Below are 288,358 nucleotides of genomic sequence, written 5' to 3' on the forward strand. Positions count from 1 at the left end.
TTTTTCCCCCATGGTGGTGGATTCTAGAACTACAGGGCAAAGGCTTGTGAGGAGATAGATATTTAAGACGGGCCTCAGAGGGTGGCCCGTTTCTGGTGTGAGCTGTCAGAAGATGCTATAGCAGTAAATGCAATTATGATTTTTTAAAGACAGTTGGATAGAGATATTGGTGTATAGGGTTTAAAGGGCTAAAGGCCAAATGCTCGCAAACCTAAATATTCACTGGGTGAGCAGCATATTCAGTCTGAAGAAGGGTCTCGACCCGAAACATCACCCATTCCTTCCCTCTGGAGATGCTGCCTGTCCCGCTGAGTATCTCCAGCATTTTGTGTCCACCTGAACAGCATATTGGACTAGCCCTATATGCTGACATGGACAAGATGGATTCAAGGGCCTCTTCCCATACTGTACAGCTCTATGACTGTGTAAAGTTTACAACCATGAGGGGCATAGAGACAATATTCTTCCCATGGCTATGGTGTCTAAAACTAGAAAGCACAGGTTTTAAGCTGAGAGGGGAGAAATTAAAGGAGATTTTTTAAACAAAGGATGGTGAATATTTAGAAGAAGCTGCCAGAGGCGGTAGTGGAGGCAAATACAACCTCAATGTTTAAAAGGCATCTTGAACAGGTATCTGGATAGGAACGGATGTTCAAGGATCTGTGCCGAATGCGGGCAAATGGAATTAGTGTAGAAGTATAAAACTAAAACGCATACAAAAGTATGACACAAAAACAAACATATTTTAACGGGCCCAATTAAACTAAACAACAACCTCTCTTCCCTTTCTCTCAGCAGCCAATTCCTCTCATGCAATTTATAGGGAGGATTGTACTTGTTCCAGATCTGACCTGGTGCAGATTCCCATCCAGACACACCTGGGAAATCTGTGTAAGCTGGCACAGCAGCAAGGCTGGCACTGTGCCAAGCACAAGGCTGCACCGCAAGCTCTCAAGAAGCAGCCTGCCTACAGCCCAGCAGATCTGGTGATCTTAGAAAATAAGCTTTATTCATTTTCAAAAATACCAAAATTCACCTGTCTCAGCTGACGAGTGAAGTTATAAATTCAGAATTTATCAACCAAATGAAATTCTTATTTTGGCACGCTTACCTGTGTAGAACGTGGAATCTACAAGCAGGCCATCAGAGGTCATTTATAAGGAGAATTGTTTGTTCCACCATACCTTCCTTCCACATGATACTGCATCATATATCAAGCAATTCTGCTATTTGAAATCCTGATGAATTTTCAAATTAAAATCTTTTCACTTATTAAGATTGGTTGGCTCCTCACCAGAGTATTTGAAAGAGTATGTCACGTGATCTAGTGACAGTCTCAAGCAGCAAGTCAAATTCCATCTTGTTTCATGACTAGCACTGCATGCACTAGTGACACGGAAATTAGCCATGATGGAAAAGGGTGGGAAAATCAATCAGAGATACTGTGTAAACTAGTTAGGAGACCACCATTGATTAAATTAGTGCATTCACTCCAAAAAGATGGGAATTTCTAATTAAAAACGAAATCAAAGATTTGAAATAATGATGGGTTTCAGACTCACAACAAATTTAACTTGCAAATTCCATCAAATTCTGAACACAAAATATGTTAGAAGTCACCAAATTGTAAGGGGAAGGGATCATTAATGGTGCATTGGATAAGAACCAGCATGAAGGCTGTGTTTTAATGCACGTACCTCTGGAATTACGTTTGTTTAATGTATGATTAAATCCCATATATACGAAAAGAGAGTTTTGACACCATTCCAATTTGCACCCATTTTCCCACAAAAGGTTCCATGGGTGCATGTGATGGACACCAGGAATCCTGATTAACGGTCTAGTACAGTGATGGAGGACCCAAGAATGTTATCATCAAGCATCTCATCCACCAACATTCCCAATGCAGCAGAACTGAAATGAAGGGATTAAGAAGTTGGCTCTACTATTTTCCCGTCAACTTGCATCAATATCATCGAAATCCTTTAGTTTTGTCCTTTAACTTTTAGCAATCTGTGCCCATTTTAGTTTACGAAGCTCTTGAAAACCATCCAGAATTATTTTAAATAATCACAATAATCAGTTATATAAAGTAAATTTCACCTAATTCAATTTTCCTCTAATATGGCAATCACACTCATGTATAATCATGTACAAATCTGTCCTGAGGCGATGGCAATGACCTGATCTTAGTAAATGACTACAAGCAATGCACTACAATTACAGTCTGTTGAAAACCAATTGGATCACATTCAGGTACAAATTGCTAAAAGGTAGAACATAGAGTCTTTTGTTCAATAATTATCAGAAGAGACATATATACTCTGCAGGAAGTGTTTGTAGAATAGATGCCGGACTAGGATAAATAGCATCAATGGAATCATGTGAATCGGTGTAGGGAAATGAGAAGGAGAACAGGAACTTTCACATGCATTTGGAACAGTGTGGTAATTTAAAACATTTGTCTGTGTTATTTGTCATCTGAGGCCTTCTACCTGTGAACATCTTGAGTTAACAATGAATTTTAAAACAAATGTTATTAGAAAATTGTCAGTTTTTATTCATGCTCTTTGCTATAACTTTAAATAAGACAAGAACTATATACTGAAAAAATACAAAACAAAAGCCACACAACGTGTTATTTAAAGTAACATTGCGTGGCAACTCATAAATACTGTTTAGCACAGTGGCTAGAAATAACAGCAAAACTATGTACAAAATTTCAAGCAAGTTTTTAAACAATGCACTTGACAAACAAAATTTCTACATCTGGATGTAAGACAGACCAATAAATGTTTTTGATTTACATTTTTTTTTTTTTAAGTTCAGCTAATTTCAACCAATTTGGTTCAAAACCTCTATAAAGATCATAATCAGAACAGATTTGCAACAGTGTTTGATTAAAATTAATATCTAGTTTCTCAGGTGAAGAAAAAGAAATAAGTTAAAAAGGGTTTTGGACACAGTGTTCCCCAGCTCTCTCACAGATATTCAGTTCATCATTTGTACCAACTTAGTGGTAATATCTAATATTGGGCGCAACTTTTATTTCTGGAGTTGAATGCCGAGTCCCAGGTTCTTGTTTTCTTCATTGGTTCCAGTGTAACACTTTTCAAATAATAGGAGTCATTAATTTAATTGAATACTAAAAAGATAATCTACTATGCTGAACCTTGGTCCAGCACATTCTTGTACCAAAGTACGTTCTCTTTAAATAAACACTAGCTAAGTTACCACTGTTTTAAAATAATCTATAAAAAGGAAAAGCTACCTAACAGTAGTCACAGGAAATTGTGCAAACAAGGGGTTTAACCTAAAAGGTCGGGTCAAGATGAGAAACTAAACATTAATTTTGCGTCATCTTTGTAATAGCATTTTTGCTTTGTGTATCTGCCAATTCCAAACTTCACACATAGAAAAGGGAACATTTCTAACACAAGAACCTGAAGAACCCGGTTATGTGACTTAAACATTTGATCATTGAGATCTCTTCACAACATGGAATGTTTCTTAGATACAGCCCAATATTCAACACTTTGCTGTATTTTTAACAGCTTAACAGTCTTCAACACCTGAAACTTTATTTTCGTAAATTCTGAAATGTTATACAAAACGCTGATACTTTTCAAAACAATGGTTTATGCAATTATCGACCGAACATCCACTAAAACCAGTGATGTCAGACATCACAGTAATGCTGGTTCTTTAATATTCACTTCATCCAAGTCTACCCCGGATCAGAATGCACTTCGACTTAAAAGTAAGTGGAATGTAATGAGGAAAGGTTAATGTACAAAAAAGGAAAGGCAAGAGTGATGCTTACCCTAAACTCCTCCTTAGCTTGTTCAGCCACAAATTCATTAAAATCCTATGCGGATATACATTCCAAATTACCTGAGTTTAGACTTCAACTGAAGTACCTGAAGCTAGGCCATTGGGTGGGCACTGTGCAACTGTTGTGGCCATTTTTCTTTTTTGCATTGTATGTGTTACAAGAATTTATAAACTTAAACAACCTGGATTGTTTGTAAACATAATATTTTTTTTCTCCATTGGATATAACGCAACACAACATCTATTTTTACTATCTTTTAGACAGGCATTTTCTTTAATATATAGAGCTTATTCTTACTGTAGAAGATGGAACAGAATACAGGACAACAGTACTAATCCATCCAAATGTACCATGTTTATGCATAGTCTGCATTGAAACCACTGACATGAAAGCATGTGTTTTGCAAGCATCACTGCTTTTCACAAACATTCCCTAAAAGAGGAATTCTATCCCTGCCAAGAACAGTATAAGATATGCTAAAATTCTACGAACCTTTGTTCAGAATGCAGGTGATACTCCATGCAGATTGACAGACAATTGAATATATAGACTACCCCTTCACAAGGGCAGAGGCCTGCTCCGCCTCGGGGGGGGGGGGGGGGGGGGGGGGGGGGGGGGGGGGGGGGGGGAAGAGGGGGAGGAGAGGGGTCTAGATTATCACAAAGCTCTGAGCAGAGGAGAGTTCTTCGGGTTGAGGCTCGTGGAGCTGCTGCTGCTGCTGCTGGCGTGAGGGCTGTTGCACCAAGGCCTCAGAGTCCATTGTGCTGGTGTCATCCAACAAAGGTGAGAGCGAGACCTGAGTTGAGAACTGCTCAGCAATCACAGTGCTGGAGACTATGCTAGGGCTGAAGCCAGAGATTGATGAATTCTTCAGCATCAGGTCAGAGGTGGAAAACAGAGGTCGGCTGACAATACTCACAGGAAAGAAGGCTGTCCCTTTCGGGATGAAGTTCACTTTGTTTCTGTCAGGACAGGAAAACAAAGGGACGGAGCTGGGAGGACGAGACCTAGTAGAAAGCAAAGTTATTAATGAACTCAATGAAGGAGACGTGCCCTTTTTAGTACCCCAGAATCTAGCCCACTGCTGTTCATAATATTCAAGAGGAGAAACAGCTTTGAGAGTGGAAACAGTAGCTTAGCAAAAGTGTGTCTCCACAATGGTTTCAAAGCTTCAAAGTTCTGGGTATTGGAAAGACTTGGCAGAATCAAAGAACGCCGAATGGATAAATTCAGTTAAAATGAGGAAGAATATTAGCGAGAAAGAATGTCAAGAAAACATTATTCACGGAAACAGTTTCGTTGGCAATTCAAGTTTTTACAAAGTAGAAATCAAGATGTTTAAATTATTTTGACTTTGAAATAATATAATTTAAAGTTGAAAGCATTTTGATTTTTTAAATGCAGTAAAAATATTTCAGAACCAAGAAATGTTAATAAATGGCAAACAGTTTTAGCGTTGTAATTTTTAATCTAAGCCGACACTGCTGGAATTGCATAACACTCATTAGATTTACATTTCAAAAGTTCTGGAGGTCCTGGAAATTAATTTGTCTTTAATTTTTAGTTCATCAGCAGATGTGATTTACAAAAGGAAAACTGTACACATTTAAATACTAGCGAAGAGCAGAGTTACTATACTGCTGATTTGACAAAAGTGCATCAGTAACCTCCCTTGCACTCCAGGGAAGACCAAAACTGCAAGGGCTTTCGCTCTGGTCTGGAAGGAGGCCGATCTGGCTGTAGACTGCATCACGTGGCCACTGGCAGCAGCAGTCACTGTGGGCTAGAGACTGTCAACAGCAATTACAAAGAAACATCAAAATAGGTGCAGGAGTAGGCCATTCGACCCTTCGAGTCAGCACCGCCATTCAATATGATCATGCTGATAATCCAAAATCATTACCCCGTTCCTGCTTTTCCCCCATATCCCGTGATTCCATTTGCCCGAAGAGCTCTATCTCACTCTCTTGAAAACATCCAGTGAATTGGCCTCCAATGCCCTCTTGTGGACATTCACTCTAGTTCTACCATGATCCAGAGCATCTGGACTGATGCAGCAGCCGTGACCAGACTGAGTGATGGTGTGCCTTTTCACTCGTCTTTTACCACCTGGCCTGGTTCCATTTCTCAAATACGTGAGCGGAGAACAGCCACATGGCTAGGCTGGTGGGGCGAGGAGGTAAAGGTGGATGCTGGAATCATTCAGTTTGTAAAAAGAATCTGAGCTGAACGCTGGTTAGGAAGATAATCCCTCAGAGGATGAGGTCAACGGCTTTTGTGATGGATTCAACCTCATCACCACCCATTGCGTTAACAACAATTGTCCCAATAGTGGGATATAGCTATTACTCCCAGTCAGGAGAGAGGTAGGACATGCAGGCAGGGTTGAACTCTCCAATTATCTCCTGCCATCTTCCCCTGCAACTGATGGAAACTGTGTCAGTGACGGCCATGCCATGGGTGCGGGTAATGTAGCCAAGCCAGCTGAACAGTGTGAGCGAGTTGCGTGTTGTGGGTCTGGGGTCTGTTGGGACACAATGGTGCTCTGGAATATTGCGCATAAACAGAAATTGTTGGTGGATAACTTATGTTCATAAATTCAGAAGTGATAGGCACATGGTGAACTTATCCGTGAGGTCAATATTCTTTTGAGATAACCACTCACGTGCACTCATTCAGCTTCTGGCAACACTGCATCCAGGATCTCAGAACTTGCTTTCACACGTTGACCTCCACATCTAACCAGTTCACAGCCTTTTGAGCACGCATCTCCAGGCATTTCAGACTCCTGCAGATATTTGGCATGATATCTCTCATGGTACATCCCACTTACAATGAATGGGCTGTAGTTAACCATACATCACTATTCCTTGATCAGTTTCTGTTACTATCATCCTTGCATTTCATTGTATGTACTGGTCCACCACAGTCTTCCAGCAACTGGAGTTCTGGCACCTCCTTTAATACAGACAAGAGCGCACTTGAAACCCCCACCCTCCCCCTCCCTGGAAGTTCCCCCAAAAATGCATCACCTAGGCTGGGTGAGGCGGTCTACCTCGACCTCATTGGGACTTCTGTGCTGATCAGCAGATTGAATTTGCCCCCTGTGGCCGGCTTATGGAACTCCGGCCCAGTCGGAGCCGGCAGATCCGTCCCCATAGCCAACTTCCAGTATCTCGGCCCCTCAACGCCGTCACCTCTGTTGGTCTGGTAAAATGGATAATACAGCAAATGCTCTGGAACCAGAGGTGCTGGAGAATTGGTGGTAGATCTGTACATGTAAGACCATTTCATTTCAAAGAATCAACACCTCTGGCAAATCGAATAGTTTGCCGACCCCACAATTCCATTTAACCAACTGCACCTTAATCACATGAGAGAATAAAATACTGAATTACAGTTGTCATTTGCATATATTCAAACAATGTCACACTTCCTTCCTATTGATATTCAGAGGTAAAAGCTAAAGCTAAAACAGTAGCATGTCTCAAAGACATCACAATATGTGATACTATTAAAGAGGAATTTAAGTTCAATAAAGGAGGAACTATTGCAATAAATCTGGAACTTAAATTGCACACCTTGTAAAAGATGCAGGAACATAATAATAGGATTAGTTTTAATCGTGCCTAATAAGTGTCTTCAGCCATTCGTGATAATTAGCTCGACAAGCATTGAATCACATGCATGTCAAGATGGCCTGAGCAATATATTCTCGGTATGGTAATCTCACCGAAGAAAACGGCAAATAATTAAGCAGTTTTAACCAATAACGCAAACCAAGTGAATACAAAATAACTGTATTTTTGTTTAATGTGCCTTGGACTAAATTTAATTTAACCCATGTGGCCACATTCTTGGGAGTGGGCAGATGGGAGCTCACTACTGCTCTATCCCAGTCACATCTAGGTGTTCTCCTAATTGTGATTTTCCAATTCAATAAATTAATCTGCAAATTTGCTATTTGAATAGTTCAATCTTTGTCTACTATCAATCCGTTCACTTTATAATCCTAACTCCAGCAAGACTTTGTTAAAAACATACTTGCAGAAGGCAATGTTTAAGGGATAACACATTTAAAATTTTCTAGCATTTAGATTTGCACAGAATTTTCTTCAGATACCCACTGGCCAGAGCTCTGCTCATTTGGCATAATTTAGAGTTAGTAAAACCCATCCATGCCAACCAACATACCTTCCTGCGCTTGGCCCATTTGCCTCTGCCCCCCTGAACCTTTCCTAACCTTGTTCCTGTCTAAACCTCTTAAATGTTTTTAACTTCTTTCCATCTGGCTGGCTGCTGGCAGGGATTGGGAGTAGGGGAATTATAAGCAGCAAAACAACCAATGGTGGGCTGCAAATATGTCAGGACCTCTTGGCCTCCAGGATCTGTGGCCTTCCCCATGCAGATCCCTTTCCTACCACTCAGTAAATGTTCATCCAAACTATTTGTTTTTTTATTTAGACATTGATACTAAGTGACTCTAAACAAAACGATCTTTGATAGTATCGAACTCAAGTTAAACCTAGTTGTTAAGATTAAAAACACTTATTTTTTCTGGAGGTTGCATATTATTTACCAACCTCGTGTTTCAAGTAATTCACATTGAGCAAAACCGTGTGTGTTATTTTTAATTGGACTACTGCAGCAGCTTGTTTTAATGTGAAGATGCACACAGTCTCTCATTAGGATTGAAGTTCTCTCCCTTGGCACAAGAGGATGTGTTTCCACACGCATCTAAATGTGCCATCATTGTGCATAAAATACATTCTAAAGTGATCATGTTTAATAAGGAATCCTCCAGTGCTAACATTTAAATACAGAATCCAAACAACAAAGATGCTATGGTACTTAATCAATGTATTTATTCATCTATTTAATGTGCATTTCAGTCAATTCTAAAGAGTTGTTAATATATTAAAAAATTATTCAAAAACACTTACGCCATTTCTTCAAAGACCTTCACTTTTTCACATCCCTCTGGGGGTTCTCGTTTGAACATATAGCTGTTGTTTGGTTTAGGTGAAGAAGCATATTTGGGGAGCGGTGAATTACTCCCACTGTCTGTAAATGGAAGGGAAGAGATTACTGAAGGATCTCGGAATGTAAAGTAAGAAATTGGTTCAACTAGGAGAAATCTGAAACAAAGTTCATGTGTTCAATCACTAAATTATGAGTTTTTTTTCTTCAAAAGAAGTGTTATCAAACCAATTGCTTTTGCACAAGATATCTGCTCTGAACAAGTTGAATTAAAAGACAGCTGATGAAGCATAAAACTGTGTTTTAGCAAGATTATCACAATCATTTAGAGCAACCTGCAACTAAAATAAATTACAGAAAGTTAGAATAAGCTGTCACTAAATGTTGTGTAAAATTTAAATGCTGATGAGTAGCACAAACATAAGGCCATTAAATCTGCTTGGTGCATAAAGGCCTGCATGAAGAAACCTAAGGTGCATTAAAAAGATAATTAATTCTGTCTTTATAAAAAGGATAGCAACATAGTTTTGTCTTAATAGATTTTTTTCAAGCAAATAAAAATGCATAAATGCAACCAAAAATCCTTATGAGTTGGACAAAGTATTAACAGTAATAATAACTCTGGCAACAAATTTAATCAACATGTAATCCTCTAAAATATTTACTTTGAAAAATTAAAATTATTTCATTATATCTCAAAAAAGAGACTTCAATGTGTTTTCATACTAAACATCCTGTTTCAATACTGCGGCTGTGAAGACAAATACATAAATGCCTCTTTCAACACGAATGACTGCACGGCAATGTAAGAAAGAGACTGAAAACTAACTGTACAAAATATAATATGCATCATTGAAGCAGCTGGAGCGCACATGCCTTGGACGTCATTTTTCCACTAACTGTAGGAGAGTATGACCTTTCCAACCTGCACGAGATCTGTGTGCAAAGCTCCCGCACTGTTGCAGTCTCATCTGCAGTCACTTTCATTGCAAGCACACAAATCAATAACATCTCTTTCTTCACTGCATTACTCCTGATAATCAGGCTGCTTATGCTCATTTCAAAATCCAGATGAGGCAATGAATATTTAACGCTGTGTGAAGCAGTAAAATCGCAAAAAGGTGTAACTGGAACTACTCGTAATGGGACGCTTAGAAGCTCTCTCCTTCCTCAATTCAACTGTAGAAATATTTATTATTTTATTTAAAATGGTCATTCATGTCCTCCTTGAGCAGAGTCTGGACCAATTTCTGTGCAATCTTTGCTTGCTTTTGGAACCATTTACCACATTAAAGGCATTATATAAATATAAGCTGTTGATCTATACATCTTTCCAGTGTTTCAGCCATATTTGGCTCTAGTCTCTAGAATATTTCCCCAATACAAGCTTTAGTCCTAAACAGCATTTGAAATGAAAAAACATCTATAAGAAAAAGTGAAATTGCACTTAAATAGATGTTTATTAAGTTTGGCCAACTAAAATATGCTGTCAATTATGGAAACAAAAGAAACTGCAAATGCTGGAATCTTGAGCAAAAAACAGTGCTGGAGGAACTCAGCAGGTCAGGCAGCATCTATGGAGGGAATTGACAAGCAATGTTTTGCATCTGTACCATTTTTCAGTCTGAAGAAGAGTCCCGATGCAAAATGTCATCAGCCCATTTCCTCCACAGATGCTGACTTAACCACATTCTGTCAGAAATCCCCAGAATGCTGTCAGTTTTGGTTGCTTTCTGGCACCATGCACTATCACTTCTTCAGTTACAGGTATAGGAAGCAGATTATTTATTTATTAATCAAACCATTTAAAATTTGGCACCCAGTTTAACCCTGTAACCCAGAATGAAAAATAATTCAATATCAGGCACTAAAAATGGTTTCATCTTAAGAGGAGAGTTATGATAGAGTCAATCATGCACCACAGACTTGAAGCAAACCATTAAACAAACACTTACAACAATCCCAATTTTTAAATATTCCCACATTCCTATCAAATCCCCCCAGATTCCAGCATTCACCTCCTTATGGGAAATTAAACTTTCCAACACACTTGCCTTTGGGAGGCAGGAAGAAACTAGAGCACCATGGGGGAAACAGGAATTACATGCAAACTCCACCCAGACAGCACTGTATCAACCCAGTCACCAGAGTTGTCAGCCCTACTTGCGGCTATGCTGTGCCGTTCTTGAAATACAAAAGAAAGTTAACAGAAAATCAGAACAGTACAAATGAACCACAATGCTCCCATACTTCTTTAAGTAGAAGACAACCAACCAGTTTGGCCCATCGAATCCATACTGGCTACCATTTCCCCCTATTAATTTTCCCTATACTCAATTCTAGCCCCATTTTCATAACAAGGAAGAAAGCGCACTCTAGGATCGTTAAATGTAAGTAAAATTAAAAGGACATTATAATCCATGGACTAATTATGTTCAATATAGCTAAAAGTATTTTGGGGGAGAATAATAAATATTTCTTCCATTGACTGGAATTAAAACAGTAACAATCCTCCTGTAGAAGGATGCGGTACCGATCCTGTAATGCAAAGGCAAGGTTACAGATCCAGCACGAGGCTTGCTTTGTAGTAATCTTCAAATCAGAGCTCGTCTTGGCTTGGCTCCAGACTAAGAGTGTAAACAATTACAAAGACCATCATAACTCTTTGAAGCAATTAAAAGGGTTAGCTAAAAATCAATTTTAATGTAGTGTCAGCATTAAGGTTACAATCAACATAAAACTGCATCAATATTGAACAGGTTTTTATTTCAATAATTTAGATTTAGTTTGTGCAATCAATGAAAACATTCACCACCATTTCCCTCAAAAGTGACTGGGAACATGGACATTAATAGTAACTGCTCAGGAAAATGAGTCAATGGAAGGAAATACATTTCCAAACACAACCTCATTGTTGTGAACAGGTCACAATGCAGAATTTTTAGCGAGGAGACTTTGAGCTTGGACATAAAGCAGCGGAAGGCAGAGACACACAGTTGCTGAGATGGAGACTGTGGACGCACATGGGATCAAAACTGGAGGAGTACAGAGATCTTGTAGGACCGTGGTGCTGGTGAAGGATATGGTGGTGAAAGTGAACCCATAAGGATATTTGAAAACGAGGGTAAGAAGTTAAAAATTCAAATTCATAAACATTTGGCCCAGTGGGGAGGGATCCTGCATGCACAGTTGAATGAATTACCTTGATCAAAGTAACAAAGAAATTCATCAGCCCTTCCCAAGAGAAGGTCAGGGGCTGGGTCAAAGCAGCTAGAGACTCTGCTTCTAATTCCCCAATGGCTTTTCGTCATTTACACGGCACAAATCAAGAGTACGATGAAATACTCTGCACTTGCCTGGATAACAGCTGCTCTGATACCGGTCAGGATGATTGACGCCATCCAGTAAAGCTGCCCGTGTGACCACCACCCATTCCTCATACAAAAATGCACTCCTTCACTCTCCAGCCCACCATGACTGCAATATACCCCAGCTACAAGACACACTGTGGCTACTCTGCCAACACCTCCCAAATCCACAACCTTTTTATCATTCGGGTGGACAAGGACAGTAGGCACCTGTTAACATCTTGGGTTTTCCTCCAAGATAGTCACATGCCCTATTGTCTATGGAACTATTGCTGTTTGCACTATTATTGTTTGTTTGTTTGTTTTCATTTGCTTTATCTATTGTACTTGTTTGACGTGATTGTACATATGTATGGTATTATCCGAGCTGATTGAATAACATGCAAAAATATGCTGCACTGCACCTCGGTTCACATGACAATAATAAACCTGGTCTGGGCATGTATCATGCATCACAATTCTGGAATTATCCACAAAAAGCATTATATGAATACCTTCATCAGATGGTATAGGATTGGCAAAAATAAGCTTTGTGGCTTCAGCCTATTCCTTTTTCGGTCATTGATTATGTGAACGTTGTGTGAAATGGATACAGTGTTGGTTCATATTCACACAGATTGTAAAGTTTTGTTCTTTTTAATGTATGACCGAAATAAACCATTTATTCATTCATTCATGGTCTACCAGTATGCGATCAAAGCAAACCTACATTCATATGTGTAGGAAGGAACTGCAGATGCTGATTTAAACCCAAGATAAGGCACCAAATGCTGGAGTAACTCAGCGGGAGAGGCAGCATGTCTGGAGAGAAGGATCGAGGCCTTTCTTCTGTCAGCCTCAATTTGCAATGACGTGCAACATGCCTTTGTAAACATCAATACTGAAACTTTATCAACAAATCCTGGACCTGAAGACTGGTGCAGATCGTACTGCTTACAAAAGGCACACTGTTCGGAAGAAACAGCACGGTATGAAAGTAAATATCAGCCTAGGTGGCTGCAATTTACATCTACTTATCACATAATCACTGACAACATTGATGGAGTCATGATGTACCACAGCTGTGAAATACAAAACTACAATCAGATTCCTTTTACACCTACTCCTAAAATTAGAAATCAAGCAAAAATAATTTATTTCAAATCATCACACACTGATATAAAATAATTAGACGCTTCATTAAGGAAGGGGGCGATTGGAAATGTGTTGCTGAATGTTTCTAAAGCAGGTTCTGGAAAAAGCACTGGATTATTTGAATCTAAGGAACATATAAGGGAGGATGTCAGGTCAGCAAAGGTTTCAATCTACGCGGAGGCCTTTGCCCCCACTCTCCCCCCCCCCCCACCTTCGCCCTGCCCCCACACCCCCCTCCCTACCCCACCTTACCCCCCCCTCCCTGCCCCACTCCTTCCCTCCCTCCCTGCACCACTCCCCCCTCTCCCCCCCCTCCCTCCCCCCCCCTCCCCCCCACCTCTCCCCCCCCCCCCTCTCCCCCCCCCATTACCCCCCTCCCCACCCCCACTCCCCCCCGCCGCAACTCTCCCCCCCCCCCCCCCACTCCCCACTTCCTCCAAAGCCTTGGTTCCATTTAACTTAAAAATGGGCACAAAATATTTGTCATCACTCTTAACATACACTTCCAATCAAGCACATCAATGCTGTGATGAAACTGTACGGCTTGATTTTGTTATTGACTAGAGTTCAGGGGAAGTGACAATAGCAAGGGCATCTTTACCTGGCCTAGTGGCATGCAGAAATTATTGTTACTGGATGGTGTCATCCATGAGTTTTTGTTTGGCACATGAAAATAAAACCTCCTGAATGTTCATTTGAATATCTGGGAGTTGTGGTTGTGGTATCAATAGTGGTTACATATCCAGATTAAACATGCCATTACCCCAATATCATGCTTTATTTCTTAATGGTGGCAGTGATAGATTTCTGCACAGATTTTAATATAAAACTATGAAAGATGCTGTCAGCAAACTGCGCATACTCCCAGTTTTCAATGCTTTCTAAAACTCAAATATCTGGCCTATTTATTTGAAAAAAATGGGCAATCAATATTAATCATTATATTACAGGTGGTAATAAGATGAGATTGAAACTATTTGTCATTTTAAAACAATTAAGTCTGTATTTTGAATATTTAAAAAGAATAAATGAACATCTATTCATAATCACAGCACTTTGATCTTCTATTATTTTTTTTAATGAAGTCTACTGGAGAATATTGTATGGTGAATGAGATTTATGTGGATAGTTTTGAAAGTGGTTTGTCTGTCTCCACACCACTTGATTCTTCTACATTTCTCTTGCTTTCAGGTTAAATAGGTGGTCATTTAACAGATCGAGTTTATGGTTCTACATTTGGGAACACCAAAATAACGTTTTTGCAAATTACATTTCAGCCGGAAAGCCTCTGAACCACTGTTCTTACATTTTGTTCAATAAGGTGGTGGTTTAAACAGACTCATTGTCTGTGTTGCTTGATAGAACTCCTTTTATTCCAATCCAGAAATGAGCTGATTGCAGTTCTGGCAAATAGTGACTGTTTATGTAACTTACGATGAAATTATTTTTGTCTCTCTTTACACCAGGAAACAGAAGTGATAAAACATAACTCTCCATGGAAACATTTAAAATGTTCTGCCAATGGACACAGGGCACATATTTTGCAAGGCTTTTGTAAAACAAAAGAAAGAAAAACCTTCAGCATAATCTGAAAGCTTTGTTCATTCTGTAATGATTGAATCAATGTCAGGCGATGCAAGGTGCACTTCGTGTGAGTGCGGCTGTATTATTTTGCAGGCTCATCACAACAGATATGACACCAGCTCACACCGGTTTGCCTCCCAAAGTACAGTAGAAATTCAGCACAGGATAGTGAAAAAATAAAAGTTAATGAACATCAAAGTTTAAGAAAGTACAGGAAAGATTGAATATTTGGTGATGATGAAGACAAATAACATTTTAAGTGCTTTTCCCATTGCACAGTAGTCTTTATTTTCACAAGTTTAAGTGGGAAGATTCCAGAGAATAGATTTCAAGATGTGGCTTGTCTACTTGGGTGTGCTGCTTCCAACACATCTTGCATGAAAACTTCAGAGAGAAATATTGGATCAGAGCAATAATTTGGGAGTGTTGAATCAAAGGTTAATCAAAGTACAGATATACACAAAAAGCTGGTAGAGTAAATTGCTGGAGAAACTCAGCGGGTGAATCAGCATCTATGGAGCAAAAGAATAGGCAATATTTCGGGTCGAATTGGGAGTAGGGGATAGAGTCCTTACAGGAAGCAAGGTGGGAAGAAGTGTAGTCCAGATAGCCATGGGAGTCAGTGGGTTTGTAGTAGATGTCGGTCAGTAGTCCGTTACCTGCGATGGAGATGGCGAGGTCTAGAAACGGGAGGGAGTAAAGAGTAGGAGTGAACTGGTCCTTTTCAGAATGGCAGGCAGTGACGAGTGGAGTGCCGCAGGGCTCAGTGTTGGGGCCGCAACTGTTTACCATATATATTAATGATTTGGAAGAGGGAATTAGGAGCAACACTAGTAAGTTTGCGGATGACACAAGGCTGGGTGGCAGTGTGAACTGTGAAGAGGATGTTAGGAGGTTGCAGGGTGACCTGGACAGGTTGAGTGAGTGGGCAGATGCGTGGCAGATGCAGTATAATATAGATAAATGTGGGGTTATCCGCTTTGGTGGCAAAAACAAGGGGGCAGATTATTATCTCAATGGGGTTAGGTTAGGCAAGGAGGAGGTGCAGCGAGACCTGGACGTCCTTGTACACCAGTCACTGAAAGTTGGCGTGCAGGTACAGCAGGCAGTGAAGAAAGCTAATGGAATGTTGGCCTTCATAACAAGAGGATTTCAGAATAGGAGTAAAGAGATGCTTCTGCAGTTGTATAGGGCTCTGGTGAGACCACCTCTGGAGTAGTGTGTCCAGTTTTGGTCTCCTAATTTGAGGAAGGACATGCTTGTGATTGAGGCAGTGCAGCATAGGTTCACGAGATTTATCCCTGGGATGGCGAGGAAAGATTGAAAAGACTAGGCTTGTATTCACTGGAGTTTAGAAGGATGAGGGGGATCTTATAGAAACATATAAAATTATAAAAGGATGGACAAGCTAGATGCAGGAAAAATGTTCCCAATGTCGGGCGAGTCCAGAGCCAGGGGCCATCGTCTTAGAATAAACGGGAAGCCTGAGGTGAGAAAAAACGTTTTCACCCAGAGAGTTGTTATTGATTGGGGACGATCAGCTAAGATCACACTGAATGGCGGTGCTGGCTCGAACGGCCGAATGGCCTCCTCCTGCACCTATTTTCTATGTTTCTAGACGTCAGAAATGGTCCAGGCGAATTTGAGTACCTCCCCCCCCCTCGACTCCATCCATTGACCCAAGCAGTCTTTCCAGTTGAGGAAGAGGTTCATCTGCACCTCCTCCAACCTCATCTATTGCATCTGCTGTTCCAGGTGTCAACTGCTCTACTTCGGTGACGTTTCGGGTCGATACTGAAGAAAGGTCTCGACCCGGAACGTCACCCATTCCTTCTCTCCAGAGATGCTGCCTGTCTGAGTTACTCCAGCATTTTGTGTCTATGTTCGATTTAAACCAGCATCTGCAGTTCTTTCTTACACATTCTAAGCAAAGGACTGCAGGAGTGATAAAGGTTTGTAATGGGCCTGTTCCACTTAGGCTATTTTTTTGGCTACTGCCAGCGACTGTCATAGTCGTAGCAGGTCGCCAAAAACTGGCGACTAGACCCCGTTACGACAATGTCTACAACAACCTACCTCCTAGTTGACGTCAAGCTACGGCACGCAACTGACAACCGGCGACCCACAGGACATCCACCGATGACAACCTACGTCCACCCGCGACAAGCTACAACAAGATAAGACAATTCAGTCGCCGGTGGACATAGGATGACATAGGTAGTCGCCAATGGAATTCACTGGTCAGCACCTGTGACAACCTACGTCATCCTGGCGACAACCTACGACAGCACCTATGTCAGGAGAAGTCAAGCTATGACAAACCCACTCCGACTGTCGCCAAAAAATTTGGAATATTTCAAATTCCAGTGGCGACCAGAAAAAATGTGACGATTCTTTGGCCGACCGAACAGGTCATATAGGCGACAACCCGGCGACAGCCTAATTGCCTGTAGTCGCCTAAAAAATTGCCTAAGTGGGACAGGGGCATAACTGTAAATAATAAGTTATTGGGTTGAAATCACAGTCCAGACCCTCTGAATGGCATCAGGCAGGAATATAGGTACACACCAATAGAAAAATGCAAGGTTACACAGAAAAGCTGGAGAAACTCAGCGGGTGCAGCAGCATCTATGGAGCGAAGGAAATAGGCAACGTTTCGGGCCGAAACCCTTCTTCGGCCCGAAACGTTGCCTATTTCCTTCGCTCCATAGATGCTGCTGCACCCGCTGAGTTTCTCCAGCTTTTCTGTGTAACCTTCGATTCTCCAGCATCTGCAGTTCCCTCTTAAACATAGAAAAATGCAGTTGTTCATTAACTGGCAGTCTAAATTTGATGACATAATGTTACATGCTTTCAAAATTCATTTAAAATGTATAAAAAGTAAGTCATGGAAATAATTTTACGCACTGCTTGATTTGATAACAATTCTACTGCCTTATTGACATGTTGCCTTATGACGTGTAGGATGGTCATTATGATCATAAAATTCTGCTTGTTTTATGTCTTTATGATCACAAAAATATCATAAAATGTTGTTAAAGGTAGACACAAAATGCTGGTGTAACTCGGCGGGTGAGGCAGCATCTCTGGAGAGAAGGAATGGGGATGTTTCGGGTCGAGACCCTTCTTCAGAATAAAATTCTGTTAGTTGCAACAAACCTTCATTTCTCTGAACATGGCATGAAAGGATCCAGGTTAATTCATAAGCTTCAAACATCACCAAATCCAACTCGTTATTGCAATAAGCCTTCCATTCTTAAAAACAGTATTCTCACAGAAAACATGCGACTTAAACTTAAGGTTGTATAATTCCTCACATAATGATTTTTCATGTAATAATGCAGTGGAAAAGGCATTGAATTTCTCTACAAATACAAAATGCTGTAAAAATACAATAACTGCTAATGTGAATCATAGAAAACTATTTAAAATATTTAACATCAATGCATTTTATACAATCAATTTATCTGATTTGCTTTTTACCACTTTTGCATACAACATTTTGTATCGGATGTTCTTTTCACAACTTTCCATTCATCAAGGAATAAGATTTAAAACTTCATTAAACATAAATACTGGAAGGATAACATTGGACTAAGACCAGGATATCTAATGTCTTTTAACAAAAGCAGCACAGGTATTGTGTTTCATGGTGTTAAACAGATTTATTAGTTCATCATAGACATCATCAATATGTTAGTTCATAACAGTACTCAGTTTAAGTTAAAAAATAGCATATTATATATTAATAACTCTTCAATATACTACATACACATGACAGAACGGAGCCACATTTACATTTTTTTCAACGATAATCCGTGTTGGAACAAAAAGACATATGGATCTGACAAATTTTCTAGCATCTCTTTCTCACATATCCATTGCTACTTCAACTTGATAATTGACAGTAGAATCTAAATGCAGAAAAACTCATTGGTGGTGAATATATATATATATATATATATATATATATATATGTAGACTCAGTTACATATTTGTTACATTGCAATAGATGAAAAATCCAGAACACCATCAAACATAATGCCAGGCTTTGTGCAATTAGATGATGGAATGAGTAATGACTTCTCAACCGTATGACCTTTATGTCTAAATACACATCCTCACTGTAAACGGCAGGAAGACAAACAAAACTAATGCATGCACAGCCAGTTAAGGACCAGTGTGTCCATCCCCATCAGTAAACACACCAACATGAATGTATATTTGGTCCTATATCCAACACAGGCACTAGCAGAACAGATTCTCAGAACTTGAGGTTCACATTCCATTTTTAAACCATTTCGTATTCATTCCTTGCTTTTTATCACCTGAAATTTTAAACCTAGACTGATGTGATCTTTGTAAAGGAAGTATTTTATGTCTTTCTCCAGTATTTCCCAAAGAGAAAAAATATATAGTTTCATTATATAAACTATTGATTAAAAAAACTCGAGGTCAAATAGTCTTACAATAATTTATGTCTCACTAAATACTCTATTTATAAAACTGTATTTTCTTAAATTACTAGTGTAAAGGTTTTATTTTTCCAACAATGTTTACATCACTAGAAAATATTTATGCTTTGTACCAAAGCATTGTGACTAAAAAAGCTATCTATTAATGACCGTTTAAATTTACTGTCAATTTTTAAAGATATTTGCTCATTTATTGTTATTATTTTAGCTCAACATGCCTTGTATGTGAATACTTGGCCAATAAACTTACTTACTTACAAATGCTTAACACAAATCAATTTTATTTTTAGTTACAGGTTGAACACTGATTTTCCAGCAACTGATGGCAAGCCCACCTCTGTAATCCGGACAAAATTTACATGCGACAAAGGTTCACCTGTATCTCCTCCAACCTCATCTACTGCATCCGCTGCTCTAGATGTCAGCTGATTTACATCGGGGAGACTAAGCGGAGGTTGGACGATCGTTTCGCCGAACATCTCCGCTCAGTCTGCAATAACCTACCTGAACTCCCGATGGCTCAGCACTTCAACTCCCCCTCCCATTCCCCATCCGACCTCTCTGTCCTGGGTCTCCTCCATTGCCAGAGTGAGCAACACCGGAAATTGGAGGAACAGCACCTCATATTCCGCCTGGGCAGCTTGCGTCCTGATGGCATGAACGTTGAATTCTCCCAATTTTGCTAGCCCTTGCTGTCTCCTCCCCTTCCTCAACCCTCGAGCTGTCTCCTCCCATCCCCCCACCCTCGGGCTCCTCCTCCTCCCTTTTTCCTTCCTTCTCCCCCCCCACCCCCCATCAGTCTGAAGAAGGGTTTCGGCCCGAAACGTCGCCTATTTTCTTCGCTCCATAGATGCTGCTGCACCCGCTGAGTTTCTCCAGCAATTTTGTGTACCTTCGATCTTCCAGCATCTGCAGCTCCTTCTAGAACACTATATTTTATATTTGTTTTGTTTTTTAAGTTTCTGGCACTCCATGATGCTTTAGACACGGGAGAGGTGTTGTTAGCAGGTCAGAGGTAAATTGTCATTTCATCATCACGTGACCTCTATTGGTAACAGATAATCCAGAAAGGCTCTGGAACTGTGGGTGTTGGAGAATCGTTCAACCTGTGTAAACGTCTTTAGAGAGAAGCGACATCTTGGAAATGCCACTATTTTGCAACTCCCTGCCCATAAAACAAAAGTCTTTCCACGCAGTAACAACTCCCAAAGAACCAATGCTGTTCTTCATAATGGTATTGACAATATTGCCCTTTTTGGGACCTATAGATTAATTAGTGACTCTGACAATTTACTGCTTCATGTGCGGGTGTAGGGTGTATCAAATGGAAATTAATTTTCAACTGTCAGCCGCATGTTATTACCTGTAACATGCAGGTCACGGGGGGAACGTTCAAACTTAGTACAGACAGCACCCGTAATCAGGATCGAACCCTGGTCTCTGGCAGTGTAAGGCAGTGACTCTACTGCTGCGCCACCATAAATATGGGTTAAATTTGTAAATGGTTCAAATGACTGTATTTTGGTCCAGCTACCAACAGTGCAGCAGTATCGCAGGCTGTAATATCGATCTCCTGACATTTCCTCCCATCGATACCCAGCCTATTCCATCAAATGCTCAGTCACGGTTTAGCATCTTCCCTTCCCTCCTTTTCTAGTTCCCTGGGAAAGAAGAATTCATATTAACTACACCACCAATAAAAAGCTTGCCAGGGATTTTATTTTCAAAGTGCAATCCTGCAGTTGCCAAATGAACAGAACAGAAAACAAACCAGCAGTCTACTACCACAGCGATTTGACAGGAACAGGGCTCTCTCTCACTGTTGGGCGATTGGCGTGCCATCACGTGAAACAGCTTTCCCTGCGCTAATCCAGAAGGTGTCCAAGTGCAACTACATGAGTCACAACATGTAGGAAAGAACTGCAGATGCTGGTTTAAATCAAAGGTAGATACAAAATGCTGGAGTAACTCAGCAGGACAGGCAGCATCTCTGGAGAGAAGGAATGGGCTTTCTGAAGTCTGCTGGGGTATCGACCCAAAACAGCGCCCATTCCTTCTCTCCAGAGATGCTGCCTGTTCCACTGAGTTACTCCAGCATTTAGTATCTACACGAGTCAGAACCATACCCAAATCAGTGAGAAGCAAGACACAAGAATAGAGAAGCAGAGGCAACAGCTATGCGCAACATGTATAGTTATATGGATGTTTCAATCTATGTTTTATGCAAGTAGACATGAGAAATAAACCAACATATTGAGTTGGTTGTTTACCATGAAACAGAACCATACATGCTGGGTTCCATAAGGCAACAGCAGCTCAATCAATACATCAATCTACCTACATGCAACCTTTTTAGTCTGTTGCATTACCTGCAAATGGACCAGCTTCAAGATGATGATGAAATGAGTGTCATTTACAATAGATCTGGATGGTGTCGCTGTGGCCAACTCTGCATCGTGAGAAAGGTAGCTGAAATTTTTGGATGTACGTTTTAATGTCACTACACTTCCTGGAATTTATTTACCTCACCTTGGATACAGTTTATTTTAAAAATCTGAATTCTGCTAGCTGATGGGCAGGGGAGCATTTGTGATCAGCCGATCACCATGCTCCATGCAACATAACTGACAGCGTCAGGATAATTGCGACCTACATTGCATTTCCATGTTTACATGTCAATTTAATTTTCACTGACAGACATGGCCAAGATTATACCCGCTTTAATCTTGAATAAATATTTGTTTCCCTGCCGTTGTGATTCACTTTTTATGTGCAGTTTAATTTGCCACACTATAGGAAGGACGCGGTTGTACTGCTCAGAGTAGAGAAGAGATTCACCATCACCAGGATAGGATGAATCTATTCAATTATGAGGACAGGCTGGATAAGCAGGGCTTGATTTGCTCAAGAGTAGAGGAAGGCGAAGAGTGATAGAGAAGAACAACACTACGAGAGGCAAAGATAGGGGATTCCCCCATGGCAGAGGTGTCAAAGATCAGCCGGCATGGGATTAACCAGAGGATTAGGGGGTGATATGTGGCAGAATTTAGCACCCGGTGGTTGGAGTTTGAAAGAATGGTGGAGTGGCATTCATAAATCATTTAAGAAACATCGGGAATACTGGAATCATTAGGACATAATAAACTACAGATTGCTGGCAAATGTGATTAGTAGTGAAAGGTAATTGATGATCAGAATAGACACAGTATTTCAAGAGACTACTTCTGTGCTGTACGGCTCTGTGGCTCCAGTTATCCGCCTTAATAGCACCTCTGTAATTTTGTATAAATGTCTGTATAAACGTCTGAAGGGGACAGTTAACTAAATGTCATGGTATTGTGCCCGCCACCAAAACATCCAGCGTAGATTTCAGGAATCAAACAGGTGGCACCCAGTTGTTTGGTCTGAGCTGAGATTCAAGGCTGGGTGGCAGATCAGGCACACGATAGCCTTGTGTTATGAAGGTCTGTCAGGAGAGGCGGAAGGAGGGATGAGGGGTGAGGAATTGCAGCCACCGAGATGTAGTCAAGGATCAGAAAAAGAGGCAAGGGAGTAGCAAAGTCTTGTGCCTTAGGTTGTGGCATGGGTAGGAGTGGGCAACAGTCTGGTGCCATGGTCAGGGGGTTGCTGGGCAACAGGCAGCAGAGCCATGAACGTTGGGCTGGGCAGGAAGTGCAGCTGAGTCCCTGTGACGAGGTGGTTTGTTAGTGGCCTGTTCCATTGATCCGGAGACAAGGGTCAGACTTGGAATCACAATGAAGATCCGAGTCAATGAAGAGCAATGGAGGTAATCTGTGCCTTGGGTTGTTGGATTGGAATGGGGATTAGAGGAAAAGAATCGGAGATAAGTAACTAAATTGATCAGGAGCCTAAACGGCACTCCGTTGTTAAATAATGAAAGATGCTCTATCGCGAAACATCGTGGTCCAAGTTCTCTCCAGAACTCTAACAGGAATTTTACACGGCAGACCCATCACAGAAATCATCTCATCATGCCAAGATAATGTGGGCTGAGAAGTGCCTAGTGTAATTTCCAATGACACCAAGCACATTTCCATAAAAGTGAAAGGTGATCAAGATAATCTCTGGATTGTTTTAAATCTCTGGAGCTTTCACCACCTGAAAATAAAATCAATTTCAATTGCACAGCATTGGAAAACAACAAGGCTATAAGACAGATTTTTTGCCAGTGAAAAATCAAACGGTTGGATGTAGTTTTCATACTTTGTTCTGCATATTACAATTTGCAAATTATTTCAGTAAGATAAATAGTTACAGCCTCTGTAGAAACATGGAACTGCAGATGCTACTTTACCAAAGAAAGACACAAAATGCTGGAGTAACTCAGCAAGTTAAGCAGCTTTGCTGGACACAATGGAAAGGTGACGTTTTGGGTCAGATCCATTCCCATTACAGAATCTGGTTTGATCAGCAGAAACGATAGACAGCCAGGGGAGAAAGATCACTTGATAATGCACAGACTAATGCACCACCTCCCCCTCCTCTAGTGATCTGCAATTGCACTTAGCTCTCCATTGTGACTGTTGCAGCATTCATTATGTGGTGTCTTAATAGTCATGCTTGGAATTGAGTGGAAATAGCATCCAATGAAAACCCACATCAGTATTGATTACTTTCTCCTTCAGTCTAGCTGAGCTGGAAGAGACTGTCCCTAACGTGCACATACTCTATCAAAATCATTTAGATGCTTTGGAATTATGTTCATTTCAAACCTGACACTCCCAACAAATAATGTAACTAAAGCCCATCCATCTCAGGCTGAAAATAAATGCATTCAGAGTTCACAGTCGGTGTTTAAGCACTGATAGATCGGCATTTTGAACATTTTAATGCTTCAGATCTGGAAACAGTATTAAGGACATTATTTGCATTTAATAAACACCTCAAAAGGTGGAAAACCGTAACATAGTGTTTCACAGTAACTTCCCAAATGCTGACAGCAAGACAGAGGGCTTGACAAAGAATGAGGGAGAGGGAGTGGAAAGAGACAAAATATTTATGGTACTTGAAAGCTAAGGGAATAGATGACTAAACACATGGTTTCCAACGAAGGGAAGAATAGATAACAAGCTAATAACAGATGGGACCCGGGTATCACAGGCAAGGCTTGATGTAATGTTCTTCCTTACTGATCTTGCATGGTTACTGTTGAATCAACTTCTTGAACTGATAAACTCATACAGTGATGTTAAGAGCAAGTTCCTGTATTTTGAATTGGTGGAAATAAAGATAATGTAGCGGCTCCTGCTAGCGCACGCAGATATCGAACCCGGCGTTCGGAAGCCGCGGTCACGTGACTCGGGAAGGGCTGTTGTTTTCGCACGTTTTTTCCCAACGGATCTCGGATCGCGAATCTAGATTTCGACTCCCACCAGTATAGGTGGAAGTTTATCGTTGCTGACGTCGCCCAACCGACCCTGGGGGCCGATTTCTTGCGCGCGTTCTCCCTGTTAGTCGATGTGCGAGGTGGTCGCATGGTCCCTGTGTCGGACCCACGACCCGCCAAGCAGCGCAACCCGTCAACGCCCCTACAGCAATTCGTTGAGGTAGCTGAGATCCAGCAACCTTTCGCAGCCCTGCTCGCCGACATTCCGGGGTTGGTCCCGCCCGATAAACTGTGCATTGCACGAGACGAGTTCCAACTTATGGAGGACATGGGGATTGCCCGGCGGTCGGATAGCCCTTGGGCTTCCCCGTTACACATGGTGCCCAAAACGTCCAGGGGCTGGAGACCTTGCGCCGTTACAGGCATTTGAACGCAGTAACTACAGCTGATCGGTATCCAGTCCCGAACATCCAGGATTTCTCGGCCCATCTGGAAGGTGCGACTATCTTCTCGAAGGTCAACCTTATCCGCGGGTATAATCAAATCTCGATCCACTCTGACGACGTCCCTAAAACGGCCACCATTACCCCTTTCGGCCTTTTCAAATGGCTCAGGATGCCTTTTGGCCTGAAGAACGCTGCTCAGGCGTTCCAGAGGCTAATGGATCAGGTCGGCCGGGATTTGCCGTTTATCTTCGTCTACCTGGATGACATCCTGGTGGCCAGCAACGCACAGGCAGAGCACGTCAAGCACCTCCGCCTACTTTTCGAACGGCTGCACAAACACGGGTTGGTGATCAACCCTGAGAAGTGCCAGTTCGGATTGCGCTCCATTTCTTTCTTAGGTCATAGCATCACCTCTCACGGAGCGCAGCCACTGCCCGAGAAAGTCGACGCTATCCATCGCTTTCCCAAGCCTCTATCGGTCAAGGGTCTGCAAGAGTTTATCGGGATGGTTAACTTCTACCACCAATTCGTCCCGTCTGCAGCCGCCATTATGCGACCGTTGTTTCAATGCCTGGCCGGTAAGCCTAAGGACCAGGTCTGGTCCAAGGAGGCACAGAAGGTGTTCGAGGGTGCAAAGACCGCATTGGCCAACGCCACTATGCTGGAACACCCTAGGGCGTCAGCCCAAATGGCCCTCACCGTGGACGTTTCAAACGTCGCGGTAGGCCCCGTCCTCGAGCAGCGTGTAGGTAATCGCTGGGTGCCGCTGGTATTCTTCAGCAGGCAACTGTGAGCCCCTGAAGTTAAATACAGCGCTTTCGACAGGGAGCTCCTTGTACTTTACCTAGCAACCCGCCCAACGGCTTTATCGCAATGCTGAATCAGGACTGAAGCTGGTCGAAGTGCCATGTGGCGCCTCCGTCGTGCAAGTCCTTTGTGATATTTCCATGGGTAAATCCCGTCCTATTGTTCCGGTCGCTTGGCGGCGTCGGATATTTGACACCATCCACAGCCTAGCGCACCCGTCCATTCGCACCACCTCTGCCTTGGTCGCGGCAAAGTTCGTCTGGCACGGGTTAAGGAAGCAGGTCGCAGCATGGGCTCGTTCTTGCATCCCATGCCAGACCTCCAAAGTGCTAAGTGCAATAGCCCAGTGACAGTGGCTACTCCACGGCGTAGAGGACGTCCACCTGCTGTTTTGCCGCCCTCTGCACCTGTTACCTCTGGTCACGTTTCACCGGTCCCCTTTGTTACGCCTGTCCCTCGTTCGCGTTCCTCCGGTCCTGTTTTACTGGTCCCGAATGTTACGCTTGCCCTGCGACATCAGACTACGCGTTCCGGTCGCACCGTCCGTTAACCCGTGCGTTTCCGTACCGCGGATTCTGGGGGGGGCAGGTAGCGACGCCTGCTAGTGCACGCCGATATCGAACTCGTGTTCGGAAGCCGTGGTCATGTGACTCGGGAGGGGCTGTTGTTTTTGTGCGGTTTGTCCCTTGCGCGCGTTTGTGCAGCGTTGTGGGCAGACGTGTCTGATAAGCCTGTATGCTGGATATTGAACTTTCGAATAAAGATCTGTTGAAAACTCCAATAGTCGTTTCTCAGACCACTAAAATAATATATTTCCTAGTAAGGAAAGCATGCAAAATGAAGGGAAATATGTAAGTGGTGGCATATCCATGCACTTGATGCTCCTCTCCTGGGTGGTAAAGGTCTGGGCAGTTTTACCAAAGAAGCTCTCGCGTGTTGCTGGAGTGTACATTGTAGATGGTATATTCTCTACCCACAATGAGCCAATTGTGAAAGAACAAATATTTAACAATGTAACAAACTGTTAATGTGCCAACCAAGCAGTCCTCTTTGCCCAGATACTGTATATATAATCTTCTTGCCTACTGATGGAGCTGCATTCATCCAGGCAAGCAGACAGTGGATTATCACACCCAAGACATCCCCAGTAGTGATGACTTACTTACCATGGACACAGTGGTTCTCACCTCTTCATCATGTAGTCATGATAATTGGGCTGAGTAAAGCTAACCTCTTAAAATGTCAATGATGGACAGTCACCAATGGCAATCCCGTTGAATACAACGGGGAACTTTATAGATACTTTTGGAAATGTAATTGTCATTTACCAGCTCAAGCTTGAACGTTGTCCAGGTCTTGTAGAAAGTGCACGTTTTGCTTCATTACCACAGTAGTCACATGTAGAATATTATGGAACATTAGCAAACTTCTGACGCGGAGTGCGAATATCAATAAGTAAGAAGCTGGAAGTGATTGCCTCCAAAGGCTGGCTGCCGTGAGCCAAACTTTGTACCTGAAAGGCCCAACTCCCAACAACCATGACCAGTTTACTCTGTGTGAAGCACAACTCCAGACATGGAAAAGCTCTTCCTTAGATTCCCATCAACTTCAGTTTCAAAAAGGCTCTTTGCTATGATGGTCAAATGCTTCTTGAAATCAGAAGTGTTCACATTTATTTATCTCTGGAATTTAACACTATTTTTGTCCCAAAACTGCAAAGAGCTCTGGAGTCAAATTGTCCTTGCAAAATCAAGATTGAGCATATGGGAGCAGGATATTGGAAACGTACTATTTATTGAGAGCATTGTTGAAAAAGCCTTTCTTCAATGGAGATTTGAGAGTGTATTGATGAGATTGGAATAGATTGGATTTGTCTTTATTTTTGTGAGCTGGACATACCCCGGAATATTTTCATGTGGTTGAGTGGATACATTTTGAACTATACTGGAGTGTCTTGGGCAGAGGTAGAGCCAGTTCAGTTAGCATTGTTGAGAGTTTGGAATCACATGTCAACCAGAACATGGAAGGACACAAGTTTTCTTTCCCAAAATCAAACGTGGTTTTTATAATGGCAAGCCTGTTATGTTATGGACAATACAGATATGCTAGCTTTTTATTCCTTACTTATTTAATGATCCAAATTTAAATAGCCCACCTCCCATGATGGGAATTGAATATTATCTGAATTGTAAGCTAATCACTGTACCTCAGTGCACATGACTATAAACTAAACTAAGGCTCTGGACTACTTGCCTAGTATATAACCATAAACACCAAAATTGGAAGAACAGAATTCATTGACGGTTTTAAGGTGGAACAGATTACAGCACCACTGAGGTTCAATGCATGGAAGGATTAAAAAACAAAGATGAAATTTTTAAAATGCTACTGTTCATTGGTTCAAAGACACATAGGCGGGAAATGGATACATGGAAGAGAGGGAATGAGGACAGAAGGAGATTGGATCACTACAAGTTTACAAAAAGCGGTAGATGACAATAACATCAGGAGAGGATTGGAATAGAATGTTAGGAGAATGGTTCTCCTCTGCCCATGTCTACTGAAATAGTCATATATACCGTCACCAACGACATCAATCCATTTTACCAGAAACTTTCACATAAAATTACCATTTATTTTTCCATGAACATAAATAAGAGTGGTACGGTGGCAGTGCACCAGAAACTGTCAACATATTAAATCACAAGGCTGTAGAATATGGTTCAGTAACCACGGTCCTCCGTACAGATAGTTTACCGATCTTGGTCATAATGTTGTGAGAAGTCATAGAAGATAATTCTGGCAATTTATGCCACATATCCATAGAGAAACAGATTAAAGAAAGCTGGTGAATTTCATGATCTTAAAGGAGGATGTGGGCAGAAAAGGTGAGAAGGAAGGATGGAAACAAATTAATAAGGCGAGCGAGTCATCCTGGACTGATCTCTTACACTTTCAAGCAGTCAGTTCAAGAGTAGCATTAGCAGAGCCTGGGAGAGAGAAAAGAAAACATTTCACAGACTTAAAATACTGTAGCCACGCCACATTATGACAAAGGAATGACAAGTCATTTTCCAAAAACTGATAATCTGCACTTATAAATGTAGAACAACACTGATTTAAGGGAACTACTTGGTCAGTTAATAACCTGAATCAGTCCAAAATGGTGACACTTCATTGATCTCAGTATCTGCTTTGCAAGAAATTAGATTGGACTTGAAAATGTTCTGTAACCTTTGCGATAATTTGGACACATTTGAAAAGCGAAAAAGATTTAATAAAACCTTGATTTCCAGATGCCGTTTTTCATTATCAGGCAGTGGTTTGGTTTAAAAATTACTATAATCTAAACACACCTGAAATATTTAATATAATTTATAAATAGAGTCAGTCTAAACTGACAAATGCATTGGTTTGCTTTCTACTGAAAGTCACCCATCGTGGCATCCATATACACACCATGGAAATGGGTTTATTTTGATTTCCTTTCATGAATCTTTGCTTAACCACAACTGGGTAGCTAAATCAAGTGAGTCAGGAAATTGTCTCCCGTAGAAAACACCTTCCCCCCTGCTATCAATTCACCCTTGACAATTAGATTAACTAGAAGCATGACAACACATAATGAAAATGATGCAGTTCAAAATTTGATCCAAAATTATCATGTGACACCAAGATAACATTTTTTACATAATAACCATGATTAATATTACATGCAAGAACAAAAAAACAATAACATTGCCGTTGGCATAACAGGTATTCTCAGCACAATATCGGACAAAGTTGTATCGCAAAGGCACAAATGTTACTTCAAAAGCGGTACATTCAATGGTGCCCTGATAAAATATGCTTGAGGTGAAGTCATGGATATATAATTCATGCCACACTGTGCTCCTAATGAAATGTGCACTACTTGTGTACGAGAAAAGAAAGTAATTTGTTGCCTTGATATATTCAATGTCTCTGATAGATGGACAAGACAGAATCATCAAGTTATACAGCATAGAAACGGACCTTTCAGCACATCATGTTCCTGCTGATCTTTTTGCCCAACCACACTGATCTAAGCAGATGCTCAACATATGAAAATCAGATTGTCCTTCAGACCTACCAAGCTTGTCCTATCAAGCAGGTGGAGAAATTCTCACCAGCGATGCTGCTAACTCCCAAGAGAGGGAAACAAAAGGAGCTGAGCTATTCAGGAATAAGCTCTGGGAAATTCCACTCTCAAGGCAATCAAGAAATTCCAGCTGGCTGCAGTTGTCACTGGAAAAACATATTTTAATATAATTAACCTCTTCGGCTCTAGAACATGCAATGCTATTTTACATTGGCAATTTGTCATGATAAATACTGCTTTTGATTCCAATAATAAGATTTCATTTGGATTCTGTATGTAGCTCCTGAATAATAATGAAATTAATATTACTAAAATGACCTCAGGCATTCAGACCATCGGATGTCACCACCAGTAATAATGAATGGAGAAGATATCTCATTGTTCAAAGCTGCAACACTGAAGATATTAATAAATAAATCAATACATGTTTTGCAAAGAATAAAAGCAAATATAAAGTTAAACATGAGGAAAGCCCATAAAATACACCAACAATTTTTAATTCTTCTTGCTTTGTTAAAGGGGCACTAATGTTATTTCCATATCTGCGACATCAAATTTTAGAACTCTGAACATAACTCAATCCAGCTTCTTTTTGAAAATTTTCAAAGGACTTAGAATCAACTAAAAGTTGATTTAAAACACCAACCCCGAGACAAACTTGTGGATTCCACACATATTCTTCAATCTCATTTGTACAACTTTCTTTGTTATGACAACTTGTGACATCAAAGGGTAAACAAAATTGAGTTTTCATATTTTTGAGTGCAAGGAAAAATAGATCAATTTTACGTATTTAATAATTTGAGGGCTGCAAAGATGATTGCCCTAATGAAACTAACATCAAATTGTTTGTATGACTAAGTAATCCATTCTATGGGACAAACAATGTTCCAGCAAAATGTAAGTAACCAGAGCAAAGGAGGAAAATGACTTAAACATAAAGATCTTGATTACGGTTACATGGTAATCAACAAACCCTGACTTTGCTTGAGATAAAATTTCCCACGGATGGAGGGAAGTGCTGGTGAAAATGTTCAAAGTAAGAGTAGAAGAGTGGCTGAACTAAATAAGAACATTCAGACACAAGTGGCTGCAGATACTTGAACAAAAAACAAAGTCCTAGAGGAATTGAGTCTGATGAGTTAAATGAGGAAAAAATTGACTCTTTTTTCTTTCCCTTGTCTTTTTGGAGTCAGACATATCTGTGGGTTTCCATCGGAGGAAGACAAACGCTAACCTCACAGGGAATGCAATGACTATCAAATTCTAATCGAGAAGTGTATACAAAACCTTATAAAATAATTGACAAAGGGAAGACTGAAAAAGGGCAAGGTGAAGTATAACTAATTCATTAAATATCAATCATTAAACATCAAAAATATGAAAACTTAATTTTGTTTACCCTTTGATATCACAAGCGTAATGTTGGTGCAGCTTTGGGAGAAAGTGAGAGCGAGAGAGAAAAAAGGAGTGAAGCAAAATTAATAAAGGACAATATTGTAAAGAGTTCGCCAAACCTCAGTTTAAAATGTGGGGAAAGGAACTGCAGATGCTGGTTTACATCGATGATACACACATAAAGCTGGAGTAACTCAGCAGATCAGATGGCGTCTTTGGAGAAAAAGGAATAGGTAACGTTTCGGGTCAAGACCTTTCTTCAGACTGAGAGCCAGGGGAGAGAGAAACAAGAAATATAGAAGTTACATAGAACAAATGGATGAAAGATATGCAAAAAGAAACAATGACCAAGCAAAAGTGGAGCCCACAATGGTCCATTGTTGGCTGTGAGTAGGTGATAACAAGTGATACAAACAGAGAAGCTCAGCAGGATGACAGTGAAACTAGTATGATGACCAGGGTGGAGGAGGGACATAGTGAGAGGGAACACAAGGATTGCTTGAAATTAGAACAATCAACATTCATACCGCTGGGTTGAAAGCTGCCAGAGTCAAATATGAGGTGCTGTTTGCATTTGGACAATGGTGGCGGCCCAAGGCAGAAAGGTCAGTATGGGAATGGGAAGGGGAGTTAAATCAGGAGATTGCGTAGGCCAAGGCGGACTGAATGAAGGTGTTCAGTAAAATGATAGCCCAGACTGCTCTTGGTCTCGCCAATATATAGGAGTCTACACCTAGAACAGTGGATATAGTAGATGAGGTTGGAGGAGGTGCAAGTGAACCTCTGCCTCACCTGAAAGGACAGTTGTGGTCCCTGGACAGAGTTGAGGGAGGATGTACAGTGAGAATTATGTGCTGTGACAGGTGACTAGGTGAAAAGCGAGGACTAGGGGCATTCTGTCCCTGTTGCAACGAGGGGGAGGGGGAGCAAGTGTGGAGTGAGTGGGTACCGAGGAGACACGTGTGTAGGCCTAATCTACGATGGAAGAGGGGAACCCCCATTCCCTAAAGAATGAGGACCTCAGTTGTCCCGGTATGAAACTCCTCATCTTGGGCGCAGATACAGCGTAGACGGAGGAATTAAGAGTAGGGGATAGAGTCTTTGCAGGGACCAGGGTGGGAAGAAGTGTAGTCTAGATAGCTGTGGGAGTTTGTAGGTTTATAATAGACGTCAGTTGACAGTTTATCTCTTGTGATAGAGACTGTGAGACCAAGAAAGGAGAGGGAGGTATCGGAGATGGTCAAAGTGAATTTGAGTAGAGGCTGGAAATTGCTAATAAAGTTCATGAAGTCAGTGTGTTCTGCATGGGTGCAGGAGGTAGATCTGATGCAGTCGTCAATGTAGCGGAGATAGAATTCGGGGATAGGTCCAGTGTATGCGTGGTACACGGATTGTTCGACGTACCGTACAAAGAGGCAGGCATAGCTGGGCCCCACGCGAGTGCTCATAGCTATGCCTTTGATTTGGAGAAAGTGAGAGGAGTTGAAGGAGAAGTTGTTGAGAGTGATTCAAAGGAATTAGCTTTATCCAATCTTTGGCATATTTGCTCCTTTAATTCCCACTGACTATTTGGGGGCTGTAGTACAATTTCAACAATATGATCATTCCCTTTTTATTTCGCAGCTGCACCCATATAACTACGACGGCCATGTTTTCAATGTGGTCCTCAATCAATAAAGCAGTTCCCTCTCCTCTTTTACCCCCTCCTCTCCCTTGCTTGTAGCACCTGGAACATTAAGCTGCTAGTCCTGTCCCTTAGCTAGCTTTTGGTAATGGCCATAATGTTCCACATTCACACGTACCTACCCACACCCTAAGTTCATCCACCTTGCCCATCTCTCACATGTGTTATCCCCGAGTTATCAACATCCTACTGTCTCTGAATTTGAAACTTTCAGGAGTGGGAGCAGAGGCATCATCTCAAAGCACGGCCCTTTCTAAGAAGAGTCTGAGGAATAAAAGAAGGGGAACCTAATGAGCAGGCCTTCATCCTCACCATTAAAGGTGATCATCACTCAGAATCCTCATACCACCCACAATTTCAATGAGTCCAAAGTTGTCCAAGTTCTGTAATCTGCCCATTCCATTATGGCACCAGGAAAAGTGCCCCTTGTGCTTTCCTCTGTTCCTCACTTTGCTGCAAACACCCCCCCCCCCCCGAATGAATTTGGCAGCTTGAAGCTCCTGAATGCCGATACTGAATGGTGGCAATTGTGTTCTTTTTTTGCATTGCCATCTGCCATCTCAAATTCTCTTTGCTCAAAAACATGTGCCACGATTTCTGACAACAAAATTAAGAATTTGCAATTCCCTTAAATGCAGGAGCAACAACTACATCCATTGATACGATTGCTTCTTCAGATAGTGTTCCGTTATGACAATTAAAACCAATTAAATGACCCTGTAGAGTCCCAGAATAATCTTACATGATTTATCTATGTGTATGTTCAATTGCACGGATCATTACTTCTACACATTTAAAGTTTGGTAACATTTCATATAAAGCCCACTTTATTGCAAGTGCAAATGCACTATGTGCCGGTGATCAACAGATCCAAAGTCATCAACAGCATTCACACCCACTTTGAAGCCTGTACTCTCACCTTTTTCCCTGTCATATTGAAGGTCTTCTGCTGAGCAAGGGCTTCCCTCCTGAGATCCAGTAGGGTAGAAGGGGGAGACACATGGTGAGTGGCTGCTGCAGCTACTGCTGTGCTCTTGGACAGAGGGTGTCTGTGTGTCAATACTGCGAGTACTGCTGCTGCGGTAGTGGGAAGGGAAAGGTGCTCGGTGGCCATCAGGAATCTCCAGGGGCTAGAACATAAATGAACATGGCTGCATTATTATTATTGCAAGAGCAGCAGCAAATGTTAACACTAACGTTTCCATAGAATTCAAGACTATAAACCTCCCTTGTACGAACTCAAGAGTTTCAACACTCAAGACTGTGCCTTAAAAGGTGTTCACCCCCATGTGTGTTAAGCTACGGTTTTTGCAGATGTATTAACACAAAAAAATACTGATATTTCACTACATTTCAACCAACAAGTAAAGTGAAAGTAGCGAGTTCTGCAAAACCAGCAGCCCCCATTCATTTTGGCATTAATGAATGTCACACAAAATTAATTGTTTTATGCAAACAAAAACTAGAGAAATACTATGACAAACTTTTCAAATTATAAATGAATTTAGGGCCTTTGAAATGGGAAAAAATTAACTAATTGACATGCAAATTGGAGGAACAGCACCTCATATTCTGCATGTATAACTTACAACCTGAAGGTGTGAACATTGAATTCTCCAACATCAAGTAATTGAATTCACCAACACCCTACCCACTTCTTTCTTTCCCGTGGCTGCCATCCCCTACCTTGGCGTACCTTCATTCCTCTTATCATCTCCCAACCCCACCAGTGACCCTATTCCTTCCCCTCCTTCCCGTACTCATCTCTCATTCCCCTCCCTTTCCTCTCCTCCATTCCACGCAATCCATCTCTCCAGCATTACATTTCACTCCTCTCCTGCCTCGCAGCTCTTCACTCCCAGCCGTTGTCACTTATTCCATCCATTTGCGAATCAAATCCCTCTCACAACCTATCACTTGCAAGATTTGTCCGCCCCCCTCCCCCCCCACCTCTCTTTTCCAGTTTTCTCTCCCCTTGCACAATCAATCTGAAGAAGGCTTCCAATCTGAAAGTTGCCCATCCATTCCCTCCCAGATGCTGTCTGGCCCACCGAGTTCCTCCAGCACATTGTGTTATGTACGTGTGTGGCTTGAATGCACTCATGAATAGTATGATTTGGCTCAATTGCACCCAAACAAAAGCGTTTCACTGTATCTTGAACCAATACTAATACTCTCTGCCCTCCAATACTGCATTGGTACATGGATTCCAGACCAACAAAGACAAGTAGTGAGAAGCAATACAGTTTCCATTTAAAGTCATGGGAGGCAGATGATGTATTAGTTAAATGTAAACTGTGTGTATCAATTGTGCGTAAAAAAATATGCCTAAAGTATGATACTAGTGAAAGGTCTGTACAGTCTCACTAATCCTAAATACAAAGAGCTCCACAGCTACAAATACAGTGAATAACATGACCAATTATGCAAACACTTTGGGTTTTTTAAATATAGTTATTTAGTGCACTCTTAACGCATTTAAAAGTTAATTTGAGTTGAAAGGCAGAAATGTTAAAGTGGAGGTAGTGTTCAAGGGTGTGCCAGTCAAAATAAGAGCACGTTTAGCCTGGCACCGATCCCTTGGGAAATGTAGGACTGCCACCCTCCTATGATTCCCCTCACCGTCCACCTACCCCTTGGCCATAAACCAGGTATAATCAGCCACATTAATGCATTTTTAAATGGTCTGCTCTTATCAAGGCATTGAATTGTACAGCACAGAAAAATACCCTTTGTTCCATGCCGCCTATGATGCCAATCTACACTAATCCCACTTGCTCACATGAGGCCCATATCCCTCAATTCCTTTCCAATCCATGTACGTCCAAACATGTCTATACACTCACCAGCCTGTGTGTGGAAAAAGTTGCTCTGCAGATCGCCTTTAAATTTCTGCCCTCTCAGATTAAACCTATTCTTCTGGTCTACCCACCCCCCGTCGCCCCACTTGACTATCCATATTATCTATGTCCCTCCTAATTTAACAAACGTCTAGGGTTACCCCTCAGCCCCCAGTGAGATTATACCCAGCTTGCCCAATTTCTCCTTCTAACTATCATCTTCCTTTCCAGGCAACATCCTGGGGAATCTCTTCAGCACTCTCTCTAATGCCACAATATCCTTCCAGCGGCGTGACAATCAGAAGTGCACGTAATTCTCCAAGCGCAACCTGACCGATGCTTTGTACAGCTGCAAAATGTAATCTCAGTGTGAGTGTGGTAACGCAGCATATGACAAGCAATAAACAGCAAGTCCCTTCTCTGCACCTTGTCCATTTGTAAAATGACCAACAGGATCTGCTGACACTGCATTCTCCAGTTTCTTCTACAAGCTTAACATTTTACATAATAACACATGTGGGTGGCTTTGTACAGGGAATAGTTGGGTTCTAGGAGACGCCCAACTACCAGAAAATCTTTTCTTTTGGTTTGCCGTGAATGATATTTCAGGAAATACATTCAGAATTGATCTCTTAAGTACCATGGGAAATTATACCAAGTTGCTGAAATCTGGGTAAGTTTGGATAAACAACAATGTTTCTTGCATAGTCCAATCAAACATACAGAAAATTAAGGTTTGATGAAATCCAATGGGTAAAAAAAAAAAATCATTAATGCCAATAAAATAAAAACTGCTGCATTGACATTTTACATGACTGGGGAATAAGAGAGAGACATTATCTTTCCTCGTCAATGCAAGTGGTTGTGCCAGAGGCTACTTACATTAAACTATTCCGTTGTACAATGTGGGATAAGAAAATGTGCAAATACATGTAAATGAATGTGAACAGAATACAACTACATATGACGTTATTTTATGGGTAGGAGGCATAAAATGGCAAACAGCTTGTTTATTGGTGTGGGGCAGCACGATGGAAAACTGCAGCTGCTCCATTATACACTCTGTTGCCAAAGATTATCACTTCTACTTCCATTCACACTGAAAATCTGAGAGCGAGGGAAGGCGACAGCTTTGTGAGCCCGCTGTTTATGTTACCAGACTTGGAGTTTTACTGCCAAGCTGCAAAGACCACTCAAAACATTCACGTTGCTCAGCGAATCTCCTCCGTATAAACAAAAATCAGCAGCATATTTCTGATGCTTACCCAACCTTGGACATTCAATTCCACAAATGAAAAATCTGCAGAACTTAATCTTCAATTTTAAAATTTACATGTCAAAAAAAGATTTAGATTAGAGATACGGCGCAGAAACAGGCCCTTCGGCCCACCGAGTCTGCACCGACCAGCGATCCCCGCACATTAACACCAGCCTACACACACTAGGGACAATTTACACTTATACCAAGTCAAATAACCAACAAATCTCTATGTCTTTGGAGTGCTTAGTTCTATTTAGAATATTAAAGTGTAGTTGTTCTAGTTGAGCAGGTAGACCATCTGCTTTTACAAGACCAGGTTCCATTTAACCCTGACTTCCTATGCACATTGACAAATGGCTGCAAAACTTTCTCCTCCAAGGCAGCAGGGCTCGCCTACAAACTGAGAATATCTTTCTTGCACCACTCAACACTTTTCATCGTTACTGGACTGTACTGGACTGACACCAGGAATATAGCAAAGGGACTAACTTTGCTAATCACTTGAATTGTCATCCTGATTCATATTTCCGTCATCTCTCAACACCACCTTGTCCTCAGCTCTGGTTATCAGAAGGATTTAATCATCACCAAGGAATAACAAGAGCCTCCCAAATAACATCAGGTAATCACTAATCCCTTTCATACCAGAACCCTGCAAACAAAATCTGAAAATGTCATAATTGGCTGATGTGTTACATTTGATATATCTATTATACCCTTATGTAAGTAAAGCCTGGCATTTTCACATTACACAAGTCAAGTCATGTCGGAGATGAGCAACATATTACATAATCCGAAGCAGCCTCATCATCAGCAGAGAGGACAGGGAAAGTCAAACTCCTTATCTCACAGCTGCACAATACCTCAAAGGAAAAAAGGGACACTTGCAAAAATACATTGGGAATCGAACGCAACATTTCCACATCTAATCTAAACTGTCTGATGATTTCTAATGACCTTTAATGTGAGGTTTTCTTTCAGATGCTTATTTAAAAGGGTTATTTGGGTATGTTTGTCCACATTATCAATACAGTGTGGGCATTATTTGTCTTTTTAAAAGCCGGAGATGATGATCTGCCCTATGTGTTCGCCTTGAACAACTACATTTGAACAAGCCGTCATCTATACAACCAACGAATGTTCAATTCGTGTCCAATCCAAACATATACAATTAAGCGACAAGCTATTACTCGCGCTACTAAAACTGGCAACTAACCACTATTCCTAGAATATGCAGTGAAGCAAACTAATAAAATATATAATAAAACCCATGACAAATCGTACATGGGAACAACAGGAAAGTTCCCTTTGGAGGAAACAGATGACAGCCTCACCTAAACTCCATTTGAACAATTCTCCCGTAATTCCAAGCACCCTAACAGAATGACCACTTATCTTTAGTCACATGTTTAGTAAGGATATAATCCTCATTTAAAAAAAAGGGCAGACCCTACATCTTCCATGGTTCAAATATACCAAACACATTCTCAACAGATATCCAAAATGGATGGAGCCCAATATCTTGCAGAGAATTAAATGCAAGTGGAATAAGAACTCAGTTTGCACCACGGCTGATTAAAATGGACTGTTACATCTATATTTACTCATTTTCATTTTACATCTGCAGTAACTCTCTTTAAATCATTTCTGAAATTTCTTGAGAGAATTGTCAACTGCTTGTCTTATCCAAAGCAGCCTCTTAAATGCACATAAAATATTTATCCAAGCTGCTGCCTGGGTTAAAGACGAAAGGGAGCTGCTAGGGTATCACCACTATGGCTCCCTCTCAACAGCAGGCCCAACAGCTCCAGGCATCCCCTGTTGAAGGTCACCCAGATGCTTGGAACACAGCAAATCAGAAATGACAAAGGCAAAAAAAACCCTTAAATTAACGAGCACTTGCAAGTTTGATCATTGCTTGGTTCAGCAAGCCTATCATTTTTTATTAATTCAGTTTAAAATGATTATTTTTTATATCCTGGGGTTTGGTGAACTTTACAGACTTCAATGAGTCTTTGATCACCACCAGATCAACTGACTACTATATTGTCATTTCAGCATTGCCAAGGAATTATTTCAGATTCAATGAGCAGACAGTGGAGATGTTAAGTGAGGATCAGACATTGGAACAAAGGAGGTGGGAAGAAAAACTTTGCACCCTCCCTGTTGTCTTGGGGATCATCACTCATCACGTAAATTCAAGAAAGCAGCATTACCATACCATAACAAAGCACGGTTTCTTTGAAGTAACTGCAATGAAAACTTTTAATGTGAGCAGAAAGCCGATACAGAGAAATCCGCACGTGTTTAAGTGCACACTAAATGTTTAAGACAGGTACATTGATAGGACAGGTTTAGAAGGATATGGATAAAATGCAGGCAGATGGCACTACTGTAGATGGGACCTGCTGGCCCATGTGGGCCAGTTGGGCCAAAGGGCCAGTTTCTACACTGTAAGTCTCTATGACTCTATGACATGCAAGACCTTTCTGCTGTATTAAGGCTTGCTATGACTTGGTTGGATGCATTGCCAATACAACCTAGTCACGTCTGCCCCTAATGCAATGCACATTACAGGCACTAGTATGTAACCAAGAGTTATAATAAACGTATAATACACTGTTGCCCATGTATACATCAAACAATAATGTGTGAGAATAAAAACTATTCAGGAAGTAAAACCTGCTTGAAAGGATTGTTAAACTAACAAACCAAATTCCTAATTCAAATGCCACGGGCAGTATTAGACACTCTTAAAACAGGCATGAATAAATTATCTTTCTTAATCCTAAAGTTAACATTTATTTAAGGTGCGGCGACCTAATTGGAGAGTTTAGAAGAGTTTAGGAGAGTTTGAAAATGTGTCTTGTTGAAGACCTCCTTCGACTATGTTGAAGACCTCCTTCGACCTCCTTCGAGTATGTTGAAGACTAGCTTCGACTATGTTGAAGACCTCCTTCGACCTCCTTCGACTATGTTGAAGACCTCCTTCGACTATGTTGAAGACCTCCTTCGACCTCCTTCGAGTATGTTGAAGACTAGCTTCGACTAGCTTTGGGAAAATTGGACACCGAATAGTGAAGATTGAAGACGCCCTCCTCTGATCTCCTTCGACCTCCCTTCGACTATGTTGAAGACTATCTACGACTACCTTTGACTACCATCGATTAACTATGAATAACATGCCATTCTACTTCGATTAAACCTACGAGTAAAAGAAATATCGATTTTTTTCCATGGCGACCTTTTTTTACTCGCGGGCATTTTTCAGCATGTTGAAAAATACGCTGCGACCTAGCTGAGGCCTGGAGTACGCAGGGACTACTCTCGAGCATGAAGGAGAGTTACAAAGACCTCCTAGGACCTTGTGTCGACCATGCTGCGAGTATGAGTTGAGGACAAACTCTTCTAAACTCGCCAATTAGGTTGTCGCACTGGGACAAGCCCTTTATGCTTCAGTATTTAAATAGTAGGAGCTGCAAGATCAGACAAATGAGGCAAGACCAGACACTGCAATGTTCACAAAATATCAGCTTTGTATTCAAAGCAAACTAAAAGCCTTTCAATACAGGCATTTTTTACAGTGACATTTTGTCAACAAAATAATGCATATTGACCAATCAATAAAAGAGCAATCACCACATCCTTCACTGTTGTGGCAAAATAGCACATTATACAGCAATGAAAAACTGCATTAGTTACAACTAACATTAAAGTTATTAGTTCCACAATTCTGCGTTAATTCTAAATGGAAGATATTTCCATTTTACAGCCATCTTCATTGTAGAACTATAAGTGAAGTTCGCAAGTGTTTTCCATTCCTTTATTAATTTATTTCCTGGAAATATCAAAGCATTTCCAATACAACATAGAAAAGCAGACCTACTTCAGTCTGAACTTTGATGAAAAGCACAGACTGGAAAACCAAATAGTTTGGGGGGAAAATATGGTTTGCCATTTGAAAATAGCGGTGGCTTAAATGAGTGAATACATTTCGAACAATGAAATAATGGTATTGTTGAAATTTCTCTATAAAAATCCATGTAAACCCAAATCACTTTCCTCTCTGCTTTGAAGACAAAGGTCAATATGATAAAAAAACACAAAAACACCGATAGAAATTTCTGATAGCAATTACGGGCTGGAACTGAAACTGTCTTTAGGCACATACTAGACTAAGTGGGGCCCGTTAGGACCCATGTTCACACGGGAGGGTTGGTTCCACAACGCAATATTTCACCTCTCCATCAATTCAAATATTGGTGGCCAGTGGGGGGGGGGGGGGGGGGGCTTTCAGGAGTGTTAGTATGGGTGTTGTGGGCAGAAGGAACAGGTTCCAGAGAGCTAGTATAGACATTGTGGGCCGAATATATTGGAAGGACTTCCCTCACCAATACCACTGCACAATCCTGGCTAGAAATATTTTATAGCTCCTTAAGAAACAGAAATAGCTCCTTAAGAAACAGAAAAGTGCACCACAATAAGATTGTGATAACCTGGAAAAGAGGAAAAGAGTTCCCATATCCAGGATTGCCATCTGTCACATAGGGCAGGGCTGCCAACATTGGGTGAGAGTTGGGAGTGAAAAATTGCGAGAGACCAAGCCCTAGAGCGTGCAGCGACTGAGGGGGGGGGGGGGGGGGGGGGGTGACAGTGATCTTGAGAATATATAATATTTTCTGTGGTATTCATAACACAACAATGATAAAAAGATCTTTGTTTTGATTGCACCTACCAACATGCATACATTATTATATTACAGTTAATATGTACCGAGGGCAAATCTTTGTTCCAATGCTCCTCATTCCCAATTACTTTTACATTGAAGTGATTGGAATCCAAGTGAAGTTTAAATGGCATCAGAAAAAGAAAACCTCCGGAATGGATGATATTCATTACATGGTTGGTTGGTGTCAGTATCAGCACAATTACTATATTAAACTTTGAATCTTCAGATGTCCTGATTCAAGCTAAAACTAAAGACAAATAATAACCTCCACACACATTCGCCTGTAAGTATCTCTGTCACTCCTTTAAAATATGTTCCATCTTTGATCAAGCTTAAACATCGCATCTGAATCAGTTTCCATCTGATTACACTCCTTGAGGATGTTCATCTACTTGTTCAATTAATAAAACAACAAGATTGGGGACATTTCTATTCAACCTGTCAAAGGAATTTGGGGTTAGAAATAGTCAGTGAGGTAAACAAACATAATAGTTGAGTGGCAAATGACACTAGTGCTACCTTCCCAATATTTACCTGAAGGAAATAATGGGTTATCGGGGCTGTACGTTGTCACAGACAGCCTGACACCTTGCATGTCATGTTAATATTACACTTATCCCATCCCCCTGGTTATTCCAGATTAATAAATTAAGGTTTTGTCAACTATTTACAAATCAGGCTAATTATAAATCAATAACATTAGCCAACTCAGAAACACGAAGTTCTGAGCATTGGGATCCAGACATCAGGGACAACTGGCCTCAGTTCCCTGCTCACATTTGGCAGTGCTCTCTGTCTGAACCAGGGGCCACGGAACGTTTTTGAAAGTGGGGTGGCTGAGCGATCACTGATCACTGGCCTTGGAGGTACCCGACGAGGGAGTGGAGAGAGGGACTTTTTTTTAATTTGATGTATTAAAATCATGTTTCAGTGCATTGTAGAAGTATGATTTCAATGTTTTTTGTTTGAAGTATTTTTAAGGTAACCTTTTAAGGGTGGTGGGTGTATGGAACAAGCTTCCGGAGGAGGTAGTTGAGGCAGGGACTATCCCAACATTTAAGAAACAGTTAGATTGATACATGGATAGGACAGGTTTGGAGGGATATGGACCAAAAGCAGGTAGTGTAGCTGGGACATGTTGGCGGGTGTGGGCAAGTTGCGCCAAAGGGCCTGTTTTCACACTGTATCACTCTATGACTACATTATATCTCCACCATGCATGAATGATTCAAAATCAAGTGGTCGTGTTTTATTGCCATATACTCAAGCATAGGAACATAGAAAATAAGTGCAGGAATAGGCCATTCGGCCCTTCGAGCCAGCACTGACATTCAATATGGTCATGGCAGTTCATCTAAAATCAGTACCTCTTTCCTGATTTTTCACCATATTCCTTGATTTTGCGAGCCCCAAGAACTAAATGTAACTCTCTTGAAAACATCCAGTGAATTGGCTTCCACTGCCTTCCGTGGCAGAGAATTCCACAGATTCACAACTCTCGGGGTGAAGATAGTTTGTCGTCATCTCAGTCCTAACTGGCCTACTCTTTATTCTTAAACTGTGACCCCTGGTTCTGAACTCCCCCAACATCGGGAACATTTTTCCTTCAGTTACAGTAAGTGAAAATCTAGCAGGCAAGCAGGATGCTTTCCCCAACCACCCCCATTTGAAGGCCACTATCTTCCACCGTTTCTACCCAGTGCTTGGTACCTACTTCCAGCAGCCACTGGTTGTCCTCGAGGATGCACCAAGCCGCAGCTTGAAGGGCTTGTCCCACTTAGGCAATCTTTTGGGCGACTACAAGTGACAGTGGCAACAATTTTTGTTGTCAGAGGTTGTCACAAGGAGTCGTAGGTGAATGCTAGTCGAACTAGTCCCTGACAGTCACCTAAAGAGTTGCCACAGTGGGACAGGCCCATACGTGCGTGGGAATAGCGTAGATCAGGGGAGCTGCGACCAGCTGGGTCACCCGTTGTCCAGCCCACTCTCCAAGTCACTGATAGACACAAAAAGCCGGAGTAACATCCAATTTCCTCTCTGTGTCTGTGGACCGACTCCAAGCACCAGAGGCCCATTGATCTGTGGCGCTGCTCGATACGTGATTGGCTTTGTGGAGATCAGAGCCAGATGTCACCGTGTCCCGGCACTACACAGCCCTGTTAGCCGGACAGGGTTCAGTTTAGAGATACATCCCACTGAGTCCACACCGACCAGCGATCCCCGCACATTAACACTATCCTACACACACTAGGGACAATTTACACTTATACCAAGCCAATTAACCAGACCTTCAGTCTGACGAAGGGTCTCGACCCGAAACGTCACCCATTCCTTCCCTCCAGAGATGCTGCCTGACCCGCTGAGACTCCAGCACTTTGTGTCTATTGGTTTAAACCAGCATCTGCAGTTCCTTCCTACACGTGTATGTCCAAATGCCATTTAAATGTAATTGTGGTAATTTCAAGTGTAGAATGAAGACAAGAGTGTTTAGTTGTCGTGTGCAGCGACATCAGAACAATGACATTCTCAGTTGCTGCATCTTAACAGGCCGGTTAAAGCAACAACACACAGATACATGTAAATAGATTGATTTAGTTTACTATTGTAGCGAGGTACAGGGAAAAGCTTTCATTGCATGCTATCCGGTAAATGCAAGCAAGCGGCTCACAATGTACAGATAAAGGAGAACGGGCACAACATATATAATCAATAATACAATGTATTAATAATCAGTAATATTGGGTAATCATCCCGGCATATCAGCGGAGGCCTAAGTATTAGCATTACAATTAATGCCCCACAGCGCCGGAGACCCGGGTTCGATCCAGGTCTCGGGTGCTGTCACTGTTCTCCCTGTGACCGCGTGGGTTTCCTCCGGGTGCTCTGGTTTCCTCCCACATCCCAATAACATGCAGGTTTGTTGGTTAATTGGCCCTCTGTAAATTGCCCCCTAGTGTGTTGGGAGTGGATGAGAAAGTGGGATAACATAGAACCAGTGTGAACGGGTGATCGATGGTCGGTACGGACTCGAGGGGCCGAAGAGGCAGTTTCCACGGTGTATTTTTGAACTAATTATAATATTGAACAAATCAAGACTTACCTATCGGATTTGAACATGAACAATATTATCCCAAGGTTGCAGAGTATTTGAATGGCATTTACTGCGTAATCCCTGAGGTTATTCTTTGTAAAGTGAAGGGCAAAGTTCATCTCTACAAGTTTCATTTTCTGAAGTTAATTTGTAGTTTATATTTACCATCTTACCTTTGCTTATTTGTTCCCGGGCTACATGAATCCAAGATTTACATTTAAAAATGAACAAAATATTAATTTAAAGACAGATATCAACTAATTTCCCCGATTGAGTATGAATATCGATTTCTTTAACATCCCCTCACTCTCCGTCCCTCCCCCACCCGAGTGATACTAGCTTGTTGGGTCTCATTGTGGAGGAAGGAACTGCAGATGCCGGTTTAAACCAAAGAGGGACACAAAATGCTGGAGCAACTCAGCGGGACAGGCAGCATCTCTGGAGAGCGTTTTGCGTCAAGACCCTTCTAAAGGTTTTGGGTTGAGAGCCTTAGAAGGGTCAAGACCAGAAACGTCACACATTCCTTCTCTCCAGAGGCGCTGCCTGATCCATGTCAGTCACCAGGGCGAATTTGGCAGAGACTCACCGCAGCGGCGCAACGCTTCCGACGCCTCCGACGGTCCGGGACTCTTGCACTGAGGCTGCTCCATGGCCGGAGCTGCAGCGAGCGACTCGCCAGCCCCGCAACACTTGCCAGCCCTGGCTCCCCGTCCGCATCCCCTGCTTCTGCTTCCATCCCTCCCTCAGGCCCGGTTCCCCAACACCCACGATCCATGCAGTTGATATGAGTTTTGAAATTCTCGTTGATCACAGAATTTCTCACGACAGAGCGTGAGAAATTTGTGATCAGCGTGAGAGCGTGGGAATTTGGCCAAGTGCGTGAGTCTCACGCTCTATGCGTGAGAGTTGGCAGCCCTGAATAAGGACACTATTTTAAAGAAACCATCAGAGAGAAATCATGGAAATACTCAGTGGGTCAGAAAGCATCAATGAAAATAGAAACAGAGATAACATTTCAGTGCTAAGAACTTGTTTCTGTTTCCATTGATATGGCCTGAGCTGCTGAGCATTTCAAGCTTTTCCTGAATATATTTCAGATATTTTCATTTTCATGAGTTTCAAAACTTAATGGGAGGCAGAGGGTTGCTTATGTGCCTGATCTGTTGCTTACTATTCAGATTACCATATGCTTGAACTTATATTCATCTTCACTCAAGAATGGAACATTCAAGTCAAGTTTATTTGTCACATACACATACGAGATGTGCAGTGAAATGAAAGTAGCAATGCTCGTGGACTTTTGTGCAAAAGACAAACAACCAAACAAACTATAAACACAATCATAACACACATATTATTTTACATAATAAATAATGGAAGGAAAAACGTTCAGTAGAGTTAGTCCCTGGTGAGATAGGCGTTTACAGTCCTAATGGCCTCTGGGAAGAAACTCCTTCTCAACCTCTCCGTTCTCACCGTATGGCAACTGAGGCATTTGACTGACCGTAGCAGCTGGAACAGTCCGTTGCAGGGGTGGAAGGGGTCTCTCATGATATTGTTGGCTCTGGAGTTGCACCTCCTGATGTCTAGTTCCTGCAGGGGGGCAAGTGAAGTTCCCATAGTACGTTCGGCCGAACGCACTACTCTCTGCAGAGCCTTCTTGTCCTTGGCAGAGCAATTCCCAAACCAGATGGTAATGTTCCCGGATAAGATGCTTTCCACAGCCGCTGCGTAGAAGCACTGGAGGATCCTCGGAGACACTGTGAATTTCCTCAATTGCCTGAGGTGGTAAAGGCGCTGCCTTGCCTTACTCACGAGTGCTGAGGCGTGTGATGCCCATGTCATATCCTCGGAGATGTGGACTCCCAGATATTTAAAACAGTTCACCCTATCCACAGGATCCCCATTTATCCTCAATGGAGTGTACGTCCTTGGATGATGTGCCCTCCTAAAGTCCATGATCAGCTCCTTCGTTTTTTTGATGTTCAAGAGGAGGCTGTTATCCTGGCACCAGAGTGCTAGACCAGCCACCTCCTCCCGGTAGGCCTTCTCGTCGTTGTCTGAGATCAGGCCCACCACCACAGTGTCATCAGCAAACTTAATTATTGAGTTGGAGCTGAACCTAGCCACACAGTCATGTGTGTACAGGGAGTACAATAGGGGGCTGAGGACGCAACCCTGGGGCGATCCTGTGCTCAGGGTGAGGGACTTCGATGTATTCCCTCCCATCTTGACTACCTGGGGCCTGGTGGTGAGAAAGTCCAGGACCCAGGCACACAGGGAGGTGTTGAGCCCCAATTCCATTAGCTTCCCGGCCAGTCTGGTGGGGACTATCGTGTTGAAGGCTGAACTGTAGTCTATGAACAGCATCCTCACGTAGCCCCCCTTCTGGCTGTCCAGATGGGAGAGAGCGGTGTGCAAGACCTGGGAGACCGCATCGTCCGTGGATCTGTTCGGACGGTGTACGAACTGCAACGGGTCCATATTCCGAGGGAGGAAGGTGCACATATGATTCTTCACCAGCCTCTCAAAGCATTTCATGACTACCGAGGTAAGGGCCACCGGACTGTAGTCATTCAGACAGGCTGGGGAGGCATTTTTTGGTACTGGTACAATGATGGATTTTTTGAAGCAGGCAGGGACCACGGACTTGTCCAGGGAGAGGTTCAATAATGTAGTGAGCACTGGAGCTAGCTGTGTAGCACAGGACTTGAGTACTCGCCCCGAGATGCCATCGGGGCCTGCAGCTTTTCTCGTGTTCACCCGTGTCAGAGCCCTCCTCATGTCGTGCTCGGACAGCGAGAATATGTGCACATTCCTCCTTTCAGCTTCAATAGCCAGCCCGCTGGCGGTATTGTTGATAGTCGGCAGACCTGGAGTGGTGTTGCCCCTTGTGTTGCAATTCATATCGATACAGTGAAACAACATAGACCCATCCATCTTAATCAAAAGTACCATAACCCCAACGGATCAGCAACACACACCACCATGTTAATGAAAACACCAACATATTCACGATGTTGCCACACGATAACAAGGTACACAAATGGAAAAAATGACAAACATAATTGTTTTGACAGAATTTTCTAGTACTCGTGCTTTGCTTCAAAGTCTCCCAACCTAAAGATATTCCTAATCCACAACAATCACTTTATATTTCCAAATTAAATCTAACGAAAGATTTGCCATTGGCCACTAGATTAAACTGGAGGATGTGTATGTTCCTACAGTTTTCTAAAAGACAAGAAAATAATCAGCCTAATAGTCCTGTCCCACAGTACGAGTTAATTCCAAGAGATCTCCCGAGTTAAAAAAAAATCAAATTCGTGGTAAGCACAGAGAATGAACGTAGCGGATACGTTGGAGCTCGGGTACGTCTCTTAGCGCTAACGGCAGGTAAGTTCGGGAAGACTCGTGAAGATTTTTCAACATGATGAAAAATGTCCACGAGAGCCCCGAGTACCGACGAGTGGCCATTGCCGTAAATCTCTGAATCAGGGCAAACTCAGGAGAACTCTTACCGTGGGACAGGGGTTTTATTACTAGTTAATAGAATATTTGTTGGCTCTTTATAATAAATGTATATTTATGTACTAATGTCTTCATGTTTTTCATTTCAATTTGATTATTTCCATATTTATTCTACTTCCTAAACATATCTGAAAGCTAAACAAAGTGCTGTGGGAGCTCAGCGGGTCAGGCAGCATCCATGGATGTAATGGACAGGCACCATTTGTTTTCAGGCTCAGTATATTCCCTCCATGGATACTGCCTGAACCACTTTCCTCCAGCACTTTGTGTTTTGCTCAAAACTCCAGCACCTACAGAAAACAAATCAGAGGGGAGCTGACGAGCAAGGTGGTGAGGTACAGGAAAACAAGGAGAGGGATAATGAGACTAATGAGATTGTTCTGTTGGGAGCCAGTATGGATCTAGTGGTCCATATTGAGCTCCATTCAGTGCCATCCTCATAATAAGGTCTGAATGTATACTTATGAATCGGATATTCTTCACGTCTAGTGAACTGAAAAGATTTCTCACTGCAAATAATGCAAGGTGTCGGTAATATTTAGGACAAAATAGTTCAAATATTGTTCTCAATAAAATAGAAAAACTCATCGTAGATGTTGCATTGATTCTTAGTGAATGGATAGAAAACTATGAAAATTGATAAACAGATCCAATAATTAAGCCTTTAATTTTTTTTCCTGCAATACTAATTTGTCAGCAGTTCAATGGAATTAATTACTTTCAGTTAGGTGTTTAGTTCCAAAAGAATTCACAACATTCTAACTATTCTAACACACAAAATTAAAGCATTCTCTGGAAAATTGATTCAATGGATTTGGCCCACCCTTTCTCAGAGGCAAAGCATGGTTTTATTCCTTTCATGCTTGGTGTTCATCAACATCCTTGCACCAAACCATATCTTGAGGCTTCTGATTCAAACAAAGTGCTGGTCCTGCACTAAGTTTTCAAATACATTTAGTTTAGTTTAGAGATACAGGGTGGAAAAAGGCCCTTTGGTCTACCGAGACCATGCCGACCAGCGATTCCCGCACACTAACACTATCCTACGCACACTAGGGGCCACTTACAATTATACCAAACCAATTAATCTACAAACCTGTACGTCATTGGAGTGTGGGAGGAAACTGAAGCACCCGAAAACTCACGCAGGTCACGGGGAGAACATACAAATTCCATAGAGACAGTACCCATACTCAGAATCGAACCCTGGTCCCTGGTGTTGTAAGGTAACAACTCTACCGCTGCGCCACCTTGCTGCCCGGCAACCAGTTCTTGAAGGCACAACTTAAATCTTCCTGTGATACCGCCTGTAAAGAGAAAAATCTCTCACTTGTCCAACCTTGGTCAGGTGGCAACCATGTTCCCAACCAGCACTCTTGCCCTATAAAAGGCCACCTGGAAGTCCCTCGTTAAACCAATTATCCTTGAGGCAGCATCTACTCATGGACCTGATCCAGCCGTGATATCCATGAACAAGGTTGACCAGAGCATCCCACAGCTGAACATATCATGAGCCAAATCAATTTTCATGCTGAGCTATATCAATTTGCAGCTAGTCAAAAGAGGTCTCAGAAAGAATATACAACATAGAATAGTACAGCACAGAAACAGGCCCATCAGCACATGATGTCTATGCCGAACATGATACCAAATTAAAATAACTTAATCTGCCTGCACAAGGTCCCTTCATTCTCCTTATGTGTCTGACAAAATGCCTCTTAAATGTTGCTATCACATTTACTTCCATCTGCTCCTCTGGCAATATGCTCCAAGGTCTGGCAGCTCCACAATGGCGCACAAGATAGGCGACTGTGCGCTGGTCACAGAATTGCAATCATGTATTGCAATCACTCCACTCTTTTAAATATCTACAATCTGCACACTGTGGATGGCTTGATTGTTATCATGTATTGGCTTTCCGTTGAATGGTTAGCATGCAACAAAAGCTATACACTGATGCTCGGTACATGTGGTAATAAACTAAGCTAAACAAGCACCTATCACTGTGTGAAAAAACTTGCCATGCAAATCTACTTAAAACTTCCCCCCCTCACCTTAAAGCTGTGCCCTCTGATATTTAGCAGTTCCATCTTGGGAAAACAATTTTGACGATCTACCCAACCTATTCCTCTCAAACTTTTCTGAACTTCTATCAGTTTGCCCATCAGCTTCTGATGTTTGTCTAATCTCAGTTTATAACTAATATCCTCTAATGCAGGTAGCATCCTGGTATAAATTAGTGTTGGAAGAAATAAGACGAGAAGTGAATAGACAAACAACGTTTCGGATCGGGATCTTTCTTCAACCTGATTAATTCTGGTCTCTTGGTAAAACCTCTTCTGCACCTCTTCTGTCCAGAGCTACCATGTCTTTCTTTTTGTGCGACACTAGAATTGTAGACAATAACCCAAATGTGGCAACTAAAGTTTTCTGCTGCCACAACATGATTTTACATGTTGCAATCAATGCTCCAATCATTGAAGGCATGCATGCAAAAACCTTTTTTAATCACCTTTTCCAATTGTGCTGCTGCTCTCATGGAGCTTTGTACTTGTACCCCACAATCTCTAATCCTAAAGGTTCTACCATTTACTGTATACTTTGCTCTTACATTTGACCTCACAAAGTGGAACATTTCACTCTTGTCCATATTAAACTCCATCTGCCATTTTCAGGTCGGGGGAGGGGGGTTTCCCCGCCATGGGGTACCATGTAATCCCGTGCTACCTACTCCATGGTCGGATAGTTGCCGACTAAACTGTCTCCCCCACTTGGTTTGCCAGGTGAGGAGGGGGCTGTGGACCCCCAGCAGACCAAAAACAAGACCTGTCAAAGGGCGGATGAGCTTCTAGCGAGTCAGTGCCCATCCACACTTCAGTAGAAGTAGCGATCACTGCCGTACGTAGCATTGTAAGGAATGATGATAAAGCACACACACCAAAATCCTATACTTCCAGCGCCGGAAGTCCGCAGGAACTGGAGGACAGAGATATGTGGTGCATCCGTCACCGCTCCCTTTGGAAATTGGCACCACTGCATTGCTAATGTTTTCAACGATGATGATGATGATGCCATTTATCCACCCAAATTCCAATCAATCTGAATCTTGCGGATTCCTTCTATCGCTATCCTTCCTCACTATCCACAAATCTGCAATTTCGTCCAAGTCATTTATGTACATCACAAATGAGGTCTTGGCACCGACCTCTATGGATAATCACTGGTCATAAACCTACAGTCAGAATTACACCCATCCACCACTGCCCTCCATCTTCAATCGCCAAATTAATTTTCAATTCAATCTACCAAATGACCATGGATCCCATATGCCTTCATCTTCTGGATCGGCCTACCACGAGAGACCTTCATCAAAATTTAGGACTACATCCACTGACCTACTCACATCAATCATCTTTGTCACTACTTAAAAAACCTCAATCAAGTGTGTAAGACAAGACAGATCTACCCTGCACAGAGCCATTCTGACTATATCCAACGTCCATTCTTTTGCAAATGTGAGTAAATCCTATCCCTAAAAATTGCCTCTAATAAGGCACACCAGCATGCAACTTGCTGGATTATTCATATTGACCTTCTTAAACAAAATATTACTATTGACTATTCTCCGAGTCCTCTCTGACTTAACCTGTGCTTTGGGGGAGGCCCCAGAAAATCTCCTCTTGCCTCCCTCAATAATCAGGGATACATCCCATCAGGCCCAAATGGGGTCTTATCCACCTTAATCATGTTCAAGAGAGCCAACACCACTTCCTTCTTGATATCAATATGCTCCATAATATCAGCTCCCATCTCTGATCTTGCTTTCCTCATGGTCCTTTTCCTGGGTTAATGTCGGTGAAGTACTTATTTACTACTTTGCCCACTTTCTCTGGCTCCAGGTACAAATTCCCTCTTTTATCCTCAAGTAGTCCCAATCTTTCCCTAGTGGCCTTTTTATTTTCAATGTACGTATATGCCTTGCAATTTTCCTAAAACCTACTGGCCCAGGTCTGATTGCATGTTGTTCTCTCCTTCTTCCTTCATATTCCTCAAAAGCCTTGCCTGATTTGTTTTCTCAACCTTTCACGTCCTCTTTATTTTTTTAGATTTTACAGCATCTCTCTCATCCAAGGGACGCATCATCATTTTGTAGAACTCAAGTCCAACTACTAACATGCCACATGCGAGTAACCAAGTATGAGATTCATTAAATGGCAACAGCATGTATGCGCATTTAAAACAATGGACATCGTGGGACTGAAATAAGAAAAAAAATGAAATGAGGACAGAATGACAATTTAGAATTTTTACAGAAAATGAACATATTTTTAAATAAAAGAATATGAAATAAACAAATCCAAAATTGAAGACAAAGAATACATTGATCTCATCACACTATTCACCCACCCTGGAAAAATCTAGTACCTCGAATTTTCATCAAAATCCTATTATCCAAAGTAAAATTTCATGACCCTTCTAATTTATAGATCTATTGCTTTTTTGGCTGTATTTAACATACAATCTTAAATTTATATGAGAAAGTCCATCAAAGGTGATGCCAAAGTTGTGTGCAAATAGAAACTTTCAACATAAGTAGCAAGTATTAACTTGATTTCCTGAAGTATTTTAAAGAACATGTCATGATAACTCAAGCTGATTACATAAGTAGTTGGTCACAAGGTAAGGGCAATAACAAACACCTGAAAAACATTCTCACTGATTAAAAAAAGACAACAAATGCTGTAATTAAATGATGTCACCACTGGGATTTAATACCCTAAAAGATTCTAACAGAATTTGGCCACCTACAGAAAAATAGAAGTGACTCAAATGTATTTTTCCAACTGGGGCATATGACGATAAAACACTCTTGACCCTTTTGACCCACAGGCAAAATCAGATTGAAGGAGAATCGTTATCCAATTGGCCCCATTGAGATAATCAAATCTAGGACAGCTATTTTTCAGAATATTTGTTAAAAACAGAAACTTGAAAGTGTTTCGCAACCCGTTAAAAAATACAAAATCGGCCTCATGCCATTCATTGAATATTCCCTTCGAAAAATTACTAAATCTTTCTTCTTGCAGGTGCCAATAAGTTGGTGCTTTTCCAATAATTTGTTTCATTCCCAGGATTTACTTTTTCTTTTGCTCTTTATAATCTTTGCTTTCTTTGTAACTGCAGTTCGTTGTTCTGATGCAAAAATAACTTGCTGTTCAATGGCTGAATTTGCACTTACCCTTGATAGTTCTTCCTTTTCTCCATTGTCTTTAATAAACATTCTTTCTATCTCTTGATTTATGCTTTCAACACTGTTCTGGACTCGTGAAATTGCAGATTTTGAAACTGTTATATTTGACGCTGGACCTGTGATGAATCGTACTGCAGAAGCCTGAGAAAAAAACAATAGAAAACTTAGGAGTATCACTGTTAGTGTTCAAACATAATAGTTGTACATTTCTGCAAAAGGAAATATAAAAAATGAAATACTAAAGATTGCAGTTTCTGGAATTGTGGTAAAAAAACAAACTGCTGGAGAATCTCAGTGTCTGTGGAGGGAAATAGACAGGCAACATTTTGGGCCAGGACCCTTCTTCAAGTTGGAGTAAAAGGAAGGGGGAAGGGGTAGGACAAGATCTGGCAGGTGATGGGTGTATCTATGCAAGGAGGGGTTATTGGCAGATGAGTCAGGTGGGGGAGAGAAGGGTGGAGACTGTCACAAAGACTGGAGGTGATAAGTGGGAATGACACAGTGGAATCTGATAAGGAAGAAGATGAGTGAAATGTAGCAGTAGAAGGAACGATGGTTGGTAGTTAGGAACAGGGAAGAGTGGAAATAAGGGGACCCAGAGGATTGGGCGGAGAGGATGATGAACAAAGGGAGGAGGGGGAGGGGATAAGAGCTGGAGAGGCAGAATAATGACTGCACTGTACAATGACAAGTAACATTTTGAATTTACAATGGTGTATGAATATAATCAAGCTAAATTGTATTGGATTATTCTCTTTGGGCCAATAACATCGTCTAACAAGGACATTAGCAAATATCAATGATCAAACATATAATAACAGTATTGATGTGGGTTATCTACTTTAAATCTGTTCTTAGCATTAAACTATACAGTCACCACAGATCAAAGAGTCTGTAACCTTACCAATACTGACTCCAGGCATTTTCACCAACTGCTCTGAGCATTTAATTAACTCCCCAGAGTTACCCTTTAACAGCAAATGTCAAATTGCACTGTCATCTCTATGCTAAAAGTCCAATTCACATGGAGAAAAACAAGCACTCATTTTTTACACTCCTTCAGTGCAAAGACCAAGGCAGATTTTAAATAATTCATTACAAAATGTTCAGCCACATTTCAGTTACTAAATATAGATAATAAAATAAGAAAAAAATGTTATTTTGATACCAGGTCTCATCGAAAATGCACTGTTGTCTGTTCATTTCCTGAGGCCAATTGCTTGTGAATACTGAGAAATGTGCAATACTTATTCCGGTCTACCTTTAAAAAGCTGAAGTTAAAGTGGCATATTATATTATGGAGTAAAGATCAAAACAATTTTATCAGAAATTCTGATGCTGATGATAAAATGTGTCAGAATTTTGCAGAGCAGCTGATCTCTCTACAAATGATGCTGACCACAGCCAGTGTTTGTATATGTCTGGGGACCTCTGAGGAAGCAAACCAAAGCAAAACAGACTGCAGTAATGGAACATCCACCACAAATAAGATGTTGAAGAAACAGATGGAAAATGTGATCTAAATGAGCATACAAATGACAATCACATCCCTTGCAAACTTTCAATGCATTGTTAAACCATTAAGATGGTTATACCATGTATTGTCTTACTTCTTCAAAATTGAAGATGGTTGTTTGAAACAAAGGCCACTTCCTTCCAAAAGTACTTTTATTTCCCACTTATGAAAACTGCTGGTTGGCGGGTTTAACATAAAGTTCTTCAATCGGTCTATAATTTGGATTGTTTCATGAATAGAGTTAATTGAATGCAAGAAATATTTGGTGGTAACAAAAAAAAAAAAAATCTAGGTGATTATTCCTTTTCCTCTTTTTTTGATAAATGAACCTTCTTCAAACCCAGGACCTAACACAAAAGAAATCCACAGGGTGATCAAGTTTCTGAATTTATCGTCTTATTATTTATTTTGCTCTAGGTAAATTAAAACCTATCTGAAAAGACTGCAGTCATTTCCCCTTGAGTTGCTATTTGTCCCTGGTAATTAAGGACACGGGGCAATCTGGGAGTGAGTCAATTTTAGAAAGAAGTCATTCACAATCTTTGACAACCTGTGTTTTTGTCACCATGTACCAATTGCAGCACAATGGAAGGCCTGTTGAAAACACTGTGCAAACGTAAATCTAATGAAACCCCTTCCCCAGCACACAGAACAAACCAGTATTAACTAAAATTCCATTCAAATTAATTTTCACAACATTGACAGAATGGTATAATTTTTTATTATGGCGGAAATATGGAACGAGCTGCCAGAGGAGGTAGTTACAATCTCAATGTTCGAAAGACATTTGGAGGTGCATGTTATCGGGATATGAGGCAATTGTGGGGAAATAGGTCTCGCTTAGTGGAAACATTTTAACATCGACATGTTGGACTGAACAGCCTGTTTCCATGCTCTCTGAGCCAATATCCTTTTTATGGCTCATGGTCTTTTTCTGTAATCTCAGTCCACTATTAACTTGTTTTGAGTTGGTGCATCTTTTGTCTTTGGCTCATAATAAAAGATGTTTGGTCTGCCGTCAAAGTTCCACACTTTGAAGCACAGAGGGGTCTTGAGGGTCAAAACCATTGCACCCGAAAGTGGCAACACAAGTAAATAGAATGGCAAGAAGCATATGATATGCTTGCCTTCGTTGGTTGAGGCATTGAGTATAAGATTAGGCACTACTGGAATATTGTGGCATTTAAGAGCCTTTTGGATTGGCACATGGATGATAGGAGAATGAAGGGAGAATATGCAGGCAGAGGAAATTAGTTTGCCTTGGCATCATGTTTGGCATGGACATTGTGGACTGAAAGGCCTGATCCTGTGCTGTACTGTTCTATGTTCTGTGTTAAACATGGGTCTGTTCATAACCATTGGTTCTGCAAGTAATTAGACGGTAAACCAATATCTTGGCCTTAATTCCAAAAGGATTTGGCAACATGAATAAAGGTTGCAGTGGGAGTCAAGGACAAAGACTGTAATCTTCCAAATATTTAACTAGAAATGATTGGGGATCATTCAAGATTGAATAGCTTGCCAACAATAAGGCGATTAAGTAATGAAGTTGGGTGATGGAGACAAAGACAAGTGGCATTCAGAATCTTCCTTGTAAATACATTTGATTATCCTTTCAATGTTAATCTGAATAACTACTACCAGGGAAGCAATCAATTTTCATTCAACCTTCTGGAAATTTGTACTAATTTCTGTTTTTATATTTAAAACACGGTCTACAGCCTCTTGCAGGATCTTTGATAGGGCAGGCAGTAAAAGTTGTCAGTTCACATTTTTCCACAATATTGTGAAACCACCTGAAAAAGGATGCTGGCCCAAAACACCATCTCACCACATTCTCACTCCAGAGATGCTGCCTGACCTACAGAGTTACTCCAGCACTTTGTATCTGTTTATTGTAAATCTCTTGGTTGGTGTCATGTTGCTTTGTCTCCTGTTGAAAACACAATAGGCTTCAGGCCTGTCTTCAAAGTAATAACACTGCATCTTTCTGTGGCCTTGAATTGATGCTAGCAGCAACAATGGATATTCAGTAGTGGTCGGTGTCCCTGAGTAAATTTACCCCCACCCAGTAAATATTTTAATTTTTGAACCACGATATATTGCGAATCACAACACAAAGTGGAGGGAGATCTCAGCGGGTCAGACAGCATCAGTGGAGGCAATGGTAAGATGGTGTTTCGGGTCGGGACCATTGTGTCTCCATAATGTTAATCATATTACCTAACTTTAGCTAGAAACATAGAAAATAGGTGCAGGAGGAGGCCATTCGACTCTTCGAGCCAGCACTGACATTCATTGTGTTACTGTTATATTCTACAATCAGCCAGTTTTCTGCCTGCCATGGACCCCATACAAATGGCTATTAATTCAAAGTCCCATTTGACGAATAAAGTGAAAATCTGTGTGTCGAAATCCAATAAAAACCTGTGGGCTGCTTTGTCAGAAATGTTTTTCGCCATTCCTTTAGCACCGTCATTATTCTGGTAAATTGTTACTGATATTCTCCATAAGTTTAATATTATACCTACAATGGTGAGAATGAAATTGTGTACAATGTAACTGCTCCGTTCATCTGATCCCTTTAACATTAAAGGCTGATAACCTTCAGTTTTCTACACCTTTAAATTCCAGAATCGTCAGGTCAGAAGGATAGATTAACAAACACTCCTTTTGTTAGCCAATGATGGTTTGTTGTGAAGCAAGCACACATTCGTTGAGATGGCAATAGTTGCTCAATAGTTTGAGCCTTTATCCTCCAGTAACCTGCAACAAACCCATCCCAGTTACTGAAGCATGAACCCTGCAAGTGAATGGGGATTGCTGGCCAAGGCATGTCCAGGCATGTCGATACACTTCATGTGTCATGAAATCATCTTATGTAATTTAACTATCAAATTTAACAACTCCCTTTGTATAAATTGCATAATGTATTTGTTTGTATCTTCTTTCAACTTTATTTCATTAAACCAATTTGACAATATAAACTAGCACAAATATTCACCCAACAAAACTGTTTTGCTCTTTAAGGCTACCGAAAGATACCGGGGGGATTCAGCAGTATACAAACCCATGGATGCTCTAGATCACCAAGAATCACAATACCCTAGAATATTAATAATTCACCGGCTTCAGTTTTGAAAATAAGACTTAAGCATGTTTGCAATTAAAGACTTGCACATTTCTTGTTGTGGCAAGGCAATGGAAATGTAGTTTGTGGAATGCAACTGACCGGGTTTAAATTGCATTGAATGCAAGTTTGAACAAAAGCTCCAGAATGTAGATTTATTATTTTTGAATGGGACAGAGGAATCTTAAAGATCATCATCTTGGAAGGTTTAAACATGGTTACTCACTTCTTTTTAGTTAACTTAATAACGTCAGTATGTTGGAAAGTGCAGTCTTGCGAAAGACATGGCCCATTATAATTTGGGTGCAGGCCCAATTATACAAAAGATTTAGGGATTTTCTGAGCAGAACTGAGAATGTTAACAGGAGATTTAACAGAAATATTAATAATGCTTAATGATTGTGTGGCAAAATGAACAAAGAAACATCTTGAAGTATATTGCCACCTTTCATAATCTTATGCTCCTTCACAAGTGAAGCACTACTGAACCAGCATCACCACCGTTAAAAAAGGAAAAAAATCTACAGCCAGCTGCACATTGTAAGATCCCAACAATCCCAATCCAACTCAATTTACAAATTCACAGGTGACACCACCATAGCACGATGGATATCAAATAATGACGAGATGGAGTACAGGAAGAAGAATAAAAACCTTGTAACCTGGTGCCAAGGCACCAACCTTTACTTCAATGTCAGCAAGACTAAGCAGATTGTGATTTACTTCAGGAAGCGAAGTGATACACATACCCTTATATACATGATGGTGCCGAAATAGAGATAGGTTGAGAGCTTCACGTTCCGAGGAGTAAATATCACCAGCAACTTGTCCTGGACCAGCCACATCGAAGCTATGGCCAAGAAAGCCCACAAACACCACTGCTTCCTTAGAAGGCTTAGGATGTTCGGCATGTCCCATCAACATCTACAGATGCGCCATAGAAAGCATTTTATTGGGATGCATTGCTGCATGGTTTGGGAACAGCTCCATCCAAGAACACAAGAAATTGCAGAGTTGTGGACGTACCCTAGTCCATCATACAAACCAACCTCCTTTATATTGACTCCATCTACACTTCACATGTGTTGTACTTCCGGTGGCGCTGGTGCCAGCAGCCTCCACCTACAGCCCGGTATCCTTTTGTTTTTTTGTTTATTTAGTTATGTAAAAGTGTGTTTTTTTGGTGTTTTTATATGGGAGAAGAGGGCACGGTGCGGGGGATACCGTCCTTCAGCCGCTTCCTGGTGAGGACGCGACTATTATTCGAGTCGCGTCCTCTCCCCCCCCCCCCAGGCGGCCTACCTACCTGGATTGGCGCGGCCTTTCCTGCCGGGATCGACCGGAGCTCCAGCAGCGGCGGGACAGCGCTGGAACATCGCGGGGCTGGCGATGCCTTACCGGGGGTCGCCGTCTGGAGCCTGGAGTGCTGGACCTGCTGCACCAACATCCTGGAGCTGCGGTTTGCGGAGCTCCCAACGTGGGCGGCGCTGATGGACAGCGCGGGGTCCTGTGACTCTGCCCGGCTCGGCCTGTGGACTCAGGAGCTGCAGACTCCGGCAGCGGGAGGCGGCTGATCAGGAGGTCCGGGCCACTGAGGAGGAGGATGCTCACCGTCGGGGTTCGGCGTCGGCGTTCCACCAGCCCGGCGTGAGGGCCTGAACATCGGGCCACCCGGGGCAGCGACTGCGGGTGCTCGGAAGGCCCCGACCACGGATGAACACGGAGGGGAGGCTGGCTGGACTATGGTGCCATCCTCACCTTGGTGCCATTTATGTTATGTTGTGTCGTGGACTTTCTGTGTTTGTGCTTTTTTTAAATTCAATTTCAATTTTATTTTTAATATGTCTTATTATTTATTTATTTATTTTTGTTATGATTTTTTTTTTATAATACTGCCTGTAAGGGAAATTCATTTCGTTGTCTCAAATTGAGACAATGACAATAAATTTGAATACAATACAATACATCTCCTCGGCAAGGCCACCAGCATAATGAAGAATCATCCCAGTCATTCCCTCTTATCCCATCAGTCCTATCAGTCAAGAAGTACATGTGTGAAAACGAATACCTCCAGATTTAGAATTTACTTTAGAGTTTAAGAGGTACAGTATGGAGACTATATCTCTCATGGAAACTGTGGACTTCGGCCCACCAGCCCACTAGCGATCACTCCGTATACTAGTACTATCCTACAAACTAGGCATAATTTACAATTTACAGAAGTCAATTAACCTACAAATTTGTATGGCTTTGGAGGGTTGGAGGAAACCAGCTCACCCAGAAAAAACCCACAGACACAGGGAGAACGTACAAACTCGGTACATTCAGCACCCTTGGTCAGTATTGAATCTGGGTCTCTGGCGCTGCAAGGCAGCAACTCAACCGCTGTGACGCCCATAAAGATATAGGGACAGTTTCTTCCCAGCTTTTATCAAGAAACTGAACCATCCCATCATCAACTAGAGAGAGGTCCTGACCTACCATCTACCACATTGGAGAACATCGGCCTCTTTCTTTTATTGGACTTTAACTTGTACTGAACGTTATTCCCTTATCCTGTAGCTGTACACTGTGGACGGCATGGTTGTAATCATGTATAGTCTTTTCACTGACTGGATAGTACGCAACAGAAAAGCTTTTCACTGTACCTCAGTACACGCGACAATAATAAACTAAACTTAAATCTGCTCTTTTAATAGAATGTTTTCCATAGAATATTAGAAACATAGAAATTAGGTGCAGGAGTAGGCCATTCGGCCCTTCGAGCCTGCACCGCCATTCAATATGATCATGGCTGATCATCCAACTCAGTATCCCGTACCTGCCTTTCTCCATACCCCCTGATCCCCTTAGCCACAAGGGCCACATCTAACTCCCTCTTAAATACAGCCAATGAACTGGCCTCAACTACCCTCTGTGGCAGAGAGTTCCAGAGATTCACCACTCTCTGTGTGAAAAAAGTTCTTCTCATCTCGGTTTTAAAGGATTTCCCCCTTATCCTTAAGCTGTGACCCCTTGTCCTGGATATTATTCTCCATTTGCAGAAATGTATTGTATAAAATGCACGCTTCCTTTCTTCTCCTTGGTAAAACAAATCACAGGACCTTCCACATTCACCCGCAATGGACAGGTGAGGTCTGCTGCAGTGCTTCTGCAGAGGTAGGAGAAAGCAAGGGATCAAATACCTGCATTAGTCACCCCAGAGAAGGAATTTAATGTGTTTTGTTCAAAAATGTGAATGGTAGGGTTTGAACAGTAGGGGAGGTAATCCAACCGAATGCTAATCAGCAAATGTTGATGAAGCAGAAAACCTTACATTCTTCCAAAAGGAAATGCGATAATTATATTGGAAAAATATTAATGGATACGATGAACAAGCATTTTTGGAATTAACTGAGATGGTACATAACGTTGGGTACCCAATTTTATAACTACTCTGCAATTCTAAAAACCAGTGGGTGTCAATAAATTATTTATAAAACAGTACATTGTAGAATTTTAAACAAAAACAATAAATGCTGGAGATACTCAACAAGCCAGGATTAAAAAGCAGAATCAATGTTTCAGGATGGAAATGCTTTGTCAGTTCTGCATTCCAATATGTTCTATTTTCGTTTTAGATTTCCAACAACTACAGTTTTTTTTATATTTACTTTCCAGATTTTGAATTTGAATAAAGACAAACAAAACCTTAGCTGATGAACAAAAGATAAATCAACACTAAAATAAAGCAAGTAATTTGTAAAGTGGAGCATGGGAAAGATTTTATTACTGTCGAATCCACTAGGGATTGTATCCATTTACACATAAACAAGTTGGTCTGAATTTGTAATTTTAATAAATTCTATAGTGAGCTGTTTCTCAAAATCTGGTTACTTTCCAAAGCCTCCAACAGACGTTTGTGTAATTATAGCCAGATTTGTTTTGGTGACCGGATATGCACTTCATAAGTGGAAAGATTCAGGGAGATTAAACTGAGTTTTCTATGTTAAGCAAAAAGAATAGCTGTTCCCAAAGGGTAAGGTTTCTTCAGTAGGCGAGGAACACATTTCTATGTGCAATTGTAAACGGTTCTACTGAGGTTTATTCTGTTATGGAAATACCTCAAACAAAAGGAAGTCTGTGAATCCTTTTTTTTGTTGTTTTTATCCTTTATCGTTTACATGAAAAAAGGAGTTACTAGTGTCAGTGTTGAACAATGGGGAATACTACATTTTCCATCCATATTTGTGTCACGGTTTGTGTTATGCATTCCCACAAAGATTTATCACAGACATCTCACTACTGCAGCAGTCTGAAATCCCTATCATACAGAGCACTTTCCCTTAAGCAGTCATTTGATGCAAATTTGCGCTGTGATTATTGCCGGTTTAATTAATGTCACGTAGAACCACAATACCATGAAAATGACAGATGTTCATCTGGTTCTATATGTTTTCACGAACTGAATTCAAGCAAAGGTCTTAGAATTAAGAAATGCTTTAACTTAGTGTCACTCAGTTCCTTTGGTAATTTTTTATAAACATATGCTGTAGAATAATGGCTTCATTTATGAGCACCAAACTGCAAACTCCAAGGTTAATTAAATATCTTTCTCCCTCTGTGTATCCAGGTATCAGAAGTTGCATAGTTTAATATATTTGCATTAGTCATGAATGAAATGTACTGTATCTGAAGCCTCAATTTGACAAACAACCGTGTTATTTAACTTTACCATACGTATCTCTGCATGCAAAGCTGCCTGAGGTGGACTAACTCTACATATCTTTTCCTCAAATCTCTAAGGCAGCCACAAAGAGGTGCACCAAAATAATTCACGATGTACAAGAACTAAATTACAATGAATTATATTGTGTAGACATTATCAATGTTAATTTATACATTGGCGTTGCATGGTAAAATGCAATGGTGTTTCATCTTAAAAGCAACCAGTTTATGATTTATTTTTAATACAACGTCTTTGGATCTAAACTACAATATTTAAGAATTGTATACCTTTCGAGTGATTGTGTATCGAATAGAACACACTTAATTCGATAGTTAACGTAATTATGCTGCAACAATAACTGGGGTTTCCATCAATTTTTTTCCGAAATAATTAGATTAAACATTTGGGAAGACCTGATTACTAGTTTGTGGGTGGAATCATGCATAATCTCAAAAAAGGTTATTTTATTGGGAATAATGTATAAAGCATCTGCCAACATCACCTGATTTACTGACAACTTAAGCAGCGATTTACATCGATGTGCATCGCTTCTAAATTATAATCAGTAATTTTATCGAAAAACACTTTCCAGTTAATGTATGGGTCATTCCAGGTTTTTAAAGTGAGCTATTGTGGTCAATGAATTGTTACTAAATTGTTAAGACGGATATTCTGTACTGCAAAATTCACCAGCCTGGTAACTCCCATTTAATTTCAACATCTTTGGTCCTGATTTTAGTCCAGATTTTAAGTAACCAGGACTTGAGTTGTTTACGTGCTTAATAAACCTACCTTGCATATTTCATCAAAATTTGCTTCTCAAACAGCCTTTAAATCGTATTAATATGCAAATACGGCTCCAGGCTGCTGATGATTTAAGATAAACTCATGGAAATAAATTCCAAGCCCATGTGCTTTAATGTTCTATGATACAATTTTTCAGTCTTTGTTTTAGCAACAGGCTGCCCCAGATCGTTGTACTCTCTCTGGAGCAGATATTTCTTCTGTATTCTCACGTCTAAAAACAAAGTAGGCAGTTCTGCTTTTATGACAAAACTTTGCCTTGTTACAAGCTTAGGCTAGAGTGCAACATTTTGGGTTTTAGAGAAACAGGTAGATAGGAGTTTATCCATTTTGTTGGTGGGGGAAAAGAGTGCATGGGTCTACAGCTCAGAAACTACCCTCTGACTAAATTGGCCTTGAAATGGATTGAAAAGCACCTGTTACAATTACCGCAACTCATAGAGCTGCTGCCTCACAATGTCAGACTGGGGTTTGAATCTGACCTTGGATACTGTATGTGTGTGTGGTGATTACACGTTCTCCCTGTGACCTTGCTTGCGAGTTTCCTCCTAATGCTCCAGTTTCCTCCCACATCCCAAACGTGTGTGAGTTTGTAGGTTAATTGGCTTCTGTCAATTGCCCCAGTAGGGAGTGGATGCAAAAGTGGGAATACAAAGAACTAATGAGAACGGGTGATCGATGGTCAGCGTAAATTCAGTGGGGGGGGGAGGGCCAGTTTCAATGCTGTAGCTTTCAATCGATCAATTATGATTCATTGCTCATCACTCAGTACTTACTCTGAAATTACCTTCATTTTTTAAAAACGAATAATTAAGCATAGCTTAATAAATAATCATAGCTAAGACCAAACAAAAATAGCTTAATGGTTGTGGCTATTCACAAGAAAATCAGTTGTGAGATTGTAATGTAAAACCGTAAATACACCAAAACACAACTAAAATAAAAATTGCTGCAAATGCACAGTGTCTAAAGGGAAAAGATCTGTTAAAGATTGTTGTCAGAACTATTAAAATTGATGACATCCTTCATTCTAAATGTTAGCATTGTATTTAAAAGGTTGCTGATTAACCTATGGAATGTTTATAACATTTTTGGCTTTTATTTTGCATCAGAAACCATTTATCTTTGTTGGAACAAGTCACTGTGTTCAAAGCACGCAATGGGCACACAAATTACCTCAAGAAATGGTTGTACAGGCAAGTGGAGAACGCAACCAATTGTGACTATTTTCCTCCACATACAATCTTCCCTGGCAACTTACCTGAGACTGATTGATAGCAGTGTGATTGCCGTGGAGTGGAGACTGACGTTCCTTGTCCTTATTGTGCCGACTACTTTGTTTACTGCGCTGGAGCTGCTGCCTCAGTTTGGCGATTTGCTGTAATGAAACCAAGAAAAAAGCATTAAATAAGAATCTTTAGCAATATTCTTCTCCACACAAATATTGGTAATACAATAGACCAAGACCACAGACCCATGGGCACATTGTCCTCTGTCACCTGGGTATCTGAGACATGTGCAGTTCCATTATGCCAATACCATCAAAAACAAGCCACTGAAAAATTATCAGTCCATGCACAAGGTTTGACCAGAATGGATCAGAACCCTTCCTTTAACAGATCCTTAGATGAGCGAGCTCGGATGGAGTCCAGCAGAAAGAATATGTTAACGTCATACAGAGAAACAGGCTATTCAGCCGACCACACTGTCTGTAATAAAGTTGACCCTCAGGTTCCCATTAAATCTTTCTCTCTTACCATAAACCTATGCCCTATGGTTCTTGAATCCCCTACTCTGTCTGGGTAAATGACTATGCATTCACCCTATATATTCCAATCTTATACACCTCTATAGGAAAAACCTAGCCTGCCCTACCTCTCCCAATAGCTCAGCCCCTCAAGTCTTGGCAACATTTCGTAAATCTTCTCTGCATTGTTTTCAGATTAATGGTATTCTTAATATGATGACCAAAACGGAACACTATTCTGCAAATACAGCCTCACCAACGTCTTATACAATTGTAGCATAATGTCCCAACTGCTATACCCAATATCCTGACTGATGAAGGCCAATGTACCAAAAGCCTTCTGCACCATTCTATCTACTTGTGATGCCATTTTCAGGGAACCATGTACCTGTACTCCTAGATCCCTCTGCTCTACAACACTCCACAGGGTATTTCTAGCAGCAGGAAAGAAGCTCTTCGTGAATGTGGTGATAGATGCTTTTCAAGCTTTTGTGTCTTGATGTGAAAGGGGAGATGAGGGGAGTGTAAGTGGTCCATAATTAGGTTGGCTGCTTTTCCGACGTAGCCCGAAGAGGAGACAGAGTTGGGAGTGATGGGGGAAGGGGGTGGGAGTTTGCGATTTTTTGCAGTCTTGGGCAGTGTACTTACGATACCAAGCTCTGATGCCTCCAGATGGGTTACAATCTATTGTGCATCTGTAGAAAGTGGTAAGAGTCAAGTTTAGGTGTTGGTGCACTTCCTTGGCTGTAGCGTTAATGTGTCAATGTGGTTGGACCAGAACAAATTGTTGGTGTTATTTACGCTGAGGATCTTGAAGCTCTCGACCATCTCCACTTCAGCAACATTGATATAGGCTGGGGTGTCCTCCACCCCACTTCCTGAAGTTGACCATGGCTAATCTGATTGTAACCTCATCTCTATATATCTCAAAGATAGACACAAAAAGCTGGAGTAACTCAGCGGGACAGGCAGCATCTCTGGAGAGAAGGAATGGGTGACGTTTCGGGTCGGGACCCTTCTTCCTCTCTATATATCTCTGTCTACTCACAGTAACCTTTCACCCTCATGCTTATGCCTACTTCTGCCACCATTTTGTTTTTAATTGTGCGAATTCGAAAACATTAAATTCTCAGAGGAAAAAAGTTGCCTTTTCTCGATTTTAAATAGACAATTAATTAAAAGAATGACCCCCAATTCTTTAATTTTCCACTAGAAACCCCCACTCTCCACATCCACTGTAAAGATGGTCACAATCTTACATATTTCAGCCAAGTCCCTTGTTCCTCAAGGTCATATACAAGCCCAACTCGTCCAACCCTTTCTCAAAGACAAACACGGATTCCAGGTACTAATCTAGTTTATCTTTTCTAAGCTGCTTTTAAAGCATTGACATCCTGCTTTCAGAGGTGGTCTCACTAATGCCCTGTGTTTCGAAGCCAAGACTTTATGACCTTTGTGTTTAATATTTCAATGATAAGCGATAGCATTAAGTTTTTTTAATTACTTGCAGTACATGCTTTTGCAAGTCATGCACGAGAAACCCACATCCCTCTGCTTCTCTGCAACCTCTCGCCTTTTAGATAATCTGTTTTTTTATATTTTTCCCCACCAAAACCAAACATTGTCCATCATGATTCTCCATTTTCAGTCTTTGCCCATTTACTTGTCTATACAGCTTTGTAACTTCCTTATGTCTCTTCACAACTTCCCTTATTTTTGTGTTATATGCAAATTTAGCAGCCGCGCTATCTATGCAGTCACATTTATACAACAAAAAAAATTGAGGACCCAGCACCAAGCAGTGTGTCAATCGCACATTACATCTTGTCATCCAAAAAAATACCCCATTGTTATCCATTCTCTGTATCCCATTAGCCAGCCAACTTTCTATCCAACCAATAAGTTACCTTCCTCAACATGAGAGGACACAATGTGCTGAAGTAACTCAACAAATCAGGCAGCATCCATGGAGAACACAATAGGTGGCGTTTTGGATCGAGACCATTCTTCAGACTGAATCAACTCGAAACATCACCTCTCCATGTTCTCCAGATATACTGCCTGACCTGCTGAGTTACTCCAAGTTCAAGTTCAAGTGAGTTTATTGTCATGTGTCCCTGATAGGACAATGAAATTCTTGCTTTGCTTCAGCACAACAGAACATAATAGGCATTGACTACAAAACAGATCAGTGTGTCCATATACCATTAATAAACACATGAATAAATAAACTGATAAAGTGCAAATAACAGATAATGGGCTATTAATGTTCAGAGTTTTGTCCGAGCCAAAGTTAATAGCCTGATGGGCTGTGGGGAAGTAGCTATTCCTGAACCTGGTCGTTGCAGTCTTCAGGCTCCTGTACCTTCTACCTGAAGGTAGCAGGAAGTGAGTTTGTGGCCAGGATGGTGTGGGTCCTTGAGGATACTACCAGCCTTTTTAAGGCAGCGACTGCGATAGATCCCCTCGATGGAAGGGAGGTCAGAGCCGATGATAGACTGGGCAGTGTTTACTATTTTTTGTAGTCTTTTCCTCTCCAGGACGCACAAGTTGTCAAACCAAGCCACGATGCAACCGGTCAGCATGCTCTCTACTGTGCACCTGTAGAAGTTAGAGAGAGTCTTCCTTGACAAACCGACTCTCCGTAATCTTCTCAGGAAGTAGAGGCGCTGATGTGCTTTCTTAATAATTGCATCAGTGTTCTCGGACCAGGAAAGGTCTTCAGAGATGTGCACGCCCAGGAATTTGAAGCTCTTGACTCTTTCAACCATCGACCCGTTGATATAAATGGGACTGTGGGTCCCCATCCTACTCCTTCCAAAGTCCACAATCAGTTCCTTGGTTTTGCTGGTGTTGAGGGCCAGGTTATTGCGCTGGCACCATATGGACAGTCGCTTGATCTCTCTTCTATACTCTGACTCATCCCAATCATTGATACGTCCCACAACAGTGGTGTCGTCAGCGAACTTGATGATGGAGTTCGCACTATGACAGGCTACGCAGTCATGAGTATAGAGTACAGCAGGGGGCTGAGCACGCAGCCTTGAGGTGCTCCCGTGCTGATTGTTATCGAGGCCGACACATTTCCACCAATATGAACAGACTGGTCTGAGAATGAGGAGGTCGAGGATCCAATTGCAGAGGGATGCGCAGAGACCCAGTTCTGCAAGTTTGGTAACCAGCTTGGAGGGGATGATTATATTAAATGCTGAGCTGTAATCAATGAATAACAGCCTGACATATGAGTTTTTGTTGTCCAAGTGGTCCAGAGCGGAGTGGAGGGCCAGCAAGATCGTATCCATCGTTGATCTGTTGTGGCGGTAAGCGAACTGCAATGGGTCCAGGTTTTTGACGAGGTAGGAGTTGATTTGCGCCATGATCAACCTCTCAAAACACTTCATCACCACAGGTGTTAGTGCCACTGGTCGATAGTCATTGAGGCACGTCACCTTACTCTTCTTGGGCACCGGTATAATTGATGTCCTTTTGAAGCCGGTGGGAACCTCAGACCTCAGAAGTGAGAGATTGAAAATGTCCGTAAAAACTCCAGCCAGTTGGTCCGCATAGGTTTTTAGAACACGACCGGGTATACAATCAGGTCCAGGTGCTTTGAGGGTTCACCCCGCTGAAGGATTTCCTGGTCGGCCTCTGTGACTGAGACTGAAATACCATCACAGCGAATGAGGGCTCGGGAAGGCACATCTGTGTTCTCCCTATCAAAGCATGCATAAAACGCATTGAGCTCGTCAGGGAGTGATGTTTTGCCAACATTCGAGCTGCCTCCTGATTTTGCCTTGTAGGAGGTGATTGCATTCAGGCCCCACCACAGCTGCCGAACATCTGTCTCAACCTCCAGTTTGGAGCAGAAGTCCCTTTTGGCCTTTTTGATGGCCTTACCAAGGTTGTATTTGTAGATTTGTAGACATCTTGTAGACTTGCTGGACTCCAGCACTTTGCATCCTTTGTTATATTAACCAGCATCTGCAGTTCCTGGTTTGTGTACTCCTTCACCATGAGCTTATATTTCCACAACAAGCTTTGATGTGGGACCTAATCAAATGCCTTTTGAAATCTTGTTACAGAACAACCACGGGTTCCCCTTTATCCACAGCATATGATACATTTGCAAAGAATTCCAGTTTAGTCAATACAATTAGCTGGGCACAACTTAATATTTTAGAATGTTCAAATGCCATGTACCAGGTTTACTGGTCACCAAGTGATTAACTCTATCCTTCTATAAGACCTTTAGCCGGATTTCGAGCCTCGTAGAAGGCATGCTGTCCATCCATCATAAGCACCATCAGGACAGTTTATTAAACTGTCTTTTAGCTACAACTACATCCTTTTTCAAATTAATTTTACAGCTTAATCGTGGATTTATAATGTGGTTGAGTAAAGGCTTTTCTGTTGTAATGTCTGAGAGCAAATTATGAAGGGATTGTCTGCACATTTCCAGCACTCTGCAAAATATATGATGGAATCTGCATTGATTGCAGACCCTAAAGACCAAATCACTTCAGTTCCTTGATCAGGCAGAGGAGTCCTGTCTGAAGCTGCCATCTGGAGAATCCCCAGTGATGTGAATGATCAGTAGAGGCATTTGCAAATCAATATTCATCAGTTAACCATCAAGCCTCGCCTTACTTCACACACAGTTATTACAATATGCAGTCTTCCGAAATCAGAATAATGATTTTATTTTTGTTTGGACCTGATAAAACACGGAATACTCACCCAGCAGTTCATTATACACAAGAAAAACAATACAATTCCCTGATGCGCAGGCCTTATTTGGATGTGGAAATAACTGGCTATTCCACATGTGTAATTTGTTTATACAAAAGGCACATTAGAGGAATTATGTTCAAAACAAAATAATCTATGTTTAAAATGAAAACAGAATTTACTGGAATTACGCAGAAGTTCAGGCAGCTTGTGTGGAGAGAGAAATGAATCTAGAGTTTCAAGTCAATGTCCTGAGAAAGGTTAAACATTAAGAATGTTTTAAATTGCAGGGAGGTGCAGTAGGAACAAAACAGAAGATCTGTGGTAAAATGAAAGGAAGGCGAGTTTGAATAGCAGTGGAAATAGTTGAAAAAGGCTGACGACCGATGAATCACAAAATTGATGTTTGGGACAGACCTAAATAGAGGAATCAAGTGAAATCTGCAAATACCAAAGTACAGGACACCACACCATGCACACTAAATGCAGCACAATAAACTGTAGTGAATTGCTTCCTCACCTGATGGAGGCGGAGGGGCATTGATCCCACAAATGCAAGAAGGAAGGTAAAAGGGCTGATGTTGCTACGTCTGCAGTAGGGCAGGGTTGTGAGAAGTAGAGTGGTATTAGTGGAAATGCCAAAGGGCCAGAATGTCAGAGGTTTCCTTCAGAATGCCTCAAATGAAGGAGAGGAAAAGAACTGCCTAGAGAGGATGGAGAGGGGCGGCATGGTGGCATAGCGGTAGAGCTGCTGCCTTAAAGCGCCAGAGATCCGGGCTCGATCCTGACGACAAGTGCTGTCTGTACGGAGTTTGTACGTTCTCCCCGTGACATACGTGCGTTTTACCCAGTTTCCTCCCACAATCCAAAGACGTGCAGTTTTGTAGGTTAATTGGCTTTGGTAAAATAGTAAATTGTCCATAGTGTGTTAGTGTGTGGGAATTGCTGGTCGGCGCAGTTGGTGGGCCGAAGGGCCTTTTCCACGCTGCATTTCTAAACTCTAAAATAAATTAAACCGATTCCTCAAATTTGCTGCAAATTTTCACCCTACTCTCAACTTCACATGGCCCACCTCTGACTCTTTCCTTTTTTTTCTCCATTTCAATGGCTAGTTTAATGACCAGTATCCACTGCAAGCTCCGACATTCACTCGCTCACCTGACTATGCTTCAATTTCAGACACTTCACCATGTATTCAATTAGCATTAGCACCACTGAAATTTACAGCAGAGGGAATCATTTGGCTTTTCACATCTCTATCTGCTCCGAGTAGTATTCTACTACTACCCAAAGGGGACAATTTAATGAACCCACTTTTGAAGAAAAATGGCTTTGTGCGCTGGTAGTCTAAATAGAAAGAGAATAACAGAGTTGTGTTGGAAACACCATATTACAAATAAAATTGAATTGATATTTCAGAAAAAATAAGGCAAGAAAAAAGCACCCTACAAAATCCTGTTCAACCGTGAGACATGGGTTTGTAAAAATAAGCACCATTTTGTTAACCCGCAACTTTTCACTTCTGTTGGACTTTATACCAAATAATACATAATTCCTTGGCTGTATGTAAGGCAGCATGTAATGCACAATCAGGTACCAGCAATGTAGGCTGGAAGCACTGTAGTCATTAATCCTTGAACCAGACTTTTGGAGAAGTGCTTGGTTCGATTCTCCATACACTACCATCAGAGTGGTTCAAATCGCAAACCAGCGTTTGAAGTCATCAAACGAATGCAACGCCGCATAATGTTTTGCTAAAATAAAACAACATCAGATCACAAACAGTTGAATAGGTACCGAGAAACCAGCACAGAATTTAGTCCAATGTTCTAGGGACCGGATATAATTATTGCAGGGTCTATATATCACTTCTTAACAATATTTAATGCAGAAAAATGCTGCACAGCATGCACAAAGGAGGAGGATGGATTACCTACCAGAGACAGCAATAGCCAAGTATAATGCAACTAATTTAATCATCAGGATTCAAAACATCCCCAATGGACACAATCGGTTGTTTCAATTTAATCAAAATTTAATGAGATATTTTAAAGCAGATGCCATTTTAAAGCTACCACAAAGAAACCGAGAATCCATTTTGGTGGGATGCAGTTGTGTTGATGGCAGGGGTGGAGTTGAGGCAGCACAATAGTAGAGTTGAGTATCCTTTGCATAGAATTAGCTGCATTTAGGGAATCAAAATTATTGTTTTAATAATCTTTCAAATGCTTAGTGTCTATGAGTTGTCAAGGTCACGCAACGGTTAAGTTTGTTGTTGTGGCACAGATGGTAGAGCTGCTGCCTCACAGCGCCAGAGACCCAGGTTCGATCCTGACCTCGGGTGCTCTCTGTGTGGAGTTTGCACTTTTTTCCTGTTTTCTCCCATATCCCAAAGATGTGCATGTTTGCAGGTTAATTCAGGGTTGCCAACATGAGAGTTGGGAGTGAGAAATTGCGAGAGACCAATCCCGAGGGAGCGTAGCGACCTGGAGGGGGGAGGGTATCCCCCCCTCCCATTGGTATGGAGCTTTTGCATTTTTCAGCTTGAAATTGTGCAATCTGATGCATACTGTAGAGAGTCTTTTAACTTACACTTGAATGCAATATTTATCAACGACAACTCCCATGAGACCAAAATTGCAATCTAATCTTCCAGTGGCCTCAAACATTGATTACCTATCTATTCTCACTCTGACCCCAGTTTCCAGCATCTTATGCAGTTTCAACTATGCTCAACCTGAGACAGAAGAACAGCATCCCATCTTCCAACTAGGTTCTTGACATCCTCCCTGATCATCACGTCCCACCATTTCAGGGGGTCAGCAATTCTACATTTTGCATGTCATATTTCCAGAATTGGGAGCTTTTCTCCCCTCCTATAATATCAAATAATTACGCAGTTTTTCATATTTCCATCTCTCCACATAAGCCTTTTCACAAATCATTTAATTTAATCTTTCCTGCCTTGCAAACCATCATAGAATTTCCATATCCTCCCTTTCGTTTGCACTATTTTATTTCTAACTTTGCCCGGCTCTGATGGAAGCCTCAAAATGCTGGCTCTCTTTCTCTGCTCCGAGATGCTAGCTCACCTGCTAAGTGTTTCAAGTATTTCAGTTTCATTTGACAATGAGAGGTCATAACGAATAGAAGAATTAGGCCATTCGGCCCATCAAGTCTACTCTGCCGTTCAATCATGGCTGATCTATCTCTCCCTCCTAACCCCATTCTCCTGCCTTCTCCCCATAACCTGTGCCACCTGTACTAATCAAGAATCTATCTATCTCTGAAACACGAAAAGACCAAGGACAGCAATGGTACATCCTTCATTTTGTTCAGTAGATTAACTTCTAAAAAATGTCATGCCTTTGTCTGGGAATGACGTGATGGATCTTTGTTCTGTTCCAGACAATAGGACAGGCACTGATTTGGAAATGTGGACACGTTTTTATTATGTTAATAACATAACTTTGATTATGCAGAATGTCATAAGATTAGCAAGTTATTATTACAGATCACTATGCAAGAAAAAACAGATACCAACTTTGTTTGTGACAAACCCTAATTTTGATTGTTATTCTACTTCAGTTCTACCTCATTCAGTACTTGTGCTTATGCTAATCAATTTAGAGTAATTGTCATTAAGGCAAAGCTTTAAATTCATAAATGTAAAAAAAATGTTGTGACATTAACCAAGATCCTTCAAAGCTCTTGCTTTCAAAACACTTGAAAGTCTTACCTCAACTTGCCCTGTGCATGAACAAAGCTGGTTCTTGAAAGGTAGATTAATCTTTGTTCTATTCTCTATCAGCACCATCAATCCATCCTCTGAAATTCAGTGCGAGCATTGCTTAGCCTTCAACCATCAAGACATTTGTATTTGCCTTTATCTGACAAACTGTCAAATCTCACTTTTCTCCCACTTCAAAACTGACGGCCAGTATCTATGAATTGCTAATTAACTCTGCAACTACAACAACTCTGTCTTGAGGAACTATAAAACAGTAGTGAAAAATAGAAACGTTCTGACAATTCAAACTATTTCTAATAATTGATTATGCATGGCTATCACAAACAATAGTCCATCCAAATCTTTGAATCTATCCGAAAGACATTCTTTCATCATGACTGACTCCTAGCCTTCCTTGATATCTCACTAACTGGACTATGACCTTTACCTGACAAACTCCCAGCTATTGGAACTATAATCCCGACCTGCCTTTCTCCCACTCTCATTTTTTCTAACTATGCGATTTATATAACCTATAACATGTATATGAAACCTAATTAACTCTGCAACTATAACAAAACTACAGGCGAGGAAACAGGCCACCTCCACCTATAAGCTGATCGTGCCGAACAGTAGTCCCAGCTCCCATCTACCTACTCAGATAGAAATTTTCCTTTCCTGTCCATATAAAGTAACAAACCTTCACTGGAGCTTCATTCCACACAGCCACCACTCTCTGAGTAAAGAGTTCAATAATAAAATTTCCCCACTTCTCCAGTCATCTATCTGTTTTAATCCAACATCCTAGTGAAAATATCCGCAAAGTGGGCTATTTCCTATCCCTCATTCCATTTTTCCCCCCTTAACCTTCTGTGCTTAAACCCTACCTTGGATTGACTGTAATTAGTTGCTTGGAACCAGGCAAAATCTTGTAAAAATCCCCTCCTTGACATCTCCGGTCATCAATGCCTTGTACAATTTTAACATTACACTATACTGAATGCTCTGATTTATAAAGGCCAGCATAGCAAACTGATGTTCTTACCACAAACCCTATCTACATGAGATTCCAGACCATTTAGTCCTAGATCCTCTTAAATTCTATACCTCATTGCTACCATTTACCCATGTAGCCTTGATTTGTCTCTGCCCAGATGTAGCACCTCACACTTTCATTAAACTCACATCTCATTTTTTCTGCCCACTCTTTCCAAAACTCATAAACCTCTGTAGATTTTGAAAATCTAACAATATCCATACTACGTACCCTCTTGACAGGCCAACCATATTACTAAACAACTTACCACACGATCATCCAGATCCTTGATGTACATGACAAACAACAATGGACCCAACACAGATCCCTGAGGCACCCCACTAGTCACTGGCCTAGTCCGTGCCCTCTGGCGAATCCCCATTCACGTACTGTTGAAGTCCATTACCTGCCATCATACCCAACAATAACTTCTTAAACACCCTCCATGAGGAACCTTGTCAAAGGCCTTACTGAATTCCATATCCCATACACTGCTTTATATTTCCCTATGTAACCTCTTTCAAAAATTCAAGAAGAATAGTCAAACATCTCCCCTTCCAGGCACAAATCCAAAGTAAAATCAAACCTGTTTCCACCAGCTTATTGGAACTATACCTATCCCTACCAGTACTTGTGGCAAAGACACTTTCCCCACTCTCATTTTTTCTGCCTCTGCCCCCAAGATATAAACCATATAACCATATAACAATTACAGCACGGAAACAGGCCACCTCGGCCCTTCTAGTCCGTGCCGAACACGTATTCTCCCCTAGTCCCATATACCTGCGCTCAGACCATAACCCTCCATTCCCTTCCCATCCATATAACTATCCAATTTATTTTTAAATGATAAAAACGAACCTCCCTCCACCACCTAGGGAAGCTCATCCACACAGCTACCACACTCTGAGTAAAGAAGTCTCCCCTCATGTTACCCCTAAACATCTGTCCCTTAATTCTCAAGTCATGTCCTCTTGTTTGAATCTTCCCTACACTCAGTGGAAAAAGCTTATCCACGTCAACTCTGTCTATCCCTCTCATCATTTTAAAGACCTCTATCAAGTCCCCCCTTAACCTTCTGTGCTCCAAAGAATAAAGACCTACCTTGTTCAACCTTTCTCTGTAACTTAGTTGCTGAAACCCAGGCAACATTCTAGTAAATCTCCTCTGTACTCTCTCTATTTTGTTGACATACTTCCTATAATTAGGCAACCAAAATTGTACACCATACTCCAGAATTGGCCTCATCAATGCCTTGTACAATTTTAACATTACATCCCAACTTCTATACTGAATGCTCTGATTTATAAAGGCCAGCATAGCAAAAGCTTTCTTTACAACCCTATCTACATGAGATTCCAGCTTCAGGGAACTGTGCAGTTATTCCTAGATCCCTCTGTTCAACTGCATTCCTCAACTCACTACCATTTACCATGTACGTCCTACTTTGATTTGTCCTGCCAAGATGTAGCACCTCACACTTATCAGCATTAAACTCCATCTGCCATCTTTCAGCCCACTCTTCCAAATGGCATAAATCTCTCTGTAGATTTTGAAAATCTACTTCATTATCCACAACACCACCTATCTTAGTATCATCTGCATACTTACTAATCCAATTTACCACACCATCATCCAGATCCTTGATGTACATGACAAACAACAATGGACCCAACACAGATCCCTGAGGCACCCCACTAGTCACTGGCCTCCAACCTGACAAACAGCCATCCACCATTACCCTCTGGCATCTCCCATTCAGCCACTGTTGAATCCATCTTGTTACTCCACCATTAATACCCAACAATTGAACCTTCTTAAACAACCTTCCATGAGGAACCTTGTCAAAGGCCTTACTGAAGTCCATATCGACAACATACACTGCTTTACCCTCATCAATTTCCCTAGTAACCTCTTCAAAAAATTCAAGAAGATTAGTCAAACATGACCTTCCAGGCACAAATCCAAAGTAATTGACTATTACTAATCAGACCCTGTTTATCCAGATGCTTATATATATTATCTCTAAGTATCCTTTCCATTAATTTGCCCACCACTGATGTCAAACTAACAGGTCTATAATTGCTAGGTTTACTCTTAGAACCCTTTTTAAACAATGGAACAACATGCGCAGTACGCCAATCCTTCAGCACTATTCCCGTTTCTAATGACAGTTGAAATATTTCTGTCATAGCCCCTGCTACTTGTACACTAACTTCCCTCAATGTCCTAGGGAATATCCAGTCAGGACCTGGAGACTTATCCACTTTTATATTTTTCAAAAATGTCAGTACTTCCTCTTCTTTGAATCTCATAGTTTCCATAGCTACTCTACTTGTTTCCCTCACCTCACATAATTCAATATTCTTCTCCTTGGTGAATACGGAAGAAAATAAATTGTTCAATATCTCCCCCATCTCTTTTGGCTCTGCAGATAGCTGTCCACTCTGACTCTAATGGACCAATTTTATCCCTCGTTATCCTTTTGCTATTAATATAGCTGTAGAAACCCTTTGGATTTACTTTCACCTTACTTGCCAAAGCAACCTCATATCTTCTTTTAGCTTTTCTAATTTCTTTCTTAAGATTCTTTTTACATTCTTTATACACCTCAAGCACCTCATTTACTCCATGCTGCCTATAATTATTGTAGATCCCTCTCTTTTTCGGAACCAAGTGTCCAATTTCCCTTGAAAACCATGGCTCTTCTCAATTTTTACTATTTCCTTTCAACCGAACAAGGACATAAAGATTCTGTACTCTTAAAATGTCATCTTTAAATGTCCTCCATTTCTCCTCCACATCCTTCCCATCAAACAAAATGTCCCAATTCACTCCTTTTAAATCCTTTCACATCTCCTCAAAGTTAGCCTTTCTCCAATCAAAAATCTCAACCCTAGGTCCAGCTCTAACCCTCTCCATAATTATATTGAAACTAATGGTATTGTGATCACTGGACCCGAAGTGTTCCCCAATACATACCTCCGCCACCTGACCTGTCTCATTTCCTAACAGGAGGTCCAGCACCGCCCCTTCTCTAGTAGGTACCGCTATGTATTGCTGCAAAAAACTATCCTGCACACATTTTGCAAACTCCCAACCATTCAGCCCATTACAAAATGTGTTTCCCAGTCTATGTGTGGAAAGTTGAAATCTCCCACAATCACTACCTTGTGCTTACTACTAATATCTGCGATCTCCTTACATATTTGCTCTTCCAATTCTCGCTCCCCATTAGGCGGTCTATAATACACCCCTATAAGTGTTACTACACCTTTCCCATTTCTCAGTTCCACTCAAATAGCCTCCCTAGACAAGCCCTCTTATCTATCCTGCCAAAGCACTGCTGTTATATCTTCCCTGACAAGCAATGCAACACCTCCACCTCTTGCCCCTCCAATTCTATCACACCTGAAGCAACAAAATCCTGGAATATTTAGTTTCCAATCACAGTCCTCCTGCAACCATGTTTCACTGATCGCCACAACATCATACTTCCAGGTGTCAATCCAGGCTCTAAGCTCATCCACCTTTCTTACAATGCTCCTAGCATTAAAATATACACATTTAAGAAACCCACCCCCTCGTATTCTCTGTTTATTATTTTTTTCTTCTTTCTCCCCTACATTTTGTGTCCGAGTGCTACCCTTCTCTGCCTCCTGCCTCACACACTGACTACTAGCTTTCCCTATTTGAGTCCCTCCCCCCAACCGTTCTAGTTTAAAGTCTCCTCAGTGGCCTTTGCAAATCTCCCCACCAGGAGCTCTGCCCTCACTCCCCCTCCCGCCCAGACAGAACGAGGATAGTTCCCCTGATCCCCACTTTTCACCCCACCTGTCTCTGCATCCAACACAGCATCCTTCGACATTTCCATCACCTCCAACGTAATCTCATCACCAGTCACATCTTCCCATCCTTACCCATCCACCCTCCCACCCAAACCACTCACTCCCCAGGTATTTTCCCTTGCAACCGCCAGAGATGTATCACCTGTCCCTATACCTCCTCTATCACCTCTATTCAGGGATCCCAGCAGTCATCTAGGAGAGACAGAGGTTCATGTGCACCTCCTTTGACCTCAACTATGGCATCCGGTATTCCCGAAGTAACCTGTACATCGTCGAGACCAAGCATAGACCAAGGCCAACTGGATCACCCGGTTGTGAATCACTTTAACTCTTCTTTCTATTCCCATATTAATCAAGCTGTCCTGGCCTCCTCCATACACGCAAGGCGGAGGAACAGCACCTCATGCCACATGGGTAGCTCACAACCCAATGGTGTGCACAATGAATTCTCCAATTTTAGGCAACTATAACCCCCTTCCCTCCCTTCATCCTACACAGCTCCCCCTTCTTTCCTCTCCCCACCTCTCCCCTGTGCACCACATGGACTCGCATTGATCTTTCTCCCCTCCCCCTCTCAACTACATTCCTTCCTCTGGCTTAACAATTCACAACTTCAATCCTTTTGTCTAACACACTCTGTCGTTTCTTCTCTGGCCTGTATTGACCCATCTGCCTATCAAAACGCCCCTCACCTGTATCAACTTATTAACTGCCAGGCTTTGTCTCACCCCTCCTCCCTTCCAGCTTTCTTCTACCATTGAAACAAAAGTCTACTGGATAATTGATAGAACCTGTTGACCAAAGATATCCCAAAATGCCCTATGGGTTGGTCTTTCTCTTCTCAACAGCAGAGCCCTGCATAAAATATGACACATAATAAAATGATTCAAAAGTGTTAATAGTGTCAGAATTACAATTAGGATTCTTTAGTTCCAACCAATATACTTAAACTTAAAATCTATTTCAATTGAGTGTCATCTGAAACTTCTTCCATTTTACCAAGGATTATCTCGTTATCAACTATTAACCAGAAGATTGTTGATTCTACCGCATAACAGAAAGTGAATTGAAATACCAAAATCCCCTTCAAAGATGTTGCCAGAAAAATCAGCATTTAAAAAAATCTCCACGTACCTGACAGAGACAATAATGCTGCCCTACACGGGGTGTTTATATCATTTCTACGGAATAGACTTGAAGGAACAGATTCTTGCTCTAATTTCTTACGTAATTTTGTTTTCTCTGATATCTCTATATATTACCCCTGAGAGTTCTTCCAAAGTCCTGAAGCATTTGGGCCTCTGATAATTTTTCTCCATATCTGTTACAGACATTTCTAAAATGAGGAGAGGCATAGATAGGATAGGTTGTTTCCTAGGGCATAGCTTTAAGGTGAGTGGGTGAAATGTTTGAAGAGGGTTTACAAGGCTTGAAGCAGGCTGCCAGAAGAAGTGTTAGAAACAGATAACAGGAGCATCATTTAAGGAGCATGTAGATATGAAGGAAATGGCCCTTCTGTAGGCAGATGGATTCAGACCAAAGGGCCTGTTCATGTGCTGCACTGTTCCATGTTCTGAGGAGACCCCTGACTTCTGATTGGCCCAGCAGCACAATTTTCTAGGAACCTTGACAGACATGTGTTGGAGATGAGGTGGCAATTTGCAAGGACAATGGGACAAAGAGTGACATTCATGGAGATGATGAGGACAGCAGATTTGAAAGCAGAAATAAGACCAGAGACGACAAAACCATTCTATAATCAGGGCAAATAGATCAGGCAAAAGAGCTTTAATGGCGAACAACCTTGGAATAGAATTGTGTAAATAGAAGGCGAATATCATGGATTAGTGTGAATGCAGCAAATGAAATGGGATATAATCTAGAAAAAGATGCGATTTTAGGACTAGGGCTCCAGGGAGCTTTTGAGGAGATTAGGCCTGCTGGGTAAATAAGAAGGGAGGCAGGCAGCAGAGGCCACATTTCTGTCAAGAAACTCCACAAGGACTGCACAGTGGAGCAGCTGGTAAGCTGCTGCTTCGCAGCACTAGGGACCCAGGTTCGATCCTTGGCTTGGGTATTGTCCGTGTGGAGTTTGCATGTTCTCCCTGTGACTGTGACCGAGTGCTCCAGTTTTCTCCCACATCCCAACGACAGGAAGGTTTGTAGGTTAATTGGCCTCGAAATTGCCCCCTGGTGTGCAGCGAGTGGATGAAAAAGTGTGATATTATGGAACCAGTGTGAACAGGCGATCAGTGGTCACATAGACATGGTGGGCCTAAGGGCCTGTTTTCACATTGTATCTTAAGAATGAAGTCCACACACATGTTGAACGGAAGGGTAGAGGAGATCCTGACTTAATGTTACATCTTTTAAATTCAGCAATTTCTGATACTAGCATTTCTATTTGAGTGAGAACCAGTCAATTCTGATGCAAGTCCATCAACCATTAGTGTTCTCTTTTTCTGACACATTTGTCATTTGTCTTTTGACCTGATCAATTATAGCATGCTTTGAGTACGAGTTATACACCGTGAAAGTAGGCCACTTGGCCAAACTCGTCCACCTTGACCAACCTGAGTTAGTCCCATTTGTTTGGCCCATATCCCTCTAAACCATTCCTATCCATATTCCTGCCCGAATGTCTCAAACATTGTAATTGTATCAGTCTCTACTACTAATTCTGGTAGTTTGTTTCACAGAACCACCCCCCTCTGTGTAAAAATAGTTGCCACTCAGATCCCCTTTAATTTTTTCCTTGTCACCTTATCTATATTTAGACTCCCCTATCCTGTGAAAAAAACATCCACCTTATTACTGCCCCTCATGATTGTATAAACTATATATCCCCTTAGTCCCATTTGTTCCAGGGAAACAAAACACAGCCTCTTCAACCTTACCTTATCACTGAAGCCCTCCAGCCTTGGTAACATCCCTGCAAATCTTTTCTGCACCCTTTCCAACTAATAACATTCTTCCAATACTAGGTTGATAGAACTACTCACCGTTCTACAAGTGTGGTCTCACCAATGGCATGCAGTTGTAACATGATGTCCCATCTCTTGTACTCGGTGTACTGGTGAGTAAAGGCAAGAACACCAAACGTTGCCTATTTCCTTCGCTCCATAGATGCTGCTGCACCCGCTGAGTTTCTCCAGCTTTTTTGTGTGCCTTCTTTACCACCCTGTCTACTGGTGGCACCTCCTTCCAGGCACAATGTAATTTCACCTCTGGTTCTCTGTTCTACAATGTTCTCCAGCGCCCTGCCTTGTACTATACCAGTCTTGCCCTGGTTTAACTTACAAAAATGCACTCGGATTTGTCCAAGTGAAATTTAATTTGCAATTCCTTGTGCCACTTTCCCAGTTGATGTGAATAATGTAACCTTCAACAACCTTTTTTTACTTGTCCACTATATCACCATCTTCTTATGTTATAATTATAAATTATGGATCCAGCAGATTAAATGACATCAGATATTGATTAAATTCTCCAGCTGACGCTGTCATTAGATCAAAGGATCCTATTCCAACTGTCCTTACTAACAATCTGCAAACTTGCCAACCATTTATAGATGACAGGGACCTTGATCACAAGCAGATATACATTTTGGATTGAAGTGGAGAGAGGAATGCTGGCAACTGGGATTGCTATTGGCTGGGATACTGAAACAAATGCCTCAACGGACCCTCTAGAAATTGAGATACACGTGGAACAATATAACAAAACGTTATATCTGACACAATGATAGAACAGTAGCAGAGAGCATGGAATGAGTCAGGTTTGATGCTGCTGATACTGGGGAATGGAAGGAAAAAAGACACGATGACCAGAGGTTGGAAAAAAAAAATAAGGATGGAGAAAGGAAAATGGCGGAATCTAAGGATCAGTTTGAGGATACATACGAATATGCATAAAAAGCCTGAACCACGTTGCTCTAAGAGTCACATGATGCAAATGCACAGGATGCAGAGCATACAAGATGTGGGAAAAAATAAACTTCGAAGGCAGTGGAGAAGATAGTTGACATAGGTTGCAAACGTCATCAGAAAATCTCGGTCAAAGTGACTGAACATGTGGATCCTCAGGAATCAGAGATGATGAAAGTTGAAATAGTAAACCTCTGAAAGTTTGTTAATTTGATTATTTCTCTTACTATTAGGTTATAGCCTTAAATTATGAATCCTGCAGATTAAATTACATAAGAAATTGATTGTTCTCCGTGTAATTGTCATTAGATCAAAGGATCCGATTCCAACTGTCCTTTCATACATACTAGGGGGACCCAACTCCAGACATGATCAGACGATGAAGCTGCACAAGAACAGTGCTTAAGCAACATTCGCTTGGTCTGCAATGGATAAATTCTCCTGAGAGGCGAGGATGATGGAGGGGTCAGAGAGAGAGGTGGGACTTGCATAAATCAAGTACGGATAGCACAGATATAGTACAGGACAGGACAGGACAGCACAAGTCCACAATGTCTGTGCTGAACATGCCACGACCAACGCTTATCTCTAGAAACATAGAAAATAGGTGCAGGAGGAGGCCTTTCGGCCCTTCGAGCCAGCACCGCCATTCATTGTGATCATGGCTGATCGTCCCCTATCAATAACCCGTGCCTGCCTTCTCCCTATATCCCTCGACTCCACTAGCCCCTAGAGCTCTATCTAACTCTCTCTTAAATCCATCCAGTGACTTGGCCTCCACTGCCCTCTGTGTCGGGGAATTCCATAAATTCACAACTCTCTGGGTGAAAATGTTTTTTCTCATCTCAGTCTTAAATGACCTCCCCTTTATTCTAAGACTGTGGCCCCTGGTTCTGGACTCGCCCAACATTGGGAAACATTTTCCTGCATCTAGCTTGTCCAGTCCTTTTATAATTTTATATGTTTCTAGAAGATCCCCCTCATCCTTCTAAACTCCAGTGAATACAAGCCTAGTCTTTTCAATCTTTCCTCATATGACAGTCCCGCCATCCCAGGGATCAATCTCGTGAACCTACGCTGCACTGCCTCAATCACAAGGATGTCCTTCCTCAAATTAGGAGACCAAAACTGTACACAATACTATAGATGTGGTCTCACCAGAGCCCTATACAACTGCAGAAGAACTGCCCTCTGCCTGCACATAATCCACATCCATTTCCATAAACAAATATTTATAAAACGCCACTATTGTATCTGCCTCAACCACCACTCCTAGAAGTGGGTTCCAGGCATTCACCACCCTGTGTAAAAAAAACCTGTATCACATACCTGCTCTAAACTTTGCCCCTCTCATCTTAAAGCCCTGTAGTAATTGATTTTTTCATCCTAAGACAAAGGTTCTGCATGTCTACCCTATCTATGCCTCTCATAATTTTGTATATTCTATTGGGTGCCCCCTCCAGCATACAAGGGATTACAATCCAAGACTGTCCAACCTCTCCCTGTAGCTGATACCCCGTATCCAGGAATCATCCTGGTAAACCTGCTCTGCACCATTTCCAAAGACTCCATATCCGCATGTAATGTGGCTTATTTACTTACCACTCTATCTACTCACGTTGCCACTTTCAGGGAGTTATGGACTTGGACCCCAAAATCCCTCTGTACATCTATGCTGTCAGGGGTCATGCCATTAATTGTATATTTTCTCCATACCTGTACCTCTCGAATTGCAAATCATTAGTCATTGCCAGATTGTCCACAATGGCAATATCTCTGACCCTGCTTTATGCCATGGTTTTTTTAAAGGATGGATAATTTTATTTCTTCCTCCCTATTTGATATGCCTAATTCGCACTTATTTAGTTGTCAGCATTGACCTGGCAATTCATGTTCCAACCCAAGATAATCAGTAAACTTAGACATATTGCACTTGATCCCCTCATCAAAATCAGTGATATAGTTTAAGAATATACCTAGTGTGCTTGAAATCGCTTAAACATGCAAACTGTACTTAAAATATTCATAAATTGATTCAATTTTTAGGTTAGTGTACCACCCAGTTAATATCATTTTTAATCAGACTTAACATTTAACCGATTTATAAAAAGCAACTTCCATTTCACACCACTAGATGAAAACTGTTTGACTTGTCTTGTTCAATTCTTTGCAAAGTGACGATCATGACGGATCTTGCAAGCTAGTAAACACTGAGTTACTACTTCCATCAAAGCTTATTCACAATTGCCTGAAATGGTGAATGCAGCTGCAGTAAGAAACTGTATCTGAACTCACAAATAAGGTAAACCTGCAAATGCAATTTTCAAGACAGTATTCTGGGGGAGACAGTGAATTATGTAAAATGCACAATTTCAGAACTTCGGCCCAGGCATATCTTGCTGAGAGCAAATCGGCCAACACTTTCTGTTTTTACACTTCACAAGGAGTCCATGGGTGGAGGTCCAATCTGCTGAGCACAGTGCATGTCCAACCAGTGCAACTTTACATGCCAAATATAAACTGTTTTTTAAAAATAATTAACATGAGTTTGCTGAGCAGTGGACTTTCAATACAATAAAAAATAACAAAAATGCAGATACCCAGCAGAGCTCATGCACCTCCATGAGCATCTGTATATTATTACTCGCAAAGATTACGGGAATGCCTGACCCAAAACACTTCGAGAAAGTGTACATCTGATGCCAGAAATAATTGGTGCATATGTCAATTAAGTTGCTTACATTGAGTGCTGTACAAATCACATACAATGGTGAGTATTGTTATAGACAACATGGCCAACTCCTGCAAAAGGAATTAATTTAAAATAGGATAGTTCAACACATGGTATATTTAAGATTTTCGCTCATGTTAACCAGAATCAATTGCTTTACTATTTTACCTACTACACAAGTAATTGCATAATTATAGGAACCCTACTTAATTCAGAATTCCAAACTAATTCAACCCTCTAATTTGTTGTTCTCGATCCAAAATAATTTGAAATAAAAACTATATTGAACTGTAGTGTTAGAAATAACTCATCCCACACATTTAGATTTTAGTGTTAGACTGCCAGCTTCTGTATTCTGCTGCTTTTGTACAGTGAATAGCCCCGATTATGAGGCACTTTGACGAAAATGACATTAAAGTGTGGAGTTTGATCGAGTTTGGAGAGCACGAATGCATCTGGTATTGTTAATAGCAGTTTCATTAAAGTCATTTATGTCCATTTTCAGCACAAATCTAAGACGACTAGTACCAAGTCCTTGTGAGTAATGTTAATTTTTCCTCCTTCAGCACAGCTTTAATGGATTTGTGGAATTAATTACCAGAGTTATCACATCCTGAATTGAACCATAAAAAAGTTCAAGGCCATTGCTTAGACATGCACAGGCATGCTGTGATTTTATCAATTAATCAGTTTGAAAAAAGCAGCAGTACAGCCTTGTACAAACAATATTAAATTGCCTTTTAGAATTTGGCAAGTATGTTGATGACCCAAGCTGACATTGACCTAAGCTTGAGATATCAAAAACAAATAATTAACCTTGTCTACAAAGAACGAACAGTGTGTCATGCCTGCACGTTGAGTGTATTTCTACCTTGGCATTTAAGGTGCTAGTTCTAATTTTAATAGTCTGGTTCTCAAAACAAACCTCCTGTCTTTGAGTAAAGAGAGCTTTGCACATAAGAAAGACAGGCCAATTAGGCAGGAAAATTCCCCTCAGCCACCCGCAGGCAATTGAAACTAATTGAGGTCTCAGCATATGGGAATTATATTGCAGGGTGCCAAGCGCCTGGAAAAAAATGATCTCTGCCCCAGCAGAAACAGATCCATCTCCCTTGAAGAAAATCATTCACCCTGGCCCTTGTATACCATTTAGTCATTTGGTGAAAGGATTGGAAGGACCAGCTTTTCCAGTGAGGTGAGAGTCCACCTGCGAATGTTGCAGTGATCTGATGGGCACCTCAAGTACAATTAAAATCAAAATCTGGGGTGTGGGTGGCTAAGAATCAAAATTTGCCAGCAGACTGAGAACAGCTAGAAGTTGAGGGTGTTTTTAAAACAAAACTGGACAAGCAGGGCTCCAATCTCTATATAAATTTAATCCCTTAAACCTGTGATCATCCCAGTGAATATGAACTTCACCTCTTCCAAAGTCAATACATCCTAGCAAAAGGTAAGAGTTAAAAATGCTAATACAGTATGGAAATTATCACATTCCCACCATGACGGCAACCTTTTCAATAAATTAACTAGATAATGGAGTCAGTCACGAGAGAAAGACACACACAAAAACACACACACAGATGATTGCAATACGGAGCAAAAACAAACTGCTTGGGGGAAACTCAGCAGGTTAGGCAGTGCCTATGGAGGAAGTGGACAACTGATGTTTTTGGTCAAGACCCTTCATTTAGACTGAAGAGAGGGGAAACATTATAAAGAAGTGACAGGGTGGAGTGGGCAAAGGCTGGCCACTCCACCCACTCCACTACACTGGATCCATGTGAGAAGGGGTTGATTGGTAGGTAAAGGAAGGAAGGATGGAGATAGCGACAGTGGCAGGGAAGGGATGGTGCAGACAATAATTGGCAATTGGAGGGAGGAGATAAGGGACACAGTGGGACTTGTGTATGGGCGGTGGGTGGATACGGTAGGTGGGGGAAGAGGAAACTGGGCAATAGGTTGGCAGTTGGAAAGAAGGATATGCGAGGGAGGCCCTGGGTTGATCTGAAGGCGAGAGAAAGGGACAGAAGTGGTGAGGGTTACACAAAATTGGATGCCGTTGGGTTGTAGACTACTCAAGTAAAATACGAGGTGCTATCCATCTAGTTTGCATTTGGCTTGATTGTGGCAGCGGAGGAGGTGAAGGAGTTAGGGATAGAGTCCATGGGGAACCTGGAGAGGGCCAAATAATCTTCTTCAGTCAAAGACATAAAGCCATTTCCTAAAGTCCAAACTGCTAAAATGCATACAAAATGGCACGGTTTAAAACATTGCCTGCATCACTAAATGTACTTAACAACATTAATCGTTCTGAAGCAAAAATGAAAGGAATAACATTTTAGGGGCATTTGCAAAGGTACATGAATAGGAAAGGATAGAGGGATATGGGTCAAATGCAAGCTAATGGGATTAGAGTAGATGGGCATCATGGTTGGCATGGAGGAGTTGGCCCGAAGGGCCCATTTGTGTGCTCTGACTCTCAACAAAATTCCTTTTTCAACAAATCAAGGAAATTCAAGGGAGTAACAACTTTTTTTTTTAAATGAGAGAAAACTGGTCCAGATTTTCACCCAGCATCTGGAGTGAAATCTGCATATTTGAGGCTACAACACAATTTGTAGAATAACCAAAGGAAATTTAAGGAAATAATATTTGAAAGTAGAATATAGGACTGGTGTTCATTTCTCCACAGTGTACTTTTTACTGGGATGCCATTTTGAAGTAAGAGAGGAAAGTCTATTCCCTCACCATTAATGCGCACCATGTAGCTTCTCAATTTTCCATAAGAGATGTCATTCAAATCAACTCCAAATTTGAAGTTTAAAAATAAAAAGTATTGCAGTAGAGCATAATGCCAAAATAAAAATGACCTATATATATATATATATATTTCTCAAGCATGCAACAAAATAATATTTTCCATCTAAAATATTAACCAATATAGCCCAAGTCAGATAAATTTGGTTGAAATTTGTTTCCACACAATTTACAAGCTCAATCAAAGTTCCTAACGGATAAATAAAGTTAATTGAATTGAATCAATAAAATGCATTTGAAATAACATTGCCCTTAACTTAAGGCATTCCAAAGGCTGCCAAGGTGCTTCAGAGATGAAATGGAGCCAAGGTACACTGACATGTAAACTCTAATTATATAGCAACCAGTGTACTACACAATGCTCATAAACATTACTATTCAAAGAAATGGGCACCAAAATGATTTTCTTTTAACCACAAGTGTTATTATACATGGGAACACTGCAAAGCAGAAGACATGTTGCTTGGTGCACATAGCAACTAAAACTAACACCTGCCAAATGGTATAAAAAAAACATGCTGTCAATTTAAAGACCTTGGTGACCAGGCTTTCACAAAGTCACCACAACCACAAAGACATAGAAGTGACAAAAATGTTAAAAATAGACCGATTACTTCACTGTTTCTAACAGTTTTAAACAAGAACAGTATCTTATCCTTGCACCATTTAAACAAAAATCTAATTGAAAGACCTTGCTACACTGAACCCATCCACACAGCTGCAAACTTGGGAAATATACATATACTAAAAGCTGCACTCTTCCAGCCACTGGTGAATGTTGCCACTTCAAGGATGGAAGCTTCAATGATCAGGAAGAAAGGAAGCATTCTCAGAGGGATCCGAAGGAGCCGCGGAAACAGTGCTTCTCATAAAAGTCCAGCTGAGCTCATAGTTTTCCGCAGCAAGGGTAGATAAGGGGTTAGATGATGGTGACTGTGGCTACTTATGACATCTCTGATGCCAATGGTTCACATCCACAGCAAGAGAAAAAATGTTAGTGGTAGACATATACCCTATCAGATGCATATTCTAACTGCAGAATAGTCATGGAAGATGCAAAGGGGATTCACCCATAAATGTGAACAGTGTGGAATAGCCTGGCTCTGTTAGCAAAATTTCAGGGAAGATCACGTCAGTAAGTACTGGTTGTGCTCTGAGTTAACAAGCACTGTTGTTTTTCAGAACAGTGAGACTGAAAATCATGTCAGCGATAATACTTACAGTGATGTACTACAGTTGATGTCATTTGGGATAATCTTTCACCAGAGATTAAAGAATCAGAAATGTACAACACAGAAAAAGGACCTCACAGCCCACCGTATCTATGTCAACTGTGATGTCTACCTATGTGAATCCCATTTGCTCGTGTTAACCTTCTACTACTTTCCTATGCACGTACCTGTCTTAATTCCTTTTTAAATGTTGCATTAGAATCTGCCTCCACTACCTGCTCTAGCAGCTCACCAAGTATTAAGCGTCCACTCTGTGCAACACTTAATCCTCAGATCTCTTGCATTTCGCCATTCTCAACTTGAGCCTGTGCCCTCTATTTCTAGACTCTTCTGCCCTGGGAAAATGATTCAGACTGTCTACCCTATCTATTTTTCCCTGATAAATGTGTAAAACTCTTAAAGGTCACCATTCGGTCCTCTATGCTCCAGTAAAAATAAACCAAGCCTCTGCCATCTTTTACACACTACAGCTCTCCATCCCGGGTAGTAGCATCCTGGTAAAACTGCCCGTCCCATTGCTTTGACATCCCTCCTGTAACGTGGTGACCAGAACCATACACAATATTTTCGGTGCGCTCCAACCAATGTTTTGTAGAATTGCAACATGACATCCCGACTCTAATGCTCGATGCCTCGACATGTGAAGACAAGCATACCAGATGTATTTTTTACTACCTTATCCACTTGTGTTGACACTTTCAGGGAGCTGGGAATACACCCCGACCCTAACAGAATCAGACCTCCCAAAGCACATCACTTCACATTTGTCTGGATTCAATTCCACTGCCAGCATTCTGCCCAACATCCCAGCTGATGTATGCAACACTCATTTGAACATACGACTCCATGAACTTATCATCAGCACACTTCATTAAACATACTATCTACATTCACATCCAAGTCACTGCAGCCCTGCAGTACACCACTTGTTACAGATCTCCAAGTCAAAAACATCCTTCCACCATTACCTTCTGCTTCTTACCACCCAGTCAATTTCGGAAAGAGTTTCGTCAACATGCCTCGGATCCCTTGTGTTTTAACCTTCTTAGCCAGTCGACCATGCAGGACCTTATTTAATTCCATGTTGAAACATCTCCCACCCTCCCTTCATCAATCCCCTTGGTTACCTCCTGAAAATACAGATTGGAGAGACAATCATCTTTGGACAAAACCATGCTGACTCCGCTTAATCATCCCTGCTTTTCCAAATGAACATAAATCCTGTCCCATGTACCCAATGCTAACAATACTTCTGCCTGAAATTCAGGGGTCGCATTTCCCTTCGAGCACTATGAAGCCCAGAAAATGGTACAATATTGTCCTTTTCTGGGATAAGAACATTTGCACTCAATTTTCAACAGCACCTGGTTTCTTTGGTGTTGTGCAAAGGATTTTTTTTAGGTCCGTGGTAGGCAAACTAAGGTAAATTGCAAATCCCTTAGGTGACAGGAATCTGGAGCTTGCCATAGTTAAAATGCCGGAAGGAAAACTTGCCACTTAATTCCAACAAGTTCAATTTTAAACCGTAGGTAATGATCACATCTGTACAAATCCAGCAGGGTTCACTTCAGATATGATCAAGTCCTGGCCAGCTGAAAAAGAGCTGCTACTTTCCCAAGAGTTACTCTGGGGCAGCGGTTGAGTTGCTGCCTTACAGCACCAGAGACCAGTGTTCAATCCTGACCACAGGTGCCGTCTGTACGAAGTTTGTACTTACTCCCTGTGACTTGTGTGGGCTTTCTTCAGGTGCTCCGCTTTCCTCCCACACTCCAAAGAAGTACAGGTTTGTAGGTCAATTGGCTTTGGTAAAATTGTCAATTGTTCCTAGTGTGTAGAATACGGTTAGTGTGCGGGAATCGCTGGTCGGCGCAGATTTGATGGGCCAAAGGGCCTGTTTCCGCTCTGTATCTCAAAACTAAACCAAGTTGCTGTTTGTGAAAGAATCGGCAGAAGCAGTCCCTCCGGTTAAACTTACTTCCTTGCTTTGCAAAGAGAGTTAATCCAGGGGAAATCCCCTGGTCACGCAAGTGCAGGCCTCCCCAGCATAGTCTTTATACCCTGGCCTCCGCACTTCAATCTACCAACTTCCCTAATAGCTTTGGCTTTACATTTTGCAAGACAGGCCAGGGATTTGCTAGATTTATTGGCTACCTTTAAGATCCTGGCTACTCGAGTCCACCAGCGGCACATTAATCAAGACCACCTGTTGAAAATCAGCTAATCCACTTCCACGCACCAACAGGCTTCCGAGGATGCTTTCCCAAACGGCTATTAAAAGTTTCCCCTGCTAATCTTAACCAGTTGTATTCAAATTCCAGGCTTGCAATTCATGGTCCTCCTTTCTTTTTAAACTGACGCTGAATTCATTCCAGTTGAAAATCTAGCAGCAATCAGGGAGGATCGCCTATTGTGAAGGGACTGGCGAAAGCTTGGTGTGGCAAGTACAGCTGAAGAGAGGCCAGATAATTAGATATGGGTCTGGATGGGTCAGGGGAAGGGGGATACGTGGAAAATTTGGCTAAAGAAATGACCTCATGGTGGCAAGATGCAGGCTTGCCAGACACTGGAACAACATCACCAGTTAGAAGATTTCCCTGGTCTCAAGCATCCAATGGAAGTCCATTAGGTTACACAATGTATTTCCTAGCACCTTTCATAACTGATAGGTGCAAGTGGAGTTTATCATATGCGGAAGTACCGTGAGGTACAGGTACAATGAAAATCCTGCTTACAGCAGCATCACAGGCACAGACTCAGACAAACACACAAAAGCAAATCATACATAAAATTACACAAAAGTTCTGCAAGACAATAAAATGGGAAAGTACACAAAAATGCTGGAGAAACTCAGCGGGTGCAGCAGCACCTATGGAGCGAAGGAGATATGCAACGTTTCGGGCCGAAACCCTTCTTCAGACTGATGAATAAAATAGAAAGACTGCCAAAAATCATTGCATTCATTGCAATACACAACAAACAAGTCCATGGTAGTTCATAGTATTCCATTGTCGAGGTAGGATTAGGTATCGTTATTGTTTTTTTATTGAAAAGCTTTTCTCCAGTCAAATCATGCTATACACAAGTATCATCAAGTCGTACACAAGTACCATAGGTAGTGCAGAGAAAAATGCCAGAGTGCAGAATTTTGTGCTCCAGCATTTCAGCAATACAGTTACAGAGGAAAAAGTCCAATGTCCACAATAGGTTAGGTTGGAAGATCGGGACTACATCCCAAGCTCATAGTCTGATAACAGCAGGGAAGAAGCTGTTCCTGAAACTCTTGGCATGTGCTTTCAAATTTTTGTATGCTCTATCCATTGGGAGATGCAGAAAGTATGACCAAGGTGAATCAGATCCTTGATTATGTTGGCTACTTTCCTGAGTGTAGGTGAAGTTGTTGATGGAAAGCCTGGTCAAAGCTACACCCACAACACTCTGCAATCTCTTGAGGCCTTGGAGAGAGCAGTTGCTGTGATAGGATGCTTTCAATTGTGCATCTGCCGACGTTGGTAAGTATTGATGCCAAATGTCCTTATGTCGACATGCCAAATGTCCTTAGTGTTCTGAGGAAGTAGAGGTATTTGAGTGCTTTCTTGGCTGCAGTAATATCGTTGGTCCAGGACACATAATCAGTGATACCAATAAACTTGAAAAGCTCTTGGCTGTCTCTGCTTTGACATCATTGATGCTGATTGGGGCGTGTATTCCACCTCGCTTCCTGAAGTCAATAGCTAGCTCCTGACATTGAGGTGGAGGTTGCTGTCTTGACACCAGGTTGCAAAGTTCCCCAGCTCCTTCCTGTGTTTCCTACAATCTCTTCATTGTTCGAGAACCGGTCTAATAAAATGTCAATCGCAAACCTATTACAGGTGCACAACCTTTTATCCGAAAGCCTTGGGACCAGACACTTGTCGGATTTCGGACATTTTCGGATTTCAGAATGGAAGATTTTTAGCGTAGATTAGGTAGGTAGCGCGGGCGGCTTGAAAAGTCTGGAGCTGCTGCCTCCTCCCGGGTGACCGGGAGAATCATTGCATAAATGTTAGTCAGTTAGTTTGGAGGGATTTTATGTGGTGGTGGTGGAGTCGGGGTGAAGGGGGAAACTTTAATTCTTAGTCCCCTACCCCTACAAGTCATTGAGCACATTATGGATTCTATATTGACTCCATACAAGACCAATCCCGCACCTCCCTAAAGGCTTGCAAATTCTTTTCATTAACTGAATTAGCTCCTTTCCAAATGATGTAATTGAATCTCCCTCCACTGCTATTCCTTGCACACCTTAACCAGACTCACTCAGATCTTAACCATGGCTCTCTGACTTTTTTTATTAACCATCTTCATTCTATATCTTACCCACCCCACCTCCCTCCAGCCATTCCACTTACTTGTCCCTCCACTGTCATTTTTACGCCAGTTCATAGTATGAAATCCCTTTGCAAACTCCTGTGTTCAAAGGAAAACACTGCCAAGACTATTCGCTGCCAGATTTGTTCTTGTATAAATCCACACAAAGAAGAGGAACTGAAGGTGAGAGAAGTCCTGTTAAATTATATTTCTTCATCCTTCTGAGTCAGGGACAGGTTCTTGATATGAGCTATGAACTGGCTGATTCACATTCTCTCATGCACAAACCCACTCTCACCTCCCCTCTCCAATGAGATCATTTGAAACTATCTGCAGAAACGCAGTGATATTGAATGAATATTATTAACCACTTTATCCTGGTAATATTGTTATAATTTCCGTGGTATTTGAATGCATATGTCAACTCACATCTCCTACTTCCACCCATTGCAACTCTTGGTGATTAGAATTCTCTAGAAAAAGGCACAAAGGCGATGTCCCAATGGCAAAAATTTGGGTTGGGTCTTGAGCAGCAGGGTTGAAAAAGCCAATTCCAAAAAATGGATGATAATTTAATTAAATGCAAAGTACACCTTGAAAATAAATAATAATAATAATAATCTATTCCAAATTCTGATATTTCTCTGCTGCATACATTGTGGGAATAAGATGAGATCATTTGATAAACAGATCTAATATAGTCAGTAAACAGTTGTGACATGTTTACAAATCAGCAACACTTCAAAAATTAAGGTGACATCATACGAGTAAAACTCAATTGACAAGAACAATCAATTCCCAGGTGTATTGCAGGGAAGCAAAGAATAAAATCTCTCACAGTCAGAAGAGATCATTGTAATGGCTTGCCTTTCAGGGCTTTCCCATTGGGACCATTCAGAGAATCATATCTTCCATCACCACCACTAACTAGCTCCACTGGTCTCACATATTTTCTTCTGTAGTTCTAAGGCACTGTAAAATGGAAGGCACAGTGCAGAGGACCGACCATAACCTGTGGAATGACACAGAATGTGGCCATTCAGCCCATCAAGTCTACTCTGCCATTCAATCGTGGCTGATCTATACTTTCCTCTCTACCCCATTCTCCTGCCTTTACCCCATAACTCCTGACACCTTTACTAATCAAAAATCTGCCAATCTCCACCGTACAAATATCAATTGAAGTCAAATAGGAATGTATGTAAGTCAATATATGGAAGTCAAATCGTGCATGATCCAGAATGGAATGAGAGCAAAAGCAATAATGACCTCCATATCGCCCTGATCTAGAAAAAGACACACAGGACATGACAGGTCAGCAAATAGCCCGGAGCTGCAAAACGATTTGAGGCACAAGGCATCTTGTGCGATAAAGGATGCCTTGTTCTGGAGGAAACCAGATATTGGGACCTCAATTGTAATGGAACAGGACAGGGGAGAGGGGTTGTCCTACATGGCTGCTTGGGGATGCAGGCGTGGCAGTTAAAATCAAGTTTTAGTAGGTCATGCCTGGGTGGCGTAGAGTGTAATCAGAAGGCAGAGGATAGAGACTGGAAGAGAGCTACGATTAAAGGCTTTCTTTTTACTGCCCTGGTTTGACATACCAATGTGCCACACCATACACTTGTCAGTTAATTTCCATTTGCCATTCCTTAGCCCAGCTTCCCAACCGATGCAAATTCTGTTCCAAACTTGGATATCCTTGCTGGAGTAACTTAGCAGGTCAGGCAGCATCTGTGGAGGTAATGGATATTCCTGCCATAGATTAATATTTTGGGTTGGGACAATTTTTCAAACTTGTCCTGACCAAACCATTGCCTATTCATTCCCTCCACAGATGCTGCCTGACCCACCAAGTTCCTTCAACACTTTATGTTCTATGCAAAATTCCAGCAGTTCTTTGCTGACTGCCAATTTTGGCATCATTGGTGGATACCTATTGGTACGGAGCTTTTGCATTTTTCAGCTTGAAATTGTGCAATCTGGTGCATACTGTAGCAAGTCTTTTAACTTATATTTGAATGCAATATTTATGCTTTAAATTGGGTTAGCTATGGATAAGGTTAGGCAAATTACATTCCTAATTACATTCCACAGTAGAGCCAGGCTCTGATCAACAGGTGCAGAACATGAATGATCTTAGTGAATTCATGTATGGAAATCAGATTAGAATCAAACACTTGGCCCATGTTGACCAACCTGGGTCTCACTGCACACCTGGTACTACTCCTGACCCTGACTCCAGTTGCATACCTTCTCTCATTCCTGAACCCGAGTCCAGCCTTACACCTGGCCCCCTATTCTACCCTGATCACAGCTGCTTACCTGGTTAGGTTCCCAGTGCTGAACACTCCCATTGTCCCAGCTTTGACTGCACATCTAGTACTATTCCAGACCTTGACTCTGGCTGCACACTTGGCCTTGCTCTGAGCCCCTCTGCACTGACACTATATCTGGCTCACACATAAAGCCCCATATCTGACTCCCTGGACTTAACATATAACGTTCAAGACCACAGGTGCTTATCTAATGTTGTAATCTTTTATAGGGTACTTCACAGACCAAATTTTGTATAACAAAATTGGCTACATCCATTGGCTTCCTTGTTATCTAACATGCCAGTTACTTTGTCAAAGAAGTCATCAATTGGTTGAACACAATTTCTCATCCATAAAATTATACTCATTCAGCTGTATAAGTATTCTGTTACAATTTCCTTCATTTTCCTAACAAACTGTCCTGAAGTCATTTTCACCCCCAATATTTTCAGTATTTTGCTGTCTTCCTCTCAGCTGGGACTTTTCCGAAATGCAAAGCACAATAACTATACATTTAAACAATATTATTCTATTAAATGTGATCTTGAGAGTACATAATATTTTCTGTGCTATTCATAACACAACAATGATTTTAAAAACATCTTTGTTTTGATTGCACCTACCAACATGCATACATTATTATATTACAGTTAATATGTACCAAGGGCAATTTTTTGTTCCAATGCTGCCCATTCCCAATTACTTTTACATTGAAGTGATTGAAATCCTAGTGAAGTTTAAATGGCATCAGAAAAATAAAACCTCCAGAATGGATGATATTCATTATATGGTTGGTTGGAGTCAGTATCAGCACAATTACTATATTAAACTTTGAATCTTCAGATGTCATGGTTAAAGCTAAAACTAAAGACAAATAATAACCTCCTCACACATTCCCCTGCAAGTATCTCTAGGGAGGAAGTGAAACAACTGGTGGACTGGTGCAATACGAACAATCTGATCCTGAATGTTGACAAAACAAAGAAGGTCATCGTGACTTTAGGAGAAACCGGCACAGTCACTCACCACTACACATTAATGGCATCGATGTGGAGTTGGTCAGTAGCACTAAGTTCGTGGGTGTGCAGATCACGAACAGTCTGACTTGGTCACAAAATATCGCATCACTAGTTAAGAGAGTGCAGCAGCATTTACACTTTCTGCGCCGGATGAGAAGAGTTCACCTCCCCCCCCCCCCCACCACTTTCCACAGGGGCACCATAGAGAGCATTTTGACCAGCTGCATCTCTGTCTGGTTTGGGGACTGCAAAGCTTCCGACTGGAAGTCCATGCAGAGAGTGGTGAAAACGGCTGAAAAAAATCATCGGGACTTCTCTTCCTTTAATCCGGGACATTGCGTGCAAACGTTGCTTGTCTACGGCCAACAGCATTATAAAAGACCCCACACATCTCCATCATGGACTGTTCACTCTGCTGCCCTCGGGCAAAAGGTATTGCAGTATAAGGAGCAGAATGGCCAGGTTTTGCAACAGCTTCCTCCCTCGAGTCATCAGACTCTTGAATTCCATATAATGTGCCGCCACTATTATCTATTTTATCTTTTTATCTATTTTATCCTTTTGTTATTTTATGTTGCACAGTGAGCCAGATGCAATGAAATTTTGTTCAGACTTGCATTTGTTGGTGTATTTTTGAATGACAATAAAGTCTTTGATTGATTGATTTAGACTTTCTAATGGAAGGAAACAAATCCTAAACATTGGGAGCTATTGAACGATGTGCACATATGGTGCAAGTCTCTAATCAGTTTGGGTGAGGTCATCGGCACCTGAAACCTTATCTATTTTGGGACTTCCTATTGCAACGAAGTGTCCATCTAGAATTCAGCATCTGAGGAATGCTAACATATTTAACCAAGAGTGGTAAATAACAAGACATTTAAAATGTTGCTAATCCTGCATGAAGCTTTAGGATAACCTCCTTCTTCCCGATTATTTCAGTGACATCTAACAAACTATCATTTCATGTTCACAAGCACCTCAATAAAGTACCATAAAATAATACATTAGTCCTATCCTTAGTCAGACTGATAAATTTAAATTCCTTATTTAACCAAGTATTGATTCAAATCCACCCACTAAGAACACCAGGAAAATGAACCAAGTTTGCCAATGCTGAGCTCTTTGCCTAACAGAATGTCCTTGTATTTGAGACGTAGAATAGGATGAGGATCAATGGAGACATATCCCAATCAAAAGGCTTGTCCACACACTTTAATCAAGCTCTAATTCAGATAATTTAACCCTAAATGGTAACCAATTAATGCAAAGTTGCAATAAACTGCCTTCTGTGTTGATCATAAATAACAACTTTGGAATAAAGATTTCAACCTTCTTTGACCAACTATTCTTATTTATAACATCCTATGCCCATTTTAAGAATCTTAAAAAAAATATGCACATTTATTTTTTAAGCCAGCTGTGAAGATACATTGTCTGGCTTTCAATCAACGGTGTTTTTGAACTTTATTACCTCTTTCAGCTGATCGGCACTTCCCCAAGAAGCAGAGCGCTGATGTGTGGTTTTCTTTTCTGTTCCTTCATCTGACCAAAAGTTGGGAGTCTGAAAGGGAAGAACAAAACCGTATTTTAAAAAGAGTTCCGCTCACCACCAGCTGGGATGCTCTCATCAATACAGATCTCATGTGGGTGCCCACGGGAATGTCTGAATGAATAGTGATAAAGCCACAACTTCCATTTCCTAAAAAACTTTTAGGATTATATCAATACATATGTGAATCCAGGAGGACACATCACGTGTGTCCATATCAGGTATTTCTTGTAAAATCAGTTATCTTTTAAACTTCCTCTCAATGTACAGAGTGTGTAGGAAGGAACTGCAGATGCTGGTTTAAACCGAAGATAGACTCAAAAAGCTGGAGTAACTCAGCGGGACAGGCAGCATCTCTGGCGAGAATGAATGGGTGATGTTTCAGATCGAGACCCTTCTTGTACAGACACTCTTCTCCATCAATCACAAACTAAACTCACCAGATTGACAGGGTACCTGGCAGTTAAATTAACATTATTAGTTTGTCTTCCAAACTAAACCAAAGTTGGAAGTTTAAAGATTGTGATGCTTTCAATCATTCATCCATGCATGCATTCATTCATTCATTCATACATTCAATTCATTCATTCATTCATGCATTCATTCATTCATTCATTCGTCAACACAAAAGCACTAATAACCAAATCAAAAAATGGAGGGATGGGGTAGAAATTGCAATTAGATGGTAATTAGATAATTTGTCTCTGCAAATTCAATAATGAGCAAATATATAGTTCCTGGTGTGTTTTCCTCTTCAAAAGGAACACGGTCACTATAATATTTAATATAGGCACATCCAGGTACTGAAGGTCGATACTAGAAATGCATGAGCATGAAAGAAAAATCCTACGTATTTATTGGGGAGGGGAGAGATGAGAGGTGAGACCACCAATTACTCTGAGGAATAAGGAGATGGAAGGAGGAATTGCATGGCATAGAAAATAAAGCCTTCAACCTCCTCAGTAGCTGCGTGAATAGATCAAAGAACATGATCTCAACTGATATAGAACGGTTTCCAACAGCAGGAAAACAGGTACAGTGACCATCTATCAGCAGCGTGCAATCCATTTTATAAAAACAGAACAAATCAAGCTAAATGCAAAAAGAAAATCCAAATTCTACAAATTTATGCTGTGTACAAATCAGATTCAAAGTACAAGTTTCAAAACAGCACTAACTCCAAATATGGCAACTATTGGCATTGTTTTTATAAGGACTTTATGTTCCAAGTGAAGGTTGTGTTATAAAACACCAACTTGCATAAACACTGTTTCAAGTAGTTCTACGTAAATGAGTGTGGACAAGGTGTGCTGCAGATGGTTACAGTGTTCATAAAACCGTAGAGGGGAAAGATAGAGATTGATCACGCGTTCAAAAATTAGAGCAAAGGAAAGGGAGAGAAAGAAAGAAAGAAAAAGAAGAAAGGGAAAAGGAGTAAGAGGGAATAGCAGAAAGTTAGGAATGGGAGCTAAGAGCAAGAAATGTAGCATACTGGAAGTTTCATCTCATTGGAAGTTAGCAAATAATGAAAGAACTGGATAGAGTGGATGCGGAGAGGATGTTTCCACCAGTGGGAGAGTGTAGGACCAGAATACAATGATGTACATTTAGAAAGAAGACGAGGAGAAATTCCTTTAGCCAGAGGTTGGTGAATCTGTGGAATTCATGCATTTGCCACAGATGGCTATGGAGGCCAAGTCGTCGGGTATTTTTTAAACAGAAATTGCTAGGTTCTTGATTAGTAGGCGTGTCAAAGATTACAGGGAGAAGCGGCTTTGGACAGACTCAATGGAGGGGAGGTGGAAACCGGTGATGCGGGGAATTTTCACCACCCTCTGCAATGCCTTCCGGTAGACAGAGCATGATACCATACTGTGGCAAAGTAGGATGCTTCGTGGGCTAGATGGCCAGAATTCTACTCAGGAAGAAGAGACGCTTGAGCATAGGCACTCGTCGGGTATTTTTTCTGCCTTTTTAATGCTGCAGCCCACAATGATTGCACCAAACATGATTCCAAGACCAACATCTATCTATCTATCTATCTGTATATATCCCATACCCCTCCGTATCTATATGCCTATCCAAGAGTCTTTATAAATGTCATATCTGCTTCAACCATCAATCCTGACAGCATTTCCAGGTACTCAGCAGCCTTTGTGAAAAGAAAACCTAGCCCACAAATCTCCTTTACACTTTATTCTTCTCACCTTAAAGCTATGCCCTCTAGTATTTGATTTTTCCATCCTAGCTCTGATTGTCTACCCTATCTATGCCTCGCAATTGGATTGCAACAGAGGCATCTTTTCTGGTAAACCACCTCTGCACCCGATTTACGATGCTTTGACTTGCGATATTTCGACTTTACGATCAGCAAACGCTCGGCAACTGCAGCGAGCCTCACGCCACTTCCGGTCACGTGATCACAATATATCGCAATGCGTTTTTGACTTGCGATATTTTTGGTTTACGATGGATTTATCGGAACGTAACCCCACCATAGGTCGAGGAGCAGCTGTACTCCAAATATAGCTAAACCAAAGTCGTATAAAGTTATATAGTTCTTTAAATGATCCAGGCCATAGTCCTCTCCTGCACACACCCCAGTTTGGACAATTCTCTTCGAAGGATGAAAGAAAATAAAAACTCTTCTCTCTCTCTCTCACACAAATCTCATTTGATCATGCCAACCCACAGCCTCTAACCAAAATTCTAGGTGGCATGTTGTGTTGTGATTGGTTAACAGGCTTCTACAGGCACTGAGGCAATTTTGGGTTCTGCTATTTTGGTCAGACGTGGAGAAATCCCCAGGGCTATTGGCCTTTTATTATACAGACAGGTAGTTAAGTCACGTTTCTGATGAAGTACAAGTTGTGCCCTCAGGTTTTCAAGTGATTGAAACCTAAACTAAATATACTGATAATGCTGCAATCCAGAACAATATTAATGAGCTCCACATTGCTCTTTCACATATGGTGTGCACATGAAAAGGCTGGTTATGAATGCCTAGCATTTATAGGTCTGGCCCAAAACATTTTTTGGAACATTCCAGCAACCAGCTTTGCATAACTAATGAAATCTATCTTCTCCCCCAGTTATACAAAATATGCACCAGAGAAACAGTTCCACTCGGGTGAATTGGTCCATATTCAAATTTAGCTTCACATGAATCTCCTAGCCTTTCCCATTTAAGCCCACGACCGTATCATCCTGTTACTTCCTCCCTTGTGTGCTCATCCAGTTGCAACTTAACTGGACTCAATACTTATTGCAAGAACGAGTTCCACATGCGGCTAAAGAATTCTCTCCCGATTTTCTTATTGGATTCACATTTATGGCCCCTGGTTTTGGTTTCCTGTCTGATTAAAAACATCTTCTTGTCACATTATCCATCCTCCTGATAATCTTAAATACATTTTAGGTCACTCCTCACTCTTCCTTTCAATAGAAAACGGCTCCAGCCTGTTTAATCTTACCACAGTAGTTATAACCCGTCAGTTTCAGTATCAACTTTGCAAATCTTTATAACATTCTCCATTCCCTGCTTGTTTGGAAGGCATATGTTTGACTAGAACTGTGCTCAGTAAGTACAAACAAAGTACTTCATACAATTTTTGTACAGCTTCAAAAAACAACAGACAGGGGTTCAGGACAGACAGAGGTAGTTCTTCATGTAGAAATCAACAAAGTTCAGGAATTATTTGCCCCAAAGTTTCTTCAATTATATTTCCTTGCAATAACGTGCTTATTGGCTCACTTGACTCCAGATCTTGGCAATGTAAATCACAGGGAAATTCTTTAGTATTTCAAAACCTACCAAACACGTAGGAAGATAGTTGTGGTCATTGGAGGCCAATAATTTCCACTCCTCAACATGTACAAAGGAACCAGACCCCAGAGATTTATTGCTTTTCAATCAATATTGCGTAGTCTATGTGTATGAATGAACTGCAGATGCTGATTTTAAATCGAAGACACAAAATGCTGGAGTAACGCAGCATCTCAGGAGAGAAGAAGTGTGATGTTTCGGGTCGAGACCCTTGTTCAGACTGATGTCAGGGGAGTGGGAGGTACATAGATAAAGAAGTGTCGAGATAAGGAAGTGTAGGGTGTGAAAACAGGACAAATGGAATGAAGATCATTGTTAGTTGGGAGAAGGTAACAACAGAGCAAACAGAGATAAAATGTAGTCAAAGACAGTAAGTGGTCGGAGAACTGGGAAGGGGAGGGGATGGAGAGAAAGGGAAAACAAGGGCTGCCTGATGTCCTGACTCAATATATCTGCCTTTGTGTATACATTTCGCTTTCATATAAATACCATATATGTAAAATAAGAACTAGCCTTATACATAATCTTACATTGGATTAAATAACAGAGTTTACAGTTCCAGATTTAGACTATGTAGATTTGTAACTATTTTTTTGTTTGATTGCTGATATTTCCCATGTTTAAATTAGGCCCCATCCCAGCATAATTGCCTTGCTGGTTGACATCCAATTTACAACAAACCATAGTATAAAGTCCAATAGATGGTCTATCAACAAGTATTAAGTGCAATGAATGACGTGCTGTTCATCCATTGCTGATTGCAAATTCAGGCCACAGTCTGGAAACTAGAAACTAAAATCATTGAAATCCTCTTTCATATTATTTCATCATAGAAATCACAGATTCATAAAGGTGGAAACAGGCCCTTCGCCCCAACTTGCCCCATCTATCCTAGTCCCACCTGCCTGCATTTGGCCCATATTCCACTAAACCTATGCTATCCATGTTAGACTTCCCAAAATGCAACACCTCACATTTCTCTGTATTAAATTCCATCAACCACTCCTCAGCCCACCTGCGTCACCTATCAAGATTCTGTTGCAATTTTTGACAAAAAAACAATCAGAAAATGGAAATTAAGAATAAAAAATCAAGTGTTAACTCCGATAGATTCACCCCCCCCCCCCCGATGGTGGAGAAGTGACCCTTCATTCCTGAGCTTTTGGATTGGAGACGCAGGCTATGATGCAACTAGTCAGTATGCTCTCTACCGTACACCTGTAGAAGTACAAGATCGTATTTGTCGACATAACTAATCTTCTCTCGGAAATAGAGGCGTTGATGGGCTTTCTTTATGATTGCATCAATGTGCTGGGCCCAGCATAAATGTTCAGAGAGATGCACGCCCAGGAACTTGATCTGTTGATTCTCTCCACCGCCAGTGGTGGAGACAGGTTTGTGAAACCTCGGCTTTCCTTTGTAATGTCAACAATTAACTACTTGTTCTTGCTGACAACAGGAGCTGTATAGTTGTTCTGGTGCCTATCACATTTTTTATCTGTTTTATACTTTGACATTGTGTGTAAATACCCCTGCACGTACGTAGTTCAGGTTATTCATGGAAATTATTCAAAATGACAACAAAGCAGATCTCACGTTCTAAAAGGAAAACAATGTTCTTGACACGGCTGGTATTCCTGTGAACCAGGAAGTATAAGCTTCAGCCGTCAATCCAGTGCTTTTGGCTTGTGTAACCTAGTTCAATAGGAAACCTAAAATTTGCATGATGCTAGCAAAACTGTGTCGATTTGCATATTTAATTGTTTAGCTATGGAGCCTCAGCAAATTTGTTGAAGGATCACCATCTCTAACTAGGATCCATTAAAAAAAATAGGACATTATTAATCCCCAAAGCTGGATGCCATAGACTTAAAGTTACACTGGAAGTTCTCCGCAAGATGTGGCCAAAACAAATACACAGACCAGCAAACAAAGTGCAAAGCCCATTGTATCCCATAGAAGTACCACAGGAGTAAAGCAATGTGGGCATCCCTGTAAACAAATCACTGAAAGCCAGAGAACGGATTTAGAAAGTAACCAGGTATACGAATGGAATGCCAGCATGTTCTCTCAATCTGAGCAGAGGAAGTTCTGCTTCAGTTGTGAAAAGCCTTGGCTGGCCTCCAATATGAATAGGGTTCGAGCACAATACCTCAGGATTGGGGTGTTCAGGTTCATCTGTCATGAAACAGAAAGGTAATCCTACTGCCTTATAAATCATTGATGTAAACACATTCACAACATAGTATATGTTCTGGCCACCACAACAAGGTTATCACGTTTGTTGAAAAATATATTGAGGAGGGAAACCAGAACATTTGAAGGGGCTGCTGTCTGACGGTTGATTCCATAAATTCGCATTTATCCAGGAATACACATATGCAACATCTTAAACTAAACTCGAGTTCTTCCTGAGTTCTGCATTTTGTTTCCAGATTGTAGCAGCTGGAGTATCTCTGTGGTCAGTCCACCTTTCATTCTTCCTTGGGTGCTTAATCCCAAGGGGGTTATTAGCAGTTCATGCTTAAATCTTTTCCCGTAAATGTAGTGTATCCAGCCCAAACTAGGCTTTAGCGATGATGATATTTTACATAAGCCCCCAGCCCTGTTGCTTCATCTCACCATACGAGGATATTCTTCAATCCCTTTTTCTTGTGTGGACCAGCTCCCCCTTAAATTCCTTAAAATGTGCCTTCACCTTTATTACTGTCTGTGCATGTGCGATCCAAATTCAAACCTCTCACTTAGATATTTTCCTCCAAACTACTAACTGCGATCACCATACTTATGGAAAAAAGGTTTGATTACCCGATGAAAAAGGTAGAAAATAAAACCTGAGTGATAGTGGTTGGGTGAACGTGGGATTACACAGTGAAGGATGAGCGTGTGAAGGAAATTCATCTTTGAAGATCGTAGCACAAGATTTTTTTTTAATGATAATGGAATAGTTCCATATTCCTCTTTCAAAATCTAACTCATTGCATCCTTGCAGCATTGTCCTTTTCCTGCCTACAGTCTTAGACAAGCTCGTCTTTGAATGTTGGACGTTATTTGAGAAGGTGGGCTAGCAGATTATTCAGAGCAGCAGCCAGCCAGTGGAGCACGGATATGCCACCACCACCCCAGGAGATGCTGAGTAAATGTTTGCACATTTCTGTGAACATGAGCTGTAAAGCCAGAACCTCATTAGAAGAGGGTGTTGATGGTGCACCACATCTGAATTAGGTCGAACTGCAAGAACTGCAAACTGACAATTACAAATCTGTAGCTTTTATATGGAACAAAACCCAGACATCTTGTGGCAGTAACAGAGTGAATGGTAGCTTCAATCTGTGACAATGAACCAGCCAAGTATCAGCTAGCAGGACTTCCAATGAAACACAGGCTCCTAGCAGTAAATACGCACACTACTGCAATATATAACTTTAAAACTATAGACTTAACTTTCACACTAGGGGTAAAACACTTGCCTAAATGAGTGCAGCTCCAACAACACACAAGACGCTCACTGTTATCCAGGGCAAAATAACCTATGCAATTGATACACCATCCACAACCCTAAAGATTCATCCACTCCACGACTAACACCCAGTGACTGCAGGTTTACCATCTCCAAAATGTACAGCACTTACTTGCGCAGATAAATCTGACATCACCTCACAAAATCAACCAGAGAACAAGGGCAGTCACACATCACCCTGACTTGGAGATATTTGGCTGCTCCATCATCATCGCTGGCCATTATGAGCGTCTGGACCTGATGTCCGCAGTAGTTCAAGATGGTAAGTCATTACCGCTTTAAAGGCAAAGAGTTCGGCAATCAAAGTAGGCCTTGCTGGCATTACCCAGACCCCAATAAAAGTGGAAAAGTGCAGCTTAAATGCTGATACCTGACAGGTCTGTTCAACTATGAACAAAGAGAGTGTACATTAATATAAATAAGAATGTCCATCTGAATGCTCTGAAATTTTAATTTGTTACTGGTGTCATCTCAAGTAATTGACAAAATGTTAAATTATCAAGTAATTGACAAACAATGTTGTCGGAAATAAGTGTCCATCATTTGGATAAGGATTATATGTAAAACAAAGCAAAGGGCCTGTCCCACTGCGGCAACCTAATTCGTGAATTTAGAAGAGTTTGCCCTTGACTCATACTCGTAGCATGGTCGACACGAAGTCCCAGGAGGTCTTTGTAACTCTTCTTCATGCTCGAGAGTAGTCCCCGCGTTCTCGAGGCCTCAGCTAGGTCGCGGCGTTTTTTTCAACATGCTGAAAAATGCCCGCTAGTAAAAAAAAGTCGCTATGGGAAAAATCTATAATTTTTTACTCGTAGGTTTAGTCGAGGTAGGTCGTAATGCTGTCGTAGGTAATTGAAGGCAATCGAAGATAATCATAGGTAGTCGAAGGTAAAGCTCGATGAGGAAAAAAAAGGTAAGAAAACCGACCGGTAAATGTTAAATGCCCGCTAAACTTTATTAAAAGTTGTCTGGCTTCTAAAATGTGTCTCCACTCCTTCTTCCCCCCACCCCCCCATTTCTCCGCTCTCTCTAAAGGACTTACTGTAACTGTGCCAGGCGTCTTTTACCTTCCTGTTCATCGCGGTTGTGAATTTCAGACAGCGCTCCCCCGCTTTCACTGGCCCCCGCCTTTGCGGTGTGTGTGTGTGTGTGTGTGTGTGTGTGTGTGTGTGTGTGTGTGTGTGTGTGTGTGTGTGTGTGTGTGTGTGTGTGTGTGTGTGTGTGTGTGTGTGTGTGTGTGTGTGTGGACAGTAGATCTGGCTCGCGGTTTCTCGCGGTTTCATCGCTGACGGTTTTTCAAGCGAATGCCCTCGAGCTTGAAGGTCGAAGATAGTCGCTGAAAAGTCGCGTTAGTGGGACAGGCCCTTAAGAAAATAAGTTTTCTCCAGAATTTTTGGAGTTGTCACCAAGGTGGAAACAAGCACAAGAGGTATTAACAAAATATGTTCATAACACACAGAGGGTTGGGAAGACAAGATGGGAGGGAAATCTAAGGACTTTCAAATGAGTTCCAGAAAAGAGAAAGGTTAGAAAGTCATAAAATCATCTTTATTGGAATATGCAAGACTTTTCCCACATTTATTATAAGATATTGTTACTATTAAAGGATAAAATGTCTTCATGTGGTGAGATACTTCATTTATTTGCTTCGCTACTACAATGAAATATTTTGACATGCATCATTTATGTAGTGAAAACCATGGCCATTCTGTATTGGAAATGGAACACATCCAGGTATATCTCGAAGGAAAACATCACCCATTCTCCGAGATGCTGCCAGTCCCGCTGAGTTACTCCAGCTTTTTGTGTCTATCCAGTTCATTACTGTTACCATTTTTTTTAGGTTCTAATTTTCTATGCTCTGACGACTTAAATTCCCTGAGTTAGAAGCCCTTTGTTTGAACTGCAGATGTTTCATCTTAAAATGTGCCACAAAATTATTATATTGTAGCATGTTATTCTATCCTTCGTATAGTTCAGAAATAGGCGGACTGTTTATTTCTTCAACCTCTATAACGTTTGTGACAAAGACCCATCATTTATTTATTTGCCTCTGTACTCCACAATTTGAGATTTGTAATAGAAAAAAAATCAAATGTGGTTAAAGTGCACATTGTCAGATTTTAATAAAGGCCATTTTTATACATTTTGGTTTCACCATGTGGAAATTACAGCTGTGTTTATACATAGTCCCCCCGTTTCAGGGCATCATAATGTTTGGGACACATGGGTTCACAGGCATTTGGAATTGCTCAGGTGTGTTTAATTGCCTCGTTAATGCAGGTATAAGAGAGCTCTCAGCACCTAGTCTTTCCTCCAGTCCTTCCATCAACTTGAGAAACTTTTATTGCCATTTATCAACATGAGGACCAAAGTTATGCCAATGAAAGTCAAAGAACCATCATGAGACTGAGAAACATAAATAAAACTGTTAGAGACATCAGCCAAACCTTAGACTTACCAAAATCAACTGTTTGGAACATCTTTGAGAAGAAAGAGCACTGGTGAGTTTACTAATCGCAAATGTACTGACAGACCAAGGAAGACCACAGCTATTGACAGAAGGATTCTCTCTATAATAAAGAAAAATTGCCAAACACCTGATTGACAGATCAGAAACACCCTCAGGAGTCAGGTGTGGATTTGTCAATGACCACTGTCTGCAGAAGACTTCATGAACAGAAATACAGAGGCTGCACTGCAAGATGCAAACCACTGGTTAGCCACAAAAATAGGATGGCCAGGTTAGTTTGCCAAGAAGTACTTAAAAGAACAACCACAGTTCTGGAAAAGGGTATTGTGGACAGATGAGACGCAGATTAACATATCAGAGTGATTAAGAAAGAACTGCAGATGCTGGAAAAATTCAAAGGTAGACAAAAATGCTGGAGAAACTCAGTGAGTGAGGTAGCATCTATAGAGTGAAGGAATAGATGACGTCTCGAATAAGGGACGAGATCCTGCTTCATACTGATGTGGGGGTGGGGCGGGAAAAAGAAAGGAAGCGGCGGAGACAGTAGGCTGTGGGAGAGCTGGGGAGGGGAAAGAGGGAGAAAGCAAGGACTACCTGAAATTGGAGAACTCAATGTTCATACCGCTTGGGTGTAAACTACCCAAGCGAAATATGAGGTGCTGTTCCTCCAATTTGTGGTGGGACTCACTCTGACCATGGAGGAGGCCAGGACAGAAAGGTCGGATTTGGAATGAGAGGGGGAGTTGAAGTGCTGAGCCACCGGGAGATCAGGTTGGTTAATGTGAACTGAGCAGAGGTGATTTTTTTACTGGATCGCCTTTTCTGTAACTGGAAAGACTGGCTTGGATGGAGGGGGGGGGGGGGGGGGGGGGGGGGGGGGGGGGAGCGACAAGTGTAGCATTTCCTGTGGTTGCAAGGGAAAGTACCAGGGAAGGGGGTGGGAAGGGACAAATTGACTAGGGAGTTACGGAGGGAGCAGTCTCTGCGGAAAGCCGAAAGGGGAGGAGATGGGAAGATGTGGCCAGTGGTGGGATCCTGTTGGAGGTGGGAAAAATGTCAGAGGATTATTGTTGTGTTTTGTGCTATATGATGTGTGATATGTGCCATATCAGTGTGATGGCAAGAGCAAAGTATGGAGGAGAGAAGGAACTGTCCAAGATCCAAAGCATACCACCTCATCTGTGAAACACAGTGATGGGGGTATTATGGCCTGGGCATGTGTGGCTGCTGAAGGTACTGGCTCACTGATGGTAGTAGCATAATTAATTCTGAAGTGTATAGACACATCCTATCTGCTCAAGTTCAAACAAATGCCTCAAAACTCATTGGCCGACGGTACAATAATCCCAAACATACTGCTAAAGTAACAAATGAGTTTTTCAAAGCTAAAAAATAATAATTTCTTGAGTGGCCAAGTCAATCACCCGATCTGAACACAATTGAGCATGCCTTTTATCTGCTGAAGAGAAAACTGAAAGGGACTAGCTCCCAAAATAAGCATAGGCTAAAGATGGCTGCAATACAGGCCTGGCAGAACATCACCAGAGAAGACACCCAGCAACTGGTGATGTCCATGAATTGCAGACTTCAAGCAGTCATTGCATGCAAAGAATATGCAACAAAATAGTAAACATAACTACTTTCATTTACATGACATTGCTGTGTCCCAAACATTATGGTGCCCTGAAATGGGGGGACTACGTATAAATGACACTGCTGTCATTTCTACAGGGTGAAACCAAAATGTATAAAAATGGCTTTTATTAAAATCTGACAATGTGCACTTTAACCACATGTGATTTTCAATAAATAGCATGCATACTATTGACTCATACTACAATAAATTCAGTAATTAATGTAAAACAGCACAATGGTGCGAGGATTACAATGCAGGCTAAAGTAGAAAAAAAACGAAGGTACAATAACGGAATAACCGAATGAGGTGGAGTTAAGAGTTAATCTGTGGCAGCACCTTCCCAAAGAGGGTACAAAAGGATATCTATTTGCCAAAGGTCATTGGATGCATGGCATTTTTATTACCTCACGCTGGAAGCCAGAGCTTCAAATGTACATTATGAAATAAAACTGGTACACAAAAGCCAAAGGAATAAAAGATTTCAAAAATGTTCCTTTCTTCTCAAGGGATATGGGGGGAAAAGCCAGAATGGGGTACTGATTTTGGATGATCAGCCATGATCATATTGAATGGCGGTGATGGTTCGAAGGACCATATGGCCTACACCTGCAGCTATTTTCTATGTTTCTATCACTTCAAGGCAAGTACTCTCTTTCCAGAGCTTTTCTGCTAAAAACATCCCACCGTTCTTCTATTCCCCTTCTGGTTCATGTTTACATTTGCTTTCCTCTTTGCTTGCTCCTTGCATTTTAGAAGAGATGATCAAAATGGTCAATTTTAGCAGAGTAACTAGATGAAATCATGTTTTTTTCCATAGTGAATTGATAAATCAAGGCCTCAAAATTACTGGGAAAATGTCCAAAGTCAAAACACATCTGCTTTCAAATCCATAACTGCTGGGAGAGGACACATCTTGAACATTTTCAGGTCAGTATAAACAGATGGATGGAACATAACTGGGAATCACAAGTAGTGCTCGTCGTTCATTGTAAAATAATATTATACACATTTTGCAAATACAAGTTTTCTTACCTTTCAAGCTTTAAAAAAAAATCCCTTACAAATTCAAATTTAATCCAATTCACATGATCTCTGACGAGGATTATCTTTTTCCTTCTCAGGCAATCCCTCAGGATTACCCGACTTCTACTCACTGATGGCAAATGAGACCAATGTGCCAGGGGCGGAAATCGTTATCAAAACATGGGGGGGGGGGGGGGAAGACAATTCCTTGGTGGCCACGCGCATGCGCACTCGCATACACTTGCGCGGCTTTGGAGGTTTCAGCCATGGGGCCCTGTGGATGGTAACATCGTGAGCTGACCTGGTTGGTGACCAACTCTGAACTCTAGCAACTTCGTCTGCCCCGAATCGACCGTGGGGCTTCAATCGACCCGTTCACGGGGCCTTTCAACGCCCGACGTGGCTTAGAATCGGCGGCAGGGGTTTCAGGGGCAGGAGCGTCGACGCGGCAGTTTGATTTTAAGCTGCGCCGGGCGATGAAAGGCCCCGCGAATGGGTCCATTCAGTCCTTAGAAAGCATCTGTTACCCGCTTGAATCTTTCAAAAGCATCAGACAGCTTTAAGAAATTCTCCACGAATAGTAATACTTCAGTAATACTTGAAGGTCAAAACACAATTGGTGACACATCGTGTTAATACAATGTTAATAGAGACATTTAACAAGCGCTTATCAGTGACACCCCTACGGTCTCGTGGAAAGCGGAGATTTTAAAGTTTTTTTTCACCAAATTTCAAAATCCGGATTACAAAACATGGGGGGGGGGGGGAAGATTGTCCCCCACCTCTCAAAGCTTGGGGTGACGTGTCCCCCGTCCCCCTCCGGGATTTCCGCCCACGAATGTAGCGAGGGCAGAGTCTTCCACAGATGGGGCACATGATAGTTTGCCTGAGATGGTGCTTTTGTGTGCTCCTAATGGATGGCAGTGGGCAGGTGCTATAGACCTGCTCTGGTTAATTCCACAGGATGGGTTGGGGATAATTCCCAAGGGGCTGTTCTTTTCCAGTTTGCCCCTCTTGAAGATGTACTTGCCGACTTGTTTTATTAAACTGGCCATATTCAGTCTGATATGCTGCAACCAATGGAGTGGTGTTGATATAAAATAAATTATATATAGGCAATGACAAGCAGACCAGTGTTCAGTACAGTCACTTTTGGGGGCCCGAACTTTATTGTGGAGTGGAAGGTGCCTTCCTTTAAACGTGGGGCAGCCTTGGCACTCCAGCTATCATTAGGGCTTTACAGAAAAAGCTCCATCCTGTGGGATGGGGGGCAAAGAGGGCTAAACAGCAGGCTCCAAAACTATGATTGTGCAACATATTGGATTATCAGCAAACATGGAAGCACATTTCATTCCTTAATATCTTTTTAATAATATCAAAAAGTTGACATTATTCAAGAATGTTTGTTTGGATTAAACACAAACTCTGTCTAGCAAACACAAACTGATTCTCTGGTGACGAGGATCTCAGAGAACACTTAAGTGCAATGAACAAAGTCGGCAAAACAAATACTACAAATATCTTTAATACAAAATTAGAAATTCTGGTGAGATGGGTTTAATGAACATCAATATTAAGGTGATATTGCAAAATGTTTCAAAATATCCTTTGTTTGTCTTTATGCTAAGATAAAGTCCATAATTATTGTTGGTTAATAAATAAAAGCCACAATTTTATATTAGATGAGCAGAGAAAACAGAGGTGTTTCTAGTTTATCTTCGGAACAACCTGGACTTTAGGCAAACAGCTGTTAAGATTGAAAATAACTGAATGCACTTCAAGACAGTCAATCTGCAAATGTGCTCTTTCAGCATTGGCATCTGTAATCTCTCCTTGATGACTGAATGGTGGAGTACACTCGATGGGCCGAATGGCCTAATTCTGTTCCTATAACATCTGACAACTCACCAATGGGGTCAAAGGAATTTAACTATTAAAAACATTTCAAAAGGGAAACAGTTTAAAATAATGAAAATATGCAATTCTATTGTAACCTTCTAGAAAATAATTTTCTTTGCACTTGAAGAAATAGCTTCTATTACCCTTTTTCCATCTAGGTCTGCAAGTAAATATGTCATGTTTCCTGTACATTCGAGGGGCCAGATATAATGTGCAACCCTGCTCCTCAGCTCAGGACAGCTGCCTTTTGTTGCTGGACTCAGTGCAGTAGGTCTCACATACCTGCATTTAGTCTTCAGCTCATCTCTGACTTTTGATTAGAATAAAGGTAAAGAAGTCAGAGACAAATTGACTTGAGAAGTGAACATTGCCAGAAGCTCTATAAGAAAGCAGTAGCCAAATGTAAGTACATTTCCATCCCACATGCTATTTATTGCTAATTTTTAGTCGCTTTTGAAATTATGATAATTGCACTACTTTCTTGACACATTGCAAACAGGGTGGGAAGGTTTTGTTTTAAGAAATGACAAAGGAATATACCAGAGTGGTGCTTGGCTGTGTTGGTATTCCCAAGCATTCCCTGTCCATCCTTCTCGGCTGTGAAGATGCTGGAAGAGATAGCGAGCACAAACCACTTTAGCTAACTCACACCACAGACTCATTCTGCTCGATGGTAAAGAATATTTTGCAATGTGCTGGCAGGTTAGCGACATTACTCATTTAAATTTGCTAAAATGTTGAACATTGCTATGAGTCAATAAATTATAGGAACAGAATTAGGCCATTCGGCCCATCGAGTCTACTCCGCCATTCAATCATGACTGATCAATCTTTCCCTCAACCCCATTCTTCTGCCTTCTTCCCATAACCACAGACATCCTTATTAATCACGAATCTGTCATTCTGTGCCTTAAAAATATCCCCGACTTGGCCCCACAGCCTTCTGTGGCAATGAATTCGACAGATTCACCACCCTCTGACTAAAGACATTTCTCCTCATTTCCTTTCTAAAGGTACGTCCTTTTATTCTGAGGCTATGGCCTCTGGTCCTAGACTCTCCCACGAGGTAAACATCCACTCTCTCCAGGCCTTTCACTATTCATAATCATTAAAAAGGGTTAATTTTTCCCACCCACAAATCTACATTCCTCAAAACTGAAAATAATTACATTTAAATTGTTGACACAAAATGCTGGAGTAACATAGAAACATAGAAAATAGGTGCAGAAGTAGGCAATTCGGCCCTTCGAGCCTGCACCGCCATTCAATATGATCATGGCTGATCATCCAACTCAGTATCCTGTACCTGCCTTCTCTCCATACCCTCTGATCCCTTTAGCCACAAGGGCCACATCTAACTCCCTCTTAAATATAACTCAGCGGGTGAGGCAGCATCTATGGGGAGAAGGAATTGAGGACGTTTCGGGTCGAGAACCCTTCTTCAGACTGATGTCAGGGGAGGAACAAAGATAGAATGTAGGCAGAGACAGTAAGACTGGTGGGAGAACTGGGAAGGGGGAGGGGATGGAGAGTGAAAGCAAGGGCTATCGAAAGTTAGAGAAGTTCATACCACTGGGGTGTAGACTACCCAAGCAAAATAAGTGCTGTTCCTCCAATTTGCTCTGGGCCTCACTCTGACAATGGAGGCGGCCCAGGACAGAAAGGTCAGATTGTGAATGGGAGGGGGAGTTGAAGTGCTGAACCACTGGGAGATCAGGTAGGTTACGACGGACTGAGTAGGTTACGACGGTGATTTTTTACTGGATCGCCTTTTCTGTAACTACCATTTCTGTAACTATTTAATTTCTGTAACTACCATTTATTTAAAAATCACCAACAGTTTAATCTGTCATTTCCAGAAACTGGAATATTAAACTTCTGGAACTAAAAGGAAAATTAATATTTTGCAAGCAATGATGCATTTTTTTCCCTCACAATTTCTCCCCAATCCCAATGACTCATTTGATCCAAATATCCTGGGTGATAAAAATCTCTGCACAACAACCCCAATAATGAGCAGTCAAAAGTAGCAATCCATGCAGACAAATTATTTTTCTCTTGCACAGAAGTTGAAATTCTGCCAGGCAACATTCTAATTACGTACCCAACTGAGACCAGTGTGGATGAAATTCAGTAACTGAGCCAAGGAGATTAGTGATATTCAGCTAAAAAGCAAATTTGCAGCTTTCTGTTCGTAAGTGTGAAAAAAAAGAACCAGTTGGATTGTTAGCATTGTCCAATGCACAACTACTATTCGTGGTTCACTAAAACAGCAATTAAGGAACTTGTAAACAACTTCTGATCAGAACTGATGAAGGACTGGTATTACCCATCTAATCCATTGCCATTTTATCTCTTGCACACAAGCAACACTTTAGGGTATCTCAACCAGATAACTGTCCACTGGGCACCATTTGATACTGTACAGGCATAAACACTCACAAACTTTGGAAATGGGTCCATTTTGGATTTCCCCTCCTGGAAAAAAAAACGTTAGTGGTGGGACTATGGCCATCCCACAATTATCGTGTTGAAATGCGACATTAAATAAAATCAGCTGAGGGATTGTCAAATCACCAATTTCAAAGGCAAATTATTATTGCATTGATTATTGCTCATTATCTGCAAAGGATGTGCCTTTTATTGACAACATATAACATTGATAAATCTCTTGCCCATCCCTAAAAGGAACAATCAATTCTACTGGATTACAACTAGGAATTTGAGACAAGGGTAAGGATTCTACTACTTCTGATCAACTATCTCCAGGAAGTCACCAGTGGCTGACCACACTGCATATTGATGGCTGGATGCACCATACTCATCATCAAAACAGGGGCAGACAATAGACAATAGGTGCAGTAGTAGGACATTCGGCCCTTCGAGCCAGTACCGCCATTCAATGTGATCATGGCTGATCATCCCCAATCAGTACCCCGTTCCTGCTCTCTTCCCATATCCCCTGACTCCGCTATCTTTCAGAGCCCAATCTAGTTCTCTCTTGAAAGTATCCAGACAACTGGCCTCCACCGCCCACCACCACCGAGGCAGAGAATTCCACAGACTCACAACTCTCTCATGCATCAGAAGGGCAGCCCTCAACCTCTGGTCCGATACTCCTCCCATAAAACATCGCAACCGGCTGACGGCAGATGCCACTTGTGGCGGTACTAACCTCACACTGGCTTTAATAAACTCTTCAGCAAAAATCTCCATGATTGCTGAACACAGCAAGAATTCATTTCAAATAAAAGGACAAAACCACTAGCAAATATACAGCGGTGAAGAATTTATCCATTAATATTCGGTAACAGCAGGGAAATGTCACACGATATAAGCTATAGTATTAAATTCAAAAATAGCTGGCTAGAGTATGCATTTTATATTCATTGGAGTGAAAATGCCCTAATCTTAAAAGATCACCTGTGGTGGACTTTCCTTGATAAGACGACTTGGCCGGTATGAGAGAAAATATCATTAGGAATTTTCTGTCGCACAGTTCTTTTCCCAAAAGCTAAAAGCACTTTAAGCATAGTTAATATAACAAATGTTGGTTAGTTTCTAGGCACAATCTATGTATTTTTGAGTATATCAGCCAGACAACACTGGCTTCAAAAACACTGGCAACAACAACTGTTTTATGAAGAAGAGGCAGCTCTATTCCAACTTCCAATCCTGATTTCTACACAGTTCAATTCTGGACGATCATAGCAGATTAATTAAGGACCCAATTTATCCATGTTACCCCTGTAGCAACAAATAACACACCAAACAGAAAAAGATTGTTTAGTTAAAGAGGCACAAGATTGAACCATTTTGCTTGGAAAAGTGCCACAACAAGATGTTTCAACAGGATGGAATGGTTTCAAGTCAGTACAGCTTCGTTTTAAGAGCGACATTGGCAAATAACCTGATGAAAAGCATAGTGAACTAGTGATTTTGGACATAATTATTAAGTATGTATTCTGCACAAGCTCTATTTTAACAGCAATCCACATTAATCATCCAAAATTATGCAATCATCTTTCTAATATCATTCAGTCATGACTAAACTATCAGTTCTACTTAAATGCTGATTTATTTATTTTTAAACTCACATTTATAAAATGGCCATATTATCTCAGAATTTCATAAAATGCTTAATTGGGGAGCACAGTTAGTAGAGATAAAGCCTCGCTGCTCCAGTGATCTGGGATCAATCTCGTTCTCACAAATCCATGCAGCAGCATTATAGGACTTTGGTTAAGCCACATTAGGAGTATTGTGCACAGTTTTGCTCGTCTCATTACAGGAAGGATGTGGAGGTTTTGGAGAGGGTGCAGAATGCTCCAACAATGTAATATTCCTTCAAAACTACGATTCAAACTGCAGCATACTGCTTCGAAGCTCAGCAAGCCGTAAATGTGCTTATTGACAATTGTCAGGTGACAGAAAAATTGCACACCCATTAATTACACCACACTGGCAATGATCAAAAAAGAGAAACACTTTTACACCTCAGTGAACTTCTCTGACCATATGTTTCTATATATCATGGCAGATTGTAAATTCAGGTGATCATCTTCTGCTTTATTGGAATTTCCCTTTTGGCAAATAAAAACAAGTTTAATGCTTGCAAAGTTGCTCAATCATAATGCCATGTATAGGATCCATATAAAACATGCAAAACCATCCGTAAAACATGCAAGACATTTTTGTTGAAATCTATATTCTGAAAAATAGCAAAATGCTCAGTAAAATCCAGCCTGCACTACAGCAGCATCAGTGCAGATGTTGACCATCACTTGTGATATGGATGGGCATGGACGCGCGCACGCAATTCTTTTATTTGGTACAAAGTTCTAGCTTCTATTTGGTTAGTTTTACATTTATTTAGAAGTCATACTGTCAAATTGTAACAATGGTGTATGAATTATTTGTCCAACCTGTGGATTACAGCGGCATAGTTCTAGTTTTTTTTTAAATCACACACTATGAGGGAGACATGCATGGAAATTACAATGGAACACCTCCCTGAAAAAGAAACTATTTACTTTAACCCTTTTACTGAGCCAAAAGCAACAATGATTAGCGAGGGAAATTATGTATCCAACTCATGTAACGATCATTGAAATCCTCTATACAGTGTAGAGCTTTGTTTAATATTTTTTAAACATGGCGTCAGGTGATGCATGAGCAGGCAAGATTGGAAGGTGATAGTTGCTGTTAGTCACGGAACGGTACACTCGAGTGTCATTTATGCAAATGCCAGATGGTGTGCCTAAGCAACAAAAAGCAGCCTTGCTCTGTTTTCTTAACCAAAACAGCAGAAACAAATTCAAAGAATCAAACCAACTAAAGTCAATGTGAAGTATGTTGCAAATTAGAAACCATTTTAGGTGCTAAGAAAATACAATCACGTGCAATTCTCAGATAATTTACGTTGCGTGCAAATCTCTGGACTAGTAAACCGTTTGACAAGGGATGACAGCCAGTGAGGCAACAACACAATTATTTCATGCGGCAACGATAGAACTTACTTCAAACATTACTGAAGCTAATCCGCAAGGAATCACTTTTGCCCTTACTATGTTAAAGCCAATTAATGAGTGCAAGTTAGGGCATTCTTCCCATTGAGCGATTAGTCTGAGAGAGTTATGTTCTAAACCGCAACAGATTTTAAAGCAAGGGAAGTCAAATTTATTGTCATATGCACAAGTACATATGACAATACATATGCACAAGTACAAGAACAATGAAAATATTGCTTGCAGCAACATCAGAGGCACATAGATTCAGACAACACACAAAATACAAATTATCCACAACAGTGTAAAAGGAAAAAAGACTGCAAAGACATTAGTGCAAAACATAATTACAGAACAGGTCCATGGTAGTGCAAGAGGTGGCCCATTGTGTTCTGCAGCTGAAGTAAGATAAGGGTTGTGCAGGTTAGTTCAAAAACCAGATGGTAATAGAAAAGTAACTGCTCCTGAATCTAGTGGTAGTGGAATGGTTAAATATTAACTCATTCATGGGTGGAATGGCCATTGGAAAAACTAAAGATGCGACTAAAATGGGCAGGTGGTTCACTAACAACAATTATAAATGGTCATGTTTACCTCTTAAAAGAATCGAGAGTTTCTGGTTCTGAATATCTCCACTGTAGAAAAAGTGCAACAGAGTCCACAGTTCCAGAGAGTCAAGTCACCACTCATCATTACTAGTTTTTTTTTTTACAACTCTGAGGTTCATCTGCAGTGGGGTGTACTTTGAGCACTTAGACGAATAATCCATTTTATGTGATGCTTTGCAAAATGATCCTTTCATAACCATCACTTTAAATGGTGGACATATGTAGAGCTGCTACTTTGCCAGAATCATTTTACTGCCAGAACATAATGGCATGCATTGATTTTCCTTTCACGCTCTTTCTATTGGCTTTGTCAAACATATGTGGATGCTAATCATCTTTTATGTGGCATATCTCTGGAAGATGTGCAAGTGGGTTGAGAAAAAACTGCGTATTATCTACAGTACTGTGCTTTTTGAATGTATTGTGGTCCTATACAGAACAATAACAATCTTGCTTCTATGATTTCCCTTCAGCTTGAGCAGAGCAAATGAACTTCTCATGCAATTATGCCAATTTATCCACTGCACCACTAACATGTAGCCATCAAGGCAAGGTTTATTTTACCATGTACAAACCCTGAAGCCACTGTCCAAGGGCAATTATTGGATAAATCATTGGATGCAAACCTGTCAATTGTTTGGAGGAAGTGGAGGGAAAGGGCAAAAAATAAATAAATCAGGAATCAAGACATTGGCAGGCGTTCCCATTTGGGTGCTGGGAGCAGGGTTCCGTCATTCCAGGTTGTGGACATAATTGGAGACCTCTGGAAACAAGGGAAGGGGATTGACTTTGGCTGACACGGTCTGTCTTCATTTAAACAAAACAAAGCTCCACCTATTTGCCAATCAACCCCCCCTCATCTGTATCTACCTATCACTTGCCAGGCTTAATCACAGCTCCAAATCCATTTTCCAGCATTCACCCCCATCCTACAAACAGTCAGAAGAAAGCTCCCAACCCAAAACCGCTCCTGTCTCTTTCCTCCCATATGCTGCCTGATCCACCGAGTTAATCCGGTACTTAGTATTTTGCTTCAAACACTTGTCAAATTTGGTTACAGGCATTCGCTGTTGATTGATGTACGCAATATGTTGCAGAAACAGGAATTGGAGTGTGATTCATGGCAATTATCGCAGAAGCATATTTCTTTTTAACTAAAAAGCAGCCAAATGAACCAGAAAGCCTGATCATTGGAAAGCACCAAATTCTGCTGGAGTGGAATGGAAATAGGTGAGGAAAACAAATGCCGGTTGATGTCACAGAAAGGCAAAAAGGTCAGCTTGGGGAAAGAAGGGTTAACATTTCTGAAGGATTGGTGGGAGGGGTTTCAGCGGGCCAGGGGAATGGGAGGCAGGGCTGGTCAGTGTTGGGGATGGTCGGGTGAAACTGAACATTAAGAGATTTGCCACATTTCCAGTAATGCAGCACAGTAAAACATCACTCTTTCCATTATTGCACAGCAATTTTCCTATCATAACTCAGACGTCAAACACTGCAAAACTTCCATGTCAGGTCTTTAAATGCAAGTGTAACACCAAATTATAAAGCAACGATTTTGAATGCATAGAAAAGTTCCGCAGGACCAGTCATGGAGTGATTATCTCTGACAACTAAAACTCCAGCCTGAACAAATCACTGAATTCACAAATTATTAAATTTCTCAAATTAAAAATGCATAATCTATATTTCCTAATAATATTGGACAGGGAACGGTTTGCAGGAAGATTGTTCCCGATGTTGGGGAAGTCCAGAACAAGGGGTCACAGTTTAAGGATAAGGGGGAAATCTTTTAGGACCGAGATGAGGAAAACATTTTGCACACAGAGAGTGGTGAGTCTCTGGAACTCTCTGCACAGAAGGTAGTTGAGGCCAGTTCATTGGTTATATTTAAGAGGGAGTTAGATGTGGCCCTTGTGGCTAAAGGGATCAGGGGGTATGGAGAGAAGGCAGGTACAGGATACTGAGTTGGATGATCAGCCATGATCATATTGAATGGCGGTGCAGGCTCGAAGGGCCGAATGGCCTACTCCTGCACCTATTTTCTATGTTTCTATGGTTTCATGTGGAAAGAACATTGAGCCAACCAAACAACTAGAATATTTAAAACACAATCATAAAATGGGTGCACACATGAAGCATTCACCTTGCTTGCCACATGCCACTGGTGAAGTGGACAGATTTGTAAGAGAAATTCAGCTGTGATACTCAAGCCGAGGGATCCTTTTGTTTCTTTGGGGAAATTTGGTGATTTTGGACTGGTTTCTCCATATCTACGAGATGCACAACCACAGACGAGTATAGGAAGTCATAGGGCATGCAACTCGTCTTGTTGCCACTTTGACCAAAGTTCATTTGGGTCTTGGAAGCACATGAACAGTGCAGGCTACAAACCAAAAGTAGACCATCTATAGAGAGTTGAATGAAGCCTGCTTCATTTTTAGTCAAAAATGACAAATTTTATCTGGCCTCATGCTCTGCAGTACAATGCCTGACTTCTCCCAACATAAAAATAAAATTGAGAAGCACCTCAGACCTATCGCACCAAACATCCAAGATATAGATTTACATTAAGACTGTGCATGTTTTTCAACCATCGAAGTATATTGTGGCCAGTGTTTTACACAATAATATCTGTTCTTACAATGTATGCACAAAGTAAAAGCAAACATAAAATTTAAACATGCACTTCAACACATAAAAAACAAATATAACAATTTTCCCACAACTCGACATTTTTCGATCTAAGGTCACGTGTAATATTCTGTGGTTGCAACAGCTGACTGCATACTTCAGTTGAACAAAGCCTTACCTGAAATGTCACCCATTCCTTTCCTCCAGAGATACTGCCTGCCCCGCTGAGTTACTCCAGCTTCAGTGTCCATCTTCGGTTTCAACCAGCATCTGCAGTTCCTTTCTACGCACAAAACCCTATGTTCTTCTCATTCATCATTCCACTGAGTGGTGATGTACCTCTTGGAACAATGTGCTGCTGCAAACCTCTGTACCAAGGCTGAGATATCAATTCAATTTTCATCATCTGCTGGGACAATTTACTTAATTCTTGTGCCAAGTAAAAAATGTAACCGCCTACACTCAACTTAGCACACCAGGTCTTAAGGAAATGCAACTCGGGTCTGCTCAATGCCTTTAAATAAAGCTTCAGTTAAAACTTACTCCCAAACTCTAAATTTAGCAAATTAGAAGTACCACAACAATCAGTGAAAGGCATGATTTTGTTTTAAAAGATTGCCTTAAATGTTATGGTTTTGATTAAAGTTTCAGTTACACTGCCATTCCTTGTGCTGGATTACTTTTCACAGTATTTAGTTAATACTGAATCACTGTTCGAAGGCATTACCTCCAAAACAAAACTAGTCAACCCAGGAAATAAATTTATCTCATCCTGCTACAGGTCAAAATCAAACAGGCAAACTTGCTTGTAGAAACTTGGCAAAAACAGCTGATTTCTGATTGCCAGAAAACAATTTTTTTCCAAAGTCTATTTGCCAAGTGAAAACTGGAATTCAAAATACATTCATTTCTTGTTAATGCCAATAAAATGACCGGATTCAATTGATATAAAGAGTCTAGCTACTTTGGATTAAACAGTCACTGATCAACATGCAAATGCACTTTTTACTTCAGAGCATGAAAACATATATAAAGTGAGTGAGCACACGTTAGATCGGTCATCGGGTGGCGCCACGAGCCGGCAACCTCGCCAGCAGCTGTTCGTCCTTTTTTTGGTTTTTAGTATGTCTAAAAGTGTGTTTTAGTGTGTGTTTTAGTGTGTGTGGGGGGGGGGAAATAGGGGGAAACTGTTTTTCAGTCACTTACTTCGGTGGAATGCGACTATTCTCCTAGTCACATTTTCGCCCACCCTCGCGGCCTAACAGATTGGATTGGTGTGGCCTCTCCCAGAGTCGGGCCCAGAGCTTCAGTAGTGGGCGCAGCGCAGACATTCCATTGTGGTGCCTGGTGATCCCTTGCTGGAGATCGCCAAAAGAAGTGCTCTGATCGCTGGCCCGCGGACTATAAGATTCTGAAACCGCTGTCTGTGGAGCTTCTAACCGCGGGCGCGGCGTGGACTTTCCATTTCAGAGTGGGATCCCTCACTGTGGACCGCCGGAGAAGAACTCTGACCGCCGGCCTGCGGCCTATAACATCGTGGTCGGATCTCTCCAGTAGGAAGCAGCCGATTGGGGACCTTCAAGCGGAGTGTCTGTCTGTCCCGACATCGGAGTTTCGAGCTTCCCAACGAGAGGGCCTGTACATCGTCCGTAGCGGCGACTGCGGAGTGAGTGTTCATGGCCCCGACCACGAATGAACCAAGGAGGAGGACTGACTGAATGTTATTGCCTTCCACCACAGTGAAGAATGTTGATTCCACTGTGGTGGATGTTCATGTTGTATTCTATTGTGTATTGTGCTCTTTTTGATTGTGTGGCTGCATGGTAAATCATATTCCACTGTACCTTAATTGGTGCATGTGGCAATAAATGTGAACTTGAACTTAGTTTGACATGTTAACTATATAGCATGCTAAAAGCCTGCGCTTGGAAACAAACATAACATGGAATCACAGAACACCAATTCATCCCTACTGTAAAAACTTCATATATCGAACAATTATTTTGTGGAATCAATTATTTGAAAATTCCAACAGCTACAATCAATTATTAATCTGCAGAACCATTAAGATTATAACTCTAAGATTATTCTTGAGGAATATTGATTCCCATTAACAACCAGGAGAAACATCATGTGGTGTGTTGTGTAGCCAACTGTGAGCTACCTGTTGCTCACTTCAGGAAGCAGAAAGACTTGCTCTTTCACAGGCCAAATGGGGGCATGTGGGAAATACTGGGAGAATACTCCAAAAGGAGGCCATCTGTGTGACAAGGATATATTGGCATGAAGGGAGAATCACGTGAACAAGTCCAAACAAATCCAGTCCTTAAAATAAGATTATTTTTTAAATGAACAGTCAGCTAAATCAATCTCTAGACATAGCCAAAGTAGTCGTAGACTTAAAATATTTTGATAAGAAATGTTTGACGCATTCCGAAATGGTTAAATATTTTTAATTAAAAATACAACTGAAAAAATTAAATATTAATTATCCAATAATCTTCTAAAATTTAAACTTTCAAATGTTTTTCAATACTTTGGGGGGGGGGGGGGGGACTAATTTAACAAGCCATTTGAAGTATTAAAAAATGTAAAACATTTAAAAGTAAATCTTATTTTATGTGACCAATCTCTTGCCCAAGGCTCTTCCAGACATTCTCTTCCATTATTTGAACAAATTCTTGATTTCAAAGTTGGTAACATAATAATATCATAATTACAAAAGGAGTACATTGGAATGAATGCTGGCAAATGTAACTCACTCAGGATGGCACCTTGATCAGCATGGATGAGTGAAGACACACAGCCTGTTTTTGTGCTGTGACTACGATGGGCAAGGCTATTTGTTTTTATTTGAAGGATAGTTTAACAATTCAAGAATAGGAATATGGCACAATGGAGTAGCTGGTACAGCCGCTGCCTCACAGCATCAGAGACCTGGATTCTCCCTATCACCGCATGTTTCCTCCAGATGCTCTGGTTTCCTTCCTCATCCCAGAGACATGTGGATTTGTTGGTTAAGTGGCTCTGTAAATTGGCCCCTGTGTGGGGAAGGAATGGGAAATAGAGTAATAGAACTAATATGAACAGGTGATCGATGGCCAACATCGTCTCAGTGGGCCGAGGAGCCTGATTCCAAGCTGTATCTCTAAATTAAAATTAACAAGGTTATGTTGCCAAGAACTGAGTGTTGGGGAGGAAGGAGATTTGACTGCAGAACAAGCACCAGCATGAACCTGCTTGGCCTTGACAGCATTCTTTGCACTAGACATTGCTTCTTCAGTATAAAGAAAGAGCCAAGGAGGAGCCATCTTGGGGAACGGCTGCTAGCCAGCAGCCATCCTTTTTAATTCGCTTTTTTAAAAGTTTTTAGTGAGTCCTGTTTTTTGTCCGTAGGGGATATGGACTTTTTACTGTGGGGGGTAGGGGTTAATTTTACTTCTAGGTCCCTACCTGGTCGGTGAGGCAGCTTTTTCTCCGGGCTGCCCCGTCGACCGGACCTCGTGGCCTACCAGCGGGCTTGGAGCGCCCAGCACCATGGCCTCGGTGGCGGCACAGCGCTGCAGCGCTATCGCGGAGCGGGCGATGCCTTGCCTGGGTCGCCGCGCTGGAGCTCTGGTGAGCTGAGACCGCCGTGTTCAACACCTCCGGGCTGCGGGTCTGCGGAGCGGGTGGCGCCGATTTCAACATCGGGAGCCTGGGAGCTCCAAACCGGCGCGGCCTTGTCGGCTTCGGAAGCCGCGGTCTCCAGCTAGAAAGCGGCCGTTCCAGGTGGCCCAGCCGCTGAGAGGACTCTCCCGACGCCGGGGCAAGACCACCCGGTGAGAACGGCCAGGTACATCGGGCCTCCGTAGAGGCAATTGCGGTGGCCTCAATAGGCCTGACTTTGGGGTGAACTTGGGATAGGGACTGGACATTGTGCCTTCCCCCACAGTGGTATCCATTGTGGGGGGATGATTTTTTGTCTGTAAGGTAATCCTGTTAGTCTTTGTCCAAGATGGCTGCCGTGAAGGGAGAGTGGACGCTGGCGCGCTTTAGCTGCCGCTCCTCTCTCTTCACATTGTGTTTTTGATTTTTGTTTTTGGACTGAATTCTGTTTTTAATTTGTGTTTCTGTGATGTCATTATTATTTATTTTATTCTGATTATATGTTTATATTTCCTGTTAACCTATGTAAGGTGTCCTTGAGATGTCTGAAAGGCACCCAATAATATAACATTTATTATTATTATTATTATTATTGCAATAAAATCACGACAAAAAATAATTTAAATTCTGTTTCAAAGCAGTACAAATCAATTCACAGGTACCATGACATCTCTCGCTTCCTTTCCTCTTCAGAAACTAGCCGAAAGTTAGAAGTCAATTCTTATCATCTTCCATCTAAACGCCACTTGGTGATTACATTTTGTTCAATTATTCTTCTTTTTCACTCTGCACATCTATATGTATTTTTGCTTTATATGTGAATCCAAAATAGTTTAAAAATAGAAAAAGAGTAAATGCTGAGAGTTGAATGTGATTGCTCGCTGTACAATTATATATTTAAAAATATACTTTTTGTTACTTCAGCTGCAAAATAGAATTACTAATAAAAATGTTTAGAAATATTCCAGTTCTCCCTCATTACAATGTAAGCCATATTCACAATGTGGCTATTCATAACAAATGAGAAATTAAAAAATAACATTAACCAAGATTCCTATTGCATGTGTTGGCTAAAGACCAGCAATAACTTGGAATTTTTCCAACTATTTGCAAATTGTACATTGAAATACCAATCTGATAAAACATGGTAGGTGTTCAATGCAATTCCGCATTTACAACAAAATAGAAGCCACATGGACACCCTGGTCACAGTGCTGGTCATGACATGCTTTTGTGATCAACCTTCTTGATAATATGCTATCAATAGGAGATATTGCTGCTTGGTTTTACCACAACCTCAGATGGTGAAGCCAATTAGAGCAAGGCATCTTCAAGCAGTGTACCATGTTGTCATTGACCAAGGTTTTTATAGCGGCACGCAGCAAGTTTATTTCTTGTAAAACTCCAATTTCATATTCCTTTAGCTCCTGCCTGCAGCCGAGTGAGTGAATGTGTTCCCACGTCCCTGAAGATAGGAGGATTTCTTTCCGACATGCTCTCCACCAGTTAGGAAATTCTAACTAAATCAAAACTTAGCCACCATCCTTCCTTGTTCTAAGAATTCCAACACAAACTAATCCCAGGTTGTAATTTTCCCAGAACGACAATGGGAACTAACTATATGCTGTAAATGCAAAGTGGAAAAAAACAATTTCACACAGGAAAACAAATCAGTAGAATATTCAACAGCACAAAATAATTTGGTTATTAATATTCACTACGTATCTGGGTATAATCAACTCAAATTGTAATAGATTTTGACCATAGATCATGCAAAAAAAAAGATAAGGTGGGTAGATTTCAGGTTTACTTTTTTCTTTTTTTCTAAATATTCTAGTTCCACTTAATTTCAACCTAAAGTGTAGCATAAAGATCTAGCTTCACCGTTTCAGTAAACACCTTTTGTTGGCCAACTGGATGAGGATTCCTCCAAGTAATGAACTGACCAATTTCAAAAGCGCTTTAAGAAGAACTACCCACTTCATCCCTCTCCATGGAACTGTACAATGCTGAATCATATTGCTTGCAAACTAAATGTTACATTTGACCAAAGAGTCAAGTTTCAAATGCGTCCACATATCATCTCCAGCATTGCCTTAATTCAGCCAGTGAAAGCTCTCATCCAAACCTACGTTATTGTTCCAAAGCAATCCAGGTCAATGTCCTCAATTCCACTCTCTATGGCAGTAATTTAATACCTTGCTGATAATGTTCTATCTCGCACCAAATCCTATTCACCCATTGCACCTGTGCTTACCTAATCTAAATTGTTTCCCACTTTAATTTAAAAATTCACATGTTTGTTTGTAAATTCCTCCAAAATCTCACACCCCCCTTTCTTTGTAATCTTTACCAAATTTATAATCTCTAAAATATCTACGTCTTACATTGCTGGTCCACCGCGTCCCTGAATTTAATCACTCCACCACCAGCAGCTGCACTTTCAGCTGTCAAGGCCTTAAGCTCCGAAATGCTGCACTGCAAAACCGACTGCAAGAATGCGGCTAAAATTAAAATTCAATGCCAGTTTTGTTAAATGGAAAACAAACAGTAAAATGAATTTAATCAGTAATCCAATGATCAACTGGATCTGTTCTCTATAGATAGGAGGATATGAAAGCCCTTTTGAGGGATTATTGTGACATTGCAACATGTTCCTGTTACCCTTTATTCATTTATTTTCGGAATCCAGGTGTTGCATGCAAAACCAGTATTTGTTTTCCCACCCTGGGCGACTTTAATGCTACACAGGCAGAGGACACAACCCTCTAGTAAGGCATGATCAGCAAGGGATAACTCCCATAAGATCCATTTCATGGTAAAATGTTCAGAACCCAGCCTTATAAAAGAGTAAGTAATTTTTATTGATATAGCACTTTTATATCAAATCACGTTGAAGCCAAAGTGCTTTACAGAGAAGGAATCAGATTACCATACATCCATATAAAAGAAAAAAAAGAAAAAAGACAAAACACACTATAGAATTTAACATGAACGTCCCCCCACAGCAGAATCAACACTTTCCACTGTGAGGGAAGGCACTAAAAAGAGGGACAAGCTCAAGATGTCATGGCAAATCCCTTGGTCAGAGCACTGGCACCTCTCAGATATATCGATTTCAGAGCATGGGTCTGTAAATAAATCACTTCTGTATTGATTGGGACAGGTGATTGCTGGACTGAACAATGCTTGACCCGTTCTATCTACAAAATAACCCCCTTAAAAAGTCGGCATCAACAGAAAATGAATGTTAAAACTCTCAAAGACATCACAAAGGCAGCTCTTTCAAAGAGCGCCTGGGAACCATCAATTGCTAGACTCCATGAACCACAATGTGTCCATCACTTATGCATTGCCCTGAAGTTCACCATAGCGACCACTGTGAAGATATTCTCAGCTTCTTTATCAAGAACCACCAGAGTGGGTTTGTTGAGAATGGCCAAGAATTAATTCATTGCAAAAGCAAAGCATTTGTTAGCTAGGAAACTACACTCTTCCCCAAGGCAAACAGTCCTCAGAAGGCACTATAAGGCAAAGGTTTAGCAAGAAACCTGGGAACCCACAACCAGATCGTAGATAAGGAGAAAGCTAACAGTCATAATGTTTGTGGATTCTTCAGTTCAGTAATAGACAACTATGACCCTGACACCCAAGGCCCCGTCCCAGAGTCAAGAACAAGGTGAAAATCTAGAGCAGCTGCTGGAAAGAAAACCAAGATCTCCTCAAATCCAATGTTGTCCTTGAAGCATGGTCCAAACCCCATCCCACAGCAACTGATTTGTTACTTATAGAAGCAACAGTAAGAAGTTGAAAAGAACATCATCCAATTAAAAACTGCCTTGGGAGCAATACTCAACACTTTCATAGTTGCAGTGCCCAACAGAATGAGCAACAAGAATTAGTACTGTATCTTCTTAAAAGGTTCATTGGATTCAAGTAACCAATTGGGGCATGTTCAATTTGGCAGAAGAACCACTCTATTCAATCCATTTCAACAGCAAAAGTGAAATTCTTTCTTTCTGAAATCCATAGCTGCTGACAGAGAGCATTTTTTTCAATTCCTGCACTGAGTGTCAGAGTCAGTTGTATAGGACAAACAGGTCTTCGGGTCCACCATGCCTATGCTGAACTTTTTCCCAATCTATAATAATCCCAGATGCCCTCATTGGCCCCATATCCTTGTATGCTTCCCCTATTCATGTGCCTGTCTAAATACCTTTTAAACGTGATTGTGTTGGATTCCACAACCTCCTCTGGCAGCGAGTTCCTAATATCCACCACTCTGCAAAAAATACTTCAACTTTCCTTTCTTTCACCTTAAACATACAGAATCTTGTTTTGATACCCTGACTGACTATCCAGTCACTCAAGCATTTTGTGTCTATCTGCAGTTCCCGAAGTTCCTTTTTTATTACACTTGGACCAAAAGGTTGGTGCTTGGGAAGTATGTACTTGGGAAGTAATGTCCTCCACGATAAATTATGGAGGATAAACTTCCCCCTCCAATTTATGGAGGAGGAAGGAATCCGGAAGAGAGGAGGGGCAGGACAACCCCTAGCAAGCAAAGACACTAGAATCTTTAGTGCTAGTATATTTGGTAGCAAGTGAGAGGTAGATGCAGGCAAGGAGAGAGGAGGGGGTTGGAGGGGTGTTGATAGGCAGATGGTTGGATAAAGGGCAGAGATGAAACGACAAAAGGTTTGAGATAAGAATTGAGGAGATGCAAATTGTGAATCCAGGTGGGGGACAGGCAAGACTTTGGTTAGTTACCTAAAATTGGAAAATTCAAATGTTCACACCGTTGGGTTATAAACTACCCAAGTTCCGAGAGATCTTTTGAGGAAGTACCTTAAATGATTCAAGGTTATGCTACAGATATGCTGCATATATATTGTCAAAACACATTGTCAGCTACGTAGCAGGTCTGTTAAAATGAAGGCATGGAAAAAACACTGATGCAGACGGTAAGTTAGTTAAAGATTAAACATGGAGCAGTGCTGGATGCATGTTTTCCATGCTGAATGCAAGCAATGGTTTTATCGACCGATCAGCAAATGGGCCACTGCTCATATACATGACCTGACCTCTGTCCTGGAAGTACAATTTAACAATTTACTACAATGTAGGAAACATCTCCCACTGAAAAATGTGTTCACTTCTGGAGACCATTGAAAAGTTTGTAAACAAAGATTCACTTTGGTTAAATCCACTTGGTGGAAAAGAATGGGGAAAGCAATATGCACTGAATGGTAAAACAGTGGGTGTGAAAAGCAAAGTCACTCAGTAGCTCAAAAACAAAGCATTAAAAAAAAACACTCAGTAGCTCAAAAACAAAGGAATGGGTGACGTTTCGGGTCGAGACCCTTCTTCAGTCTGAAGCTGAACCTATTGAGAACCCAAAGGAAACGTCACCCATTCCTTCTCATTTGACTCTCATCCCAGTGCTGTCTGTGGTGTTTTCATGTTCTCCCTGGGACTCAGTTTCTCCTGGTTCAATCCAAAAGACTAGATTAAACGGTTGGTGTAAATTACCGCTAGGGTAGGTGAACGCTAGGAACATTGGAATGGAAGGTGAGGTAGGTAGTTGATGGGTATGCAAATGGGGAATGGCATTAATGCCTTGGCTTGGCTGAGACCTAACATGTCTCAATGGGATAAATGGTGAACTACCATCGCATGGGAAATAAAAGAAAAAGATAGTTGTGGATGCATTAGAAAATATTGGCCTAGTTACATATTTTTTTTAAAAAGGCCTACATTTTCCAATGTAAATCACAACTCTAATTGTAAGCACTTTTGAAATTTCTTCATGAAAGTGGAAATACTGAGTTGCCTTGGTGTGAAATGACTATGATTGCTCTAAAGCTAGATTCTCATGGTTGCTCGCTAGGGTTCCACAACCCTTCCACTAGGTACAGTATCTCCACAGATAAGTTGTTTCAGGTTGGTCCTGGATCAGGGAGACTTTGCCCATCACCTCCACAAAGGGAATGCTGCAACCCAAAATAAAACTGAAATACCTTCTGAACCTTCTGAATTTGTAGTCGGCAGGGCAGTACTCTGCATATCGTCAACTTGGATGTGTTGTGCATGCTAACGTGCTGTTAGTGCCCCCTTAAAACTATCTAGTGAAGGTGATTGGACTATATTGTTGTCTAGTTTATTCCATTCTCTTAAGGTTCTTACATAGAAACGTAGAAAATGGGTGCAGGAGTAGGTCATTCGACCCTTCGAGCCTCACCGCCATTCAATATGATCATGGCTGATCATCCAACTCAGTATCCTGTGCCTGCCTTCTCTCCATACCCCCTGATCCCTTTAGCCACAAGGGCCACATCTAACTCCCTCTTAAATATAGCCAATGAACTGGCCTCAACTACCTTCTGTGGCAGACAGTTCCAGAGACTCACCACTCTCTGTGTGAAAAATGTTTTCCTCATCTCGGTCCTAAAGGATTTCCACTTTATCCTTAAACTGTGACCCCTTGTCCTGGACTTCCCCAACATCGGGAACAATCTTCCTGCATCTAGCCTGTCCAATCCCCGAAGAATTTTGTCAGTTTCTATAAGATCCCCCCTCAATCTACTAAATTCTAGCGAGTACAAACCAAGTCTATCCAGTCTTTCTTCATATGAAAGTCCTGATATCCCAGGAATCAGTCTGGTGAACCTTCTCTGTACTCCCTCTAAGGCAAGAATGTATTTCCTCAGATTTGGAGACCAAAACTATACACAATACTCCAGGTGTGGTCTCACCAAGACCCTGTACAACTGCAGTAGAACCTCCCTGCTCCTATACTCAAATCCTTTTGCTATGCATTTATAAGAATGAGTTCTTATAAATATCTGTTCTGGCGAATGGGGTTTCTATTTGCATATCATTACTCTTTCTTGTTCTCCTTTCTATTGAGTATGTTAAACTACAAAGACCTCCATTGGAGGGAAAGATCAAAGGGAACAAACCTGGAGTGAAATGGCCCAAAGCTGTTGAAAAGAAAGAGTGGGAGACGGTCAACAGTGACCTTAGTTATCTTGGAGCAACAAGCGGGCACAGCAGTGGAAAAGCTTGAAAGGATGGGCAACACAATCTACAGCTACGGAGAAGAACGTTTTGGGGTGAGTAAAGGGAGAGGTGGAAAGAAATTACCAACACCAATCAAGTCCAGGAGGCAGCAGGAGATCGAGAGGCTAATCAGAGAGACAGTTGAAAAAGCAATGGAAAAAAGCAACTGACGCAGAGAGATAAGGCTCATGCTACTCCAAGAGGACATCAAGAGCAGATTGGCAACCTTGCGAAAAGCAGAGAACTTGAGGAAACTTCGCAAGAAGAAAGAACACACAAGAACACGGTTCTACAAAGACCCTTTCAAGTTCATCAAAGACCTCTTCGCAAAGGAAAAAAGTGGAACTTTGAAAACATCAAAACGGGAATTGGAGGAACACCTGGAAAAGGCTCACCAAGACACGAAAAGGCATGAGCAGTTAGTCATCCCACATGACATCCCGCCTATTCAACCACCAGAATTCAACCTGGACACCAGCCCTCCGAGATGGAAAGAGGTAGAGAACACTGTCCGGCGAGCAAGAGCAGCATCAGCTCCGGGGCCAAACGGAGTAGCATACAAGCTCTACAAGAACGCACCGGATGTGTTACGCTTTCTATGGAAGCTCATGAGGGTGGTGTGGAAGAAGCAAACAATACCTAATGCGTGGCGAAGGGCCGGCGGTGTGCTAATACCTAAAGAAAAGGATGCGTCAGACATCAGCCAATTCCGGCCAATATGTCTCCTCAACGTCGGAGGGGAAAATCTTTTTCAGCATTGTATCACAAAGGATGTCCACCTATCTGGTAACAAACAAGTACATTGATACATCTATACAGAAAGCAGGAATTCCAGGATTTTCGGGCTGCTTGGAGCATACAAGCATGATCTGGCACCAGATCCAAGCAGCTAAGAAGGAGAAGAGAGACCTACATGTGATATTCCTCAATCTGGCCAATGCATTTACTTCAGTTCCCCATGACCTCCTTTGGGAATCTTTTGCCTTTTTCCATGTACCAGAGCTCATCACCACACTGGTCAAGAGCTATTTCCAAGACCTGCAGCTGTGCTTCACAACAGCTGACTTCAGTACAACATGGCAGCGCTTGGAAGTAGGCATCATGGCAGGCTGCACAGTCTCACCCTTGGCCTTTACAATGGCCTCAAAATGGGTGGTGGGCGATGAACGAACCAGGGCTGGGCTCCGTCTGCCACCCATCAGGGCATACATGGACGACACGACAACACTAACCACTACTGCAGCATGCACCAAGCGGCTACTTGGAAAGCTGCAGGAGAACATCAAGTGGGCCCGAATGAAAATCAAACCAAGTAAATCTCGAAGCATCTCCATAGTCAAGGGGGTGCTTAGAGACACAAGGTTCTGCATCGGTGACGACCCAATACCAACAGTGTCTGAGCAGCCAGTTAAAAGCCTGGGCAGATGGTACAACGCAAGTCTCAAGGACAAAGAGCAGGTGCAACAACTAAGGCAAGAAATTGTCAACGGCCTGGAGAACATCAATCAGACCCTACTGCCTGGGAAACTGAAGCTCTGGTGCCTACAGTTTGGACTCCTTCCTCGGACAATGTGGCCACTGACCGTTTATGAAGCCCCAATAACAACTGTGGAGAAGATGGAGCGAACCATAACTTCATACGCGAAGAAATGGCTCGGGGTCCCACGATGTCTAACTAACATCGGCCTATATGGCAAAGGGGTCCTGGAACTACCTCTCACTAGTCTAACAGAGGAATACAAGTGTTCTAAAGTAAGACTCCAGATGACACTGAGGGACTCTAGAGACAAGACCATCAGTGCTGTTGCGCTGCCCCTAGTAACTGGCTGGAAGTGGACACCATCTGATGCAGTACAGCAAGCTTCATCAGGCCTGAGGCACAAAGACATCGTGGGGCAAGTCCAGCAGGGAAGAGGAGGCTTTGGCCTTACGACAAGTAAACCAACTTGGCGAAAGGCCACAACATCAGAGCGGAGGACATTGGTGGTCGAGGAGGTGCGGCGACAGGAGGAGGCCGCAAGAAGTGCAAAGGCGGTCTCTCTTGCCAAACAGGGGCAATGGATGCAGTGGGAAGGTGTGGAGCGGAGGAAGATCAGCTGGAAAGAACTATGGGAAATGGAAGCAAGCAAGATCAGCTTCATCATCAGAGTGACTTATGACGTGCTTCCACCACCAAAGAACCTCCATCATCATCACCTGAGCTGCCCAACTCCACTTATGACTCATGGCTTCCAGCCTCACCAAAGATACACGTGGCGGCCATCAGCCTGGCTTCAGTACGGCGGTGTGAGGACCAACCTTGCCTCCGAGAGCAAGCAACACCCCCCCCCCCCAAGGGCAACAACCTTTGTCCGAGAAGGACAGAAAACATCTAAACATCCTTCCACCAGATCAGAAGAAGGAAACCTATGCAGGGCCCGTGACTGGAGGATGCTGGCGGACATCGGCCGACAACTAATTTTTCCACCTGAAATTGCTTCCACCAACCTCAGGCCAGACTTGGTGTTCTGGTCCCCTTCACAGAAGACTGCTTACATCATAGAGCTCACAGTTCCATGGGAGAACTCTGTTGAGGAGGCCTATGAGCGTAAGAAGCTGCGCTACGCAGAGCTTGCAGCAGAGGCAACGCAGCGTGGCTGGAACACCAAAGTCTATCCAGTTGAAGTGGGATGCAGAGGATTTGTTGCGTCATCTACAATCAGACTGCTGAAGGAGCTTGGAATCCACGGTCAGGCTCTGCGGAAGACCATAAGATCACTCTCAGAGGCGGCTGAAAGAAGCAGCCGGTGGATTTGGCTCAAGCGGAAAGACCTATGCTGGGCCCCAAGTACGTCAGGGTGAATCTTTGGGACGGTTTGACACGGGGCACGCGCTGAGGGCTGATCATCCTGCAGCGGGCCGCCCTTGTGGAGGGTGTATAGTGTTAAAAGGCCGAAACACCCAGTGATGCAAGGGTACACTACTGATAATGTGTCCTGTGCCCAACGGTCCTGAAGGTTACCCAGACCAAGATATACGTATTCCCCCCCACCCCCCGCCGATGTTGAGCGTCTACCGTCTACCACTCTCAACAATCAACGAATGTCGTGAAATGCTCCCCACCTATTGGCACAAGGGACTTCTTAACATCTTGTCCTGCGTACTTGATTCTGAATCTATCCCCTTTTGGATCTTGTACAACATGGCTAGTCTGTTCCTTGCCCTTCTTGTTTCCAGTGTTTCCCACTCCAGGTCGGACAGCATCTGGGTGACACTGCTACCTCTATTGTAGTTCCCGATGCAAAAGCGTGCTGCTTTCCTCTGTACCCCTTCTAGTTTGTTGATATGACCAGTTTTGTATGGGTCCCAGGCGCATGAAGCGTATTCCAGTAAAGGTCTAACCAATGTTTTATATGTTGTGGTTTTTACTTATTTTGGGCAGAACCAGAGGTTTAGTCTAAGGAATCCTAGTGTCCGGTTGGCTTTAGTAACCGTGTTGTCCACGTGTTCCCCCCACGAAAGCTCACTATCAAGATGAACTCCAAGGTATGGTTGTGAACTTGTACAATTAAGTATTTGTCCACAGAAGGCGGAGTCTCGAGTAGGTGGCTTCTTCTTGTTTGAACTTACCATAATTGAATTGATGGGTTGAAGCTCATCTTCCATGTGTTTTGCCATAATTCCAAAGACTTAAGGTCTTCTTGTAAGGAGTTCATATCCTCTACATCAGTGACAGGTGTATATCAGACAGGTCTCCGAAGAGTCTTGTTTTACAATTTATGTGTTCAGGTAGATCATTAATGTACGTCAGGAAACAGTGGCCCCAGGTCTGTGCCTTGCGGGTACTTGTTCTTCTAAAGAAATGTTTATTTTACAGGCCACCCTCTGCGTCCAATTTGTGAGAAAGTCCCTAATCCAGTTATGTAGACTATTTCTGATGCCATAGTAATCCAGTTTTTCTTGGAGCCTTTCGTGAGGAGCTTTATCGAACGCTTTCGAAAAGTCCAGGATTGCCATATGCATAGATTTCCCCTTATCTAATGCCCTTGTGATGTCATCAATAGTGACAATAAGTTGTGTTTCCGTTGAACGTTTTGCTGAATATCAGTTAACTTTCATTTTTCATAGTTTGGGAGTTCAATTGTTTACGGTTTACTTTTATCCTTTTAAAGATGAAGAGACTGAATGTTCCTGAAGATTTTTTCCCCCATGTCTATGAGAAAGTGTTTTAACAGTTTTGAAGTTACAATTAGGCCACACTAAACCATGCTAGTTTAGATGGCCACCAGTGTTGTTTGTCATCTACATGGATGGCACTTGTTCTGTCAACAATATCCTGATGTTACACTGGGTTAATTGTGAAGAACCTTATATTGATATTATTATTTGTTTTAGTTCCCAACATCAGCAGCATAGTTTCCAAAGCAAGCAGAAAATCTACTCCAGAATCAGCAATGTCAAAATGATAGCCAAAATGAGATGAGGGAAAACTATTTGCATGGTAAATTGTAAATTATAAGGTAAATTATGCAGATAAGGCCAATGCCATGGAAGGAATGTTGTGTGTATTTTCCACATTATATGTTATGAAGTCCTACCACAAGCTGTAGTGAAGCAATATCCATTACATAGTTTTAAAAGATGTTTCATGTTATTTTCAGAAATGCAGGAACATAAAGAAAAGGAATTGGCAATGCAACCTTTCCTCTGCCATTCAGTACAATCATGGCTGCTATTATAACAACATTCCCACTCCCACCTCACAATACTTGATGCCTGGGGTGGGAGATTGCAACCTTCACGTGGTCCGCCATGTTTCGACGAATGCAATCAACCCGGTGTGCACTATCAAATACAACAAGTTGTCCTACAACTTTAGGCTGTGCACTCCCATACGCAAGAAGATGCCTTGATGACTTTTACACTGAGAAATCTATGTACTTAATAATATTTCATGACTGACTCCTCAGCCCTATGATAATGAATTCTACAGGTTCACCAGGAATTAAATTTCTCCTTAACTCTCTGTTAATTCTGAAACTTTAGTTGCAACCCTGCAGCCAGAGGAAACACCTTCCAGTATCCCTGTCAGAATGGAATACATTTCAATTATATTGCTTCTCATTCTTCTAAACTCTGGTGAATACAGGACAAATTGATCTTATCTCTTGTATGACTGTCTTGCCATCCCAGGAAACAATTTGGTGAACCTTTGTTGATCCCTGATTGAATCCCTGATTACAAACAAAAACACAAAAGGATGTAGTGAAAGAGTGGGTTAGGGAGGATCAAGATGAGCAAATTCTATACAGGAGGTTTTGGATGAAAGACTTGGTAGGATCTCCTTGAAATTGGACTTCAATGTCCTTAATTGACACACTTAAGGAAGATGAGATCCATTAGAGATGTTCAATCCTTTATTCATTAATTTGGGCAAATATGTGAATTTTCCATCAATATGTGTAACAGTTGCACACTGGTCTGGTAGACAACCAGGTTAAATAAATGTGTTGATGCCACTTTACTGCAATAATTAATATCTTTGGGGAGAAGGGAAAATAAAAAAAAATGCTGCATTCGGTTGTAAAGTCTTTACATAAAACATTTATATAGGTGATACAAATAACTGAAATTCAGTATAATAAAACACATGAGTAAACGATAAACACATGACATTCATCAAGATATTGAAAGCAGATGTGTTATCACAGCCTGACATCTTTGAATTTCCTGTATGTAGTTTCACATTTCAGTAATGTTCGATGCACACTCATTAATTACAGTATTAAAGTTTCATTTGCAGCTCATGCAAAATTAAACCTACTCCCTTCATTAGTGCAGAATATGTGGTACTCTTCTCAAAATAGCTTCAACGGAAGCAGGCCTTTCACAGGCTGTGTATGCCCTGGTCACAGAAAGTCTCCTTTCACAAGAAGCTCATGTTCTAAATTCTTTTGAGAAGTGAACTGGAAGAGAACTTGGTAAATATTTTCATATGTAGCATGCACTGCATATTATGCATTTCAAACCGCAAATTAATATGGTCCATAGACTGCAGTACGGTAGAAACCAAAAACTGATATGAAGCAACACAACAGCATCATGAAGTTTTAGAATAAATATACTAGAACAGACAAGGTGGAGAAATATGTATTAATCCAAAAGTAAAAATGTACATTGTCAACAAACAAAAGTTAGTGGTTTTAAGTGGCTCTGCATTTTTGTGCATAACCAGTGAATGATGACTTTTTTAACTGAACTCAACCAACAGCAGTTTAGTACTGTCACATGTACTGAGGTACAGTGGAAACCTTTTGTTGCATGCTATTTAGTCAGTGAAAAGACAATACATGATTACAATCAAACCATCACAGTGTGCAGATGCTGGATAAAGGGTATAACGTTTTGAGTAAGAAATGCTGCTGTTGAAATAAAGATTTAAAAGAGTGGAGCGATTGTAATGTATGACAGCAGACCAGCAAGCAAAGAGTTGCCTGGCTTCAGTATCACTTTGTATTTTGCAAAAGGCAAATGTTTATCGAGATGTTCACACAAACTATCTACACATCTCAATCAAGCACAAACACACGCAGGGCTTCATTTTGTTCAAAATGTGACAGAAGTGTAATTGAAGTGTGTTGGGTGCTTTGTATATCAGACACGATCTGTGTTTATCTTTGTGGCCGATCAAAACTCATATACAGCTTCAGAATGATCCTAGAACTCTAAAAATCAATGCCGTGACCCCAGTGCAGCTTCTATGGTAGATGGGCATTTATCTAACTTTATAAGAATAAATCTATCAAGAATAAAATAAAAAAATATTCCATAGGGTGCAATGTAAACATACATTTGCAAATATTACTTTGACCACATAAATGAAATAGCACAGAAATTTATGAAAATAAAAAGGCGGCACAACGTTAAAAACAGAGGGAGAATTGAGGCCGCAATGTTGTGCAAAAGGGCGAGCCAGACAAGAAACAGACATGTATTAGTGTTTGGTATGCCATTTGGCTCAACAACCTTATCCCCAGGGTGAAATGTCAAAGATTAGAGGGCACAGCTTTAAAGTTAGAGGGGAAAAGTTTAAAGGTGGTGTGCAGGGCACTTTTTTTTTTTTTTTTTTTTTAAAACAGAGGTTGGTGGGTGCCTGGAACATGCTGGCAGGGATGGTGCTGGCGGCAGATACAACTGTGGCATTTAAGAGGCTTTTAGATAGGCACATGGATTTGCAGGAATGGAGGGTTAGGAATCATGTGCAGACAGATTAACTTGGCATCATGGGCATTGGAGGCCAATGGATGTATTCCTATGCTGCACTGTTCTATACTCTATGTTCTATGTCTGTGCCAGCTCTCAGAACAATTCTGTTAATCCCATTTCTCTCTGCACGTAATTAGGTGCCCATAAACTCTCTTATTCCTTTACCACCCACCTACACTAGGAGCAATTTATGCTGTGGCACGGTGGTATAGCGGTAGTTCTACTGCTTTACAGTGCCAGAGACCCAGGTTAGATCCTGACTACGGGTGTTGTCCGTACGGAGTTTGTACATTCTCCCCGTGACCCAGACGTAGAGCTTTGTAGGTTAATTGGCTTGGTATATGTGTAAATTGTCCCTAGTGTGTGTAGGATAGTGTTAGTGTGCAGGGATCGCTAGTTGGTGCAGACGCAGTGGGCCATAGGGCCCGTTTCCACTCAGAATCTCTAAAACTAAACGGTCTAATTAGCAATTGGGCAATTGGGCAATGGGATAAAACCTCAGGAAGAACATGCAAATCCCACAAAGACAGCAGCAGGTCAGAATTGATTAAGGGTCACTGAAACTATGAGCACGGCATTTCATGGTGTCAATGTTGATTCAAATAGAATCAATTCCTATACAAATCTTCCTGACAAGTTGCTCTTATTACAAATACTAGAAACTTGGTTCCCAAAATTGGAAACCAAGAAGAAGCATATCGTAGACTGCTCAGCATTTTCACACTGCCTCAGCAAATCCACCAGCGTAATCAATACCCGCCTCACCCTGGTCACTCCCTCTTTCATCTGGTAAGAGATATAGAAGTTTGAAAACACATCCCTCTAGATTCAGAAACAGTTTCTTCCCAACTGTTAACAGGCAACTGAACGGTCCTCTCATCTGCTAGATTGTGATCCTGACCTCCCATCTACCTCAATGGAGACCTTTGAACTCTTTCATTGGACTTTATTGAACTTCAATGTCATATCTTTGCACTAAACGTTGTACCCTTTATTTGTGCACTGTGGACGGCTTGATCATATTCACGTAGTGTTTTCTCTGTGAAATTAATGCATGCAAACAAAAGCTTTTCACTGTACCTCGGTAGGTGACAATAATAAACACAACCAAATCTGAAAGGGAAAGATATGTCAACATTTCAGAAAGGTAGAGTTAAGGGCCTGTCCCACTTTGGCTTAATTGGCACGTCATTTATGCGACATCATTTATGCATCACAACACACGCGTGGCACACACATGGCATGCATTACTTGCGCATGGCGCGTGGTGAGGCGTGGCGGCATAGGCACCCCAGGATTTTGGGATTTGCAAAATCCTCGCGCGCCACCTGCTGATGCGCAAATGACGCCAAGTAGGACAGGCACTTTACACATCCAAAGCATCTTTCTCCTCTCACTGACTGATTGTGCATTTTCTGCATTCTATGTATTTTTCTCAGATACAAACAAGTATTTTGTTTCCTCCTCTAATTTCCACTAAAAAGAGATGCATTGAATGACTGAAGAAGGGTCTCGACCCAAAACATCGCCCATTTCCTTGGCTCCATAGATGCTGCTTCACCAGCTGAGTTTCTCCAGCATTTTTGTCTAACTTCGATTTTCCAACATCTGCAGTTCTTTCATAAACATTGAATAAATTGTGGCGGCTCCCAAGGGTCGTGCCATCATACTGTCGAACCCCTCGGCATGGGAATGGTTCAGTCCGGAGGCGGCCCTTAGCCAGAGGGTTTAAAGGCAGGGGTTTGGGTGCCATCTTTCTCTTGTTTGGTCTTCCCTACAACCGGGAGGAACATAATTAAAGGTGCCTCTCAAAACACTGCACTTCGTGCTTCCTTTTGAGACCCACGCACCACCACATGATATTTGTTTCACTCCTGTCTATCTCATGTTGACCTGCAATATCTTTATATCAGAGGTTATAAAATCAAAGGAATTCAATTGTTCTTCGCAATTTGGCTTAATTACAAAATCTCTTTAGCCTTTAATACAAATCTTCCCAGTAAAAATTAACGGTGGTGTAACTTTGGAGTTGCATCTTTGGAGTGTGGGAGGAAACCGAAGATCTGAGAAAGCCCATGCGGTCAGAGGGAGAACGTACACACTCCATACACACAGTAGCAATGTTACAAAATTTTGAGATTTAAAAAATCAAGTCTGCAATTTATCCCATCAGATAAAGCATAACAATAAGTTTAATTTGACACCTAATTCACTTTCATATCTCAAGTATTAAAAAAGTTATGACCATTTTCATACTCGGAAATTAGCATCTTGTTCCCTATTGATTTTCAATGGGCATTACAAAAAAGCTGTGATCTTGGATAGTCAAAAGCACATTTCTTAAGGAAAGATTAACATTTTTAAATAGCCTAAGTGTCCAAAGATTATTCACAAATAATTCACAATATAACATGATTTTTATATCTAATTTACATTAATTTATAGGCCAAATGGAAGGAATTTAGTGTTCAATTGCTGTAAATAAATGCCCATTTAAATCGGTTTTCTAGTGGGTTTCTGTGAACGCGCAGGTTTAGAATGTTGACATAGCGCTGGATTAGTGCCCTCAAATGCCGAGAAAAATACTGCGGGATATAAAAAGCCCAAAATGAGCTACTCGCTATAGAAAATTATAATTATAGGGTTATATACATGCCCCATTTAATGTAAAAATAAGGTACATACCTTTAATTGTTTGCTTTATAAAACCCTGGGGCTGCGAAAGCTTGCGAACTGAACGAGAGCTTTTAAATTTATTATATCTACTATTCGAGGCCTATAAAACTAATAATAGCTTTTGGGACCGGGTCTTGCAGCGATTCTCCGTTAATGATTTACTAAGCTGAACATCTGCGATTGGAACAGCCTAGTAAAAATCGGGTTTTAAACCCGCCCCCTCCAAACAGCTCCAAAATCACACACAAGGGGTGGGGCAGATGCTCAGCCACGATTCAGGTAGGTTTTGTAACATACCTACACACAGCACTCGTAGTCAGGATCTAACACGGGTCTCCAGAGCTGCAAGCGCTGTAAGGCAGCAACTCTATTGCTGTGCCACCATGTCGCCCCTGTTCGTATACATATACTTTCAAGATAAATTGCAAATAACTTTTATTTGAAAATATTCTGTACTTGAACATTTGGATTTTGTGATAACTAATAAGTGGGTCCAAAGCTTTCAATGGCAGCTAAGAATGTTTTTCAGTCACAACTGGTGGCACAGCGGTAAAGTTGAGCCTTACAGTGAATACAGCGCCAGAGACTCGGGGTCGATCCTGACTACGGGTGCTGTCTGTACGGAGTTTGTACTTTTTTTCCTCCCATGACCCGCATGAGTTTGTCCGAGATCTTCGGTTTCCTGTCACACTCCAAAGACATACAAGTATGTAAGTTAATTGGCTTGGTAAATATAAAAATTGCCCCTAGTGGGTGCAAGATAGTGTTAATTTGTGGGGGTCGCTAGTCGGTGCGGACCCAGTGGACCGAAGGGCCTGTTCCGCGCTGTATCTCTCAAATTAAAACTAAAAAAAACAAACCGTTTTGCCACAAAATACCTGATCCACTATCAACGAGGGACGCAGGTAGGAATTGAATCCTAAATTGCAGGAAAGAGGGCAATAATGTAATCCAGGTTGGTAGCTCCATCTTTAGGAGTGCTTTAGAAAATGCCAAGCCGCACTGCCAGACAAGAACATGGGCCCTGAAAAAGAGGACCAAGGAGAAGAGAATTTGGGCAAAGCATTTGAACAGGATAGGAAAGAAGCAGATGGATATATACCAAACAGAACAAAATGGAATTAGCATAAACAAGAACTTGGTGCATTGAAAATGTGGCATAAAACTGCTGGATCTGAAAACCACCCCGAATTCTATGCCAACCAATCACAGACCTGCCTTCTGCTCCCCAACCTGGGAATTATAAGTCTCCCAGGAATAGTTTCAGAAATCACAATTTTAATTCCCACCTGTTCGTTGCTGAACAATTCTGAAATGAAACATCCAGATATACAGCATATAAAATTAGTAGCCTCAAAATGTGCACAGTACAGAATGCAGGTTTCTTTGTGGAACACTTCAATGCCGAAATAAGTGGGACTTGGGAGGATGCTGCTGAAAATTCAGTGAATCGTTTGATCGCAATCTCTTTCCCAGCATGGTATTGACATTAAAGTTAATTATATTATGCCAATATTGTCATGGTGTTCATTTCTACCTTCACTTGGTCACCACCTTTACCAGCAGAATTTCTACTAGTATGTGCGGGAGGACTAATTAGTTCAGGTAAACCACTCAATATACAAACCACCCACTTATATTCTTTGAAAATATCTTTAACAGATTGATGCTCAGGCGTGCACAGCACAAGGATGTTTTAACAATTCTGGAAGTGGTTAATATCTAGAATGCACTGGAGGCAAAAAAATATGGTATTCAAAAATAGACTGGTAAAGTATCTTAAAAAGGAAAGAATTTGCAAACCTCTGGGATCAGCTTGTGTTCTCGAACATATGCCGGAAGTGGCGGCACTGTTAAAACGGCTGCGACTCGCCTGCAGTCTGTCTGGGGGGGGGGGGGGGGGGGGGGGGGGGGGGGGGGAACCAGGGCTTTCTGTCTCTCCCTTCGGAGGAATGCGACTCTTGTCGTATCCCCCTTCTCTTTCCCCCGTCTGAGCTGAGGCCTAATGGCGGAGCTGGCGGCCTCCAACCTGCGACCGACCTCGAGGATCTGGAGGTAGAGCCAGCCAGGACTTACCAACGCAAGGTTGGCCGTCTTCGAGCTGCGGCGGCGTTCGGGCAGCGGCTCGACTCCGCGCTCCGGTGAGGGTGGACGGCACGGGGCTGAGACACTCCTGTGAGTGCGGCCCAGCTACCGGCTGGAAGGCGCTCCTGTGTGGGCGGCCCGGTGCGGGGCTGGAAGGCGTTCCCGTGTGGGCGGCCTGGCTCCCGGCTGGAAGGCACTCCCGTGTGGGCGGCTCGGTGCGGGGTTGAGACACTCCCATGAGGGCGGCCCGGTGCGGGGCTGGAAGGCGTTCCCGTGTGGGCGGCCCGGCTCCCGGCTGGAAGGTGCTCCCGTGAGGGCGGCCCAGCTCCCGGCTGGAAGGCGCTCCCGTGGGGGCGGCCCGGTGCGGTGCTGAGACGTCCCGTGTGGGCGGCCCGGTGCTGGGCGGAGATGGTGCTCCAGCAGCGGCGACCTGAATCCGGGGCTCGGCCGCGGGCCATTGGATGACATCGTCGGGAGCTTGTGGGTCACAGGTTGACGCCTGTTTTCCGGAGCTCCCGTGGCAACAACTGCGTCCGCTGGACTGGAGGGCGGCAGCTTCGACCACCCCCGGGCCACGGAGTTTGAACCGCAGGACTGACTTACCATCGCCCGGTGGGGTATCGACTCAGCGCAGAGGGAGAAGAGGAGGGAAGAGACAGTAACTCTAAGACTTTTGCCTCCATCACAGTGAGAAGGTGCTTGGTGAACTCACTGTGGTGGATGCTAATTTGTGTTTATTGTGTGTTGTTTATTATCACATGTATGGCTGCAGGCAACGACATTTCGTTGAGACCGAAAGGTCTGAATGACAAATAAAGGATTCAATTCAATGCCAGTATAGCATTGTCTTCTGCTGAGCTGCATAAGAATGATTGATGTTTCGGGTCGACACCTTGCATTAGCACTGAACAATGCATTTGAAAAAGTAAAATGGAAAAGGATATGCATCATCTCATTCCATTTCAGATAAAAGGCTACAACTTGTCAAGCACATTTTTGCTATCACTGGAGTTAATTGCATCTCTGCACAAAACTAACTGGAAGCCATTGGACATGTGGTTCAACAACGTGGCTGACTTCTGTAGCATGGAGCTTTACAATTCTAATTTTATTTCCATAAAGTACTTACCATCGCAGATCTAAGACATCTTCGATCATGCCTTTAGCAAAGAACCAAATAATTTTTTGTCAATATTCTGCGCTTAATTGATGATAACTAATCTTCACTCTCCTACGCACCTTGCACATTTGAACCCATTATGCATCCATGCCAGATTTGCTTAAACACAACAAAAAAAAATCACTTGGTCAATTGCTCACGCTGTTGAACTGTAAATGGAACATTGCATCCTTATAAAGAAAAATAGTTCCATTAGTTCTCCATTCCATCTCCAATTTCTTTCCTCTCCAAATTGTTACCTTATATCTGTCACCGTTCCTCCGACAAATACCTATTTTATTCACTCCAACCACCACCACAGTATGGATGTGGCTCATATCAATCACAAATGGCATCCAATCTGACAGTCACAAAGACAAATGCACTTTTACTCACCATCCTCTTCCTATGGAAGAGGATGATGCCAGACTCAATAACAACTTCATCAACAAGTTCGCTGATGACACAACAGTGGTGGGTCTCATCAGTGACAATGATGAATCGGCGTACAGGATGGAGGTGGAGCTGCTCACAGGTTGGTGCAAATCCCACAACCTCATTCTTAACGTGGGAAAAACTAAGGAGATGGTGGTTGACTTCAGGAGGGCGGGGAAACAACACCATACACCTCTGCACATCGACAGAGCTGATGTGGAAAGGGTCAGCAGCATGAAGTTCCTAGGACTACATCTGTCTGATGACCTGACGTCCACGGCCAACACCACAGCTCTGGTCAAGAGAGCCCAGCAGCGACTACACCCTCTCCGAAGACTACGTAAAGCAGGCCTCCCCACCACACACCTACGGACTTTTTATAGGGGGACTGTCGAGAGCACATTGACCTACGGCATCACTTCCTGGTTCGGGAGCTGCAAGGCGTACGAACGGCACCAACTAGACAGGATAGTGAAGACCGCCAGCAGGATTATTGGTGCTCCACTCCCCTTCCTGCTGGACATATACAGGAAGAGATGTATCAGCAGAGCCATCTCCATCATTAAAGACCCTTACCACCCATCGCATGACATTTTCTCCATCCTGCCATCTGGGAAGAGGTACAGGAGCATTAGCTGCAAAACCAGCAGGATGCTCCTCAGCTTCTTCCCACAGGCTATAAGACTGCTAAATGGACTTTGCCCCCTGCCAAGTATCGCGCACAAACCCCCAACCTGGACACACTGCAGCAGAGCCACTGTTGTGCCGCTGCCGGTCGGAACGCCTGTTGAATGTTTAGTAGAGTGTTAAATTTGTTCATGATACATGTATTTTTTATTTCTATTTATTTTTCATGCACACTGAATGGACACTGGTTGAGAAACGTTTTTTTTGTTTCCTCTGGGTATGCGAATACTCAGGAAATGACAATAAAGATATACAATACAATACAATATGCCTCTTCACCACTTGTCTGAATTCATGTTTACCCAAGAGACATAGTAAGGATTCATCTGTAATAGCTCTGGTCCCTGCACCTGCACCATTAACCTTGAAAATTACTCATTGCATATCCCATTTCGCTTTTGCATTCCCTCAATAACATTCCTGAAGAAAGACGTTTCACATTTACCCCATAACCTTGGCATGGTATTGACCAGATGTCATACTTCGACCAGATAATCACAGTATTACCATGATGGCCTTCTTCCAAACACATAACGCGACCCATTTCTATCCGCAACTAATCGTCTGCTGATGAAATTCTCCTAAGCGGCTTTGCCACCATGGAGTTTCGTCATCCCAGTGTTGATCTTTTAACTTCCAACCTGTACAAACCAGAGCTCATTGAAACTCTGTCCTTGGAATCATACAATGTCAACCTCCATTCACATCCCCTGAACTAATTCTCCAATGCCTCAATTATCATCTGTCCTATCCTAATCTCTTGTGCAATCCTGTTTATAGGCACATTAACAATGATGGTCTTCAACTCAACCTGCCTGGAACTCAGGTTCTAGAACTCCCTCTCTTGGACCAACCATTCCTCCACTCCTCTTTAATACTGTTCTGCATATTGGCCATCTTTGTCAAATTTGTCTTCTAATCACTCCCAGAAAACGCCATAGAACTATTTACTACTTTACATTTAAATTAATACCACTGCAACAAGTCATTTCATGCCAATTCGAGTCAAATACTCACCTCTGTCCAATTTACCTTGATCTGTAAGCAAATGCACATCAGCCTAGGACAAAAGGACTGATTGAAATTACTTGTAAACTAATCAGAACTAATAGTAATCATCAACAAAGCTACAGATCATGTAGAATTGGCCAAAAGACATTCAATTCAAGATACTGACAAAAACATAATAAAGCATTGAAGTTTATGCCAGCGCAGTAACTAAAAGTGAGGCAAAGCTAAAACACCATGTTGCACGAATACCAAAGTGCAGAAGCAGCATTCATCTGATATTGTAAAATAATCCCATAACCAGACTGGATGGAAGTTCTGAAAGCTTATTGCATTCAGTAACAAATATCGCTGGATAATCAGAGTAGGGTGCCTAAAAACATTCCAATTTTTAATCACAATACACAAACGAGACAAAGCATTTGCAAACTTCTTCTACTAAAAGTGCGATCAGCATGCTGACCACAACACAACCATAGAGGCCAGTGCTCACCACTTCCATTTTGTCTACTTTATACCAGGCAGTTGCTAAATGAGGTGGTTATTTCAAAGACTCTTGGCCTGAAAATATTCACGGTGCACTCCAAAACACACTCCAAAACTATGGATCTCCATCTCCAAACTATTCCATGATACTGGCATCTATTCAAAAATAAGCACATTGTACAAGTAGGTCCAGTTTAGAAAAAGGAGGACACAGCATTTCAATAAGTTTTCTTTCCACCAGTCCCGTCTAACTCATTTGTCAATTGATGGAAAGCACCACCAACAATATCTGCAAGCAACACTTACTCATCAATAGTTGTCACTTGGGGTCCCTCAGCTAATGACGACGTTGCAGCCTTATGAAAAGAAAACATGCTGAATTCAAGCTGTGAAGTGAAAATTATTGTCCTTGAATTATTTGATGGAATATGCATCATAGAAGGCAATAGGAATCAAGAGGAAAACATTTCACTGTCTGTGGTCATAACATACCCAAATCAACATGGTTGTGGTAATTGAAGCCAATCATCTCTGACCCAGAATTTTATTGTAACTGTTCAAAGCAATTTCCTGGGCCTTCCAATCTTCAGTTAGCACTGCAGTGACGTTTCCTCCATCAATAGGGTAAAAGTGGAGATGTTTGCTGGTGATTGCAGTGCTCAATTCAACTTACAGCTTTTGAAAATAATAAAGCAATCAATCACTTTCCACAAGCAGCAAAAAATGTCACAACGTTCAGATTCAGACTGATGTGAAGCAAGAATGTCATTTGTCAATCAAGTATTGTTCAATGGACATCTCCAAGAGAATTTAATTTCTGTTCTTGACCTTCAAGGGGTTTCAAAATGTTGTCTCTCACCATCAATATTCTGGGGATTACCAATAACCATAATCTAAACTGGACCAATCACACAAATGCACAAAACTAGAGAGACTGGATATCATCCAGCAAGTCATTACCTCACGATTCCCCAAAGCCTTGCCACCAAATGCAAGGCACAAGTGTGAAGTCTGATGGAATATGCTCTACTGCCTGGCAGCGGGCTGGACCAATATTCAGGTTAAGTTATCCCAATGGAGACAAGGAACTGCAGATGCAGAATTACAAAAAAGGACAATGTGCTAGAGTAACTCAGCAGGTCAGGCAGCATATCTGGTGAATATGTAACGTTTTAAGTGACGTTTTGAGTCGGGACCCTTCTTCAGGTTTTTGTATCTGAAGAAGGACCCGACCCAAAATGTCACCCACCCAGAGATGCGGCCTGACCAGCTGAGATAATCCAGCATTTAGTGTCTTAAGGTATCGCAATGTCCGCAATGTAAGGTATGGCACCCTGTCCATCTCCTTAAGCATTCGACCCTTCCATCACTGTCACATGCTGGCTGCAGTGTGTATCATCTAGATCGGGCACCACTTCAAATCAACAGAGCTTCGTGTACAGAAACACCTTAACTTCATCTCTCCCTCAACCTCATCACCAATCCTCCACTACCTAGAAGAATGAGGGCTGTGGGCTCGTGGGTCAAAACTGTCTACACATTTCCCTCCAAATCACACGTTATCCTTACTTGGAAATAATTCTGTGTTCCTTCATTGGCGAGTCAAAGCTCCAGAACACCCTCACTGGTAATGTGAGGAACCATCTTCATATAAAGGATTGTAGTGCTCAAGCAGGCAGCTAATCACCAACTTTTCAAGGGCAATTAGGCATGGACATTAAATATTGGCCTCGCTGCAAAGGCCCACTTCATTTGCAGGGAAATTGAAACATTTGGATTACTTAAATGGAAAATGAATCTCTTCGATTTGTACTCTACGTTACATATATTTTTCAAAGCAACTGCTCTCAGCATACTATCATTACAATAGTACTATCCATTTAGGTTGAGACGACCCTTCAGCAGTTATGTTACTTTATTTCATAAATGTCTGTTCAATGAAACTTCATTTTGATGCACACACATAAAGGTGAAAGGAGTTTGAGGCCTCATATAGTTTCACTTCACCTATCAGCTACTAGTATCACAGAAATGTTGAAGCAAATGTTATGCCTACTGTGACAATAAAATGGAACTTTATATTTACAGTGCGTCCCTGTTCTTTACATTGCAAGTTACTTTGCTTGTTAAAAAAAATAAAAAAATCGCAATTGTACTAAGCTGAATCATTAAATAACAAAATTATTTTACAAAAGGCCAAGCTAAATTATTTCAGCAACAAGAAAACAACCATCATCCTGCAATTAGTTCAGAAACCTTATTCAGCCTCTACTATTCCCGAAAGAAAAACAGAGCTGGAAATTTGAAATTAAAAGAGGCTCAACAGGGTAGACAACATTTCCCCAATCTAACGTGGTAGCAGAGGCCACTCTGTCACCATGTGGGGGAGTGGAGTATTTGGGGGGGTGGAAGGGAGAAAAAAAAAAGACTAACATTCAGAAATGAGGAGAAATTTTGAGGCCTTCCCTGCTTCCATTTCTTCTTTCAAAGTTCTTAAGCAGAAAAGGCTAGAAACATTCAAGAAAAATAAAGTAGAAGACACAAGATGCTGTGCATAGCTCAGTGACACTGGAGATGACCCCCTTGACTGAAGGTTGGCATCTAGCCACAACTAAACCATGCCTTGGATGGAGTCTGCCATTCTGGACATGATCAGGACCCGACTGACCTACATTACACGAACGCTGCTGAGGAACTGTAGGATGTCCTGACAAAACACAGCAATGCCCATCAATCAATCATCAAAAAGATGTATAATTAACTGCATGTGCACAAGATAAATCACACACAGTTGTTCGTTAACCTGCCCTTCCCAAAACAAACCTCGTCGACAGAATAACTTTAGTTTTTTGTTCACATCAGATATAATTTGGAAGCTAAACATCTGTGCTGAAACAATGGGCATGCAAAATACACATGCAATGCAACAAAATGCAAAATTTAGCCATTTTACAGAGAGGACAGCAATACAAGGAGTGGGCACGCAGTAAAATCCATTCCCTCCTTCAATTATAAACACTACAGTGGCTACCAACCTCCCCACCAAACCCAAGCTGAATCCAAGGTCTTACCACTTTTCCAAACTTCTACACGAATCAAATTACGACTCAAAAGCTTAGCTAATTATACTTATAATCTTGCACGTGGGATTTAAATTGTCATCGCAAGATGAATAACAGTACTTAAGCAGCCTTATCACCAACAACTACTGCAAGAGAGCACTGAGATCCTCATATTAAAATGGATATAGAGATTAACCAGCAATGAATACGCAAGGAAGTACACGGCGCAAGTGTTGGAAATAAAGTGATGCAATGTCAGTAATTCAGAGACGAACCAAAAAAAATTAAAAAAAACCCCAAAAAGCATTCAGTCAACCACATCAAGGCATGAAAATACCATAGCCAGGTTAAGATTTTCAGGGATTCTTGCACTCGTATTCAATAAAATCCCAGATTGAACTGCATAAAGTAGGAAAACATCATCAAATGTCATCCTCCCCGTCATTCAACCCAAAAAGCATACTGCAAGACATTTTTTTTATTATAAAGCACATTGCAATACATATTTTCTATAAGCACATCAATATTTAGATCTCTCCATCTAAAAGTTCTGAAAGTATGTCAAAATTTTTTTTTTTTTAATAAATCAGACATCAAAAATCCCCCCCAAAAGTGCTGTACTTCTCATTTGCAGCCAGTCATTGCATATACTGAGCAACAGGCAACCTTCCTAATAGGCAGTATAATGCAGAACTTCTTTCCATCACATCCCGATAGAGTACACTTGACTGGAGCACCCAGCCAATTAATATTCCAGCCATGATCAAACCATTTAGCTGCACTACTAACATCTTGTATCCAGTGTGCATTTGGTACATTATACCCATGTCATACTTGAACGTATCACGGGAAATTTAATTTCCATTAATAGCATCCAAGTTCATAATTGATCAGATATGAAGCAATCAAACAAATGAAAGCATGTGCAGGGACAAACAATGACTATTCAGCAGAAAACCTGCAGATAATGCCAGAAGCCAATTATACAGGCCTTTTTTTTTTAAATAAAGCATTTCCTTGCTTTGTCTTTAAACATCTCTGTTCATAAAAAAACATGCTCCGAGGCACTCAATACAGATACTAACAAACTACTTGGCTCCAATGCTCAAACACGCCTAGCTACAAGCAAGGAAACACGCATCCAATGCCAGAAGAGTGGAATCAGGACACTATTCATCCAAATATGTTATCAGGGATGATAGGTGGTCAAAGACAGACATGAGAAAACATGACACGAGAGTGGCAGAGTTGCAGCTGGCAAAGCGCTAGACCCGGGTTCGACCCCGACCTCAGGTGCCTTTTGCACGTTCTCTCTGTGACCTCGTGGGTTTCCTCCGGGTGCTCTAGTTTCCTCCCACATCCGAAAGATGTCCAGGTTTGTAGGGTAATTGGTCCTCTGTAAATTATCTCTAGTAAGTAAGAAGTGGATACAAAAGATGGATAATGTAGAAGAGGTGATCGATGTTCGGTGTGGACTCAGTAGGCCAAAGGGCCCGTTTCCATGCTGTATCTCTAAACGAAATCCAGCAGAAGTTGAAGATTTTTAATGTGAAGGAAATCAAGACTGTTGGAAGCCAAACAATATAATCTTGTACATTACTGTCAGAATCTTTCAAAGAATTGTTTTTGCCACTTCCAAAAAAACTTTCCTTCCGATGTCAGGAATGGATCTCGACTATTAAATCGATAATTTTCAGCTCATTCACAATGCTGTTAATAAAGCAGCCCATGCCAGCCAACATCAAGATCTGTGCAACAAATTACTGGCTACATTCATCTAACACAAGTAATCCGCCTGCAATAGAAGATTGCGGCAGCTGGGGTGATCACCAATACCTTGGTAAAGGGAGGGATTCTGCACTGAACAGCAGTCAGATAATGTGGTTACATGATCTGAGCAGAGGCAAAATACCATTCATAGAAACATAGAAACATAGAAATTAGGTGCAGGAGTAGGCCATTCGGGCCTTCGAGCCTGCACCGCCATTTAATATGATCATGGCTGATCATCCAACTCAGTATCCCGTACCTGCCTTTTCTCCATACCCTCTGATCCCCTTGGCCACAAGGGCCACATCTAACTCCCTCTTAAATATAGCCAATGAACTGGCCTCAACTACCCTCTGTGGCAGAGAGTTCCAGAGATTCACCATTCTCTGTGTGAAAAAAGTTCTCCTCATCTCGGTTTTAAAGGATTTCCCCCTTATCCTTAAGCTGTGACCCCTTGTCCTGGACTTCCCCAACATCGGAAACAATCTTCCTGCATCTAGCCTGTCCAACCCCTTAAGAATTTTGTAAGTTTCTATAAGATCCCCTCTCAATCTCCTAAACTCTAGAGAGTATAAACCAAGTCTATCCAGTCTTTCTTCATAAGACAGTCCTGACATCCCAGGAATCAGTCTGGTGAACCTTCTCTGCACTCCCTCTATGGCAATAATGTCCTTCCTCAGATTTGGAGACCAAAACTGCACGCAATACTCCAGGTGTGGTCTCACCAAGACCCTATACAACTGCAGTAGAACCTCCCTGCTCCTATACTCAAATCCTCTTGCTATGAAAGCCAACATGCCATTCGCTTTCTTTACTGCCTGCTGCACCTGCATGCCTACCTTCAATGACTGGTGTACCATGACACCCAGGTCTCGCTGCATCTCCCCCTTTCCCAATCGGCCACCGTTTAGATAATAATCTGCTTTCCCGTTTTTTGCCACCAAAATGGATAACCTCACATTTATCCACATTAAACTGCATCTGCCAAACATTTGCCCACTCACCCAGCCTATCCAAGTCACTTTGCAGTCTCCTAGCATCCTCCTCACACCTAACACTGCCCCCCCAGCTTAGTGTCATCCGCAAACTTGGAGATATTGCCTTCAATTCCCTCATCCAGATCATTAATATATATTGTAAATAGCTGGGGTCCCAGTACTGAGCCTTGCGGTACCCCACTAGTCACTGCCTGCCATTGTGAAAAGGACCCGTTTACTCCTACTCTTTGCTTCCTGTTTGCCAGCCAGTTCTCTATCCACATCAATACTGAACCCCAAATCTATTCTACTATTCAACTGTCATAATCCAAATTATGTTCAATGGCTGCCCAGGCCGAGCAAAGCAAACTGGTGACAACTGTAATCTAAATGTGGCAATAAAAGTCTCCCATGTCCCAAAGCATTCCTTAAAATCTCTAAATTGCCTTAATGAACATGGAGGGGTTAAATAGTCAGAGGGAAAAAAAATCACTTTGTTTGACTGAGACACTAAAATCTGTTTTCTATATCTACATATAATGGAAAGGAAAATCTGCAAGAATACTCTCCCAGCACATACAATGGGTGCATAAATCTAAAAATCATATTGGAGGTTAGTTAGTGTGATTTACAATGTTTACAAATGTTTCTGATTTCCAGTGCTGAATTTATGCTTAAATGAGCATATCCAAATACGTGGAAATTCGTACTTAGCCAAGAAAAGAAACTTTGTTCTGCATGACTGAGCACCTGTGGAGAATCATTAACAGTGGCAAATGCCAATTTTCCAACATCAGTAGCCTATAAGCAAAGTTTCAGTGCATATATTCTCATTATTTTCCAGTCAGGTCAACTGGAACCATTGCTAACATTTTCACACATCAATCAGAAGATGGTAGTTTCAAGTCGTGGTCCAGGGTTTGAACTCAAGTTGGGCTGACATTCCAATGCAACATGTGATGTGGTTTGGACGAGGTACAACCCATCTGATAGCAAGGGGCCAAGATGAAGGGGAGGAGCAGAAAATTCTTAATGTCAGCCAGTTTTTCCTCTTCAACCACAAAATTGATAAGCTAGTTGTTCCCACCACCATATTATCTTGCAGTATGAGGTGATTGTCAAGCTAATATTTATAGTAGACACCAAACATAATGCTCTCCCAAATCCAGCTTCAAAACATTCAGATGATAGACATAAAGTGCTGGAGCAACTCAGCAGATCAGGCAGCATCTCTGGAGAAAAAGGATGGATATCACTTTGGGTAAGGATCCTTCTTCAGATTGAAAGTAGAGGGGAAGGAACTGGAGGTCGGTGAAGGCAGAACAAAGAAGGTCAGCAACGGATGACCAAGGGAGGATGGAGCCCATAATGGCCCATTGTTGGCTGGGAAAGAGGTAATAACGAAAGGATATAAGGATGCAAACAGTGGAACAAGTAGGATGACTCGGGTGGGGGAGGTGGGGAGAGAGGGAATGCAGGGGCTACTTGAAGTTAGAGAAATCAATATTCATACGGCTAGGTTGTAAGCTGCCCAAGTGAAATATGAAGTGCTGTTCCTCCACTTTGCATGTGGCCTCACTCTGACAGGACAGAAAGGTCAGTGTGGAAATACTGTGTGGGAAGTGGAGTAAAACCAGGGCATCGGGTAGGGCAAGGAATGCAAGCGTTAATGTTCAGCAAAACGATTGACCTGTCTGTGCTTTGTCTTGCCGATATATATAGGAGCCCACACGGAGAACAACGGATACAGTAGATGAGATTGGAAGAGGTGCAAGTGAACCTCTGCCTCACCGGAAAGGACTCTTGGGGACCCTGGATGCAGTCGAGGGAGGAGTTATGAGGGCAAGTGTTGCATCTCCTGCGGTTGCAGGGGAAAATACCTGGGGAGGGTTGGCTTGGGTGGGGGTGGGGAGTTGCGGAGGGAATGCTCTCTGCAGAAATCAGAAAGGTTGAGATGGCAAGTCGTGCTTAGTGGTGGGATCCCACTGGAGGTGGCATAAATGTTAGAGGTTAATGTGTTGCATGTGACGGACTATGGGATGAAAGGGAACTCTATCCCTGTTGCGATTGAGGGAAGGGGGAGCAAAAGCGGAACTACAGGATACACATGAGGGTCTCATCTGTGATAGGAGAGGGGAACCCCCATTCACTAAAGACCGAGGACATGAAATGTCACCCATTCCTTTTCCCCAGACATGCTGCCTGTCCCACTGAATTACTCCAGCATTGTGTCTACCTTTATTTAAACCAGCATCTGCAGTTCTTTACTATACAAGTGCCCATGGCCATGCCTTTGATTTGGAGGAAGTGTGAGGAATTGAAAGAGTTGTTGAGGGGGAGGACCAGCTCCGCTAGGTGGAGGTGAGTGTTTGTAGAGGGAGATTGGTTGGGTCTGCTGCCGAGAAGAAATAGGGGGCTTTAAGGCCTTCCTTTTGGGGGATGGAGGTGTAGAGCAACTGAACATCCACACTAAAGATGAGGGAACGGGGGCCTGGAAACCAAAAGTCATTAAAGAGTCGAAGGGCATGTGAGGTGTCTTGGAAATTCAAATTTGCAAGGAGTGTCCAGGTAACATACATTATAATAGCACAGCACCAATCTATTGCGACAAATCTTTTGCTTTAATTAATTTTCTTGGAGTCTGTGGGAGTACTACAGAAGCATTGGACAGATGCAGCTACAGTCCCCGGCTGTCTTCCATTTCTCATTTTCTGTGCCTTGGCCCTTCACTTTCAATAACAGCTCTCTTGTCTCACTCAGAAGAATCTGGGTTCAAGCCAACTCCAGATGTCTGCATACAATACAGGCCAACAACTCCAGTTACTGAGCAAGTGCAGTATTGTTTGAAGGTCTTTGGGCTGGGGGGTTAAAAATGGCTCGTCTGCTTCTAAGTTGAGGTCAATAGCATTATTTTGAAATACAACAGAATACTCTGCCTAAAACTATATAACTAAAGCAAATTGTCTGGTCATTATGATAGAGTTGTTCACAGGACTTTGTAAATTGCTAGCCATGTTTCCCACACTATAAAGCTATCTAAATGTTGTAACTGTAAACTGTTTTGGAATTTCAAGGTCATAAAAATGATGGATATGAGTAATTTCTTCCTTCTGGTTACTAGGTTCTTACTTTGTGTTATGAGATTTGATTCACTCTATTAAGCAAAGTGTTCAGTTTTTTGTTGTCTCCCTTGGTTTTGTGTAGCCTCTCTTGCCTCCGATTTTCAGCATATTCCTATTCCTCATTATCCCAGAGTATTGGTCGTCCCAATATCCCAAACTGGTCATCCAGCTATTTGAAGGTCGGACCATTTACTACCAACTGTTAAAAGTTTAACTATTTCCACGACTAATTTATCCATGCAGGTATAGGTTTATTTCCCTAATTTATTAGACAAGCACCGCAATCGTTTTGAAAGGAATAAAATCACTAACCTCTACTTCGCTGCAAAGAAAGGTTTTTATATTGAACACAGGTTACATAATGGACCATTTTCTAGCCCAGAGTTGTAGTAATAATAAATATTATGTACAAATGCTGTGTATAAAAATGATGCATGATTCAGGAAAGGCTCAGATAAATTCCTTACTTTTCAGATTGGGATGAAGGTCATATACATTTTGAGAGGCAGACACAGGATAGCTGGCCAGAGTCTGTTTCCCATATCAGGGTTGTCCAAAACTAAAGGGCATTGGTTGAAGGTAAATTGTGGTAGTTTAAAAAGGAGATCAAAGGGGTAAATATTTCAAACAAAGGGTGGTTAGTATCCAAAATGAGCTGCTGGAGGACATAGTGGAGGCAGAAACAGTAACAATATTTAATAGGCAAGTTCACAGTATTTGAATGAACCCTAGGACTCTACAACGCCAGTTTACCTCTCCAGTCTTCCTTTCACTCTCTGAAATCCTTCGTAATATCCAAGAATTCTCATTGATCTAGAGTTAAGTAAATCTGGAGTTTTAAAGGGATGACCTCAGTAAAACCCTACCTGGTTTGTTAACGTTGTACCTTGCCTATATAGAACTCCCAATCGTTCTGGAGTGAGCAACTCCACTGCTTCTCAGGTCAGGGATGGACAATAAATTTACTGATAGTGCAAATAAATTAGGCACATTTGGAAGGTTAGATTTCATCCATCCTTGATACACTTAAAGGGACCCAACGCCTATGACTTGGCGTGTCAATGGTAGAGCAATTTCGGCGGCAGATCATTTGACCTTTCTCTACACAGCGTCCTGAGAGCTAACCTGGTTTGTGTGCCCAAGACACTGCTATCTATCTACTTCCTGAGTTTACCAAGTCGCCTCCTGTCAGGGCTACTCAAGCAGCACACTCTGCTGTGCTTCACAACAATCACCCCAGATTACATTCCTGGCAAGAGCTTCTTGTGGATCACCAAGGACGTGCAGACTACTAGTGGAAAGGAACAGCCTTTCATTATCCAGATAGGAGCCTTTGACAAAGTATTCAACTTTGCAATCCATGTAATGGAAAAATTGCAATTGGGATACATCATTTTACTGAAAACTGTGACTTTCAATGTTTTGTATTGCTTAGTTTTTTGTTGGTCCAAAATGATTCTAAAATGCAGCCCCTTTTAAGCAAAGCAACATCCTTCAGTGTGCAGGGAATGTCACTAGTATGGGAGCTGCTGCCATTGCTACCATGCCTTATCTAGATGTTGTTCTAGAGTCCTGTCATCAGTGTTACTAATGAAGCAAGTGCAGAGAAAAATAATTTCAATTGCAATTTAACCACATTCTGTTGATTTTGGGAGGCTGCAGTCCGTTCTGAAGTTCCGCAGTGAGGTCGCCAGAATCGTAGCGTCCCTTTAAATGGGCACAAATGCAACAATGTAGCGTGATGCATTCTAGCTGGCTCTGCTGCCAGTGTTCAACAAAGGTCATAGGTTGTGTCCCAAACTTTGACTCATGTCACAATGGAAAAAATGTGCAGTGTGCAACTTGGAAGGCAAGAGGGGCACGATTGATGTGGAAAGAAGCATTAATCACAGTAAATGTACATTTTACAGAGGGCCAGAACCAGTATCCCTGTGCTCACAATGCAACTCCAAAATAATCACAGGTACAATCTACCCCAGGTGAAATCGTTTTTCTCCATGGCTTAACATATCAAAAAATGGTATTAATAGATTACTTGGTGCTGAAAAGAAATATGACTTCATGTAATAACTTTTGGCAGGGAGCAGCTTAAACATCAACTTGTTTTTACATTTTACTTAGAATGCTCATTAGTTGAATTCACACAAGATCCAACCTCCTGGTGAGCAGTGTATTCTGCTCTTTTTTTTGAGCTCCACAACCCGAAACACTGTATTAACACTGGTGAAGCATTTTGAAAGGGAAGTGCAAGGGGAAACAAGCAAAACAATGAACATGCACATCAGTGCACTAGAATGCAACAGTGAAACTCTAAAGCTTCATTACTCCTCCCAATAGATTAAAACACAACTAACAGATTTTTACAATGCCCTCCAAATTGATCAGGTTAGCAGTTATACTTTTAATGGCAAGAGTAAGGGCATTTCAGTAAGATACATGTTGAAACATGAAACTAATCATTCCAAACATTATAACCTGATGGCACAGCCTGATTAAAACAGTGCCAACAGCACAGTAGGTATTCAACTGATAGAGATCAATTGAACATTTTCAAACTTTTAGGAAAAAATAAATGTAATTTGAAAGATTTTTCAAATAATCTGACACCATGATACAAGGTTGATGATCTCTTTCCTGTACTATCTCAAAGCCGTTGATTCTACTAATCCTACACAAATGTACAAATAGAGCAGGGGATTGAGCAAGCGACCCTGAGGAGCACCATGTTGAGGGTCAGGATGGAGAAAATGTTATGGCCAATTCTAACCGATTGAATCTGATGGTAGGGACGGTTCAGAAGCCAGTTACCAAAGGAGGCTCTAAGAAATGGAAATATAAGTTACTGACAGAGCTGAAAATGTTAAAGTGATTTCTGAAGCAAATAAAGACCTGTATTTGCTGCCTCATTCCAGCCCACTCACGTTTGGTTGCTTCACAGGCCAGGGGTTCATTTTAGTCATATCGTGAGGCCTTGATTTCCTAAGTTCTTTCCTCCCACTCCTGACTAGATGCATCTTGCTTTCAAGTGTATGTACTGGGGCTATTATAGATCTAAAGTACATATTATTTTGAGTGGAGACTAAAGGAGATAACTGCCAATTAGGCAAAATACTATACTCTGCTGTTTAATCAGTAAGCAGATCAGAAATTCTAGGGGCACACGAGACTGTAGATTCTGGAATATTTAGCCCAAAAGGAGAGCAGCTGGTGAACTCAGCAGGTCAGGCAGCATCTGTGGAGGAAATGGAAAGTTAGCATTTTGGGTGGAGACACTTCATCATCTTCCAGAAAGCTGATTTGATTATGCAAAAAGAAAGCAGGAGAAGAAGTGCCACGGTGCTTTTGGATAAAGGTCAGTGCATACAGTTTGACTGAAGCAAATTAATTGGAATCTCAATATTTGAATACCTGAAAAAAAGATGCTTATTTAAAGGAGCACAGAACAAATTTATAAATCAGCTATGCACAGACCATCTTTATTGTGGAATTATCCTAGTGTAGTATAACACAGTATGTTGGGTCTTGCTGCATAGAAGCTGGACCCTACATAGTTTAAAACTTCACAATCATGGCTATTGGATCAACAGTCTGCTCCGGTCACCGGTTACTACAGCCTGCACAAACTTCTGAAGGTGACATCTTTATTCCATCTTCTCTCTTACCGTTTCCCTTTTTCACAACTCACGAAGTTTTACTTTCTTGCCTTTTTCCAATTCTAATTTACTGTATTTCCAAGTCATTGAATCCAAACATAGGCTTTTATGATGCGTGGAAAATATGAGCCATGCAAAGAAATTGTCGGAACATCAGCCTGTGAAATCTAACGTACTCTTAATGAAGCCAGTAATATTTATTTTCCTGCCAGTTCTGTATGTTAGAAAATTTATCATGTCGATTTAAAACCACAACACAATGTTTCAGCTTTGCTTTTCCAATTCTCTGTCCAATACGTTTTCTTTTAAAGATGAGCGAAATGAATTATGAATTTATCATTGAATCTGCATGTTAACTAAAGGAAGGGAAGGTTCTGAAAGTTGGAACTGTATGAAGAGCATGTGGTTTCTTGTCCATTCTTCCTAATTTAGTAGCTTGGCTGATAAATGAGGTACTTAATTGTGATCACAATCAGTTATTATTTTTAGATGGTGACATTAAGTTGTAGTTGGTTAATCTTTGTTGCTGCAGAGGTGTGGAACACCAAGAACTCAAGATAGGGATTTCAGATTCAGATTCAGATACAAACTTTATTGCCATATACAGTACAGAGACAACAAAATGCAGTTAGCATCTGCCTAGAAGAGCGACATAGAATATGTTAATGTAGGGGCTATCATTTCAAATTACTACAGCAATAGTCATAACATCAAAATATATCAGCCAATTTATGCACAGCATCGTTTCACAAACAGCAGATATATGAAAAACAGCTAAAGTAGGGGGGAAATTCAGTTTCCTGAGGGATAACTCTGAAGAAGGGTCTCAACACAAAACGTCTCCCTTTCTTTCTCTCGAGTGATGCTGCCTGTCCCGCTGAGTTCCTCCAGCATTTTGTTTCTATGCTGGAGGCTATATGTACGACTCCTGAGCTCATTGTTTCATGTGAATTTGGTACAGAGATAGGTCATTTGACCTCTGGAGCCTCTTCTGAAACAGATGGTTAAAGAAATGTGGGGCTGGTTGAGATGACTGGGTGCGCTGAATTAATCTGTTGATGGCCTGTTTTATAAAGTACTGCACTGAAAATGATCTTTCAGGCCAATTTGTCCATACTGACCAAGATGCTTTCCTGACCCAGCTCCATTTGCATTTTCCCCATATGCCACTAAACCTTTCTGATCCTTGTACCTGTCCAAACATCTTAAATGCTGCAAATGTACTCTCTCCACCACTTCCTCTGGCTGCTCGTTTCAAATACCCACTACCCTCTGAAAAGGTAGTCACTCGGGTGCTCTTTAAATTTTTCTTTGCATCATCTTAAATTGATGCCCTCTAGCTTCATTCACTTTCTTACCCTGGAAAAAAGATTAAATATTCAAAAGACAGACTATGCTTGGCACTAGTTTTACCTTCTGAATGTTGACAGGTGGCCTCGACATACTTGGTCAGTGAAAAGAGCTGGGGAATTTCTGGGCAATAATTATTAAAGTTGGGATTTCCTGGACATCCTGCCAAAATTAACTGCAGAATGTTTTTAAAAGGTTTTCACATTTTTTCCCCCATCTGACATCTGGCCTAATTAACAGGTGAATTGCCTATTGGGAGGGGGAAATGGTTGGGTAGAGAATGCCAGATAAGTAGGAGATTGCAGATTATTTGAGGATTTGGACAGGAGGCAGGGAGAGTTCCAGTGGGTGGGGGCGGTGGGCAGCATTGTCGTCAAAAATCAGTGGCTTGTCAAGCTTGAGGAAAACAAAGCTGCTTCTCCACTTCATTGATCTGGATCTTCTCATCTTTTATGTGCTGCACTATCTAAATCCCAGTAAATTGGTTTCCACTGGTTAAAACGGCACGTAACCGCCCTAAAACCTTTTCCTAAATGGATTGTCGTCTCCACCTTGATAAGTTTGGTGGGAGTGGGGAGCAGTCGCACCAGCTTCTCTAATAAATGAACTGGGATCAAGTTTAATGTTTTGGAAGTTGCCCCTCCACTGTTGCCCTGTTACCCGCCACTGATAAATGTGCTTGATCCCAGTGGCTAATTACACAGTGCAATAATTGGTGATTTGATTGTCAATCCAGATTGAGGTTGGAACGAGTCATTGTGAACTAACAAAATATATAATTGCATAGCTACCTGCTAATCTACAAACTGAAACTTAAATCTACAAGCTGTGTTGTGTAATTTATTGCAAACAAAGGAGACTGCAGTGTTCTGACAATTCTTCCATGTTAGGCCCACTCATGCTTTGTGCATGTGGTTGTATTCAAGATAGTGGTTGCTTTCGTTATAATTATCCAAAAACCCTTGCATTTTGGAGATCTGCCAGGTTTTAGAAAAGTGCTAAGGTGACACCCCTATTTAAAAAGGGAGATGAAAGGCAGGTAACAATAGGCTTAGTTTTAACAACTATTGATGTAAAATGTTATAATCAACTAGACCAAGTGCAGACCCGTTGGGTCTGTTCCCCCAACGTGTGGTTGTGGCAGGCAGCATGCAGCGTCACACACTAAGAGAGGAGAGGGGGGGGGAGGGGGGGGGGGGGAGGGAGGAAGGGGGGGGAGGGGAGAGGGGGAGAGAGAGAGAGAGAGGGCGAGAGAGAGAGGGAGAGAGAGAGAGAGAGTGCCTTTTTACTTCAATCCAAATCCAAACAACTATTTGCAGGCAGTGCTTTTTTACCTCTAACCATATTTTCATTTTCGAACCAAATTAAGGGTACTCACAGTGCTGTAGACATTTGTCAGTGTCATTCAAAGCTCTGATTGAGGCACACCACTTGCAGAGACTGATTGAGGCACACCACTTGCAGAGACTGATTGAGGCACACCACTAGCAGAGACTGATTGAGGCACGCCACTTGCAGAGACTGATTGAGGCACACCACTTCCTGGTTTTATAGTCGCTCCCCCTCCCTCCAGCAGGGGCAGCAGAGAGAATGGGGAATGTTGTAAAAACATTAATATCTCTGTCAATTTTGATCGACGGGAAAAATCCTCGGCACACACGCGGCGGAGGGGGGCTCTGAGTGAGGTGGCCAAAAATGGTGGCCGTAGGTGGCGGCGTACTCTCGGAAACCGCAGCACAGATCGCCAAAACCGGTCAAGAACAGAGTTTTAGTAATATAGATAATTGTGAAAGTAATAGCCGTGTATTTGGAAAATTATAACCTAATCAAGCAGAGACTTTAGAGTGTAGTGATACAGCATGGAAACAGGCCCTTCGGTCCACCGGTTCCACGTGACCAGTGATCCCCGTACACTCTCCCACCCACGTTTCCAGGGATAAAGATTTGACGGATTTGTTTTGTGAAGAAGTTTCAATCAGAATAGATATAGTGGATGTAATAGATGGACTGTATTTGAACTTCCAGAAGACATTTGACAAGATCTCCCACAAGGGGTAAAGTCATGAGACATGAGCACTTGGTGTTGGTGCCATGGACTTCCAGGCAGGTCTACATGTTGTTCTTTTGTTTGTCAAAGTGAATATTCATTTGGAGAGCATGGCCCTGGATCATTCATTACAAAGTATTCAATTATATAATTCAAGGCAACACAGAACAAAAGTATAAAAATGTAAAATAAACATCTCAAAGTAGGATTATGACATGTGGCAAATCAAATTGTGCCAGAATGGATTTGACAAGGTATCTCATAACATTTCAGCCACAACAATATGATATTTTGTCCTGAATAGAAGATTAGCTGACAAGCTGAAAGCAGCAAGTGGGTTTAAGAGGTTCATTTCCTAGTTGGTAAGCTGTGACCAATGGGATGCTACAGGAATCATTGCCATGACTGCTCCTGTTTACCGTGTCTATTACTGACTTAAAAGGAAGAAAATATTTAGCGGCAAAATTTGCAGATGACACAAAATTAGAGAGAGAGGCATGTTGATAGGAAAATGGTTTTTCAAATTATATTAATGAATTGGGAAAAAGATTGGCCAGTAGTGTCTAAAGTGGGAAAGTATGAAACTATTCATTGTGGAAGGAAGAAACTAAGAACAAAGTATTAATAAAAACATTTTTCACCATTTATGCACATATTTGGTTGCCCCAACATCAAATTGCAGTAAATTGGTGTCACTTGTGAATGTGGATATCCAGAGGATGAGCTTCAAAACTTCAATCCCTTCACATTTAATCTTCATAAATCAATATTAAAAAAGACTCAACTTATTCCCACAATACAATGTCAGGAAAGGTCTACAAAAAAAAATGTTAGGAGGTGGCGCATGTTCCCATTATCTTGGGAGCCACCTCTCATCTATCGATGATCATGGAAATCGATGATGAACTTCACCATTACCCAATGGCAAACACTGTCAATGATTGGAAAAAGGGGGCTTTGAGAGGACAGTAAACCCTTGATGGATTCTTTCTAATCTTTTCCAATATTGGACCTGGAAGCTGATCAGTGAAATCAACTTTAAATCATGCAAATCCAATCTTGAATCCCACTGAGTTATTCCAGCTTTCTGTGTCTGTCTCGATAGGTGTTTCTCCATGTGACCCATGAACAACATTGACCATATGTGTACCATTAAAAATCTCAGTAATGGCATCTAGACCCATGTTGTTTGCATATCCAGGGCTCTCAACACACCACACATTTGTGGGAGCTGGAATGGAAATGATGGACTCTGCAAACCACACTCAAGCTCAGTTGCCTCTATTTTCACAGAAATTGCTTCATGTTCCACTCAAAATCATGGAGGCACATGATCCATTTTCTATGCACGTAATTCTCCATGGCTCAGGCACAAATTACATTTCCACAAATCCACCTTATAAACTGCACATCTGTACCAATGCAAGTCTTCCTGAATGCGGACTGTAACACCAACCACAACAATTATACTTCATTGCCAAATGAGCCTTGGAATCAGAGAGATTTAACTTTCAATTTACCAACCGACATTAGGTTCAAACCTAGTCCCCAGAAATGAAAGGATGTTGTCATATATTCAACCAGAAATCCCCTTTTTCCAATTTAGACAATATAATCAATTTAACGAAACAAGATTTATGTTAACATAAATCATCTACAAGTTCATATGATGTTGTTTTCAAACGATGGAGAAAAAACACTGCTCAAAGCAGTCTGGTTCACAATATGTCATACAACATTTTTTTTTTTTTTAAACTTTAGGTAGGTATTCATGCAAGGAAAACACAACTTCAGAGGTATTGCAAAACTAATCTAATTTAATACTTTCAGAGTTACCTTTAATGCATTATGCATTCAGGCATAATGGAAAATTCCTAAATAGCTTTGACATCAATCTCTTAACAGAACTGTTCTTCGTAAATGGGATTGTCGGAACAAATTGCTCCTTTTGCAATCTGGATATGTGGAGGTTCTCACCTGCAACCAAGCAGAAATCCAATTCAAGGGATTTAAGATCTTCAATTTGTCAAGTTTGGTTGCAATGCCACTGAAACATCATCAACATCATAAATACATATGATAGAAGTGATAATGACATAGTGTTCTTTTGTTTGATCCAATTCTGGAATCCAAACATTGTTTACCAGCTGCTGCAGGTATTGACTTTTACATGGGTCAAAGATAGCAGAAATCCAATGGGCTGGAGGGGACATCCTACCTTCAGTATCAAAAAAATCAATCTCAGTGCATACACTACACAAGTTGGATCGGGACATTCTTTATTTCAAAAGCACAGATTACTTTTTTTTAAAAAGCAGATATTTTGCGGTAATTTATCTAAACCTACAGTCCACAAACTTTGGCACAACCCGAACTGGCAGAATCGTTGACGTTTTAGATATGATCTACCCACAAGAATAACTACAGTAAGATAACTTAATTATTCTTGTGTGGGGCAGATCAAAATTTCAGTCTAGCCCTGGAGGAAGGCTATTCAGTAACAGGGGGCACAACTGATTTTGGTAAGGTTGGCTTCCATCAGTATTGAACCCCTGAGTCTCACTAGAGTAAGAAAACAAGCACCTCTGCAGAAGTCACTATTGCCATGCTATGCCACTGCTATGTTAACGATGTTATTTGACATGGCTAGATTTTGCCTGCAACAGGTCATCTGCTATATTCCTGGGTTGATGCCCAGGATAAAATACAAATGGGTCATTGACTGATTAGTGGCCCTTCCAGCACACAGAGTTATGGTGAGCATTTGCCACATATTTATGGCCACAAAATATTTGTTCACTTAGCACAAAAGTAAGCTTTAACGGTATATTCACCTTTGTTGACCTATCGTAACACTTCATTACTGCAGCCACCTGCTATGGGTTTCAACCCTTTCATCCAAACTAACCTGCCATCTCTGTCACACTGAATCTCACAAGGCATACTGCTGCTAGCACCTCTATTGCAAAGACTAAATAAGGACTAAACTACTCAGCAATAAGTCAATACTAGAGTAAATAAGTCACTGAAAGTATTCATAGACACTCCAACAACGTATCAGATTGGACTCGACATGCAAAGTGTAAAGCAGAAAGATTAATGTTGGTAATGGGCCACCGTGAAAATGTGGTACACGTGTCAAACCCGCTTCAAAAAGCAGCAAAATATACACATACAGTTGAAAAACAATTTGCAAGTTTAAAATATCAAACAAGACCTAGGCCATATTCAGCTGCATAATAAAACTGATCACAAAAAAATGGGTCCCGACCCAAAACTTCACCTATCCATGTTATCCAGAGATGCTGTCTGATCTGCTGTGTTACTCCAGCACTGTGTCTTTTTTTTGTAAACCAGCATCTGCAGTTCCTGGTTTCTCAAAAGCAAAGTTGTTTGACATCCCTGTGACACAAAATCTCCAGTTAACTCAGACCTTACAATATAACAATAATTGTTTCTTTGGCTATAACATTTGCCCCCAACAAAGTACATCCTTCACCTGTACAGAAGCAAGAACCAGATAAAGGACAATTTATAAACAAATGGACCAAACGCACATTTTACAAGGATGACAAATGTTGGTCATGCACTGTCCAGGAACACAAAATTGCATATCAAAGTATGTTGCAATATAAACCCGATTCATAGTTTTACTTTTACCTGTGTTGATTTATCTTTCATGGATGATGGGTAATGCACATGGGGATCACGTGGCCACTGCCCTGTGAGATACGGTCCTGTTATGGTGTCTAGAGATGAGGTGCGTCGAATAGTATTTGAAGTTCTCATCTGTTGCGATTTGGACCTTTCAGCTGTGAAAAACGAAGAGTTGTAAATATTACACAGCTCTTATGATGTTCAAAATAATCACTAACAAAAACATAATAAATGCCGAAATGTGTTGAAAAATATTCAATGCATACACAGAAAATTAGAAAATGTAGGCTTTAACAAAAACAATATTAAATGTGTTTATGAGCATTCACGTCATTTGCAGTTACCATTTCATACCTCAAGACTGCATCACTATATGTGCAGTGCAACCTTATTTTAAATAGTTTCCTGCACATTTTCCTCCATGGACATATGGACCACTTTTTGTTTAGATGACACCAGATAAATGGCAGTGGTGACATTTAGCTAGCTATCCTGGACTTTCATGTATATCATAAGATAACCCTCCTAATTGAATGTCCTGAATAATTTCAACCTCTCTCTTTGATCAAGAGGAGCTTCCACATAATCCTCAGCCATTCCACAACAGGTAACACTTGATACTATTACAAAAGAGGATGTGTGTCATGCAGGTCTTTGCTCCATCCTCAGATCTGCATCAGTCTAAATAGAGCGTTTATAATTGAAAATTGTAAATGCTAGTCCAACTATTGGGCTTCAAAACAAAAACACAACAAATTATCCTTCTGCCTAAGTTGGTTATTTATATTTAAAAAAAATCTAAATTCAGCAATGGCAATAGATCTGCTTGTATGGCTCTAATGTCATTGTTCAGCAATTGAAAAGAAAACTTTCTTGGTTTGATATTTATGAACATAGATCCCTTCAAAAAGACTCAAGAGTACATTGGTACTTTGAATGGGCAATGCAAATATGAATTAATGGCACTACACAACGATTATTCAATTAATCAACCAGAACAGTTATTGATAAAAGGTTTTAGTTTCCAGGCTTCTACATAAGATTACCTCCAATGTACTACAGGAAAAAATTGTTCGGGCAGGTTGACATGAATTAATGAGGCTATGCTTTCCATTCAATGGGGAATGACGGGCACAAACTTTCAAAGGAGCCCCCAGTAGCTTTTTTAATTAGTTCATGTGGCTAATTGCTGTATGGATCATTCAGTGTGTCTATACAGCAATAACTAGTGATGGTAACCTCTGCTAACAGAAATGCACCACAGCTCCATCTTCCAATGAGCTATGCAAAAATTGCCATAATAGTCTGGGCAAATCACTGACATAAAGTCACAAAACTTCAGAGAAAATTTAAAATCAATAATGCCCAACATAATGGAGAAACTGCAAAAGAAAATTGTGGACTAAATCATTTTAACCAAGGCAGAGTGACTGATAACACTGCAACTGGAGAACACTCATCACTTAGTTTGTCCCCGTGCCCCCAGCAACCATTATTCAGATGTTAATGGATATAAGCTTTGAGGATTACACCGTTAGCATCCACAGTAGATACAGTATTGACATTACTTCCATCATGTTAGTGCTTGTGACACTGCAAGCAGCAGGTCTCACACGGCAGGGCAGCACATTTACACATGGCTGAAGATCATTGCACAAAGAAAAACAAAGCAGCAAAACCCATGTGGTGCATTGAGCTCCAGTGCGCTTTGCCATGGAACAGTCTTCTAATAAGGAATAAGGATCAAACAACTGGGCAGCACATTCAGACAAAGCTTGAGATCATTTCAGACTATTAAAAAAAGTCACACGTTACATTGATGCTGTACTACTATATTCCCGTGTGGGGAATGAAATGGGTCGACATTCACACGTTTCCATGCAGTAAACTGCAGGTTAGAGATTTGGCTACCAATTATCTCAGTAATATGGGAAATTGACTGATAGAATTTAAAAGTATTATAGAACAAATATAAAACATTATTCTAAGCTATTCTTGCACCGCAACCCAAGAGCCTGAAGGTAAAGGCAGTGAAATAAGATTGTCTGTCATTCACTCTTTTGGAAAAAAAACAAAGCGACCAGAAAAGGTCACTGAAATGTTTTCTCCCAAAGCAGAACTTGAATGATTTCTTCGCTGATCAATAGCCCCAATAATGAAAAGAACGCAGTAGTCATATTTATAGAAATCAGAAGATGCATCAGTCCCATCCCTTTGCTGGCAAAATGGAAAAATTACCACCCCACACAAAAATAATGTAATATTTCTTCCACACAGAGTCATAAACATCCCCAGAGAAATTCATAGTTTGAACATTAGCCAAGAATGGAATCAGAAGTATACATTAGTCAAAACTCAGCAATACAATTAGAGGACTTTTTTTTAAATGAAAATTCAATTAATAGTCAAACATTATATATCAAACAGATTGACTGCTATTTTGTATTTCTAAATCCATACATCAAATTTAAATATCTACACAAAAAAGTTAGTGGAAATTTCATATTGTGGAAAATGCCATCATGCCAGCTATAATGCAAAAATCAAACAATTTAAATTAATTGTTTTCAATGCTTAACGGGCTGAAACTATATGAAATCTGGATGAGTCAAAAACTGATATGATTAATATCCAGCCAGGTGGTGGTGGTGGTGATGATTCAAAAGCTAATCAAAAAACTGCAGATATTGAAAATCGGAAATAAAAACCAAGAATACTGATACATCGTGGTTTTCAACCTGAAATTACAACTCTTTTTCTCCTTTGTGAAAGTTTCCGTGTTCCCTGGTTTATAAAAGTGATTTAAAATACTTGGTTGATGCCCAACTCAGTTTGCAGAATTCACAAGGGCAGCTGCATTACATGGAACAACAAATTCAAGGAATTATTTCATCCTGGTTACCAATGGGGGGGAAAAAAAACAAAGGACTCAAAAACGTTCCTGCCTAAAGTGGACGTTCTAACAGTGAAGGAAGAGGATACTTGAGAAACTACTTCTTCACCGTTTGTTATTTATACGCAATACCATTCTGCACTGAGATCTCAGAGGGAAGGTTAATTTACCTAGCTCTACCTGTGATATTATTAATTGACCATTGTTTACAGCCTTTCACAATGGCTTTATCCTAGAGCAATGAATCTTTAGTCAATTCAGATTTTAGTTTAATTGGCACTAATACCAAGAATTTGTAAAAGTGCTTTGAAAAGGCCATTGATCTGAATAATCATACCCATGGAATGAATTTACAAGGAGCAGCATCAAATTGGGCAAAATTAAAGATTTTTTAAAAACCTACTGAAGTGTAGAAAACAATCTGTTTAGCACTGTGCATAAATAATAATGCACCGATAGGCACTACAGTGAAGAACACAGTAAATGTAAAGAGCTGGCAACGATACGCAGCTGTCATATTCAATTCTAGCATATGTTTTTTAAATTGCACATATAATAATCAATGAACCAAACCTGACTTTGATATACCATGCATGTTACAATGTCAAAATATCCATGATCAAGGTGCAGTCCAATATGGTAAAACTATAAGCATTTTAACTGCAAAATTGTTAAAACTGTTCACCAATATAATTTATAGGTCTCGACATACCTACCTTTTTTTGAGGAAATGCATTTGAATGGGCAGTTTAGTGCTAAGCATGGTTTAAATGGATGTGTGAATAGATAATTTTGAGAGAAAAACAGGGATGAGAATACAGTTGCAAAGCAACAGAAGCAGGCATTTTAACCAAGTAGTTTCTAACATTCGATCTGATCAAAAGTAGGCATGAACCAATTTACACGATCTACATCCCATGACATTCATGCCACAAATGACTTTTGATCACATTCTTAATAAAAGTCAACAGATACAGGATTCACAATTACAGATCACTCATGATCGACTGGAATAGCAGAATGACCTTGAATGATTTAAAGGTCAATTATTTTTACCAAACTCGTAAGCTCCAGAACTTCCACTTAAGGAAATATGCTGATTCACCCCTAGGTGGCCCTATTTATCCATATCCTTCAGTTACCTTTCCATTTAATATTTTATCTGACATTGGGGGGGTTCTCCCTCCATGCATTTTTCATATTTTTGTACCCAAGTTCCAAATTTCCACTACATCTGCATACTGAATTACTTCTATTTGACCTTGTTGTATTAAAACAGAGCAGTTCAGCTTGGGACAGTCCCTTTGTCCCACAATGTTCATGCCATACATGGCAGCAAGTTAAACTGATCTAATCTGCCTGCACATGATCCATATCCCTCTAATCACTGCTCCACTATGTGCCTATGTAAAAGTATTTTAAATGCCACGATCGTATCTTCCTCCACGACTCTCATTGGCAGCACATTACAGGCACCCATCGCTCCGTGCAAAACAAATCTTGGCCCGTACATCTCACCTTAAAATTATGCCCTCTAATCTTTACATGTCCACTGGGAAATTGGTCCTGACTGTCTACCCAACCTATGCCTCTAATTTTCAGATTATTTTCATGCTCTGTATTTCCCCAAACTAATTAAATAATATACCTCTATCCATTTTATTCAATGGTTTTAAAGACTTTATATTGATGAAGGATATATAGAATCAGAGAACACTGCACAGAAACTGGCACATTGATGCATTGAGTCCATATTGACTATCAAGTACTCATTTGCATAAATCCTTTTTTATTTAAACAAAATAGCTTGTTGGTGCTTAGCTTGATGATTTTTCCCCGAAATTCTGCTGTTAATGACATTTTATATACCTCAGTCCGGTCATCCCCCAAGCTTTGGGATGCAGATGGAAAATAGGCCTAAATAATTACCACTTCTCAAAATATAAACTTTGAGCCAAATAGTATCTAGGTCATACGCTTTTCAAGGCCTTGCTATCTCTTTAAGTTTTTTTTGCTGGGTGGGAGGTTGTAATGAGAAAGGTTAGAAGTTTATTTAAATGAATATTTGTTGGAGATTACGATACCAGCCAAAGATAACTGCAGAAGGGAAAAGTCTAATGAATATTGAAAACACAAGACTAAGAGAATGGGGATTAGCCTGGATTGCACAGAGAGCTGGCAAAGATAGCTTGGGCCTACTGTAATATTATAAATTTCAATGACCCTAACAATAAAAATTGATTTCAACAAGACTTTCATGGTTACAAAGCAGTGGAAATTGCTTCAGTAATGCTACGACCTGACAAACATACTGGAAGTATATTTGTTTATAAAAATGAAACCAAAAATACAACAACCAAAATGGAATAAAATGTTCATCATACTCTACACAATGGTTGCTAGAAATAGCTTACAAGTCCAGATCTTGATTGTACTGTCAATAATAGTTTTTGATATTTAAACATTCTAACACCTCCATCTTGCCAAAAAATGTAATTCCTTAAAAAAATCTGACTTAATTGCTAAAAAAGCCCACCTAGATTTTGATTTAACACTGTTGATTTAAATATTTTAAAACACACATTCAGATTCACAAGTGTTTACTTTAAGTAGTCTTTCAAACATGATTATAAAATCGTAGCCTCTAATCCAATCCCAGACAAAGAATCTCAGAGACCTATCGGATGAAATAGTATCTGGAATTACACCCCATCCGTCCCCCAGAAATTGAATGGAGCTACTGGGGGAAATACAATGTTCCTTTAAAGAATGCCTTGGGATTACTGACATTCTCTGGAAAGGCATGATTTTCCAAACCTAAACTGATTAAAATTTGATCTTCCTAAACATGTTTACTGTTTAACAACAGATTGTTTTATCTTTAATTCACATACATAGAACTCTGGGAGGGCTAATACCGCCAAAATGCCCCACCTAATATACCCGAATCCTTTAGTCCAACTCGTTCTAAGTTATTTGCAATTGTTAAAGTGCTTTCTGGAAAAATAGCCCACCGATTAATAGCCGCCAATTCACACATAAGGAGCCCCATCCACCATCCCAACTCCCGGACTCACATCAACGTGTCCAGACGCCAAGCATGACAGCTAGTTGGAGCTCGAGAGAGAAAATAACATCTTACATTTGCATTTGTTAAAAAATACCTTGTCATCAATGAAAAGATTTGCAGCCCAGGGAAGCGACAAGACCACAAGACAATCGTACACACGTCGCTCCGTGTAAAGGTGTTTTACTTTAAATGCACCCACTTGTTTTTTTTGGGGTTTTTTATAAACACTTAATAAGCACAAATAAATTGTAGAAGAAATCTGATGCAACTGTAACTCAACGTGTTTGGGAGGTTTTTTTGGGGGAAGGGGGTGCTATGGAATTATATGCATGACCTCTCTGCACATTGGAAAAAAAGCATCGAGAGATCAGGACCAACTAATGCAATGGCCACGTCAGGCAACAAACACATTTTGTAAACAGCAAATGTGAATAACACCGATTTTGTGTTAAATCGCTTAATCTGACAGACGGTGGGTGGGGGGGGGGGGGGATACATATTTTAATTAAAATGCAGGTCATTCATAATTGCTTTTTTCCTGAATAAATTCTGCAAGTACTTGGATTTTATGTAATTTGGATGTACCCATGCTTTTGCCGAGGCTCCGTATTGCCCTTTGCTACGGCCCCTGAATGAATTAAAATACCACAATCCCTTCGTCCATGTGTTACTGTCTGAATGCCAAGTGCATTCGGCAGCTCTGCATAAAGCAGCCCTTTCTCCAGCACTGAATGTCATTATCGTTCCTTAAAAAAATATCCCCCCCCCCCATCTCAAGTGAATAGATTGGAAAGGTTGTAAATTATTAAAATCGGATTAGAAACTGCTTCTCAAATTATAGTTTACAAACAATCCCTCGGTTTAAGTGAATAGATTGGGAAAGATTGAATTATTAACATGGGATTTGGAACGGATTCTGAAACCACGTAGAGTTACAACTACAATTTTAATTTCATTCATGTTTTTCTTCGTCAACAGCCCTCCCTCCCTCTCCCCCTCCAGTTTCTAGGCGTGATCTTGTTGGAATAGGTAACATACGAAGCCAAAATCTCAGTAATTGTACGTTGGGTCCATTACCGCAGTTGTCTCGTAATCGAGAAACGTAAGTGGGAAAAGGTGACATTTTAATCTGGCGGTCAAAGTAAATACGATCAAACGGGATAATAATCAAGTCTTGCAGGATGGGTTGCGCACATAATAATTAGATACAAGAAGAAAACCATTGAGGATATATTTTTAAATACACTATCCTATTACACGTCCTACATACAAAAACGTCGTATAGTAGCCATTTACGTTTGTAACACATTTAACAAGTATATGCTTATCATGTACTTCCTAGTAATGATTTACATCTCAACATTTATAATTGCCTCGTCATATTTTACATAAAATAGTCTTTGTTTAACCTCTTAAAATATCATCTAATCATGTTGTTCTTTGGTGTAAAGCTTTCTTTAGTGGAATCAAGGACCATAACACTAGCAAACAGCAATCAGAATTATCAGCAATAAAAGCAAACAGAATATCTGAGGCAGTCTATTTGGTTCCTCCCCAGTAGTGCAGTGTTTCTTCAATTTGACTTTTGTTTCATATTAACGTTTCTGAACTTGAGGGCGAAAATGGAATTTGAAATGTGGATTAACAACAAAATATTTGGAGAAATGGTAACATACTACAAATTACCCTTCGGGTTATTGCAACGCAACACCCTTGAAAATGCTGCGAATGGTATTTTACTAAGTGGAAAATGCTTGCAAAATTGCTTCCTACACCTCTGTTTAAACCATGCAGATAACCAAAGCTTACTTTATATCTTCCTTGCGAGTTAATAAAAGATATAAATATCCTTTACCGCCATTCCCAATGTACTCTTCTTTCAGATATAGATAATCTGAAAAATTGACACAATGTAGTAGACTATATCCCAGGAAAAAAATCCTTCTGGGATTATGCCCCGTTTGTGAAAACAGACGCGGAATCCCGTTTAAATCAATTTCTGTGTCAACATAAACACTGCCAACCCCTGCAGCTATCTTCCTCTACTCTCTTCTTGGAGAAAACACACGTAATTGCGATTTCTTACGTTTGAAACAATGCCGAGTGCAGTAGTTGGAATGTTCTTATGCATCTTTGCAATGGTTGCATGATATTTATTTGTCTACTTTTACTAATTAACTATAAGAATATTCCTATTACCCTTTTATATTTTCAATGCGTTTCTTCTCCACTAAAGTACTAAAATATACTAGGAAAAAAACCCTCAAAACCAATATCCGTAAACAGATTTGAAGGAAAAATAATATTTCAGATAATTACATTGCTCTAATCCGTTCATTTAACTGAGATAGTATGACAGTGTATCTGGCTTTCCACAGTACCTTTATAAACAGGAGAGCTGGGGCTCCTTCTCTCAGGTGAGCTCCTACTGTCAGGAGACCGTCTGTGCCTCATGCGGCCGTCGGCGGCGACGACAGCTGCAGACGGAGCCCAAAGCGAAGAGGTGGGCGACGACGTTGGGGAAAGTTTCTGTCCGTTGGAGCTTGTGGATGTGGCTGCTGTTGAGGTCGAGATGGTTGTTGATGCTGAAGAAGCCGCCGCGGCCGCCGCCGGTGAGTTATTGTTGCTGCCGCTGCCGCCGCCGCCGGCACACGAGGAGGAGGAGCGGGTCGGGCTGTTATTGCCTTGTCTCAGCTGGAAGGGCACCGTGGCCCTAATGGGCTGCAGGCGGTTCGAAGTAGGCGATCCATTGCGCCGCACTCGTTGAGACGCTGGTTGTGAGGACGACATGGCGAGATCCTTTAATACAGGATAGTTCTCTAAAATGATTATACAAATTCTTGTTTTTTTTAAATGCCGTAATATCTTCACTCTGCGTACGCTGGATGCTCTAGAATATTTGTTTCTGTTGCTTGCTGCCCCGAACGGTGTTGTTTTAGGAAGTGTTTGACCACCCTATTGCTTGAATCGGTCCCGTTCCGGGCTGCTGCTTGTTAAAGTGACTCCAGTTTATCCACTTCTCACTCATTCGCGTTGCTGTCCTCAACCTAGCTCCAAAGAAACGACAAGCCAGCCGCAGCCCGGGAGGAGTGACTGACAGCGTCCACGCCAATTAGAACCCCAGATACAACCTGGACTCGCACCATCCTTCTCCAACAGAACAGAGCTGGGTAGGATTGACATTGACATTATCCTATCGTGGCGAAAAAGGATGGGCTGCTCCACGTTCTGCTCTCCTCACCCGATTAGCTCTTTGCACGCTGCCTCGCCTCTTTCCTGCAATAATTGTCAGCCTCGTCCTCCAGCCAGGAGGCCGGAACTCTAGACCCTCCCCTGCCATTTGCTATTCGAACAACATTACTGGGCTTTCCAAAGGGGTGCCGTTTGACTGACGCTTCCTTCATTCAATCGCCTGCCCCGTCCCGGGCCGCGTTCTCCGGGCCCGGAGTGCGTGAGCTCGTGATTGGCATCTAAACTCAACCTGTCCTTTCAGCCCAAGGTTTGTCTGCTGCTGGGGCTCTTTTTACTCATTGGTTGTATTTCAGCTGATCGCAGGGATATTTGCATCTTTTACCCGTTTGTCTTGCATTATAATTTTGCTCTGTTGATGTTGAAATAAGTTAACTTTTTCGGTAGACCTGTCAGTTGCTATTAACCCAGCTGAGAACGAGCCCTTGCATTTGTGCATACGTCTCGATAGACCTAGCTGTGAAATTGTGTGTTATTGTTCCGCTTGAGTTGTATTTTTTTTAGGATATCGCGATAGTCCTTTTCAAATCACGAAAGTGAAGCCGCAACAGATGTTGACCATGCTTTCTCAAAAATGGCGAGGCGCATAATTGAAGCGTGCCTCCTTCTCAAGATCCTCTGCTTGCTGACATTTAGGATTTCAGAACCAGCCAGTTTAAAATGTAATATTCATAAAAATTGTAATGGGTGAGATCGGACAGGATCAAATGGAAAAGTAAACGGGTTTTTCTCAAGCATAATTGTACATTTAATGCTGTGTACTTCTTCATTTGTAATTGAAGGCCGGAGTAGAATCCAATTTCAATTGAATAGATGAATGACGTCGGCCGTCCAATCTGCCAGTGGGACGTGGAGGTCAATTTCAAGCAGAAGTCTCGATTTATGGATATCTAGTCGGCACGGACTAGAAGGGTCGAGATGGCCTGTTTCCGTGCTGTAATTGTTATATGGTTATATTATAGGAATCACGGTATAGGGAGAGGGGTGATCAAGCAAATGTCGCGGTAGAAGATCGAGGGGGCGCAAGGCCTACTACCACTGTTTCTCGTTGTGTACGCTTTTCTGGAGATGGTGCACCAACTTCAGCACATCACTGTGGGGAGGAATTTTGCCATTGCCAATATACCAACCCTTGTATTTGTTGTGCAGTTGTGTTTTCATTGTGCAATATGTGATTCCCAAAGTATTGTAGTTGTGCAATTTGACAAATACAACTTGAAATCTAGCTTGAATATATACTCTCCAACCTCCTCTCTGTCCCCACTCCACATGCAGCCATGTCCCAACCTGACAGGTAATATCCTGACTAGTGTGTTCCCAAGCAGTCCTCACAGGATAACCATTTTAGTTTAGTTTTTATTATTGTCATGTGTACCAAGGTACAGTGAAAAGTTTTTTTGTTGCATGCTATCTAGTCAACAAAAAGACTACATTATTACATTCAAGCCATCCACCGTGTACAGATACAGGTTTAAAGGGTATCATGTTTAGTGCAATTAAAGATAGTTCAAAGGTCTCCAATGAGATAGATGGGAGGTCAGGCCTGTACTCTAGCTGGTGAGAGGACGTTTCTATTGCCTGATAGCAGCTAGGAAGAAACTGCCCCTGAATCTGGAGGTAGACAAAAATGCTGGAGAAACTCGGCGGGTGCAGCAGCATCTATGGAGCGAAGGAAATAGGCAACGTTTCAGGCCAAAACCCTACTTCATCTGGAGGTATCTGTTTTCACATTCTGTACCTCTTACCTGATGGGAGAGGAGGGAAGAGGGAGTGTCCAGCGTGAGATTAGTCCTTTATTAGGCTGGTGGCCTTGCCGAGGCAGCATTAAGTGCAGATGGAGTTCTTGGAGGGAAGGTAGATTTGCCTGATGGTCTGGGCTACATCCATAACTCTGTAATTTCTTGTGGTCTTGGATGAAGCTGTTCCCAAACCGTGCAGTGATGCATCCCGATTAGATGATTTCTACAGCGCATCTGTAGAAGTTGGTGAAGGTTGTTGGGAACCTGCTGAACTTCCTAAGCCTTCTAAGTTAATAGAGGCATTGGTGTGCTTTCTTGGCCATAGCTTTGATGTGGCTTGTCCAGGACAAATTGCTGGTGATACTTATTCCTAAGAACTTGAAGCGTTTGACCATCTTTACTTTGGCGCTATGAATGTATCACGTAGAATGTGTACTGCTTTGCTTCCAGAAGTCGGTAATTACTGCACACTCCCTGTAAAGGTAGAATATTCTAAGGAAGGATTTAATTTTAGACCTTTAAAAATGTAAATACCATCTTGGATGTTGAGCATTGCAGAATTTTGCAGCAGCAAGGCCTTAAAAGAAACACATGACCATTACCAATTTAAACAAAAGGATTATGCAGATACCCCAGTCCTTTTTCACCAGGAGAAGCAACTCAGCAGGTTAGGTGACATATGTGGAGGGCAGACTAATTTCTGGTTTGGGACCCTTCAGACTGACTGGAGGAGTGGAGGGAAACATAGAAAAGACGTGGGGGGTGGGACAAAGCCTGGCAAGTGAAAGAAAGGTGGATACAGGTGAATGGGGTGATAGGCAGCTGGGGGAAGTGACAATGGCTAGATATGAAAATAAAACAAAAGAGTGACAGAAGAGGAGCAATTAAATGTAAAGCTGGAGCGAGGGATATGATTCGAAGGAGACAGGGGGAAGAGGGAAATATGGGGAGTAAAAAGGAAATGGGAGACTCGGTGAGAGATAAGTGTAGGGAAGGGAACAGGGTGCCTGTGAGGGGTAGTAGATGGTGGGAGAAATGTGCGGAGAGGAAAAATATTACTTTAAATTGGAGAATTCAATGTTGATAAGCAACCCAAGCAATATGAGGTCCTGTAACCAGTTTGTTTGGGCTTTCACTCTGGCAAAGGAGGTAGCCAAGGACAGAAATGTCAGTATGAGAATATAGAACAGTACAGCACAGGAACAGACCATTCAGCCCACGATGCCTGTGGTGAACAAGATGCCAAGCCCATCTCTTATCTGCCTGCACGTAATCCATATCCCTCCATTTCATGCACATCCATCTAAAAGTCCCTTGAACGTTATTATCATATCTACCTCGTCATCTCTGGACAAGGACACTAAAGACTACTATTTATTGACTATAGCTTTGCCTTCAGCATGATTAACTCATCCAAACTCATCTCCAAACTATAGGAGTTAGCACCTCCTGTCTGCCACTGGTTCCTTGACTCTCTATTCCATGGACCACAATCATCCTCCACAATAATTCTCAACACTGGTACTCCACAGGGATGCTTTCTCAGCCCTTTACTATAATCCCTATACACGTTCAAACTGCAATTAATTTCTCTCTAACTCCATTACAGGTATGCAGATGATGCCACTGTAGTAGGTCGAATCTTGAACAAAGATGAGATGTAGTACGGGAAGGAGATGGAGATCTTGGTAACATGATGTCAAGACAAAGTCAGCAAGACAAAGGAGCTAGTTATTAATTTCAGGAAGCAATTGGAGCACATGCCCCAATCAATGATAATGATGACGGTGGAACCGGTCAGAAGCTGCAAATATCTAGGCATAAATATTTCCAGCAATCTATCTTGGGCCAATCAAGTTCAAGCTATGGCCAAAATAAGCACATCAATGCCTACTTCCTCAGAAGACTAAGAAAGTTTGGCATATCACCATCAACTCTTACCAACTTCTCCAGATGCACCATAGAAAGCTTACTAACAGGTTGCACCACAGCTTGGTTTGAGAACTGCAGTGTCCAAGACGGCAACAAATTACAGAAAGTTTTTGAATGTAGTCTAGCCAATAAGACAGGTCAGACAGTCCACCATTGTTTCCATGTGTAGGAAGATGCTGTTTTAAACTGAAGATAGACACAAAAAGCTAGAGTAACTCAGCAGGGCAATAGCATCTCTGGAGAGAAGGAATGTGTGATGTTTCGGGTTGAGACGCTTCTTCAGTCTGACAATATACATATCACTTGCCAGGTTTTATCCCACTTCCAACACACTTTTCTGGCTTCTCCTCCCTACTCCAATCAGTTTTAAAGAAGAGTTGTGACTTGAAACGCTGACTGCGATTCCCTCCACAGATGTTACCTGACCTGCTGAGTTTCTCCATCTGCACGACTCTAGCATCTGCAATTTTTTGTATTTCTTCGTTCATCGGGATGGAGTGAAAAGTTATGTCTCATTTGGGATTGAGGCACTGTGGGAATTAAAATTCAGACATTATATTCCAAAGGAGAAAATATATAACTGAAAGTTTAACATACAATAACATAAAAATTAAGGCAGAAAAGCATATAGACAATAGACAATGGGTGTAGTAGTAGGCCATTCGGCCCTTCAAGCTAGCATTGCCATTCATTGTGATCATGGCTAATCAGCCACAATCAGTAACCCGTTCCTGCCTTCTCCCCATATCCCCTGACTCCGCTATCTTGAGCCCTATCTAGCTCTTTCTTGAAAGTATCCAGAAAACCGGCTTCCACCGTCCTCTGAGGTAGAGAATTCCAGACTCACTACTCTGTGTAAAAACAAGGGTATCATCATCTCTGTTCTAAATGGCTTACCCCTTATTCTTAAACTGTGGACCCTGGTTCTGTGTGCCACTCATGTTATGAGTCATACTGTAGCTCCGCCCACTGGTTTAATAGAAAGCCTGTTTTCCCTTTCTTCCCCAGTCTAGAGTTATGTGTTAAGATGAAGTTACCTATGCTGTATTGCTAATAAAAGTCTTTGGATCTCAATCACTGTATGCGAGTTAAGTAATTCCAACAACAACCAGGGACTAGAGGAGGGATAAAAGGGAAATGGGAGACTTCTCATTATTGTCAAGTATATGTGTACAGTTAATAATTGTCAAAAAGCCTTTTTTCGTTCCGCTTTCATTATAACTCACCCACTTATGTATATTACTGTGCTAGTAATCAGAAAATTTATTTCACAGATATCCACTTTTTTTATTATGAATGTTGCTTCGGTAAAGCTTTTGAAATATTTTATATGAAACATATTGTGTACAGTTCTGATTGCCACAGACTGATGAACAAGGACCCCCAGATCCCGTTGTACTTCCCCTTTTCCCTCCAGGACCCCCAGATCCCGTTGTACTACCCCTTCCTTCCATGAATCAAACTCTGGTCTCTGGTGCATCTTCTTTTTTCATGTGGCGTGTACAGCCTAAAGTTGTTGGACAACTTGTTCTATTTGATCTTCCGTTTGTCCACGTCGAGTTGATTGCATTAGTCGAAACAGGGCGAACCACGTGAAGGTTGCAATCTTCCACCCTGTCTCTGGTGCTGTAAAGCAGCAACTCTACCTCTGCGCCACCGTGACACCCTATTGTTCGGATGTGAATTAAAAAAATCCCATGATCCAAATCTGGCTCCATGTCAATCTTGTGCAAAAAATCACATGTCAGACTGGGGGGATATTCAGAGCATAGGGACAAGATAAATGCAATAAAAGATAATTTAGTTGTAAGTTCTAGTTTGCCACTGTCACATGCATCCCACAAATTAAAATATCCAAGCTGCGCCATCTGCACATGTCAAGATTGAGTTTAAAAAAAAAAATTCTGCAAAATACATGAGAGCAAATGTTATACCGTATCTCAAATATTTGGGAAGTGAATTGTGAATTCCCTAAATGCAAATTTCTGTAACCCAAATAGTGGTAGAGTTTACCGAGATAATTTTTCATGGTTTTGTTGTTTTGCTCTCCTAAATGTTTTGTCAGGGACCATTTCCGTAGGGTCTTAGTTCTCAGATACTGAAATATAATATATGGGACAACGCCTGTAGTTGAACTGAAACCAAGTTGCAGTATTTAACTTTCTGGAAACTCTATTCTCGGGTTTTGCAAAACAGTATAATCAATACTGCTATCAGAAATGTACAAGATCTGACTTACGATGCAAAATACTGAATTTGATTAATAATGACAACACAGTATTACTATAATAATGAATTCCTTGCTTAAGACTATAAAAAATTCACAAATTCTATTGAACTTACAGACTTCTGTGTGTGCTGCTTAGGAATTTCCATATGGCCTAAGAGATACTTCTAATAGAACTATGCCATAGCACATGTAATATATTATTTTTATATCTACTGAAGGACGGTTGCATTGAGATAAGATCTCAAAATAGAAGTTGCCAAAATATGGCGCTGTGAATCTGTAGAAACATAATGATGGAACCTTTTGCCACTAGGACCACTGTGCTATCTTATGGAATTTCATTTATTGGGATCAAAAGTATCAAAATGGTATTTGCACAAACAAAACAAGTCATTGAAAGAATAGTTTCATCATTAAACACCATCAATTTAAATCACATGCAATCAGCCTGAACAAAACATCTATAAACAAACTGCGGGAGGAACTCAGCGGGTCAGGCAGCATCTGTGAAGGGAAATAGACAGATGGCATATCTGTTTGGGACCCTTCATCAGACTGAATAATCAAACAGCTATGCAGATCAAATCTATTTCTGATTAAATATACATCAATGGATTTGCATTTAACAGGTCGTTTAACATACCAAAACTATTCTGTCATTGTAGCCATATGTTGTGGCACCATCTGTACACCGTTCTCCGCATAGGCAAATCTTAGAATCTGGATATTGGCACAACAAGCTTTTATGTTTGTATTGCTAATTTAATTTAGGCAACTAAACCTCAAAAGTATATTTTTAGGGAAAAAAAAAACGAGTTGAGAAACTCAGCAGATCAGACAGCATCTGTAGAAGGAATGGACAGATGACATTTCTGGTCAAGACCATTCTTCTAGATTCCAGCTGCTGCAGTCTCTTGAGTTACCATCCATAGATCTTTAGGGAAGACTCATTCAAATTGTGACTGAATTCTTACTTGCAGGCAACCCTGGCATTACTGTCATTTCGGTTATGGAAATCTGCCCTTGCTAAATTCACAAATTACTATCCAAAAATTTGAGATACAGAATAAGATTTGCTCCTGTGTAATTTATGTGGAAATAATAAATAGGTGACGTGGCTCTGCAGTACAGAACATCCTGTTTTCCAGGAATGCACCTTCCGTGTAACACAAGGGTCACCTGTACAATTATTTGTCAATATAACAGAATGAACAGGAATAAATCACAAGAAACACACTCCGTCCAGTTAATTTGCTAACATTTCCTTCTCTCAGCATTTTTCTTTTTGAAACCACAAAAAAAAACTATCAAGCACTTTCTAAAATTCTAATTGCTCCTGAAGAGATCTTTGATCATCAAAATAGGTCAGCCTGTAGCCCAGAGGAGGCAAAGGGACAATTACCACTCAAAATGATTCTATATCTGCCTAACTAAGCTGTTCCTCTGATGGGCACCGTGTAAAAGTTATTACAGTCCAGGATTAACATACCTGTCTTCCTGGTTCTATTATTTCCAACTTATCTTTGTTGTCAAAGCCTCAGGCTTATAATCTTGCTGTGAGATATTCCTTCCGTCTATTGAAAACCAAAAGAACTGCAGATTCTGGAAATTTGAAATAAAAACAAAATGCTTGGCACACTCAGTAGGACAGGCCATGTATGTGGAAAGCGAAACACAGTTAAACACGTCTCTTAATTCAGTTCACTGTAAATTGAATATTTAAATGAAGCACATTAATAAAGTGCATGGAGATTCAAGGAACTGCAGATGTTGGAATCTTGAACAAAACAATGTTTGGAATATCTCGGCGAGTCAGGCAGCATCTGATGATGGAATGGATAGGCGACATTTCGGGTTGGGACATTCCTTCAGACTGACCCACTGTGTTACTTCAGCATGGAGACATTGTCACTGAATTGCCCCCTCATATTTCTGGAATTTGTGAAGGTATTAACCATAATCTATTTGGTCAGAGCTTTCCAATGTCGAAACAGCCCAACTTATCCACACTGAAATGTTGATATTCTTGGCTCGACCCATTTGCCTGCATTTGGCACATATTCCTCCAAACCCTTCACGTTTTATATATCTGTCCAAATGTCTTTTGAAAGGTGGAATTGTGTCCGCTTTTAAAGATTCTGCTGGCAGCTCATTTCAGATTAATATTACTACTGCGGGAAAATGTTGCTTCTGAGGTATTTCTTAAATCTCTTCCCTACTTACCTTATTCTATGCCCTCTAGTTTTACAATCCTTTACCTTAGGGAAAAGATTGAGAGCACTCACTTAATCTGTGCAATTCATGATTTTGTATACTTCAGTAAGATCACCCCTTAACCTTCTACGCTCCAAAGGGAACAAAATCTCAGCCCATCCCTATAACTCAAGCCTGCAAGTCCAGGTAACATTCTGCTGAATCCGTGCTTATATTTTGTTTAGATAATTTTTGTTTAGCAAGTGCTTCTTAAATGCTATCTAGACGACTGATTACCAAGAAAAGCTTAATTGTGCATAGGTCTGTCTCTTTACCTGGTGTCCGGGCTCTTGTTTGGTTCCATAGATATTCTACTATAATTTATCGGGTTAATGCTGGTTATCATCCTTTGCCTGTAACAGTTTTAAGAAATAATATTTTTCAGGGGAAGTCTTATCTGTGCATTTAAGCAAACCAATTTTCTTTTTTTTGTTTTAAAGCATGTCTTTAATATGAAGTTGGAAATTTATAGTGTGAGGTTTGATCGGTTGCGAGTCATGGCAAGAATGGTACTGAGTCATGGTTCCAACTCTGTGCCAGGTATTGCTGAATGTCAGATCTCTGAGTAGGTATTCACCCCACACATACATTCTTCAAATAATCAACCTTTACACTTTATAGTCCATCTCCAAATAATGACAAATCCTATTGAAAGCTCCCTTTGATGTGAGAAAGAAATTGATTGAAAGTACAAGAAACTGGCACCTGGTGGACGTGGAAAGATGTTCCCTTCTGTGGAAGAATTTAGAACTAGAGATCACTGCTTTAAGGTGTCCCCCATTTAAGACAGATGAGGTAATTTTCTTTTTCTCCAAGGGTTGTAAGTCTTTCGGAAGAAGCAGAATCTTTGAGTTTTTAAACCAGAGTTCGATAAATGAATGAGGAACAAAGTGGTGAAAGATTCATGGAGGTACTCAACAACAAGGATACAATCATATTAGTAGGTTTGCAGGGTCCAGTAGCGTATTCTGCTCCTACTTCGTGTTTGTATTTTCTCTGTGCTAAAATGATATTTTTCATCCCAGTGCAGTTAGTAATAGGAATGCCTGTTTTTTTTTTTTTAATTAAAAGTAGCATTAACCAAAAAGACTTAAGTCATAAAAATAAACTAGATTAAAAAGAAATATTTATAACTGTATAGGTTTTCTAATCGGAAGAAAGGAAATTAACCCAATCAATAGAAATGATCAGGAGGAAGAGCATGAATGTTGACACGAGACTGCAGATGCTGGAATCTGGAGCAAAAGAACAAGCTGCTGAAGGAACTTGGCAGGTCAGCAGCAGCTATAGAGGCACAGGGATACTCGACATTTCAGGTCGAGATACTGCATCAGAACTAAGAATGTAAATGGTAAATGGAAGAGATGAGGAAGGGAACAGAGACAGGGGCTGGCAAGTGATACTTGGATCAACTTGAGGAGGCGTTGTGGACAGAAGGAGCTGGGTGAGGGAGGATGGAGATAGCCATGGAGACTGGGAAGTGATGTGTGGAAACAACAAAGGGCTGCAGATTACGGTATCTGATCAGAAAAGATTGAGTGGAGCCAGATAATAAAAGGATGATAGTCAGATGTTCCTGCCTAGTGAGAGACACATATTAATGTGTCCAGGGGTACAATGTACATCGTACAGCACGTAAAGATAGACACAAAAAGCTGGAGTAACTCAGCGGGTCAGATACCATCCCTGGAGAAATGGAATAGGTGACGTTTCAAGTTGAGACCCATCTTCAGATTGAGTCAGGGGAAAGGGAAACGAGAGATATAAATGGTGATGTATAGAAATATAGAACGAATGAATGAAAGATATGCAAAAAAAGTTAATATGCTAAAGAAAACAGGCCATTGTTAGCTGTTTATTAGGTGAGAATTAGTTGCAGGCAATGAGACTCAACAGGACGACTTTGAAGCTGGTACGACTTCAGTGGGAGAGGGAGGGGTGCAAGAGTTACTTGAGGTTAAGTAAATCAAATTCATGCCACTGGGTTGCAAGCTGCCCAAGTAGATATGAGATGCTCATATCATCTCATATCAATTGGAGGAACAGCATATGAGATGCTGTCCCTCCAATTTGCATTTGGCCTCACTCTGACAATGGAGGAGGCCAAGAACAAAGGTCAGTGTGGGAATAGGAAGGGTCGTTAAAGTGTTTGGCAACTGGGAGAACAGGTAGGTCCAGGCGGACTGAGCGAAAGTGGTAAGCAAAATTATCCATGTCTACTACAATAGCTTTTTCTTAGCTACTAATACATACCTCAAATCCAATCCATTTGCAGAAATTTAAATGAGCAGAACAAAGTCAGTGTATTGACTAGGTTTTATTTACTGATAATCTGTGTCCATTTAAAAGGTATACGATTTAGGATTATTTTCAATACCAAAGGGATCATTTAGCACTCTCAACATCAGTGTCATAAATTGGTTCATACTCAAAATGGATAATCTTCGATTTGAAGTGAATGTTTAACGGAAAGTATAAAAAAATGTTACCCTATTTACGTTAAAATGCATTTTCCTGGTGGCGTAAGAGTTTGGCAATTTATTGCATGTCCAGGTGCCAGTCTACTCTGTAATGTTAGCAAGCAACATTCAGACCACTACTGCGCATCACTGCTGCTGAATAACATCAGTACATCATAAACAAGATTATATTCCACTACACATATACATTTAATGAATGTCATTAAATGTATGTATAGTAAAATAGATATACATAGAAAATAGGTGCAGGAGTAGGCCATTTGGTCCTTCGAGCCAGCACCGCCATTCAATGTGATCATGGCTGATCATCCAATCAGTACCCCGTTCCTGCCTTCTCCCCATAATCCCTTGATTCCGCTAGGTCTAAAAGCTCTATCTAAATTTCTTTTGAATGCATCCGGTGAATCGGCCTCCACTGCCTTCTGGGGCAGAGAATTCCACAAATTCACAACTCTCTGAGTAAAAATGTTTTCCCTCATCTCAGTTCTAATTGGCCTACCTCTTATTCCTAAACTGTGGCCCCAGGTTCAGGACTTCCCCAACATCGGGAACATGTTTCCTGCATCTAGCATGTCCAATCCCTTAATAATTTTATATTTCTATAAGATCCCCTTTCATCTTAAATTCCAGTGAATACAAGCCCAGTCGTTTCATTCTTTCATCATATGACAGTATTCATCCCGGGAATGAACCTGGTGAACCTACGCTGCACTTCCTCAAATTAGGAGACCAATACTGCACATAATACTCCAGGTGTGGTCTCACCAGGGCCCTGTACAATTGCCGAAGGACCTCTGCTCCTATTCTCAAATCCTCTCATTATGAAGGCCAACATGCCATTAGCTTTCTTCACTGCCTGCTGAACCTACATGCTTACTTTCAGTGACTGATGTACAAGGACAGCCGGAACACGTTGCTCTTCCCCTTTTCCTAATCTGACACCATTCAGATAATAATCTGCCTTGTTCTTACCACCAAAGTGGATAATATCACATTTATCCACATTATACTGCATCTGCTATGCATCTGCCCACTCACCAACCCAAGTCATCTTGCATCCTCTTCACAGTTCACACTGCCACCCAGCTTTGTGTCATCTGCAAATTTGCTAATGTTACTTTTAATTCCTTCATCTAAATCATTAATAGTGTAAATAGCTGCGGTCCCAGCACCGAACCTTACGGCACCCCACTGGAAACTACCTGCCATTCTGAAAGGGACCCGTTAATTCCTACTCTTTGTTTCCTGTCTGCCAACCAATTTTCTTTCCATGTCTATACCCTATCCCCAAAACCATGTGCTTTAATTTTACCCACTAATCTCCTGTGTGGGACCTTACCAAAGGCTTTTTGAAACTCCAGATACACGACATCCACTGGCTTTCCCTTATCCATTTTACTTGTTACATTCTCAAAAATATTCCAGAAGGTTAGTCAAACAAGATTCCCCCTTAGTAAATCAATGCTGACTGGACCGATCCTATTACTGCTATCCAAATGCATCTTTAATAATTGACTTCAGCATCTTTCCCACATCAGGCTGACTGGTCTATAATTCCCTACTTTCTCTCTCCCCCCTCTTAAAAAGTAGGATAACATTAGCTACCCTCCAATCCACAGGAACTGAAACAGTATCTATAGAATATTGGAAAATGATCACCAATTGGTCCACGATTTCTAGAGCCACCTCCCGAGTACCCTGAGATGCAGACCATCAGACCCTGTGGATTTATCAGCCTTCAGTCCACCCAACACCATTTCCTGACTAACGTGAATTTCCTTCAGTTCCTCCGTCACCCTAGATCCTCTGTCCCCTGGTACATCTGGGAGATTGTTTGTGTCTTCCTTAGTGAAGGCAGAGCCAAAGTATCTGTTAAACTCGTCTGCCATTTCCATGTTCCCCATGATCAATTCACCCGTCTTCAAGGGACCCACATTTGTCTTGACTAATCTTTTCCTTTTCACATACCTAAAGAAGTTTTTACTCTCCTCTATATTTTTTGCTAGCCTACCTTTGCACTTCATCTTTTCTCCCAATATTGCCTTTTTAGTTAACTTTTTTGTTCTTTAAAAGTTCCCCAATCCCCTGGCTTCCCGCTCATCTTTGCTATGTTAAATGTCTTCTCATTTAGTTTTGTACTGTCCTTAACTTCCTTTGTCAGCCACAGTTTCCTCTTACTCCCCTTGGAATCTTTCCTCCTCTTTGGAATGAAATGATCCTGCATCTTCTGGATTATTCGCAGAAATTCCTGCCATTGCTGTTCTATCGTAATCCCTGCTAGGGTCCCTTTCCAGTCAACTTTGGCCAGCTCCTCCCTCGTGCTCCATAGTCCCCTTTGTTCAACTGCAATACTGACACTTCTGATTTTACCCTCTCCCTCTCAAATTGCAGATTAAAACACCATATTATGATCACTACCTTCTAATGGTTCCTTTACCTTGAGTTTCCTTATTAAATCCAATTTATTGCACAACACTAAATCCAGAATTCCCTTCTCCCTGGTTGGCTCCAGTACAAGCTGTTCTAAGATTCCATCTCAGAGGCACTCTACAAACCTCCTTTAATGGGGTCCAGTACCAATCTGATTTTCCCAGTCTTCTTACATATTGAATTCTTCCATAAACACCGTAGCATCACCTTTGTTACATGCCAATTTTAACTCCCGATTCAACTTGCACCCTATATCCAGGCTAATGTTTGGGGGCCCGCAGATAGCTCCCATTTGGGTATTTTTGCCCTTACAATTTCTCAGTTCTATCCACAATGACTCTACATCTTCTGATTCTATGTCACCCTCGCAAAGGACTGAATTTCTTTCCTTACCATCAGAGCTACCCCACTCCCTCTGCCCACCTGTCTGTCTTTTCTATACGATGTATAACCCTGAATATTCAGTTCCCAGCCGACCCTCTTGCAGCTATGTCTCTGTAATTCCCACAACATCATACCTGCTAATCTCTAACTGAGCCCCAAGCTCATCCACTTTATATCTTATACTTCGCGTATTCATGTGTAATACTTAATCTGATATTCACCTCCCCTCACACTGGTTCCTATTTCACCTGACCTTACTCTCTTATCCCTCTTGAACTTTCCAGACCATTAATTTGGGTGTCTTTCGTAACTTTTCCTGTACTCTCTTTCACTTTAACCCCATCATATACTTCCAATTTGTCAACCCCTCCCCCCCGCTATTTAGTTTAAACCCATCCGTGTAGCACTAGCAAACCTGCCTGCCAGAATGTTGGTCCCCCTCCAGTTAAATGAACTCTCCAAGGGCAGATGTTGAACATAACATTATAAATACCATGTAAAAAAGCAGAAATGTTTTATTTCAATAGATATACTTTATTATTACTCCACTGCTGTGCAATATGATTATATCATTCAACCATAATAAAAGCATTTGTATTCTTTCAAAAACTGAAAATTAACATCTATCACAACTGCTGTAAGTGTGTACAACACTCAAACAGACAAATCAAAAAGGATTCAATCAAATGAAAAGTTGCAAAATAATTATACATGAGCATTATACACGTGCATGTAATTATATTCTAGTAAACGACAGTGACCAATGTAGTTATTAATTCTGGTCTCTTTCCCATCTCTCAACGCAATCATAATTTTCTATATGTCAAAGCACTTGAGGTGGAAATCCATGTCAGGAAAGCAGCCTTGCAAAGGACATTTTTATTTTTAGCATAGACTCCTTTCTCGGAGGCAAGATTCAAGTCTCTGAGGCACCCTACTGGTAGAGACTAGAATTTCTGTTCTGATATACAAAGGCATAGTCAGCACATAAAAGCATGATCCTGACAGTATAGATGATACCAGCAGGGTCACTTCTTTTTCCCCTTCCCCAACACCAACCCAGGAATCTAATCTTTGAGAGTTTACGACGCAATTTCTCAATCCTTCCCATGAGTAGCCATGTTAGTCTCACATGAAATGCAAACCATTAAATTTCGTCAAGAATTATTTTTTTATGCAAACATTGGTAAACTTCCAGATGGAACACAAAAAGGTACAATACTAGTAACATAACGCATGAAAAGTAATAGAGAAATAAAGAATCCATCAATTACATTTTACTTCAATATCTTGAAGAACAACACTGTACTTCATGCAAAATAGCAACATTCATTTTTTAGGAATTAAGTACAGAATTTTCAAGAGTAAAATCATATCCGAAACGTGCCAAGTTTTCATTCTTCGACAATAGCAAGCTGGCAGGGAGGTCCTGAAAACTAGCGTGAATTGCTAGAATATGAGGAGCTAGTGTGAAAGGCACGTCGTTGAGGAGCTCCGCACTTAAAGGAAAATCTTTGAATGTTTGGTCCATCTGTTCAGTAGTACATGTTTCACTTGTATATACAGGATATAAATTTGTTGTTTTGCCCTACAAAAAGGAAAAAGTTATATTTATGATATGGCACATTGTTTACCAACGAAATTATACCATAAACCAAATTTAACAATACCCAAAGGTATCACCAAAGTTTACCTGCAATTTGAGTAATCAATTTTATAATACCTGTACAAAGAACTCATCTGCATCTTCATTGGCCTAAATCATAATTTTAATGAATTAAAAATTGAGAAGGCGTCAGAGCAGTTCCACTGACCCCTGCAACTAAAAGACAATCTGTGCTCCTGTTAAGTAATGTTTTATGGCTGGAAAACAAATTCAAACTATACCTTTATATTTTCTGACAGTGCACCAGTTACACAATAGCCCACTGCAGTAATTTACACAGAGGATAAAATATAACTGAAGATTGTCAAAATTCCGTAGAATTTTGAATTCAGCACCACTATTTTCAGAATCATAAGATAAAATTGTTTAAAATATTTCAGTGTTTTCAACAGGGAAAACAAAAACAAGGAGACAAAATAAATTGAAGGATACAATTATGAAATGGAAATGGAGATATCTGTACAGGAGGTCCCCAGATTACAATTGGGTTCCATTCCAGACAATTGATCATAATCCAAACTGTCCATAAATTGGAAATTAGTAGCCAGTGTGGGAGAGTATCATAGAAATACGTGGGGGGAGAGTGAGCAGTCATGGGAGGAGCAACCAGGTGGGAGATTGTATAGAGAAGACATGCAGAATTGCCCCATTCCCTCTTTGTAAAAGATGTCTAGCCCCTCGCCAGCAGGAAAGCTATCTCATCCATCCCGGTAGACCAAATGCTCGTTCATTTATATGGAGTGCACATAAATCAGACGTTTGTAACAGGAGAGTACCTGTATGTACATATACATTATGGATGAAAATATAATTCAAAATCTTTGGCTTTATGAACAGAGACACAGTACAAAATTTAGAAAGTTACGACTAATCTATGCTCAAATATTGCAACAAAGTGTGTTAACAAAGGTTAGCTATGATATAACCTGAAAAAAGGTGTAAAAGAGTGTTACTTTAATGATTCCGGAGAGGTGACTTTAGTTCTGAGGGTAGACTGGCAAAACTGAAGCAGGTTTCCCTATAACAGATAAGCAAGAGAGGGAATGAATCTAAAAATCATTTAGTATATAGACTCACTGGATAGAGAGAAATTGTCCCTGTTGGCAAAGGAGCTGATGCTCCTCCAGGGCACGCAAGAAGAGAGAGGAGCTGCAACCTCGAGATCCTGGGGAGGAAGAGTGCGGAAGCAGAGGGGATAAAGGAAGAAGAGGGGAGAGGAGTTATGGAGGGAGGGAGTGACTGAGGATGGGGGAAAGGAGAGGTGAGGGAGGGATTGGGGGAGGGTATAGTATGGTAGGAGGGGGAATAGAGGGAGAGGATGGGGAGTAGAGGTGGGGGGGAATAAAGGGAGAGGAGGGCAGTGGAGGAGGTGAGGACGGATAGGGGAGGGTTGTTCACGTGTGTCAGACGATGTAGCTCGCTATTGGCTTCTGTCGTCGTCCAACATGTTGACAGAATTGTTGCCCGATGTGTCACAGAGTGCATCGCGTTGTCGCTTCCAGGGATCGCCAAGAGGAGGCTTCTGTCATGATCCCCATAGGGGAGGTGAGGAGTGGGGGATAGAGGGATAGGAGGGGAGAAGTGTTATGGAGTGAGGGGGGGGAATGATTGAAGGCAGGGGGAAAGGAGAGGGAGAGGGAGAGGTTGGGGCGGGGAGGAGGAGAGGAGAAAGAAGAGGGAGGATGAAGAGGGGGTGCTGGGGATGAGGGGAACTGAGGTGCCCCTGTGCAGTTAGGGGCTATGGGTGAGTGGCGGAATATTGCATTGGGGGACCAAGCCTCCTGTGTGACAGGGACCCAACAGGTACCACTTAGTCTAATTCTCGATATAGCACGGAAACAAATGGTTAATGAGGGATGAATTTCAAAATCATTAGTACAAGTAAAAGCTCGAAAATAAATTGTGCTCTCCAGTTCTGGAAAATATTATTGTGAATGTTTTCCACACCATTTCTAGCTTAATGACATCCACTTTCAATAGCTAGATGACTAGAACTGCACACTATACTCCAAATGCCTTCTCAGCAACATCTTGTATAGCTCTTACATTCCATCTAAACTCGTATGCTATGGTCTGACTGTTGAAGGTAATTGTGCCAAATACCTTCTTCACCACCCTGTCTTTCTGTATTGCCACTTTCATGAAGCTACGTATCTTCTGTCCCTTCTGTTCTACTATGATCCCCAGGGCCAACCAATTAATTGTGCAAGTCCTGCCCTGGTTTAACTTGCCAAAATGTATTAATTCACATTTGTTTGAACAGTAATTTTTGTCCAACTTTTGTAGTCCTGTTGGAATCTTGGATAATTTTCTTCCCCGCCAATTTTTGTGTCCTCCACAAACTTACAAACCATGCGAACTCTACTCTGATCCAAATGGTTAATATTGATGACAATAGTGAACCATCATTGATTCCTGTTCCACTGGTCAAGTGTGTTTTATTGACATATGCCCCAGATAGAACAATGCAATTCCTATGCCCCTGTCCCACTAATCCTAATCTTATGTTCTGCTCTAACTAATCATACATCCTGATCGCCTGAACACAATTCATTACTAAAGTCACCCTATCAGGATTCCGTAAACCCAATCAATGTACTTGAGTTTCTATTCTACCTCAAAGTATTTAATTCCTAATTTTAGACCCCGTACACATCTCCATAATGCCATTTAAGTCAAATTAAATTGTGCTACCAATTAAATAGAACTTATTATAAACACTTTAAGACATTGAGAAAAAGAGCTTTTATCTTTGACCACCAACTTTTTTGCTTGGGTCCTTTATATATCACATATCTCAATGTTAAATTTTAGCCATTCCAGATGAAATGTAGTTATCTTTACCCAAATCACTGCATTTCTCTTTTGCCTTGATGATACCTTGTACATTTTAACATTTTTCGCTCAGACTCATCCAAATGCTTTGTCCGCATAACATCTCTGGAGCCCCAGTCATTCAATTCTCCAAGGCACTGGTACCAGCCTGATTATTTTTTCTGGTCTATGCTTCCTCTCACACTAGGTCTCAGCTGCCTCTGGATACATATAAGCTTTAACATATTGTTCCAATAATAGATGTGCAAAAAAAAAATCTAAAATATGTAAAGATGCCATCAAATTAATAAATCTTTCATAAACTCAAGTTATTTGACAGTAGCTGTAAAACTACTTTCAAAAAATTGCAAGATTCATAATAATGCTACCCATATTTATATCTGATCAGGTTAGTTTATTTACACACAAGGATGCATTGGAATTCCTTGTTCACATAAAGCTCACGAATTACAGCTTGCAAACACTGATAAATATAACGACAAGTTCAAAACAGCAGACTGCTAAAGTATAGTGCAATCTGAAGTCGAGCAAAAAAACATCAAAGTACAATATCAGAATAATTGACTGAGGTAGGGTTAAGAATAAGAGTACATGGTAGCACCTCTGGGAATGGATTGCTTCAGGAGTCTGCAAGCAGTGGGGAATATCCTGTATCTTCTCCCAAAAGGTAGAAGAGAGAAAAGGGAATAAAGGCAGGGTTTGCTTGACGATACATCCCACCGTTCTGATGCAATGTACAAAGAAGATAATGTGGGTGGAAGGAAATTATAAGCCCTGATGGACTGATCTGTGTTTACCATTCTCTGCAGGTTCAGGCGGTCAAGAACAGAGCACTTGCTATAATAGGCTATGGTACATCCTAAACAGAATCCTCTCTATAGTGCATCTGTAGGTTCGAAAGAATCCTTTTGGGTATGCCAAATCTTCTCAGGCGCCTAGGAAAGTAAATACTCTGATGAACTTTCTTGATCAGTGTAAAGGGACTGGGTAAGTTAGCCAGTGATATGAATGCCTACACCCTTAAAGGGATCAAGCTTCTCTAAACCATCTCCATTGATGAGGACCGGGTTATGTTCACCTCTTGTTTCCTAAGGTGAACAGCCAACTCTTGTCCAAGGCTAGATGCAAAACGCTAGAGTAACTCAGCGGCAGCATCTATGGAGAAAAGGAGTAGGTGAACTTTCGGGTTTAGACCCTTGTTCAAACAGAGTCAGGGGGAAAGGGAAACTAGAGAAATAGAAGGTGATATAGAGAGATATAGAACAAATGAATGAAAGAGATACAAAAAGTAATGATGATCAAGGTTAGGTGGAGCCCACAATGGTTTATTATTGGCTGTGGGCTAGGTGATAACAGGTTATCCAGACAGACAGTGTACCTCAACAGGTGAAACTAGTACAATAAGTAGGGTAGGGGAGGAACGGAGAGAGAGTTACTTGAAGTTATAGAAATCAAGTCGTACTGCTGGTATGTAAGCTGCCCGGGCAAAATATGAGGTGCTGTTCCTCCAATTTGTGTTTGGCCTCACTCTGACAATGGAGGAGGCCCAGGACAGAAAGGTCGTTAAGCGAACGGGAAGGGGAGTTAAAGTGTTTGGCAACCCAGACATCACCTAGGCCTAGGCAGACTGAGTAAAGGTGTTCAGCTAAACAATCGCCCAGTCTACACTAGGTCTTGCCGATGTGTAAGAGTCCATACCTGGAACAGCGGCTCCAACAAGTGAACCTCTGCCATAGCTGAAAGGACTGCCGGGGTCCCTGGACAGAGTCAAGAAGGTAAAGGGACAGGTGTGGCATCTCCTGCAGTTGCAGGGGAAGGTACCCGGGGAGGGGGTCCTATGTTGTTGTTCTGACATTATGATGAAAGGTTCTCAATCTCTTTCCAGCACTTCATTTCATCGTCTTTCATATCTCCAATAAACCTACTTGCTCAAGCGTAACAATGTATTTGCATCCATTCTGCCTGACAGACTGATTCACCATTTTATTGCTGAAAGTAACATAATGCATGCATTCTGAACAATTCATTCAGCTAATGCATATATTCAAAATTTATGCTGTTGCTATTCCATTCTAATGACAAGTGATATTCTTGTGATAAGAAACAACCATTCTGAACCAGATAATTTAACGAAATTTGACCTACTTCACCAAACATTTTGTCAAAAACACAGGACATTATTTAGTGCTATATTCTCAGCGACCAATTAAGTACCAACGCAAACAACTTTGCAATGCTGCAAGAAATTCACACAATTACAGGGAGAACATGCAAACCCCACGTGGACTTCGGACCCTGGCACTACTAGCTGTGCCACCATGTTGCCCGATATAAATTGTCTCTTAAACCTGTGATTTATTTTCCTTTTGTCCTGGCTTCTGATTGCATGTAAGCACTTTAAATTACCTACATTTTCAGTCAAACATGTTTTCATTTAAAGCAAGGTTCGGATGGACAAATATCTGCTTGGTATAACATAGCACATTCAGTTGGTTACAATGAACATTGCATTTAATACTGCAAAAGTTAATAAGTCAACTGGAGTCAGCTCTTCGGTGGTCATTATATGATATGGCTTATACAATATCCTGACCACGGACGATCAGTTTGAGCACTATTAAGGTCCTCGTGGATATTCATTGACAGGATGGTGGTGGAAAGTGTCAACAGCTTCAAGTTCATGTGTGTGCATATATATCTGTAAATCTGTCCTGGACCTAGTACATTGATGCAATCACATAAAAAGCCCATCATTGCCTCTTCTTCCTCAGAAGATTGAGGAGGTTTGGTATGTCGCCGAATACTCCTTTAACTTCTGCAGGTGTACGGTAGAAATCATTCTAACTGATCTGGTTTAGAGTCGTAGTCATACAGCATGGAAACAGGCGCTTCGGCCCAACTTGTCCATACCAATCAAGATGCCCCATTTACTCTAGTCCCACCTGCTCACGATTTACCTATATCCCTTTAAACCTTTCCTATCCATGTACTTGTCCAAATATCTTACAAATATTGTTATAACACCTACCTTAACTACTTCTACTGGTAGCTCATTCCATACATCCACCACCCTCTGTGTAAAAGACTGTGGAACTCTATTGTAGAAGGCGTTTAAGCCAACTCATTCAATATATTCAAGAAGAAAGTAGTTTGTCAACTAGAACGTCCAGGAATGTAGGCGATTTTAGTGGGTGGTATTTTCTTCATCTATTCCATGATCATAATGGACAAATGTTTTCAGGTTTGTGTTGTCCAGAAACACGTAAATCAACTTAACGCATTTAAATCACCTTAATTACACCTTTCATTAGTTAATGCATCCGGGCAAGCCAGTTCATATGAGAAACCCCTATTTTGTATAGAAATCCACATTTAATTTTGCAAAAGCTTTTCTGCTCTATTTGCCATGTATTGTAACAAGATTTTGCATTAGTTTCAGACAGTACAAACTAGACATTCTCTTTATTATGGGAACTTTTACTGCCAGAAAGGACTCTGACAAATGTTCCCAAATATGAATGGACTACTTTTAGAAAAAAAGTGTCCAAAAGCTTTGTAGCCAGCTGCCAGATTATTCATGAAATCTCTGATAGCAGGACTCTCAATGTAGTTGTAAAGAAAAAAAACTCATATTAAATGCCACATATTAAATGCCACATACTTGAAACCAAATAGAATTATTACAATTTGCAATCAAATTACAAATAATGGAATCATTCTTAATATTCTGCATTTATCTCGTAGATTAGCAATTACAGTTAAATACAAACAAATCAATTTCTGGGGCCATAAGTGGTGTCATGACGGATAGAAAATACTACTAAACCTTTAGAATGCAACTTCTATGTCTGTTAAAAAAATTAAAATAAACATTTACCGTTTTTTAATTCATCTAATGTTTGCTATACCTGGAGCAAATTACAGGTTTACAATTAATGGTTGTATACAAAACGTCCAGTAGTTCAAGGTTTGAAGATTAATTAAGAAAAATTAATATTTTACCATCAGCACCAATTAGGTTACAATTGAAGATAGCTTGTTGGTTATCTCTTAAAAATGGGAAGGAAAATGCTGTGTTACAATTCGAAGCTTTTGTTATTTGCCTGCGATCTATCTTATAGAGCAATCATTTTTTTATTTTATTCTTTAAACCCAGTGGGAATTCACAAATAAGTCCTTGCAAAACTAATTTCTAATTTAGACAACAGAGTAAAAGCCTCTGTGAATGACAGTTTATGTTCTGTAATCTTTTCCTCTAAATTCATAGACAAAAGTGCACACTTCGCGACATTTAAATCATGCATGTTCTATTGTAACCAATGTAAATGTCTGAAAATAACAGTAAATATAAACATTGTTCAAGATATTATTATGACGATATATTTTCCAAGATTGTTATCACAGCATATTACTTTTTTTTTAAATGACAATAGAAGCAGAAATATCAGAAGGAATAACTGAGTTTGGATTATTAATTCAACATACCATTTGTGTTAAAACCAAATAAAGAAATATTAGAACAAATGAGCTATTAAATAGGCTTTAATAAGTGGCCCTATCTCTCTCTCTATCTCCAAAATTTGGAAGTTGGAAAGAAAAGTCCAGATGACAGTATCAGAGCACTGAGCTCCCTCTTTCCCCAAATATGGTATCTCCCACCATTGCCACAATTCTCATGCCAATTCATATGCTCCACATTAGTGGGGGACAGTGTCCTGGGAGCATTTAAATCACCTTAAAGTTGGCCAATCTAAGAGCTGCTGTTGACTTAAACATTTCCTAATATAATCACTTCCTTATCAAATTCATCATAATTCAACTCTGTCATGATGCTACAAGTGTCGACAAAGTAATGCTCGCAAATATAAATAGGGGAAATGCAAGTCAAATAGTTTCAAAATAATTGTTAGACCGAATGGCCTACTCCTGCACCTATTTTCTATGTTTCTATGATAACAATCAGTTATTAATGAACTTTCACTCATCACTAAAAGTTCTTTGTTTTATCCTCCAATCCTATACGCACTACAGATGTTTCTGCTATTATTAATTGATTAAAAATCAGTTTGATAAGCTCTATTGAGGAAGTTGAAATCTTCTGCTAAAGTTAAGGTATTGGGAAACAATTCCCCAAATCTAAAACGTGCAATTAATAGCTGTAGAATCATTCATCACATAAGTAAGCCATTCAGCTTAACATGTCTGCACGTGATATTAACTATCATGCTTACATTTTTTTACAAAGCCATCTGCACTCCTTCCATTAAAGTAATTACATTGAATGTTGAAAATCTGTATTTGTCATACTTTTAGTCAGTAGACACCTGATCATAAATTGCTATGGAATAAAGTTATTCATGCATATAACCTCAGCTGCGTTTGCCAATTATCTTAAATCTGTGCCCCTTATGTACCCCCCTTCGATCTGTAGACAGGTTTATCTTAACAATTTCTTCTTATAAAAACAGTACATGATTTTAAACCCCTTACTGAATTTCCTCTTTAGCCTTCTTCACGGAAAACAAGTCTCTACAATTAACCGGTCCCCTAATCTGCACACTAAATTCCAGGGCCCTGGACATTGTTTCTAAAACCCAGAATGAGGATATTATTATCTTAAAAATTCAAGCCAAGCCATTTTCAATGAACTTGGCAAAGCAATTTCTTTCTACAATAACTGTGCAAATACAGGTCATCTCCCAAAGCTTGTGGATTTGGATTATCAATGTAATGTGAAAGATGCAAGACCGCAAGAAATGGCAGTAGGCCCTTCAGCATGCTCTGCCACTAAATAAGATCAGTACTCTAAATATGGTGGACACAAAATGCTTAAGTCTGAAGAAGGGTCTTGACCTGAAATATCACCCATTCCTTATCGCTAGAGATGCTGCCTGTCCTGCTGAGTTACTCCAGTATTTTTGCAAAGTAATTATAAAAAAAACTGAAATACATATTTTTTTTCTGGCTTAAGCCCTCCCTTCACCACCTCCAGTTTAAATTGCATTTGGAATATTTTGGAGGACCAAGAGACCAAGAATACCAAATTTTCATAAGTATTCAGACCCTTTGCAATGACACTCAAAATTAGGTTCATCCTGTTTCCATTGATTATCCTTGAGATGTTTCTCCAACTTGATTGGAATCCACCAGTGGTAAATTAAATTGATTGGACATGATTTGGAAAGACACACACCTGTCTATATAAGGCCCCACAGTTGACAGTGCATGTGACAGCAAAAAGCAAGATGTGAAGATGAAGGAATTGTCCTTAGACCTCAGAGATCGGATTGTATTGAGTCACAGATCTGGGAAAGTGTAACATAGAAAATAGGTGCAGGAGTAGGCCATTCGGCCCTTCGAGCCTGCACCGCCATTCAATATCATGGCTGATCATCCAAATCAATATCCCATACCTGCCTTCTCTCCATACCCCTGATCCCTTTAGCCACAAGTGCCACATCTAACCCCCTCGTAAATTCAGCCAGTGAACTGGCCTCAAGTACCTTCTGTGGCAGAGAATTCCACAGATTCACCACTCTCTGTGTAAAAAATGATTTCTCATCTCGGTCCTATAAAACAATTTCTGCAGCATTGCAGGTCCCGAAGGTGACAGTGGCCTCCGTCATTCTTAAATGGAATAACTTTGGAACCACCAGTACTCTTCATAGAGCTGGCCGCCCGGCCAAACTGAGCAATCGTGAGAATAGGGCCTTGGTCAGGGAGGTGACCAAGAACACGATGGTCACTCTGACAGAGCTCCAGAGTTCCTTTGTGGAGATGGGCGAACCTTCCAGAAGGACATTTATATATCTGCAGCACTCCACCAATCAGGCCTTTATGGTACAGTGGCCAGACGGAAGCCACTCCTCAGTAAAAGGCACATGACAGCCCGTTTGGAGTTTGCAAAAAGGCACCTAAAGGACTCTCAGACCATAAGAAACGAGATTCTCTGGTCTGATGAAACCATGGTTGAACTATTTGGCCTAAATGCCAAGCGTCACTTCTGGAGGAAACCAGGCAACGCTCATCACCTGGCCAATACGATGAAGCATGGTGGTGGCAGCATCATGCTGTGCGGATGTTTTTCAGCGGCAGAAACTGGGAGACTAGTCAGGATTGAGGGAAAGATGAACAAAGCAAAGTACAGAGCGATCCTTGATGAAAACCTGCTCCAGAACGTTCTGGATCTCAGTCTGGGGCAGAGGTTCACCTTCCAACAGGACAACGACCCTAAGCACATAGCCAAGACACCGCAGGAGTGGCTTTGTGACAGGTCTGTAAATGTCCTTGAGTGGCCCAGCCAGAGCCCGGACTTGAACGATAGAACATCTCTGGAGGGGCCTGTAAATAGACATCAACGCTCCCCATCCAACCTGACAGACCTTGAGAGGATCTGCAGAGAAGAATGGGAGAAATTACCCAAATACAGGTGTGTCAAGCTTCTAGCGTCATCCCCAAGAAGACTTGAGGCTCTAATCGCTGCCAAATGTGTCTCAACAAAGTACTGAGTAAAGGGTCTGAATACTTATGTAAATGTGATATTTCAGTTATTTCTTAATTACTTTACAAAAATTTCTAAACATCTGTTTTTGCTTCTTCATTCCGGGGTATTGTGTGTAGATTGTTGATAAAAAAAATGTATTTAATCCATTTTTAAAATAAGGCTGTAACATAACAAAATGTGGAAAAAGTGAAGGGGTCTGAACACATTCTGAATACACTGTATTCCTTTTCTCCAGAGAGGCTGCCTGATTACTCCAGCATTTTGTGCCTTTTGTGGGAAGCAGGAATCCAGGTATAAGGACTGTGTAGATGCAATGTGGAAAAAAATGTGTATTATGGAAGAGATACAATTTATGAAAGATAAAATTATTACAATTCAATCAATTCAATTCAATCAGTTTTATTTGTCACTTGCACATAAAGTGCAAGTGAAATTAATTTGCCAGCAGTACAATGAAAAAGAACAAAACCACAATAAAAACTTAACACAAACATCCACCACAGCATTCATCACTGTGGTGGAAGGCACAAAATTTGGCCAGACTTCCTCCATTTTCCCCCGTAGTCGGGACCTCAATCCTCCGCAGCCGCCGCTGCGGGCGTCCAGATGTGCAGACAAGGTAAAAAGTCCAGGTATGTCCTGAATCGGTGCTTCCCTACCTGAGACTGCGGCTTCAGGTTGGTGTCAGCCGCAGGCCCACGGTCGAAGATTTAAAGTTCCCGCAGCCAGAAGCACCGCAGACCGCAGGGCCGGTGGTCGAAGCTCCCCTCCAGGGATCCCCGGCGAGGGACCCCGCTCCTGATGGTAAGTCCCCGCCGCACCCGCGGTAGAAGTAGGCCGCGGGCCGGCCGTCGGAGCACTTCTTCTCCCGAGGCTGCGGACGCCGAAAGAGGCTGCGGACGCCGTGCCAGCTGGAGCTCCACAGACCACGGCTTCAGGCTGCCAGAGGCCAGTAAACGGAGCACTCCCCACCGGCGAGCCTCAGCGGGGGCTCGCCCGCACCACGCTGAGAGTCCACGCTGCACCCGCCGCTGAAGCCCCGGCCGCTTCTCTGGGAAAGGCCGCATCGATCCTTGCTGTTAGGCCACGGGGGAGGCGACATGGGAAAAGTCGCCTCTCCGTGGAGGAGGCAACCAAAGCGATTTCCCCCTTACCCCTCCACACAAGACACACTGAGAAACATCAAAAACACACATTTAAACACACAAAAAAAAACAAAAAAAAAAGTAGGAAAAACTGACACAGCTGCTGGCAGGGCTGAAAAATGCCCGCGAGTAAAGAAAGGTCACCATGGAAAAATAAAAATCTATATTTTTTTTACTCGTAGGTTTAGTCGAAGTAGGTCATAGTAGGTCAGCATGTTATTCGTAGGTAATCGACGGTAGTCGAAGGTGGTCGTAGATAGTCTTCAACATAGTCAAAAGGAGGTCGTCTTCACTCTCCACTATTCGGTGTCCAATTTTCCAGAAGCTAGTCTTCAACACAGTCGAAAGAGGTCGAAGGATGTCTTCTACATAGTCGAAGGAGATCTTCAACATGGCACGTTTTTAAACTCCCCTAAACTCTTCTAAACTCGCCAGTTAGGTCGGCGCAGTGGGACAGGCCCTTTAGAAGTCTTGAAAGCAAGTTTGCTGATACATAGTAGTATACATTAGTATACTTCAGTGCAATAAATGAAAGCAAATCTTTATGATCCACCTTTCAGTTTTACTTTGCAGATAGTGTATGACATTAACATTAAATATCTATAGTCAATGCACTATGGGTGTTCAAATACAGGAGCATGGAAATACGGGTACATCAAAGCGTTTACTGTTTATAATCCCAAATTAGGTAAAGCAATTTTAATTATGCCCATTCACCTACTGAAACATAATTACCCAAGGGCAATCATTCCTGTATATTGTGTACCTGAATTGTCTGACAGCGTGTGCTTGTTGCTTGGTTTCCTGGCTCACAACCTTGAAGCACTTCCCTTTCATTTGCTGTTTCTCCTGTAACAAAATATATCAACACATTATAAGCTTGTTTTTTCATATTCTAGCTACATTATGTTGACACGGGTTAATTCGTCAATGGAATGATTTGAGACCACATACTAAAACTCATTCTTTCTTGTTTACTATTTCATGAATATCTAATTTCCATAGAAATATAATTTCAATTATATACCCCAACAAACTAGGATTTTCTTTCCAATCTAAACCTTTAATGATATAAATGAAAACTTTTACCACCAGATCAGAAACAAAAACATGTGGAATCATAATAATAATAATCTGTAAATAAGCAGCTTTTCATATTGGGCCTGACTGCCCTCAGTTTGGTCCTTTCCTTCACTTCCCCAAAATGTTTGCAAATTTATAGGACTGATCATAGGACAGTTGTTGCAGTTAACTTTTGCAAATATATACACACACACACATTCACTGAGTCATAATGCTGAGGTGTCAGCAGCACAGTGCATTTCAGTGTATGAATATTGATTTCTCTATCTTCAAGTAATCCTTGCTGTCCCCCTTCCCCACCCTAGTTCTCTGGCTAGTTTCAGTCCTGATTAATTTTATCGATTGTATGCAGCGTTGTCACCTGGTTCATGTAGAATTAACCATTCTTCATTTCGATCATCGTCTGCTTTGATCTGTCGTTTTCGCACCTTAGCCTTCCATATCTCTAGTCTCCCTCTTCCCTGACCGTCTGAAGAAGGGTCTCGACCTGAAATGTCACCCATTCCTACAGAGATGCTGCCTGTCCCACTGAGATACTCCAGCATTTTATTTCTACTTTGGTGTAAACCAGCATCTGCAGTTCCTTCCTATGCATTTCATTGATCAGTTTCAACTTTTCTTTCCAATGTAAGATGATTTTCTATGGAACAACCAAAATGTCCAAGCTTCTCGTCACTGACCTTTAGAAGTCAGAATTTGATTGAATTTTTGCATGGACAATTTTTGCAGCACGGTGGCGCATAGGTAGAATTGTTGCCTTACAACGCCAGACACATGAGTTCGATCCTAACTACAGGTGCTGTCTGTACAGAATTTGTACGTTCTCACCGTGATCTGCGTGGGTTTTCGCCAGAATCTCCAGTTTCCTTTCACATTGCAAAGATGTACAGGTTTGGAGGCTAACGGCATGGTATAATTGTAAATTGTTTCTAGTGTGTGTAGGAAAGTGTTAGAGTGTGGGGATCCCTGCTCAGTGTGGACTCGGTGGGCTGAAGGACCTGTTTTTTAACTCTATCTCTAAACAAGAAATACCAAGAGAAAAGCAAGGCATTTGTCAAATCAGAAACAAATTGAAATCAGGGAAATCAAGAGGATAATCTCACCCCCCACAATTTAACGTATAAAAACCGCAAAAATAAAATATAGAAAGAAAAATGCTAACTTTGAAACAGCTCATCCATAACTGCAAATAATCACTATAGGAATGACAACTATTATTACAAAATCTTTAAATGCTGCACAGGCTTGTTAAGTGTGATATGATTTAGAGTTCCACCAGTTTTCAGAGTTCCATAATACTAATCTGGAGATACTTTTGAATCCCACCAGGCAGCTAGGAAAATTAATTTAAAGTAATCAATGGCTTGTATATTGCCTTAAAACAACCAAATTATAGTAAAAGCCTTTAATTCTGCAATGAACCATGAAATTCTACTGCTCTTACCCAGTCCTGCCATTATGCAACACCACAAGGCAAAAAAAAAAAAAAAAATGGTTCAGGGTCCTCAAGTTTTCCCCACCATTCACTGTAATCATGCCTGATCTGTGCTGGTCTCAACTCTTCTTCTGTGCTAGTTCCCATAATGCTCAATTCCCCAATTTTTAAACTATTTTCTATTTCTATCTTAAATACCTTAAATATACTTAACAACCTGGCCTCAACCACCCCCGGGGGCAGATAATTCAGGGCAATATTACATTCATTGTCCTTTGAGAGAATACATTTCTATTTGCCTCAGTTTTAACTGACCTACTCCTTATTTTCTAGTTGCATCCTCTTGTTCATGACCCTCCCATGAGTGAAAATATCTCAACACCTGTTTTCACTTCTTCATTCTGTGATATTGTGTGTAGATTGATGATAAAAACAAATTATTGAATCCATTTTAAAATAAGGCTGTAACTAACAAAATGTGGAAAAAGTGAAAGGGGTCTGAATACTTTCTGAATGCACAGGAGATGAAAAATTTAGCAATGGGCTCAACACTGAAACCAGGGGCTAGTCCCAGGCCTCCAGTTGGACAACTAGATGTGATCTTCTGTAATGTCTTCTGTAAAACCTTGTTGTGACTAGCACAATGAATACACATCCGACATCTTGTAGGAAAAGTTTAATCTGCTTTCAACTGAAACTTCCAGGTTGACCGCAGTTACGAGGCACAGGTACATTTGCCAGCTTCTGCTTTTGGCCTCAAGGGGCACTGGCATTTACATTACATATTACATTGCATATACATCACATCTCCCCCTTCACTTTAATTACATCACATCTCCCCCTTCACTTTAATTACATCACATCTCCCCCTAATATCCACATAAGGATTTACACTAGACTCAATTAAGAGTGCTGCTGTTTTTCACTTTAACCTCAAACTCTAGAAACTCTAACAAAGGGCCTGTCTCGTTGCCTTTTGCTGCGACTGGGAGACTGGCTCCTGCCTCTCGCTGCATCTCGGCGCATCGTGTCTTCTGGGGAATTGCCCCTTCTGGGAGACTGGCTCGCATCTGTCCAGGTTTCTCATCTCTGGGAGACTGGCTCCTCTGTCTAGGTTTCTCACATCTGGGCGTCTGGCTACAGGTGGCCTATCCATGGCTACACAGGGGTCTATCCCCGGCTACACAGGTATCTATCCTGGACTAGACGTCTCTATCCAAACTTACTCTCTGCCTGGTCTCGTAGACTTGCGCCATCTAGGAGGCGGACTCCCCCTTCAAAATAAAACTTAGACAGTCAATACTAAACGGTCAATACAAACTATTTTAATTCTTTCAATTTCTTGCATAATAACTCTTGGCTTCTTAACTTTTACTTCTTCACTTCTTAGCATTTACTTCTTTGCATTTGAATTTTCGGCAAATTATCTGTACTTCTTGGCTTCTTAACTTTTACTTCTCTGCATTTGTCCCTTAGCGTCTTTAAACTGTTGCTCGGGTCATGCTGCGTGCTCTGCAGGGCTCCTTGAATCTCTTGAACATGGCGGCGGCGTTATTGCCGCGTGGATGTGGGGTCCGATCTTTGGGCGTGGGTGACGGTCCGGGGCAGAAGGATAGCGAGGCTGATCAGCTCTGGGCCCTCCGCTGCTTTCAAGGCAAGGCAAGGCCAAGTGCTTACTCTTCGGGCTGCCACACCTATGTTTCTTGCTCTTCTTCTTGCATATTAAACATATTCCTCTTCTTCTTCTTTCAGGGAGTTGTACAATGTCTTCATTTTCCAGCATGAAGAAACAGAAAGACTCAATGGCGAGTCTAAGAGGTCCCAATATTATTACAGAGTTAATTGCACAACAACTTCTGAGAAGCATGCACAGTAAAATGCGTAAATTCATAAATCATCTGCTCTTCCAAAGAGTGGTATATTAGAATCTTTCAAAATAGATGTTCTTCATTTAAATAGTTGGGATATTTACAATATTATACCAGAAAAATACACCAGGAAAAATATTTGGTGAGAATTTCAAATGCCATTAGTGATAACAATTGCCAAATTCCCAAGTTCTAAAAGATTAATTATTTTAAGTTTGTCATTGCATTTTTTCAGAAATTAAGGATAGAGATTTTTTAATTTGATTTGTCTCTTCTCTTAATCCATACGGAATTCTTTCCAATCTTTATTTCACCTTCATTACATGATTGAAACCCAATTTATGCTTTGTGGCATGGACCCTATACGTTGGTCACCCCATGCTAACACGTAACCTTGGCAACCCCATATCTCACAACTCAATGCGAGCAATGCTGAGGTGGTTGTTCAGTGAGCTGGACCAGTCCACAAATAGAAGTAGATCAGAGTTGACAGAAACTAAGGCTGTACTCATGGACAGTTGTGGTGGTATTCTGACTTTGTTTTGCTTGAAGGCCTTTTGACCATTTTCAAATGTCTGATATTTTGTAAACATTTAGAAATAGTTGAAAAACAAAATAACAAATTCACTTAAAACACATGCTTAACTGATTTAAGTTAATAAATATTAATTAAATAAATCAAACCATTTATCTAATGAAAGAATGCTGACAGCTCACACTGCATGTGTGGCTCGTGTATACAGTGTATCTCGGCCCTACAAGTCCGTGCCGAACAGATTATTTCTTCTCTTAGCTAAATAAGCTATGGACTGCCACTGGATTCAGTGGCAAGTCCAGGAAGGGAACGAGAAAGCAGTTGTGCAACATCTGATTTGCAGCACGTTATGTACTTCCACACTGCAGTGCGCATGTGTCAAAATTTGAAACACGATGGTGGTGTACTGCAGCTTGCTCGCAGTTTGCTATGGATCTGCCAGCATGCTGCCAATATAATGCAGCCCTTTATCTCAGTAAATATCCTGGCGGGGAAATTTGCAAAGGCTACTGGGGAGACTTTAAACTAGAATGGTTGGGGCGAGGGACTCAAATAGAGAAAGCTAGTAGACAGAATGGGAGGCAGGAAGCAGAAAAGGGAAGCACTCGGACACAAGAGGAGAAAGAAGAAAAAGGAAATAAACAGAGAATAAGAGGCGGGGGGTTTCTTAAATGTGCATATTTTAATGCTAGGAGCATTGTAAGAAAGGTGGATGAGCTTAGAGTCTGGATAGACACCTGGAAGTATGATGTTGTGGCGATCAGTGAAACATGGTTGCAGGAGGGGTGTGATTGGAAACTAAATATTCCAGGATTTCGTAGCTTCAGGTGTGATAGAATTGGAGGGGCAAGAGGTGGAGGTGTTGCATTGCTAGTCAGGGAAGATATTGCAGCAGTTCTTTGGCAGGATAGATTGGAGGGCTCATCTAGGGAGGCTATTTGGGTGGAACTGAGAAGTGGGAAAGGTGTAGCAACGCTTATAGGGGTGTATTATAGACCGCCAAATGGGGATCAAGAATTGGAAGAGCAAATATGTAAGGAGATAGCAGATATTAGTACAGGTGCACAACCTTTTATCCGAAGATCCAAATAACGAAAACCTCCGAATAGCGACATTTTTTCAGTCCTTGAAAAAAGGTCCTTGAAAACGTTCACGGAGTCGGGCCGCAGAGGTGACAGAGGAACCTCCGGTCGGTCCTCGAAGAAAGGGAAACTAAATTCCCATCCATAAAAGAGAAGGTGAGGGTATATTGCGCGGGAGGGTTAATAATTGACAATCTGCCGCTGCCTGCCCGCTCAGTTAAAAAATTCCCACGGTAGACTCACGATACACAGTGGATCGTGAGTCTTGCATGAGAACTTTTTAACTCAGCGTGCAGGCAGCAGCAAATTGTCGCTCCCATACGTTTCACCCCACCTACACCCCTCTGCTTCCCGGCCATGTGTGTGACCCCTTCCCTCCCCTCTCCAGCTCCCCACCCATTGCACCGGCACGGGGGCTTTGCACTGCCTTCACGTCGGAGCTAGTGCCAGTCACCGGAGACGTCAGGACCAACGGGACACCGACCCCCAGGCCCACTGCAAGCACGGAGATCCCAGAGACCCACAGCCAGCAGCAGCCCAGCCCCGTTCCAACTCCAGAGGAACACGCTCCCCGTAGGGACAGAAGCTGATGGTGTGCAAGGTGCGTCTTGGTCTTGAGGTTGCGGATGAGGGGGCGCAGCTCGGGCTGTGACGTCTCCGGCCACCCCCTGTACAGGAGCTGAGACTGGGAACTGTGGGGTTGTTTGCAGTTGCAGAGGGAGGGGGCAAGGGCGGTACAGTTCCCAGTCTCAGCTCCATTCCAGGGGGGTGACCGGAGACTTCAGGACCAACGGGACACCGACTGCAAGCACGGAGATCCCAGAGACTCACAGCCAGCAGCAACTCTAGCCCAGCCCCGCTCCAACTCCAGAGGAACCCGGGTTGCAGATGAGGGGGCGCAGCTCGGGCTGTGGGCGAACTGCCACTTGTCGCTGTAGCGGCGCATCGGGGAGCGGGTTCCTGTTGGTCCTGACGTCTCCGGCCATCCCCCTGGACAGGAGCTGAGAGACGTCAGGACCACCAGAAGCCGCTCCCCGATGCGCCGCTACAGCGACAAGTGGCAGTTCGCCCACAGCCCGAGCTGTGCCCCCTCATCTGCCACCCGGGTTCCTCTGGAGTTGGAGCGGGGCTGGGCTGGACACCGACCCCCAGGCCCACTGCAAGCACGGAGATCCCAGAGACTCACAGCCAGCAACAACTCTAGCCCAGCCCCGCTCCAACTCCAGAGGAAAACTGCGAACTAGCGGGAGACATCGGGACCACCAGAAGCCGCTCCCCGATGGGCCGCTACGGCGACAAGTGGCAGTTCGCCCACAGCCCGAGCTGTGCCCCCTCATCGGGACACCGACCCCCAGGCCCACTGCAAGCACGGAGATCCCAGATCAGCAACTCCAGCCCAGCCCCGCTCCAACTCCAGAGGGGCAGAAACTGATGGTGCGTAAGGTGCGTCTTGTTCTTGAGGTCGCGCAGCGCGTCGCCGTAGCGGCCCATCGGGGAGCGGATTCCTCTGGAGTTGGGGGTGGGGGGGAGGGGGAGGGGGGGTATTGTGCTGTTTGATCGCCCCCTGCTATCCCAGGGACAGGGAGACAGGACGTTCACCGAGGGCGGCCCGCAGAGGTGACAGCGGAACCTCCGGTCGGTCCTCGACGAAAGGGGAACTAAATCCCCATTCATAAAAGAGAAGGTGACGGTACATTGACCGGGAGAGTAGGAATCCCAAGACAAAGTTGAGTGAGCGTTCACCGAGGGTGGCCCGCAGAGGTGACAGCGGAACCTCAGGTCGGTCCTGGAAGAAAGGGGAACTAAAAAGAGAAGTGGAGGGTATATTGCGCGGGAGGGTATATCGCCTACCTGGAAGAAACCAGACATATTTTCCAGGATGTCGTCTGCACACCAAAGCTCACGTTTGGCGCCTCTGCTGCACACGGATATAAGAGTGTGAAAATGTCGCCTTAGGCCGCCTTAGGGCATGTAGCCCCGCTAGGGTGACATGAGTGCGGGAGGTGATTCAATGCTGCGGTCACATTTACAAATTCAGGAACTCATTCAACACACTGCATTTCATACAGACATCTATTCTGCAAGAAAAAAACTACACTGAAGACTCAAACTCGCGACCGAGGAACTGCCGGGATCAAGGCGCAAACTCGCGACCTTGCGGATATGAGCCGAGCACTCTACCACTGAGCCAGCCATTAAAATCTACGCTAAAAAATTTCCATTCCGAAGACCGACAAATTCCAAATTACGAAAAGTGTCTGGTCCCAAGGCTGTCGGATAAAAGGTTGTGCACCTGTAGTAAGCACAAGGTAGTGATTGTGGGAGATTTCAACTTTCCACACATAGACTGGGAAACACATTCTGTAAATGGGCTGGATGGTTTGGAGTTTGTAAAATGTGTGCAGGATAGTTTTTTGCAGCAATACATAGAGGTACCTACTAGAGGAGGGGCAGTGCTGGACCTCCTGTTAGGAAATGAGACGGGACAGGTGGCGGAGGTATGCGTTGGGGAGCTCTTCGGGTCCAGTAATCACAATACCATTAGTTTCAATATAATTATGGAGAGGGTCAGAACTGGACCTAGGGTTGAGATTTTTGATTGGCGAAAGGCTAACTTTGATGAGATGCGAAATGATTTAAAAGGAGTGAACTGGGACATTTTGTTTTATGGGAAGGATGTAGAAGAAAAATGGAGGACATTTAAATGGGAAATTTTAAGAGTACAGAATCTTTATCTTCTTGTTCGGTTGAAAGGAAACAGTAAAAATTGGAAAGAGCCCTGGTTTTCAAGGGAAATTGGACATCTTGTTCGGAAAAAGAGGGAGATCTACAATAATTATAGGCAGCATGAAGTAAATTAGGTGCTTGAGGAGTATAAGGAATGTAAAAAGAATCTTAAGAAAGAAATTAGAAAAGCTAATAGAAGACATGAGGTTGCTTTGGCAAGCAAGGTGAAAGTAAATCCAAAGGGTTTCTACAGCTATATTAATAGCAAAACGATAACGAGGGATAAAATTGGTCCATTGGAGAGACAGAGTGGACAGCTATCTGCAGAGCCAAAAGAGATGGGGGAGATATTGAACAATTCCTTTTCTTTGGTATTCACCAAGGAGAAGGATATTAAATTATGTGAGGTAAAGGAAACTAGTAGAGTAGCTATGGATATTATGAGTTTCAAAATAAAAGAAGTACTGACACTTTTGAAAAATATAAAAGTGGATAAGTCTCCAGGTCCTGACAGGATATTCCCTAGGACATTGAGGGAAGTTAGTGTAGAAATAGCCGGGGCTATGACAGAAATATTTCAAATGTCATTAGAAACTGGAATAGTCACCGAGGATTGGCGTATTGCGCATGTTGTTCCATTGTTTAAAAAGGGTTCTAAGAGTAAACCTAGCAATTATAGACCTGTTAGTTTGACTTCAGTGGTGGGCAAATTAATGGAAAAGATACAGAGATAATATATATAAGCATCTGGATAAACAGGGTCTGGTTAGGAACAGTCAACATGGATTTGTGCCTGGAAGGTCATGTTTGACTAATCTTCTTGAATTTTTTGAAGAGGTTACTAGGGAAATTGCCCAGGGTTAAGCAGTGGATGTTGTCTATATGGACTTTAGTAAGGCCTTTGACAAGGTTCCTCATGGAAGGTTGGTTAAGAAGGTTCAACTGTTGGGTATAAATGCAGGAGTAACAAGATGGATTCAACAGTGGCTGAATGGGAGACACCAGAGGGTAATGGTGGATGGCTGTTTATCAGGTTGGAGGCAGGTAACTAGTGGGGATCTGTGTTGGGTCCTTTGTTGTTTGTCATGTACATCAATGATCTGGATGAAGGTGTGGTAAATTGGATTAGTAAGTATGCAGATGACACCAAGATAGGGGGTGTTGTGGATAATGAAGAGGATTTCCAAAGTCTACAGTGATTTAGGCCATTTGGAAGAATGGGCTGAAAGATGGCAGATGGAGTTTAATGCTGATAAATGTGAGGTGTTACACCTTGGCAGGACAAATCAAAATAGGACGTACATGGTAAATGGTAGGGAATTGAAGAATGCAGTTGAACAGAGGGATCTGGGAATAACCGTGCATAGTTCCTTGAAGGTGGAATCTCATATAGATAGGGTGGTAAAGAAAGCTTTTGGTATGCTAGCCTTTATAAATCAGAGCATTGAGTATAGAAGCTGGGATGTAATGTTAAAATTGTACAAGGCATTGGTGAGACCAAATCTGGAGTATGGTGTACAATTTTGGTCGCCTAATTATAGGAAGGATGTCAACAAAATAGAGAGAGTACAGAGGAGATTTACTAGAATGTTGCCTGGGTTTCAACAATTAAGTTACAGAGAAAGGTTGAATAAGTTAGGTCTTTATTCTCTGGGGTGCAGAAGGTTAAGGGGGGACTTGATAGAGGTTTTTAAAATGATGAGAGGGATAGACAGAGTTGATGTGGACAAGCTTTTCCCTTTGAGAATAGGGAAGATTCAAACAAGAGGACATGACTTCAGAATTAAGGGACAGAAGTTTAGGGGTAACATGAGGGGGAACTTCTTTACTCAGAGGGTGGTAGCGGTGTGGAATGAGCTTCCAGTGGAAGTGGTGGAGGCAGGTTCGTTGGTATCATTTAAAAATAAATTCGATAGGCATATGGATGAGAAGGGAATGGAGGGTTATGGTATGAGTGCAGGCAGGTGGGACTAAGGGGAAATAATTGTTTGGCACAACCAGCTGTCAATAACGCGGCGAGGAGAATAAAAAGCTGAAGGGGTGGAGTGTATTGTGCAGCCCGCAGAGAGTGCGCAGCCCACGGACTGCTTCTGCGGTGACCAGCAGGAAGCTGAGTTGAACCGGAAGCCACATCCCTCTTCCTCCTCCCCACGCCTTCCCCCACCCCCCTTTCCCCACACCCCTTTTTACCCCACACCCTCCATCCCACAACCCCCCTTTCCCAAACCCCCCCTTCCCCACACCCCTCTTTCCCCATCCCCCCTTCCCCCCTTCCCCACACACCCCCCCCCCCCCCTCCCTCCCCCACACAGCTCCTCCCCAACACCACCCCCTCCCCCACACCCGCCCTTCCCCACACCCCTCTTTCCCCATCCCCCCCTCCCCACACCACCCCCATATACTTAACCTACAGATGGTGCAGCAAAGGTGAACTAAATTGATTCCTAAGATGGACACAAATTAAGCAAAATAAGTCTTAATATCTGGATCTTGGAAGAATGACAAATGACCCAATTGAAATAAATTCTAAGGTAGCTTGGAATAGATCTTAAATGGCATAGATTTTCTGTGGATATTTGGTCAAATCTCACACAGAAGCTGACAAGCAAAATTGTGCCGTATAAAATTATAGGATCAATAGCAGCATGGATAGGAAATACACTTCAAGGTTGATGCAAATACACAATGTGAACAGTAACTTTACAGGGCGGAGGATAGTGCATTATGCTGGAATCATATATTAATGACCTGACACGAGTGCTAGGAAAATGTCTATCTTAAAAAAAAATTAAATCCTGAAGAAAATGGGAAGCAGTACGGAGGATAGCGATAAAATGAAAGACAAATGTAGACTGGCTAAAACACCTTGGTGAAAGCAGAGCAAATGGACATGCACTTTGATAGAAAGCATAGGGAGAGAGGCACAACAGATTAAATGCTTCTAAACAATGCATAGGAACAGGAAGACCTAGGCAAATATATACATACATCCTTGAAAGTGGCAGGCCAGGTTTATAAATGTATACATTCGTCTAGAAAATTAAATATGGAGATCTCCACACCAAAATGTTGTTACAGCTATTTTCCCCCACCAAAATTTCTAGTTACTGAAAGTTTTCATTGCTATGGGCATTGAGGAATAAGGATCAAAGTGAAGTAAATAGTGTTGAGGCACAGAACAATTATGATCTCAATAATCAGGCTTCGGAGGGCAAAAGTCATATCAGTGAAGCAAAAATAGCTTTTGCCAACCAATGGTAATGTGGTTTGGTCACAAAATCTAAACTAATTAAAGCATTAACAAAAATTTTTTTGTACATAGTAGCTTATTATCATATTTGTTATGTATAATATTTGTACCATAGATTCACATTTTAAAATTAGGTTTCATTTATGATTGAAATAACAAGTGCAAAACAGGTTTAGAACCGTGACGTTAAATTTAGTGTTGTAGAATAAATTAGATATTCATGGAAACTCTTGACTCCAATTCACCAAAATGAAAAATAAATGATCAATGGAATAATAGATAGCAGGAGGTTCCATGTCGAACATATGGTGAGAGTATATTAAAAAATGTAACAAGTTGTGGGAATCAGATGACACCATAAACCATAAAAGCAATTATGAATAATTCTCAATGTCATCAAAACCGTAAAATATGTTATTTCCTTGATGTGCAACCTATCTCATTATTTTGTCTTATGCAGACACCTGGAGCTTGTGCAACTTGGCTTTTCTCGTCCTTAGCAGTTGCTGTAAATCTACAAAATGACAGATGGTAACTCCTGTAACAGAATCATATGATGCGAACTAGATTGTAAACCATGTTATAATCATAGATATTCAATCCGAAAACATCCCAAAATTGGAATGCAGAATACTGCGAATACCCGCTGAAAGGAATCACAGGTTTTTTTGACAAAAACAACATAAAATGTTGAAAGCACTCAGCAGGTCAAGCAGCTTCACTGGGAATGGAAGCAGAGTTGAGGTTTCGGGACACATATCCCTCATCAGTATTAGAAAAGTGAAGAAGCACACATTACTACTGCTTAAGGCAAATCAATTATGGTAGGTAACTTTCTGAAACCAAGAGGAAGGATTTCATTTTGTTAATTCAAAAGTTCCTATATACTTTTATTTTAGAATGTACATTTATTCTCCAACAACATTCATCTTTAGTGGCCTGCAGTAAAAACTTGAAGGCAAAAAGCTAAAAGAAAACCATAACAAATCACTACCCTTCTTCCACAATATTATAAAAACAGACTGATACTGCAAAAAAGCTAGTAAGTACATAAACCTTCTCAAATATACTGTACTCCCTAGCAATAAAATAACTTATTAACAGAAAGAATAAAATTCTGTGGATGCAAACAGACTTTCATTATAACGATTGAAGATTAATTTAATCAATATTCTTCGAAGAAATTGTAACAAAGGGGCTTAGAGCTGGTCAAAAAGATTGGGATCGAGAATGCTGGTTAAACTCAAGACATAGTTGTTTTATAAGCATGCAATAGAAGGAGACAAATCAAAGCAAATTTTAAAATATAAAGACATATCAATTTTGGATTTAATTTGGTTAAGCCAGAAAAGACAGAGGTGGACAAGTGCTATTCTGACCAATGGTGTTCCATAAGAATCCGTGTTAGGGCCACCATTCTTTTTGAATGGATTTAGTAGGTATGTTACGAAACATACCTTCAGCGGCACTGCAGTTCTGCCACTGGCCGTGTGCGCGATTTTGGCGCCTTTGAAGGGGGGGGGGGGGGGGGTCGGGGTTAAAATGCGGTTTTCACCTACTTGTCCTAGATTATATTTTCTCGGATTGCAAGCTTTTGCTGAAGAATTGTTCCGACGGGCGTTCTGTGAATATATTTTTTTTTTTTTTTTTTAAATCGCCCGACAAGTTCAGCGCTGGAGTAATTTAAAAATCAGCTTCTAATGCTATGAACGCCAACAACGGGGACGGATTTCACTACGGGACAGGTAAAGGAAAGCCGTTTAGTTTATGTATAAAAGTGCTCCCTAAGATGCCTTTAATTCCCCTTTTTACGTGCAAAATGGTGATTTTTTTCCCCATTCGAACCGGCAGTATTTTCCCTGCCGATATGGGGTTTAAATTCACTGCAACCGCAACGTTCCAAATGATCGCGTTCCAGAAAAACCCACTCGCAAGATGATTTAAATGGCCATTAATTTGCAGGTATTAAACACTAAATTCCTTCCATTTGGCCTATAAATCAATGACAATGAGATTTAAATATCATGTTATATTGTGAATTCTTGTGTGTATGTTATTTGGACACTTAGGCTATTTAAAAATTTTGATCTTTTCTTAAGAAATGGATAGATGTTTAGATCTCGTAATTGAATTATGTAATTAGCTACAATTGGGTAACTAACTAATTATATGCGTTAATTTCAGGTCATCCAAGTAAGACTGTTTCATATTTGTTTCAGAATGTTTCAATCTATAATAACAGAAAATTTCTTTCAGTTCTCTTAATTTTTAAGAAAGTTACGGGCTTTTGACTGTCCTCGATCACAGCTTTTGTGTTGTCAATGGAAAAGCAATAGGGAACAAGATGCTAATTTCCGAGTATGAAAATGGCCATAAATTTTTAATACTGAAGATATGAAAGTGAATTAGGTGTCAAATTAAACTTCTTTTTATGCTTTATCTGATGGGATAATTTGCAGACTTGATATTTTAAATCTGAAAATTTTGTAACATTGCTAGATTTCGACATAATTTACCTGATTGGTAAGATTGCAGACAACGCAGAAATTGGAAAAAGTAGTGAATGGTGAAGAAAGTTCACAAAGGAATCAGCAGGATATAGACCAGTTGGAAATGTGGGCAGGAAATGGCAGAAGGGAGTTTAATCTGGTTAAGTAGAAGGTGATGCGTTTTGAAGTTCTAAGGCAAGAAGACCAATGCAGCAAATGGCAGGACTTTAGGAGCATCTTAGAATGCAAGTCCATAACTTCCAGAAAATAACAACACAAGTAAATATGGTGTTAAGAAGGTAAATTACATACTTGCCTTCATTTGTCTGGGTGTTCAATAGAAACATTATTAAGTCGTGCTGCTGATGAGTAAAACTTTGGTGTCACATTTGGAGTGCTGCGTGTAGTTATAGTCACCACATTGCAGAAACGATGTGGAGGCTTTGGAGAAGGTGCAGAAGAGGTTTACCAGGATTTTACCTGTATTAGAGTATAGAGTGCCCTCCATAATGTTTGGGATAAAGACCCATCATTTATTTATTTGCCTCTGTACTCCACAATTTGAGACTTGGCAAAGAAAAAATCACATGTGGTTAAGGTGCACATTGTCAGATTTTATTAAAGGCCATTTTTTGTACATTTTGGTTTCACCATGTGGAAATTACAGATGTGTTTATACATAGTCCCCCCATTTCAGGGCACCATAATGTTTGGGACACATGGCTTCACAGGCCTTTGTAATTGCTCGGGTGTGTTTAATTGCCTCCTTATTGCAGGTATGTGAGCTCTCAGCACCTTGTCTTTCCTCCAGTCTTTCCATCACCTTTGAAAACTTGTATTGCTGTTATCAACATGAGGACCAAAGCCATTATGAGACTGAGAAACAAGAATAAAATTGTTAGAGACCTCAGCCAAACCTTCGGCTTACCAAAGTCAACTGTTTGGAACATCATTGAGAAGAGAGCACTGGTGAGCTTACTAACCGCAAAGGGACTGGCAGGCCAAGGAAGACCTCCACAGCTGATGGCAGAAGAATTCTCTCTATAATAAAGAAAAATCCCCAAACACCTGTCCGACAGATCAGAAACACTCTTCAGGAGTCAGGTGTGGATTTGTCAATGACCACTGTCCACAGAAGACTTCATGAACAGAAATACAGAGGCTGCAAATACTGCAAGATGCAAACCAATGGTTAGCCGCAAAAATTGGATCGCCGGGTTACTGTTTGCCAAGAAGTACTTAAAAAAGCAACCAGTGTTCTGGAAAATGTTTTGTGGACAGATGAGATGAAGATTAACTTAGATCAGAGTGATGGCAAGAGCAAAGTATGGAGGAGAGAAGGAACTGCCCTCGATCCAAAGCATACTACCTCATCTGTGAAACATGGTGGTGGGCTGTTATGGCCTGGCATGTATAGCTGCCGAAGTTACTGGCTCACTTATCTTCAATGACGATACAACAGCTGAGGGTAGTAGCATAATGAATTCTGAAGTGTATAGATCCTATCTGCTCAAGTTCAAATAAATGCCTCAAAACTCATTGGCCGGCGGTTCATTTTACAGCAGGCCAATGATCCCAAACATACTGCTAAAGCAACAAGGGAGATTTTCAAACCTAAAAAATTGTCAATTTTGAGTGACCAAGTCAATCACCCAATCTGAACCCAATTGAGCATATTGCTGAAGAGAAAACTTAAAGGTACTAGCCCCTAAAACAAGCATAAGCTAAAGAAGGCTGCAATACAGGCCTGACAGAACATCACCAGAGAAGACACCCAGCAACTGGTGATGTCCATGAATCGCAGAATTCAAGCAGTCATTGCATGCAAAGGATATGCAACAAAATACTAAACAAGACTACTTTCATTTATATGACATTGCTGTGTCCCAAACATTATGGTCACCTGAAATGGGGGGGGGGAAGACTATGTATAAACATTGCTGTAATTTCTACATGGTGAAACCAAAATGTATAAAAATGGCCTTTATTAAAATCTGATAATGTGCACTTTAGCCACATGTGATTTTTTTTCTATTACAAATCGCAAATTGTGTAGTGCAGAGGCAAATAAATAAATAGCGGGTCTTTGTCCCAAACATTATGGAGGGCACTGTAAGGTCGGACAAACTTTTTTTTTCTATGGAGCTGAGGGGCAACCTGATAAAAGTATATAAATTTATGCGCGGCATAGATAGGGTAGTTAGTCAGGGACTTTTACAAAGAGTGAAAATGTCAAATACTAGAAGGTCAGAGGTGAAAAATTTAGGAGATATTTATGTCAGATTTTTATTTGTACACAGAGAGGAAGGTACCCGAAAACTCACTGCTAGGGGACCTTGTAGGTATGTTACAAAACCTACCTGAATCGTGGTTGAGAATCTATCCCAGCCCCGTGTGTGTGATTTTGGCGCTGTTTAGAGGGGGCGGGTTTAAAACGCGATTTTTACTAGGCTGTTGCAATCGAAAATGTTCAGCCTAGTAAATCATTAACGGAAAATCGCTGAAAGACCCCGTCGCAAAAGGTATTATTAGTTTTTATGGCCTTGTATAATAGTTATAGTAGTTTAAAAATCACTCTCTAAACCCGCGACCTCTCGCAGCCCCAGGGTTTTATAAAGCAAACAATTAAAGGTATGTACCTTATTTTTACATTAAAAGGGACTTCTTAAGAACCCTGTATATAAAGTTTTCTATAGCGAATAGTTCATTTTGGGCTCTTTATATCCCGCAATATTTTTCTGGGCATTTGAGGGCACAAATCCACTGCAATGTGAACGTTCTAAACCAGCGCGTTCACAGGATCCCACTAGAAAGCCGATTTAAATTGAACACTAAATTTACAGCAATTGAACACTAAATTCCTTCCATTTGGCCTATAAATTGATGTAAATGAGATTTAAAAATCATGTTTTATTGTGAATTATTTGTGAATATTATTTGGACACTTAGGCTATTTAAAAATGTTAATCATTTATTAAGAAATGGATAGATGTTTAGATCTAGTAATTGAAGTTTGAAATTAGCTACAATTGGGTAACTAACTAATTATATGCATTAATTTCAGGTCCTCCAAGTAAGATTATTTTATATTTGTTTCAGAATGGTTCAATCTATGATAACTGAAAATTTCATTCAGCTCTCTTAATTTTTAAGAAGGTTATGGGCTTTTGACTGTCCTCGATCACAGCTTTTTTGTTATGTCCATAGAAAATCAATAGGGAACAAGATGCTAATTTCCGAGTATGAAAATGGCCATAACTTTTTTATTACTTGAGATATGAAAGTGAATTAGGTGTCAAATTAAACTTATTGTTATGCTTTATCTGATGGGATAAATTGCAGACTTGATTTTTTAAATGTCAAAATTTTGTAACATTGCTAGACCTTGTGGAAGCAAATTCAACAACAATGTTTATGAGGCATGTGAACAGGCAGAGAAATGAATGATAGGTACCCTGTAGAGGCAACTGGAATTTATTTGGGTTAACATTATGGTCAGCATAGACATCATGGGCCGAAGAGCATGTTCCTGTGCTGTATTGTTCTATGCTCCAAATCAATCCAATAAAGATTTTGGTAGAATTCGGTTCTTAAAATGCAATGGGATTTTTTAATGTCTATTGAAGCACTCAAAATGAGGGTTGGTTTCCCACCTTATTAGGAAGATGACACTTGAGACAAGTACCGTTAATTAGGGAGACTCCAAATCTACGCACTACATTCAACCAAGCAGCGTCCAACAGAGGAATATCGGTTGGGGTACTTAAATACAGTGGTTAAATTACAGGTATCAACTAGTATCAATATTTTTTTTAATTCAATGAGATGACAACATTGTCTGAAAGTTCTAAATAGTTCACAACATTTCCTTCAGTCATCTTACCTGGTTTTATCTAAATATGACTTCAGATTCAATGTAATTGACTTCTGAAATGTCAAGACGCTAAGTTAAAGGGCTATGAGGAATGGAAATAAATGCTGTATTTGGTAGCAATGTCCACATCCTGTAACTCCACTGGCCTCCAGAGGGCAGTGGAGGCCAATCACTGGATGGATTTAAGAGAGTTAGATAAGAGTTCTTAGGGGCTAGTGGACTCAAGGGATATGGGGAGAAGGCAGGCATGGGTTATTGATTGGGGATGATCAGCCATGATCACAATGAATGGTGGTGCTGGCTCAAAGGGCCAAATGGCCTCCTCCTGAATCTATTTTCTATGTTTCTAACTGAAGAACTGTGAGACACTTTAACAAAAACCCCGAACATTCCAATTCAAGGTCAACTCCACGAACGAGAGTTTACAGACAAACTGCAGGTTACAGATGATAGTCTGCTTGGGATAATGAGAGCCAAAAGCAAGAATAAGATAAGTTATTGTAAATATTGATTGAAGCATTTTGGCAAAAAATCTTAACTGCACTGCATTGACCTGATTACAACCTTGAATACCCAAACCACAGTCAGTATTTCAGTTGTTGGTCATATTTGTTGCCACCGATCAGCATAGCAGCTACTCAATGCAAAGCCTAACAGAATATTTTGAAGTGATTTAAACCTGTGCATCTGAAGTATTGAATTTCAACCCTTCGTGTACATTGGAAAAAAAATCACAGAAAATCAAGAAAAGTTATTATATGACAAGGCAGAAGAGAAAAAATAATAGGGATAAAGTGGGGACAAAAATGTAAACCTAAAATAAGCTTGTGAGTGGTGAACATAGGAAGACAGAGTTTGTCTTTCCAAAGGAAGAAGCCAAAACCACCGTTCCTGGGGAAGGAAATGATGGAGTGGGAAAAAAGAGGCAATTATTATTTTATTGGGTTTTATTCATTCATTCAACCAATGACATCGCTAACATTTATTATTAATTTCCACCTGGCCTTGGGGAAAAGTGGTGGTGAACAGTCTTTGTAGATCCCCAAGCAATTGGTATAACTGGGCAGCTTGCGAGGCAATTCAGAGGCTTTGAGAGTCAGCCGCAATAGCTTTAGGTTTGGAATTATAAATAGGTCAGTAAAATTACTAAATGTTGTAAGTGAAATAGATGTGATTACAATCATATATAGCTTCATGGTTACCACTATAGATACTAATTATTACAGATTTTGTTGAATTAATTGAACTTGAATCCCAAGCTGCCACGGTGAAATTTATATTCAAATCTCCATATCAATCATCTAAGTCTGTTGACTAGCAGTCTGGTAATGTTATCATCATTGAAATACAACCACTAATGGTGAAAGAAATGAAAGGTTTGGAAGGACAGTGCAGGGAGAAAAATGTAATAATAAATGGCAGCAAGAGCTGGACCTAATAATAAAAATAATGGGTGAATTTAAGATTATTCTTTTTGTAGGGCTAATGAGATCAACGGACAGCAGTAATTTAGGTTTCAGAATTCTGAAGAGCAATTATTTACAAAAGAATAAAAGCAAAACTCAGAACAATTCCCAGGAGTAAATATGAGAATAAGCAATGACCAGAGAATAGAATCCAATTGCTTCCCAAATCTGCAGAGAATTAGAAATCTCACTCATAACATCAAGGACTGCTCATTGGCTCAATTGTTGGTAATTAGCAAGAAATGAAGGAAGATTTATATATTGTATTTTGCATTTTCGAATCAGAGAAATGCAGCACAAACGCAGGGCTCACTGACTCCACACCAACAATTAAGCACCCATTTTCACATTAATCCCACCCTAATACATTCAAATCTCCCAATATTCCCATCAACTCCAGCTCCTCCCACCAATATTCTACCATATTAACTAGAGGTTAATTAACCTTCACATATATAAAATATGGGAAGAAACGGCAAACACCATACAGACAGTGGCATAGATCAATAGTGATTGCTTATGCTGTAAAAGTGCTGTACCACTGTGCTGCCCAAAATGCCTGTATTCCAAAGTGATTTGCAGTCATTTAAGTATTTTTGATCTTACAGTCGCAGTTCTAAAAAAATATGCTCAACTTTCACAAAGCAAAATCTCTCAAATATTAAGCTGAATGACCATGTCTGTTTCTGCAGAACTGGTTATGAGGAAAGTTTGTGCAAGATACCAGGAGAGCAGCTCTACTCTCCCTTTAATATCACAACATCAGATTAATATTTTACCTGAAGACAGAGATCCTGACCACACATTTCTGTCTGCAATGAAATGTCGGCCAAGGAAGGATATCTGTTCACATGTCATCTGTGGCTTGAATTTAGTCACTGAGCTACTGACCCGAAATCAGTAATTTCTAGAGTGTTCCCAAAATATCTCAATATTTTTGTAAATGTGAGTTCTAAGTTTGTTGAAAGGTTCTGATGAAAATTCATGAGCATGAAATTTTAACTCTGTTCCTCTCTCCAAAAATACTGCCAGGCCAGCTAAAAAATCCAATATTTCTGCTTCTATTTTTAGATTTCCAGTATCTCCAATTCTTGCTTTGCAATTTCAGGATTAATGCTTGAGAAATTAATCCTATATCAATTCCTAGGTTCGAATATCAATGTGGCTTACTTAGAATCAGATAAATGTAGGGCAGTGCTTTATGGGAAAACATTTTTATCTCTGGTTGAATTATAGCATATTCATGAGGAGCTTCATACCTTTGTTCTTCAATATTGTATTCAACAAATAAGAGTTGCTCCTAACAGATGAATACTATTTTTAATCGTAAACTTCCTTCAGGCAAGAAGTCGCAATTCTGAATTCTGCTGTTGCCTGTGTGAAATGCACACAAAGGTCTCAGTTTAAATATATTTTTGCTGTATCACCAAATATCCTCAGGTGATGTATCTCAGATCTACTCATTTAGAATAAGATCAAGAGGCTTTTAAAATGGCACCTTGTCTGCATGGCTAGTATTCCATCGTACAGAGCAGAAGTCTTTTGTCATTTGGGCAACACCAAATGTTCCATTACAAACCATACCAACATTTAAGCTGCTGCAGTTCTGTTGTTAGGTATATAATCCATTTACTAATATTATAATTACTTAAAAAAATATTGGTCCATTGTTTTCATTAATTCTAACCAAAACATTGCACGTTTTTCTTCAGATGCAAAAAGCATACACGCAAGTCTCATTGGGTCATTGTTTCCCATTACTAACATCCAACATCCTTTTGAAATGAGCAAATTAATACATTGCATACATTATATTACTCCATTCCATGACCCAGTATTCAATGTTTTTTTAATATTTTAAAATATAGATTTCATGGAATGTAATTTTGAAATTACTTTACAAACCCATTCCCTATTTTTCCAGCCCACGAAACAGTCACTAAATAGACCATAAATGTAATTTTTTCCCCAATCTGCAATATTACTTTTACTTGCAAGGGCAGAGAGAGAAGAGGCAGAGACAGAAAGAGAGAGACACACACACACACAGAGGGGCAAGAGGGATAGGGGGTGGAGAGGAGGAGAAGAGGGAAGGTGAGTGAGGGGGTTTCAAAAGATTATAGTATCCTCTAGTATCTTTGGGCAGGCGGGCGAGCTGGAGTCCAACAGCGGGAGCCGTGGCGCGAGCGTACTTGGAGGCATATTGGTCGGCATATTGTGAGGTCAGCAGCTCGTTTTAGCTAGATAGATAGATAGATAGATAGATAGATCATATGATACATCATGCTACCTTCTAAATGTTATTTTGCTGCAAAGCTTTTGAGTTGCTTTTTCTTTTACAAAGCTCTTGTATGACACACAGTGGAAAAAAGATTACATTGCAATTTAAAATTAAATAAAATCATAAAGTTTGAGAAGCTGTCTTGGTGTTTCCAAACTCAGAATTATGCTTGGTGTTCACAGCACAACACAATAACATTTTGAAGATGATGGTTGGAGAATATCTCACGTCTTTCATTTCATGAAATGGATTTGCCAATAGAACTGGTAAAAAATTAAATTGAGTAAGAAGTGTAAAACATGACTTACCTAAAATAACAAATCCATCTACCTCTTTCTCAGATGTGCTTTTGTTAGGAGATTCAGTGTTCTTTCGAATTCCAAAAAGATTCAGCATTTTGTTTTGCTGGCTGAAAGACAAATTAAACTATGAACTGAGGACATGCAGTTCTACATGAGTGTCCAAAGTCTAAACAGCACAGGTTTTCTCTACCCCCTCACCAAGCTAGAACTGTCACAAATTTAGTGGAAATCACAATAACCTCAACATCTGTTTAGCAACACGGATCACTACAATCTGTTTGAAGACTCTTTTTTGCTCAGTCATGCTGCAGCTGGATACATATGCAGGAACCTACTGATTACAAAGTTCTGCTAGCAGTTCATCAGCACTCTCCTGTTAAGGAGATAGGCATTCTGCATTTGTGCATTTAGAGATATTCCGAAAAACAAATTTGAGCAGTGGTTAATTAATCATTACATCCATTCATCCTTACAACAAGTATATTAATTCCTCACCCCCGTCTCCATCTTAACCCCTAGTTTAGTTTATTATTGTCAGGTGTACCGAGGTACAGTGAAAAGCTTTTGTTACACACTAACTAGTCAGCGGAAAGACGATACATGATTACAATCAAGCCATTTGCAGTGTAGAGATATATGATGAGGGAATAATGTTAGTGCAAGGTAAAGCCAGTAAAGTCCAATCAAAAATAGTCCAAGGGTCACCAATGAAGTATCCATAGAGGGAGTGCAGAGATGCCATAGAGGGAGTGCAGAGATGCCATAGAGGGAGTGCAGAGAAGGTTCACCAGACTGATTCCTGGGATGTCAGGACTGTCTTATGAAGAAAGACTGGATAGACTTGGTTTATACTCTCTAGAATTTAGGAGATTGAGAGGGGATCTTATAGAAACTTACAAAATTCTTAAGGGGTTGGACAGGCTAGATGCAGGAAGATTGTTCCCGATGTTGGGGAAGTCCAGGACAAGGGGTCACAGCTTAAGGATAAGGGGGAAATCCTTTAAAACCGAGATGAGAAGAACTTTTTTCACACAGAGAGTGGTGAATCTCTGGAACTCTCTGCCACAGAGGGTAGTTGAGGCCAGTTCATTGGCTATATTTAAGAGGGAGTTAGATGTGGCCCTTGTGGCTAAGGGGATCAGGGGGTATGGAGAGAAGGCAGGTACGGGATACTGAGTTGGATGATCAGCCATGATCATATTGAATGGCGGTGCAGGCTCGAAGGGCCGAATGGCCTACTCCTGCACCTAATTTCTATGTTTCTATGTTTCTAAGTAGATAGTAGTTCAGAACTGTCCTCTAGTTGTGGTTGGATAATTCAGTTGCCTGTTAACAGCTGGAAAGAAACTGTCCCTGAATCTGGTGGTGTGCGATTTAATACTTTTATACTTTTTGCCCAATGTGAGAGGGGAGAAGAGGGAGTGGCGAGGGGGTGCAACTTGTCCTTGATTATGCTGTTGTCCTTGCCAAGGCATCTTGAGGTATAATGGAGTAAATGAAAAGGAGGTTGGTTTGTGTGATGGTCTGGGCTGCATCCTCAATTTGTTGCAATTTCTTGCGGTCTTGGATGGAGCTGTTCCCAAAGCAAGCTGTGATTCATCCCCATAAGATGCATTCTATGGCACATCTGTAGAAGGTGGTGACAGTTGGTGGGGACATGCTGAACTTCCTAATCCTTCTAAGGAAGTAGGTGTTGGTCTGCAGTTCAATATTCAATAAAATGAATAAAAGGGGGAGAGAGCAGAGCAAGAGCAAGAGCGAGGGAATGAACCAATACAGAGTACCTAAAGGACATTAAATCTTCACATTCCCCAATTCTTCATATTCCCAGCAAGATTGAAGCTTGGAAAAAATAACATCAGACATGCTGAGCACAGTCAGCAACTACAATTGACAATAAAGTTACCTGATATTACCCAACTTCCATTTCCCAGACTTTGTCTCGCCCTGACCTCTTCACCAGCTTTCTCCCATTACCACAATCAATCTGAAGAGTACCAACCCAAAACGTCACCTATCCAGATCCTTCAGAGATGTTACCTGACCTGCTAAGTTACTTCAGCAATTTGGTTTTTGCACGAGTATTAAGGTTTTTAATTTGTCAACAACCATCAACAACCAACAACCATCAACCATCAACCCCTTAGAAGGATTAGGAAGTTCAGCATGTCCCCACCAACTGTCACCACCTTCTACAGATGCGCCATAGAATGCATCTTATGGGGATGAATCACAGCTTGGTTTGGGAACAGCTCCATTCAAGACCGCAAGAAATTGCAACAAATTGAGGATGCAGCCCAGACCATCACACAAACCAACCTCCTTTTCATTTACTCCAGCCTGCCAATCTAGCACTAAAGTCTCATGCATGCTGGATTGTCAGGGCTCTCGCTTAACTTTTTTTCCCTGTTGCCAGCCGGGCAACCTAGGCAGCTTTTTAGGTTACCAAATGACATTTTAGGTGGTCATTTAAGACAGCTTGCATGACACGTGCGATAATGTGCTTGGACGAAGTGCGTAGTTACCAGTCAAAATTATGCGCAATGAAGCATTCACATATTATCTCTGCTTCAAATAAAGTCACAAACTAAACATATTAACCAATCAAGACATGATATATACCACAATGACATGCAGCAAAATTACAATACAGTACAGGTACACAACCTTTTATCCGAAAGCCTTGGGACCAGACACTTCGCGGATTTCAGAATTTTTCGGATTTCGGAATGGAAGATTTTTTAGCGTAGATTAGGTAGGTAGCGCGGGCGGCTGCCTCCTCCCTGGAGACCAGGGAATCATTGTAAATCATTGCTTAAATGTTAGTCAGTTAGTTTGAAGGTATTTTATGTGGTGGGGGTGGTGAAGGGGAAAACTTTAATTCTTAGTCCCCTAACTGGTCGGAGAGGCGGGGAGTGGGCAATGCCTTACCGGGTCGCCGTGCAGTAAGCTCCGGAGCGCTGTGGCCGCCGACTCCCAACATCGCGGAGCTGGGGCTGCGGGCGTCCGGCCGCGGGCGGCGCCGGTTGGAGCTCCAACCCTGGTGAACTCTACCCCTGGCTGAGCGGCGCTCCAAATCCAGCGCGGCCCGCGGCCGGACGCCCGTAGCCCCAGCTCTGCGATGTTGGGAGTCGGCGGCCACATCGCTGGGATACCAGCGGGAAGCGGGCAATGCCTTACCGGGTCGCCGTGCGGTAAGCTCTGGAGCGCTGTGGCCGCCGACTCCCAACATCGCGGAGCTGGGGCTGCGGGTGTCCGGCTGCGGGCGGCGCTGGATTTGGAGCGCCTCGCAGCCAGGGGTAAAGTTGCTGGGGTCGGAGCTACAACCGGCGCCGCCCGCAGCCCCAGCTCCGCGATGTTGGGAGTCGGCGGCCACAGCGCTCCGGAGCTTACTGCACGGCGACCCGGTAAGGCATTGCCCGCTCCCCGCCTCTCCGACCAGGTAGGAGACTAAGAATTACAGTTTCCCCCTTCACCCCCCCCCCCCCCTTCACATAAAAGCCCTCCAAACTAACTGACTAACATTTAAGCAATGATTTACAGATGTTTAAGTGTCTCCCCGTTCTCCGGGGAGGAGGCAGCCGCTACAGTAGTACAGACCTGGGTTGACCGTGGGTCGTTTCGGGTCAAGTTTGGCGCCAAACGCGAGCTTTGGTGTGCAGACGACATCCTGGAAAAAATGTCCGGTTTTCGGAGCTTTTCGGTTTCCAGAACTCCGGATAAAAAGTTGTGCACCTGTATCTCATCTCTTTTTACACATTGCAATGAATGCAATTTATATTATTTCTTTCCACTTCCAAACAAAATTCTGGTTGGATTATTCAGTGTATGATCAACCTCGGTGAGACCAAGTGCAGGCTTGGCAATCGCTTCGCACAACACCTACACTCAGTTCGCAATAACCAACCTGATCTCCCAGTGGCTCAGCACTTCAACTCCGCCTCCCATTCCGAATCCGACCTTTCTGTCCTGGGCCTCCTCTATGGCCAGAGTGATGCCCGCAAATTGGAGGAACAGCACCTCATATTTCACTTGGGTAGTTTACACCCCAGCGGTATGAACATTGACTTCTTCAATTTCAGGTAAGCAAGTAAGTAAGTTTATTGGCCATGTATTCATACAAGGAATTTGCCTTGGTGCTCTTCCCACAAGTAACATGACATACAGTGACAGTTACGAATGACTCTACTAAACACTAAACATTAATAATAATAAAACATTAATGATAAAACACCATTGATCAAGCATGTGAACCAACAAAATACCAGATCAAAGGGAGGCTACAGATTTTTGGCTGTTGAGTAGAGCAACATCTCGTGGATAAAAACTACTTTTATGTCTGGCTGTGGCAGCTTTGACAATCCGGAGTCGCCTTCCAGAGGGAAGTGATTCAAAGAGTTTGTGGCCAGGGTGAGAGGGGTCAGAGATGATCTTGCCCGCTTGCTTCCTGGCCCTTGCAGTGTACAGTTCATCAATGGAGGGAAGATTGCAGCCAATAACCTTCTCTGCTGATCGGTCGATTCGCTGCAGCCTCCAGGTGTCGTGCTTGGTGGTTGAGCCAAACCAGACCATGATGGAGAAGGTGAGAACAGACTCTACAATGGCCGTGTAGAACTGGACCATCATTGCCTGTGGCAGATTGTGCTTCCTTAGCTGCCGTAGGAAGTACATTCTCTGTTGTGCCTTTTTGACTGTGGAGTCGATGGTAGCCCCCCACTTAAGGTCCTTGGAGATGATGGTTCCCAGGAACTTAAAATGCTCCACAGATGTGACTGTGATGTTGTTGATGCTTAGTGGGGTGAGGGGAGGAGGAGCTCTCCTAAAGTCTACAATCAATTCCACTGGCTTAAGAGCATTGAGCTCTAGGTTGTTGCGACAGCACCAGGACGCCAGCTGTGACACTTCCTGTCTGTAGGCAGATTCCTCCCCATCCTGGATTTGTCCAGTCAGGGTTGTGTCGTCCGCAAACTTGAGAAGCTTGCGGTGCTCCTATGCTGAGCGTTTGCAGGTCCGGATGTGCTTTCCCAGCCTCACATGCTGCTTCCTGTCTGTCAGGAAGCTGGTGATCCACCAACAGAGGGGTTCAGGCACGGTCAACTCGGAAAGTTTGGAGTGTAGTAGCTCTGGCACAATGGTGCTGAATGCAGAGCTAAAATCAACAACAAAAAATCCTTGCATAGGTCCCCTGGCGGTCTGTAGGATGAAGTGCAGGCTCAGGTTGACTGCATCATCCACAGATCTATTGGCCCGATATGCAAACTGCAGAAGGTCCAGCAGGGAGTTTGTGATATTTTTCAGCTTGGCCAGCAAAAGCCTTTCAAGTGTCTTTATGACTACAGAGGTCAGTGCGACAGGCCTGTAGTCATTAAGACAAGTAATCCTTGGCTTTTTGGGTACAGGGACAATAGTGGAGACTTTGTAGCAGGCAGGGTCAGTACATGTTTGCAGGGACTGTTTTAAAATGTCTGTATAGACCGGTGCCAGCTGTTTGGCACACAGAGCTTAAGAGTAGAGGGGGAAACATTGTCAGGTCCTGGAGATTTCCGTCTTTTTTGTCCTCTGAAAAACCTCTCCACCATGGAATTCTCTACCTCAGAGGGCGGTGGAGGCAGGTTCTCTGGATGCTTTCAAGAGAGCTAGATAGGGCTCTTAAAAATAGCGGAGTCAGGGGATATGGGGAGAAGGCAGGAACGGGGTACTGATTGGGGATGATCAGCCATGATCTCATTGAATGGTGGTGCTGGTTCGAAGGGCCAAATGGCCTACTCCTGCACCTATTGGCTATTGTCACCTCCTCTTTTTTTATTGTTGATATTGGATAAGTGATGTTGTCCAGCACAGAGGGTGTGGGTGATTGGATGTGAGGTGGTGATTGAAGGGGGGTGGGTGTAGAAGGGCCCAGTCTTTGCAGACTGAGGTCAGGCTGTGAAGTGTTGGCTGGGGTGGGAAACTGTCCAGTCATTTCATACGGGAGTCTTGCCTTAAGTAGGTGTGAAGTGGTGAATGGGAAGGAGCGGGTGCAGGGTCCATTCTTTATAGTCTGGGGTCTGGCTGTGTTGGTTGGGGAGGGGGTACCAGGGTTACGTTTCTGATTTTCAAACCTGCAGTAAAATTCATTCAGGTCGTTGATCAGCTGACGATTGTCCAGAGCGGGGGGCTTTCCTCTTGTAGCTGGTAAGTTCTTGCAAGCCCTTCCAAACTGAAGAAGAGTCACTAGCTGAGAACTTGCTCCTGAACTTCTCAGAGTACCTTTCCTTGGCAGCTCTGATTCCTCTTCTCAGCTTGTACTTGGCCTGTCTGTAGAGGTCTGGATCCCCGCTCCTGTAGGCCTCCTCTTTAGACCGTCGGAGCTGTCTGAGTTCTGCAGTGAACCAGGGCGTGTTGTTGTTGAACCATGTCCGGGTCTTAATTGGAATGCAACTGTCCTCGCAAAAGCTAACATATGATGATACGGTGTCCGTATACTCATCGAGGCTTGTGGTTGCTTCCCCTGAACACATTCCAATCCGTGCAGTCAAAGCAGGATTCTAGGTTCTCAATGCCCTCACTTGTCCATCTTTCCGTTGTTCTGACAACAGGCTTAGCAGCTTTTAGCTTCTGCCTGTAGGTCGGAATATGGTGAACTAGACAATGATCAGAGAGACCCAGACCCGCCCGGGGAACAGAGCGATATGCGTTCTTAATTGCTGTATAACAGTGATCGAGTGTTCTCTCCCCTCTGGTGGGGCAGGTAACATGAAGTCTGTATTTTGGAACGTCACAGCTGAGGTTAGCTTCGTTAAAGTTCCCCAAAACAATGACCATTGAGTCACTCTCTACCCTCATTACCTGGTCAGCGAGTTGTGTTTGCACCTCACGTACGCAGGCTTGGGGGGGGGGGGGGGGGGGGGGGGGAATGTAAACTCCAGCGAGAATAAAGGAGTTAAATGTCCTCGGAGAGTAGAAGGGTTTGCAGTTTATAAAGAAGGATTCTAGGTTGGGTGAGCAGAAATTTGACAGTAATGTGGTGTCGCTGCACCAGCCCTGGTTGGTATAGAAGCATATTCCACCGCCTCTCGATTTCCCCGCTGCCTCCACTTCGCGATCCGTTCTGTGAAGTTGGAAGCCAGCCAGTTGCAGCGCGCTGTCCGGGGTCGACTCACACAGCCAGGTCTCGGTGAAACACAGGGCAGCGGCTCGAGAGAAGTCCTTGTTTGTCCGATGCAGGAGTTGCAGTTCATCCACTTTGTTCTTGAGAGAACGTATGTTCTTTATAGGGTTTTCACAGACGACACAAACGAACAAACACATACAAAACAGCAAGGACCAGTACACCGTGGCCGCATTGTCCGCGCCAGCAGCAAGTAGTCCTTGCTTTCTCCCTCCTTCCCCTCCCATTCCCAGATCTCCCACAGACTACTGTCTCCGCCTCTTCCTTTCTTTTTCCTGACCACCCCCCCCCGACATCAGTCTGAAGAAGGGTCTCGACCCGCAACATCGCCTATTCCTTCGCTCCATAGATGCTACCATCTCCTCCCGTCGGCTTTCCGCAGAGACCGCTCCCTCCGCAACTCCCTGGTCATTTAGTTCCTTCCCACCCAAACCACCCCCTCTCCTGGCACTTTCCCATGCAACCGCAGGAAATGCTACACTTGTCGCTTTACCTCCCCCCTTGACTCCATTCAAGGACCCAAGCCGTCTTTCCAGGTGCGGCAGAGGGTCCCCTGCACCTCCTCCAACCTCATCTATTGCATCCGCTGCTTTAGGTGTCAGCTGCTCTACATCGGTGAGACCGAGCGTAGGCTTGGCAATCGCTTTGCCCAACATCTCCACTCGGTTCGCAATAACCAACCTGATCTCCCGGTGGCTCAACACTTCAACTCCCCCTCCCATTCCGAATCCGACCTTTCTGTCCTGGGCCTCCTCCATGGCCAAAGTAAGGCCCACCGTAAATTGGAGGAGCAGCACCTCATATTTTGCTCGGGCAGTTTACACCACAGCGGTATGAACATTGACTTCTCCAATTTCAGGAGAGGCTTTCTCCTCCTGCTTTCTCCTCCGCTTCCCAGCTCTCCCTCAGCCCACTGTCTCCGCTTCTCTTTCTTTCTTCAATCCACCCGCCCACCCGCACCATCACATCAGTCTGAAGAAGAGTCTCAACACGAAACGTCGCCTATTTCCTTCGCTCCATAGTTGCTGCCTCAGCAGCTGAGTTTCACCAGCATTTTTGTCTACCCATTCACACAAGTTCTGTTATCCCACTTTCCTCACCCACTCCCTGCACATTAGGGGCAATTTTACAGAGACAAGTTAACCTACAAAGCCAATGCGTCTCTGGGATGTGGGAGGAAACCAACATGCTTGCAGGGAGAATGTGCCAGAGACAGTGCCAGAGGACGGGGTCGAACACAGATCTCTGGCGTGTGAAGCAGCAAGTCCACCAGCTGTGCCACTATATTTTATTTTCCAACACACAAAAAATTATACGTTGATAACTTTGGTTACCAAAAAAAGGGAACTATCCATTTTCAGTCTAAAATCTCTAAGTGACGCTATGTCTCCCTTTACAGCTACTGTATGTTGTAATTCAGTTCAAGACTATGGGGCAGTACATTGGCCATAAAATTGCTGCCTAAAATTCCAGAGACCCGGAATTGATCCTGAATATGGGTGCTGTCTGTATGGAGTTTGCTCCTTTTCCTTTTGATCGCATGGGTTTTCTCCGGGTGCTCTTGTTTCCTTCCACATTCCAAATGTGTGCAGGAACCTTTTACAGACCCAACCCAAAACATAATATTTTCCTTTTGTCCAGAAGATTCTGTCTGACCTGTTGTTACTCCAGCTTTTTGTGTCTATCTTCAGTTTAAACCAGCATCTGCAGTTCCTCCCTACACGCACAATACTATACGATATAACTTTATTAATCCCAGGAGGGAAATTGTGTGTGTGTGTGTGTGTGTGTGTGTGTGTGTGTGTGTGTGTGCGTGTTGTGTGTGTGTGTGTGTGTGTTTGTTATATATTCATATATAAATATACACTGTTTTGTTTTTTCATTTATAACATTGTGTTTACAGAGTACTATGTTTACATATTCTGTTGTGCTGCTCAAGTAAGGATTTCATTGTCCTAACTGGGACGCGAGAGAATAAAACACTCTTGACTCTTGACGTACGTCGCTAATGTGTGGAATAGAACTAGTGTACGGGTGATCGGTGGTCGGCGTGGACTCGGTGGGCCGAAGGGCCTGTTTCCACCCTGTATCTTTAAATTAAACTAAAAACACTAAAACCAGAGGAAATCTAAAGAAGGGTCTCTACCCGAAACATCACCCAATTTCTTCTATCCAGAGATGCTAGCTGCTCCATGGAATTCCCCCGCACAATTAAAGCATGGAATAGTCTTCACCCTACTATAGGTACCCAACCAGACGCAATTAAATTTAAGGTATTTTTTTCCTCAAGAACCCTTTTTTGTTTAAGTCCAAGTCAAGAGTCAAGAGAGTTTTATTGTCATGTGTCCCAAATAGAACAATGAAATTCTTGCTTGCAGCAGCACAACAGAATATGTAAACATAATACAGAACAAGAGATAAAAGTTCAGTGTATCTATATACCATAGACCATATATATATACACGCAATAAATAAACAGATAAAATGCAATAGGCTGTTATTTTTCAGAGTTTGGAGTTTGGTGGTGGTGGGTCCACTCCTGTTTAAATTCCATTTCGAATATTTTTGGAGGACCAGGAAACCAAGAAGCAAGAGTTACTCCAGCTCCAGCGAGTGATTCTGCGTTGGTTTTCAGCAGTCGCGGCGAGGTGGCGACCAGACTGCAAAGGCGGCCAGATCTCCCACAATGCAAAGGGAGGGAGAAAGTGACTGACGCCGACCAGTTGCAGTGGCAGTGCGCATGTGCAAGGCGGCACATGCGTACAACCATGGCCGATGATGTGATGGCCAAAGATCCTCACTATAGGATCTTTGGTGCTGGCCGCGGTTGTGCGCATGTGGAGGGGGAGGATGTGCAGGCAGTGCGCATGTGGAGGGGGAGGATGTGCAGGCAGTGCGCATGTGGAGGGGGAGGGTGTGCAGGCAGTGCGCATGTGGAGGGGGAGGATGAGAAGGCCATGGCAGTGCACATGTGTAAGGTGGCCTGCCGTGCCGGCGGATGAGGAGCGAGCGGAGAGCGGAGACACGGATACGGGTGGCGGGCGGAGATGGAAAATGACAGAGAGATAGAGAGGGGAGCCGCTCAGAATTAAACGATAGGTGTCCTGGGTGCTTGTCAAGCCGGGCAAAATGGCATGGCTTTTAGGTTGCCCGGCGGGACTGAAGGTCGCAATTGGCAACCGCTAATTTCGAGCCCTGAATTTGTTTTTACTGCAATTCCCATCGAGTAGATTGATTAAAATTAAGTCTGCAATAAAGTTACCTGTTTGCACAACAGGCTACCAGTGGTACAGAGGTAGACTTGGAGGAGTACACATCCAAAGTGCTCTCCTACATCAACTGCTGTGTGGTGTTTGTCACAGTGGACAAGGAAATTAAGATGTTCCCAAACCGGAAACCATGGATGAACAAGGAGGTACAGAATCTGCTAAGGGCATGCAACAATGCCTTTAAATCCAGCCGAAAAAGACAAAAATCACCAACCTGAACGACTACCGTCCGATTGCCTTAACACCTATAACCATGAAGTGCTTTGAAAGGCTGGTCCTCTCCCACATCAAATCCAGCATCCCTGCCTCACTGGACTCACATCAATTTGCATACAGGGCAAAAAGATCCACAGAGGATGCCATCTCTCTGGCTCTTCACACTGCCCTGACTCACCTGGAAAGGCAGGGCACGTACGTGAGGATACTTTTCATAGCCCTGTCTTCAACACGGTCATCCCCACCAAGCTCACCACCAAACTCCACCAGCTAGGCCTCAGTTCGTCGATATGCGACTGGATCCTGAATTTCCTGACGGAGCGACCGCAGGCAGTGAGACTGGGCCCGCACCTGTCCTCCACTATCACCCTGAGCACTGGCACACCACATGGCTGTGTACTGAGCTCTACTCCCTCTTCTCACACGACTGTGTTCCTGCATAAGACACCAACACCATTGACAAGTTTGCAGACGTCACAATGGTGATCAGACTGATCACCAACCGTGGTGAAACACACTACAGAGCGGAGGTGCAGAACCTGGCGGACTGGTGCTCAGATATCAACCTGCCCCTAAAGACCAAGAAGCTGATTATCAACTTCAGAAGGACACATAATGGAAAATACGCCCCAATCTCTATCAACGGGGACAGTGTGGAGAGAGTGTCCAGCTTTAGGTTTCTGGGCACACACTTTTCAGAGGACCTCACATGGTCCACCAACACCGCTGCTCTGGTCAAGAAGGCACAGCAACGACTGTTCTTCCTGAGAATACTGAAAAAGACTGGTCTGCCCCAACAGCTGCTGACAACCTTCTACCGCTGCACCACAGAGTGCATCCTAACATATGGCATCTCTGTGTGATATCTCAGTTGCACGGAGGCGGAGAGGAGAGCTTTTCAGCGGGTCATCCACAGAGCGCAGAAGATAATTGGGACACAGCTACCAGCCTTGGAGGGCATCTACTATACACGCTGCCTCAGGAAGGCCATCAGCATTCACAAAGACTCCTCACACCCTTGCAATAGTCTGTTCGAACTTCTACCATCCGGCAGACGTTACAAGGTCTTCTACGCCCGCACCTCCAGGCTTAGGAACAGCTTCATCCCCAGAGCTATAGCTGCTCTGAACCGGCCCTGCTGAGTGCCCCCCCCCCATGACCCTTGGATGGTCACGTCGCACATCGACCCGGCACAGACCTATTTGCACTTTATACTGTTAGAACTGTTTTTTTTTAAATCTTGTTTCTCTGGGTGTCTACATTTTTAGCTAACTTATTACATCGGATGGAAGCTGCATACCATGTCTCGTACCTCTGTGCAATGACAATAAAATATCTTATTAGTATTATTAAGTTAAGAAGGAAAACAAAAAATACCTACTCAACTTACTCAGAGTAATTTTTAACATTGACTGAAAAAGCTGAAACCAAAATAAGTGGATCGATGTGTGCTTCAGATTTAAATTTTAAATCACGTTATTTTTGGGTTAGGGCTTAATAATTACATGAATAACCAACTGGCAATGGAAACATAAAGACTGCACTGCAGGAGTGTTTTATACATATGTGAAAAGAAGAACAATTAGGTAAATCAGGGAAGTGTACAACCACAACAAGGTAAAAGAAAAAGGGATAGAAGGAAAACAAAAAAATGCATGTCCCCCAATAGTGGTTATAACCAATCCATAATAACCAATCCGCCAGCAGCACGCTGCTTCAAGTTGCCCATTACAAACCAATCAGATTTTGCACACATAGCAACAAATACTTACTTCATTGCCTTCTCACTAAACTACCAAATCACAACTATGATTTTTTTTTAAAGATGCTGGAAGAACTCAGCACTTCATCTGTGGAGGGAGCCTGGCTTGCTGAGTTCCTCCAGCACTTTGATTTTCTTTTTTGCTCAAGATTCCAGCAACTGCAGTCTTGTGTCCCCAACTTTGGTTTGACAGTTTGCCCATCATTCTTTCAATACTGGATGAGTAAAAGCTTCTTTGTAATACATATTGAAATAAAAGAACAGCTGATGGTGGAATGGAGGTTGGGGGCTGATCAGTTTCAGCAGTGAGAACATTCGACTCCATCACCATACCACCTATAATTCATTTTGACTTGACAAATCCAATGCTCTCCTGTGCATTCCTTTAGTTTTCAGTTGAATTTGAGCTCAACGAAATTCTGCAGACAGCATCCTAACTCACATCAACTCCTGTTCATTGACCATGACCGTGCTCACTGAAGTGTGGGTTTTTTCTGGAATCCCTTCTCAAAAACTGTTCGCAACCCAAACAGTTCACATCAAAAATGAAGCAGCCTGGCAATATATTTAATTAAAAACATCGGCCAATGAAGGGCAACATCTAGTTAAACCAGGGGTTTCACATCAATCATGCAGAAATTGTCACAAAACAAATACCCACGTGGCAGCCCCGCAGCAAATCTATCTCATCAGTTTCTCAGGTATACAAAATGCTGGAGAAACTCAGCGGGTGAGGCAGCATCTCTGGAGCGAAGAAATAGGTGACGTTTCGGGTCGAGACCCTTCTTCAGACTGATGTGGGGGTGGGGGTAGGGGGGCGGGAAGAAGAATGAAAGTGGAGACAGTAGGCTGTGGGAGAGCTGGGAAGGGGAGGGGAAGGGGAGGGGAAGGAGGGAGAAAGCATGGACTACCTGAAATTGGAGAAGTCAATATTCATACCACTGGGGTGTAAACTACCCAAGCGAAATATGAGGTGCTGCTCCTCCAATTTGCGGTGGGACTCACTCTGGCCATGTAGGAGGCCCAGGACAGAAAGGTCAGATTTGGAATGGGAGGGGGAGTTGAAGTGCTGAGCCACCGGGAGATCAGGTTGGTTAATGCGAGCTGAGGTGTTGGGCAAAGCAATCGGCCAGCCTGCGCTTGGTCTCAACGATGTAGAGCAGTTGACACCGAGAACAGCGGTTGCAATAGATGAGGTTGGAGGAGGTGCAGGTGAACCTCTGCCTCACCTGGAAAGACTGCTTGGGTCCTTAGATGGAGTCGAGGGGGAAGAGAAAGTGACAAGTGTAGCATTTCCTAGCACCGACCAGTGAATTTCACTACACCAATTGGTGTATGTGACAATAAATGAACTTATGAACTTATGATTTCCTGCAGTTGCAAGGGAAAGTACCAGGGGAGAGGGGGGTTTGTGTGGGAAGGGACAAATTGACCAGGGAGTATACACAATGATAAGCAACAGCCTAACATTTCCTCTCTGGAGATGATTAATCGTTGTCTCTGTTTTCTCTTTTATGAAACCTAATTATGGCCTAATTAGTGAAAATCAATATCCTCTGAATTATTAACACAATTACAAATCTATATTTAGTTTAGTTTAGAGATACAGAACAGAAACAGGCCCTTCCGTCCACGCCGACCTACGATCATCCTGTGCACTAGCACTATCCTACACACCACGGACATTTATGCAATTGTACAAAGCCAATTAACCTTCAAACGTTTAAGTCTGGGTGAAAACCGGAGATCCCAGAGAAAACCCACGCAGTCACATGGAGAACTTACAAAGTTTGTACAGACAAGCACCCGTAGACATTATCAAACCCAGGTGTCTGGCGCTGTAATGCAGCAACCCAACTACTCTCCCATCAACTCACAAACCAACCATTCAGTCCAATATAAAATTAAGATAAATGATGATACATGTCACTCTTTAACAGATTTAAAGTGACTTTCAAAATGTTGTTGTTTGTTGCAAAATCAGCGATTAAACAATGAATTATGTTGTACTTAAAGAAATATATTTTGTACGTCGCCAATTAAGCACCATATCATGTACTGTGACAATTTTATTCCGACATTATGCAAATATTTACAGAAGCAAAATAGGCCAAACGCAAATAGGAGGAACAGCACCTAATATTTTGCTTGGGCAGCTTACAACTCGTTGGTATGAATATTGAGTAGTTGGGAGTCTGAAGTAGTCAGAGGAGTAGCAGCCAGACCAGCAATGGAGGGGTTTGCTGAGACATCCTTATTAGTTGAGTGGATTGGCTGAGACATCTTAATTAGTTGAGTGGATAGTTGTCTTGATTAGATAAAATTAAGTGTGGGTGTAGCTGAGTGACCTGTTGGGGGCTGCCTTATTGAAGCGAGGTAAAGTGTAAGTCTTTGGCTCAAGCGTCTTTGATGAGGAGGCTACATTTATTCAGTTATATGTGTTTAATTTAGTTTAAATATTTAAACTTATTGATGTGATGGCATGAATATTACTGCAGTGCATTTGTTGCAGGGTGTGGGAAGTCAGGGGCACTGCTGATGTCACTCACCACCACACCTGTGGGAATTGTGTCCAGATGCAGCTCCTCAAGTACTGAGTTAGAGAACTGGAGCAGCAGCTGGATGACCTACGGTCCATCCGGGAAGACGAAAGCTTCCTGGACAGGACCTACAGTCAGGTCGTCACTCCAAGAGTACAAGAGGTGCAACGGTTAGAGACAGAGAGGAAGGGATGAAACTATTGCAGGAGACCTCGGTGGAAGTGCCTCTTGAAAAAAGGTACATCCTCTTGGGAGCTGTCGGGGCAGACGACTCTTCCAGTCCGAGCGGCGGACAGGTTTGTGACACGAATCCTGCTGCTGAGGCTCGACTGGCGACAGGGAGAGGCATAGTGGTGGGTGACTCCATTATCAGAGATGCGGACAAGAGCTTCTATGACGACAGGCGAGACTCAAGGAAGGTGTGTTTCCAGAGGTGCCAGAGTCCAAGATGTCTCAGTCTGACTAAAGAACACCCTCGTCAAAGAAGTTGAACAGCCGGAAGTAGTTTTGCATGTAGGCACAAATGACGTGGGTAAGAAGGAGGTTCTGCAACTTTAGTATAGAGAACTAGGTAGGGGGCTGAAAACCAGGACTTCTAGGGAGGTTATCTCTGGGTTGCTTCCAGTAGATGTCAGCAGATCTATATCGGTGAGACCAAGCGGAGGTTGGGCGATCGTTTCGCCGAACACCTCCGCTCGGTCCGCAATAACCAAGCTGACCTCCCGGTGGCTCAGCACTTCAACTCCCCCTCCCACTCCATCTCCGACCTCTCTGTCCTGGGTCTCCTCCATGGCCACAGCGAGCAGCACCGGAAATTGGAGGAACAGCACCTCATATTCCGTTTGGGGAGTCTGCATCCCGGGGGCATGAACATCGACTTCTCCCAATTCTGTTAGTCCTTGCTGTCTCCTCCCCTTCCTCAGCTCCCCTGCTGTCTCCTCCCACCCTCCAGCCTTCCGGCTACTCCTCCTTTTCCCTTTCTTGTCCCCACCCACCCCCACCCCTGATCAGTCTGAAGCAGGGTTTCGGCCCGAAACGTTGCCTATTTCCTTCGCTCCATAGATGCTGCTGCACCCGCTGAGTTTCTCCAGCTTTTCTGTGTAACCCACATGCTAGTGAAGGTAGGAACAGGGAGATATGGGATCTGAATGTGTGGCTGAGGAGTTGGTGCAGGAAGCAGGGATTTAGATTTCTAGATCACTGGGATCACTTCTGGGCAGGGGTGACCAGTAAAAAAGGGACAAATTGCACCTTAATTGGAGGGGGACTGACATTCTGGCAGGCAGGTTTACTAGTGCTACATGGGTGGGTTTAAACTAAACAGTGGAGGGGTGAAGTCGGTGTGGAAGCGTATGCGTGCAGTTAATGGGAAAGAGAGTGTAGGAAAGGGCATGTTTAAACTAACAGGGTAGGGGGATGGGAGCCAAATCAAGGAGACAGAGGGACATAAAAGGACGACAGAAGCAAAAGGTAGAAGGGAGATAAGAAAAACAAACCTGAAAGCTTTGTGCCTTAATGCAAGGAGCATTTGTAATAAGGTAGATGAATTTAATGTACAGTTAGTAGTTAAGGAATATGATATGGTTGGAATTATGGAGACGTGGCTCCAAGGAGACAAAGGCTGAGAGCTAAACATGCAGTGTTATTCGATATTCAGGAAGGATAGACAGATAGGAAGATGCGGTGGCATTGCTGGTTAAAGAGGAGATTAATGCAATAGCAACGAGAGACATTAGCTTGGATGCTGTAGAATCAGTATGGGTAGAACTGCGAAATAGCCATGGGCAGAAAACGTTTGTTGGAGTGGAATACAGCCCACCAAACAGCAGTAGGGAAGTTGGGGATAGCATCAAGCAGGAAATTAAGGATGAGTGTAGCAAAGGTATAGCAGTTATCATGGGTGACTTTAATCTACATATAGATTGGGCCAACCAAATTGGTAACAGTGCTGAGAACGAGGATTTCCTGGAATGTATAGGGGATGGTTTTTTAAAGCAATATGTAGAAGAACTGACTAGAGGACAGACCATCTGAGACTGGGTCTCTAATGAGGAAGGATTAGTTAGGGATCTTGTTGTGCAAAGTCCCCTGGGCAACAGTAGGCATAATTTGTTGGAATTCTACATTAGGATGGAAAATGACACTGTTAATTCAGAGACTAGGGTCCTGAAAAAGAAAGGAGACTTTGAAAGTATGAGATGGGAATTGGCTAGGATAGACTGGCGAATTATACTTAAAGAGTTGACGGAGATGCAATGGTAAAGATTTAAAGGTCACATGGATGGACTCCAAAAATTGTTCTTCCCTGTCTGGCAAAAAAAAACTGGGAAGGCGGCTCAACCGTGGCTAACAAGGGAAATAAAGAATAGTGTTAAATCCAAGGAAAATGAATATAAATTGGCCAGAGGAAGCAGCAATCCGAAGGATTGTGGGAAATTTAGAACTCAACAGAAGACAAAGGGGTTAATTAAGAGGGGGGGGGAGCTTGAAAGAAAGCTTGCAGGGAATATAAAAACGGACTCAAAGCTTCTTTAGATATGAAAAAGGAAAAGATTAATGAAGACAAATGTAGGTCCCTTGCAGTCAGAGACAGGTGCATTTATAATGGGGAAACAAAGAAATGGCAGAACAAGTACTTTGGTCTGTTTTCACTAAGGAAGACACATACAATCTCCTAGAAATACTGGGGGACTGAGGATCTAGTGAGAGGGAGAAACTTAAGGGAATACTCATTAGTCAGGAAATGGTGTTGGGCAAACTGTTGGGACTGAAGGCAGATAAATCCCCAGGGCCTGATGGTCTGCATCTCAGAGTACTCGGGGAGATGGCCCTAGAAACCATGGATGCATTGGTGAACATTTTCCAATGGAGTTCTCTCGACTCTGGATCAGTTCCTGTGGATTGGAGGGTAGCCAATGTAACCCAATATTTTAAGAAAGGAGGGAGAGAGAAAACGGGAAATTATTGACCAGTTAGCCTTACATCTGTAGTGGGGAAGATGCTAGTCGATTATTAAAGATGTTATAGCAGCGCATTTGGAAAGCAGTGCCGGGATCGATCAAAGTCAGCATGGATTTATGAAGGGGAAATCATGCTAAACTAATCTTCTGGAATTTTTTGAGGATGTAACAAGTAGAATAGATAAGGGAGAGCCAGTGGATGTAGTGTATCTGGACTTTCAAAAGGCCTTTGTTTGATAAGGTTGCACACAAGAGGTTAGTGTGCAAAATTAGAGCACATGGTATTGGGGGTTGGGTATTAACATGGATAGAGAACTGGTTTACAATACAATTCGGTTCTATTCGTCACATTGCACATAAAGTGCAAGTGAAATGAATTTGCCAGCAGCGGTACAATGATAAAGAACACACAATACACAATAAATATTTAACACAAACATCTACCACAGCATTCATCACTGTGGTGGAAGGCACAAAATTTGGCCAGTCCTCCTCCATTTTCCCCCGTGGTCGGGACCTCAACTCTCCGCAGCCATCGCTGCGGGCGTCCAGATGTGCAGATAGGTAAAAGACAGGTTGGCAGACAAGAAGCAAGGAGTAGGAATTAACGGGTCCTTTTCAGTATGGCAGACAGTGAATAGTGGGGTGCTGCAAGGTCCGTTGCTGGGACCCCAGTTGTTTACAAAATATATTAACAATTTAAACGAGGGAATTAAATGTGACATCTGCAGGTTTGCGGATGACAAAGCTGGGTGGCAGTCTGAGCTGCGATGAGGATGCTTGGAGGCTGCAAGGTGACTTGGATAGATCGGGTGAGTGGGCAGATGCATGGTAGATGCAGTAAAGTGCGGATAAATGTGAGGTTATTTACTTTGGTGGCAAGGACAGGAAGATTATTATCTGAAGAAAGGACTCGACCCGAAACGTCACCCATTCCCTCTCTCCAGACATGCTGCCTGTCCCGCTGAGTTACTCCAGCTTTTTGTGTCCATCTTCGGTTTAAACCAGTATCTACAGTTACTTCTTACACAAGACCTGGGTGTGCTTGTACATCAGAAACTGAAAGTAAGCATGCAAGTTCAGCAGGCAGTGAAGAAAGCTAATGGCAAATTGGCCTTCATTGCATGAGGATTTGAGTTTAGGAGCAAGGAGATCCTACTGCAGTTGTACAGGTCCCTGGTGAGGCGGCACCTGGAGTATTGTGTGCAATTTTGGTCTCCTAATTTGAGGAAGGACATTATTATTGAGGGAATGCAGCGTAGATTCACCAGGTTAATTCCCGGGATGGCGTGACTGACATATGATGAAAGAATGGATCGACTGGGCACTGGAATTTAAAAGGATGAGATGGGATCTTAAGAATCAAGGGATATAGGGGGAAAAAACAGGAACGAGGTACTGATTTTAGATGATAACCCATGATCATATTGAATGGCGGTTTCGTTGTCTACATAACTCATTAGCCCAAAATGGACCATTGTGGGCTCCACCATCGTTGCTTTTTGTATATCTTTCATTAATTTGTTCTATGTATATCTCTCCGTACCGCCGTCTATATCTCTCGTTTCCCTTTCCCCTGAGTCTCCGTCTGAAGCAGAGTCTCTACCCGAAACGTCACCTATTCCTTCTCTCCAGAGATGCTGCCTGTCCCGCTCCAGTATTTTGTCTATCTTCGGTATAAACCAGCATGTGCAGCTCCTCCCTCCACAGTGTTGTTCACCCGCCAGCAGCAGGTTGAGGTTGGCCGCTGGAACCCCGGCCCGGCCCGGTTCGGCCCGCACGCACGCGCGCGCTACGGTGACGGTGACGGTTAAACGGCCGCCCGGGCGCGGGGACCTACCGCGAGCGTCGTCACTCCGACCGGCCGCAGACAGCGCCCCGCATGCCGGCCACAGCTGAAGGAAACTGGAACCGCCAACGTCTTCCACCACCAGCCAACGCCGAACAAAATCCGTTTAAAATCAAGTTTCAGTTTGAAAACAAACGTCCGTGGGCAAATGGACGGCGCCTCCAACTTGTCAACTTGCAGGCTCTGACGTGATTTGACGGCGGTCGCCGTAATTTGATACGTCATCACGCCTGTCTACAAATAGGCGGGTGCCAGGGGTGACGTCACCCGGGAGGATCAATGACAGAGTGGTGACGTCAGCAAGAGCTAATTCGCTCGGTGCGAACCAAAGATACTAGAGGAGCTCTTTGAAAGACACTTTGGTGCAAACCAAAGATCCTATAGCAGAGCTCCGCTATAGGATCTTTGGTACAAACGACGCAAAGGCTTCGTATGGAGAAAGCGCGGTCTGCAGTTCCTCTCCTGCTTGTCATTGACTGTGTCCGCTGGGAAAACCCGGGGGAACATAAATGTGCAAAATAGTAGTGCTAATAACACACTGGAAGACCAGATCCAGCAATGGTAACTAACATGGGTGGATCCGGCGCTGCTGCCAGCTGAATCTTACCGTAACTATATTCTCATGACTAAGGACGCTGAATTTCGATTTTGCTCCAACTCTGCCTGCCCCCATCAAACATGTAACAGTGGGATAATAACGTGGGTCGTATCCAACGATCATAGAGCGGAACTTCGTGGTCGTATCTTCATGCCTCTCAGTATCAAAATATTAGATGAACGGGCAGTTCAAACCAAAGATTATAGAGGATCTTTGGTTCAAACCAACGATGACTATGTGAAACTTGCATATCATCAAAAGAAGAGAAAGAGCGTTGCATATGGGAAATATATTACTGCTGCTCGAACACACGACAATGAAACATTCTTGACTTTGACATTACAGAGGAGTTTTAGAATTGCTCACAATCCGGAACCACAATCCAGGAGGTGGATGCGTCGGAGGACTTTATTGGGCGGCGCACAGATCTGGAGTGGACGTGACGGCGCGGGGAGTTTGGCGCCAAGTGGTTTGGAACGGCGGGCGGTTGGCGTCGGGAGGCGATGGCGGACGTTGTGGATGTTCCGCGCACGCGGGTCAGCGCGGGGCTGGTGCCGGAGTTCCAGGGCAGAGCCGTCTGTCTGGTGGGGCGCGTACACAAGGTGCGGCCGCCCGGCTCCCCCCACCACCGCTCCTCTCACCGTCTCCCCCCCACCCACCATCGCCACCGCTCCTCTCACCGTCTCCCCCCAACCCACCATCGCTCCTCTCACCGTCTCCCCCCAACCCATCACCGCCATCGCTCCTCTCACCGTCTCCCCCCAACCCATCACCATCGCCATCGCTCCTCCACAACCCCTCCCCATGGCCCGTCCGCCTCTCACCGTCCCATCACCACCATCACCATCGCCATCGCTCCTCTCACCGTCTCCCCCCAACCCATCACCATCGCCATCGCTCCTCTCACCGTCTCCCCTGGCCCGTCCCCGCTCCCCCCAACCCATCACCATCGCCATCGCTCCTCTCACCGTCTCCCCTCGCCCGTCCCCGCCTCCCCGTCATCTCTCCGTCACCCACATTTCCCCCTCGCCACCCCTACTACTACCACTCAACTGCCCCCCTTCGCCACACTGCCACCCAACTGCCCCATTCTTGCCCCTACCACCACCTGCATTATTGTAGAAGAAAGAAGCTGGAGAGAGAGTGTGTGGACAGTCAGCGCTGCCGCAACTTAGTGATAATTGCTGTAGCTTCTCTCTCCCTCCCCAACTGGCCAATGTTTATTTGTAACTAGACCAAGTGGGACCCGTTGGGTCCCATCCCCTCAACGCGCGGTTGTGGGGTGTAGTGTGGTGTGGGTGGGGTGGTGTGGGTGGGGGGGGAGAGAGGGCCTGCGGCTTCACACACACACACACTAATACACGGGTGGGAGGGTGGAAGGTGATAGAGAGACAGAGTAAGGAGCCGGGAGGGAGAGAGAAGAGGTGGGGTTGGGGGAAGAGAGGAGGTGGGGGAGATTCAGATCAGGTTCAGATTCAGAGACAACGAAATGCATCTAGCATCTCCCTTGAAGAGCGACATAGCAAACGATTTGAATAAATAATAACAAGTGTCGGGGGTGGTGATTGGCAGTCACCGAGGTACGTTGTTGAGTAGAGTGACAGCCGCCGGAAAGAAGCTGTTCCTCGACTTGCTGGTTCGGCAACGGAGAGACCTGTAGCGCCTCCCGGATGGTAGGAGGGTAAACAGTCCATGGTTGGGGTGAGAGCAGGCCTTGGCGATGCTGAGCGCCCTCCGCAGACAGCGCTTGCTTTGGACAGACTCAATGGAGGGGAGCGTGGAACCGGTGATGCGTTGGGCAATTTTCACCATTGGATTGGAGGCGTTCGGCGACCGAAGTTGTCTGGAAACACATACAAGATTAGAGTTTGATCGTGATAAGGATATTTAAAAAATGCCATTTTAGATTTTTGTTGTTCCAATTAAATTGAGCAATATTATTTAGGGATGAGTAGGAAATTTTCTCATCGGCATGTGAAATGTAGTTCTTTGAATGGAGATGATTTCGCCAATTTATTTCGCCAATTCTCACGATCTTCTGCACCTGGTTCACGAGAGATGCCAATTGCCACATCCGCACATTCTTTCGTTACCTGGTTTAATTCCGATCAAAATGAAGTAAATGAAGATATCAATTTTTTGTTCTACTGAATGTTAATTTTTAAACATATGGTTGTGTTTTTTGTATAACAGATTCACCCCACTGGAACCTCGTTTATTCTAACAGATGGAGATGGGAAAAATGTAACAGTGGAAATGACACATCCAGTAAGTTTTAAAACATAAATCGATGTACGGCTATTTAATGAAAATTAAATTTAGGTGCAATGTCACAGCATACTGTATTAATTTTTGTTTTAACTGAAAGTCAGCAATAATGACTACAGCGGAATACTAAAGCCAAATTGGTTGGTAGTCCAACATTTACAGTGGGGAGCAAAAATGATTAAGCTAGTAATTGGTTTACTTGGTCTATAGAGGGAAATTGCAACTGGTATACCCTTAAAAAAGGGAGGAAAGAAAACTGACCAACTACAAATTGGTCAGTATATCCTCGGTGATGGAAAAGATTTAGCCAAAATGTTCACGAATAACACTAATGATTAGTTGGAGATCTATGGATTAATTAATGGAAGTCAGCAGTCAGCATAAGTTTGTAAAATATCAAAATCAGAATAAATGGAAAATAAATGTCAGTAATAGATAAGACATTAATTGTTCTTTGACTGTAGTAACATAGACACTTATGTTCCTCAGGAGTTAGTGCTGGCATCACTTGATGTACATTAATAACATAGATTCAAGTATTCGGAAGACTACTTCAAAAATTACACAGGGCACAAATTTAAAGTGCACCATTGAGTGAAGAGGAGTATGATGGGAGACGAGTGAGGCTATTGAAACACAGATATGTGACAGATGAAATTTAAAAGTGTGAAGAATGAGGAGAGGAACTATAAAGCATATGCAGGACAAACTTGGAGCGTGTCTGCATAAATCTTTGAGGGTGAATGATTAGGTTGAGTAACTTGCTAAAGGGATCTAGGCTTTATAAATAACCAAGGAAGTTGTGATGAATCATTATAAAACATAGTTAAGTAATGCATCTAATTCTGATCTTTATACTTCAGGAAGGGTGCTAAAGCTTTTAAGGATTTTTTAAAACATAAAACAGCTTGTATAAGTGAATCAAATGTGTAAACAATTGTATTTCCTTCTATAGCAATTTAGTCCAGAAACACTGGGGGTGACTACTTCAATTCAGAATAAGTTCACAGGATTCAGTGGGTTTATAGTGTATGTCGGTCAGAAGTCTATCACCTGCAATGGAGATAGTGAGGTCAAGGAATGGTAGGGAAGTGTCGGAAATGGTCCAGGTGTATTTGAGTGCCGGATGGAAGTTAGTGGTGAAGTGGATGAAGTCAGTCAGTTGTTTGCGGGTATCTGCATCCGCAGTTCCTTCTTAAAGGTTTACCGGCATCTCTTCCAACCTCATCTATTGCGTCCGCTGCTCTAGATGTCAGCAGATCTATATCGGTGAGACCAAGCGGAGGTTGGGCGATCGTTTCGCCGAACACCTCCGCTCGGTCCGCAATAACCAAGCTGACCTCCCGGTGGCTCAGCACTTCAACTCCCCCTCCCACTCCGTCTCCGACCTCTCTGTCCTGGGTCTCCTCCATGGCCACAGCGAGCAGCACCGGAAATTGGAGGAATAGCACCTCATATTCCGTTTGGGGAGTCTGCATCCTGGGGGCATGAACATTGAATTCTCCCAATTTTGTTAGTCCTTGCTGTCTCCTCCCCTTCCTCAGTCCCCCTGCTGTCTCCTCCCATCCCCCAGCCTTCGGGCTCCTCCTCCTTTTTCCTTTCTTGTCCCCGCCCACCCCCGATCAGTCTGAAGAAGGGTTTCGGCCCGAAACGTTGCCTATTTCCTTCGCTCCATAGATGCTGCTGCACCAGCTGAGTTTCTCCAGCTTTTTTGTGTAATCTTCGATACTCCAGTACTTTGTTCCACACAAAATTCCAGCATTTGCAACTTTGTTTCTCCACTGTATTAAGTGTAAGTTGTGATGTCCTATTACAGCTGCAGAAGTCATTGGTGAGATTGAGATCTGGAATAAAGTTTGGTTGCCACATTATAGGACTGCAGAGCTTGTGTTATAAGTGATAAAAGACACATGCTGGAGAAACTCAATTGTCTGGTAGTATCCCTGGAGGACATGGATAGGTGCCTTTCGGATTGGGATCATTCTTCAGACTGATTGTAGGGAGTGGGAATAGCTGGATAGCTGGGTCTATTTCCCCTTAGCAAAATAGGCTTAGGATTACCTTTTATGAACGTTTACAATATCTTGAGAGGCATTGATAAGAATACCAAGTATTCAGCAGTGATATTTTTTTTGGGGTTGCAGAATTTTGTAATGTTATTTCCAGATTGTCATCATTATCTAATACGTACAACTAAATGAGAGACCACAACAAAAGTTTAGTTTAGTTTAGAGATACAGCGCGGAAACAGGCCCTTCGGCCTACCGGGTCCGCGCCGACTAGGTAGGCCGGACCCGGTAGATCAACACTATCCTACACCCACTAGGGACAATTTTTACATTTACCAGGTCAATTAACCTACAAACCTGTACTTTGGAGTGTGGGAGGAAACCGTACATCTCAGAGAAAACCCACAGGGAGAACGTACAAACTCCATACAGACCCCATTCTTGCTGGGTATTTCTTTTATAATAGCATTTATCTAGGAATGGAAATATGCTTTTAAAAATGTGTTAACTAAGCATCTATTTTACATGCATTTATTTAGCTTGATGAAGAATTGAGTGGCGTTGTTGAAGTTGTTGGAAAGGTTACACAGAAAGCCACTATTAAAGCTGCTTACTACACTCCTTTCCGAGAAGACAAGAACAGTTTTGGTATGTATTGCATATTATTTGTTTGGATAATAATAATTTGCAGGTGACACGGTGGGAAGAAGTATAGTCTAGATCAGTGTTTCAGTGCCATTCACCCTTGAGTATCACAACATTTTCTTTTTTTTGTGGTAATTTTTGTCTTATTCTCCCTTGTGTATAATTTTATATATAATTTACTTTTGTCACATGAGCAAAAAACATAAACACTTAAGAAATTAGTTAATTTATTTATTCAACTTTTTGAACATCCTAAAATATGTACAGAAAACTAGGAATGAAAAAAAAAAGTTTAATTACCACTGGAGTTGGAAAAGTGTAAGTTGTGATGTCTTATTACAGCTGCAGTAGTCGTCGGTGAGATTGTAGTCATTCTAATCATTCTATTAGAATTATAAAAAACATCCGAACGTCTGAACACTGGGCTTTGATCACTGCAGTTTTTTTCTTGGATAACTAGCTCAAAAATCATCATGGTCTTCCCTAAAAGGTATTATACAGAGCTGACACTTTTCAAGTAGTATGGATTTTGTACAGTGGGAAATGCGAGTTTGCGCCTTGATAGTTCCCTCGGTCGCGAGTTTGAATATGGATGTCTGTACGGTTTGAGTGCGAATTTGTGTAGCATTGAAACCTCCCGCACTCATGTTTTTTTAGAAGTCCTTATTTAACAACGCATCCTGGAAAAAATCGACCATAGATAATCGTAACACTTCTCTTTTGAGGTGCACCCAGGCAGGTCACCTCTGCGGGCAGCCGGGGTCGGCGCCTACTTTCCTGATTTTTCTTTCGTTGCCATGCTGTCACTCGCGAATCTCCCTGTCCCTGGGAGGGGTGGTGGCCCGGTGGGGTTGACTTGGAATCTTGCTGCTTGGAAAATGCAGGGATGTGGGGGGTCATGCTGTACCTCTGGGGATTGTAACAGATTAAATTTATTGGTGTTTTGGGTTTCAAGATCTGGATGATTGTTTTTGTGGCCGTTGGTCTGCCGCCATACTTGGGTTGGGGTCTCTCTGTCTCTCGTTCTTTCTCGTTCCCTCTCTCTCTCCCTCTCCCTCTCCCCCTCCATCCCTCGCGCTCTCACTGTGTCTGTCTTTTGCTCTCTTGTGCACTCTCTCTCCCCATCTCGTCTCTCTCGCTCTCTCTCACCCTCTCGCCTCGGCTTTCCCGGAATCATTTGGCATTTTGCGGGAACGGCTGGCGTTTCAGGTCGAGACCCTTCTTCATACAATCACAAGTACTCTCTCCCTGTGGACAAGTTCAGTTCAGTCTGAAGAAGGGTCTTCTCTCCAGATAACACAGACAGAGAGAGAGAGATGCAAGAAAGCAGCTATGACATAATACACAATAAACTATTACAAATACATAATAAACAAGTTATGCATTCTTGTACTCTTACATGGGTATGACTGCACATCATTTTTTTTTTTCTGTTTTATTTATTTTTATTCAGTATTTTCTATAGGTTTTATTTTCTGCCTCTGCGGATGCTGTTTGGCATATTAAGAAACGCATCCCTTTGTGGCTCACAGGTGGCGCCATCGAGTGGCAGCCTCGCCAGCAGCTGTCTGTCCTTTCATTCTTTTTTTTAATTTGTCAAAGTTTGCTTCTGGAGGTTTTTTTGGTGTTTTTTTGGTCTTTTTTATGTGGGGGGGGTACCTGGTCGAGGATGCGCCTTTTCTCCGAGCCGCATCTTTCTCCCCCCCCCCCCCCCCCCCTCCCTCATGGTGCACCATCTGGATTGGCGTAGCCGGAGCTTACCAGGATCGCCGTGTTGGAGCTCAGGCGTGTTGGGCCTGCCAACTCTTAACACCGTGGAGCTGTGGTCTGTGGAGCTTCCAACTGCGGGCGACGCTGACTTTAACATCGCAGAAGCCTGGGATCTTTCGCCGAGGATCGCCAGTGTTGGAGCTCCGCCCAGCTCAGCTTGTGGACTTAAGAAGCCGCAGTCTCTGATAGGAAGCAGCTGACTCGGAAACTCCTAGCCGCTGAGAGTGTCTTTCCGTTCCGACGTCGGAACTCCGATCATCCCGGTAAGATGGCCTGAAACATCGGGCCGCCTTTGCAGCGACTGCGGAGGCCTCATAACAGGTGAATGGCTTACCATCATGGATTGGAGCGACATTTCCCGGAGCATCGGCAGCAGGCGCAGCGTGGACTTTCCATCGTGGAGCGGGCGAACCCTTGCCGAGGTTGCCAAAGAGGAGTGCTCCGAATGCTGGCCTGGTGTCGTTGACATCATGGGATTGTGGTCTGCAGTTTCTAGCCGCGGTGTGGATTTACCCTAGGGATCGCCGGAGAAGAGCTCCGACCTGCAGTCTACAACATCCTGAAGTGCCGCGGGCGATAGTGTGGACTTACCATCGGGAGCCTGGGATCCCTCGTTAGGGATTGCCTAAGAAGAGCTCTGACCGCCAGCCTGCGGCATACAGCATCCTGAAGCCACAGAACTCCGGTAGGAAAGTGCCGATTTGAGTGTGTTTCACCGTCCTGATGTCGGGGTTTAGACCATCCCGACGAGAGGGCTTGTACATTGAGGACCATCTGTAGCGGGGGAGGTCTATGGCTCCGACCACGGGTGAACAAGGGAGGACTGGCTGAACTTTGTTGCCTTCCATCACAGTGAAGAATGCTGTGGTGGATGTTTGTGTTAAATGTTATTGTGTATTGTGTGTTCTTTTAAGTGTATCGCTGCTGGCAAATCCATTTCACTGCATGTGCATGTGACGAATATAATTGATTCTGACTTTGGATAATGCTAGTGTATGGGGATCGCTGGTTGGTGGGCCGAAGGGCGTTTCCACACACTCTAAACTTCACTGAAAATTATTCATGTAGCACGTTTTTATTTAAAGACTGCATCCAACTGGTTACCTTATTACAAAGACCAATGTAAGCCCAAGGAACAGCACCTCATGTTCTGTTGAGGCACAATGTAGCCCTCAGATTTTAATTCTGAATTTCAGATATAGTCTTTCCTGTTTGTTTTAGACGAGCCAGTTCTGATGCAAGAGGATTAGCTGTTTTGCAGATTAAATTCTTATTCTTCAATGATAGAAGTCAGTTAAAAATTGTTACAGACCACTTGGAAATTATTTGCTGCTTAATCCTGTCATGTAACATAGAAATGAGCCTTTCAGTCCACCGTGTCATGCTGACTAGCAGATCTACTCATCTATGTTAATCCCATTTATCAGCACTTGGTCCACAGCCTTAAACGCTGATGATTCAATTGTCTGTATATTTGTAAAATGTCCTGAGTACCTGTCTCTACCAGCTATTTGGGCAGTGCATTTGTGGTTGCAAGTACCGACTGGAAGAAAATAATCTTCCTCAGAATCCCTCTGAACCTGTTGCTCTGTATCCTAAACCTCAGCTTTCTAGCTTTAAATACTTTTGTGATGGAGGAAAGTTTTCTGCCCTAAATCTTTATCGGGTTCTCCCTCAGCCTTGTCCACTCCAAGGAAAACAAACCCAGTCTATCCATTCTCTTGAAATCGAAACGTCCCTGACCAGGCAACATCCCACTGCCCATTGCATCTCCTCTGCACCTTCTCTAGTGCAATCAGATCCTTCCAAAAGTATGTGACCAGAACTGTACACAGTAATCCATCTGTGATGTCTTTTTTGTTAATGTTATTAAACGTGTTCTTATTTGCAGTGCTCTGGTTAATGAAACTAAGTATCCCATCTACCAGTTCACCACTTTATCAACCGGTGCTACTGATTGATGGATTCTTCAACTTGAACAGCAATCGCTTCTTTGACCATTTGTAATCTAGTAAACAGTTGGCAAATAGAGAATACTTTTGAGAGAATTCTTCCAATGAACAGGAAGAAAATGCACTTTAAAAAAAGTAATAATTTGTTTGATCTTTAAAATTAATGCCTGTAAAAATAGCATGATAAAACTTGGTTCCAATATAGTAGTTGAAGAAGGGACCGGATTGTAAATGTCGGTCCACTTCCCTCCAAAGATGCTCCCTGGCCTGCTGAGTTCTTTCAGCATTTCAGTTTTGTTCAGTGTTGTCCATATTGCATCCGTTTATTATATTTATAGCTTATAATTTATACCTGTCCTTTATTTTAAAATAATTCTGAACATCTCATATAGAGTGATACTGCGTGGAAAGAGGCCCTTCGGCCCAACTTGCCCACACCAGCCAACATGTCCCACCTGTTGGCGTTTGGTCCATATCCCTCCAAACCTGTCCTATCCATATACCTGTCTAACTGTTTCTTAAATGTTGGGCTAGTTCCAGCTTCAATTACCTCCTCTGGCAGCTTGTTCCATACACCCACCATCCTTTGTGTGAAAAGGTTACCCCTCAGATTCCTATTAAATCGTTTCCCCTTCGCCTTGAGCCTATGTCCTCTAGTCCTCGATTCACCTACACTAGACAAGTCTCTGTGCATCTATCCTATCTATTCCTCTCATGATTTTATACACCTTTATAAGATCTCCTGCACTCCAATGAATAGAGTCCTCCCAGCCTACTCAACCTCTCCCTATAGCTCAGATCTACTTCTGGCAACATCCTCAAATCTATACTATATCCTTTCCAGCTTGATAACTTATTTCCTGTAACATGGTGCCCAGAACTGATCACAATACTCTACAACTGCAACATGACCTCCCAACTTCTATACACAACATGAACATGTTGTAACCTAATGTTGAATGTCTAACCTCAATTTACAGAAGTTACTGAGAAAAATCAATTTTATATTAAGATAAAAATGTGCAAATAGATGTTAAACTTTTTTTCATTTAAAAAGCTTGATTTTAATTTTCTGCCTCCAATACATCAACAGCTGAAGATATAAATTGGATGAGCGATGGCACTAATGACAGCTCTATAGCTATGCACTTCTCTGGCAATGTACACTATGGTTAATTGTGTTATTTGTAAAATGCTTAAATTCCTGATGTTATTTGGTGAAAACATAAGCTTATAGGACTTGGTCGTACAGTAGAGGATATTAAAACACAACCACTTAGAGCAGCGACATTTGTTTCTGAAACCACCATTAAAATCTGATTTACTGTTGGACCTGTTCCACACTTGCTTGTGTAATGAACAAAGGTTAATTGATTGTAAAACACTGTCATTCTCTGCAACAATGTCCATAAACATAAATTTCCTGAGAAAATTATCTGCATCTCAATATTGTAAATATATCAACTAAACAATGTAATACTTCTATCATGCTCTTTGAATATAATCATCTTGGCTCTACTAAATGTTACTTTTTTTTAAACCTCATTTCAGATCTTGAACTTTACCACGAAGCAGTGTGCATTCTGCATGAATTCTCACAGTATTATCCATTTGGTATTACAGGAGACAGCTGATTCTTCAGTTTATTAGTGTGACGAGTAGTTACTACACCGATCTTTATTGATTAATTCTGTATTACGTGTTAAAACGTGTAGACATTAGTTTTGAATAAAATGTAAAGTTGCTCGTTTCTTTAATTGCATTGGTTTTTAATAATTTAGTACCTTAAACTACAGTTGTGCTGCATTAGCACTTCATCTCCATGTTGTAAGATTAAAGCTTTGTCATTCATGGGATATCAATTATAAAAATGCATTATTCTTCAGGTTCAAGACATGTTTGGCATGACTTTTATTCCTTCATTGATGGAATAGTAGTCCATGTTTTTCAGAATTTCTATCTGTTCAATTACCTTCAGTTAAATTTAGTAGGTTATTTACTTGTCAACACAACTGCATTAGAGGTTTGGCAGGAGTCCTTTTCAAAATATTTACTTTCTTTTTCAACTTCCACACCCCCCCCATTGACACTCAGGTGCCTATTTCATTGAGAGTCGTGCACATGCATTGTTGAAAACACTCCTGATACAAATGGTTACACTTTATTTACAAATCTGTAAAACAAATTAAAATATAACACCTTTGGCTTTAGGGAGGGATGAACACAATATATCAGCAGCACTACCACAATGGTAAATGCAATTTTTCTTAAATTGTGGGTATTGCATTTTGTACAATTACTTTTAAATTAACACAATATACTTTGCACAATTATATAGTTTTCACTAATAAAGGCCACATTAGATATAACGTACTCAAATTTAATTTCACCTTATTACCAGTTACCTAATTAGTTATTGCTTCAGTATCAGATCAATTCCTTATTTATATTTGCATGGAAAGATGCATGATCAAGTTTTATGAAGAGCATGCCACATTCCTTACAATATCCCACACAGGAAATGGTTAATACCTGTAATAAGACAGAATCACTTGAAGTGCACATATTCTGCGTACTGTACCTCCGGGTTATTGTGGAATTATCAAGAAATCAAATGGAATACGAACCCATTCTGATTTTGCTTAATTCCATGTTATTTCAATTTTCCTATTTGTACATCAATTCTAATGTCCTGGGATTGGAAAAAAAAATCTAATATGATTCGGACATGATTCCATGCATTTTTAGTACGAACATGTAACGCAACATAGCTTATCTACATGTTGGTTCATTTTTAGTGGCAAGTTTGTGGACTATTCGGGATTATTCTCTGCTTAGACTCCCAAAAAAATCCTGTGCACAGTCATTCAGATTCCAGAACTGCCAAATTGATGGAACAGTTTATTTTTTCCTCCAATATCTCTAACTATGGCAGCTTGGTGACTGTATACACAGATCTTGAAAGACATGAAACGGTCATGGATGGATGTCTTTTTTAGCTCTATGATATTTCTGCTGGGATTAAGTTTCCTGTTGTATCCAATTGCATGCACTTGCAGGTGCATGCAGACACCGGACATTCATGGTGATCTCTGAGGAGGAAAAAAAAAATTAGCATTAGCATAAAGATCACAATTGTGAAGAGGTTTAAAATAAAAGTGAGTACAGGAGTTGTGATGTCGAGTTGCAATTCTACAATGAGATCATACTTGGACTGCTTGCAATTCTGTTCACCCAGCCATAAAGATATATAAAGGGTGCAAAAATGAATCACGAGGATGTTACCAGGAATGGAGGGCTTTGTATTGAAAGGTGGGTCTTCTTTCCTAGAGTGTAGGAGGTTGATTCTAGATTTGTACATATTTCTCGTTGACTGTTTGGTTCTGGTATACCAAAATCTGTTCATCATTAGTTGTTCATAAATAAGTGAAATAACATTGTTATGTGCTATTAAATATGTCATGGGTAAGCGGGACGAAAACAGTTGGGAACCCCTGCATTAGAGTTATATAAAATCATGATCGTAGTAGATAAAGTGGATGGTCAGTCAGTCTTCTCCAGGGAAAGTGAACAAAAAAGGGGGCATAGACTTAAGGTGAAAAGAAAAAGATTTAAAAGGGACCCAAGGTGCAGGTTTTTCTCAGTGGATAGTGAGTGTGGACAAGCTGCCAGAGCATGCTGTAAAGGCAAGTACAATTACAATGTTTAAATGACATTTGGAGAGGTACATGGGTCGAAATATTTCAGAGGGCCAAAGGCAGGCAAATAGTACTGGCTAAGGCAGGCAATTTGGTTGGCAGAGGTTGGGCCAAAGGGTCTATTTCTATGCTGTACTACTGCAATACCTTCCTAGGTCACAGAAAAAGGGCCTTTGGCCACTGGAACATCAACATATGTTTACAATAATCTCAGACGAATCTCAGTATTTGTCGTATAAACTCCCACTTTCCACCATTGTACAAGGGGCAATTTTGCACTGTCCAATTAACTTTCAACAGTGCACATCTTGTCAAAAACAGCTCAAAGTTTAAGCAAACTCCACATTGTAGCATTAAAGGTCAGGACAGAATGTAGATCGTTGGAACTGCGAGGGCAGCAGGTCTACTATCACCACCACAAAATGAATGGGAAGGACCAGAGCTGCAGGCACTTAAGAAAACCAAGTCACATAAGATGTTGCTAGGATTTATGCTGACATTTTTTCATCAATCCCAAATTGATTCTGAAATTATTTCACGGTATTGTGAAAATACCTTTCACAAGCAAGGGCAGCATAGTGGCACAGCTGATTGATCTGCTGCCTCAGCGCCAAAGACCCAGGTTTGATTGTGACCTAAGATGCAGTTTGTGTGGAATTTGCATGTTCTCTCTGTTAATGCGGGTTTTCTCTGGGTGCTCTCTGTGATTGCGGGTTTTCTCCGGTTTCCTCCCACATCCCATAGACATGCAGGTTTGTAGGTTAATTGACTTCTGTGTTTAGGGAGTAGATTGAAAAAAAGGGATCAAATAGAAGTAGTGTGAACAGATGATTGATGGTCAGCGTGAATTAGCCGGGCCAAAAGGCTTGTTTGCATGCTGCATCTCTAAATGATATAAATGAAACAGACCAACAGTTTTATACAGCACAGGTAAAGGCCCCTCTGTTCCATTTGCCTCTGCTGACCAATATGTCTCAATTAAAGTTTCATTTGCCTGCATTTGCCCCATATCCCTCCAAAACTTTCCTTTCCATATACCCATCCAAATGTCATTGAACTATTGTTATACCAATCTCTCCCATCTCCATTGGCACATATACCCTCTACCCTCTGGGAAAACCCATCAGATCACCTTTAAATTGTTCCCCTCTCAGCTTAAACCTATGCCCTCTAGTTTAAGACCCCCATACCCTGGGAAAAGACCACCCTATCCATGTTCCTTAATGTTGTTAATCTATAAATGACACCCCTCGGCCTCCTTCACTCCAGGGAAAACTATCCTGCAGTCCAGTCAACATTCTTGGGAATATTGTTTTTAACTTAATGATTTTTCAATAATTTGAATGCAGTTAGTGAAGATCAGTCTGTAACATAAGGATACAAAACATATAATCAAATGAAACGTACAACATGCCCGTCAGCACTCAATGTCTGTGCCGAACTAGATGCCAAGAGACTAACCTCATCTGCCTGCACATGATCCATATTCATGTATCTATCTAAAAACCCACTATCATATCTGCCTCCACCACAACCCCAGGCCCCAGGCAAAGAGCTCCAGGTACCCACCACACTCCACTTTATACCAATCCTGCATAACTACCCGATTAATTTTCATTGATATGGCATGGGTAACATAACCATGACAGAAGGTTACAATTTTTTTTGAATAGTAGAGCAAATCTTTAGCAGATCAATGAAATATCAATTTTGAAAATTATAATCCGTACTTAATTCGCTATCAATTAAGTAGCCTGCTGTACCTGTGCAAATAACAGTCACATGGCTATTTAGCATTTACCTGAACCAACTGAGCATATGACCAGCATGGCCTCCATGACGACAATTTTGGCACCAAGTAAACCAGTTATTGAACTGAGCCAGTTTTTTGTCTTTGCTGAGATCAACCTTTTCATCGGACTTTCCCGTTCCTATTGCAGAAAAGGCATTCAATTATAGCAATACACATTAAAAAATATTAAATAATGATTGCTCTCTTCCTGACTTTGTTGTTAAGAACTTAAGGATTATTGATTCAGTTACTTTCAGAGAGGGAGAGAGAGAAAGAATATCAATTAACATTTTGCTGTCTAGTCATCAGTGTCCTTTTAGATAACAATAGGTGCAGGAGTAGGCCATTTGTCCTTTGAGCCAGCACCGCCATTCAATGTGATCATGGCTGATCATCCCCAATCAGTACCCCATTCCTACCTTCTCCTCATAAACCCTGACTCCACTGTTTTTAACCCTATCTAGCTCTCTCTTGAAAGCATCCAGAGAACCTGCCTCCACCTGAATTCCACACTCACCCCTCTCTGAGAAAAAGTGTTTCCTCGTCTTCGTTCTAAATGGCTTACTCCTTATTCTTGTATATTGTAAATAGCTGCGGTCCCAGCACCCAGCATTGTGGTACTCCACTAGTCACTGCCTGCCATTCTGAAAGGGACCCATTAATCCCTACTCTTTGTTTCCTGTCTGCGAATCAATTTTCAATCCATGTCAGCACCCTACGCCCAATACCATGTGCCCTAATTTTGCTCACTAATCTCCTATGTGGGACCTTATCAAATCCTTTCTGAAAGTCCAGGTACACTACATCTGATTATCCCATGTCCATTTTCCAAGTTACATCCTCAAAAAATTCCAGAAGATTAGTCAAGCATGATTTCACCTTCATAAATCCATGATGACTCAGTCCAATCCTGCTACTGCTATCCAAATGTGCAGCTATTTTATCTTTTATAATTGACTCCAACATCTTCTCCTCAACCGATGTCAGGCTAACTGGTCTATAATTCCCTGTTTTCTCTCTCCCACCTTTCTTACAAACTGGCATACCATTAGCTACTCTCCAATCCACAGGAACTGATCCTGAATCTATAGAACATTGGAAAATAATCACCAATACATCTACAATTTCTAGAGCCACTTCCTTAAGTACCCTGGGATGCAGGCCATTAGGCCCTGGGGATTTATCAGCCTTCAGTCCCATCAGCCTACCCAGCACCATTTCCATGTGAATTTCCTTCAATTCCTCTGGCCTGTTGCCACTAGTACATCAGGGAGATTGTTTGTGTCATCCTTCGTGAAGCACCTGTTCAATTCATCTGCCATTTCCTTGTTCCCCATAATAAATTCACCTTTTTCAGTTTTCAAGGGTCTAAATTTGGTCTTAACTATTTTTTTTCCTCTTCACATACCTAAAGAAGCTTTTACTATGCTCCTTTATATTATTAGCTAGCTTGCCATAGAGGGAGTGCAGAGACGGTTCACCAGACTGATTCCTGGGATGTCAGGACTGTCATGAAGAAAGACTGGATAGACTTGGTTTATACTCTCTAGAATTTAGGAGATTGAGAGGGGATCTTATAGAAACTTACAAAATTCTTAAGGGGTTGGACAGGCTAGAATGGCCTACCCCTGCACCTAATTTCTATGTTTCTATGTTACCTTCGTACCTCATCTTTTCTCCCCGTATTGCCTTTTTAGTTATCTTCTGTTGCTCTTTAAAAGTTGCCCAAGCCTCTGGCTGCGTGCCCGCTCATCTTTGCTATGTTATACTTCTCCTTTATTTTTATACTTTCCGTGGCCTCCCCTGTCAGCCAAGGTCTCTCTTTACTCCCCTTGGAATCTTTCTTCCTCTTTGGAATGAACTGATCCTGCACCTTCTGTATTTTTCCCAGAAATACCTGCCATTGTTGCTCCACTGTCATCCCTGCTAGCCTATCTTTCCAGTCAACTTTGGCCAGCTCCTACCTCATGGCTCCATAGTCCCCTTTGTTCAACTGTAATACCTCCGATTTACCCTTCTCCCTCTCAAATTGTAGATTAAGATTGTTTATAATTAATTAGTAAGAGGTACACAACCTCTTTGAAGGTTCTAAATGTCGGTGTTAGCAAACAAAAAGGTCCTAGTCCAACACAAACAAGGTATTTAAACATAATGCAGCAAACTTTTATTTCATTGAAATAAGTAATGTCTGCTTTCTAACAGGGAACCAAACTAATAAATGGTTCACAGCCTTCCTTGGGGGGGATGGATCAAAAATACATCTGTGCCCACTGTCTGTTTTGGTTTCCTCCCACACGCCCAAGACACCCAGGTTTGTAGGTCAATTGACTAAAAGTACAATTGCAAATTGTCCCTAGTGGTGTAGGATAGTGCTAGTGTACGGAGTGGTTGCAGGTTGGCATGGACTTTGTAGGCCTAAGGGCCTTTTTCTCTAAAATCTAAACAAGGGATGGGATGTTACTGCTTTCTATGTTACCGCTTCTCAGTCCCTCCCATTTCCCCAAGTTTCTCAAGCTACATTGTAAGGGTTATGATGATGAAACTTCCCCAAGCTGCAAAATATGAGTTTTCCCCCCATTTGTCCTGGTCGCATCGATGTTGACTGCGCTCGGCTGCATCTCTACAATTTTCAGTACCTACTCACACGCAGTCTCCTCCCACCCGACCCCCTCTCCTTCAACGACCTGCCTCCATAATCAAGACTCCTTATTCACTTCATAATTCAACCAATTTCAAAGCAAAGTCACCACTCCACCTTTTCCCATAACTGCACAGAGCTACCAGAAGCAGCTAAAGAAACAGAATTATGGTCTGTAAAAATAGACATTTGTATAGATAGAGGATAGGTTTAGAAGGCTATAGGTCAAATGCAAGCAAATAAACTATCCCAATATGTCATCTCATCATGGATAAGGTGGGTTGAAGAACCCGTTCCGTGCAGCTCTCTTGACTATGTAAATTGTCCCTGCTACAAGTAGGTGGGGAAATGGAATTAATGAGGCTGTACAGCTGGCACAGACATAATGGGCCAAATGACTTCCTCCTATGTTGTTGGAAATACAAATATATATAAACAAAGTTTTGGTGATGAGTTTAATTATGCGTCAACAAGCTTTGTAAGTGATTGCTGGAGCACAATTAGAAACATAGAAACATAGAAATTAGGTGCAGGAGTAGGCCATTCGGCCCTTCGAGCCTGCACCGCCATTCAATATGATCATGGCTGATCATCCAACTCAGTATCCCGTACCTGCCTTCTCTCCATACCCCCTGATCCCCTTAGCCACAAGGGCCACATCTAACTCCCTCTTAAATATAGCCAATGAACTGGCCTCAACTACCCTCTGTGGCAGAGAGTTCCAGAGATTCACCACTCTCTGTGTGAAAAAAGTTCTTCTCATCTCGGTTTTAAAGGATTTCCCCCTTATCCTTAAGCTGTGACCCCTTGTCCTGGACTTCCCTAACATCGGGAACAATCTTCCTGCATCTAGCCTGTCCAACCCCTTAAGAATTTTGTAAGTTTCTATAAGATCCCCTCTCAATCTCCTAAATTCTAGAGAGTATAAACCAAGTCTATCCAGTCTTTCTTCATAAGACAGTCCTGACATCCCAGGAATCAGTCTGGTGAACCGTCTGCACTCCCTCTATGGCAAGCTAGCTAATAATATAAAGGAACATAGTAAAAGCTTCTTTAGGTATGTGAAGAGGAAAGAAAATAGTTAAGACCAAATTTAGACCCTTGAAAACTGAAAAAGGTGAATTTATTATGGGGAACAAGGAAATGGCAGATGAATTGAACAGGTGCTTCACGAAGGAGGACACAAACAATCTCCCTGATGTACTAGTGGCAACAGGCCAGAGGAATTGAAGGAAATTCACATGGAAATGGTGCTGGGTAGACTGATGGGACTGAAGGCTGATAAATCCCCAGGGCCTAATGGCCTGCATCCCAGGGTACTTAAGGAAGTGGCTCTAGAAATTGTAGATGTATTGGTGATTATTTTCCAATGTTCTATAGATTCAGGATCAGTTCCTGTGGATTGGAGAGTAGCTAATGGTATGCCAGTTTGTAAGAAAGGCGGGAGAGAGAAAACAGGGAATTATAGACCAGTTAGCCTGACATCGGTTGAGGAGAAGATGTTGGAGTCAATTATAAAAGATGAAATAGCTGCACATTTGGATAGCAGTAGCAGGATTGGACTGAGTCATCATGGATTTATGAAGGTGAAATCATATATATATCATTATGAATGAATGATTATATATATATATATATATATATATATATATATATATATACCCTGAAGGATCATTCATAATGGTTTGATGGCCATATCTGAGATGAACCCTCAGGTTTAATTGGTTAAAATATATCTAAAGAAATCAAGGCAGTTTGCCACTTGAAGAAAAGTATGGAGAGCCTGAGCACAGATCTAATGCTGCCAATTATGTCACAACAGACAATAGGTCATGAGACCACAGTGGCATCTGGTCTCAATTTCTGCATTCTGCACCTTCCTATATTATATATATATAAACATATATGAACTAATGAACATGAGATGGTTCTTTAGGTTTAATATTGTCCAGGTTTAATATTGTCATGTGTCCTAAGTTGCTTTACACTGTACCTCAGGACACATGACAATATTAAACCTGGACAATATTAAACCTAAAGAACCATTTCATGTTCATTAGTACTGAAAACCTGTCCTGCCAGGAATTGAAAATTGACACAAAAAGCTGGATTAACTCAGCAGGATAGGCAGCATCCCTGGAGAAAAGGAATGGGTGATGTTTCTGGTCGAGACACTTCTTCAAATACCAGGAATTGACGCCAATTTACGAAGCATCAATACTTCAAATACTGAGCTACTGTTCCATTGATAAATTATGCAAAATAAAAAATTACAACCCTATTGGAAAACAAAAGTTAGAAATAAATGATGGATCACCAATTCAACACTTTAACACTGTTTCTCTTCCATTGATGATGCCCGACCAGCTGAATATTTCAAGCATTTTCAATTTTTTTCCCTTGAGATCAGCCTATGGTTCTTCCAAATCAGTAAGTTTCTCTGAAATCGGGAATGGCAATGACTATTGCTTCTCGTCAGATTTATGAAATATCACCAATATTCATAACACATAATCATAACACATAACACTTGTAGGCTCAAAATGATGGGGGAAATCTACTGGAGGTGTGCTTTTAGCAGAAGCTTTTCCCTTCCTCATTGTAGTGACTGCAGTAGTTTTGTTCCTAGAAAATGGCATCACAAGTAGACAGGGTGGTCAAGAAGGCTTTCGGCACGTTAGCCTACATCAGTCAAGAGTATTGAGTGTAGACGTTGGAAGATCGTGTTCCAGTTGTATCAGAGATTGGTGAGGCCACATTTAGAGTAATGTGTTCAGTTTCGGTCACCCTGTTATAGGAAAGATGTTGTTAAGCTAGAAAGGCTGAAGAAAAAGTTTACCGGGATGTTGCCAGGACTAGAGGGCCTGAGCTATCGGAAGAGGTTGAGCAGGCTAGGCATTTATTCCTTGTAGCACATGAGAATGAGGGATGATCTTATAGAGGACTATAAGATCAAGAGGAGGATGAATAGGGTAAATCAAAAGAGGAATCAAAAACCAGAGGACATAGGTTTAAGACAAGGGGGGATTTAAGAGGAATCGGAGGATCGGAGGTGTGACTTTTAAATACAAAGGGTGGTAAGTATATGGAACAAGCTGCTGGAGGAGGTAGTTGAGGCAGGTACTATCATAATGTTTAAGAAACATTTAGACAAGTACATGGATAAGATAGGTTTAGAAGGATATGGGCCAAACACAGGCAGGTGGACTGGTGTAGATGGGGCATGTTAGTCATCGTGGGCAAGTTGGGCTGAAGTGCTTGTTTCCACTAAGTAGGACTAGGACTCTAGTCAGCTTCCAAAAGAAGATATGTTGACAGGACAGAAGATTTGGGGCAACTATCAGGGATCCAAAAACGTTAAATTATTGAGGGAGCAACGAGGAGAAATCCTTTACACAGAATTTCTATAGTAGGAAATGATTTGCTGCAAGAAGTGATAGTAGTAGCAGAGTTTTTTTTAACAGAACTAAGACATAAGTGTGTGAAATAAACCTGACAATCCACTTTCCAATTGTTTGGAAATCCCGATGGTACAGCATGTGCATCACCTGATCGTTTTGCATGCTCCTTTTAACCTTAACCAGTCCACATTTCCATGCACATTTTAAACACACTTGGTTCCTGTTTCCAGCACTCTCTTTGAACTCAGACGTCCAATTTTCACTTGTCCTTTATGCTCATTTCAAGTAAAGTCCAATAGTCCATAATTTGCCAGTCTGACACCAAAACTCCTAACCCACACTGCAGTTTTACTATAATAAAATACTAGAACAGTCCCAAATAAGTGGTATTACTTTCCTATTATCAGCAAGGAAAGGGACAACAACTTTTGTAAACGATTGCTCTGGTTTGCACTTCAGACAGATAACAACCTTATACCAATAAATAGTGGTTACCTAAACAACTTGAAACTGGTGTTCCCATATTGATAAGACAGAGTGCACAACGTGGAAGAGGTTTACGACATCCTGGGCAGCTTGTAACCTTTGATTTGGTAGGAGAACCACTAACACCATACTGGCTGAAGCTTCTTCCCTGATGCGGCATGGCAGAACAGCTGTATGATATGGATTTTCCACAGAAGTTACAGCTCACAAACACCTGGAATAAATGCATTAATATACAGTTGTGAATGGGAAACGTGAAGCATCTTTAAAATAAAGGTTTGACCTTCTTTTCCTAACAAATTAAATGAAAGCCAGTGCCAAAATATAGTAATAACAAACATATACGACATCAAGTTCACCAAGTATATTTTTACTGCTTTAAACTATATGTAGAATAGATCTATATATTTAGCCTTCAACTCAAATTTGCACAGGCAAGTTAGTAAAATGTAATCAAATGCTTTGCCTTCTAGATACATCTAATTCCTCAAAATGCAAGACCAATATTTCCCTTTTAAATGGATGCAAGCCGTCAACCGAGACTTAGGTGAGGGCTTAAGACATAGCAGACCCCTAAGTAGGTCCTGATCCAAAAGTCACATATCCTTGTTCTGCAGAGATACTGCCTGACCCATTGAATTATTACCACATTTTGTCTCTGATTTTGTGGAGTTAGGATATTTAGTGTTGCAACAATGGGCCAGATCCTCCGCTTGGATGTCTGCCCATGTCTCATTGCGTGTTTGCGGCTGCTGCACATGCAGTGGTCTCTTTACTAACAAAGCTTGGGTAACGATTGGCAAATTTAGTAAGGGGGGATTTCCATTACTCGAATTGACGTAACATGTCAATCACCTGTATATTATCCCTATACTATTACTCTCAAAGAAACAGGCAGATCTGTCAAAAACTGTTTATTTTATAGCTCTATGACGACTCTCAATCCTATTATTAATTCCTAAATGCTGATACCATAGCCTGCGATTCAGCATTTTCCTCTCTCACCCCTTCCACAAACAGCGATTACATTTGCTATCTTCCACCCTGTAGGAAACAAACTTCAATGAGAAGTTTGACGCCATATCCTTCAAAATCCCAGAATATAAGAGCCAATTTCCCTGGAACTCTTAACTTATAGACTAGAAAACAATGAATTACCAAGTTAGTCTATTTTGAAACAAGTTCTCCACATTAAACAAACATTTTTAACGTAACAATACTGCTCGGTCTGTTTGAAATCCATTTACCTGTGCAAGAGGTTTTGAAAACGGGTCCAATTTACTCCTGTGAATGTCAAATTCAGCCCTCTTATGCCAGAATCTCCAAGCATCAAGTAGGTTCCTGTAATTCTCAATCCAATACTGGACCCTAGGATCCTTCACAACATCACCGGGTGAGCCCTGAGGATGTTAAAATCTAAAATTTCACAAATGCATGCAATCACATTTAACAGAAAAATGTATTTGTCAGAGTGGTTACCAAAAGAAAGTGCTGGGGTAAAAACAAAAATCATTATAGTTTAACATGTACTTTATGCAAATTATACTACAGTAATCCCATGGATCAAGAGTTGCAACATGACTAAAGTAACCAATTTTTCCCAAGGCCAACGATTTAAAATTATTTAGACTATATCAAAGTAAAGTTCATAATACTTCAGCAACAGTTCATAATACTCTGCTGGAACCTCGTCTTCTTTTAAATATTATATAAATGCTTCAACCACAAACTATTTATATATTAACCCAAATTAATTACCAATCAAACCATTAACCGTTTAATGATTATCCCGTTCTTGGAATTGCTAACTCTAACCCATTCATTCATCTGACTAAATCATGACAGGACAGGTTGGCTGCAAATTCTGATACTTTAAGCCTCAATATTAAAGCAATAACATAAACCAGTATTTTTTAATGAAAGGGTGGCACAGTGATCATGCTCCTGTACCAGCAAATCCATAAACTGTGATTAATGAGCTGGAGACATGTACAAATACTTCTACTGTAGCCGAACACTTTAAATTCAGTTGATCAAACAATTCTAGAATGAAAATGAATGCCCAATAATTAGCCGATGGCCCACAAAGAATAAAGGGGGGAAAAGGCCAATACCATACAAATATTTGGTGGGAAATAGATGTTATTTCATTAATGTAGAAGTGCACAGGGCAAAAAATATATAGTTCAACCCTCAAAAACTCCAGTACATGAAAACTCCAAATTACACTGCCAGTTCATGAACAATCAACCATCATCTGTAGCTCCACTTGCTCAAATGGGAGTTCATTGGAAAATTCCACCAGGGGCGCCAGGGAGATTTTTTTCTTTCTTTTTGTTATTTTGTTAGTGCGTTAAAAGTTTGTTTTAATGTTCTTCTGTATGTTTTATGTGTGGGGAGGGGGGGAGGAGATCAGGGGAAGCTTTTTTCCAAGCTCCTTCCTTCCCGGAGATGTGATCAATTTTAGGATCACATTCTCCGGGCTCTGCAGCCTACCATCGCTGGAGCTGGAGGCCTCCTCGGCTTTCGTGAGCCCCACCGCGGGGCACGGACTTAACATCGGAGCGGATCCCTTGCCTGGGATCGCTCCCACTGCAATCACCGTGGACTTACCATCAAGGGCTCGCAGTTTCGGGAGAGGCTAGTCAGGAGCTCCAACGCCGCGGGTAGGCTCGACCAGCCCCGATGCGAGATTCAATCGCCCAGCCCCGGGGAGCTGACATTCCCCTGATGCAGGAGCTGAACGCATCGATGCGGAGGGCCCAAACGCCGCCAGCTACAGGAGTCAAGATCATCCCGTCAACGGAGTACTCAAGGCCCCCGACCAAGGAAGAACAAAAGGAATGTGTAGGAGTCACTGTGGTGGATGTTCATGTTAAAATGTGTTTTTGAGTGATTTGTTGCTTTTAATTGTATGACTGACCTGGCCAATGAAATTCCTCGTATGTTGCAAAACATACTTGGCAAATAAAGTGTGATTTTGATTCTGATTCTGTTACGTTAAAAACAATTTTTTAAGAACTCTTCAGAAAGAAAGTTATAATCTCACATTCGAAGATAACAATCTCATGTGGCTCGTTGTTAAGCCCCTGTCCCACTTAGGCCTGTATGGTCGAGAGCAGTCTCCTCAAGTCGCCCAAAGAGTCGTAGTGTTTTTATGGTCACCGGTGGATTTTGAAATGTTCAAAACTTTTTGGAGACTATGGGGTTGACGTAGCTTGACTTCTCCTGTCGTATGTGCTGTCGTAGGTTGTCGCCAGGATGATGCAGGTTGTCGTCAGGTGACGTTGGTTGTCACCGGATGCTGACTTTGATGAATTCCATTGGCGACTACCTACGTTGCAACCGGTGACTGAATTGTTCATAGTTCACGGTTGGACATAGGTTGATTTTGGTTGTCGTACATTGTCATAGGTGAACGTCCTAAGTCACGACGATTGGGTCGCTGGTTGTCGGCAGCTTGCCATCGACTCGGAGGTAGGTTGTCGTAGCTTGTCGTAGGGGGTTGGTCCAGTCGCCGCTTTTTTGGCGACCTGCTACGACTGTGACAGTCGCCGGCAGTCGCCAAAAAAAATCACCTAAGTGGGACAGGCTTTTTAGCACTTTTACCTGAATGTTAAGGCTTTGTGACCAGAGGCCTGAAAGCAAATAATCTCGGCAAACATTCCAATATGATATTATGAATGCTGTATACTCTCAAGAATGCATTTTCCAGTCAAGACATTAAACTTTGGTCTCATCCACTCTCATGTGTATATTAAAGATTCAAGAGAGTTTATTGTCATGTGTCCCTAATAGGACAATGAAATTCTTGCTTTGCTTTAGCACAACAGAACATAATAGGCATGACTACGTGGTATGGCATAGTAGGCATGACTATGTGGTATACATGGTAGGCATGACTATTCCATAACATTATTCTGACAAAGCAGACGGATGCAAGTCTAGTATCCTGGCTGATTTCATCCCTCAACTCGTATAACAAACAATTTTAGGGCAGCACAGTGACATAGCAGTAGAGTTGCTGCCTTACAGTCAGGGATCAAAGTTCGATCCAGAATATGGGTGCTGTATTTACAGAGTTTGTATGTTCTCCCTGAAACCGCATGGGTTTTCTCCGTGTGTTCCGGTTTCCTCCCACAGGTTTGTTGGCTTCGGTAAGATTGTAAAGTGTCCGTTGTGTGTAGGGTAGTGTTAGTGTACGGGGTGATCATTGGTCGGTAGGGACACTATGGGTTGAAGAGCCTGCTTCCGTGCTGTATCTCTAAAGTAAACTAAAGTAAATGGGGACACAATAGATTGCAGATACATGAATCTTGAGCAAAAAAAAAAAGTGCTGGAAGAACTCAGAGGCCTGCCAATATCTGTGGGGTGAAATCAACAGAAGACTTTTATGAGTTGGGGCTTTTGTATAGAAATGAATACAATTACATGTTTTAAAAGATATTTGTACACATATGGATAAGAGGAATTTAGAGGAATATGGGTCAAAGGCAGGATAATGGGACCTGCCCAAAATACAAACTTGGACAAGTTGGGGCAAAAGGCCCATTTCCATTCTGTATAACTCGATGCCTCAGAGACTGAAGGGACACAATGTAAAACGTTGCCCCCACAGATGCTGCCTGGCCTGCTGAATGGCTTCAACACTTTGATTTTTGCCCAAAGCTGTTATGAGGGCTGACAGTGTAGAAATTGTCTGCCACATTTCCAGTAAATAAAAACTTCTGAGCACAAATAGTCAGTGTAATGCACATTTGTGTACATTTATATCAGCAATATGAATGTTGATTTCAAAGTTTATATCAGTGATTTGAATGAGAATGTAGACAGCATGATTAGTAAGTTGCAGATAACACTAAAGTGGGTGGTATCGTAGATAGCAAAAATGGTTGTCAAAAATTACAGCAGGAATTTGATCAGCTGAGCACGTGGGCTGAGGAATGGTTATTGGAGTTTAATGCACATAAATGCAAGGTATCGCATTTTGGGAAGTTAAACCAGGGCAGGTTCTTCACATTGAATGGCAGGTTCCTGAGAAGTGTAGTGGTCCAGATGGATCGATGAGTGCAGGTACATAGTTTCATGAAAGTGGTGTCACAAGTAGGGTGGTCAAGAAGACTTTCAGTACATTGGCCTTCATCAGTCACTGATCATGGAAGTTGGGATGCTGTGTCATAGTTGTACAAGACATTGGTGAGGGCACATTTTGAGTAGTGTGTTCTGTTTTGGTCACCCTGTTATAGGAGTGCAAAGACAACTTAGATGTTGGCGTCTGGACTTGAGGGCCTGAGCTATAGGGAGAGGTTGAGCAGGCTAGGATTTTATTCCACGGAGCACAGGAGGATGAGGGGTGATCTTAGAGGTATACAAAATCATGAGGGGAACAGATAGGGGTAAATACAGTGTATTTTGCCCAGAGTATGGGTACTAACTGTATATCCTTGCTGTATAACTCTATATCTTGGCTATAACCTAAGTGATAAATTAGGGATCACCATTTGGATATCACATGCTGAATTGGCTACAACAGGAAAATCACTTAAAGTTAGATAGAAATTGACACGCCAGAAAAAAGCCAACTTAGGAAATGTTTCTTTGTAACCTCCCCACAATAATCAGGTGTCATTGTCCCTTTAAGAATAGAGGTAATAGAGCTCCTTTAACCATGGCAGGCCATTGACAATGATAAACAATCATAAAGCATAGCACTAGAATTAGGCCATTCGGCCCAACTAGTTTGCCATTCATGGCCGATCTATCTTTCCTTCTCAACCCCATTCTCCTGCTTTCTCCCCATAACCTTTGACACCCATACTGATCAAGAATCTGCCAATCTGTGCCTACCTTGGCCTCCATGGACATTTGTAGCAATGTGGCCCTTGTGGTTAAAGGGATCAGGGGGTATGGAGAGAAGGCAGGTACAGGATACTGAGTTGGATGATCAGCCATGATCATATTGAACGGCGGTGCAGACTCGAAGGGCCGAATGGCCTACTCCTGCACCTATTTTCTATGTTTCTATGAATTCCACAAACTCACCGAAGTAACTCACCAAACTAACTGAAGAAATTCCACTTCATCTCCTTTCCAAAGGTATGTCCTTTTATTCTGAGGCTATGGCCTCTGGACCCAAACTCTCTCTCTGATCAGTTCTATCGACAGTTAGAGTCAGAGTCATACAGCCTTCGGCACAACTTATCCTTGCTGACAAAAATGCCCATCTAAGCTAGTCCCATTTGCCCACTTTTGGTCCATATCCCTCCAAAACCTTTCCTGTCCATGAACCTGCTCAGGAACCATGAACGTAACCAAAACCCAATACTCCAAGAGTGCCTCGCCACCGTCATGCACAACTAACATAACATCCCAAATTCTATACTCAATTCTATGACTGTCAGATTAAAGAAAGTTTTTAGAAATATTGAAAGCAAGAGGGGAACCAGGGAGAAGGCAGGACAGCTCAAAGGTAAAGAAAGAAATTTGTACTTGGAGTCAACACTGTAGGCAAAGGAGTTGTAGCCAGGGGTTGTCGGCAGAGATTAGTGTGGGGTAGCATGATGCACAGCAGTAGAGTTGCTGCCTTATAGTGCCACAGACCAGGGTTCGATACTGACTACAGGTGTTTGTCTGTACAGAGTTAGTATGTTTTCCCCGTGACCTGCGTGGTTTTCTCCAGGATCTCCAGTTTCTTCCCACATTCCAAAGACGTACAGGTTTGTAGGTTAATTGTCAGAGTATAATTGTAAATTGTCCCTAGTGCGTGTAGGATAGCGTTAAGTGTGCGGGGATCGCTCGTCAGCAAGGACTCGGCGAGCCGAAGGGCCCGTTTCCACGCAGTATCTCTAATATAAAAACTAAACACTAACATGCATGGGCAGTTTGAAATTAGGAATTTGGTGTTTGAGCGCATAGAAATCCCCAGGACCTGATGGGATTTATTCCAGGTTATCGCGAGAGGCAAGAGAGGAGATTGCGGGAGCCTCAAAGATATTTGCTTCTTTAGCCGCAGGCGAGGTTCTGGTGAGTAGTTAATAACATTACTTTATTTAAGAAGGGAAGTTAGTAGCGAGAATCCAGAGAATTTTGGCCTGGGAGTCTCAAGTGGGTGGTAGGGTAGCTATTGAGGTGGATTATTCAAGATAGAATTTACTCCTATTTGGAAGATAATTAGTTAGGGACAGTCAGCATGGCAGATGGTGTCTTACGAACTTGTTCATTTTTTGAGGTGACAAAGGTGATCAATTAGGGTAGGCAGTGGATGTTGTCTACATGGATTTCAGCAAGACATTTAATAAAGTACTCCATAGTAAACTCATCCAGAGGTTAAATTGCGCAGGATTAATGGTGACATGGGCCTATGGATTCGGACGGGCTTACTGATAGAAGACAGTGGGTTGTGGTTATAGGACAATATTCTGGCGTTAACGCAAGGATCTCTGTTTTGACATAAATGTAGATGGATTGCTGAGTAACTTTGCAGATGGCACCAAGATTGCTGGGATCACAGAATGTGAAGAAGGCTGTCAAGGTATACAGCAGGATATAGATCCGCTACAGAAAAGGGTAGAGAAATGGCAGATAAAGTTTAATCTGAGCAAGTGCACATTGGGAGGTCAAATGCATGGGGAAAATATACAATTAATGGCTAGACGATTAACAATATTAATGTGATGAGGGATCGTGGGGTGCAAGTCCCAATCGTGATGAGGGATTGTGGGGTGCAAATCTGAATCTGAATCTGTCCATAACTCCCTGAAAGTGGCAACACAAGTAGAGTGGCAAAGAGTGGCATTGAGTATAAAAATCAGGAAGTCATGATGCATCTTTATGGAACTTTGGTTATTCTGCAATTGGAATATTGTCTGCAGTTCTGGCCACTCCATTACAGGAAGTAAGTAGCTTTGGAAAGGAAGCAGAAGAGGTTTACCAGAATGGTGCCTGGATTAAGGGGCATTGGCTACATGGAGGGGTTGGACAGACTTGGATTGCTTTCTCTTAAAAGCAAGAGGTTGTGGGGAGACCTGTAACAGAAAGTAAAATTCTGAGATAAGGAAGACTCACAGAACCCTCTTCCCAGGATAGAAATAAATCCCCAAATAATTGAGGGCAGAGCTTTATGGTGAGACGGGCAAAGTTTAAAGGAGATGTTAAGGGCAAGTTTTCTTTATATACGCAGTGGTGAGTGTCTGGAACATGCTTCCGAGATTGGTGGTTGAAGCAGAAATGTTAGTGACTTTTAAAAATACTTTTGGATAGGCATATAGACGTGCAGGGAATGGTGGGATATGGGTTATGTACAGGTAAATTAGAGATGGTGCAAACATCATGTTCGGCACAGACATTGTGGGCTGAAGGGCCTGTTCTTGTGTTGCACTGTTCCATGTTGTTTTCCTACCCACCTCATTTGTACCACTGTGAACCGCAATCTCTGGCTGCTTACCCTGCCCATTGAGAATATTTTGTATCCTAGACCCGGCCACTATGGTGGCACACACCATCCTGGAGTTTGCTGCTACAGAATCTCCTGTTTGTCCCCCTAACTAATGAGACTGCTATCATAATGGCCCTAGGTACACAAAAATGAAGTCTGAAGAAGGGTTTTGGCCCAAAACGTTGCCTATTTCCTTCGTTCCATGTGTACCTTCGATTTTCCAGCATCTGCAGTTCCTTCTTAAACACAAACATTATAGTAGCCCTGCCTGACTTCACACTGCCACGCTGTGCCTCAGAACCAGGCCTGCTGCTGGCCCGACCGTCCCCCACCCACCGTCACAAGGATTCCTGCACCCTCTGTCTACACCCTTTTCAAGTGGTCACCCATTTATTTTCTGCCTATAACTTAAGTGTGAACACTTCATTATGACTCCCATCCACGATGCTCTCATTCTCCCAGCTGATCCAGAGATCATCTAGCTGCAGCTCCAGTTCCATCAAGCGATCAGTCAGGAGCTGCAGTTGGATACACTTCCCAAGAGGTCTAATTCCCAGTAATACTGATGTTTTCCTGACTTCCCACATCCTGCAAGAGGGGTATACCAGTGTCCTAACTTCTATCTCTACTGCACTAAAGTCCAAGAGTTACACAAACAATGTTATGCTTGTGCAACAAGTCTGCTTACCAATGTAACATACAGTTGAAACTTATTGCTATTGAAGACCTTTTTTTTTTATCCCATAGGAAATATAAAATTTATTATTTTGAGTCTGAAATACTAGTTCCTGAATCCCTTTCCCCAATTGTAACAGTTGTTTTTATAACAATATTTTCTATAACGTAAGGTTTCTTAGGAACGCAACTACTGTGATATATTAGAATTACCTGTACATAATTGACAATATTGCGCTGAGATGTCTCACGGTTGTGAAAGGCACATTAAGTGCGAAATCTTTTCTTTCTGTACACGAAACATAGAAATGTATGTTCTAATTTTATTTTACTTACCTGCAACATACAGAAACTTGCTGTCTGTACATCACCAGTCCGATCGACATAACTCTCCATGAGGTCAATGCCATCTTTCGTCAAGCCTGTTAATAGAATTCCCTCTAGGTTTCCAGCTTCTTTCATTTCATTGGTTAGTTTATCAATATACCGAAGAATCTAAAAGATAATGTCAATTATTAATTTAGCAAAGCAGTGAAAAATAAGTTTGTTACATTAGGCAACATTCAATTCAAGCAACATTTGAAACATATTAACACATCTGGGGAAAGAAAATAAAACGTACCAATGATTTTGCATAAAAACACCAATTACAATTAAGCAAATGCAAGGTTGTGAAATTCATACGCATATTTGGATAAAAGTTCATATCCACAAACTTGATTGCCACTTCAACTTCCATTCCCTTCACATACTTAGTGCATTTTGCAACTTGAAATTTTTTTTTTTGTTCTTAAATATATTCTTTGCTTGGTCTCTACACCCGTATTTGGAATGGAATTCTAGTTTCAACACACTCTAAATACTGTTTTTCCTGGCACCTGCATCGAAGACGCACCCCCATTTTGAGTTGATAAATTTTGAAAAAACGCTGGTGGAACATAGAATTACTCACGCTCAAAAAAATTGAAAAAAGTAACAATTCAAGTTTCCCAAGGCTTCCAGATCTTCAACATTCTGAATGACTGAATGGGGGGTGGGTGGGGGATGAAGGGTGACGGCAGGTGGAGAGATGGTGGGAGCACACCGGGACGTTGAATCAGTTGTGATCTTATTGAATGACAATACTAGTTCAAGGGACCAATTGAGGTTACTCGCAGGAGCAAGCTTACTGACACAGGAGTAAGCTGCTTTTGTGCACGTCTGTTGACAAGGCAGCAGCATTCTTATTCTCTGTTATTCTCACTTGACCTACAACTGCCACACCTCCAAAGCATGTCCTCATGCAAATTTACCTTGAAAGACACAGACCGGACAGTGAATGCCATGCAGTGTCACCCAGCGCAGCAAGTGAGGCCATGTCCTGCTCTTGGCGGCCTGTGAGCCCCGGGACTAGCTGCAGTTCCCAGGTCACCTGTCCCAGGACCAGCTGCAGCGCCCAGGTCACCTGCCCCAGGACTGGCTGCAGCGCCCAGGTCGCCTGCGAGCCCCGGGACTAGCTGCAGTTCCGCTGTCCGGTCCCAGCGTCGCTCGCAGCCACCCGAGCTATTGAGTGAGTTGCTGGCATGATCCCCGACCCTCTCCTTCTCAATGCTCCTGCCCTCCCTGCAACTTTACCCCTGATGGCCCAGCCATGCTGACCCGGGCCAGACTCCCCACACTCTGTGGAAGGAACTCTCCCACCCCAGCGGTGCTGTCCTTTTATAGCCACTGTACTGAAGGACAGCCAAATCTAACAATCTAACCTTGGCTAACAGTCTAAACTTCACCCTCCAAGAAACAGGTAAAATTTCAGGCCTTATTTTAGGGTAAAAAAAGTGTCTTCATTGCCGGGAAATACGGCAAGTAATTTCTCCTCTTCTTGGACCTAAATGTTTTACCGTCACTTCTGACCCCAGTCTCCTAGTCAGCAACAAACACACATATTCTGAGATTCTCCCCAATTAAGTAAGTAATTTTTATTTATATAGCACATTTAAATCACCTCGCATTGAAACCAAAGCGCTGTATATAGAAGAAATTGGGTTTCCATACATCCATGCAAAACAAGAAAGAAGACTCAACACATTATAGAATTTAACATGAATGTCCCCCACAGCAGAATCAACATTTTCCTCTGTGAGGGAAGGCAGTAAAAAGTTCAGTCCTCTTCCTCTGTGTTCACCCGTGGTCGGGGCCTATTTGAGGCATCTGCAGTCGCCGCAACGGAGGCCCGATTACATTTGGTGCTCTCAACCTCTACATCAGTGAAATGAAATGCAGACTAGTAGACCAGTTTTCATGTGCACTCTGTTGTGGCTATCTGAATTCCCTGGCTGCCATCCATTTTAATTCCCCTTCCCAGACTAACCAGTCTGTTCTTAGCTTTCTCCATAGCCAGGGCAAGGCCAAAGGCAAACTAGAGGATCAGCACATGATACTCTACCCAAATCGACTACAAACCTACGGTATGAACATTGAATTGTTCAATTTCAAATCACCTTCAAACCTTTCCTCTCTACCTTCATCTACTCTGGACATCTATCAAACCACCTTCTTTCCACTTTACCCAACGAGTTCTTTATCACATAGCTTATTTTCAAAGGTATCAAAGGTCTTTTATTGTCATGTGTACCAATTAAGGTACAGTGATATGTAAATTACCTTACACAGAGCTGCCAAGTTCTGTCAGAGCATTTCAGTATTCTAGTGCCTGAAAATCAGTGTTTTGCTGAGGAAATCAGTATTTTTACTCAGTGCCATTTTGCAGGAATTTTTTTTTTTTAAATGTGCAGTCATACCCATGTAAGAGTACAAGAATGCATAACTTGTTTATTGTGTATTTGTAATAGTTTATTGTGTATTATATGTCACAGCTGCTTTCTTGCATCTCTCTCTCTCTCAGTAAGGGAAGCTGGCCGGTGATTGGTCGCAACGTCCCTCGTAGACTGAGTCTGATTGGCCGCCGAATGACCAGCGCATTATGTGATTGGACACAATGCCCTTGGAGACAGCGGCTGATTGGACTGGGGGAGACAGATTTGTTGATTGGACAGGAATTTTAAGGAAAGCTGGTCGGTGATTGGACACAACCCCCTTAGAGACAGCGGTTGATTGGTCGCCAAATAATCGTGCACAAAAAAATGGACATATAGGAAAACAAAAAAATCGGAATTCCGATTTAAATCTGATATAAGGTACATTGGGCGGGTATCGATTAATTCCAGACAACAGATTTAAAAAAATAATTTAACCCCATTAATTCACTCAGGGTGTGATGTGTTCTACAGTATGAAGTGTACAACAAAACTTGCACTTCCAGAGTGGTCTATCGTGTTGTTTCTTCAGCAGACCACGGATTTATTTTAAGAGCAAAACATAAAGTGCTGGAGAACTCAGGTCAGGCTGGATCTATGGAGGGCTCGAAGAAGCGTCTCGACCCAAAACATCACCTATTCCTCCTCTCCAGAGATGCTGCCTGACCCGTTGAATTACTCCAGCAATTTTTGTCTATCTATGGAGGGAATGGCTAGGCGACGTTTAGGGTCGGGTCCCTTCTTCAGGCATCTTTTAAGGGGCTGGGAAAGATAAAAAACAACACACAAACTTATTTTGTTAAAATTCATACAACATCCCTAAATGACGGGTACAAATTACTAAATAACGTGGGTGGACAAAATGCTGGAGAAACTCAGCGGGTGAGATGTTGCCTCACCCGCTGAATTTCTCCAGCATTTTTGTCTACCTTCGATTGTTCTAGCATTTGCAGTTCCTTCTTAAAATAACATGGGTGAATGACTGTACCTGCACACCAGGAAGAAGCCCGTGCTCACGGTCTGGAGCCCTTAATGACAGCAAGTTTTAAGAAATTCTCCCATGAATTTTATTCAAAGGAACGTGGCGTAATTAATACTTGGTCAAAACACAATTATATTGAGTGAGGAATACAGATCGATGTATTGGTGACACATTGTATAACTACGTGTTAACTACTGACTGTTAACAAGTGCTAACAGTGGCCATTAACAAATCGTTTTTGTCTCAGTTGAATCAAGTGATAACTTACTCCAATCTTTCTGGAGTACTCATTAAACACAAGCAGGAAACTGAAAAGTAGGGGAACGCTGTTCCCTTGCATACCCCCCCCCCCGATTTCCATCACTGGTGCCGGTAACAGTATTGAGTTAACCACGGGGCTGTGTTGTTGTCGGTGAGGAATTTCACCGACAGGGGTCGCCGCTGAGGGGATAGAATGTGTTGCCCACCAGCCTAGCGCGGGCCTTGAAAACATCTGCAAATTTAGTAAAAAACCGCATTTAAAAAAAAATAATTTGCATCTTTTGGCACCAGCTAACACTTATTATTAAGTTTTAATTTATTTAGATTAAATTGGCTTAAGGCTGGCCTTGGCCGTTAGTCAGCGAATGAGTGTCCAGAAAGCCATGTGTCAATGAGTGTCCAGAAAGCCCCGAGTCAGAAAGCCCCGAGTCAGTGAGTGTCCACAAAGCCGTGTCCAGTGAGTGTCCAAAAAGCCGTGAGTCAGTGAGTGTCCAAAAAGCCGTGAGTGTCCAGAAAGCCGTGAGTGTCCAGAGGGCCGTGAGTGAGCGTCCAGAGGGCCGTGAGTGAGTGTCCAGAGGGCCGTGATTGAGTGTCCAGAGAGCCGTGAGTGAGCATCCAGAGGGCTGTGAGTGAGTGTCCAGAGGGCCGTGAGTGAGTGTCCAGAGGGCCGTGAGTGTTCAGAGAGTCGTGTGTCAGTGAGTGTCAGAAAGCCGCGAGTCAGTGAGTGTCCAGAAAGCCGTGAGTGTCCAAAAAGCTGTGAGTGTCCAGAAAGCCGCGAGTGAGTCCAGAAAGCCGTGAGTCAGCCACACCTGCGCAGTCGGGGGCTATGGGTGAGTGCTGGAATATTGCGTTGGGGGATCAGGCCTCTCTCGTGTGAGAATAGGACCCAACGGGTCCCACTTATTCTAATAAATGTGTGCGTGCGCGCATGTGTGTGCGTGTGTGGGCGCGTGCACGGAGTCAAGTTTCGTTCAGATTGATGGTATATTTATTCACATTTTAAACTTTACAAAAATCACTTTGACAAAAATGTCTTCCATCTGCAATGTATGACGTCACAATGGGATCTTATTTACATAAACTGTCCGTCAATAGTGCTCCACCCCACAATGACATCACAATGCATCTCACTTACATTTAAAAAAAAGTTAAAAAAAACACAGCAGCTTCCACCTCACAATGACGTCAGGGGGGGAAGGGAGGGTAGTGGGGTTATGGAGGGAGGGAGGGAGGGAGGGAGGGAGGGGGAGTGACTAAGGGTAGGGGAAAGGAGAGGGAGGGAGAGGTGAGGGAGGCAGTGGAGGATGGGAGAAGGAGAGGGAAAAGAAGAGGGAAGGTGAAGAACGGGGGCGGGGGTTGGGGGAGTTCTGCGGGATGAGGGGGAATAGTGGAGGATAGGGGTATGTGGGATGGCGAGGTAATTGCGTTGTGGGACCAGGCCTCCCGTGTGACAGGGCCCACTTGATCTAGTAAATTACAAATGGCTGAGGCTCAAGGCTCAAAAACTAGCATGTGGCACAGAATGTAACCCAGAGATTACAACCCAAGATGTTGTTTTTTAATCCATAACCGAACTCTCTAAATTTGTGCTGCAGTACAACAACCAATTTTTACCCATGCTGTCAGTGCAAATATGGGCATACCATTCAGAAATCTCATTTATAATCACTCAAAGGTTAATTTCCCTTTTAGCTGAATCTCCCACTTGACCTCTCCTAATCATTTTCCTCCCGTCCTCTGCAGCAGAGCCATCAATGTTGCCACAAATATGACCGCTGCAGCCACCACCCTCTCCAGAGATTACCCCTCAAAGAGCTCAACAGCATTCAAACCAATATATATTTTTCAGTTCTTTTAAAAAAAAAGGGCCCTCCTGCGCTACCTGCACCTACTGCTCCACCTAGTGGTCATCCATTGCTTTTTTGTCTGTGTAGCCAATAATGGGCTCTGCTCATCAATTTATTATTTTCTAAGTGCCTGTATATATTTTGTACGAATATCAGCATCTCCACGGCCACTATGTTACAGTTGCACATTTGCTTTCCCTCCCTAGATAAACAGTCACATTTGCTACCCCCTGGTCTGCAGAATAATTAAAGTCAAAGGAATTTTGGAAAATGATTAGTGCATCTACTATCTTTGGAGGCACCTTTTTCAAATCTCTTACATTGAATAGTTTAACCCATTAACTATGACAAACTAGGGACAATTCTGCCTGCCCAGGTCTAGGTCCCCTTACACAGCACAAATGAGACAAATTATGTTGGATTGATTCTGGCTCAATAGAGAGTACAGGAAGAAATGCTGGTTCACCAAATTACATCTGTTCTTCCCAAGAGCAAGGATGACTTACTTCACTCCCATCTTGTAGGTCCTGAGGTGGCTAATGAGGTCAATGTGGGAAGCACATCGTCATCTTAGTCATATTTTACCAACATGATTGAACTACAATCGAGCTAATTGCTTGCAAAATTCCAAAACCCAACAAAGGACACATTTACAGTGTCCTCCATAATGTTTGAGACAAAGACCCACCATTTATTTATTTGTGGCTCTGTACTCCACAATTTGAGATTTATAATAGAAAATAATCACACGTGGTTAAAGTGCACAATGTCAGATTTTAATAAAGGCCATTTTTATACATTTTGGTTTCAGCAGTGTCTATGCAGTGTTTATACCCCCCCCCCACCCATTTCAGGGCACCATAATGTTTGGGACACAGCCATGTCATGTAAATGAAAGTAGTCATGTTTAGTATTTTGTTGCATATCCTTTGCATGCAACGACAGCTTGAAGTCTGCAATTCATGGACATCACCAGTTGCTGGGTGTCTTCTCTGGTGATGCTCTGCCAGGCCTGTATTGCAGCCATCTTTAGCTTATAGACAATAGACAGTAGGTGCAGGGATAGGCCATTCGGCTCAGCACCGCCATTCAATGTGATCATGGCTGATCATTTCAGTACCCCGTTCCTGCCTTCTCTCCTGCGTTCAGGTTCCTGCCTCCTGACTCCGCTATTTTTACAAGCCCTATCTAGCTCTCTCTTGAAAGCATCCAGAGAACCTGCCTCCACCGCCCTTTGAGGCAGAGAATTCCACAGACTCACCACTCTCTGTGAGATAAAGTGTTTCCTCGCCTCTATTCTAAATGGCTTGCTCCTTATTCTTAAACTGTGGCCCCTGGTTCTGGACTCCCCCAACATCGGGAACATGTTTCCTGCCTCTAGCATGTCCAAACCCTTAACATCTTATATGTTTCAATGAGATATCCTCTCATCCTTCTACTCCAGAGTGTACAAGCCCAGCTACTCCATTCTCTCAGCATATGACAGTCCCGCCATCCCGGGAATTAACCTTGTAAACCTACGCTGCACTCCCTCAATAGTAAGAATGTCCTTCCTCAAATTAGTGGACCAAAGCTGCACACAGGTGTGGTCTCACTAGGGCTCTGTACAACAGGACCTTTGTACAACAGCAGAAGGACCTCTTTGCTCCTATATTCAATTCCTCTTGTTATAAAGGCCAACATGCCATTCGCTTTCTTCACTGCCTGCTTACTTTCATAGACTGATGTACAAGGACCCCCAGATCCCGTTGTACTTCCCCTTTTCCCAACTTGACGCCATTTAGTAATCTGCCTTCCTGTTTTTGTTACCAAAGTGGTTAACGTCACATTTATCTGCATTAAACTTCATCTGCCATGCATCTGCCCACTCCTCCAACTTGTCCAAGCTTATGCTTGTTTTGGGGGCTTGTCCCCCTTCAGTTTTCTCTTCAGCATATAAAAGGCATGCTCAATTGGGTTCAGATCAGGTGACTGACTTGGCCATTCATAAATTGACATTTTTTTCGCTTTGAAAAACTGCTTTCTTGCTTTAGCAGTATGTTTGGGATCATTGTCTTGCTGTAGAATGAACCACCGTCCAATGAGATTGGAGGCATTTATTTGAACTTGAGCAGATAGGATGTGTATAAACTTCAGAATACATTATGCTACCACCATCAGCAGTTGTATCATCAATGAAGATAAGTGAGCCAGTACCTTCAGCAGCCATACATGCCCAGGCCATAACACCTCCACCACCGTGTTTCATGAGGTGGTATGCTTTGGGTCTTGGGCAGTTCCTTCTCTCCTCCACTCTTTGCTCTTGCCATCACTCGGATACAAGTTAATCTTTGTCTCATCTGTCCACAAGACCTTTTTCCAGAACTGTGGTAGCTCTTTTAAGTACTTCTTGGCAAACTGTAACCTGGCCATCCAATTTTTGCGGCTAACCAGTGGTTTGCATCTTGCAGTGTAGCCTCTGGATTTCTGTTCATAAAGTCTTCTGCGGACAGTGGTCATTGACAAAACCACACCTGACTCCTGATGAGTGTTTCTGATCTGTCGGACAGTAAAGCTCACCAGCGCTTTCGTCTTGATGATGTTCCAAACAGTTGATTTTGGACAGCCTAAGATTTGGTTGATGTCTCTAACAGTTTTAATCTTGTTTCTCAGTCTCATAATGGCCTCTTTGACGTTCATTGGCACAACTTTGGTCCTCATGTTGATAAATAGCAATAAAAGTTTCCAAAGGTGATCGAAAGACTGGAGGAAAGACTAGGTGCTGAGAGATCTCTTATACCTGCGCCAAGGAGGCATTTGAACACACCTGAGCAATTACAAACACCTGTGAAGCCATGTTTCTCAAACATTATGGTGCCCTGAAATGGGAGGGACTATGTATAAACATGGCTGTAATTTCTACATGGTGAAATCTCAAATTGTGGAGTACAGAGACAAGTAAAAAAATGACGGGTGTTTGTCTGAAACATTATGGAGGGCACTGTAAGTACTTGACATCCATCAACGACAACAAAATGTAGGAATTTGTTGCACCAAGCCAGGAATAAAAATGCAAAATATTCAGTTAAAGTATATTTCGGGTGTATACTTATTAATTATTGCACTCACCTGGGTGTCATTTAGAAACATATTGGCAAAGGCCACTCTGTCACGCACAGCAACGCTGCTCTCATACTAAAGTGAGTAATGAAAATGACAAAATAATTGATTTGCAAAATATGTTAAGTGATCAAAATAGTAAATATTAAATGATAGAAGGCCTTACCAGTACACCATCATATGATCCTGGTTCACTCGTCAGAAAGGCAAACATGACACAGAGATAAGGATTATTTAGCTGCAATCTTAGAGTACTACACATTTCTCGCCACAAAGAATCCTTTTCATCGGTATAACCAGACAATGCCATTGCAACAACGTTCAGGTTCAAATCTCCTGCAAATCAAAGTATTCATTATAAACCACCATTTAAAATTTTATTTTATTCAAAAATATGAACTATAAACATGGCTAAAAACAAATATGAAAATGTGATTCCCTGCTACCTGTGCAGCCCCACCCCATTTCCAATATTAGCAACCTGACCCAAATAAGATTGCAATTTATGCTATTATTAAATATTCAATGTTAGGAACAAATGTGTTTGTCAGAAAATCCACAGCACCACAATGCAGCCTTGATGTGAAGATCTAAGCTTGCACGGTATCTATTTTTAAAAACATGATTACTTTATTATGAGCCAGGGACTGACAAGCACAAATTGTGTGTGAGAATATCATCCAGCATATAGAATCCCAAATGGGGGGTTTTAGATTAAACTGCAGTTCAGATCATAAAGATTGAAACAAATGTTTTATTCTTCTGAAGATTGTTGAAGGTTCACCATTATACAATGACCTTCTCTTGGGACTGCCTAGGGATTGCTGTTAATTTGATTTGTGCAAAGTGCACCGTCAGATTCCCCTTATTCTGTGTAAATTTGGCCCTCTGTGTAAATTTGGCCTGATCCGTACTGGCAGATCTCTTTGGATTGGCATTACGTAAATGCAAGATTAATTTATAGTCATAGAGTGATAAAGGGTGGAAACAGGCCCTTCTGCCCAACTTGCCCACACCGGCCAACATGTCCCAGCTACACTAGTCCCACCTACCTGCGTTTGGTCCATATCCCTCCAAACCTGTCCTATCCATGTACCTGTCTAACAGTTTCTTAAACAATGGGATAGTCTGAAAAAGTTACCTCAGATTCCCATTAAATCTTTTACCTTCACCTTAAACCTATGTCTTCTAGTCCTCAATTCACCCATTCTGGGCAAGAGACTCTGTGCATCTACCTGATCTATTCCTCTCATGATTTTACCTCTATAAGATTACCCGCTCATCCTACTGTGCTCCAAGGAATAGAGTGCCAGCCTACTCAACCTCTCCCTACAGCTCACATCTTTGTAAATCTTTTCTGTACCCTTTCCAGCTTGACAACATCTTTCCTATAACCCGATGCCCAGAACTAAACACACTAAATGCAGCTCACACACATATTATTCAAATGCAACATGAGATCCCAACTTCTATACTCAATACCCTGACTGATGAAGGCCAATGTGCCAAAAGCCTTTTTGACCACCTTATCTACTTGCGACTCCACCTTCAAGGAACTATGCACCTGCACTCCTAGATCCCTCTGCTCTACAACACTCCCCAGACCCCGTCCATTCACTGTGTAGGTCCTTCCACATTAGGCTTCCCAACACGCAACACCTCACATTTCTCAGTGTTAAATTTAATCAACTATTCCTCAGCCCATCTGGCCAATCGATCAAGAACTTGCTGTAATTTTTCACAACCATCTTTACCATCTGCAAAACCACTCACTTTTGTATCATCAGCAAACTTGCTAATCTTGCCATGCATGTTCTCATTTCAAATATTTGATGCAGATGACAAACAGTAACAGGCCTAGCACCAAGCCCTGAGGCACACCACTTGTCACACCTCCAGTCCGAGACGCAATCTTCCACCATCACCCACTGCTTCCTTCCATGAAGCCAATACTCTATCCATTCAGCTATCTCTCCTTGGATCCCTGGAGATTTAAAGATCCAAAATATCGTGAATTATCTCGTTTGCTCGCTGAATTTCATCAAAAGTAAGGCATTATTAACTTACTTTTGATGAAATTCAGCGAGCAAACGTGATAATTTTGGATCTTTATATCTCCACGGCAAATGTCGGCTGTTCACTTCCGCTGTTTTCTACCTTCAGTTCCCTCTTGTAATTACCTTACTTTCTATCTTTTTTTTTGCCTGAAAATTTAGGTCGCTGTGCTTCACGGTCACCCCGACTAGCACAGAAAGTTTCAGCTAAAAAATCGGCCGTTTTTAACGGGTGGGAAAGTGCGTGTTTCCCCATTCACTAACATGTACCGAACTGACATATGTCATCCAGTTAAAATTTTCGGTCACGTGAGGGGGGATCTACGCTCATTTGACATTTGGTGAAATCACCCTATAACTCCGTAATTGTAATACAGTGATTGTGTGATTAATGCTGCAATCGTAGTTTGAATCGTGACTATATTAATATAGCGTGATCTAATGTAATTTAAAATAGTGTGATTTACATTAGAATTGTACTTTAATTGAATGCTTATATTTTATGTGTTACCTTTATTTTTTCTTGTTTAAGTGTGATTATGCTTGCGTGTTACAACCTTAACTGCTTTTGTTTGGATTCAAGTGTTTAAGTGCAGGAGATTTGCTGCTGAAGTGTGTTTGATTGTTCTGTTGAGAAGGTGGTCCCCACCTTGAGCTGAGAGTGTTTACCGCTTTAATTTACCGGTT

At 41.8% G+C, this 288,358-nt stretch overlaps 4 protein-coding genes and 1 long non-coding RNA gene across 7 annotated transcripts in view; 2 read left to right on the forward strand and 3 right to left on the reverse strand.

Annotated features, from left to right (window-relative positions):
* Window positions 1–2,828: 2,828 nt before the first annotated feature.
* LOC129713202 (glucocorticoid-induced transcript 1 protein-like) lies at window positions 2,829–177,342 on the reverse strand. Its single transcript, XM_055662110.1, has 8 exons — window positions 176,667–177,342; window positions 168,326–168,477; window positions 98,993–99,082; window positions 65,301–65,417; window positions 53,870–54,022; window positions 34,098–34,308; window positions 8,779–8,899; window positions 2,829–4,842 (listed from the first exon to the last, which is right to left on the reverse strand). The coding sequence occupies exons 1-8, from the start codon at window positions 177,073–177,075 to the stop codon at window positions 4,485–4,487; spliced, it is 1,611 nt and encodes a 536-aa protein (XP_055518085.1). The 5' UTR covers window positions 177,076–177,342; the 3' UTR covers window positions 2,829–4,484.
* Window positions 176,762–182,279, forward strand: LOC129713238 (uncharacterized). Its single transcript, XR_008726199.1, has 2 exons — window positions 176,762–176,897; window positions 177,337–182,279. It is a non-coding gene; the product is annotated as an uncharacterized LOC129713238 (long non-coding RNA).
* A 9,216-nt stretch (window positions 182,280–191,495) lies between these two features.
* umad1 (UBAP1-MVB12-associated (UMA) domain containing 1) lies at window positions 191,496–246,484 on the reverse strand. Of its 3 annotated transcripts, none has more exons than XM_055662154.1 (4): window positions 246,262–246,484; window positions 226,531–226,631; window positions 204,899–204,981; window positions 191,496–192,570 (listed from the first exon to the last, which is right to left on the reverse strand). In XM_055662154.1, the coding sequence occupies exons 2-4, from the start codon at window positions 226,616–226,618 to the stop codon at window positions 192,319–192,321; spliced, it is 423 nt and encodes a 140-aa protein (XP_055518129.1). In that variant the 5' UTR covers window positions 226,619–226,631; window positions 246,262–246,484; the 3' UTR covers window positions 191,496–192,318. The 3 variants fall into 3 exon arrangements, with proteins under 3 accessions (XP_055518129.1, XP_055518119.1, XP_055518112.1); XM_055662144.1 differs by having other exon boundaries at window positions 226,531–226,627; window positions 246,258–246,483; XM_055662137.1 differs by lacking the exon at window positions 246,262–246,484 and adding an exon at window positions 246,040–246,190.
* A 242-nt stretch (window positions 246,485–246,726) lies between these two features.
* On the forward strand, window positions 246,727–257,269 carry rpa3 (replication protein A3). Its single transcript, XM_055662165.1, has 4 exons — window positions 246,727–247,470; window positions 249,062–249,136; window positions 251,685–251,793; window positions 257,064–257,269. The coding sequence occupies exons 1-4, from the start codon at window positions 247,372–247,374 to the stop codon at window positions 257,144–257,146; spliced, it is 366 nt and encodes a 121-aa protein (XP_055518140.1). The 5' UTR covers window positions 246,727–247,371; the 3' UTR covers window positions 257,147–257,269.
* The window catches only part of mios (missing oocyte, meiosis regulator, homolog (Drosophila)), a 51,249-nt gene continuing 19,955 nt past the window's right edge, over window positions 257,065–288,358 (reverse strand). Inside the window, exons 5-11 of the mRNA XM_055662094.1 lie at window positions 285,784–285,953; window positions 285,627–285,692; window positions 276,973–277,131; window positions 268,775–268,927; window positions 267,537–267,741; window positions 261,012–261,141; window positions 257,065–258,604 (exon numbers count right to left, since the gene is read on the reverse strand). Of these exons, the coding sequence (XP_055518069.1) occupies window positions 258,514–258,604; window positions 261,012–261,141; window positions 267,537–267,741; window positions 268,775–268,927; window positions 276,973–277,131; window positions 285,627–285,692; window positions 285,784–285,953 (974 nt within the window). The 3' untranslated portion in view covers window positions 257,065–258,513. The remainder of the gene's footprint in view (window positions 258,605–261,011; window positions 261,142–267,536; window positions 267,742–268,774; window positions 268,928–276,972; window positions 277,132–285,626; window positions 285,693–285,783; window positions 285,954–288,358) is intronic.

Source organism: Leucoraja erinacea, chromosome 2 (genome assembly GCF_028641065.1).
Source record: "Leucoraja erinacea ecotype New England chromosome 2, Leri_hhj_1, whole genome shotgun sequence".
NCBI lineage: Eukaryota > Metazoa > Chordata > Chondrichthyes > Rajiformes > Rajidae > Leucoraja > Leucoraja erinaceus.

What these genes read in the sequence shown, in the direction of transcription:
- LOC129713202 (XM_055662110.1), bottom strand. Translation starts at nt 177,075, where the DNA reads ATGTCGTCCTCACAACCAGCGTCTCAACGAGTGCGGCGCAATGGATCG. An exon ending in CAGCTCTCCTGTTTATAAAG is followed by an intron (nt 168,478 to 176,666) that starts GTACTGTGGAAA and finishes CGTTTTTCACAG; the next exon opens with CTGAAAGGTCCAAATCGCAA. An exon ending in AAAAGGAAGAACTATCAAGG is followed by an intron (nt 34,309 to 53,869) that starts GTAAGTGCAAAT and finishes TTTATGTTCTAG; the next exon opens with CCCCTGGAGATTCCTGATGG.
- rpa3 (XM_055662165.1), top strand. Translation starts at nt 247,372, where the DNA reads ATGGCGGACGTTGTGGATGTTCCGCGCACGCGGGTCAGCGCGGGGCTG. An exon ending in TGGTGGGGCGCGTACACAAG is followed by an intron (nt 247,471 to 249,061) that starts GTGCGGCCGCCC and finishes TTTGTATAACAG; the next exon opens with ATTCACCCCACTGGAACCTC. An exon ending in CAGTGGAAATGACACATCCA is followed by an intron (nt 249,137 to 251,684) that starts GTAAGTTTTAAA and finishes GCATTTATTTAG; the next exon opens with CTTGATGAAGAATTGAGTGG.
- umad1 (XM_055662137.1), bottom strand. Translation starts at nt 246,110, where the DNA reads ATGCTGGTTTATACCGAAGATAGACAAAATACTGGAGCGGGACAGGCA. An exon ending in TCTCTGGAGAGAAGGAATAG is followed by an intron (nt 226,632 to 246,039) that starts GTGACGTTTCGG and finishes TTTGTCTTTCAG; the next exon opens with CCAGCAAAACAAAATGCTGA. An exon ending in AGATGGATTTGTTATTTTAG is followed by an intron (nt 204,982 to 226,530) that starts GTAAGTCATGTT and finishes ATTTTGTTACAG; the next exon opens with GAGAAACAGCAAATGAAAGG.